Source organism: Thunnus albacares, chromosome 15 (assembly GCF_914725855.1).
Source record: "Thunnus albacares chromosome 15, fThuAlb1.1, whole genome shotgun sequence".
NCBI lineage: Eukaryota > Metazoa > Chordata > Actinopteri > Scombriformes > Scombridae > Thunnus > Thunnus albacares.
The window spans coordinates 18,983,340-19,271,697 of NC_058120.1; the positions used below are offsets into that span (position 1 = coordinate 18,983,340).

At 40.3% G+C, this 288,358-nt stretch overlaps 9 protein-coding genes, 1 long non-coding RNA gene and 1 other non-coding gene across 19 annotated transcripts; 7 read left to right on the top strand and 4 right to left on the bottom strand.

Moving 5' to 3' along the window:
* The first annotated feature begins 9,661 nt into the window (after window positions 1–9,661).
* Window positions 9,662–19,722, top strand: atg9a (ATG9 autophagy related 9 homolog A (S. cerevisiae)). 3 transcript variants are annotated; one of them, XM_044375130.1, is made up of 21 exons: window positions 9,662–9,850; window positions 10,140–10,195; window positions 10,820–10,980; window positions 11,152–11,303; window positions 11,434–11,477; window positions 11,600–11,664; window positions 11,797–11,946; window positions 12,562–12,703; window positions 12,865–13,005; window positions 13,136–13,256; window positions 13,381–13,556; window positions 13,657–13,779; window positions 13,988–14,175; window positions 15,091–15,244; window positions 15,893–16,072; window positions 16,241–16,453; window positions 16,552–16,784; window positions 17,041–17,158; window positions 17,308–17,578; window positions 17,865–18,010; window positions 18,098–19,722. In XM_044375130.1, the coding sequence occupies exons 4-21, from the start codon at window positions 11,201–11,203 to the stop codon at window positions 18,104–18,106; spliced, it is 2,577 nt and encodes an 858-aa protein (XP_044231065.1). In that variant the 5' UTR covers window positions 9,662–9,850; window positions 10,140–10,195; window positions 10,820–10,980; window positions 11,152–11,200; the 3' UTR covers window positions 18,107–19,722. The 3 variants fall into 3 exon arrangements, with proteins under 3 accessions (XP_044231065.1, XP_044231066.1, XP_044231064.1); XM_044375131.1 differs by lacking the exon at window positions 10,820–10,980 and having other exon boundaries at window positions 9,662–9,880; XM_044375129.1 differs by lacking the exon at window positions 10,820–10,980.
* Window positions 19,185–23,743, bottom strand: zgc:112416 (uncharacterized protein LOC550509 homolog). The gene is made up of 9 exons (XM_044375132.1): window positions 23,460–23,743; window positions 23,308–23,364; window positions 23,076–23,133; window positions 22,713–22,786; window positions 22,258–22,482; window positions 21,355–21,469; window positions 21,125–21,261; window positions 20,821–21,050; window positions 19,185–20,724 (listed from the first exon to the last, which is right to left on the bottom strand). The coding sequence occupies exons 1-9, from the start codon at window positions 23,472–23,474 to the stop codon at window positions 20,706–20,708; spliced, it is 930 nt and encodes a 309-aa protein (XP_044231067.1). The 5' UTR covers window positions 23,475–23,743; the 3' UTR covers window positions 19,185–20,705.
* trnak-uuu lies at window positions 19,999–20,071 on the top strand. Its single transcript has one exon. It is a non-coding gene; the product is annotated as a tRNA-Lys (tRNA).
* A 775-nt stretch (window positions 23,744–24,518) lies between the features above and the next one.
* pcnt (pericentrin) lies at window positions 24,519–62,856 on the top strand. Of its 5 annotated transcripts, none has more exons than XM_044373968.1 (62): window positions 24,519–24,728; window positions 25,789–25,818; window positions 28,087–28,263; window positions 28,747–28,890; window positions 29,693–29,842; window positions 30,030–30,964; window positions 31,052–31,411; window positions 31,685–32,102; window positions 32,385–32,801; window positions 32,885–33,103; window positions 33,628–33,723; window positions 33,858–34,001; window positions 35,045–35,282; window positions 35,479–35,558; window positions 35,687–35,984; window positions 36,232–36,332; window positions 36,579–36,690; window positions 36,947–37,073; window positions 37,269–37,388; window positions 37,478–37,535; window positions 37,735–37,839; window positions 37,995–38,106; window positions 38,195–38,235; window positions 38,325–38,459; window positions 38,578–38,824; window positions 38,958–39,108; window positions 39,618–40,071; window positions 40,234–40,431; window positions 40,615–40,686; window positions 41,368–41,472; window positions 41,780–41,932; window positions 42,654–42,800; window positions 45,629–45,789; window positions 46,112–46,284; window positions 46,466–46,650; window positions 46,786–46,948; window positions 47,163–47,405; window positions 47,936–48,168; window positions 48,323–48,430; window positions 48,826–48,846; window positions 49,221–49,457; window positions 49,562–49,735; window positions 49,977–50,129; window positions 50,514–50,693; window positions 50,823–51,848; window positions 53,556–53,726; window positions 53,894–54,086; window positions 54,319–54,653; window positions 54,753–54,855; window positions 54,954–55,126; window positions 55,226–55,501; window positions 55,616–55,773; window positions 56,250–56,379; window positions 56,570–57,346; window positions 57,460–57,675; window positions 57,793–58,011; window positions 58,427–58,653; window positions 58,740–58,819; window positions 58,919–59,060; window positions 59,151–59,278; window positions 60,473–60,628; window positions 62,384–62,856. In XM_044373968.1, exons 1-62 carry the CDS (start codon window positions 24,681–24,683, stop codon window positions 62,425–62,427), a joined length of 12,777 nt encoding a protein of 4,258 aa, XP_044229903.1. In that variant the 5' UTR covers window positions 24,519–24,680; the 3' UTR covers window positions 62,428–62,856. The 5 variants fall into 5 exon arrangements, with proteins under 5 accessions (XP_044229903.1, XP_044229904.1, XP_044229907.1 ...); XM_044373969.1 differs by having other exon boundaries at window positions 46,469–46,650; XM_044373972.1 differs by lacking the exon at window positions 60,473–60,628.
* Window positions 62,857–63,692: 836 nt separating this feature from the next.
* senp2 (SUMO specific peptidase 2) lies at window positions 63,693–71,465 on the top strand. 2 transcript variants are annotated; one of them, XM_044375628.1, is made up of 17 exons: window positions 63,693–64,023; window positions 65,635–65,696; window positions 65,805–65,917; window positions 66,334–66,400; window positions 66,550–66,631; window positions 66,739–66,910; window positions 67,237–67,343; window positions 67,459–67,541; window positions 67,876–67,924; window positions 68,002–68,074; window positions 68,188–68,343; window positions 68,442–68,573; window positions 69,325–69,570; window positions 69,877–69,956; window positions 70,068–70,152; window positions 70,248–70,343; window positions 70,447–71,465. In XM_044375628.1, the coding sequence occupies exons 1-17, from the start codon at window positions 63,851–63,853 to the stop codon at window positions 70,507–70,509; spliced, it is 1,839 nt and encodes a 612-aa protein (XP_044231563.1). In that variant the 5' UTR covers window positions 63,693–63,850; the 3' UTR covers window positions 70,510–71,465. The 2 variants fall into 2 exon arrangements, with proteins under 2 accessions (XP_044231563.1, XP_044231564.1); XM_044375629.1 differs by having other exon boundaries at window positions 68,191–68,343.
* Window positions 71,466–73,223: 1,758 nt separating this feature from the next.
* tra2b (transformer 2 beta homolog) lies at window positions 73,224–78,656 on the top strand. Its single transcript, XM_044375673.1, has 8 exons — window positions 73,224–73,409; window positions 75,533–75,672; window positions 75,779–75,938; window positions 76,560–76,748; window positions 77,059–77,174; window positions 77,275–77,394; window positions 77,645–77,715; window positions 77,884–78,656. The coding sequence occupies exons 1-8, from the start codon at window positions 73,377–73,379 to the stop codon at window positions 77,892–77,894; spliced, it is 840 nt and encodes a 279-aa protein (XP_044231608.1). The 5' UTR covers window positions 73,224–73,376; the 3' UTR covers window positions 77,895–78,656.
* Window positions 78,657–81,522: 2,866 nt separating this feature from the next.
* Window positions 81,523–88,893, top strand: LOC122998050 (obg-like ATPase 1). Its single transcript, XM_044374596.1, has 11 exons — window positions 81,523–81,633; window positions 81,952–82,049; window positions 82,167–82,310; window positions 83,194–83,321; window positions 84,100–84,275; window positions 84,381–84,461; window positions 84,659–84,756; window positions 84,864–85,004; window positions 86,126–86,222; window positions 87,040–87,162; window positions 87,294–88,893. Exons 2-11 carry the CDS (start codon window positions 81,952–81,954, stop codon window positions 87,393–87,395), a joined length of 1,188 nt encoding a protein of 395 aa, XP_044230531.1. The 5' UTR covers window positions 81,523–81,633; the 3' UTR covers window positions 87,396–88,893.
* A 1,694-nt stretch (window positions 88,894–90,587) lies between these two features.
* On the top strand, window positions 90,588–100,126 carry LOC122998049 (transcription factor Sp3-like). 2 transcript variants are annotated; one of them, XM_044374593.1, is made up of 9 exons: window positions 90,588–91,018; window positions 91,307–91,404; window positions 92,024–92,254; window positions 92,345–92,941; window positions 93,689–93,901; window positions 93,994–94,198; window positions 94,295–94,484; window positions 94,987–95,183; window positions 97,309–100,126. In XM_044374593.1, the coding sequence occupies exons 2-9, from the start codon at window positions 91,336–91,338 to the stop codon at window positions 97,560–97,562; spliced, it is 1,956 nt and encodes a 651-aa protein (XP_044230528.1). In that variant the 5' UTR covers window positions 90,588–91,018; window positions 91,307–91,335; the 3' UTR covers window positions 97,563–100,126. The 2 variants fall into 2 exon arrangements, with proteins under 2 accessions (XP_044230528.1, XP_044230530.1); XM_044374595.1 differs by lacking the exon at window positions 91,307–91,404.
* A 1,576-nt stretch (window positions 100,127–101,702) lies between these two features.
* uggt1 (UDP-glucose glycoprotein glucosyltransferase 1) lies at window positions 101,703–134,916 on the bottom strand. Its single transcript, XM_044375191.1, has 40 exons — window positions 134,820–134,916; window positions 132,499–132,637; window positions 132,047–132,126; window positions 131,589–131,719; window positions 131,365–131,477; window positions 131,088–131,262; window positions 129,773–129,869; window positions 129,600–129,678; window positions 129,248–129,348; window positions 124,759–124,858; window positions 124,579–124,639; window positions 122,226–122,317; window positions 121,519–121,669; window positions 120,920–121,039; window positions 120,742–120,827; window positions 118,965–119,100; window positions 118,724–118,855; window positions 118,114–118,278; window positions 115,876–115,996; window positions 114,719–114,817; window positions 113,879–113,973; window positions 113,083–113,289; window positions 112,804–112,935; window positions 112,537–112,667; window positions 112,359–112,454; window positions 112,023–112,125; window positions 111,819–111,898; window positions 110,660–110,849; window positions 110,049–110,207; window positions 109,801–109,886; window positions 109,556–109,640; window positions 108,019–108,107; window positions 107,717–107,821; window positions 107,487–107,571; window positions 106,693–106,875; window positions 106,347–106,507; window positions 106,096–106,210; window positions 105,172–105,288; window positions 103,828–103,978; window positions 101,703–103,081 (listed from the first exon to the last, which is right to left on the bottom strand). Exons 1-40 carry the CDS (start codon window positions 134,848–134,850, stop codon window positions 103,062–103,064), a joined length of 4,599 nt encoding a protein of 1,532 aa, XP_044231126.1. The 5' UTR covers window positions 134,851–134,916; the 3' UTR covers window positions 101,703–103,061.
* Window positions 134,917–141,409: 6,493 nt separating this feature from the next.
* hs6st1a (heparan sulfate 6-O-sulfotransferase 1a) lies at window positions 141,410–206,881 on the bottom strand. Its single transcript, XM_044375426.1, has 4 exons — window positions 205,986–206,881; window positions 151,090–151,312; window positions 149,141–149,389; window positions 141,410–146,518 (listed from the first exon to the last, which is right to left on the bottom strand). The coding sequence occupies exons 1-4, from the start codon at window positions 206,483–206,485 to the stop codon at window positions 146,201–146,203; spliced, it is 1,290 nt and encodes a 429-aa protein (XP_044231361.1). The 5' UTR covers window positions 206,486–206,881; the 3' UTR covers window positions 141,410–146,200.
* Window positions 206,882–248,604: 41,723 nt separating this feature from the next.
* LOC122998663 lies at window positions 248,605–255,235 on the bottom strand. Its single transcript, XR_006407470.1, has 3 exons — window positions 254,810–255,235; window positions 254,615–254,703; window positions 248,605–248,975 (listed from the first exon to the last, which is right to left on the bottom strand). It is a non-coding gene; the product is annotated as an uncharacterized LOC122998663 (long non-coding RNA).
* Window positions 255,236–288,358: the final 33,123 nt, after the last annotated feature.

Sequence of the window (288,358 nt, forward strand, 5' to 3'; positions counted from 1 at the left end):
CCTTCGCTACATTTGGTGTCAGAAGTGGGATGGGTAGACTGTAAGGCCATCAGAAGCGCATGTGCCCAGAGGCGTGAGGGAGTTGGTAGGCTGAAGTGAAGGGGTGCGCTTCCCGAAGGAGGGGGTAATGTCACGGTGCAGGCCCATGCCATCTAGAGAGTAATTACCCCAGATGACAAGACTGGCCCTCGGCTAGAGGGTTTGCCCTTTGGCTGAGTGGTTAGTGCAGTCATCTGTTGTCAGGGAGACCAGGGTTTGAGACCTGGTATGGGAGACCTCACTACAAATACAATAAACAAACAGCACTTTTTGGATGCAGGCACACAAACCGATGTTAAAAATAATCTAAAAATAAAATATATTAAGGCTCTAAGAACTAGATATGAAACATGATATTCACATAAAACTAGAACACTACATGTAATATATTCAAATACACAAACACACACACAAAACAAGATGAAAATAACAAGCCAGTACAGAATTACATCATATTCGTTCCTTAATTTGTGATTTGGTGTTCTAGTTTGTTAGAATATGACAGCAACTCACTAATAGTAACTAATGCGATATTGTCGTGATGCATTCAGGTACCATAGTCTGTTTGTTGACACAGGACTAACAGAGGTTACAGCTCTCTCAGTTTGATTAGCTGGCCTGCAGCAGGACTTGCAAACCATAATGGACTCTCAAATGATCTCTATTGTTTTCTCTGAAGTGTTTCTTTTAAAATTTAATGAAGCCCAGCTGTCAAGGACACGGACTTCATTTACCGTTTTGTGAGAAAAGTGCATGATTCATATTCTGCCTGTGTTGAACATTTTTTTAAATAGACAGCACATTCACTGTATGTACTGCATTCATGATATATTTCACACAAAATCATAAATGCCCCCTACTATGTAGGAACAAATCTGGACCAAACACCTTATAAGTGGGATTATCCTCACCAGAATAATTCAGGTAGTGTTAAATAGAGCTGAAACAATCAGTCGATGAAATGATTTGCTGATCAACAACAAGTTTAGTAATCCATTAAAGTAAAAATCTCAAGTTCCAGCTTCTCAAATATGCATATTTGCTGCTTTTCTCAGCTTTATTTTATTATATTGTAAACAAAATGTTTGTTTTTTAGACAAAACATTGTTTTATAGAATAAACAACTAATCTGTTCATTATACAAATAACTGATAGATTAATCAATAATAAATATAAGCAACAGCGCTAGTGTTAAGTAACACTGTCAATAACATAAATGTATTGATGTGTTGATGTGTATGACATGTATTGATTTTACAAAATAAAAATGATGGCTGAACTTTCTGTCACAATTCATGTAGTTTGCATTGAATCCCTCCCGACTGGCACTCCAGGATGCACAAAACAAATGCAATCAATGTATTTTTTTTAATCTAGGTCTGACTAGAAGTCAATAGACCAAATGCTACAAATTTGCAGGAAAGATCCCTGGAGTGGAAACAGGGGGTGTGACTCGCTGTTGTTGGTAATTACATGACCCAATGCACAACTCACCCACATGCACATGTGTACAGGGACACACAGATGCATGGAAATACGCACACACACACATTGAAATACACAGAAGGTAGAAAGTCTGGGTTATTAAATTCTCATTACCATGACAACACCAGGACTGAGTGACCCTCAGCGGTGTATTGTGGGATAGATTTTGTTCCCTGCGTGTCAGGAGAAGAACTCTGCTTACTCATCTGACTACAGCTCTCGGTCTCTGTCTTTCTCCTTGATGTCTCCTTCTCCCCTTACTGTTACACTGCATATATAAGTGTGTGTGTGTGTGTGTGTGTGTGTGTGTGTGTAAATCAGAGAGAAGCATGTGTTGTGGACAGATCGTCAATAGGTCTTCTGGATCTCCAAGTGCAAACGCAGACAGATTACTGAAGAGCTCAGAGATGAGCCCACCCATCCACAGTGCTGAGTCTTCATCTATATTTGCATATTTATGGAAACACACATTTAACTACAAGCACATAATTAAACACATGTATCTAGTAACTCGTGTGTGAGTATATGTGCACATGTATGTGAGTGTATATTTGTTGCATGAGCTAATAGGCATTGCTCACAATGTCACAGCCAATCGGTTTTACGACTAGAGCATCCATAAATCTCTTCTTTTATCACCCTCTTTCTCTTTCGGTCACTCCTCTCCTGTGACCCGAACCTCTCACTCCAGACATCATCTGTTTATGGCTGTCTGAGAGGACACGCTGGATCAAAGAGATGCAGTGTGTAAGAGATATCAGTGTGAACTGCACTAATTGATCATCAACCTTACTGTGTATGGTTAACTAGTAAAATGGGACAATCCAAAACAAGACCCGAGGGCAAAATTTGGCTCTCAACAAGCTCTCTTTTGGATTTTTAAATGGTCCTGAAGAGACAAAGATGCATTTGTTTGGTCTAATTTGACGGAATTTTCTGCAGTGAAAGTTCTAAATCTATCCTAAAATGTCTTATATAAATATATGTATAAACCACCTCAAATTTATTAAAAAATTCCTCCTTGTTATGTGTTTAAAATAATCAAATATTTCAAGGTTCAAGGTTCATTTAAATTGTCATTATACAATGCAGGATTGCAAAATGACATTCAGTTGTGCAATGTATTTGAAAATATTAAAATGTTGTAAATTAGAATAGAGTAAAACAACCAATTTTGCAATTAAATGGAACAAAGTATATAAAAGTAGCACTAAAGAAGAAATTAAAAAGAAAAAATTATACTGTATATGCAAAAAATATACAGTTACATACTGAATATACAGACAACTAGTACATATCTATACTCACAAGTTTTTACAATACGTGCAAAATAAATGTAATATGCAAGTTATAGTGTAAACAAAAACTTGAGGTAGTGGAAGTGCGGGTAGTGCAGAGGTGGTATGTAATGTGCATAATAAGACCAAAAATAACTGAATATTTCAATGTGAGTTGCCGTGGTGATATTTAATATCCTTCACAGTTCTAATGCCAAAATATTTCAGCATGTTTGTGTTCTGGCAGTGCATGAATAATCTGTTACTACAATAACTGCAGCAGCTTTATTTAAACATTGTTTTCATCCATCTAAATATGGTTTATGTGGTTTACAATGACACACACACATAAACACACACAGTCGAGGAAATTCAATATTGAGAAGATGAGGTTACTTAGTATCTCTAATTTAATTTACATCGAATTACTCGTCAGTATTAAACTTCTGCTAGCAGAGGGCAAACACGTCTATCCACACACAGCAGCAACATTTCAACATTCATCAACACACAGAGACAAACAAAATGAAAACAAAATCAGGGACCAGACATTACAGATTGATGTAATCATGCTGCAGATATCAACCCAAATGACATGAAAACCAGGCAGTCACGTCCCTTTGTTTCTCCAATCGTCTAATCATGGATAGACTGCAAAACATTTTCAGCTGGTTCAACTTAAAAATGTAAGCTCCTTGAAATTAAATTAGCTAAACATCAACAACATCACAGTCAAACTTTTGTTCCAGTTCATAGTTTGAGAATTCATTTCTTCATTTGTCTCAATGATCTCACAGCTGTGGCTGCTCCTATTAACGATAGCTGGTACATAAACAATACATGAGGCTGCTAAAATGCTAATCATGCCTCTTAAGAAACTAGTTATGCTGCTATAGGCCTAGACTGCTGGGAGACTTCCCATGATGCACTGAGCTCCTCTCTCCTCCTCCTCCCCCTCCTCCTCTCCATCTGTATGCATTCATGTACCATTACTGCATGTTACTAACTTGACTTCTTCCCCAGAGTCTTTTGTGCTTTCTCATCTCGCAGGAAACTCCAGGATCCAAACTGTGGGCCTTCGCCGCAGGAATGGTGCAGGGATGGTGGCGCGGTCCTGTTGGTGTTCTTCTCCGGCTATTGCTGCTATTGTTATTGCTAGTCATATCTCTATTATTATTGTTGTTGTTATTGTCATTATTGTTGTTATTCTGCTTCCAGTTAAGTGAGTTAAGTGAACACTCAACTGTGCAATCTTTCAAAACATAACTTCAAGTCAGAATAATTCATGTTTATAAATTCTGAAATTGTCTGAAAATGAAAAGTAGAAATTAACTAAACCAAAAAGTTGAATTAACTTGAATTAGTGAAAGTTTTGTATTAACATAAATTTAATTATGGGCTGATTCATCTAAATGCTCATTTGATGTTTTACAGTGTCAATTCTACAGATTCAATATTTGTATTTGTTGTCAGAGAACTGGGGTTATGTCAGATCATTTTAGGTTAAATATGGAGCAAGAACATTATCTAAAATCACTGATGTTGAGGACTGACTACAACCATCAAAGGGATGCACACATGTATTGGTGTTGCCATTATTTTGTCCACTTCTTGCACCTCCAGCTGGTTTCTATCTGTCCTCACATGCCACCACCTTCCCAAATATTCCTGTGTATTGATCAATCAATAACTGCTCTGCTGATATTGAGCACTGACGTTTCTGTCGGGTGAGCGAGTCCAAAGGACATTTGCATGTCTGGATGGTGTTTATGCACAACCATTAACCATTAATGCATCATTTACAATGCATAGACAACAGAGATCCAGGTGGAGACAGTTACACAGAGGGGGGAGAATATATAAAGACAAAATTTGAACTAAATAATATTAAGAAATAATGACACAGTTTTGCTTTTTTCTTACTATAAATTTGCCTCTATGGAGGGTTAAGGTGAAATAATGAATACAAAGAGACTGAGCCACTGTGATGCTTCTGAAGGACAATCCATGCAGTCTGGTCTCTGGATTCACTCCCTGGGGACAAGCACATACAATGATTCATGCATTCATGTCTGATGCACGCTTCCCTTCCCCACACACACAAGCACACCTTCTCAGAGACTGATATATATGATGTCACCTGATCTGTATGACTCATGCAACACACACACACACACCAACTGTGGCTCTGGATTGAAAATTAAATCCCATTTCTGAGAATAAAGGACTAAAAGAAGGTCATTTTGGAGGAAACTTACTGATCAGACTCCTTTTAAAAGAGTATAAAGCGTAGTTCAAATTATGATTACTGTCAGCAGACCGTGTAGTGTACTACTGGTGCTGTCTGGAGACAGCTATGGACTATTTTAAACAGCTTATTAGGCCAACAGTGCCATATCAGCGAATTATGAATGAAAGTACAGGTTTGGCCTCCTCTTTTCTTCTCTCCTCCTCAGATACAGTACACATTTTAACATTTCTTTTAAATAAATTTGGTTCAATTGGTGTCATATAGATGATTTAGATGCCCTCTAACATGGAGAAAATATAGGCACACATCAGCAATCTCTTTGTTTGGAGCTCCTTGTATCTCTTTCACACCCACATACACACAAAAACAGTCTAACCCGGTCAGCTTCCCTGACATATCAGTCATACATCACCCACTTGAATCAAACAGGGACAGGAAATTGATATCAAACTGATCCATTCTGTGTGTGTGTGTACATGCCTGAGTGTTATTTTCTGTCAGAAGTGTTTGTTTAAGAGATTATTCAGGGAGGACCAGGACATCAAAGTCATATCTTCTGTATTATTTCTAGGAAATTTGGGGGGGGGGGGGGGGGGGGGGGGGGGGGGGGGGGGATTAGTAGATTAATCAATTAGTTGATCAACTGAAAATTTATCACCAACTATTTTAGTGATCAATTAATCGTTTTGAGCCATTTTTTAAGGTGAAATGTTAAAATTGTCTGATTCCAGCTCCTCAAATGTGAATATTTTCTTCTTCTTCTTTTTTTCAGTCCTCTATGATAGTAAATTGAATATCTTTGGGCTGTGGACAAAAAAAGACATTTGAGGAAGTTACGTTGGGCTTTGGGAAACAGCAATTGACTTTCTTCACTATTTTCTGACATTTTATAGACCAAACAACTAATCAGTTCTTTGAAAAAAAATAATCGACAGATTAATAGATAATGAAAATAATAACTAGTTGCAGCCTGCAATATTTAAATGCAATCCCTTAATACTATGGCAGTGAAATACAGTATCTACTGTATGTCTCTCCAGCCCTAAGGGAAGTGGGACAATAAAGGCTGTTGGAAAACTGCCCCAGGGGTGCCAGCATGGGGAGGAAGAAGAGCAATGATTTAAATGTTAAACAGAGCACGCTACATAAATAGTATATGTGCATGTACTCCATACCTGCTGTGTGTACGTACAGGACGGGGCTTGAGCTAATTAAGTTGCTCTAGAGAGATGACTTCATCCTGATTCCCTTTTCCCTCCCCCCTCCTTTCCCAGCAGCCCCACCTGCCACACCCAACCCCCACCCCTTGCTAACCCAGCACCACCCATGGGTTGCGGGGCAGCATGACAGCACGTCTTTGGAGCAAATTAGCTGTCAATGCAACCCCCCTAATTCCCCTCAGACAGTGGGGTAATTTAATCAGTCAGCTATAGCCTGCAGCAGAGTACACATGCTAACACACATACTACATATCAGACATATCAGCTTGTACAATAACACAGGGAGTAATTCATATGCAGATTAATTAAGAGATATTGTATTTCATATTATTGTGGCAATGAACAAACATCATAAGTCATCCAACAGAAAAAAACTCATCTAATAGAGGAAAAACGGAGGTGAACTCACTCAACTGGAGCTTAAGCTTTATTTTCGTTTTGACAAACTCAAATTATCAGTATTTCCTGCAAAATCTGGATAAGTTTGTCTAACTTAGTGTCTAGACATTTGCAATAATGGGCTCCTGTTGTATCATTTTGTTTATTGTGATTGTCCAATGTGAGGAAACGTGCTGTAAAGAAAGAAGAAGTAAACTTCTGCATGTTTCAACATCTGGAATGCCACCCTTTTCCTGTACATGTTATCAAAATTAAATAAGATTAAGTCTAACCGCTGAGGTTCATCACCAGGATTATCAGAGACACCAGTTCATGTTGAATCATGTATCACTTCTACATTTCAGTTACTGTTTGGTGTTTATTGGCGAGTGAGCTTTATTGTGACAGACTTTTTCCACTGGATTAAGTTGAATGAAGACTAATCCTAATCAGAACAGATTAAATTACCCAGATCACTATAATAACGGGATTACACAGACTCCCCCCCCCCCAATCCCCTCACCCAACTCAAAACACCCTTGCCCTTTTTTAAAATGTCAACACACACACATACAACCCCTCCAGAAGAAATCAGCGACGTGAAAGGGCCCACGAGGCTCGGGGAAAATATAAAATAAAATTCACAAGTAGGGGGGGGGGGGGAACTCCTGCGTCTTTTGTACGTTTTTTGTCCATTTTTGGTGTTTGGATTTAGAGCAACGTGAGACATCACTTTGTTAAGAATCTCTGCTGCTCCTGAGCGGAAACCGGAAGTGTGGTGTTTGTTTTGTTGTCAGCAGCAGTTGTCGCCTTTACACTTTTAGTCTCACTCTTTCTTTAATCTTTCTGTCGTCTCTTTCTGTGTTTGAGAAGTTTGATTAACCATCTGTACTTCAGTTCACGACAGTTACTAACTGTTATTCAGTGTTTTTGTCGGCGTGTGACGCCGGAGCGGGAAGTTAAAGCGGCTAGCTGAGGCTAGCGTGCCGGCAGGTGTTTCGGTTTAACCAGTGACCGTGTTATCTGGTGTGTCATGGTTGCCGTGGTAACGACAGCTGTTGAAAACACGAACAGGACATGTAGGTGTCCAAATAAAAGTCTTAAATATGGGTGCGGGCGCGCCCAGAAAAACCAAATGTCTGGAGGGTTACTTTCCTCTGGCGCCGTACTTTTAGGAGCCAGCTACCTTCCCTACGGGCAACCACGCATTCAGCTGAAGATTGCCAGTTAACACGGTCACTGGTTAAACCAAAACACTTGTTTATTTTTCACCAGTGACGAAGGTTATCTGGTGACTTTTAACGGAATGTGTCGTGGTTGTCATGGTGACAGCAGCTGTTGTAAACACGAACAGAGCATGTAAAATTGTTAAAGCCCTGGACTTTCGCCAGCCTGTGTTTTTTGTTGACGCAGTTTCTGTATATTTCACTATGAGTTTATACGTGTATTTGGTTCCGCAACAGTAATAAAATTAAAACACTAAACAGCAGTCATGAGTGATTGCTGATGCATTAATGTATGCAAATTAAGCGTGGCTGATGTTTGTGTAGGTTGGACGGTAGTTGAGTCGTGATGCTACGGGGGCCCCAAATGCCCTGCCAGTTACTTTCCTCTGGCGCCGTGACAAAGAGACAAACGTGTAAGAGAAGGTGTCTGTTCTGTTTGGGGAGATAGGTCAATGAAATCGTCATTACTAAATTCTATACACACACACACACACACACACACACACACACACACACACACACACACACACACACACACAGCCTGCACACAAACACACAGTCACTGGTGTTAACAGTGTAACTAATGCAGTGACACAGTGAACAAAAGCCCAGCTGTCACTGCAGGGACTTTACAATCATTTATGAATATTCATCATAAGTGAGCATTATGTAATGTTATCAGCCTAACAAATTAGATATGTGTCTTAACTTCAGAATCAAAATCAGAATCAGAGTTAATATCAACACCACAATACGATTCAGAGTCAGAATCATACTGTTAGGCAATGAAAGTTGTTTGGATTGGAAAGGATTTTGACATGCTGGCTTCATCTATCTGCATGTGTTGATTGATGTTCTATCCCATTAATGTCACTATGCATCCATTACCAATGCATGACATTTGGCAAGCTACTGTATTATATATGGTAGACGTACAGTAGAAAGTAACTAATATATTATATACATATATACATGATGCATTGTTATAGATTAAACCATCCAACAGTATATTAAGTAGTTACATCAGTGCATGCCCTGTTTACACACTAAGGCAATGGCAATAATGAGTTTACATAATATAGTTTGTTAGTTAGTTAGGTAGTTAGTTATTGTGTCATGCACATACAAGTTCCCAGCCCACATGGACTAAATACAGCAGTGGTGAAATATTTATCTAACATAGACAAGAATAAATTTTCATCCATTACATTGCAAGCAAATAACTTTGTCCTATGTACCATGCTCTATATATAAAATCAGCCATAGAAAAGGTTCCCTTCCCAAGTTTTTTTTATAATAATTAATTTAACCAAACAGTGTGTATGTTGTATAATAATATAACACTGACAGAGGTCATTCTGCTGCATAATGAGTACTTTTACATATTATACTTTATGTACATTAACGACAGGATCTGAATACTTCTTCTACCACTGATGTTTATATATTGCAGTAGACCAAAAGGAGGAATCCTACTGATCCATTTCTCATTTTTAAGCCTTTTAAACTATAAAATAATAAATAATTCATTCAAAAAAGCAGTTCAAAAGCTTTGTAATAACTCAATAAATCCCTTTTGGGGTACTACTTAAACCGACCAGGCGGTGGTAGTAAACACACATTTAATTAAACCAGAGTGATGTTTTGAAAGGAGCCCATCATGGAGGCTCATGCAGGGCGTGCCACAGGACGTCCCAAAATCTACACAACACACTCTCAGAGCCCGCCTCCGGACGAATCTGATTGGCCGCTTCTTTAAACATTACAGAATTCCTTCTCTGATTGGATAACGCTCCCGTCCGTTCGCCGTGATAGACGCCACACACACTGCTAGCTGTATCGAAAATGAAACTAGCTTATATATGACTTCGATAAGGGGGCGAAAGGAAAACGAAAACAAGACGGTGAACGGATAAAAAAAATCCCCGTGGATTCACTGTTTATACCTGTCTCAACGGAGGTGAAAACCCAACGGTAAGGGCTCCATGCGGCGGGATTTGAGAGGTAACATATTGGGGCAGGCCTGCGCTGTCAAACCACGACAACAACAACACTTGAATCTGTGTTGGCTTCGTTGATGTGTCACTGCTACTTATGATTTTTAAACAGCCACTCATTAAAAGACAGCTATATATGGTATTTTGTGTGTGGGTTAAGCCCCCCCGAACTGTATTGTATGTTGTCTCGAGAATAATACGGCACAAAGCCCTTTCCTGCTGTTTGTTGTGGTCTTAAATAAGACGGATTCTTCCTCTTTTTTCAGCTGGGAATGTTGAGTAAACACCAGATCTGGATAGGACGTACTTTACTGGAATGGAGGTAAGCAAGGCATATTTCTGTAGCTGATATTTATACCATAGCTTTGTTCTGGCATAATACGCTTATGTGTGGTTAAAAGATGTCACCAATAATTAAAGCATTAGTTCAATTTCACCATTACATTTTCAATAATGTACCTTCCCTCTTACAAAATGGTCCCTGGTTTTTTATTACAGTTATTACACCACAAAATGTTGTTAATGCAGTACAGGGCAGCAGTTAAACGTAATTAAGATGAGTCCCTGCAGAATGTTTTGCCTCTTCTTTCATAATTTCTGTTGCACTTCACTCCTGCTAGGTAGTTTGTACTCCATACTATGTAATTATAGCCTTGAGTGAAAACATTATGAATTCAAAGAGTCTCTTTGGGATCTCCTGGTGGTATTAACAACCATAACTACATAGACAGACCTTTTAGACAGAAATATTTGTCTCTGAACCATTTGGTTGGTTTTAGTGTTACATACAATAGTTAGTTTCAGTCTTATTCTAACCGAGGCAGTTGCAATTTAAAGTGGCTTTACCACAAGTTTCGTTTCATACATCGCTGTATGTTTTCCCAGGCCGTCGGTTACAAGTTACATAAAGTGCATTTTTTTATGTCTGCTTTTGTTTAAAATTCAGCCCTGTGTGAGGACACTACAGTACATGCCTGTTTCCATATTGAATAAGAGGACTGCCCTTTAACCCGGGCATCTAGTTTTGAACTGCCTTTGTCAGCAAGACTCCAGCTCCAGGGTTTCTGCTGTGTCATTGATCCTGACCTCTCACCTCACTTCAAGAGGGTCAGGCAGAATAGAATATTCCTGCAGGGATCAACAACTACAAACATGTGCTTTTCTGTTTTGTGACTTTCTTATTATATCACTGTTTTTCTTCTATTCCTGTCATGTTTTACCACTCATCTTCATATCTTTAACCCTCTTGTTATCCCCTCATCCCTCCCATCTCTCCAGTCTGTAGCAGTGGGCTTATCTACTTGGTGAGACTGAAGCTGCTGTCACTATGGCGCACTTTGACACAGAGTACCAGCGCCTGGAGGCGTCCTACAGCGACTCTCCCCCTGGAGAGGAGAACCTGCTGATGCATGTGCCAGAAGGAGTCAAATGTATGACACGCACACACAAATCGCAAGCAAATCATGGCCTTCTCACACACAGAAACACTTCCTTCTCTTTTACACTGACAATAATGCTTAACAACATCAGCACTACTAATTTGCAATGAATCTTTTGCAGCCCAGTGGCACCACATAGAAAACCTGGACCTGTTTTTCCAAAGAATATCCTTTCACATGTTTTTGGCAAATATTCCTTATTTGCTATGTTCTGAATTGTCTCTACCTTTACACAAAGAAGATTTCTCACTTCAGATTGATTTGCAATATTCCTTAACATTTCTTACGTCTATAATCTGCATCAGAAGAATGGATTCACCTGTATGCTGCTGGGAGAGATCTTTGAGCTGGTGTATGTATCCTGTTCATCATAAACTGTAAAAATGTTTTTCAGGGAATTTGGTATGTGATGTGCCCTATAAGTATGGTTTCTTACTGTCTTTTCCTTTCTCCCCTGCCACCTTCTTCTTCTCTCTCTTTGCAGTCAATTGCTGTTTGTGGTTGGCTTCACAGTTTTCCTTGCCAACTGTGTGGATTATGACATCCTCTTTGCTAACAAGTTTGTAAATCACACTGATTCGTCTAAAGTCACCTTGCCTGATGCCATCCTCCCAGTGAATGTCTGCAGTGCACGGTGAGTATGACACTGTATTTAGCAAATGTTCTTTGTGATACCTTTCTGCAGAGAATATACAAGTGTTATTTGCTTTCCAAGCGAGGTGTAGCTGAGTATAGATCTGATGATTATTAGAAAGTTACAGGGGTTGTGGGATACCATCATCCAAATGACACATCTGTAAAGAAACACTAACACGTCCAGACTAAATAAGTGTGGGATGTAAATCGTTATTTCAAGTTGCACAGTGGGGAATTATTCTAAATCCCAATTTGTTTTTTACTTGTTAATCTCTGAGTCATACCTGTTTTTTATGAAAGCACATGATTCAGAAGTGTGATGTTTGAAGTATGTGTATGAGAAAAAGATGAAAGTTTTACCCCAAATATCAAGCATGTTTGTGCTTTCTTAGTGATAACAGTGAAATCATTTTTGAGAAATCCTTGTGGGTTACAGTGCATTGGCACATTTTACACATTCTTAATAGAAAAGGTGTGTTAACTTATTTACCCATGTTAGCTACCATGTGTTTGATTGTGCTATAAAGAAATATTACATTTGTCAAAGCAATGACTGTCAAAGCTGTCTTGTGCATAAATCTTTTAATTATAAAAGTAATTTTTTTTCCCACAGTATCCAAGGCAATTCATTTGTGATCTTTGTGCTGATAATCTCTGGCGTGTTTTGGCTACATCGCCTTATCAAATTCATCTATAACGTCTGCTGCTACTGGGAGATCCGATCCTTCTATATTAACGCCCTCAAGATGACCATGGTGAGCCAGGCAAAGTAATGTCAGGATGTTATTTTGTAGTAGGGTGTTGGCCACATGAAGATTTACTTTGTTGGCTTTAAAAATACCTAGTAAGATGTATTATAATCACATAGTATAATCTAATTTAACCCTCTAACCTTTACTGTGCTTTTCTTTTTCAGTCAGAGCTCCCCTATGCAACATGGCAGGAGGTTCAGGCTAGGATAGTGGAGATCCAGAAGGAGCATCAGATCTGTATCCATAAAAAAGAACTGACAGAGCTTGACATCTACCACCGCATCCTCCGCTTTAAAAACTACATGGTATGTGTATTTATGATGAAATTTTAATAACACTGTTTGGTGCGGCACTATTCATGTCTGACATAGTTACCTGTGAACATAAGGAAACAGTGTGACCTCAAACAAAAGCTTCCATCCTGTTCTTCTGTAGGTTGCCATGGTGAATAAATCTCTCCTTCCTGTGCGATTTCGACTTCCTTTACTTGGGGACTCTGTGTTTTACACCCGGGGTCTCAAGTACAACTTTGAACTCATCTTCTTCTGGGGGCCAGGTGTGTATTTGTGTGTTCGCTGTAATTCATTTATACCTTTGTATGTTTTGCATTTGTTTGGTGTGCCGGTGAACTGATCTGTCTGTATGCTTCCTCCTCTTGTTTCTTCCTTGTGCATCTGTAGGCTCTCTGTTTGAGAATGAGTGGAGCCTGAAACAAGAGTATAAAAGAGGAGGCAACAGGCTTGAGCTGGCAGACAGGCTAGCATCACGTATACTGTGGATTGGCATTGCCAATCTGCTGCTGTGTCCGGTCATTCTGGTGTGGCAGATTCTCTACGCCTTCTTCAGTTATACTGAGGTAAGTGGTTCACATGCACCTACAGACTCTAAACAGTTTCATTTTTCATTCAGTGGCCAAGACAGTAGTTTATTGTGTGTGTGTGTGTGTGTGTGTCTAGGTGATTAAGCGAGAGCCTGGTTCTCTGGGAGCGAGATGCTGGTCTCTGTATGGTCGATGTTACCTGCGTCACTTTAATGAGTTGGACCATGAACTCATGTCACGCCTTAGCAAAGGCTACAAGGTCAGTGTATTAGCTTATTTTGCTTTCTTCTCTCTTTGAACCCAGTGTTTTTCTTTTAATTAAATAGAGAGAACATGCAGAATATTATTACATTATGCTCTTTAAGCTTATACTCGTGCCTCCCTTCAGTTGCCTGCGGAGTTAATCATTAATCTATTTCCTCATTTTTCTCTCCCTCTTCCTCCTCATTTGTTCCTATTTCCTTCAGGCTGCATCCAAGTATATGAACTGTTTCCTTTCACCACTGCTGACTGTGGTGGCCAAAAATGTAGCGTTTTTTGCTGGGTCTCTTCTGGCAGTCCTCATCGCCCTGACCATCTATGACGAGGACGTGCTCGCAGTTGAACATGTTCTCTCGTCAATCACACTGCTCGGAGTGTGTATCACAGTATGCAGGTAGGGATCAGTGTCACACAGATAATCTATCTGCTATTCTCATCTCTCTGAATGCACATCTGAGTCATTGATTTAATGATTGTATTTAACAAAAGCATTTTATAAACATATAGACAAATCATTTAATGATTAGTCAGGATAACACAGCAAAGCCCGGAGGCTTATTTCAATGATGGTCCAGCATGCTGGGAAAGCAGGGGAGGGAGGAAAAGGCAGTAGTTGCAACTGTATGAACAATGAAGATGGATAAAATACATCACTAATTTCTCATTTATCACTTAAAATTTATCACCTTCATCATTATTGAACAGATATTAAATCACAAACATCAGATAAAAATATACAACATTAATACAAGACACAAATATTAACCTAGAATATAAGGGTCCCGTAACCCACAAGCCATTTTTTTATTGCCCTTTTTAAATCTACCTAGAGTTGTAATCCCTTTAATGCTCTTCAGCAGCTTATTGTGCTGTATAACTGATGGTTATAAGAGGGTTTCCTTCCATAAGTAGCTTCTCACTCCTTGAAGTCTGTAATGAGTTTAAATCGAAAATGTTAAATATTAACATTATTATTACTGAACATTCTCATGAATTTTTATTATAGAAAAATCTTGTTCTATCTGTGTAAGTCTATCTTGTACCTATAAAGATCAAAGGCAATTAAGAATCCATAAGAAATTTCATAGGTAGATTCTGGACTGAATTTAAATTGTTTTGTGAGATCTTTGCAAAGAATTTTAAAAAATGTTACCTACTAAAAATGTTTTCAGTGTCAAACTCTGTATTTATGGTTATCAAAAACTTTTCAAAGGTAGAGTCTGTTATTATCCGATATCCTGTCACTAAAGCGCTGAAGTTGTAAGACTACTTACTTATGTTTCAATCACTTATTTTTCTCTCTCTGCAGGTCATTTATTCCTGATAAGCACATGGTGTTTTGTCCTGAGCAGCTGTTGCGAGTTATCCTGGCTCATATCCACTACATGCCTGACCACTGGCAGGGCAATGCACATAGATATGAGACCCGTGACCAGTTCTCCCAGCTCTTCCAGTACAAAGCAGTGCGTACAAATTCTGTACTGGGAATAAATGTCAAGATGATAACATTGGAATTAATCTGTCAAAAGTTTATTCTGACATGTCACAGTAGGAAAACCATAGGTATGATTAATATAATTATTGATGGTTGTATTACAGCTGAACCTTCAGGATCATGAAATGGTCCTTAAATGCAATCAAGCCATCATTAATATTATTACTTGCACCTGTGCTGTTCTTGCTATGACAAGTCAAAATGTCTGCTGTGAAAAGGGGCCTACAGTTATACTGCCAAATACTCTCTGAACATCTGTTTTTTTTAGAGAAATGCCAAGCTTTACAGTCACACCGTTATTTGCATTCATAACTCCTAGCAGACTAGTGAAACTGCAGACTTCTGCAATTCAATATTAAGCAGATCCACTTGAACCAATAGGGGTTTCAGCGCCACACTGAGCTGCACCTTGTTGCACTATATAAGGGAAGAGATTCACTCCTTGGTTCTTGATTTTCCCAGCCAATGGCAACTCAACATCTCAATTATATGAATTTGTAGTTTTAAATAACACATCTTTTTAAGCAAGAGTTCAAAATTAATTAGGTGTGCTTTCTGAACCATTCTTTGTTATACAAGTATACAGGGTTAACCTTTCGTATCTGTTTGCTTCCAGGTGTTTATTCTAGAGGAGCTGCTGAGTCCAGTGGTGACTCCCATCATCCTCATCTTCTGCCTGAGGAGGAAGTCTCTGGAGATCATTGATTTCTTCAGGAACTTCACTGTAGAGGTCGTCGGGGTGGGAGACACTTGCTCCTTTGCCCAAATGGACATCAGGCAGCATGGACACCCTGCGGTGAGGAACTGCCACATAGACATAAACACCTGTAGACACCTGTTTGAAGTGTCTATAGACTGTGCGCTGTATCCATGTCTACATGCATCAGATTAATTCATTCAAAAGTGCAATATGAGTGAATGAGAGAGTGTATCTGTAAGTTGCCTCTCTCTCCTCCCACTACAGTGGATGTCAGAAGGGAAGACAGAGGCATCTATCTACCAACAGGCAGAGGACGGGAAGACGGAGTTGTCTCTGATGCATTTTGCTATCACCAACCCTCAGTGGCAGCCTCCTCAAGAGACCACGCACTTCATCAGCCAGCTGAAAGAAAGAGTTCATAGAGAGGCCACCGGAGCCCCTTCAGACACGCATCCACTCTCACTGTCAGAGTCTGAAGTACGGCGATAAATAAACATTCATGTTTGAGTTAAAATTCCTAACATCTTCAGAAGCGGATCTACTTCCTTGTCTCTTACCCTTTCTCTCTCTTATAGCCAAGGAGTCTCGTTGCAAACCTCTTGGCAGGTCCATCTACCCTGGGCTCTGTTCATTTTGGTCGGGACAGTTCTTTGACCAATCATGCAGCAGCTGGCATAAGTGATGGGGCATCTGCCTTGCGCTCCCTTTCTCCAATCAGCAGCAGTCTTCACCTGAGAGGCAGCTTGAGTGGAGCTCACAGGGCTGGTGGCCACACTTCAACCATGAGCAAGGCCATGGCAGGCTCTGGGTAGGAAAATGCTCCTTCATAATTATGCCTTTTAGGCTGGATCTTTCTGTCCAACTTGTAATATTTACCTTGCCGCTGGATTGAAACTAAAAATAGATTATAACTCACAGCTCAAAGTACAAATCTACCACACTCACAAGAGCTTTGTCAATCATTACCCATCTTAATTTCTTATCTAAATGCAATATTCTGTTTTCCTCTATCATCCTCATCTTCATGTCCTCATTTTTTCCACATTTTTGCTCTCCTCTGATAGGACTGATGCTCGAACTGTCAGTTCAGGAAGCAGTGCATGGGAGGGACAACTTTCCAGTTTGATCCTATCAGAGTATGCCTCCACTGAGATGAGCATCCATGCACTTTACATGCATGAGGTAAGTGTATATATGCACACATTAGAGGAGAAGAATAGAGAGGATCTGTTGGAGTCATAAACTGACTGAAGTTCAGCGTGTTCTCACATCTGACGCACACAACATCATTTACGGCTCCTCCTCCTATCTCTTTTTTTTTCCCCTTTTAGCTCCATAAACAGCAGTCACGTAGTGAGGTCTCTCGTCACACGTGGCACAGGCAGGAGAGTGACGAAAGCAGCGACAGTGTCCCGGATGAGGTGAGGAGCGAACCCAGCGCTCACTCCAGACACTTCCCTCGCTCACACACCTTCCCCACAGCAGTACCCAGTCCCAGTGCCATTCCCACCTCAGCTTCAGCCAACAACGGTTCCGCCCTGCGCCAGGAGGGGGCTCCATTACAAAGCGGCAGCCAGCGCCGCCATAGTGGAACTATCACAGGTATCTTTCTTTTTGATTTACTCTCCATGTTTCACACCACTGACATGTTTTGAATTAAACAATATTTGATTGGCAGTTCAGGCTTTAAACAACATGGATTGATTTTCACCTACTGTTCTTTTTGATAGTATTATCACTTAATCTTTACTTTTTGTTATTGTCACATGGGTGCTTCCACTCCTGCAGTTTCAGCATTTTAAATTGTCTTGATTTCTTGAACTCTACAAGTCATATTAACTGTTGATTTTTCCTAATGATGCCCTCTGCCTTGACTCTGCCTCCCCAGACTCTTTAGGTGCAGGGGGAAAGGCGGTGAGGTCGGCCCGTGTGCCAATGGGAGGGTGGGCAGAAGAGGGTCAAGCAGCACCACGACACCATGAGCCACTACCAGAAGAGAGCTCAGAGGATGAGATGCCTCCTCATATACACAAGGTAAATGCTGTTTAAGAGTGGAGTGTTTTTTTTATTTGGCCTGTGTGCATTATAAGTGATATTTTTGTTATCTTTCTCCCTTTTTAGGTTACATAACTAAGCCATGTGGAGAAGTATCAGCGTCTCTCCCTCCTTAGCTAACCAAACACCCATGATCATCCTTTACCAAACCTTCCTCCAGGATCGACCGTCTGATCTGTCACAGATGAAGATTGGCACGTGTGAGAGCGGTGTACCATGATCCCCTCAAAACACTCAACTACTGAAATCATCTGGAAGTTTAGATTGTCCATTTAAAGATACAGTGGGAGACTGTATGACTTATTATATGCCTTAACAGGCAGACAGGGTAAATTTCTGAAGAGGACCTGCAAGGTCAAGTTATTTCTAATAGCCATTGATAACATCAGATTACACTACTGTTTTATAATGTCAAAAGGATAACATAATGAACGTGCATGTGATGCTACACAGAAAAGAAATTGTGATCACTATTGGAGGCATTGATGGCACTTAACTGAGGTGTCACTTGTTAAAAAAGACAAATCAGTTTGCCCCAACTGTGATCACAATAATCTGAATTGTGCTGTCTCTATTGTTTCCCTTTTTTATAGACCAAGTGGCGTGAAATTTGAAGAATGTATGTTAACTCTTTAATAATAACAGCATTCACAGAGATGTGTTTAGAAAGATGCTGGTAGCACACTGACTGTCATTGTGTGTATACTGTAAGTTCTCATATCAATAGTAGGACACTGTGTATCCTACCTTGTACTCTGTCTTTCAGCTTGCAGATTGCCTCGTCGCAAAACACACAAAAGCCTCAAATAGTGTAAAATTCATTTGAAACGTTCTTATTAATTATTTTACTCTGTTTGGATTTCTTTTGCATTTCAAAGTTCAGTTCTGGCTCTGTTTGCTGTAGAGCAGCCAGGTATTCTGCACACATGCACTGTGTAAATAAACAATATCAGGTTATTTCTCAGCATTGGTAAACACGATTCAATTATCAAGTGTGCAAAGTTGTAAGGCCAGCATTTTCGGATGTGTAACCAGAGATGAGGAATGCAAGCACATTGTAATCCGATTTAACCCAGGTTTTTATTGTTTACCATTCATTATTCTTCTACAGACTTGGTAAAGGGTAAAACAAGACTGTTTTCAGCATGTAATCTTGACTTTTGTGCCATACAAAAAGCCCCCCCTCCAGCACAAAGTGCATGATCATCATCCACTCATTCTTCTGAAGAGTTCCCACAGCAAGAAAGCTGCACCATGAACCATCCTCCTCTACGTCTTGTTTAATCACAGCATGACCGCCTTTTGTTCTCCTGTAATTAATCCACAATTCTTTAAAAGAGCAAATATGCACTTTAATAACATGTTAATGCAGAAGGTGTCACCTAACTGGGATTGTTTATATGTGTATGTTCTCATATATATATATATATATATTTTATTTATCAAAGGGATGTGCCAAGATGATTGACACTTGTTGACATTGTGAGTCAATGCTGTGTTTCCTGTTGTGCTTTTTGATGGGGGATAAACGGAGCACTTTGTGTCACAATGCTGGACTGATATCGAGGACGCGGTGATTCAGTGCGGTAACGTTAACGTAGAAGTGATTCCTGTTATTTCTGTTTTATAGATCCTGTAAAGTACCATTTTGTACAGATTTAAATGCATTCATTAAACTCTGGGCAATGATACGAGTAGTGAATACATTAATGTGCTTATTACATCTTACAGTTGCTTTGGCCTGAACTCCCAACTAACTGCTAATGTTATATTTCACATTTGTGATCAGCCTGTCGTTAGCGTTAGCCTGATAGCTATGCGGCTAGCTTAGCTTAGCTAGTTCGCTAAATACACAACACGTTAACTAACATTAACATCAAGGTAACTTGGACAATAAATGTTAAGATTATGTCTTCCTTGGTAACGTTGGAATATTCTTATATACTCAAATAAAAGTACTTGTCAGAGCCCGGATAGCTCAGTCGGTAGAGCATCAGACTTTTAATCTGAGGGTCCAGGGTTCAAGTCCCTGTTCGGGCGGTAGTCTTTTTGTTTATATTCGCTCTTTAGGAACGATCGTCGTTCATTTAAACGTCATTACTGGAGAAATATGGTGTTTTTACCGACAAAAATTACGCTAAAACGAAAAGTCGTAGCTATGTGCCCAACTAACGTCACGTTTTCGCCACTTTGTATATTTAATCGTTAACCTAATCAGACGAGTGTAAACGTTAATCTAATGTTCATTAACTAAATTGCGACACATTTTAATGTGTTTGTAATGGATGGAGATCATCCTGTCATGGAAAATAAATCATAAAAGCCCCCAAAATATAATTTAATTTGCGAGTAAATGTCTATCTTCCAGATACTGCAAATGAAACTTACTATCTGTGGGATGGCTCGTAACAGCTATGATTCCCTCAAATTAAGTTTTGTTTTCTAGGACTTCGAAGTTGACCTGTTTTTATTTGTCTCCCATTCATACATGACATGTTTTGGAAAAAAATAAGGGAAAACAACAACGTTTCCATTAAATGCATGTGCGTTTTGTTCTCCTGCGAGTTTTTGTTTCTTTTTAGTATGAGTCCTCCTTGACCAGTTGTACAAACGGGGAATTACATCTATCCCAATGTCTCACATGCAGTTTCAATTCAGAGACAGCAGGGGGCTCTCAGAGAGAAGTCCCACTCCTGTGAAGACACAAACAAATGTGAAAGCTGAAAATTCCCAAAATAATTACGTGAGTGTGTAAATATAAAGTACACATGTGCTGTCATAAACCTTACACGTTGAGTGGTGGGAGTGAAAATGGTTCTGTTCCCTGCTGCACTGATGGTACATGTCCCTGTGCTTGTCCTGAAGGGACAGGTGACACCACTGGCAGCCACATAGGGTAGCCGATGGGGGGCAGCTGTGGTGCTGCAGGTGTAGGACCAAAGTGATGATGATGATGGACAGCACATCCCCTTGGTTTGACATCTGGCCTTACAAAAATAGGGGCTCCCTGGTAACCATCCTGGAAAATACAAATTTGGGGATTTGTGAAAAGACAGACATGACAATTTTGTAAACGTGCAGGTGTGTGTGTACCTGTCCAAGATACGCAGTCTGAGTGGCACTGTGATTGGGTGGCGACAGGGCCATAGGAGGCATGGCTTTCAGCATCATATTGTGCATTATGATTTGGTGCATCTGCGCATTTTGCATCAGCATCAACTCCACCATGTCTAAAAGACACGAGTACACAAACACATACTGACATATGAATACAGACAACCTTAAATAAGATACATACATACGGTATATGTAGTGTTACGTACCCTCTTTGATGCTGCCTGAGCGAGATGCAGGGTTTGGCTGAAGCAGGGGAATCTGGGTAATCAGAGGCTGCTGTTGTGGCAGCTGTTGTATGATGGTGGCAGGCTGCTGGGGTAGCTTCAGAGAGAGAGAAAAAGAATATCTAATTTGCACAAATATGTTAAATATAAGGCTCTCCATTTTTTGACACTAGTTTCATGTCCCCTTTACCAAGATAATACTGCCCCATGTCCCACACATACTAACATGATCTAATGTATTATAGCAATGTAATATGATTTATCCTTTTTTCTTAGTATTATTCCTTTAACCAGTCATTTTAAAGGCAAATTATGTCTGTCAGTATACTTAGAGGAAATCAGTGGCATGTGGACAAATTTTGCAAAGGCCATTGTGTAAAATCTTAATCTTGCAATGGCACTTTTTATATTTTATATGTGATAATATTTAGCCTATACGGTGTCCCTAGGGTGCAAAACACAATGACATTTCATAAAACACAAAAACATCTCACAAAACAACTTTTCATGTTCATGCTGTGAAACTTTGTGTTTTCTGTTTTGTTGTGTTTCCTGAAAATGTACATTTCTATTATTGAACTCTAAATACACAGATATAGAGCTAAATAAAAATCAAATTAAACATATGAAAATGAGTATGGTGTAATAGTAAGGTCAGGAGGAAGGATGACAATTTTCCTTACAGGGATATCACCCTTCTTGTACTTGTTGCAAGTCAGCCTGGATAAAAGTGTCAATTTAGTGCATAAAAGTAGATGAATGGGCCAAAAACAGAGGATAAGGAAGCGGAAAAGAAGATTAAATTAATTAAATAGACCACATGGATACAGCGAGACGGATCCGAGGGATTGGGGGTGTTTTTGAGATTAATGCTGAGTGTCTCACAGTCTGCTGGATGATGTGTGGGGGCTGAGGCGGGGCAGGTGGTGGTGGTGGTGGTGGTGGTGGAGGCAGGGTGAGCAGAGCAGGCGCTGGCTGGTGGATGCGAATCGGTTCCATATGTGGGAGCGATATGGGCAGCTGAGGGGCAGTGGCAAAATGTGACCGGTACTGGTTTCGCAACCCTCCCCAGGTGTGAGGTCTGTTGAGGTCCTCTAACATATGCTGCTCCTACACAAAAGATCCCAAACAACATACAACACATTATACACTTGTCATGACAGGTCAAAGAGTAAAAACTCAAGACATTGGACTAAGTTCTTGTAAATTTCTTCTGCCTTTTGCCTGCATTCAGTTTGTCGTCTTCACCTCAATTTCTTGAAGTAAGCAACTATATTCATGTGTTAATGAGTGAAAATGTTTATTCTCATAATGTAAAGATATAAAGATTTTGTACTAACCCTCAGTCTCTGCAGTAGGTCCTGTTTTCGCCTCAGTGCACGGTGCAATGCATCCATCTGTCCATCGTAACTCCCTGAATAGACAAAATCATGCTCTCACTAACTAACTCTGTAAGTGTTTATCCTCATTCATGTCTGCCTACTTTACTAACAGCTTCAAACTCTTCAATCAGCTCCTAAGAAATGATTTTTTTTTTTTAATTGTCTAATGTTGGTGCTCAGCTTCATAACTACTTGTTAATTTTATGACTAACAGTACATTATCTTGGTATACTCTCCACATGCCAACTTCAATCTTAGTGTCAAATAAATGTCTATAATGTAAAATGTAAATGTACTCATACAGTAAAATCTTTATCTTACTTGCAGACTGGGCAGACTCTGCTCTTTGGTCCATATTGTGCTTCTCGTTTTCCAGTCTCTATGAATGTCAGTAAAGAATATTTCTTAAAGATTTTGACCTTCTGTTCTCAAGAAAAAAGTAGAAACAGAAACCAAGCTGAACTATTCCACATGTGAGTACGTGAGAAGAAAAAATATAATTGTGAATGCAGTTGCAACAATTTCTTATTAACTCTGTCTACCTATCACATACCTTCTCCAGCAGTTTGAGTTTAAATCTTGTCATCTGATCAACCACAGGACTGCCATGCTACAAGGTGAGCAGAATGAAGAAACAGTTTAATTGTGGCATTCTCTGGAGTGAACAGGTTTCACGCAAACACACAAACAGATTATTTAATTTACCTGAAATTGTGGCATTTGGAGTCACACAGATTTGATGTCCACCTTTGTGTTTGAGTCAAACTAAGCCACACATTGGTTGTCATGGGACGCACCTGTTTACCACTGGTGCGTCACCATGACCTTCCTACTTGGTTTCTATAGAGAGGGAATTTGATGCTATAAATACTGTAAATGTGGCAGATATCCTCTTGATATGACTAATGCATAAAAATTTTTGCATAAAAATGACTGCGTGGACACCCTGTGGATTTTGGCCCCAATCACTTACGATGAAAGACCACTTGAAGGGAATCTTTTAATAGCCAGTATGAACAGGAGGAATGATTACAGTGAGGAAAACCTCTTTAAGTGTTCATATGGGCACCTGACTGTTGTTTTAAGACACACTTGAAAAATTGTGAACCTGTCCTTTAAGGCCCAAACTACAATTCACTTATCAAAATTAAAAGATGATCTTGCTCTAAACTTTTGTGGGGCTCTGTTTAGTCCAAATTAGGTGATTAACCAGGTGATGACAGTCAATAATTGTCACCCACAATGCAATAAAAATAACTATGCCCCTTGGATATATTTCTTGTCTAACTTAATCTAGATAGAAAAAATAAATTGGTGTTTTATTTAATGATAACCCACAAATAACAAAAAATATTACTATTGTTGTCATGATTTAAATAACTCTAACCTTTTGACCCAGTTTTGAAATACATATTTTACTGTAACTACGATGGTAACCGCGCCTCAGTCGTCATAAGGTTGTTCTGTTGCCCCAGTAACCCCCGGCAGGATTCCGCACTGGCACTTTCAAAACACAAGTGAGCGCATATCTATTTTGTATTAGCAGGCTCTGATTGGCTGCAAGAGCCGTCAATCCAAATGTGGCAACTTCATACAATCATCTTATTGGTCACCAAGATTCTAGTTTAGGTGATGTACAAATTAGGAGGTGGCTTATTATTATGCGGGAATATCGACGCAAATCTCATTGGCTGAAGCTGTGGAAAGCAATGATTTGATTGGTCTGTTCATTCAGGGAAACTCGATAAGGGCGGAGTTGAAATGACTTGGCGGCCATATTGAATATTATCTGTTGACAGTTGTGTCCAAAGGAAGCTCAAAGATTTTGTTTTAGCTAACTTATGCTAAAAGTGAAGGTTTTGTTGAGCTTTTCAACCGATTTAGGACGTTGGTCCTAAATTTTAATGGTTTTATTTTAACCGAGAGATGGATGAAGATGAACGGCAGAGAAAACTAGAGGCTGGGAGAGCGAAGGTTTGTTGCTAACATTAAACGCACGCTAATATTGAATGCTAGCAGTTGGCTAATTCTTGTCATAGCTTTGTCAACTGCGAACTACACTCCCTCAATATTATTCAACGTTTTGTTTGTCGTTGCCTAGTTTCCATTTGTCGTCAAATTATAGACTTCTAATTTAACTCATTTAACGTTACCGCGCATAAGCCGCGCGTTGATTATTAGCTGAGGTAACGACAACAATAACAGTGATGGAGTTATGTTCGGTTAATCGGCTAATGAATTGACTTTCTTCGCACACACTTGGAGTTCAGTAGAAACAGAAAGGTGTACTTATTCACAAATACGAGGGAAATAAGCTTTTAACGTCCAACGTACTTATTTCTGAAGTGTTGTCTTTGAATGTTTACGTATTCCTGAAGTGTTGTCTTTGAGCAGTGTCGATGTTTTCGTCGGAAATTAAACGCTTTGTCACATGTTGGGGTCCATTTGCATTTGGGGATTTTTTTTGTTTGTGTGTGTAATTGCCATTACAACCTTCACCGACATAGGAAAAACACTTAACGGGTCTAATAAAAGGGCTTATGTTAATTATGATAGAATTTTACAGCCTTAAAAACAATTAAATGGCCTATTCAGAATCCCAGTATCTTTCAGTTCCCAACAACTGTCCAACCAAGTAATATTAACATGTTTCTACACTGATGACTTGTCTTGAGAGAGTATCCCTTGTGGCATTTTTTTCCCAGTCTGTGAATATGGCTGCTGTTGTCACTGCCGAAATTAAAGGAGCAAGCAGCTGTTTTCTGCTTCAATGGGAGGCCATATTATTAATGGGCCAATAAACAAGAATGACCTACCCTGTCTTGACAACCAAACCATACTGTCTAAAAAATTAGGTTCAAACTAGGTCACTTGTTCAAAGTAGCTGATTTAATTGCATTCGCTACACATAGTAGATGATCTCCGCCACATTCAAACAATGTAACTCATTCAGACGGCACTGGTTGTACATATCAGTCTGATGCATGATACTTAGAAAATAACTCAACTGAACTACTGATATTCCTCATGACAGAAATCCTCCAATATGCCACAGAGCCAGTCGGTAAGTATAGAAAGTGGTGACTGGCAGAGATCTTTGTCTTTTGTCATGGGAGTGTGGGTTTTTGAACATTATTCCTTTGTGATTTCAGCCTTCTTGTTGTTTCTCTTGGGTAGGCAATCAGGGCTTTATTCTGCTTTTCTGCACTATGATGTGATTTCTGTCAACTTTTGAGATTTAAGCCCACTGATCTTTTTAAAAAATGACTCACAGCACAGATAATCAAGACTGTAAACCAACAAAGGAAAATCTGCTTTGCATTTATAAGGCGAACGTCTACTGTACTCTGCACACCTTGCACAGGCTGTCATGCTGATTGCAGGCCATCAGGTGGTGCAGTGAGCCCATGAGATTTGGTAACAGTTGCACACTTGCATCTCACATGGATGGTGTTGCTATGGTAATGCAGTGCTGTCAATTGCCTTTACTGTGTGTGGTGCATCAAAAATCTCTGATTCTTTGCCACATTGAAAGCATGCCATGGACATATACAAATCATGCGCCAACAAATATGCACTCAAAATTGAATCCCATTAGGCATCCTGGTGTTGGCATTGTTGATAACACAATAGCAGTGTTCAGCAGTCCAGTTGCATCTGATTTGGCCAGCATGAGCTGCAGCCTGCCGTTTAGTCAGACATGGAAGCAGCCTTGGGCTAAACACCGCTCATCTGGCTGATGTGTCTTTCTAAGACATGACTTGTGTTGTGGCAAGCCGAGGCAGTGAACAGGGTGAATGCACAAAGGGTTGAATTTCAGATAACAATGAGAAAGTGAACATATGAATGATGTGAGGTGAGAAGAAATTTAAGTGTGGTGGAAAGGGAACAGTTATTTTAAACAAATCTTAAATCTGGTTTTAGGAGTCAAAAGAAAAAGAGGGTGTTTGGATGAATGTATTGCATGGAGCTAAATGGGAGTACAAATCAAAAGCTATGATGTGGCTTTATGAAGAGGCCGGTAATATGTCATCCGTTTAAGACTGGTGCACATGCACGCTCAATATTGCCATCCACATATATGTGACTCATCACACAAAGCAACAAGTAGCTCTCCTGAGGCCATGTAATCTCAAATTGAATTGAGCATGCACACTCTGATGCTGCTTGCCACACACGGAGCTCTGTCTCCTCCTCTCTATGTGAATGCATGTCCCAGTCTCCACCCTCTTTCCTTAGTCCAGACACATAGCATCCCTTATCCAGAGTTTGTGGATCCCTCTGCACTGTACGTTGGCTTTGGCGGGGAGTTTTAGGATGATGGGCTGGGCAGAATGTGCTGCATCTACAGACTGGAAGATCTACATCTGGACAGTAGAGCTGCTGCCCTGATATGGAAGAATGAACAAATCTGACCACCAGCAACGGAGGAGGTTGATGATTGACTGTCAGATATTGATGGAGTCCTTCATGAGGGTCCCTGTTACAATGTAAACTGCTGTAATCTGATTTAAGCTGCTTAAAAGAAGAGAGAGACAGGCAGAGAGAGAGAGACAGCGAGAGAAGGAGGAGTGTGTTGCAAAGAGAACCCGCCTGAGGTGGATTTGTACCTATTCAGTCCCAATGGAATTCAAGCTAAATATCATGGCTTGATTGGGGATTATGTTTTTCACTGTGAATGAACTTCTCAGGTTTAGATTCTTGATGGGTTTTTTTTTTTTTATTCATTTATGTTTTTAGTCAGGACTTTGTGATGTTTCAAAAAGCCAGTCTGCCTCTCTCTGATTTTGACTTTTCCTACAAGCTGAATAATGTGAAGTGGCAGAGATGGATGTGTCCTTTTTTTAAACCTTGCTCTGTTTCTGGTCTGCTGAGAGGTTGTCCAATGTGTGTCGCTAAAATCTGTATTTCTCACGGGCTTGAAGTTGCTATCTGGAGATTTGATAATATTTAGCATCACCTCATTTGAACTTGCATACCATGTCAGGTTATGGTGTAGTCTATTCTGGGCTTGAGTTTGGGTTTCTTCTTGCTTCATTGGGCTCTGTCTTTTTTGCTGTATAACTCTGACTCATCAATACAAGGACTTCCAAATCTTTTTTCTTCTCTTCAGTGGGGACAATCAAGAACTTATATATACATGCATTAATTCTTTGTCCAGTGATTCAGAATTATTTTTTGATTACCTTTTTTTTTTTCAACTGAGGAGATAAATCTGAACTCTAGTCCTCTTTCACCTTTGACCCCCGAGCTCCACCATGCTGATAGTGTGGTGGTGCTCAGTGGTCCTGACTTATGTGTCCATCTACCTCTCGCTGTCCTTCCTGCGCAGCTTGCTAGCTTCCGACAGAAGCGGGCGAAAAACGACGGTGCGGGGACGGCGAAAAAGACGCAGAAGAGGAAGGGCCAGGCTCACTCGAAGAATGACTGCGCGACGCAAGATCGTCACGTAGAACCAGCACCTTCGACAGCCAATGACACAGAGCTGAACAGCAAGACCAACCATGAGGTATACCACTCATCACATACAGATTATCAGTCAGGCATCAAAAATGGAGTTACAGAAGAGGCTGTAGAAATCTGATTTGTGTGGACCATAAGATTATTTGTTAAACTGAAATAACAGATCATTTTCACCAAATAGAATTGTTTTACTGCATGACTTGGCTCACAAGTACTCATGGGTCACACTACCTGACCTCCAGTATATGTCTAATTTTGTTTGCTCACTGTACGCCTTAACAAATGGTCCGTGCCCCCTGCTCGGTAAACATACATTAGAGAAATGGGTCACTAACCATCACGTTGCCTGTAGGACATGTTGTCATAGCAACCTGGTCAGGATTAACTGTGGCACTATTTAGTGCCTTTTTTTTTTTTTTTTAAAGGGAGAGTTCACCCACAACATTAGGTGTACATATTTGTGGCACATGATTTGTGACATTTTCCTGTGCAAAATCAGATTTAATTGTAAAACGATTTATTTCTTTAGGAACCCCAAGAGCACAAGAATTCAGAGGATCAGCAGAACCAACAACAGCAGGATGAGCCCCCCACCCCGGAGCAAAACTTATCCCCTGCAGAAGAGTTGAGAGATGAGGAGCTTGTTGCACTTACCGACAAAGAGCAGCTAAAGGTATACACAGTTGGTAATTAATCATTGACAGGGAATATCAAATCTCTTTTAAAGATTTCTAATTTTCCATAGTGCATGCTGTATTATCGGAACAAAACTCTGTTTTTTTTTGTGGAATAATTCTGTAATTTTATGTCTTCTAAGTGGTTCCTTTTGGCTTTATTTTGGTGTTGCTGTTAATGACTCAAATAGGCTAAGGTATGACTAGCAAAAGATGTTCTAATCCTGCTCTTAATTCTCACAGTGGAAAAAAAGGCCCTTAAACAGTTCTATAAATGTGTTTCTGTTTACATGCCATGTTGTAGTGTATTTAGATGTGTTTGGTCACATGGATTAATTTGTCTTCATGCTTTGTTTACCCTCTAAGACAATAAGAGTTATAGTATTGAAGTGTCTTTACGAACCCATGGGGAATGTAACTGTCTCCTGTTCTGCATGGCTGCTTGGCTGCGCTGATCTGAAAATGCAACATAGCTCATCTGTACTATGTATGTCTATGTGTAGAGGAATGAGGTTGAAGAAGGTTTTCAAGTTGTGGAAATGTTGTAATAATATACTGTTTTTAATGCTGTAGGTAAATGCTTTTCTGACCTTTTTTCTGGTCCTATTTTCTATTCTAATTGGCACCTAAGTAGTCAGTGGTCAAGTCTGCTTTCTGGTTGGCTACACAGGAGAGAATTCGTTTAATATTATTTCCTCTTAAGACTGCTTAAGGGCAGAAACGCATGCTATACTCTCGTATGTGTTTGTGTATGTCTGTGCTTATAATATAGTATATTGATTCTTTCTTTTACACTTGCAGCAGTTACAACAGGCTGTGGAGAAGCGTAATGAGATAATTGCCAAGCTCAGCTCCAACCTACAGGAGGCCCTGGCCAGTAGAGACCAGGTTCAACTGGAGGCACAGTCACTTGCTGGGCAGATTCAGGGGCTACAGAGACAGCTCCAGCTGGTACGTGCAACTCAATTATATCCATCTCAGTAAATCCAGATTATTGTTGCCTAAAAAGTATTGGACTTTTACAGAATACCAGCTTGCCTTTTGCAAGTTTTGGTTTTCTGGATTTTGGGATATGAACTTCACTTTTCATATTCACAGCAACTGAACTTGCATCTTCTTTAAATTGTCTTTCACACAGACGAGTGTAGAGTTTCTGCGCATCAGAAATCAGTCGGGGCCTGAAGTCCTTCATGCTAATCGACAGCAGCGTCAGCTTGTCCATGCCTCCCAAGATGCAGACCTCAATCATAAGGAGGCACCATTGGGGAAATCAGGAAGTGCGGGTCCTGGCTCCCAGTCAAGTGTGGAAAGCTTCGGCGCTGACAGTGACACTGAAACGGACTCTGTTTTGCACAAACTTAGGGCTAAGCTAGAAGAAGAAAGGGAGAACAGCCAACGTGCATGTGCCGAACTAGCAGAGGAGAGAGAGAATCACCAACATTTGCTTTCTTTACTGGAGGAGGAAAAGAGAGGCAGGGAAAAGGAGGAAAAAGCAAGGGAGGCACAGCTACAGGACCTCCAGACCCAGTTGAGCCAAGTCCAAACTCAGTGCCTTGAGATGCAGCAGTACAAAGAGGAGAAGGAGAAGCTCAACAGGGAAGTTGTGGAGCTGAGGAAAAGGCTTCAGGAGGAAGAAGATGCAGTAAGAAGATTTAGTGAGGAGGCAGCCAGCTCTGCCCTTCGCCTACAGAGCCTTGAGGAGGAAAGAGAGAGACAAGAAGAGGAAATGAGGATGCTGAAGGAGGAGCACAAAGAAGAGGTGGAGAGAGTCAGGCAGCTGTTGGAGGAGAGGGAGAAAGAACTCAAGTTCAGAGAGGAGGAAGTCCTCGGACTTAAAGCTTCTAAGAATCGGCAGAACCAAGCAAAAGCTGGTTTTAGTTATGATGAGAGGATTGGTATAGATGAGGTCTATCTGGAAAGTGGATCTGATCGGGACAGTATGAATGTATCGACACCTGGGGACCTTCTGATGGAGCGCTACTTGTCTTCAGCTCCCCTTGCACACTCTCAGTCTTCAGTGGTCAATGAAAGCTTTGAACATTGCAGTCAACTGGACATATCTGCAGACTACAGGTTAGACGAATGCTAATTGTTATGTGTGTGTTTCTGTTTTCTAGGTTAAATAGATCCACTAATTTGTCTCTTTGTCCCTCTTCCCAGTTTTGAGCTGAACAGTGAAGTGTTGGGTGACCAGCCTCTGCTGTCAATTTCAAACTGTCCCCAAGAAGAGGTCGACAACCTCCACAACATCTCTATCCCAGAGCACTCCCCTGGCATCCCAGTGGCTGACGATTCCAATCCTCAGTCTCTGTCTCAGTGGCTTAACAACTCCACCTCTGGCAAGCTGGAGATGAGTGATGTTTCAGAGCGTTATTTTGAGGAGACACACCCGGAAAAAGAGCTGCTGAGTCAGCAGTGTAAGGAGCTCCGTGAGGAGCTGGCTCTCAAGGACAGGGACTTGAATCTTTTAGGAGAGGAAGTCATCAAGAGTGCTGAAGAGCTGGAGGAAGCCAGGAGCAGGTAATGAAATTAATTAGGGCATGTGCAGATCCATTTCTTTGCATTACTCATTCAAATTCTGTTTTCATTATATTACAAATGTATTATTTCTTGGTACCCAGTTTACTTATGTTTGTGCCAACTTAAACAGACTAGCTCCTCCTGATTTTTAGTTAAAGTTAACTTAAAGTGTGAAAACTTAAAGTGTTAAAAATGAATGTACCAGGGTCATTTCATCATTCCATTTTGAATCAACTTGGTAACTTTTTTAAAAACTGCCATTTGTGTGTTCAGGTGGGCCCAAGTATCAGAGGAGCTCAGACAGGCTCTCTGGGAACTTGAGGAGGAAAAGGAGAAGAGGAGACATGTTGAGGAGGAGATGAACTTGAAAGCCCATGAACAAGACAACCTTAAGAACAAACTCAGTGCCTTACTGGAAGAGAGAGAAAAAGAGAAGGCAGTAATGTTGATGGGAAAGGAGGCTGAAATCTCTGCTGAAACATCCCTGCTAGACTCTGCTACCTTTCCATCAGTGGAGGAAGATAAACTGGTAGGGGAGCTAAAGGAGGAGCAGGAGAAGCAGTTGGCACTCCCGTCTCATCAAAAACAGGAGGAACTGCTGGTAGCATCTCTGCAGGGGGTAAAGCAAACTGCAGAATCGACCAAACAGAGCCCAGAACTCAGAGATGACAACAAGCTGCGAACATTACAGGTATACCGGTAGAATAAGCTTTCTAAGAATGTAGAGAATAAACATGCTATTTTCTGCACACATTTGCAGTTATTTCGAATAACTGCAATGCCCTGACCCAATGATGCATTCTGCTCAGTTTTTTGCCAGCGTGATTTAGATAAGTGGAAATATTATTAGTCAGCAGCAGCAATCTGTTTGTACTAAAATGCTTTAGGAAAGGTCAGGGCAATGAATGGTTGGAAAAATTAATGATAAAATGCACCAAAAGCTAAAAGAATTTCTGTTTATTCCCCTTTCAAGGCCTGTTGTGATGATCTCATGTCAGAACTAGAGGAGACAAAAGTAAGACATAAAACTGCATCAGATCTACTAGATCAAAGGACTGCGGAGCTTGACACAGCATTAAAGGAGCTCAAAACTACACATGCACAGTTTCTTACTGTCCAAACTGAGGTTGAGAGACTGCAGGACGAGCTAGAGAAGAGCCAGAGCAGCCTGGACAGCGCTGAGAAACAGAGGAGTGAACTGGAATCTCAGGTCGTCTGCCTGAGACAAAACCTTGCCAGCCTGGACGAAGCGCAGGCCCAGGCAGTGCATGAGAGGGAGGAGCACATGAGGAAGAAAGAGGAGATGGATGAACAGATTAAAAAGATGGAGCAGGTGCTAGAGGAGGAACTTGAACAGTTTGAGAACCTGCTAAAAGCCAAGGATGTTGAGGTGAGATATATAACACTTTGTGTGAATTAGTTTGAATCAGCGTTCTCCAGGGAACATCATGATGTGCAAAATCATTTTCACAGTTGGCTGAAGAGAAGGAGAAATGGGAGGAAGAGAGGCAGGAGAAGGAGAAGGAGCTCCTTGATGTGAGGCATATCCTGGAGGAGCAGAGGAGGGAGAGGGAGGAGGAGGTGAAGGCTCTACTGGAGAGGCAGGTCGTGGCTTTGGACGAGGCTACGGAGAGGCTCAGGACATCTCACCAACAGGAGATAAAAGACCTGAAGAATAAACATCAACAAGAGGTGGGATTTATAAATTAAGCAAACTTTAAAGAGCATCAATTTTACAGATTTATAATGGTGTCTATTTTTAAAAATTGGAATGTTAAAAGTTAAATGTAAATATGTGTATTTATCAAACCTCCAGGACCCATATTTGCTCATTCTCCCACCCAGAGATTGTTTCACATTAGTTATTTATATGTTATATGTTACAATGTGTGTTGCTGAAATCCATATTTACTGTATTTCTTTGATGTTTGTTTGAGTTTATTAGCTAACAGGATATCTTTTAGCATTGTAAGATGGGGCATTTTTGGACATCTCACTACTCTGTCATGCACATACATGAAGAGAAAAAAAGTCACATGAATACCATGTTGTCTCTCACTGTGTAATTTGATAAAGATTCAGATTAAATATTTCACATGTTTTTTTTTTTATTACTGAAATTTTAAGAAAGGATTGTGCAGCCTTGGTGATGCAAAATGTTGTTTGCTCTCTAGTCTTGTCATTTCCTTGACATGCTTATCTGCTTGAATGCCTAGATTTCTGAGTTGAACACCCACCTGGAGACACAGCTGCTGGAGCGGCAGGCCACTAAGGAGGAAGAACAGAAGAGACAGATCAGCTTAATCAAACAGGTATTAGAAAAGGCCAAATTTCACCGTAGTGCTCGGAAGTACTCAGACATCTTTAATAGTAGTTCTTTAACTTTTTACCATTGTTTTATATTATTTTTCAGCTTCTGCCATTCTTTGTATTCTCTCCTCTGCAGGTGACTGAACGTGAGCATGAGAGGATGGTGTCAGAGCTAGTTGCCAAACACAATGAGGAGCTTAGTCAACTGAAGACAGAGCTCTCCTTGGAGTTTAGAGAGAGCATGGAAGCTGCCCACCAGGCTGAACTGCAGCACGTACAGGTATATACACCCACACACAGATACACACTCGCACACAGTGTAACATCCTCAACCACACCATGGAGTAAAATAACCCTTTATCTGTCTTCTAAGCTGTTTTTTTTTCTCCAGCACTCTTCTCTTAGATAACCTTTTCATGTCCACAGAAATATGGCAATTACAATGACTTTGAACCCGATTTAGGAATTAAATCTTATTCTAGATCAAAAGAGGTTCTCTATAGATCTCCATGAAATGTGCAGCTGAACAAGGACAGCAAACTTCACTGGAGCACACTGATAAATTTGCAGAATTTGTCTCCACAATCTAACATCTATTGAGTGTTTGATGGTTATTTGTGCTTTAGAATGTAACTGCCATGAAACAATCAGAAAATGGTTTATTCCTCTCATTCATTGCGTTGTTCTCACTACCACTCCTCCCTCTCCTCACTCGACCACAGCCGTGCTGTCTTTCTCTCTCTCTTGCTCGCTCATGCTCTCAGTTCGCCATGCTATATTTCTTTTTCTCTTGTCTTTTTTGAAAATGAGTCGGGAAGCTGACAGCAAACTCTAACTTTACTTTTAATGTTATCAAATGAAGAGAAATGTCCTCCCCCCATCCTACACCGGTTCTAAATTTTTACTAGAGTACTGTCTTGTTTTATGAATGAAGCAGTACACAAGTTGAAGCAGCTACCCTGTGTGTGTTTGACCAATCAGCTACAGTAATCCCTGCAAACCCCGCCCCAAAAGTTCCTGTACTTTTTGAAAGTACTACTCTCCGAGCAAGGACTTTTTTAGGGGGTAAAACAATCTCCCTGGAACCTCATTTAGACCCTGGTCCCCCCAGTGGAAACACAAGAAGAGGAACTGAGTTCCTCGAAAAGTTCTTAGTCCCCGGGGAAAGTTCCTGCGGTCCAAACATGGTATAAATGGCCATGGATGATAAGAGTGTCAACTAAATGCCCTAAAATGTAAATGCATTTCCCTCTTGACATGGTGTCACTATTAGATGCAGGAAAGCTCTGACATGAACTGTACCTTATGCTTTCATTCCCCAAGGCCCAAAAGACCGTCGAGCTTGAAGTCTTGCGTCTGAGCCTGACAAACGTCCACATGTCCCAGGTGGACTTTTCTCAGATAAACCTGCAGCAGGAGTCTGCTCAGGCCTCCCTGAGGGAGACATTAACTCAGGAGACTTCACTCTTGCGGGCCCAGCATCTGTCAGAACTGGAACAAATCAGACTGCAGAACCAGGAGCAGCAGGAGAGACTGCGTGAGCTGCATCACAGAGACATGGGTGAGTCTGGAGTGCTTGCTCTGTTTGTTCAGTGTTCTTTTTCATGTCTACCTTTGAGTGCACTCAACATGCATGCTGTCATGGATGCAAGCAAGTCACCCTCATATAGATTTAGAAGCTTGTTGCGGAAAAACCACAATGACAGACTCTTTGATGTATATGAATCCTCTCATTTGTGTCATATATGTATGTTCAGATGAGTTGAAGCGGCAGTGGGAGACTCGTGTTGCTCAGGAAAGAGCTTCCATGGAGGAAAAGCAGGCCAAAGAGATACAGGTCAAGCTTTATTAAAACAATTGTCATACTAATAGTGCATTTGGTCATCGGAAATCTGTGATTTATTTACCAAATTTACATCATTTGAATTATTTATTTCAATTAATCAAGTTATTTTCTTTTCACAGGCTCTAAGGTCAGAATGGGTGAAGGAAGCTGAAAGCACCCAGTCAACCCTCCAGACATCTCTCTCAGAGACGCAGAACAGCCTTACTAGCACCCAGACAGAACTTGCCAGCACTCAGGCCTCCCTCACCCAGACCAGCAAAGCTGTAACTGAAGCCCAGGCAGCTTTGTCCCAGGCCCAGTCGGAGCTGTGGGATTCAAAGGCCAGGCTGGAGGAGTTCCAGACCTCCAGTAAGGAGCAGAACCAGAAACTAGAGGAGGAATTGAAACAGGCCTGTACTGACAGAGATGCCACTGCCCGTGAGTTGCATTCCTCCACAATTCTTCCAGCCCCCCTCCACTCCCCACTCACAGTGCATAATTCCACTAAGACAGAAAACATCATTTCTGTCCACAAATATTAGAGATTTGCAAGGTTGAATTGTGCAACATCTATGGTCGTTTTAATTTATGATGCTGCTTCTTGCATGTTTTGCAAGCGGTGTATATCGCATCTTAATTTATAAAAAAATGTTCATGCTTTTCTTGTTTTGTGAATGCTACTTAGGTGCTCTGGAGGAGTTGGTTTCTAGTCATGAGGCAGTGCTGCAGGGGAGAGAGCAGCAAGTACTCCACCTAGAGGAGAAAGAGCAGCAACTGCAGCAGGAGGTGAGTTCACTGTAACACATTAACTGTAGTGAAATTGCCTTATTCTTTGTTTCAGTATACACATCACAAACTGGCCCTGGCAAAATGACTGAATTTTTAGATCAACCCCCCCCACTTGTGGATATTTCAATAATTTTTCTGGCACCAGTCTCTAAAATAACAGGAAACATACACGTATTCAAACCAAACCTTACATTACATTAAGTTTTGAAATAAAAAAAGTGACACTTCTTCTCTGTGAACCAGGTATTGTGCCTACAGGAGGAGAAGGACTTGCTGAAACAGAAATCAGAAGAGGAAGTAGGTCATCTGTGGGCCCAGCTGGAGAGCATGAGGACTAGTCGTCAAGAGTTGGGAGGTGAGATTAATAAACCAGCCTGACGTCTTAGTAGTTTATATCCAAAAAAAAAACTTGAAGAAATTAAAGGCTTCCCGTGTAAAGGATGTAGGGCATGTTTAAAATACATTTTTCCATTATCTGTTGACAATGATGAAATGAGATAAAATAAAGAAAGGGAAACTAGAACAACTTCACTCTCAGACATCAATTGCATGTGTGTATTTCAAATAACAGTATTTTTTCTGTTTTCGATATCTCCCTTATTGTCTCACAGAGCTGAAGGAGCAGCTGCTAGCTCGCTCATCTCGTGTTGATGATATCGAGCGCCTGAAGACAGAGTTTAATGAACAAAAACAGGAAATCAAAGAGCAGAATGAGGCTGAGCTGGAAAGCCTGAGGAGGTATGTGTGCACAAAAAGGCACATGGACACACACATAGTCCTGATGTTTTTATTTACACAGTCTTTGTTGTTTACTGGACTGGTTTGCACAGTGTACCTTTGCATTATTTTGTTCATTACATGTCAGTCCTTAACTTCCTACCTTCACGCAGACCCCTTGCAAATTATGCACATTTGACTGCACTCCTCCTCCAGGTACTTCGAGCAGCGGTTGCGGGCAGCAGAGGAGAACTACAGAGAGGAAATTGCTCTGCTCCAGCTCAGGCTGGTAGAAGGTGCCTTAGAAGAATCCGTGCTTAAAACCTCAGATGACAGGTATTACTGCAGATGTCTAAGACTAGATATGTGTACCGCAAACTTAGATGAAATTCTTTGAATATCAGTGCCTTTGGTCTCTGTTTCAGTTTCATATCTCACAGTCAAGCTGAGGAGGAAAAAGGTGATGTGCCAGAGAAACACAAGGTAAAGGTGCACGTATTATGTGAGCATATTAATAACATAAGACATTTTCAAGACTTGCCATCGCCAGATAAATGTGTTGTATGGAGCAGTTTGAAATTTTGAAACCACTGACCAAGTTACAAAGTTGCATAATAGTATTTTATTATTTCTGTGATCCTCATTAGAAGGTATTGTAAGCATCATGTTATGTTTCATCCAGGAAATGCTTGACAGTTTGCACCTGCAGCTGGAGGAGAAACACACAACAGAGCTGGCCAGCCTACGATCCTCTTTGGCTGTTTCCTTTAAGGAAGAGCTGCAACAGGTCAGACACACAAACTTGGTCCCTCTGTCTTTCAGTCTTTTCTTTTACCCTTTTTCCCACTAAATCAGAAAATAAGTTAGAATGTGAAGAGATTCTTAGCAAATAGTGCCCTGACATTCTCATTTATTAGTTTTATATCATTACATGTGCTTCAGGTGCGTTCAGACCTCACAGACCATTACTATGAAGAACTGCAGGAGATGAAGACTCGTCATGCCCTGGAGCTAGAGCAACTCAGGGCCAAACTTTCTGACCGTCACTTACAAGGTACTTTTTGCATACATGTAAAGCATTTGCCATTTGGTATCCAGAAGTGGTAAAGATAAAAAATTATCTCTAATTGTCTATCTCATAGACCTCACCAGAGTCCATTTGGAGGTGGCAAGACAGGTTGAGGTGAGAAAAGATAATCAGATAATGTGTACTTCATATTACCCCCTGAAGTTATCAGCTATATAATGAAAAGCTTTTGTGATTTTAATTAGGTGGAGGTTGAACAGAGGATGTGGTGTCACACTGAGCAGCTGCAGACAGGAATGACCATCATCCACACCCTGGAGAACAGACTTGCAGACTTGAGCAAACAACATGAAGCAGAAATGGAGAAAAACACACAAAAGGTGGGGGGGGGGGACAATTTCAGGATTGGAATATGTTGATATGAATACAGAAACACACATTTAATAGTACAATATGGTAATTTCAAAGCATAGTGCTTAAATGTTGAAATGCTGTCAGTTGAAGCAGGAGTGTGCCGGGGAGCTCATTCATCTTGAGGAAGCTCTGAAACAGCAGAGGGAGGATGTGCAGGAGGAGATGAAGAGGATGAGAGAAGAGCTCCAAGTGAAGCATGAAGCTGAGCTCTCTGCCTTGAGGACAGACCTTGAGAGAGACATGGAGAAGGAGAGGACTTGTTTGGAAGAAGCACTCCAGGAAGAGAAGGAGAAGTTGAAGTCTCTACAGGCTGCACTGGACAACAATGAGAGTAAGATCAGTTGGCAGATTCAAAAGGAGAACAATATCCACATTGATTTCTTAATAAAATGTCAGTTTGTTATAGCTTCCAAGCAGATAAGTGTTGCTCTCCTTCAATTTGTAACATATTGATTGTGTTTTAGGCTCACAGGTCCTGTTATTGAAGCAGAGACTGGAGGCCCAGTTTGACAGTGAGCTGCAAAAGGCAAAAAACTGCATGGCAACAGAAATCAAGGAACTTAATGTTCTCCTCCTTGAGCAGAGTGAGGAGCGGCTACACCAAGCCCAAGAGAGGTGAGTAAGACCAGCTGGAGGTTAATGGTTTGACAGGAGTTAGGCATTGCGACCCAAGCCATATTTGTATTACTATGTTAAGCGAGTTCTACTTTGGTTATCATACAGTGAGAGGAATTTAAAAAAAAAAAAGAAGGAGAAGAAGCGCAGATAGGTCATAGATTACTTCTAATATTTAATGTTTTTACTTTTTGATTTTTTTTTTTAAAAAAATTTTTGGTCAAAATGTAAAGTAAAAAAGTAAACATCCAACACAGTTTTCTGGAGCAAAGTGGCATCTTTTCCTTTTAATATTGTTGTGTCATTTATTTTGAACACCAACATTTCAGCTGCAGTGCTGCTATCATGGTCTGACTTAATGCTACACACCATGCAAAGTCCCTGCTTACTTTCCTTAAATCATATGAAAAACAGTTTTGAAATCTGCAGTTTCATCCCCTCTTCTTTTGGGCAGATTTAATGTTCTGTGATTTAAGTGATTCTCTGTGTGTCTATGTGTGTGTGTTTAGGTTTCAAGAGGAAAAAGCAGTGTTGGAGCAGTCTTTGGCCCAGAAACATGAAATCTCTCTGGCAGAGCTTAAGAACAAACATCAAACTGAGTTGGAACACGACAGAGCAACACTCCTGAACAAACACTCCCAAGAGATGGACACACTCAATGCCAAACACAAAGCCCAACTCGAGTCACTCAGTGCCAGTCACAGAGATCGGCTTGCAGCTATGACTGTTGAGCTTGAATCCAAGCACAACGCTGAGCTTGTTGCCTTGGAAGCGGCCCTCAATTCCAAACGAAAGACAGACCTTGAAAGTCTGCAGGCTGTGTTTCAAGAAACCAGTCAAGCTCAGCTTGAGGCTCTAGAGGCAGAGTTGGCTCGCAAACACCAGGAAGAAAAGGATGAACTGGAAAAGAGGATGCTGGGTAATATGGACACTTTGGAGGCCACATACCTGAAGGAAGTTCAAGTAAGGACATACAGTTCATAGGAAGTAAAACACAATTTCGATCCTTATTTGGGCAGTCTTAAAAAATGCCTTTAAACCCTAACAATGACCATATTGTGCATTTTTCTCAGTTTGTAAGTACTTGTGTACCTTTTTTTTTATCCATCCTCTCTTTAATCTCAGACACTGCGTGATGAAATGGTGCAGCTTGAAGAGAGACACTGTCAAGATGTTAATCGTCAAAAGTCAGAGCATCGGCAGATTATGGAGCGTCACGGCGCAGAGCAGCTGTCCATCAGGGAGGAACTAAGGAAGGAGCTGGCTCAGCTGCACATGGAGAAGTTTAGCGCCATGGCAGCAGAGCTCAGCCACGTTCACAAGGTGAGAAAGGAGGCTGGGTAGTTGAACCCCAGGCTACTCCCGCATATACAGTTCACTTAACTAAGAAGTGAAATTCGACCGTCCACTTTTAACATGAATGTATGCAACAAGGAGATTGTCTTGTTAAAACCAACTTGCAACAGCATGAAAATGAATTTATGTACTTCATGATTGTTTTTACAGACTGAGCTGTCTGCTCAGAAAGAGGCCTTAGACACTGAACACTGCAAAGCTCTGGAGACCCTTAAGAAGCAGGTACTTATCCAGTAATCCCTACATTATTCTCTAAAATAGCTTTTACATTAGTTTTTAGATTTTAGTCATATTACCATGTGGACACTGATGAAAACATAAGAGCAATGTGTATATTTAATTGCACTGCATAAAGTTATAGAGATAAATTTTAACTGCTCAGGAGCAAAAATTAAACATCTATGAATTCAGTAGCTAGTCATAACAGAACAGTGATTCCCACTGAATGAGAATATATTAGTGGTAATTAGCCACCACATACTGGCGTCCATTCTGTCTTTTTTTCCTCACACACTTTAAAAAATAAGGAATTGTGAATGTAAATATATGGAAAAAATCTTTTAGTTTGGGTGAGAAGCACAAATAAAGATGAGAAAGAAGCAGCTAGATTACATTGGCTAGACTTGATAAATCTTTTGCAGGACAAATCATCAATTAATAATGTAATTATTAATTTCACAAATGCTTTTTTTTAAAGTGAATTTTAGTGATGAGTTGTTAGCTGTTACTGCATTGCAATTACATCATTTCAAATGCATCAAATTGAGTGTTAAGTGTTTTGGATATCCATAAAAAAACTACCACATTGGTTTATGTTAACTTTTCTTTCCTGCTTTCCAATTTTAATCTGTTTTAATGGTCAGAAAGAGTTTACTTGTCTTGACATCACGTGCACTTTCTCAGGTTTTAGAGCTGGAGCAACAACACGGCACTGCTCTTCAGGAGCTCTCGCATTCCTACACCGCTGAGAAAGACCAACTCGTCGAACAACACCAACTCCAGCTACAGGTGTGTGTGTATACTGCCTGTGTGTGAATCTGTGTGTTTCATAGGACGAATGAACATCCCCTGTTCTGCCTGGCGAGCAGTTTTTAGTGGTTGTCACTAGAGTTCTTGTCTCTGTGGCTCTTACGGCCCATTAGAGAAGGGATTACACAGAGTCATTGTTCATCCTCCATAATCATGTGTTTGTGTGAAGAGGCGTATTTATTTGGATTTTTTTTTTTTTTTTTAAGAAGCACTATGAATGTGAGCATTTGACCAACTGCATATTGACAGTATTAAACAAATACATGACACATGTCTGCTGTCGTAGGAGTTGAGGGGTATCTCTGCACGAGAATTGGAGGCATGTCGCAGGGAGCTTGAAGAGGAGTCGACAAGGCAACGCCAGCACTTCCTAGAAGAGGCGGAGCTCCACAAAGTCCAATCAGAAGAGAGGCTGCAGGACAGGATTAATCAACTGAAGGTAAAGGAGGGAGATGCTTGGGGGAGATTGAGGGGAAAAACATGAGACAGTGTGGATGGTTTTGAGGCATCCTTTTCCTAAAGAACCTTTGTGACAATCATGTTGTATGCATATAATAAATTCAGTAAATGTGAAATATATTATAACGGTATTCCCCAATTCCTTTGATTTTGAGTTGCGTATTTATTCAACTCTGAGTGCCTGTTTGAAACACCATTATGTAATAGCTCTGGATTATTAAGAGCTGTGGAGTGTGTGTGTTGTGGCATTGCCCCCCCTAAGCTTCAGCTGCACCAGTTCATTCCTAGGGGTTAGTTCTTTCTCTTGGATTCTGTCCCACTGGAGCTTTATTCAAACCCAGTTTCCACATAATCCCACCATCATATATCTAGATATGTTCTTGTCCGTCTGTTTCTCTGCTCTCTGAATCTGTGTGCTGCTGGGTTGTGCATGTGTTTGTGATGCCACCATCTGAACAGTGGCTAAATGGGATGGGATCTAAGCTTTTTATCCTCTGATGCAGAAGGTTTTAAGGCTGAAGGTACTTTTTTTTTTTTTTTCAGACATTTAGCATTTGACCATCTGAAATGGGCAGTGGTCAGTCATAAGCCAGTGAGACCAGAGATCTCTGTAGCTGTGGAACAAGTAAATACATACTGCAGCGTTTAAGGTGCTGATCTACACCTTTTTTTTAATTCACTTGTTTCTGCTTTCTTTGAAGACTGAGTTTGAAGAGCAGAAGGAGGCGGAGCTTGAGGACCTGAGGCGGAGCTTCACATCTGAACAAGAGGAGAAGGAGCGCAGCTACACCGGCAAAATGAGCCAGCTTACTGCCCAGCTGCAGCAGCTAGATGCTGTGGTAGCCCAGGTACTACACACACACACACACACACACACACACACACACACACACACACACACACACACACAACCACACGTATAGAAAAAGCCCTACCCAGTCCAAGGCTTTACATTGTCATTTTTTCAGTGCAAATGACAAGAGTTGAGTATGAACCTGTGTCTTCATTTTACCACAGGCAAGTCTAGACAGGTCTGAGACAAAGGTGTTGTATTATGGGTAATACGACATGAGTGTTGAAGTTCATAGGACAGTCTAAAGGTGACAAATAAGACTTAGAAACAAAAAAACAGTCCTGGATTTAACAACGAGAGAAGAATATTGCTGCTAAGGCATAGCGTCCAGGCTGTATTTTCATCTAACATCATCTGGCATTGGATTACATCTTGTTAAAGAGATTATCACGTCAATGAATCAGTAGACTAATCCAGTGTGTGTATGTTTTGTATGCTTTTCGTGTCCCCACTTGAAGCAGGTCATGACTTACAAACATCAGATGGCAAAATAATTTGTAAAGTCAAGTGCAAAGCTACATTTCTTTCTCTTTCTATTCATTTTTATATTCAATTATAGTCTGCCTGTCCTGTTACAGGTCATTAGAGCAAAGCTTCAGTTTGTTGGTTGGTTGTTGTGGAGATGTGAAGCATACTGAAACTTTTATGTTTTTGTTATCCCCCCCGGTTACTGACAAGGTAATTGCTAAACTACTAAAAGCCCTCGTTTCTATCCAAAAAATCAGTTTTGACTGCGTATAAATGTGTAGTGAATCCCTAATATTCTTATGATAAAGCTAAATGTTGTTTTAACAATCAGCATAAACATACTTTATCTATCTATGTGTATATTTTGTTTCCATGACAGCTACCCAGCTTGGCTCTTTATCGTGAGATATTAACACTCCCACCCCCCATGAGGTTAGCAAAGAGTCTGAAGAGAGGTTGGGAGGGTGCTGTTGTCTGGGCAACAGCATTGTTTTGTTGAGGCAGGTGGCTGCATGAGACGTGCTTGATGGGAGGGAGCGGGAGGGAGAGGGAAAAAGAGAGGGAAGAGATGGTGAAAGGAGAGGGACAGAATGAACTGCCTGAAGAAGGAAAGGTAAGAAAATTCACTACAGATCTGGGAGAAACTCTACTGTGCCTCCAGAAATCGGCTTGCCTCACTCCCACGCTGACTTGGTGCTTAAGCGGAGTACTTTTGCCAAGGATGCCTGATGATGATTATACAGTCAGTATGTCTGTTTACATAATGCATTATGCAGATTTTTGTGGGTTTTTTTTTTTTTTTTAAATGTATTGTGGGTTTTTGGATCAGATAATGCTGGTTGTTGACTCTGGAAAAAAAAATGCATTTCTCTGTGAAAACAAACATCTGGTTTTGATTCCATTTTATATGCAGAACATAACCTCTGCTTTTGTCATGATGCTCTTGGCTCTGAAAGGATGTTGCTGAATTTCATTATGAATAGAGCACAATAAAAACAGTTAAGTACACCATGCTCTATTGTGGATATAAAGCATGATGTACAGGAGAAGTTGTGCGGCGTATCTTAATTTTGATGGACTTGGATAGAAGCTCACACTGGTCTGCACTTTTCTGTGTGTGTGCTCTCAAAGTTAGAAATGGATGCTTTTTTCAGCAAACAAAGCTAGACGGCAATGAGCCAGTCTTTGAATTTGATTAATTCAGGTTTGAACTGTTTCAGTTTGTTGATTCTGGCAGTTCCCTTCTTGGAATTTGCTCCCTTTGGACGTAGTTTGTGAACAATGTGGACATTTTTTTTAAAAAGCAGCTCAAGACCCACTGGTTAAAACTAGTCTTGTCTTTTTATGCCTCTGCGCTGGTGACAGTCATGGCCCGAGGCATTATGTTTTCAAGTTGTCCGTCCGTGTGTCTGTTCCATTCTCTTGTGAACACAATATCCCAGGAACACCTTGAGGGAATTTCTTCAACTTTGGCACAAACGTCCACTTGGACTCAAGGAAGAACTGATTAGATTTTGGTGGTTAAAGGTCACTGTGACCTTGTTTGTAAACATGGCTAATAGGATGAAATGATGAAGTAATGACTTTTTATATCCCAAAGGTCAACTTCACTGTGAAATCTTAATGTTCTGAAAAAACACTTTTCTGGCCATGTTTCAACACCATAACTCAGGAACAGAAGGGGAGATTGTGAACATGTATTATGTTTGTTCAGATACTGAATTGGTGACACTAATCTTGGGTGTCCACCTTGAAACTGTGGTAATTGTTTAAATCTTCTGTGGTGCAGGGTTGAAGATGTGTATGTGTGTGGAGCATCCACGTTTTAGAATTTGTAGCTTCTTTGCAGCAACATCCATATCTGAAGTATTGTCTACTGTCACAGCTTCAACTTTGTGTTCTATCAGAGTAAGCTTTATTGGCCAAACATGTCAACACATACAAGGAAAATACACTTAATACCTTTTTAAAAAGTCCTTCAAAAGTTCACTAAAAGGTTCACTACAAATATTATGAGTCTGGACAGACATGGATGTAAACTGCAACTTGACTGGTTGTTGGAGGCATACAACCACAAGGCGGTATTTTTAGATTTATTTATTTCTGTTTTATGGTGTTTATGCTGTTAATCTTAAATCTGTATTTTATGTCAGCTGCCTTTTTTAATGTAAAGCACTTTCTGACATTCTGCTCTTGAATAGTGCTATATGAAAAAACTTTATCTCTTAACATTCTTCACACATCAAAAGGTTATAAACAGTACAGCAGAGGAGAGACGTTTCAATTCATTAGGTTTGGGTTAAGTGTTGGTAGAATTTACAAGCTCTCCCTCTGTCGATTGTTATCTCTCTTCAGCTGCGAGCAGAGGTTGGCTGTCTGCAGGGAGAGTTAGAAGGGAAGCGTGCAGAGATGGACACGCTGGACATCCTCCTCCAGCGGAGGGAGCGAGAGAGTCAGGAGGGAGGCAACCTTCTTAAGATGCTCACTGACGACTTACAGACTGCTAAAGAGGAAAGGTAAACAATATTCAGTGCTGGTTCTTTTATGGACTAGCCATCAGTTAATGCTGGTTAATCTTCCTTGTATACTTAGCAGGTTTTTAGCGGGAAAAAAAAGTATTTTATTGCCTTATTGAAATTTGGAAATAAAGTGGTCAATGTTACTAGTTACACCACCAATGTTACAATGTATGGTTGTTGCTTTGTCTTTTTGTAAACCTCTCTACTAACTCAACTGGATTTATTTGAGTAAATCCTAGCCAAGTGTTTAAATCTCTTCAGAGATTTAGTCTCTGAACACAGTCATGTGTTTTGCTTCGTGTTACTTTTGTTCTCCCAGACGTAACCTGCACCAGGCCAATGACAAGCTGAAGAAGGTGCTGATTGAGATGCTTCGCAGCACTATTGCAACAGAAGAGCTCATTGGACAAAAGATCAGTGCCAGAACCAAAACAACTGAGCAGGCGGCCCATCAGAGAAGCTTGACGGGGAACAAAGATGCACAAGAATCAGGTCTGTTCTGATTCATGTTTAAATTGTAGAAAATGTGTGGATCTTCACTGTGTTTTATTAGGCATACAAACACTCAATGCAAGATGTTGATTCCTGATTAGAGATGCGGTAACTAAACAGATCTTTTGACAAATAGAATATTTGCATCAATGCACCAGGTAATACTGACCTACTCTTTTAGTAGGTATCTCAGTCGCAGATATGTCATCGGAGGACATGGAACTGACCCATATGCTCTGTGAGAGCCTGCTCATATCAGATACACAGATCAACCCTGGAGGAGAGGAAGCAGCTCTGAACGCCTGCAGCCGACTGCGTCACACAGTAGACACACTACTGGAGTTGCTCAACCAGGCCAACACACAGGTAGAGCATGTATATACCAATCAATAATCCCAGATGTGTTTTGTCAAGAATCAAATTCACAGTGAGAATTTTAACACACACTTCTCAAACAAACAAACCTGTCTGATAATCTTGGGTTTCTTACCTTTTCTCCAGCTGGAACAGACTCATGATGTCCACCTTTCTCTTGAGGAAAAGTTCTCCCAGGGCAGAGAAGACTCCGCCCAACTCATTGAGCAGCACAAGCTCTTATTGGAGCAGCTTGATCAGGAGGCAAAGCTGAAGAGTCAACTCCAGCTAGAGCTTCACAAGGCTGAGGGTGAGCGCTGTGTCCTCGTTGGCAGCACAAGAGGGAAGCCAAGTAAAGCAAAGCCAAGTTACAGTAGTTAATCCACTGGCTGTTAATACGCCTTGCTGCTCTGACAGTGTTCCAAGTTACACAGAATTCTAACCTCAACAAGTTGTGAGGCTGAGTGTAAGAATCTCAAACATGTCTTTTCTTTTCACATGAACTATTTGCATTATGTGTTCAGGGCTACTAGAGGGCTACATGGCTGAAAAAGCTGTCCTAGAAGAGACTCTACTGCAGAAGGAGGCACAAGAGGAGGGACTAGTGAAGGAGCTGGAGGACCTGAAGATGAAGATGCACCAGATGCAGTGCCTCACCGCGGAGCTGGACAGCCTCAGAGCAAAGCATCAGGAACTCAGCGAGGAGCATGCGATTGTCTTGCGTCAGAAGGAGCATCTCTCCGCCGGTCTGGGAGAGAGGGAGAAAGGTGAGTGGAGCCAAGCACTTAAATCATAAAATCCCGCATCTGTCTACATAAAATGTTACGTGACCTCTTCAGTGAGCTTGACCATACACTTATGTAATGTCTGCGCTCAGATGTGTCTTCTCTCCATAGGCCATTGGCTCAATTTAGATCCTGACGCAGGTTTGTGGGTCAGAGTGAAGAATGAGTGTGATGAGGGGGTGGGGATGAATATGCAGTATATTTGCTGTGCTGTGTGAGGTTGCTCTTTGTAACACTGCCATTGCCAGTAGGTTGTAGCAAAGGCTGTTGGAGTGCTGTGTCATTTTTTTTTTATTATCTTACCTCTTATAAACATTAAACATATTTTAGACCAGAGAATGCATTCACTGCCTTTTCAGGAGGCAAGGCACAGTATGTATTTAAACCCCTTTTCTATGCCATGCCTGCCTTTTAATGTTTTGTGTGTGTGTGTGTGTGTGTGTGTGTGTGTGTGTGTTATGTATTTACATAGAAATATTTTCCCTTAACCTTCCTCTATCTTTTTTTTTAAGCTCTACTGGCAGAGGCAGAGCGTTTGACCCAGGACAGGCTGGACTTGCAGAGGCAGGCAGAGAAGGACCACAGTTCTCTGTCCCTTCGCCTCAGGGCCCTGGAGAGGGAGCTGGAAGAGCAAGAAACAAAGGGCCTGGAGACAGAGCTGCACCACAAGACCCACACTGAAGACCTCAACCAGCGTGTCCAAGCACTCGAAAAACAGCTGAAACACGACCGGCAGTTTATAGAGGTGAGTTTTTACTACTTAAAATCTGAATGTTTCCAAAATTATCCCTAATTTAAATGTAAAATGTCATTCTTCATAAATCTGCATTCATTTTTCCCGTTCATTTTCTTGTGATTGACAGTATTATCTTTAATTTCTTTCTTTATTGTGCATTCAGGAACAAGCTGTAGAGCGTGAGCATGAGAGAGATGAGTTCCAGCAGGAGATCCGAAGACTGGAGGCCCAACTTAGACAGACGGCCAGCGTGGATATCAAAGGACACAGGGTGAGGTGCATTTATGTGATAGCCAGTTCAAGCCTAAAGGGGAACTGTTTCAGATTTCAGCACTCCATTACATTACTGCGATTCGGTCACACAGTGTTCCCCACGTCACAAGTAGGGCTGAGTGTCATCTTAAAGCAGAATAACTGTTTTTTTTTTTATTTAACAGGACAATATTACACAAAATGCTTTCATTTCTAGATACAGAAGGATAGTAAAAGTGTCTAGCATTTTGCAGCGTGTGTGCTTTTTGATGTGTTTGCTGTGATGAGTGTATTGCAGTTTAGATTAGAAACCATGACTACTTACAGAGGTTGAAGTGATGAATGCATTGTTTGTTTGCCAATGAGCCTGACTTTTGCCATGTGTTTATCCCTGCGCTGAACGGATTGCTGTAGTTTGAGGACTTGGTTCTGCAGGTATGAATTCAAACAGTAGCATTCTTCTCTTAGCTCCTCTGACTCTTGTGCATGGCGTGTATCGTACATCATTATTTCTGTGCAATCATCCATAGATAAATTTTAGTGCTTATGCTTCTACATTCATTCACATCTCATCATCCATTTGCTGATATTCATTTGCCTCTGCTCCTCACTTCATTGCTCTTTCACCTCCATCTTACTGTTCTCTGGAATGGCATGACTTCAATGTTCAGTACCAATGGCTGCAGACCCGGAATGGCTTATTTTGCTAAAAAAAAAAAATCATGTATCTTTCTATTCACAAATCACTGTGCTACTTATCACTCTAGAAAGCTGTAATACTAAATGCTGTCCCTTATATGTGTCTGTAGGTGGAGAGTCTACAAGCCATCATCAAAGACAAGACAGAGGACCACTCATCCTTGCTCACAGCCAATCAGCAAGCGCAGCGCGATCTCGCCGAACGCAACGAGGAGATAGACAAGCTAGCTGGACGGATTAGAGAGCTAGAGCAAGCGTTGCTTAACAGTGCCGAAAGTAATCGATCCGCCAGTCACCTTGAACAAGAGCTTCACAGAGTAAAGTTGAGAGAACAGGAGCTCACACAAGTAAGAACAAATGCACATTCAAGTTAAATTTACCTTTTTTAGTGTCAATTTGCACCATCGCTTTTTGCCTCATGAATTCACTCGTCTACTCCTCCTTCTGTCAGGATAAGCAGGCTCTGGAGCAGCAGCAGCTGGCCAACAGGCTTCAGATCTCAGCTCTGCAGTCCAAACTGGATGAGACGAGACACTGTTACCATGACAACACACGTGACCCCACCCAGGAGCTTAGGGATGCTCTGGACACTGCTCAGCAGGGCCTACAGAGCAAAGAGCAAGAGGTAAGATTTTAGACAAATGTTTGTAGCCGAGAAAATTTGGGCTTGTCGATTGGGCGAAATGATTGTTGGTTGTTGATTGTTGCAGCTGGCTGTAGTGCCACCTTGTGGTACAAATCTGAACATGTAGCCAGACTTAATCTGTCTTTTATAAGCCACCAAAAAGTATGTTACAATTATAAAACTCAGAATGTAATTATTGTTTTTTTATTTAATCAGTACGGTTTCTTTTTCTGTTTCTTAGGTTGAAGTCCTGCTTGGTCAACTGGAAAATGTGCAGAGGGACTTGAGCATCAAAGAGGCTGAGCTGAAACATCTCACACTACAGCTGGAGGTGCTGACCAATCAGAACACAACTCATGTTAATGAGCTTCAAGAACAGATTGCTGCCCTTAAGGTAAGTACTACTTGTCTTCATATTGAATTTATATATATTTTATTTAGTTACGTAAGTGATAACTGATATTTAGACAACAGCTATATAAGCTCTTCTTCTTGGAGAGAATTCTGTAGCCTTGCCCAAGAGAGGTCTTTTTCAGTTGTTGAACATCCTGTGGGATCAAAGACGAGTAACTCTTATGTTTGGAGTTCTCCCTTACCTGATGTACAATAATTATACAATGGAGAGATTTTTTTAGAGATAAATTTGTTGGAAACTAGACAAAATTGATATATATTTGTGTGTTCATCTGTCAGACCAGATGTTTTAAAATACAGTATGTTCATTCAATGTAAGTCTAAATAAAAAGAGAATCAGAATAATGTTCAACTCCACTCGCAGGAGAATGTGTCTGCACTCACTGTACTCAAGGAGGAGACCGAGCAACAGAGGGAAGTGGAAGACACAGAGGAAGAGACCCTCCCCTCTGCACTACTCCAGGAGAAAAACCAGGAAATCGACCACCTGAGCAATGAGATCCAAAGACTAGAACAGGAGCTGGAGCACACCGGGGACAACAAGGTCAGACTAAGTACACACAGAATACATGCAGTCACTGTGGAAGTGCTCATAGTTAATCAGGCCTTGATTTAAAAAAATAAATAAATAAATAATAATAATAATTGTCTTTTTTGATCTTTCTCACAAAAGGCTTTGGAGGCTGAGCTTGAGGATCTGCGCTCACAGGTGGAACATCTTCAGTCTGAAGTCATGAGGGTGCGTGAGGACAAGCAGGAAGAAGAGGAGCGCCTTCACGAGGTCATCAGCACGCTGCAGGCGGAGCTCGCCACACTGGGCCCCAACCTGCACGAAGTCAGTGACTCTCAGGATGGTGACAGCATCAATCCTTCGCCTGCTCCCAGCCCTGAACCTCACCATTATACCATCCAAGAACAAGAGAGACGAGGAGGGCCAAACAGCCTGAAGCAAGAACTCAATCTGACTCATTCTGCCTCCTCTCATTCCCTTCGATCTCGTCTCAAGGCCCTTCAGAGTCAGCTGGAGACCGTGGTGGCAGAGAAAGAGGGAATGGAGCGTTTGCTGCTCACTCAAGAGGAAGAATACAGAGGACACGGGGAGGAGTTTGGAAAGAGGCTGAAAGCTGAGCGGGAGAAGGCAGATGAGCTCCAAGGTCTCCTCACTCTCAAAGAAGCTGAGCTGGAGGAGGTTAAAGCTCAGGTAGAGGAGGAGAGGGAGAACAGGACACTATCTGAGGAGGAGAGGGACAGTTGGAAAAATCAAGCCCAGGAGGCGGACGCCCTGCAAGAGGAGAAAGCCCACCTCAGCTCTCTGATTATGGAACTCCAAAAGAAAGAACAGGAGAGACTGAGAGAGATCGAGACTCTGCAGACAAAGGAGCAGGAGATGAAAATAGAAATGGACGCCCTTAGAGAAACCAGTCTCACTCTCGAGAGACAAGTCCAGGAGGTACGGGCTGAGGTAGTAGGCATGGAGGAACTGGTTGCCGAGGAGAGGGCAAAGGTCGAAACACTTGAGACTGTGAAGGGAGAGCTGTCTGATGAACGGGAGGCGCTGAGGAGGAGGGAGGGGAAACTGCAGGAGGAAATTGAAAGGCTCAGACAGGAAGTCAATTCACTGAAAGCCCGTATCAAGGACATGACCGTACAGTTCAATGAAAAGGAAACCAGTCAAGAAGAGGCTCAAAGGGAGGTGCTGGTAAGTGTCAAAGGTTACAATGATCAACATGAGGCACCATGTAGGATTAAATATCAGTGTTTTCCTGTCTGGTCCAAACAGAACTGGGTAGTTTTCATTTTTGGGTTGTGATCCAAATGTAAAACAGAATTACAAACACTGGATTGGAACCTGCTGTCAAAAATTGTTATTAAAAGACATGTCAAACTCTATCATAACATACACTCACCAAGCAATTTATTAGGAACACCTGTGTAATCTAATACAACAGCTCTGCCACAAATTCTACTTTTACAAAGCTATGCAAACATGTTCAAGTTTTGTTGTCATAAAGGTAATAATTCTACTTTATGTTTATTATTGAGGTCATAGTGGGTGATGAGGGTGTACTGGAGTGTATTATATTGAAAAGTGTTACTAAAATTTTGTCCACCCCATTAATATATGAGAGGGGTGCAAAATAGTACACAACAACAGTACACCACCACCCACTACAACCTCAATAATAAACATAAAGTAGAATTATCACCTTTCTGACAACGTCAACAAAAACTGAAAATGTATAACCTTCGTAAAAGTATAATTTATGCCAGAGCTGTTGTATTTGATTGCATTAGATTGCACAGGTGTTGCTCAGTGAGTGAAGATATTAATTTGTGGCTCTTGAAATATTTTGTTTACATTATTTTTTTTGTAAACCCAGCAGTAAAATGGGCCTTTTTATTTTCAATAACAAGTGTTGACAAAATGTATAAATATAACATCAGTAAATATTCAATACTTCAAATGTATATGTTCACAAAATTAATGATTGGGCTTTTAATGTGGGCAGGAGAAGAAAAGATAAATACTGTCTTATCAACATAGACTAAAATCTGAGGCCTGGTCCAAGAAGTGATTTCACTATATTATATTTTACAGACTGAAACAGTCGTTTTCTTCAGTGCATGTTACAGGTTTGAAGAGGGTATTTCTCTGCAAAGTTGTCCTGATAATTCAGTAAACCTGCTTCAACAGGCCCCAGATACAGAGCCCCAGGTTCAGACAGGAAATGTCTTGCTGCCACTCTTCTTTTTTTTTTTTTTTGCTAGCATACAGCTGTACTAGCTGCCAGACCACATCTGGTTATAGTTAGTGCCGATAACACATCAGCACAGCGTCGCTCCTGAGACAGCGGATTCTTACTCACACAGAGGAAGTGACATTGAATTGAGGAAGTAGAAGGAAAACTTTTGGGTAGCTCTTGGTTTTTAAATCTCTGATGCATTTTATTTTTCATTTGTTAACATTTTGTCCCGGCAGGATGTGGTAAGCAGTGTTTGTGGTTGTTAAAAGAAAACATGGAGGCTGTAATGGATATGTTGGGCTGCTGCATGTCTTGGCAGTCTGAGCTGTTTTTGACGAGTGTTTTTAGCAAACGTAGCTTTCGTTCAGCATGCATAGAGATGTATCTAGCAGTAGATATAAAAGAATTAATCAGATGTGTAACTTGGCAATGCAACATGCACATGTGGTACTTGTTAAAATGCTGTTTATGCTGTAAAGCACGTAACTCCAGTTATCTGATGGTCTTATGTAAACACAAGTTTCTTTGTGGAAAAACTGAAAACTAACAGCAAAACAAGGTAAAACATTTGATGTGTGGATACAAGGTTTTTATGAATACCAGTCAAATAATGTTACCATGTTGATACAAGAGGTTAATGAGTCAGTTTCTCTTTCTCCCAGACTAATGCTGAGGTGACCCTGGCTAAAGCAGATGCTGCCTTGAGACAGAAGGAGACGGAGCTAGCCAGACTGGGGGCAGAGCATCGGGCTCTGAGGGCGGAGCTGACTGCAGTGAAGCTCGGGTTGAATACCAGTACAGAAAAGGCTGAGAAACTACATGAGGAAGGACAGGTGGGGAATTAATATGTGCACTAAATATCAGATACAGTTACCATTTGAGTTAATCTGTTGACGCTCTGCATGGATTCATTTCTGTCTATTGTGAGATTTATGTGGCAATATGGGGTTTAGTATCGATACGACAGCTGGATTTAACGTCACTAATTCCTGTCTGCCAGACTAAAGACCGTGTCCTAGCCGACCTGGAGAGTGATAACCAGCGACTGAAAGCGGAGCTTCAAGGTCTGCAGGAGGACCTGGCTGTACAGGAAGAGGAACTGGCCTATCAGCAAAGAGAACTACAGCAACTCAAACAACGTCACAGTCGCAAGCAGGACGCACTTCCTCGCCATCAAGGATACTCAGAAAAGGGTGAGTACTTAATGATGCTTCATACATTTATGAACCAATAGCAAACACATAGATACATGGTCATAGATGCATATAGATAAGATAATAAAGATCAAGCTTTATTTGTATACTTAATTTGTACACTTATCACATGATCGTGAAGTTTGATAGCACTTAGGTGTAATGGCCAGAAAGACAATGGCATTATAACCAAAAATATGTCCTTTATAATATATTTTTTTTCTTCTGTTAGATATTTCTCACAGAGCTTTCGAAGAGGTTGTGAGTGTCTCCCGTGACGAAGCATCTCTGAGCTCTCCGGAGGTTTTAAGGCGACTCGAATGTTCCGAAGACAGACTCCCAGAACGGTTCCACGCTTCAGTTCTCGGCTCTCGTCTGTCTGACCTCAGCACTCTGAACAGCACAGGCTTGGATCTCCCCCAAGTCCACACCTCTCCCAGGATTGTGATGGAGCCACCACACTCCAGGACCATCACCCCAGATCCAGCCACACAGAGTACCCACTCACCAGGCTCCCTGTCGGTGTCTGACAATTTCTCCATGCTGGACTCACTGGACGCTGACAAAGTATGTGGTCTAAACCGTTTCATACACATTACCCTTTTGCTCTTTTCTTCAGGATTCAGATCGTTAATGTTATTTTTTTGTAATTCCTTTTTCTCTTAGGTTCATGAGTTGAAAGAACTTGACCTAACAGCGCCTCCATCTCCTCTTGGCTCCACCTCGTCCTTGTCCGCTCCAGAATGGGCCAGTGACGGATATGGCAGCAGTGAGTATCGCTACACATCGCTAAGCCTTTTGTATGTTTGTAACAAATCTGGCAATAAGTATTGATCATAAACTCTTTGTTCTACTCTGCTGTTTCAGATGTGAGCTCAGAATTGGGTGCGAGGCTGAGAGTGGAGCTGGAACAGACCGAAAGGCTGGATGCTCAGTTTATTGAGTATCTCCGCTGCCGAGGCATGAACCCCACCGCTAACACTGACAGTGCTGCAGGCAGTATGAGCTACAGCGACGACCTGCTGTCACCTGAGCTCCAGGTAGACTTCACACACACACACACACACACAAACTTGTCGTAATTTTATTTGACAATAAGCTTCAGTTTTACTCAGTTTTTTTCCTCTATCTTTCTGCAGGGCCTGTTGAAGAAAGTGTATCAAGAAAGCTGCAGAATTCTCACTTTGTCCCAACGTCGTGCCACTTCCTCATCCCACCCTTATGTCCCAGACTTAACAACCCTCTCATTGAGTCAGACACACCATTATTCTCAAGAGAGCTCCAATCTACTGGACCAACGTGACAAATCCTCCTCCAACCCCCCCATGAGCTGGCAGCAGGAGAAGAGGGCGCTGCAGGAGACTGTGATCGCTCTCAGAGAGTTGCTCTGTCGAATGGCACAGAGACACACACATGTGAGTTTGAAATATATATAATCTTACAGTAAATATTAAACTTAATATGAGAGGGAATTTGTTCTTCAGTTCCCTTGAGTGGTCCATGCTGATCATTTCTATTTTCACCCTCAGACTGACTACAGAGGTGATAATGACTGGCACAGAGAGCAGCTACAGACTGATGGACAGGTTGAATCCCGGCTGAGAGCAGAGCTGGAGGAGAGCCACAAACAGCTGAAATGTGCCAGTGACACTCAGCAAGAGCAAAAGAACAGAGTACAGTCACTCAGGTATACAACATATACTCAATATCAGCACACAAGCATGCCTTTTCCAGTATATATTGGACACAAGTCAAAATATAATACAAAACAGTGCACATTCACTGTATAGTTTCATTCATATTAATTAAACTCACCATTTTGTTACTTTTTACAATTTTATGAAGTTATCAACTTGATGCCACAAATGGATCCAATCTCCTAGTGTTATTATATGTATCCTAAATTTGTGCAGTTAAAGCATTAAACTGTCTTATTTACCTTTTTTTAAAATAGAAGTTTCTCTGTGTTTTTGAATAACTTGGAATATTTTATTTATTTTAATTAATCACTTCCTTAAATTGTGTCTTGTTAGTTCATGTCAACCCTAATGACCTTTATCACACATTGCAATCTGTCTCCTCATCATGTGTGTGTCACATTCACACAAGCTGCCAAATGCACAGGTAATGCTATAATTGTGTGTTTCATCATTCCTCCCTCAGGCTGGCTGTAGAGGAGGGTGAGGAAGCTTTGAGGAGGGAGCAGACCAGAATCCAGGAGCTTCAGCAACAACTGGAGCAGGAGAGAGTTCTGAGTCTTCGTAGGGAAAAGGAGGAGGAGGAAAGGAGAGAGGTACGACATGGACTTAAAAACATGCATACTGAAAAAAAATGCATTTGCATTTGATGTGTTATTATATGGTAATATGCAGCTTGATAGTTTTCCCTTTTGATGGAGTGGATTTTTTTAAAACAATGTGAAGAATCCAAGTAGCCAGAATGCAGTTGAGCTCTGAAAGATGACCCTCCTCTTCCTTCTCCAGGCAATACAAGTATCTTCTGAACAGCAGAGGTCAGAGGTCATGGCTCTGAAGGGTCAGGTGGAGCAGGAGAGGGTGGCTTGCAGCAACCTCAGACGCGAGCTTCAGATCGAACAGTCCCGCAGCGTGCTGCTCGAGAAACGCCTTGACGACACCCAGAAGGAGCTGGAAGATGGACGCCAACGCTCCGCCCACCAACAAGATCTCAACATACAAGAGAAGACTCGTCTTGAGCGCCTCCTGACTGAGGAACAATCTCAGTTAGCCGAAATTCACTCTAAGCTCGCCGATGCTCACAGGAAGCTGGATGAGGAGCGAGACCATTGCTCCAGGCAACTGGATGAGATCAGCCGCAGACATGAGGCGGATGCAGCCAGGGACAAGAAGTTAATCTCTGACATGCGCGCCCAGCTGGAGCAGGAGCGACGTCAAGGAGAGGAGCTTGCAGCCTCGACAGACAAACTGAGGGCTGAGCTACTGCAGAGCAAAAGGAAATGGGAAGAGGAGGTCAAAACAAGGGAGGAGCTGCAAGCCGCAACCCGCCATCGTATAGCCACGGAGACCTTGAAGGAGCAGAAACAGGAAGCCAGCCGTGATTTGGAGGTGGAGCGAGAGCGGTCCAGACACCAAGGGGCGGAACTGGCAGAGATGAAGGAGAAGCTCCGACTGCTGAAGGACAAGGAGAGGGAGAGGGAGGAGCAGTGGGAGAGGGAGAGGAGGAAGGGGAGGCAAGAGCAGATAGAGAGGGAGAGACGACAGGAGAGGACCAACAACAAACTGGTAAGACATCATCAACCTTGTTCTCACACTTCTCTACTATACTCATATTTAATATCTTTCAAATAATTTTGGATGCACACAAACACCGGCTTATAAAAACGTCTGACTTTTAGTGCGAGTTGGAGTTGTTGAGGCAGCAGGACCAGCAGCGCATGCAGGAGCTGCAGCGCACTCTCGCAGAGCTTGAAAGGGAGGAGAGAGAGATGGCTGCTCAGAGGCTGTCGGGACGAACCGCAGGACAGCAACACAAAGCCGCATCTTCACAGCATCTCCGCAGTAACTTCCAGACTGATGGCGCCCAAGCTGGCAGCTCACAACAAAACCAGCAGGTACACTCGGTAAACTTTTTTTGTTAAGAAAGTCTCTCGCTTATGTTTGGCGTCTTTGTCAAGCTCCTCCAGCTAAATGTTTTATTCATAAAATGCATCTTACTTTTCTCACTGTAGATGCCGTCCATATCGTCGTCATCCAGTCTGCTGGAGAGGTTGCTGAAGGAGAACTCGGAGTTGACGGAGCGTGTGACATCACTGAGTCAGGAGAGAGCCACCCTCAAACATAAACTCACCTGCTTGGAGCGCCAGCTGCGTCGCTCGGAGAACGAGCTCGCCAAGGTCACCACGGAAACCGAAAACAGACCCATCAGTGATGTGACCAGCCACGGCAAAGTCAGTCGAAAACACAGTCATATAATCTTGTAAATAGTTAGGATATGACAGTCATTTTGAGTTTTCTGTTTCTAAACTTGGTATGAGAGTTGGCAAATGATTTAAATCTAGTTGTTAATGAAATTTTCCTTTTCTTAGTCTCAATCTCTTTTTAATGTCTTGTGTATATGTTTTGATGTAGCATTGCAGCAAGGCAATATTCAGTTTACTACCATGTAAGACAAAGAAAAGCATGAAATCATCACATTTGAGACGCAGAAATCAGCTAATATTTGCCATTTTCACTTAAAAGAATCACTGAAATGATTGATTGATTATCAAAATAGTTGTCGGTTAATTTTCTGTCGATCGACTAATCTTTGCAGCTCTAAACAAATCGACGAAACAATGACAATTTCTGTTTTTTGGTTTGCAGGTGCAGCGTTTATATGAGCGCTACCTGCGTGCTGAGAGCTTCAGGAAAGCTCTGGTGTACCAGAAACGTTACTTGCTGCTGCTGTTAGGAGGTTTCCAGGAGTGTGAGCAGGCCACGCTGTGTCTCATCGCCCATATGGGAGCACGGCCGTCACCCCCGCTCTCCTCCCAGCGTAGACCCCTCAGGCGATTCAGGGCTGCTGTACGAGTGGTCATTGCAGTCTCAAGGTAGGGAGCATACAGGATGTAAAGGTTTAAGATGAAGCACAACCTCTAGTATGGATAAAACTGACTACGCACATATTTTTTTTCAGAATGAAGTTCCTAACCAGGAAATGGCAGAGAGCCATCAGAAGGTTATCTATATCTGGGAATGTCAATGGGCATGCTCCAGGTCAGCTCATTGAACATTTTTTTATCCATCTTTCAACATGCATGACATGACTGTTTGTATGTGTTGTTGGGGTCTCACTCTTAATATCTAATTAAGCAGGGTCTAAAGCCGAGGTTTTAAGGCAGCAACAGCCAAGGTCGAAGTCTGACTCGCTACCAAACAGAGAAGGCAGTGCCGGCCACAGAGACACCATGTCAGCTCTCGTTCCACCCAGTAAATCTCCCTTCAGGTTGCACAACAGGTTTGGTCTCCTCTTCAACAAAGACTTTTCAGCTCAAGAGTTAGAAACTTTAAGTATTTGTTCTATAAACGAGATCACCTCTCTCTGTAGGGTGTACTCCAGCTCCTCTCTGGCCTCGGGGCATTCAGGAGGAACGTCTCAGGATCCAGAAAAATCCCTGACTGAATATATCCACCATTTAGAGAAAGTCCAGCAGCGGTTGGTGGGGGCCAGACAAGGTGAGCAGCATTAGTTAGAGGTGGGGAGCACCAGGTGGATTTCAAGACAAAAGATGGAGTTGAATGCACCGAGGTGGAGGAAATTAAAACACTGTTATAAATTTGATGCACACTGGGTGCTTCATCGGTTGAGGGATGGGCGCATTGTCACTTTCTTGCTGTTCTTTTATTGCACTCTGTAAAACTTACAGATGTTTGTGTAAGCAATATTTTATCTATGACTGTTTGCACAAGGCAGTACTCGAATAGTGTGTACAGTCCAGTTAGAAATTGCTATGGTGATGGTACCCAAAAATTTTCAAGGCATCCCACTCCTGCAAAATTAATAAGCACAACTTCTTGGGTTCTGAGCACCTAATTAATTGTAGCAAGTGATCTCTCACTGGGAGATGTTACAGTGCACTGGGTTTTTGTTTTATAGCTCTTATGCAGAGATCAGACTACATAATACCTGCACAGTAGTGGCCCAAACAAAAATGAGCATCAAGCACAACAGTTTCTATTTTTATCGTGTGTAGTGTGTCCCAGCGGAAGACAACCGAGGCAGCATCTGCGACACCTTCTCGACACCTTTTGCCTTGTCTCTTCTAGTTTACAAACTTCTACAACATGCTCCGTGACATTGGCCCAGAGGAGCATAGACCAGTTTTCTGTAAACACAGCAGTGCGAGGAATAATGTCTTTTACTACCATCCTCTGTCTGCACACATATGTAAGCTGCAAAAAACACTCTCTCAATCTTTCTCTACTGACTGGGCAGGAAGCCAAGTGCCTGTAAATGATTGCAGATTCACTTTCATTCATAAAACTGTGTTCATGTACATAAACATTAGTTGGTTTGTGCTGTCAGGCGGAATAGTGAAGTCAGTCCTTGACACATTAACAATCACCTTTGCACAAGTTGTTAAAGACTGCAAGCTTGGCCAAGTCGCAGCAAGAATTGATGACTCTTTGATTACCTAGTCTGACACAATGACTATCTCAAAGTCAAACATATTGTGTAGTCTGATCCCAGCATTAGAGACAAGTCTTCTAAGTTGGTCACTTGTTTTCCAGGAAGTGATTTTCCCATTAATCTGTAACCTTTTAGAAATTTTCTGTGTACATTTCTCAACACTTCCTTGGACCGTGTGAGCAAATCCGCATGTTGCCAAAATCCACAAAACCTGTGTACTCTATCATCTCCCAACCTAGTAAGCAAGACTCATTTAGTCCCACCCCCAAAAGAGGAAAGGAAGATACAGGCAGCCTGTTCCCCTGATATGATTGGCTATCGGCAGCGCTGGCTGCAGGAGAATAGGACGTGGCTGTACCTGAGCTGCTTGTCTCCCGTTTACCTGTATGGTCCAGGTGAGTGTGAGTGTAACATACTCACTCCACCTCCAGCACAGTGCACCTCCCAGGATGGGTACTGACTTGTCAGCAGTCAGATCAGAGGTGATAACACTCACTGGTCTCGTTGGTACATATCCTGCAGGTTTCTGACCATCGTATAGTTAGAGAGTCATTCCCTTAAATTCATGTTTAACACATTTTTAACACATGTAACCATTTCCTGGCTTTAAAAAACAAAAAAAAAACATGCTGTAGATGACCTAATTATACCTAATTAGCCAACAGCTCTATCTCAGCTCATTCACTGATTACATATCTCTAGCTTGTTTCATACAGACAGCTATGAACTTAAACCAGTGGTTGTAGAGATGATGGGCACTCAGAAATCTAAAATAATATGGTTTGCTCTCGTAAATTGTTGGCCGTACTGTGAAGTAGACGTACATAATTTGTAAAAAGTGGACTGACTTGTTAAAAAGTATAATTAACTGTCAGACAGCAACAGAAACCTGCAGGACATTTACTCTCAAACAGCAGAGTGTTACAGACCTGCTGATGATGGACTGTCTGTCCTGTAATGAGAGACTGTCTGTCTCTCATTACAGGACGTTTTCTCATGTTGTGTTTTTACAGAACTGAATATTTAATGTTGAAGTTGGAGGTTCTGCTTACATGTCTGTGCAGCATTTACTGATGTGTTAACTCACTGGAGTGAATGTTTTAGGTTTTTGGTAGCCAAGAAATAGTGGCAGATATTCACTCAAAGTAGAGTGAGCTGATTAATCTGATTGAAAGAAAATGAATTGGCAGCTATTTTGATAATCAATTAAGTAATTTTTTTTCAAGCAAAAACGCCAAACATTTAATGGCTCTGGGTTCTCAAATATGTGAATTTGCTGCTTTTCTTGGTTTCTTCATTATAATAGATTGAATTCATCGCCTTGTTCTTTGTGATAATATGATGGCCATTTTCAGCGTTCTCTGATGTTTTATAGAGTAAACAATCAACCGATTATTCATCATCAATAATGAAAGTAATCGTTGATTGCAGCCCCGGGCTAATTAAGATATTCCAGTTTTCTTTAACATTGTTGTCTAACACTAAACAGGTTGCACTGCTTTATGCACTGCCTACTTATGAAAAAAATATTAGGGCTTCAACAAATACTGATTAACCTGTCAATTATTTTCTCGATTAATTGATTAGTAGTTTGGTCGTGGATCACTGTTTCTTAAAGCCCAAGGTGACATGTTCAGATGTCTTGTTTTGTTCCGACCAACAGTCCACAACCCAGAGATATTAATTTTATTATCATAGAGGACTAAAGAAACCAGAAAATATTCACAACGGAGAAGCTGGAACATTTTCTATTTATTTTATCAAAATAGTTGGTGATTAATATTAATTGTTGGCAACTAATCAAGTAATGGTTGCAGCTCTAAAAAAAATATCACCCCCTTTGACTACTGAACCCTGTTGTTTGCTTGCACATTTATTAAAAGTTTTAATTCAAACTGTAGTTGTTTTTTTAACAAATGCAGAGTTGCTTTAATATAAACTGTTGACTAAACTTCTGAGAGCAGCCAGTTGGATGTTGTCTTTTGTCATCTGTTTACTCAAATAAATAACAAACAGGACAGAACCAGTAGTTTGTTAACTGTACTATAGCTTGGTTGCTGTTTATGTATGCTACTAAAGTCTGAGGATTAAGATTATGTTTCCTTTTCTAATATTGTGCATTTTTTGTTTGTATCTTTGTGTCTTCTCAGGTTCATCTGTCCTCCAGCCCGACCCGAAAAAGTCCGACCACTGAAACTATGAATGTCTCCTGTCTGCATATCGTCTATGGCCTTACACCCATGTAGAAATATGTAGAAAGGAATATCACATATGTGTCAAATTTTTAATGACATGTGATTTTTTTATAAGTACGTAAATTATTTTTTAAGATTTTCTATTGTAATTTTTCTATTCTCTGTACCTCAGCGTTGTGAAGGCCACTATTGAGAACAAATGTCTTTCATCGTTTTAAATAGTGCTGTTTGTTATTTTTCTACTAATATTTTATACTCTTTTTATTTGCTATGTAAATAGGACTGATGTTCATTGTACATGTGTCCAAATGTGCTCTGGTTTTATACTGGAAATCAACATAGCTAGTTTGTGCATTGTTGCATAAAGGTGTTTTTGTATTATTTGTGTTTCTACCATAAAGCTAATAAATATTTTACATGTGTGATTACAAAACAGACTGGGTTTGTTTTATCATAGATTAGAATTGACAAATGTATTGTGTCTATAATTTTTGCATGATGTATGTTTTTCAAGAAATCCATATGAGATATTTGAGATACATATGAGATTGTCTTATGCTTTTTATTTAACTTTTTTATACAGAGTAAACAATGCTCTGTTAACAGTTACAATAAAATAAGAGGAATAGACTGTATTTGAGCAGAAAAACGGACAATCATAAAGTACACCGTTGTTATCAGCATGCTTTTCTAATTTCAAATTTCCTTTAACGCCTCATGAATGTCATGAAAATTTACAATCCGGTTCCCAGTATTTGTCTATTTAAATCGGTCACTGTAGTAAGTGACCTGTAGTAAGTGGGATGTTGACCACGATTATGTAACAGAATTGATGTCTGAGCAGCTCAGTCTCAGCCAATGATACTCTAACCTGCCGCTGACGGTCTTTAGCTTCTCGCCAGGGTTGGTTCGTTTCGTCAGTCCACAGACACCGCTTGTAGTCGGGTTCCCGTCTCTTGTTTCCACTCGGTTGTACTTTAGAACTCCGCCCATTCCGTTCTACACAGATGAACAAAACGTTCGCATCTCGTGAAACATCAACACTAAATGACGCACATCCTTAAGATGTCAGCAGCGCGCGGTATTTTGTTTCCTAGGATGGCGACGTCATGACCCGCCCTACTCTGCTTCTGATTGGCTTACCTTGATATTCTTACCCTAATTCTAGCCAATCTCATTCCTCATAACCAACCCAACCAACGAAGGTAACGAGTACTAGCCAATTAGAGCCAGAGTAGGGCGGGTCATAACATCGCCATCCTAGGAAAAAAATTGGCCAGCAACGCAGTCAGTGTGTGCTAACGCTAAGCTAGGATAACGGCAGGCTGTGTGTCGTAGATCGTCGTCTGACACCGTCTCTGCGGTGAAATCGTCCTGGCCCGCGTAGAAGACCTCGTTACAATTTTCTCGTATTTGTCTGGGATGTATGGATGGATAGTTGACGGAATATCCTCGCTGTTTGAGCCCGTAACGGGGCAAAACCCCACCGAGTGGCCCGGGAAAGGTAACGTTAGCGAGGGGAGACCCACGACACCTGAGGCGAGGACACAGCGGCAGGAGACTAACGGCAGACCGGCTAAACGTAACTACCAGAGGTTGGTGTTTGAGGATAACTGCTATGTTTTAATTATATACGTAGGTGTTACTATTGGTAACCAGGGAATCAATGGGTGTCTTCAAGGAGGTTGGTGATTATAACGTTAAGTCTCTCAACAATCGACCTAACCTTAACACTAGTTAGTTAAAATAAAGTGGAGATCTTACTGTATATTAAGTATCGTTCATTGTTGTTATTATCTTAATATTGGCACAGGCTGCTTTCATTTTCATCTTATCACATAGGCTGCACTTCAATCAGTTGCTTAAATCTCCTGAGCTCAACTTAAAATATAAAGTCCACACTTATCATCTGTATTTTGAATTAAAGGATAGGTTCACATTTTTGCAAACCTGTCTTAAAACAACAGTCAGGTGCCCATATGAACACTGACAGAGGTTTTCCTCGCTGTAATCATCCCTCTTGTTCATACTGGCTAGAAGGCTACTGGTTAAAAGGTCCCTTTAAATGTGCTTTCAATGTAAGTGATGGGGGACAAAATCCACAATGTGTCCACACAGTTATTTTGTGCAAAAAATTCATTTAAAAGTTTATCTGAAGATTAAATGAGGCTTCAACAGTCTGAGTTAGTCATATCAAGTAGATATCTGACACATTTACAGTCTTTTTAAGCATAAATTTCCCTCTTTGTGTTTCCCCGGACAGTGTATCCTGTTAAGCTGTGGTGGAAGTATAGTAACAAAAAGAGAGACTTTGGCACTAAAAAGACTTTAATGTTGAAAGATAGCTGCTTTATTTGGCTCATTTGGACGACTGAAGCTTCATATTAGCTTCAGATAAACTTTTAAACACATTTTTGCACAGAAGGAGGCCCCATCACTTATATTGTACATGCATTATGAAGAGATCCTCTAATGGCCAGTATGAACAGGAGGAATGATTACAGCAAGAAAAACCTATTTCAATGTTCATTTGGGCCCCTGACTGTTATAAGACAAGACTTGAAAAATTGAGAACCCGTCTTTTAACACCAGTTTGTTTATATGTTGTTTGAAGGCATCAATAGTTGGCTCACCCAAATAACATGTATGATGATGTCAGGTTATTAGGTACACCAAGCTAAAACTAACACAACAGTACTTATCTCTCATCTATTCATCTGGAAATGCATCTGATCTGCTGTGGAATCAATGAAGTTTATCTTGATTCAACTTTATGACCATTTTGGAGGCTGTAGTTTGTGGTGCTGTTGATTTGTTTTGATTTTATACCAAGCGGTGTTTTTGCAATATGTTGTGCACCCTATTCATATCGGTGAGGGTAGACTAAATATTAGTAACACCTCTGAGTATAGTACCAAATGGTTCAACAACATTAGAAATTACAGCCTCCAAAATGACCTTGTAGTTAAATCAATTATGTACAATATCAACAAAAACTGTGTATTATTACCTTCATGAACATGGGATTTGTTGCAGTGCTGTTGTATTCGACCGTGCTAGTTTTAACCAGTTGTACCTAATAAACTGGCAAATTAACCATAAACCAAACGTAGCATCTCATTGTTGTTATTACGGCATCGAGTCAAGAATACTGTGACATTTTCTACTGTTTGTAATTTATCTCAAATCTTGTTTTTCTGTTACAGTGTTGATGTTGCAGACAGTGTTGGCCAGAGTGAACAGGTGGAGGTGAAAAGACGCAGACGAGGTCCATTTACCCAAAAAAATCTTGATTTTTTTTTTTTTTTGTAATTCCAAAAAATCTCCCACAAATGAATATAACAATGATGTTTATATGTGCTCTCTTGTGTGTCAGATGTAGTAATAAGTTTTGTGAAGAAGACTGTGGCCGGGGTAGCAAGTCTGCTCAGGCTGCGGAATCCGTTGACGACCAGCTGTGAGAAGCACAGACAATATGAAGAGACACAGGTTTGTGCTCCAACTTTATCAGACACATATACTATATACTAAAACTAACCTATGAAAAGAGATGCTGAACGTGTTGATTAGCCTATATGTCAAACAACCTAGACAAGTTTTTAAAGGCTATTTGTGACGCAAGATACCAAATATAGTTGTATTAGTTGTATTTTATTTGGTCAGACTTGCTCAAATGTGAATGGGGAAGCAAAATCTGATACCAGATGTGAACTGTAATGCAAATTAAGTGGATTAAGACAAAATGTGAATGTGTCTGGATACAGGATATTAACAGTTAATGTGACAATTTTACTGTATTTGCATTTAAAACTGAGCTCAGTGTTACCGTAAGTTTAGCTTGATGCTCTGACTTACGATTTTTATTTTTACCTTTTGAATAACTTACATTTCCTCTGTTGACGCAGCCCGTCACTCTGATGGGAATAGATGAGCTCCACACCTCATGGCTGAACAGCACTGAGTGGAGAATGGGTAAGTAAGAGCGGCTATTATTGCACAGAATGACCTGCTGACTCATTTTAATGTCCCTTTGTGTCATTCATACGCTCTGCTGTGTACGTTGTGGTGTTATCGTCCTAATCCTTGCTTGTCGTTCTGTTGATTTTGTTCTTCTTCCACAGATAAACCAGTGGGTGGAGTAAATGAAAGGGGCGGTAAGAATCCCTTTCAGAGCTCCTCACCTCCTCTAATGAGGAAATACAGGCAAGTAATCGGATAGCGTCCTTCATTCACTCACTTCACTCAGTTTTTCTGTGTAGTGTCTTTTGACAATGCTCCCTTTGTAATGGTCGTTATTTCTTTGAATACAGTGGGACAGCGCTGTCTGCAGGGCTCCCTGACAGGGGGAAAGACAGGGAGAGGAGAGGCTCCCTCCAGCTGCTGCCCTCCAGGCCTCTGAGGGTAGGAACCCCAAACCCTGACCCCACCTGCAATGTCTTTGGACACAACCGCTGCTACAAGCCCAGTCTTACTGTGGAAGAGGTAAAATACACAATCATTTGGCTTGATGAATGTAGTCATACAAATGCTCTTTCTAATTCTATATAATTTGTGTAATTTGATGCATTTAGAACAGCATTTTATGTAAAACTATACTCAATTTATTAAGCTGAATTATGAAGTGTTCTTCATCTTCTAAGTGAAATTACACAACAGCTTAAGCAGCAGAAAACTAGACTCGCTGAAAATGAAAAAATCACAATAAAAAATTAGCATTAGCTATTAGCTCATTTCTTTCTAATGATTCTTTAAAGCTCTGCACCTCATGGCTGCGTCCGTTATCATGTGTTTTGGGTTTTATCCTCTAGGCCATAAAGCAGAACAATAAGGAGCACTACAGGCGTTTGCTGGAGATGGTGACGGAGAAGTACAGCAAAAGCCAACCCCTACCTTTCAACCAAACGAAACCACAAGAGTGAGTACAACCTGTTATACGTGTGAAGATATTTTTTGAAAATCAATTGAACAACATAAACTGGAAATGAGCTGATCAGTCCTCTGAGATCCTTTTCTTTTTTTTTTGATCCCAGTGAGTCGCTGTCACAGAGTGAACACAAAGCGACTGCTTCAGGAAAAGCTTTTGAATCAGTGCCCAGGAAGACAGGATACACAGGTAAGACACCTCTATAATTCTTATTCACCTCCAAGAAAACTGATGGAGTTGTTTGTTTGTTTTTTTTAACACCTTTTGGGTGTTTTAAGAGATGGTTTTATGTCATTAAGTTGTAGTTGCCTCCCACTTGATTGTGGGGCTATTTTTTTATAGCTAAAGCTATAATAAAGCTATTCCGTGAATTAACAGATCCCTTTTCTCACAACACCGAGTCAGTTTATTCAAAGTTAATATATATAATAATATGAGATAAACATACTCAATAATGCAGTAAACAAGCTCCAATGAATCTGTTGTTGAGGATGTCGCACTGATATTTGTCTCTGTTGCACAGCTGCCCCAAGTGTGTTTACATGGAGAAATGCATCTGCACCCAAGGACAGGTTGGTATATTCTGATTATTCTGGTTCTGATTGTTTCTATTATTATCTATTATAACATCTGAATGTTTGTTCTCCAGGCGGGCTGGTTTGACTCTCAGTAAGACATTCAGTGGAACCTTTGAGGACACACAGCATGTGAGATGTGCAAAGGTAGTTTTTTTTTTTTTTCTTGCTCTCTCCTGACAGGTCAAAGCACTCATTACATTATAAATATAGATGGAAAAGTAAATGTATGATTCCTGTTATGTCAACCTGTCTTGCAGCAGAAACCGACAGCAGACTTGGACCTTTCTACAGAAGTTGCTACTCGCCTCAATCTAGTGGACAGAGAGACTTCTGCCGTCAGCCTGCCTGACACACATTCTGCACACACCACCCACATAAGACACAGTGATGAGGACATACCTCGACTCACCAAGGTGAGACTCAAACTTTCAGGGAGTTACATGTATTCTTACTGTGTCGAAGGAGGCATGAATACAGTTTATGTTATTGAATGTGTTTTTTGTCTGTGTAGGATATGGCAGCGGAGGTGAGCGGTGCTCTGGCTCAGAGTGATCCCAACCTTGTTTTAAGTGCCGCTTTCAAACTACGTATCACACAGAGAGACCTGGCCACACTACAGGAAGGTGGATGGCTCAACGATGAGGTATGGTGTAGTAAAACGATTTGGAGAAAATTATATCTGTTATGTTGATTTTTTACATTTTTTTTAAAAAGTAATTTTATTTTTTTATTAGATTAAACTTTGTACATACTCAGGGACATACTGTATGTGGTCAACAACAAGATGGACTTCAAGAAAATGTCAACAGCAAACACTGATAACGATTATGCTGCAGGTGTTAAATCTAGCTTGTGACTTCAAGCTTCCCTCAAAACAGATAGATTTCAGCAAAAACCAGAGAAGATGCAGCTTTTCTAATATCCTGTTCATAACGCAACCATCAAATTGTTTATGTACTGTTTGTGAGGTGTGAGTGTTTGCCAACAGTAGCAGCTACTGCACCCGGTTGCTATGGAAACAAAAGTTTGTTGCATGACCTCGTTTCTCGAATTATCGCAGCAAAAATGTTGTTGACAGAACTGTGATGTTCAGTACCATGTGAGCATAAATCTGTTCATACATTACTGTGTTACTGGAAACTGAGGGACCAGTATATTACCATGTACAATATATCAGTGGCATATATGCAAAGAGTTGATGCTTTTTGGAGCAAGTATTATCCCCTTAAGTCTAATTATTAATCAAATTATTTCTGTTTTCTCACTGAAAGACAAAGTTAACAAAAATTAGCCTTTCTTGCAGTTGCACTACAGAGATAATGCAGGATTGTCAGAGGTGATGCTAAGTGATTATTGTGAATGTGTGACCCATGTTTACTTTTAAACACATCCAGGTGATGAACTTCTACCTTTCCCTGATCATGGAGCGGTGCTCCAACCAAGCAGCGGGATTAAGAGTCTACTCGTTCAGCACCTTCTTCTTCCCCAAGCTGCGGGGTGGAGGAGGAGGAGGAGGAGGTGGAGGAGGCGCGCAAGCTGGAGGACACGCCGCTGTGAAGCGCTGGACCAAGGCTGTCGACCTCTTCCTCTATGATCTTATTCTTGTCCCTCTGCATCTGGGCGTCCACTGGGCATTGGCTGTGAGTCAGAACGCTGAGAACAGTGTCCATATTTATCATTTCTTCCCATGTCATATCCCCTCCCTAAGTGGGTGATTCTTGTCACGCAGTGTCTATAAAAACTTGACAAAGATCAAACTGTTTTGATATTTAATTTAGGTAGAAATGTGGAAAATGTAGAAATGTTTTGCTGTTGATTGGTGTCAAAAAATCTTAATTACATCCAGTATTTAGTGTTGTAAAAAAAAAATAAAACGTCAGCTAGGATGAATACTCCAATAGGTGATAAACATTTTTACTTTTTGCCGTCTCACTCTCTCTTTCCAGGTAATAGATTTTAAATCAAAGACGGTGAAGTCATATGACTCGATGGGCCAGAGACATGATGACATCTGTAGTCTTTTACTGTGAGTCCTCATCGAGCTCTTCAGCTTCAGATATCTGATCATTTTGAATGGTTTTCTATACAATATGTTGTAATTTTGCATAAATAAAAGTGACTTTGTTATGTTTTCCAGACTCTACCTTAAGGAGGAGCACAAAGCAAAGAAAGGCAGAGAGCTCGACAGTGGCAAATGGACTCTTGGTAGCATGCGGGCCGCTGTAAGTCAATCTGGGATGAACGATGCACCACTTTCATTAAATATTTTTATTTGCACTTTGAGATTAACGTGCTGTACACTGTGCATCCCTTACAGGAGATTCCACAGCAGAAAAACGGCAGCGACTGTGGTGTTTTTGCCTGTAAATATGCAGACTATATTGCAAAAGGAAGGCCACTCACCTTCAAACAGGTACATACTGTATGTTCACCTCATTTTTGTGTTTTTTTTTTTTTTTTACAGTTTTTTTTTTTTATATATAAACACTAAAATAAATGTCCCTCTTTCTCTACAGTGCCACATGCCTCTCTTCCGGAAGTTAATGATCTGGGAAATTCTCAATCAGAAGCTGCTATAGAGAATCGAAAACAATCTCCTGTTAGTTACACGCCTAACAACAGAGACTTTCTCAACGGGAGCAACGTCTGTGTACAAGTAACGACACAGCGAGGAAGATTAATAAAAAGGATGGGCCAAAGACGTGAACTTTACTGACTGAAACGTAACGCAGTCTGAAGAAATCAAACACGAGTCTTAAGATTTGATTATATCCCTGTACCTGCCGGGGACGCATTAACATTTTGTAATCTCTGAGTTGTAATTGGAGACTTTATTGGGATGTAAGAAGTGTATGTATTACACAAGCTTTGGCACTACTGACTGAATGGCTTTTTTTTTTTTTTTTTTATTGACTTTGGATTGTTAGTTTGCAGTACTGCCTGAAGTGCCTTCAGCCCTCTGACACTGAGCTCAACTTTTTGTCTAATTTGGCAAAATTCCTTAGCCGCACAAAACTACAAGTCAGTTCTGAGGAGCTTGCCCCAGAATTTGCTGACTCCTTTTTTTATTTATTTAATTTGGCTGCATCCCTCCCAGTTATGATCAACAAGAGTGGACAGCAACTAACTGGAACACTATCAATCTCTAAATATAGACAATGAAAGATAAAATACCTCCTCTCCAGACCTTTTCCGGACAAAAAAAAATGCACAGTTGAGCGCTTGTAATATGTTTGATTTGCTATTATTTATGACTTGACTGAATGAGAAAGTGTTTTGGGAGTGTGTATGTGTGGTGTATAGTGTTATGAGTGGAGTATTAATAGTTGTTTCTCCCGTATGTTACACAAGTCGCTGTTAGTTCTGTGAATCTTCTTCATGAGCGTACTGAGGCTACTTAGGGCTACTACACTTACTTATAGCATACTGCATAGAAAACTACTGTACACACACGCATGTTTGAGTTCATGCTTTAAAATGTGATTTTTTTTTTTTTTTGTTTCCTGTAATAAAGTATTCATTTTCTAAATTTGAATTTTATACACATACATAAATGACTCATGCAGAGCTACTAGAGGGGTTTGTCTAGAGCTGGATGATGACATTATATTTACCTCCAATAATGCTAAAGGCAACTAACATTTTTCAAGATGCATCAGTGCATATTATTTCTTTTTGGCTCACTTCTGATACATTTGTCCTGATTATTTACAGTATGCCACACTTTACAACTGCAATGATGTGACATCTCTCTTAAAGTTTTGCTGTTACTTGCAGCATTTAGACCCTCTTTGGTAGTCCACTACATCAATGGATCATCATGCAAATTAGAGAGCTATAACTAAAAATCAACTCTGGTTTTGGTTTGGTCATTTAGTCAGATGTGATCAGAATGGTCATCAGATGTTTAAAAAAAACCCCATAATATAACTAGTGTTTGTGTATATGCTGTATATTACGCTCAACAACAGCCTTTCATCCTTTTCATTGACACTAAATTATATATTTAAGAACTCCTAAAAGCCTGCATTGTAGCAAAAGGCTTACATATACCCAAGTTTAACAACAATGGTAGATCCTCAAAGCTCACCATGAAGTAAAACTGACATTTTGACTAAAAGTGGACTCTCAGGTGCTTTCATAGCTCTGCAGAAAGTTGGCAAATTCAATTAATGAATCCATGAGAATCATGAAGAGTCATGAGGCAATATGGACCAACTATAAACCTGTACTGTAAGGTGCTTCTTTGTGTTGCACAGCAGGTAAGTATGTATTCATATTACATACAGTATTCTTGTATATAATAGATATGTTATACATAGAAGAACATAGCAAAGCCACACAAGATGCCCTTTATGGTCAATGTTAAAAGGTAAAAGATTATTAATACTGAAACATCAGTGTGTAAGCAACATGTTACTGTTGTAGCTGCTGGAGGTGGAGATAGTTTCAACTATATATGCAGTTAACTAGTTTAGTCCAGTGGTTCCCAACATAGGGGTCGAGCTGCTCCAAAAGGTCACCAGATAAATCTGAGGGGCTGTGAGATAATTAATGGGACAGGAAAGAAGAAAAAACAAAGTTCTGATACACAAATCTGTTTTCAGTTTTTTTACTTTTTCTGTAATTTTTGATTTTTGGTGAAATATTGGATCATTTGAACATTTACTGAAATGAAACCATGAAAAATCACTATTTAGTGGAGGTGTTAACAACTCAAAGACATCTGAAATGTGACCCCGACTACACAATGCTTATTGTAAGACATCAAAAGCCAAAAAGGTTGGAAACCACTGGTTTCATCTTTAACAATATGCTGTATTTTAAAAGTTTGGTACATTATCCATTGTGTCAAATCTTCATCTGAAAAGTAATTAAAGCTGTCAAATAAATGTAGTGGAGTAGGAAGTACAGTATTTCCCTCTGAAATGTAGTGGAGTGGACATGTAAAGTAGCAATCAAAAGGAAATACTCAAGTAAAGTACAAGTATCTCAAAATTGTACTTAAGTACAGTACTTTCCACCACTGGTTAGTTTCATGTTATAACTTTTAACTGTTTATATTGAGACTTTAACATTAGAATGTGCAGTAACAATAAAATAATGCATGACCCTTCTTGCTTAAAATGTAGAGAGGAATATTCAATAAATCGATTAATATTGTTATTATTTACTCTTAATTATTTTTACACAGTTTATTTGAAGTTTACACATCTGCTTTTCTGTCAAAATAAAGGTTTTATTCCATGTTTACGAGTTATTTTGAAACGACGCTTTTACTCTGAAAGATCGAACCGGAAAAGGACAACGACTTCTTTTTTAGCTGCAAAACGTTTTCATCGATAACACCAGTTTAGATCGATCCGGTTTGCTTTGCGGTAAACCCGTCGTTAGAGCCAGTTTACCACGTATTTTTTAAACGTATTTGCTGTCTAGTTACATTAAAATGAGCGACACCGAGAAAGATTTCAGGGAGCAGGTGAGTTGTGATTAGCTGCAAAGAAAATAGCGTTTGAAAAGACGTTAAGCTAACTAACGTTAGCTCGCTAGCTTAGCTGTTAGTTTCGTTTGCAGGTCTGGTAGTGGTCACAAGTTTGTCCTCAGAGATGAAAGCAGTATGTTTTACGTAAGATTAATCGCAGTTTTTTGTGTGAGTAATGAGAAGACTCAGTAGATGTTACATCGTGAATGTTTTGAATGTTAACGCTAGCTGTTAGATAAAGCCTGCGGCCTTCAAAGCACAGCAGCTGGGTTGTGTCTACATGGTAACCCTAGGTTTGCGGAAGATATCGCGAGAATGACTTTAAATCTTAACCATTGTCTATCATTAACGCTAATTAAGTGTTCTGTTGAGCCTAAACCTAACCAAATATTAACCACAGCGCAGTCTAATAATAAAACATAATCAAATTGAATAATGTTAAACAACATGCGTAAATGTCGCGAGAGCAAATTCAGGGTTACCCTATAGACACGAACTAGTGCCCGGGAGATGTGGCCGCCGCCGTGCCATGCTACTTTCATTTTACCGCTAAATTGGCACTTAGCGTTAACGCTACCTGTTGAAATATTGACTACTAGTCGATATTTACCTTCAACGTTTGTATCGGTAGCGTTAAAGGATAGGTTCGCAGTTTTTCAAGTGTGTCTTAAAACAACAGTCACGTGCCCATATGAATACTGAAAGAGGTTTTCCTCGCAGGAGGAATGATTATTCCTTCTGTTCATACTGGTTGTTAAAAGATCCCCTTCAAATGTGCTTTCAATGTAAGCGATTGGGGGGGGCAAAATCCACAGTGTGTCTACAGTCATTTTGTGCAAAAATGTATTTAAAGGTTTAAACTTATATTAGGCTTCAGCAGTCTGACTTAGTCATATTAGGTGGATGTCTGCCACATTCACAGTCTTTTTAGCATCAAATTTATTCTTTGTGTTTCCTGTTGAGCTGCAGTGGAAGTATAGTAACAAAAAGAGGGACTGTGGCACTAAAAAGACTGTGACATTGAAAGAAAATTTAAGAGATAGACTTGATTTGACTAATTCAGACAGATGAAGCTTTATATTAGCTTCAGATACACTTTTAAATTCATTTTTGCACAGAAGGAGGCCCCATCGCTCACATTGTAAGTGCATTATGGAGGATCTTCTAATGGTGTATGAACAGGGCGAATGGTTATGGCCAGAAAAACTTTTTCAATGTTTGTTTGCGCACTTGACTATTATTTTAGGACAGACTTTAAAAATTGTGAACCTTTCGTTTAATGCTATATCCTAGTTCAGGACCAATAAAGACCACATCATGCTAACATATAAAACATATATTCTGCTAATGTTCAGCTATGTTTTCCTGGTTTTTTGCTGTTGTTTTTCTTTTGTACCTTTTTTGGTTTTCACAGAAACCAACATGCCTTATCACCCTTGTTTGTTCTTTGTTAAGGTTGAGGTTGGAAGAAAGAAAAAGGCGGAAGACGTTTCAGATGTGAAGTTGTTAATGTTTGAAGCTGATGGTGTTGATGCATGCTAATGTATTGGATGCTGAAAAGAAGCAATCAAGATCTGTCCCCACTACTAGAGTTGTAATGGCAGATGATAAATTGGGGAAGAGGAGGAGAAGGAAGTCGTAATGTCAAACAGAAGAAAGAAGAAATGAAGGGTTGTTTTGAAGTAATGAAGTTAAAGAAGTTATGAAGTTAAGATCAGAAGTTGACCAGGGTATGAGTAATTTCCTAACAGCCTGCTATGTTATTACTCTATTTCATCCTGTTTCTTTCTCTAAAGCATGCTTGATTTTTTTTTTTTTTTCCTCTCTGTATCAGATACATCAGGTCAATCCCTCTACACCTTTTAGATTTATTGTTCAATCTGTATTTGAGCTAAATTAAATTCTACTTTAATTATTTTTTTTTTGCTATGTATGACCTTTTTTATATAAGAAAATTCCTAAATATTTTCTTTCAAACCTGCTAAATTCCTAAATGTGAATTCCTTCTGAAAGGGGAATGTAGAGGGTGAACGCATTCACCTCCTGGCCCTTTTTATTCTTGTTATTTGGCACAAACTTACCTGCGGAGCAGATTTGAACTCAGTGTCTGGTCTGTCCAGGACTCGCGGCCTGGCTCGAGGAGCGCATCCCCTCGGGGCTCGGTGAAATCCACCAGCCGCTCACCAGCACGCTCCAAAGATGGCTCCCGCCGTTCCAGGTCCAGATCTCGTTCTCGATCCAGGTCCAAATCCAAATCCAGGTAAAGTTGGTTGTGAAATATGAATGTAAACATTTTTAAAGCTGTAGCATGATGAAAGTAAATTACAGATTCAGAGTTGGTTTCATGATATAGTGTGTCTCCACAGGTCCCGTTCCCATCGAAGCTCACGCAGGCACTACTCACGCTCCCGTTCCCGCTCCCACCGACGCCGCTCCAGGAGCCGATCTCGTAGCTGGGAGTACCGCCGGCGTAGGAGCCACAGCCGTTCCCCCATGTCGAACCGCCGCAGACACATTGGCAACAGGGTACGTAATGCTTCTTCTACATGCTTGGTTTGGGGGTTTCCAATGAGCCTTAAGGTTTGTGAATTTAGACGTTAAGGAGTAGACGTCCCTCAAAGTATTTGGTCTAAAAAATATCACAGGCATACTATTGGTGCTCAGTTTTTCGATTTAAAAAAACTTGTGGTGATTTGAAGATCATGAATAAAAGCATTCTGTTTGTTTGTTTGTTTTTTACAAATTCCCTGTTTTAAAACAACAAATGCAACATTTTGTTCTAACCCGGCAAAACATTGAAAAGGTCTTAAGTTTGCTGTGTGACTGAATTTTATAATTATCAATTGATTTATAACATAATTGCACCTTAGTTGCTGCTGTTTCAGCTGTTACACCCCACCATACAGACCCTAAAAGCTGCACAGTTTTTACACATGCATCCAATTAAAAGAAAAAACAATAATGTGCATGTATTCATGAATCGCCTGGTTTGTTGGGGGTTTTTTTACATTTCACAGATTTTGCTTGTATTACACACCTCCTGTCTGTTGCTTATTTACAAGAAAGATCTATGTGTGCACTGCATCTTTCTTTCTTTTTCTTTTCCTGCTTACTTCTCACACTCTTCCTCCTCTTTGACTCTCACAGGCCAACCCAGACCCCAACACCTGCCTGGGTGTATTTGGTCTGAGTCTGTACACCACTGAGAGGGATCTGAGGGAGGTCTTCTCTAAATACGGCCCTTTGAGTGACGTCAACATAGTGTATGACCAGCAGTCGCGCCGCTCAAGAGGCTTTGCTTTTGTCTACTTTGAAAACTATGAGGACTCCAAGGAGGTAAAGAGGATAAGAAGGCGACAAGAGTTTTATTTTTTTGACGAACATATTGTGTGAATGAGAGCGAACGTTTGTGTAGAAATTATATGGTTCATTGGTGAAGTGTGTGTGTAACTACAGTCCAGACTGGAGTCTCAGCTAACAGTGATAACCACTATTCGTCCTGTTAAGTAGACCCGCGTCTTGCATGTGTCTACTGTATATAAGGGATATTTGTTTGAAGTCTTTGTAATACATCAACATCAAAGCGAAGGATGAACATGCAAGTTATGTCATCTTCTTATTAGATAACAGACTGTGTCACTTTCAGGCCAAGGAGCGTGCTAATGGGATGGAGCTGGATGGACGCAGGATTCGAGTGGATTTCTCTATTACCAAACGAGCCCATACCCCGACTCCTGGAATCTACATGGGACGACCCACATAGTGAGTGTTTCTTAACCAGGCGGATATTTTTTTTTCAGAAGCAGCAGGCTTACGGTATCATCTGAGATGTCGCTAAACTTAATTCTGCGTGTATTTCCAGTGGCGGCGGTTCATCGCGGCGTGTCTCGAGGGACTACGACAGGGGCTACGACAGAGGTTACGAAAGAGGTTATGATCGCGATTATGATCGCTATGAGGACCGAGAGTACCGATCATACAGGTGAGTCATTTTTTTCCTGTGTTCCTGTATCTCACTTGACCATGACCATTAAATAGAACTGCAACTATTACTTTCAGGAAAACGTTTTCTACAGATTACAATTAATTTAGTAAACATGTAAGAATACTATACTTTTTTTGAAGAGCAAAAGTAAATATGACTGAAATTAAAGATGGACGGTCAACTGATAACCGTGTGTAATTCTGAAGGCTTTAAGTGAAGTGTATTGTTTCTGTTTTTCGCCCTACAGACGCAGATCTCCATCTCCTTACTACAGCAGAGGGTACCGCTCTCGATCCCGATCACGGTCATACTCGCCACGTATGTTTAACCCATGTTTTTAACACACCTCAGCAGGGATTACAATATGAACTTAATCACAGTTTGAATGAAATGTATACGTTGTCACTTGAACAGTTTAGATTATACACAAATACAAACTTAATCTCTCATCATGTCTTTTTTTTTTTTTTTTTTTTTTTTTCACAGGTCACTACTGAGCAGCAAAAAGAGTCGACGACAGATTCAGTGTTATTGTTTGGATGCTTGTTTCTTTTTATGTTTTCACCAGATTATTATACAATCAGAAAGCAGTCCACATGCATACCTCCTCCAAGGTCTCACAATTCTTTAAATTTGCTTTAATGGAATAAATATTGTTTACGCAGATTTTTTTTGAAACGGCATGATTAAAACTTTAGCGGCGAGTTAATCGTCACTAAATTTGTAGGAAAAAAAATCATGATAATTGTTTCGGTGGAGATTGACAATTCTCCAGATCTGTATCTAGAACTGATGACTTCTCCATTGGCTCGAGCCCTAACTTTTCACCTCGCTTAATTGAAATCTGTGAAGTAGTTTTTTTGCATATTGTGACAAGCATGAATGAAAATATAACCTGTTTGGCGACGGTAATTAATCGAAGGGCTGGCTAGTGTGTCCTTGGCTCGACAGACTGGTGTTTATATATAAGCAGGTTTTTCTGTGACAGTTGTATTACAGTTTCTCTTTTTCCTGTTTGTATGTAGCTGGTCTCTGAAACTGTCAAGATCTTAGTTTGCTCTTGGATATGTTTTAAATACCATGTTTCTTTTAATTTTGTCTTCTTGGTGGAAAGTACTTTTTGTTTTTTCTTTCTTTTTTTTCCCCCGGTTGTGTATATAAGCAATAAAAATTGACTTGTTCTTGGTTATGTTTTCTGCTGTTGAGTAATGGTGCTGGATGGTTGCAGGAGTGCCCATTAAACATTTGTTTTGACATGAGTTTGTTTTGTTTTGTTTTGTTTTGTTTTACTTGACACAAATAAAAAAATATTACTTATCGGATTTCGTCAATACATCTTATTCCAAATGAAAGTGATCTTCCATGATGTAGCCCTGTAAAGAACTTGTGTCGTCTCAGATTTCACTTTGTTGATTAAAATCCTTCACAGAACAGAACATTTGCAAAACTCAGTGAGGTTTATATAATAATGAAATTCATCATACACTAAACCGATGTGGAGTGGAGAAAATATTCTGGGAGTCAGATATATAGAGGTAAAATGATAGTCATGTACTCTAATTCTGAATTTATGTTCCATGGGACAGCTTGCTTTCTCACAACAACTATATGAGAGTGTTACTGTATGTTTTGGTTTCAGTTGAAAGTGAAAGACTCCACTTAAAAATGTGTTTTACTTATTGTTACTGTGAAGTTTGAGCTTCACTGTGCTGAGTTGAACACTAGAAGGCTGTTTTCACATTCATCTGCTGAAGGGGGAAAGTTTCTCTGTGCTCTGAGGTTAACACATGTGCCTACATGCATGATTCGTAACATCACAACTAGATTGCAAGCCAATCGTGGTCCAGTGTACAACTTAGACAAGTGTGATGTGGAAACTTAAAGCATCCAGTGCACCAACACCGAGAATGGACTTTACAGTGAATTAGGAGACATCTTTTCAAGTGTGTCTTAAAACAACAGTCAGGTGTCCATATGAACACTGAAAGAGGTTCCTGTTCATACTGGCTATTAAAAGATCCCCTTTAAACACTCTTTCATTGTAAGTGATGGAGGGGGCCGTGTGTCCGCACAGTCATTTTGTGGAAAAATTTACAAGGAAGATGTGTTTTTTCCCCATCAGTTACATTGTAAGTGCATTATGAAAGGATCCTCTAATGGTCAGTATGAACAGAAGAAATTATTATGCAAGAAAAACCTATTTCGTTGTTGATTTTGGCACCTACTTATTGTTTTAAGACAGACGTGTTAAAAAAATTGTAAACTTGTCCTTTAAGAAATGAAAATATTTCCATATTTATAGATTCTGGATTTTTCAAGGAATGAGAAATAGGCTTGTAGATGTCCTTTTAAGGATTAAAATGAGGTAATTGGACTTTCCTTGTGGAAAAACCATATCAGGCATAGATTATTATTCAAAGTGGAGTATTTTTATGTCTGAGAATATGCATGGAGGGGATCTTAAACTGTTTTTTTTTCTAAGTGTTAACAGAAAAATAGCAAAACGTGACAGCATCAATGCAGTGTAAGAGCACATTACACTACAAAACAAAAACACTTTTCATGCCAATACTGACGTTTGCTGTCAAGTTTTGTTGTCAGTAATTATAAACAAAACTAAACAAATCAAAAAGTAATAAGAGTTACAAAGTTTTACAAAGTGTCCATGACTACAGGACAAACTCAACAACAGCTAAAACATGAACCTTTTGATGACAGTTTGCCAGCTGCTGCTTTCAAAGTCAAAAGGGAACTTTTGGCATCTAGCAGCCACTAAGATTTAGTGGCTGCTAGATGCCACTAAATTCTTCACACTGCACCCTTAAATTGTAAACTTATAAACATTTCAGCAGCTCTTTTGCAGATTTTTAAATTCATACACTACAGGGATTTGCAATACAGTCGAAACTCATTGTATAAAACATTAGAAATGGATGGTGTTTCCATTAATTTGACTTTGTGGATATACTATTTTGTCATTATGAGAAATTTGTTAATCAGCAGATTTTCTCGTTTTTCTTTAATAACCAGTCCACAGATTACATCCACATGCTCAGCATTAACTTTCAGAACTGAATCTTTCGCTAGAGGGAAATATATCATTAATTAATTTGAAAATACATTTCTTTAGCTTTGGGTAAAATGGGATAATGTACGAATTATGTTTCATAGTAATTTGCCAGGATTCATGTCCCTGAAATCAAGTCCTCTGTTGAACTGGTTTGGATAAGTCACTGGTCAACATCTGTCTAATCAGACTCTAAATACTTTATTTACTTATTTATTTTCCCGTCACTTTACTTATAGAAAGTGTCACGTACAACATGTGTGACAATAATAAAAAAAATATTAAAATCAGATTTCTTAAAGAAAGATCTTGGAGAATACTAACTGTATGTGTAAGTTAGTGGTGCACAAAATGAAATCACTGGCTCAGCCTGGTAGTACACATTTAATTAAGATTTTCTGCAAAATGCAAAAATATTACTTTAGCTTAATAATCGCTACACAGTGTTTTCTGCTCCCATCTTGTACCATGGATGTATTATAAGAGCTCTTATAATAATACATCCATCACCAAGTGTAACAGAACTAAAGTTTCGGCCTCAATTACTTTAGTCTTTTACCCGTTCCTTTGGTTTACAGTACAAGTCCAACAAAGTTCATGCAGTGTATTTCTCAGTGTTCATTTCACTGTTGCCCTTCAGTCTTTTCTTTGCTTTTTTTTCATAACAAGTGACTTTATGCAGTATGACCCACAGTATGAACTCATTACCTCAATGTCTGGTGCTGTCCAAGGCCGCCACAGCCTTTTGCAGGCTTGAGACATACTCACTGGTAGGTCCTCGATGCTGATTCCTTTTTTTTTTAAAACAGTAAATACTTTTTTAACCGTAAATATTTAATTTTTAAAAACCGTAAATCCTTTTTTTTACTGTATACTATATGATAATACTTAATTTATTTTTTTTTTAATTTTAAAAATACCGTAAATACTTATTATTGGTTTATTTATTTATTATCGTAAAAGCTTTTTTTAACCGTAAATATTTAATTTAATGCCACTCCGTACACTTGTGACGTACATTTTCATCTCGTCGTCCGACCAATCAGAGACCCCTCACGTCAAAACACTTCCGCTATGCTCTCCCACTTGCCTTTCCACTGGAGCGGCCGGTGTGAGCAGATATCAGGAGTGTACACCACGTAGCCCACAGGCGAAGAACAGAAATAAAGGTACTAAATGAGGAGGATTCCCGGTTTAATAGCTTTCGGGCTTCTTTTAACTAGTGGAGAATGCAGATAGTAGTATTAGCTGAGTCGGATATTCTGGCTAACAGGTAGCTAGGAGTAGTTTCAGTTAGCCACTAGCTAACGTTAGCATGCTGTGTTTGAATGAGCATATGACTGAAGCTGCGTAAACACGTTTTCAGTGGAGCTGACTCAATAGGATGGAGCTACATAGTGCTGCTTGACCAGGGCTGAAATTTTGGCGTCAGTGAAATATTTTGATGTGGGTGTCACGGTGTATCCAACTTCTTGTAACTCTTGCAGATGCCCCCAAAGAAGGGAGAAGCCCCGAAACAAATTCCATTAATTGGACGATTTGGAACCTCTCTGAAAATTGGCATTGTGGGATTACCTAATGTTGGGTACGTACATGTTTTAAGTGATGTTTATGATATGAGTAAATTAACTACTGTGGGGTCATCACATCATCATTTGAAGCTGCCCTCCTACTGACCCTTGTCTGACTCTCTTCATTGTAGGAAATCCACCTTTTTCAATGTGCTGACCAAAAGCCAAGCAGCTGCAGAGAACTTCCCATTCTGCACAATCGACCCAAATGAGAGCAGAGTACCTGTCCCTGATGAGCGCTTTGATTTCCTCTGTCAGTACCATAAACCAGCCAGGTGCGTGTTATGAGTCTGTGTTTAGAAAAACAATTAACGATTATTTTTATTATCGATTAGCCTGATGATTATTTTCTCAATTAATTGGTTAAGATTTTTGTTTATAAAATGCCAGAAAATACTGAAAAATGCCCATTATATTTTCCCACAGCCCAAAGTGGCATATTCAGGCGTCTTGTTATGTCTAACCAACCAAAACCCAAGAATATTTACTTTACTATCATGTATGACAAAGAGAAGCATTAAATCCTGACATCTGAGAAGTTGGAACCGACAAACGTCTGGTACTTTTGCTTAAAGTTACAATATTGAAGATTTTCATTTAAACAAACATCTGTTAAGTCACTATCTATTGCTGAATGAAGTAACACGATGGTGATTGAGCCTATGGCCCGCTGATGAAAGCTCTTGCATTTGCAGTATTATGATTATTACAAACCAGGTGTCGGTGGCGACTTTCCCGCCATGCATTCAAATCACAAGCAGCGCAGTTTGTGACACAGTTTCCATCATGTAGTGGTTGATCCACCAGAGAGGGAAGGCGGACCTAACGCAACAGACTCACTCTTCAATTCGCTTGTGCTAGCGTGACTTCACACAGCAGCAATACGTTTTGGATCTCTGGGAGTGAGGTCAAGTGAGGTCCAAAAACACACCTGCAGTTATTGCTTAATGCCATACGGTGCTGCCAAAGAGGACGAAACAAAGATCTTTGAGATTGCCACTTTAAATGATTATGCGATTATAAAAATAGTTGCCGGTTAATTTTTTTGTCAGTTGACTAACCAGTCAATCATCTAATCTTTGCAGCTCTACCTGTGTTATATTTCCCTCTGTCTCATTGATGACCCCCCTTCTGGTCTGGCTGTTTTGTCTTCTTCAGTAAGGTTCCTGCTTTTCTAAACGTTGTGGACATTGCTGGTCTGGTGAAGGGAGCTCACTCAGGACAGGGACTTGGAAACGCCTTCCTCTCCCACATCAGTGCCTGCGATGGCATCTTCCACATGACTCGTGAGTTGTGCATGCAGCTGCTGTGTAGTAACAACTGAGCAGAGTGGACAGGTGTTAAGAGGGCGAGTTAGTGCCACTACTACATGTCTTAAAGGGGAACAAGACTAAAGGATTTATGCTCATGGCCCAGACAGGACAATATGGTCAGTTCCTGTGAATATGCACCAAACTGCCTTAGAGCTGGGTATCTAACCTCAATACTTTTATAGTACTGACCAATATGTGTCTGTAATGCCAAGTATCAAGCTGTTAAGTGCCAAAAGCTGGCATCAAATGTCTGGTCAGATTTGTAATTTTGTTTAGTATATAGATATATATAGATAGATAGTTTCTGAATTTAATACATTTGTTGTCAATTTTAGACATTTAAGTGTTTACATCAAAGGAAGACATAAAAGAATCATTTTGGTCTTGGTACTGAAACTCTGCATTGTGTTATTTTAGAGTAAAAATCTTTACATTTGTGACCAACATTGCATGTAAAATGAGAGGCTGTAAAGCTAAATGAAATTTTCAGACCTATATGGAGTTTGGATGCACAACCTCATTTGATAGTCTTGGAGGGTCTTCAAAATTCATCGCCTTTTGAACAGTGTAGGATTTTACATCCCAGTAATATTAGTACTCCATTTTTAAAGACCTGCATGATAATAAATACTGACTGAACAGTTAAGGGTTTAGAAATAACATATAGTTGTCTTTGTCTGGCCCTTAGATTTAAACATGTGTGAATAAACTCAAAAGGCAGACTACATCTGTCAAATGTTGTGTGTTTTAGGTGCGTTTGATGACGAGGATATCATCCACGTGGAGGGTAATGTTGACCCGGTGAGGGACATCGAGATCATCCACGAGGAGCTGCGACTAAAGGATGAGGAAATGGTCGGTCCAATCATCGACAAACTGGAGAAAACCGCAGTCAGAGGAGGTGACAAGAAACTCAAACCTGAATATGTGAGTAAAGCATGTTTTACGTATGTGTTGCTATTGGAGGAGATGGAAGATCATCATGTGTAATCAGTCTGTATACACCACCTAACCTGCTGCTCCCTGCTTCAGGATATCATGCTGAAGGTAAAGAACTGGATAGTGGACGAGAAGAAACACATCCGATTTTACCATGACTGGAATGACAAAGAGGTATGATGTGTTTTTGTGTAATCTGGTTGTGCTGTAAGTGTTTGGTCAAATATTTGTACAGTTATTTATTACTTGGCTGCTGTATGGATCAGTGGAATGTGGAGATGTATTCTCATATATATATGATAAAAATCTGTGTATTGTCATTTTGTTTTTAATCTTTGCAATTTTTAAACATTTTTTTAATGTCTTTACAGATTGAGGTGTTGAACAAATACCTGTTTCTGACATCGAAGCCAATGATCTACCTGGTTAACCTCTCAGAGAAGGATTACATCAGAAAAAAGAACAAATGGTATGTTCATCTACATGTTCCCTGTGTGTGTGTGTGTTAATGTCCCTTTATTTATTTATGTATTTTAGCTGTCTTTTAGCATTCAGAATAACTCCTGTTCTCCACAGGTTGGCGAAAATCAAGGAGTGGGTAGATGCCCACGACCCCGGTGCTCTGGTCATTCCCCTGAGTGGAGCAGTGGAGGCTAAACTGCAGGACATGGAGGAGGAGGAGTTGAAAAAGTACTGCGAGGAACAGAAGACGCAGAGGTGAGACAAACGGCACACACACGGTGTAACAAGAAGCCGTTTAGATGCCAAGTAGAGCTGCAACTAACGATTACTGTATTAAACATTCAATCTATATATAATGTCACACAATGGTGAAAAATGCCTTTTCATCATTTCCCACAGACCAGAGATGATGTCATCACATTAGTTGTTTTGTCTGACGGTCTGATCAAAAGTCCAAAATACAAAGATGTCCAAATTACAACAACATAAAGGCAAGAAATCTCTACATTCAAGAATGAAACTGAAGAAGAGATCAACATTTTCTGTTGATTGTCTAATTGATTATTAATCAACTAATTGTTTCAGCTCTAAAGTTCTTTAGATTCTCTTGATCTAACTGGAGTGAAGCGACAGCTAAGTGTTTGACCTCACAGTCAATATAACAAGATTGTTAATTGTAGTTTGTTGACAGGTGAATATTATTCAGAGTCATATTATTTTGAGTCAACTGAACAAGTCATCGAGCCCTTTTCACATCACACATTTTGACTTGTCATAGGAGGATAACCGCAGGCCCAAGTGTCTACAGCGAAAAAGACCTTTTGTGTCAAGTCGTGTTGAATAAATAAATAATGTTTACACTGTTGTGTGACGGCTGAAATACATGAAGCATGGACGTCATATAGGTGGGGCAGAGCAGGGTTTTTTTACTTGCTACACAGAGTCAGTCTGTGTAGCATGTGGTTGCGTGTTAGCCGTTGAGTGTTGCCAACTGATAATGCAGTTGGTTATGCAGGGCTTGGAAGCGTAAGCTATAATAACTGGTACTTAATTAATTAAATAGATCGTATTAACTACAGGATGATGGATACACATTGACTTGATTGATTTATTTTGATGCGCAATGTAAAAAGGTTGCACTGCTGTGTCACATTGCCTCTGGTACAATGAGGTATTTATTTCAATCGTGCTGACGTGTCACGCCGCATCCATGCCCTGTGTATTTCGGCCGTAACAAAGGCGCAAATCCTCCTGAATTATTATTAAAATAATTAACTGTACTTGTTCAAATAAATTCCAGTTTTGGGGCTTCAATCATTGAATGTTTGAACCTCTCCATCACAGCTGATCAAGTGAACGTCTCCGTGTGTTTTTAGTGTTCTGACCAAAATAATAAAGACCGGCTATGCAGCTCTACAGCTGGAATACTTCTTCACAGCGGGACCAGATGAGGTGCGAGCTTGGACCATCAGGGTGAGTGATATGACTGACTTTCCTCAAAATGAATCAGTAACTCCTGATAGGATGCTGAACTAAAGACTTTATTTCAAAATTCAAGACATTGTCGTTTCAAACTTGTAATTTACAGTGAATTTAACATCTATTTCAACAAATAATTTTTTGTATCGTTTAATGTTTTCTCTCTTTCTGGCAATTTACTAATCTGACTTTTTGAAATTTGCAAATATTTGAGTATTTTACTGCACATAATGGGCCTGAAATGTGACAATGACTGAGAAATGTGCTCCAAATGTGCATCTTTTTGGATTTGAAGAATATTTCTCTTAATGTTTGTGCTTTTTACTTTTGTATTTGTTTTGGTATTTGCAGCATTTCTGGATTTAGATCTTTTTAGCCTGATAACTAGGCTGAATTGCCATTTCATTTTCACAATGCACTATTTGAATCACTGAATAAGGTGTGGGTCACTGTGCTTCTACTGCTTGTAATTGAAGAGTTTATTGATTTGAAGTTTTTGTTTTTTTTTTTCCTCTTGTTTTTAGTATGTAATGTTTTTACTCTTGTATGCATTTTGTCCTTAAGAGCCACTGTACTAAGCTCCTTTCATCATAGTTGTCTCCTAAATTCAGTCAATCTGAAATACAGAGCATAGTTAAAGAGAATGGGTCTGTTCTTTTTGCCTGAGTTGCTCATAGAGTTGCCTGTTTTTTGACACCATTATTATCCAGGGCAGCATATTGTGATAGTATAATGAAATAATCTATCCCTATCTATGATAAAATTCTTAAAGGAGGCAGTTTGTCATTTTGTTTTTGTTGTGCTCCAACAGAAAGGCACCAGGGCTCCAGGAGCTGCAGGAAAGATCCACACTGACTTTGAGAAAGGCTTCATCATGGCCGAGGTGATGAAGTTCAATGACTTCAAAGAGGAAGGCAGTGAAAATGCAGTCAAGGTGTGTGTTTGTTTATAGCGCAATTATAAACTCAGGTTACTGTGCTGTTGAGTTTCTGTTAATAACTTTGTTGACACTGAAAAATGTCACTTAATACAATATTTTTTAAACGTTAATTTCCTCTTTTGCAGGCTGCTGGTAAATACAGGCAACAGGGCAGGAACTACGTCGTGGAGGATGGGGACATTATCTTTTTCAAATTCAACACACCCAATGCACCCAAAAAGAAATAATGAGACCACACAGTCACCAGAGGGAGAGCTCAGAATACATTTTTTTGTCAGGGCCCCTGAGAGCTACATTGTCTGCTGGTTTTTATACCTCTCTCTTGAATTCAGAGGAACAACTCGCTGCCCTCTTGGCCAGAAGTATTTACTCAACTGGCCTCCCGGGCTTGGACCAGAATCTATTAAGATGATTACATAATAATAACATTTCTGTACATTCCCATCTGTAATATTTTAAGCAAAAGTTCAAAGGGCACAAACTGCACTGAAAGTCAAATGTTTTTGAACACTATATTCTAGCAGTCATTGCCTCCAGAAAGAAAAAAAAATGATTTTTTTTTTTATTTTATTGGAAATGATCTAATCGGGAAACTGTTACAGACCGTAAATTGCATATTCTTTTGTAACTCATGTTAGCACAGTTTTAATCAGGCCTATTTTAATCGGAGCTTTTTGATCATTTAAGTCACAAATGCACAAAAATTCTTGGTAAGACAATCTATAAAATTTCTCTGAGAAATTAGAGCTTCAGCCTCAGCCATGAGTTGATGATTTCCTCTGTGATAACTGCTGATTAATTTGCAAGCACTCTGGTTCTAACAAGACTTGTAATTAGGGCTGTACTGGAGGCAGTTGTACTGGATCATTACCTAACCTCTGTAATTGAAATACAGGAGAACAGTGGTAACTTTAGTAATTACAGTATGTGTGCTACAGGTGCTTAATTAGTCATCAAAATTGAGTCCGTCTTGAGTTACTTTTAGGTCTTTCCTTAGAATAAAAAAAACATTTCTCAGTGCATTTACACATTTTCCTTAATTAAGCTTTATTTTTATGGTATCCAAAGTAAAGTTCTAATTACACTACTTAAGATTTAACCAAAAAATTAAAAATATACGTTGTCCAAAAACATTTTGACTTGTCAGTGTATGAACATTTGAGAGAGATTGAAAGCCGTCACTCAGTGTTGCGCCTCAGGGCAGGACAGCTGCATTCTGAGCAGGAGGGATATTGTTATTTTTAGAAAGAGCAAAGCAGGCATCCTCGCCAGTGCCTGATCAGACACCTCAACAGAGAATGTTGTTATACACACTGCTTTTATTGACTTTGTGTGGGCTGGTTAAAAAAAAACAACAAAAAAAACATGACTCTTCTTCACGTTATGAACTCCACCCTGCGTAATAAGACAATGCTTCATTGTGAATCTGAAAAATTATGGTTTGCTCTGGATCGTCTGGACTGTAGAGCTTCAAACTGCATCTTCGCCTCTTCCTCAATGCCTCCACAGTGTGTATGTCATTCCTTTCGAGACTACTTACCATCACATAACCATACATTTTGCCAAATTGTGGACGTAGAAATCCTGCCCTCTTAATGAACCAGAATGAGTTTTTGAGGAATGAGGTACAATATGTTAAATATGCTACTATAAGGGAGCCAGAATCTAATAAATGTCACGCTCATCAGTATGCATGTGTCAATAAAAGGAGACAAACCTCTGTCATCTCTGTGTATTCCTACATTTTCCTCATTTCACACTAAAGTAACATTAGGGTATGAGAAAATATGCAGAAATATGGAATTTGGAGTGTGACACTGGGATAATTACAATTTTTTACACTGTAATTATAATCAATTAATAAGCCATTATGGATGATAGGTGTGTTCATGACAACCTGCAACTCCATCTGCTGAGGAAGATCATGTTATATTATCAAAACAACATCTACGGACCTTGAGGTAATATTGATGAACTTTCAATCTCAACATTTGTTTCCTGCTTTAACATTTACATTTTACACTTTGTGGTCATTTTAATTTTAATTTAGCTCATTTTCTGATTATTTTAATCTATAGTAGCTTTATTGTAAATGCATCAAGTTATCAATTGATAATAAATACTGTAAAAGTCAGAATCTCTCCAGTGACCCTTAAAGCTCCGTACAGGATGATTAATCATATCACATCATGTTTTCAATGTGGACCAAATAATGAATGATCATCTTTTTTAAAAAAAGGAAACATTTGAATGTTTTGCTTGACAGTTAATTCTGCTGCTAAAACAGAAGTTGATAAAGCAATTTCCACTCTTGGCACGGCATCACATGGCCTGTTGGAGCTTTCAGTTGTTTCACATTGTCATTGAACAAACTTCATCTGTTGATATAAACGTGATACAGTCAAAAGGTCCAAGATAAGTATTACGTGGACCATAAGTGGAGGTGGTTGGCCTTTGTAAATGTTCATTTGTAATTGTTAAAGGATAGGTTCACAATTTTTCAAGTCTGTCTTATAACAACAGTCAGGTGCCCAAATGAATATTGGCCATTAGAAAATGCCTTCATAATGTACTTACAGTGTAAGTGATGGGGGCCAAAATCCTTCAGACACAGACTCCTTCTGTGCAAAAATGTATTTAAAAGTTTATCTGAACCTAATATGAAGCTTCAGTTGTCCAAATTAGTCAAATCAAGTAGATATCTTTCAATGTTACAGTCTTTTTAGTGCTAAAGTCCCTCTTGTAACTACCACTGCAGCTCAACAGGGAAACACTGTCTGAGGAAACACAAAGAGGGAATTTTTTTGCTAAAAGACAGGCAGATATTCACTTGATATGACTAACTCAGACTGCTGAAGCCTCATACAAGCTTCAATGCATTTTTGCACAAAATGACTGTGGACATACTGTGGATTTTGGGCCCCATCACTTACACTGAAAGCACATTTGAAGGGGGTCTTTTAATAGCCAGTATGAACAGGAGGAATGATTACAGTGAGGAAAACCCCTTTCAGTGTTCATATGGGCATCTCACTGTTGTTTTAAGACACACTTGAAAAAACTGTGAACCTATCCTTTAACATATATGTTATTGTGGCATACATTATATTCTATACAGAGGTGACATCAGATGTTTTCTCTTTGTGAAGATCATGTGAAGTAAATTTTGCGTGTGTGAGATTTGCAAACAAAGGTTTGGTTAATTATTTTTCACTTTAGGCATTATATGCTGTATTATTTACTGAAAACTGCCTGGTTATGATAATGGAGGCCAGATGACGATTTGCAGTAAGTAACGAAAACTTTTAGCCGTTGTTCGTCTACAGCTGTGTTATGAGGGGAAAGAAAACACACTTTATTAAAACAAAAAACAAGTGTGTAAAATAAATAACTTTATTTTACATTAAATGATAGAATAAAGTGTATAATTTCGACAAAAACGCCACCGTTTTCCTGGTTTCTCTGTTGAGAATTCAACAACTGCATTCCAACAACAAACAGGAAACACACGTCCCATTTAAAAAAAAGAGAAAAAGACTGACATCGCGGTTGGCCAATCAAGTCTCAGTAGATCGTCTGCTTAGCCAATCGCGTTAGAGAAGAAAGGCGGGACGTCCTGTAATGTGATGCAAATTGGACGGTCCAGCCTGTTAGTCCCACCTTTTTGTGTTTCCCGCACCGTCAATCAAAATAGAAAAAAATCGACCCGAATTCACCGATCAACACTAGCCCGCCTTTGATAAAATAATCATGTTCGGAGTTTAGTTGATCAGATAATCCTCCCGGTTACTACCATTCACGCTATGACTGCTACGTAAAGACGTAGCGCATCGAAGCGTGCAACTAATCGGTGAGTTTGTGCAGCCTGCAGCGAGGCAAGCTGCGTCTTTTTTTTATCTTTTGCTCTGTTGCTAACTAGCTAGACATGGTTAGCTGACTGAGCTAGCTGGCTAGCCGCGGAGTTGACAAAGTAAACAGTCGATCTGGGCCGAAATCGCCCCAGATTCCCCGCTGCAAAGTTGAATTTCGCAGTCAGCTCCTTTCGGACTGGAGAGTGGGGATGCTTTGCGGGATTTTCTGGCAGGCAGGAGTTGAAGATTACAGAGTTTTGCTGAGTTTCCCCTTCTCTCCCTGCTAGCGCCAGAGCAGCCTCTGAAACAAGGAGAAATGGCGTCCGCGGACGTGGACAGCAGTCAAAGCGAGTTTCTGCAACCCGGCGGCGCAGCGGAAACACAGGTATCCGACATTTTCTAGCTCGTCTTTCTCGCTCGCTTTCCGATTGCTGGTTGTGTTTTTAGAGAGCATGAAGTTCACACGTTTTAAAATTTTGATGGCATGGGGTGAAAGCCGTACACTTCCTGTGTTCCCCTCAATAACGGCCACCCACTTTACCCCTGTAAAACCCGCCCATAGTGGGTAGGACACTGAAGGCAGTCACTTGGGTCGGCTCGCTGGAAGATAGCCGGTGTACCTTGGGCTGGGAGGATGCAGGGGGTGTGATAATATGGCAGGGAAAGCGTCCATAATCAAAACAGTAGCGTTCAATTGTGCTGTAATAGCCACCCATCCCCCACACCCTGCTCTGGAGCCTGTTATCTCCACTCTGTGTGTTGGTGGTTGCATCTAGCTTCTGGCTCTTCCATCAGCTATTCTCTGCATCAGTACAAAGCCTGCATGATCTTTGATTTACTGTGTTTGATATATCAGCCACAGTCTCTGACTTGATAACTGATTTCAACACAAAAGCCAAGACTGATTCCCTTTTCCATTTTTTTTTTAATCTCATCAAAATCTAAGATGAATCATAGAAATGTGATCCATCCTCGCTAATCTGATTGTGCAATTTACCCCCAAGACAACAGATATGTCGGCCATACAGCTGACGGGTTCAGACCGATGGGAGGTGTTAACTCCTGTCTCCACTGGGAAGGAAGATCAAGGAGTCGTTCACATTCCAAACTCGGGGATCGTCACGTCCAACGGGCAGTACGTGCTTCCTATTGGGAGTCTTCCCAGCCAGCCCATCTACGTTACAGCGTCGGGGAATGAAGCCGCGGCCAACGGCGTGTCAGGCATTCAGTATCAGGTAAAAGGAGACAAAAAAACATGTTTAAGAAGCAGTAGCTGTTGTGCACAGGTGGTGATCTTCATGAAAGCTATCGTCCTCGTTTTCCAGGTTATCCCTCAAATCCAAAACGCGGATGGAACACTTGCAGGATTCTCGACACAGGGGTTGGATGATGGCACGGGGCAGATCCAGCTCCTTCAAGACAGTGGCCAGGGCAGCATCGGCATCAGCTGTGCCACGACAACGACCACAGACCTCCTGACGCAGGTGGGGCAAGTGCAGTCGATTCAAGGCGTCCCGCTGGGTGGGGGTTCAGCATACACCGGCACAGTACCTGTAGGGCTGCCCAGCAACATAACATTCGTCCCCATAAACAGTGTGGATCTGGAGTCGCTCGGGTTGACGGGAGCGCAGACGGTCCCCATCGCAACAGGGGTGACACCGGAAGGTCAGCTGATCATGAGCGGTCAGACACTGGAGAGTCAGAGTCAGGACGCCAGCAAACAGCAGCTGGTGACAGTAAGCGACGCCAGCAGCAATCAAGAACTCTACGTGCCAACCACCACTTCTTCCTCCAACTCCTCCCATCTTCCCGAGACCATCGACGGCACGGGGGTTCTGACCCAAGCCACTGCAGTGTCTGCAGGCGTGTCCGACCCCTCCTCAGAAAACTACAACTCCCACAACCACCTGCAGCAAATCCAGGTCAGAATGCAAACCTTTAACGCCGTCATGTGACGTGTTTGTCAGGCCTGTGGCCTTTAAGGCAGCTTGGTTTCCAACTTGGGAGGTCAGGAAGAGGTTTCAAGATGAATCTGATCTCATTAGATGATTAAACATACAAGTGAAAAATGTATATTTCACAAAATCTTGTTGATTTTTTCTTTGCTTTTTCTTCTTGTGAGATGCTGGTTACTTTAAGCTCTTACAGCCTCTAAAATCTTTCAAATTAAACAATCTGAGAAGGAAAAAAAATATCAATCTTGAGTCGACACTGAGCTCATAATTGGTGATATGCTGGTATCTGGCGTCTGGTCAAATTTGTAATCTTGTTTGCTTATTCTTTGATCAGATATCCCTAATTTAAATGTAATTTTTGTCTGATTTTAAGCAGTATAATCTAGGCATGTCATAGCAAGACTGATTATGTTTAGACAACACTTAATAGATAAGAAGTTTGGCTGCTTTAGTTAAATTTTATAAAAAGGGAAAACATGATTATATTCCTGACAGTAATGTAACAAAAAAATATTGATTTGATACCAAAACACAGGTATCTAAAAATTTCGAACAATACCGAGCCCAATTGATGAAGGGTCTAAGCCAAAAACTTTGAGAACCACTGCTTTAAGGCCACAGTGGAGTGTAGTATTTGAGTGTAATATGACGTGAATGCTACTTTCTCACTCTCTGCCTGTTCTGTTCTTATTTTGTTGTTTTTCTGCTCTGCAGGTGTCATCCTCTAATGCTACCACTATCTCGCAGCCCATCCTGCAGCTGTCTGGGGACAGTCAGGCCCAGGTAGCCCAGGTGGCTCAGGGCCAGGACATGAATGCAGCAGCAGGTCAGACTCTACAGAGCGTACAGCTGGTCAACCCGGGGACCTTCCTCATCCAGGCCCAAACTGTCACCGCTACAGGACAGATCCAGTGGCAGACTTTCCAGGTAAGCTCAAAAGAAGTGTGTGTGTTGAGTTTTCAAAACAGAAAAGTGTCAGAGCATTATTAAAGTATCATGTTGTGTATTTCTCTCTCTAGGTTCAGGGTGTCCAGTCACTCCAGGGCCTCCAGTTGCCCCAAGGGCAGGGCCAGGCCCAGCAGCTGACCTTAGCCCCGGTCCAGGCCCTCCCTCTGGGCCAGACAGGCCAGGTCAGCCTACCCAACCTCCAGACGGTAACGGTGAACTCCGTAACACAAGCTGGAGTTCAGTACACGCAGGGGGACGACGCAAGCAGTCCAGCTGGTACGGGTCACGTGCACATATTGTACATCCACACGCATTATTCTGAATATGCAAATGTTTAAATATAGCTTGTTAATAATCATCTCCCTGATTCAGGTATCCAGATAAAGGAGGAGCCGGACTCTGAGGAGTGGCAATTGAGGGAAGACTCAACGCTGAACGCCAGCGACCTGAACAACCTGCGGGTTCAGATGGGAGAAGACGACATGGAGACGCCGAGCGGTGAAGGCAAGAGGCTCCGCAGAGTAGCCTGCACCTGCCCCAACTGCAAAGAGTCCGGAGGAAGGTGAGCTACTTAAAAGCCAGAAAGCTGAATTACGTTCTAAGACTTGATTATACATACTTAATTACATTAATAATAAATTATATCTCCACCATATTGTGCAGGATTTAACACCCAGATGTTGTTCATTTCAACTGCTGCTCTTATCACTTGATGTCTGAAGTTTGATCGTCTTTTATTGCTGGTTTATAGTTTCAGAACCCGGTCGGCTATATTAACTGGAGATAATCTGTTTTAAACAACTTAACATTTCTGTACTTAAGCTGTTAAACTGCACTTAAACCTTCATTCGTGTAGCATTACAAAACCTTGATTTCTATTTTGTTTGTTTTTTTTGGCTTTGTATTCTTTTATTCAACTTTGTAGGCCATTGATATGCAAATCTGCCTTTCACCTTCTTTTTTTAGCCTGACTCTTCCACTTTTCTTAAAACGGAAAAACAAGAAATCACCCGCTGTATTTTTGTGTGTCCTTCTCATTCCTCACTTTCTCCTGCGCTTCACAGAGGGTCAGGCATGGGGAAAAAGAAGCAGCACATCTGTCACATCGCCGGCTGCGGGAAAGTTTACGGAAAGACGTCCCATCTCCGAGCTCACCTGCGCTGGCACAGCGGAGAGAGACCTTTTGTCTGCAACTGGATGTTCTGCGGCAAGAGGTTCACCAGGAGCGACGAGCTGCAGAGACACCGGAGGACACACACAGGTGAGACAATGCTCTGTCGTTTTGTTGTTGGGAAAATATGTAAATCAAGCGGTAAATGAGGAACATGCGATAGTTATTTGTCTCTGATAGTACAAACCTTCAACATGTTTTTGGAAGAGTATCCTGCTGTTCGTGCCTGTTCTGTTGATCACACAGTGTTGAATGATGGGAGGTGATGAACATCATCTTGAAAGCAAGGAGAAAAGGAAAAGTTGTAGTAGCTTTAAAGCTAAATATTCACCTTTTGATTTGACATTTTGATGGATAAACAGTGAAGTCTGGACCTTGTTTGTAAGCAGAAGAATCTACTAATACTTTCATGCTGGAGTTCATTATTTTGGGTGATGGGAGACTGTGTATAGATGTACAATAGTATTTAATTTGATGCTAAATTGAGTATTTGATTTGATTTACCAGAATCATATTGGTTATTTATCAAGTTTTCATGTATTTTATTATGTTTTGTGTATCTTCAAGTGGCTGCAGGACAAATTCCCGATCAGGGACAGTAAAGTAATTGAGAAGAACTGCATAAATTAAACTGCTTTGGCTTTTATAATTGTTCCTCAGATTTAATAAGCAATTCTAAGACATTGTGTCGGGCTCAGGAAAAACATGATCAGTATTTGTTATGATCTTTGACTGGACTGAATGATTATCAGTAAAGCTTTAGTTAGGTTCTCTTTAGTTGAAGTATCAGGGTCAATATGAAACAGCACTAATGAGCTATTTTTACAAAAAGGTAGATCTTAGTTATGTGCTATATTATTGTTCTACATTCTGTTGGATGGAGCAGGGAAAGCTTTGTCATAATGGAACACCTACAGTATATTGATCAGACATTGTCCTCAATCCTCGGTGCACTTTCCTTGTGCCATAGTGGAGCTCAATTCAGTAAATGAGTAAAAACATATGTGGGTAGCGTGCTAATGATGCAATCTGTGTTTCAGCTTGTTTTTGAGTCTTTCAACATTCTCCAGAGTTGCACATATGCAGGCGCACTCACACATTTTTAGAGCTGGTTCACATAAATTACCAAAAAAAAAAAAAACCCACACTGCATAAAAGGAAAAAAATACATAGTTGTATCTATCTTTAGTTTTCATAAGGACTAATTTTTGGTAAAGTAAGTCCAATGAAAACTGAACTGAACATTGTGTTCTGTGGATTAACCAGACCAACAGGGGCATTGTGTCTTGAAGGAAGTTGGTGTTAAATTTTGAAATGTCACATTTCAAAGCTGTGAACCCCACAAACAAAACTCCATCCGTCTCATATGTATCAGAGTGGCGGCAGAAATCTAGGAGAGAGTTATATCCAGGCACATTAAACCAAAACTATCTGCATGACTAGATATCACCAGAGCTAAATGATAACAGACTAGAGTTAAAAATAAACTTGTCAGCACTGTCTGGTGGACAAACTGTTTATCAGTAGCTGTGTTTCCCTCAACCTATTTGTATGCACATTTTGAAGGATTGCATTAAAAAAGCTTAATGAAACACACCTAATTCACATTTTCCTTTTTGCGACATTTCAAAACTTTGCTTAAAATTCTCTTGCGAATCTAACGGAAACACGGCTAGTGACGCTGGTTCTGAATTACTCAAACCTATATTTTCTTTTAAAATATAAGACACTACAAACAGTTAGTTTAGTCTGTTTGCACAATTAAAGGCTGCAAATTAATCAATGTGCTCCTCTCACTTCTGTTTTTTTGAAATCTGCTGTCCTAAACTGAGAAGCACCTGATTCTGCTGCTTTTTGTTGGAAGATACGTGGAGAATCCTGTTTCTACTATATATATTTTCTTTTCTTTTTACATTTTTGAACATTTTATTACTTGTTAAACATAAAAAGAAGAAGAAGGAATCATAAAAAATAAAACAAAGGCACTCCAGCCTAAACCACACATCATATCATCCCCTTAACCCCACCCACACTAGCCCTCCCCTTTAACGAAACAATCAAAAACTACTGGTAACAAATCATAAGAATTCATAGCACATTAATACTCAAGATTTTATACCATAGAGTGATTAACTAACATAAACGCAAAATGTATCCTGTACTGCAATATCTTGTTCCCGTTCCCTCTCTGACGTTTCTGTCATTGACCTCGCAGGGGAGAAGAAGTTCGTGTGCACGGAGTGCTCCAAGAGGTTCATGAGGAGCGACCACCTGGCCAAGCACATAAAGACTCACCAGAATAAAAAAGGCGGCGTTCCCTCCTCCACGTCTCCGCCCACCACCGACGCCGTCATCACCGCCGACGGTACCACACTCATCCTCCAGACCGCCACCACCCACGACCTCGTAGCCAATCAGGAGATCCCTTTGCAGCTGGTCACCGTGGCACCCGGTGAGGTCATGGAATGAGCGCGGGGGCGGGGGAGGACGGGGTGAGGTGGATTTCTGAGAACCGGCCTATCACAGGGACCTCTTGGGCTTTTTCTCTTCCCCTCTTCCCTCTTTTTTTTTTTTTGTTTTTTTTGTTTTTTACATATGAATATATACGTAAATATATATGACAAATATATATATTTTAAGTAAGAGTTATCATGACTTTATGTTTGTTTTTTGCAGTCTTTTTATAGGCGGGCAAAAAGAATAACATTAAAAAAGGTGGTTGCTATGTACACACGCGTAAACACATTCTTACACTTACACACACACACACACACACATACACACACAGGAGAAAACATGCATTAACACTCAAAACACGACATGAATACTCAACACGATGAAATGCCTTATTTTGTATCATACTCTTGTATAAAATGCTGGAGGTGCATGTGTTTTTTTTTAAAGGTTCTATATGTAAGAATTATGAAGCAACTTAATTCATTGTTTTTATTGCCAATGAGTGAATAGGTTGTAACGTAAGTCAAAAAAATGAGACCCTCTCCGGTTGGGTATATCAGCCTGTGGACTGATTTCTATGTGAAGGACTCGGGCCGGATTTTCCGCGAAAATCCAAAGGATGTGACGTTTTTTGCGTGCTCCTGTATGCCTTGCCTCTCTCTGTCAACAAATGACCGGCATCTACCACAACAAAAACGGTGCTATCCAAGTAGAAACACCCTGCAGATATTAGCTCTCCAGCTAACGAGACAGCTAGCTGCCTCTGTCAAACCACACATTTCACAACAACAACAACAACAACACAGCTGACTGACTGGGAGTGAGAGATGCTTTGCAGAAACATGATGCAAAACATGTTAGAAATGTTTTGTTAGAATAGAGAAGCGTAAGTAAGGAAAGACATCACCTGCAATAGTCTCGCTCCGAGCAACAGGATGCTAGCTGCAGCTCACTTAACGGCCACCGGTGTCACTAAAGAGAAGGAATTTGATTCCTACATATAGAACCTTTAAGCTTTGCAGATGATGTAACTGTAATGGAGATAAATGTGTTTGTGAAACGGAGGAGATAATGAGGAAGAGGAGGAGTTGTGTTTGGAAGAACGTAAAGGAAGTAGTGAACCTCTCTGGGATGTTTGACGTTAAACCTTTGTCTTTGGAGAGTTCTGACAAAAACTGAACGCTCTGTTTGAAGCGGCACCACATCTGCGCTGAACTGTTGCAACGCTGCCACCGTAAACAAAAAAAATTATTCTTTTTAAAGGACCAGTTTGACATTTTTGGACGCTTATTTGCATTCTTGCTAAGAGTTAAATGAGAAGATTGATTCCTCTCTCATGTCTGTACAGTAAATATGAAGCTAGCAGCAGCAGCCGGCTAACTTAGCTTAGCACACAGACTGGAAACCGGGGGAAACTACTAGCCTTCACCTAGCATCTTTAAAGCTGACTAATGAACACATATCTAATTTGTTTAACCTGTACAAAACCTGAAGTGTAAAAATAACAATTTTAGGAGTTATATACCAGACTATTTCCTGGTAACTAAGTTAAATTGTTGTTTTTAAACTTTCAAAAAGGAAGTTCTTATACATAATTTCTCCAAACACCTGGTGCAGCTTCATATTTCACACATAGACGTGTGCGTGTGTGTAATACTCTGCAAGAAAGCGAACAAAGAACATTTCCACAAATGTCCAACTTCTTCTTAAATAAACAAGCAGCAGCTGTCGACCAATCACCGACAGCCAACAGGGCAGTGGCGATGATGTCACGCCGCGTCGCTTCAAACAGCTGGTGGTCAGAGTAGGACGACAGTGCCACTGTAAACTGATCTGAAGTTTGTGTTTTCCACCTTGAGGGGAGGAAAAAAAAAATAGATGCAAGCCGCCCTGAAAAAGGGCAACTTCTTCCAGCATCTGGTGAGTCTGAACAGAATGTCTCATCTGTCCTCACGAGCACGCCGTCCGCTGTGCTTGTCCACGTCTTTTTTTTTTTTTTCTTTTCATATTTTCGTTGTAAATTCACATTGTGTTTCCGTATGTCTCTTCGCTGATCTGGGTGTTCTGGGGTGGGCACCTCCTGAATTCCTGCAGGGCTCTTTATCGTTGGCGGCAGGATGACAAAACATGCAAAAAGTGTTGACATGTGAAGAAAAACCAAGAAACGGATGCAACAAATCAGTGAGCCCACGAGGGCGTTTCTGTCATCAAACATTCCAGTTGGACACCAGATGATGTGGGATTAGTTTTGCAATAACCGCTCTGTTGGTAATTCTGGCCAGATGTCAAAAGGAAAACAATCACGCCATTGTTTTTTTTTTTTTTCGTTTTTTATTTTAATTAATATAATCCCTTCCTTCGTTTGTCCTCATGTCTGTAGCGTTCATTTACATGTATATTATCTTATTTTCACCTTGTTTATAGAAGCCATTACCTAGTTAACTTTGTTGAATTTGTTTCCATGTATCAAAACCTTATTTTAAGTGATTTTTTTTAAAGAATTGGTGTAAAAATTGAATGTTACCTTTTGTAAAACCTTTTTTCAAATGGATCACAATAAAAGTCTGAAACCTTCAGTGACAAGTTGAATGCGTGTTGAAAGAAGCGAGAAGGGAGTCTGTTTTTAAAATGTCAACAGGACGAATTCACTGAGGAAATGAAATATCTTAAAGGACAAGTTCACATTTTTTCCCAAGTGTGTCTAAAAAAAAAAAAGAAAACATGCTTGTACGTGCGCTGAAACAACATTCATCCTTTCTGTCTGTGAAGAAACTTCTTCTTACTCAATTCCAGCGTGACACATGTGGGTGAGAAATGTTTTCAAATTCAGTTACAGCTGATGTGAGGCTTCAGCGGACAAATGTTAACAAAACAAAAGGGTGTCTACAAAACTTGAAGTCTGTTTAGGACAAAATTCTCCCCACTGCAAACAGGAAACAGTCTGGTGAAACATAGAGGGGATTAATTAATATAACTCTTGTCTCTGTCCTCAAACATTGCACAACTTTAAAATTATTTGTTACACAGAACAAAGACTGTGGATTTTCTGTTGCTCGTCTCTTCCGTTGGAACTGATTTAAAGGAGGGGAGGAACAATTAGAGCAACCAAAAATGTTTCAACATATACAGTATGTGGGCTTCTGCTTTAAGATGGACTCACAAAAAAATTTAATCCATCCTTTATATAAAGCCACTGATTCAACCTTTTGTGGCCCTTCACAGCCAAACGACCTTTTCACAGGTTCCATAATGAGCTGTGTTAGATTATGTATTTTTAATACTTGTTTGACGGATAAAACTCAACAGTATTAGAAAAAGTCAGAAAACTGTGTATCAGGATTTTTGTCTTCTGTCTTATAGCTTATTAATGATTTCGTGTCACCTCAGATTTTTTCTTGTGACCCCTACTTTAGGAACCACACCTGTCTTAAAGGATAGGTTCACATTTTTGTCAAGTGTGTCTTAAAACAACAGTCAGGAGCCCAAATGATCATTGAAACAGGTTTTGCTCGCTGTAATCATTTGTCCTCTTCATACTGACCATAATGCAGTCCTCGGTTTGTGCAAAAAAATGTTTTTAATATGTTGTATTCAATACGTTGAACCAACTCTTCATATTAGGATGTCAAAAACAGGGGGTAGACATTGACAATGTCTGTTAAACCTGTACTCATCCATGAAGAAATTAATGCAAAAAAAAGGTTATCTGAAGATAATGAGACTTCAGCCGTCTGAGTTAGTCAAATAAAGTGGATATCTTCCAAAGTTAGTCTTTTTACTAAAGAATTCCTTCTTTGTGTCTCGACGGACAGTGTTTTCCTGTTCAGCTGCGGTGGAAGGATTGTAATAAAAAGAGGGACTTTGGCTCTAAAAAGACATTGAGAAATATTGACTTGATTTGACTACGGCTGAAGCTTCATATCAGCTTCAGATCAACTTTTAAATACATTTTTTGCACAGAAGGAGGCCCCATCACTTACACTGAGAGTGCACTATGAAGGGGATCTTCTAATGGTCAGTATGAACGGGAGGAATGATTACTGCAAGAAAAACATGAGTCAGTGTTCATTTGAGCTCCTGACTGTTGTTTTAAGAGACTTGGAAAAATTGTGAACATATCCTTTAAGCCAAACAGTATGAAACACCTTTACATACATAAAACACTGGACCCACTTTATTGTTGGGGAATTTTATTTAACAAAAATATTTGACAGCCAAAACAGAGAATGATCATAAATCCGTGGATGTTTAAGTAGTCCAAAAGTACAGAAATCAATTTTTTTTTTTCAGCCAAGCTCTGACATCTTGGCTTCTTTTCCCTTGAAGTACCACAAACTCAAATTCCACCTGTCCCCCTTCTCTCCTGATTCGTACTGAAAGCTGCAACCCACACGAGCTCCGAACATCTTTCCCTGAGAGTCACAGTGACATTAATTAATCCACGAAAAAGCTGGGGATTCAATCTAATCTTCAGTTTAATCTTCATTGGATGAATGTAAACATCATTAACAGCGTTCTGGCTCATTTATAAATTCCGCAAACATTCCCTTAAAGTCTTGTTTAGTTTATGTTGGGCGGAGGTGATTCTTTAAAAGATCTGGGGACCGCTGTACCAAATGATGTGTAGATGTGACACTGATTTTAATGACTTATTTGGCATTTTTGAAACGTCTCAAGAGGGGCTGGGCAAAAAATATAATATTGTTTCATAAAATTCTGATGTCCAAATTCATATTTCCCAGTAAAAAGTCATAAAAAACAAACAAAATAAGCTGTTTAAATGTTTGTTTTACATGTTTGAATCACAGTAGATCACAGTTCACTGCATTTAAACATCAGTTTGATCATTTTCTCTGCAATTTTGCATTAATTTGCCATAATCGGAGGGAAAAAACTCAAAATGTTATGATGTTGACTTCAAACATATCACTGAGCTCTGGTTTCAAGGCCTGAAAATTTGGATATTATTCATATATTAAATGACCTACATAGGAACTGTGTGTAAAATTTCGTATAAACCTGTCTACCTGCACATTTTACCAAACCAGAGGAGGGCCAACCAGCTTTAAAAATTAAACCCTTCCCACCACCAGATGTTTGATTTTTGTGTCGTTTAACCAGCAGTGAGATTTTCCTCCCTTTGTGCTTCAACCACAGCCAGAACCAGAATCCCAATCAGTGCAAAAACTTACACAGACCGACATCTATTACAGGGAAATTACTGGAGAAAAAAAAAAAAAAAATAGAATTTATGTTCATGATTCACAAAATACATTCTCACCGCTTTGCACAGACACACACACACGCACACGCACGCACAAAAACCTGTTAAACCTGACCACTATAACTCCCCTTCTTCACACTTTATAAAAAGAACAAAAACAGAACAATATTTAAACCATTTAGCAGTGGCGTGTGGTCAGTCAGCAGTCCCCGAGGCAGGAGCGGAGCCTCTTAACGAAGCGGACTCTTTAAACAGAGTCCAGTTCTCATCACATCAGCGAAGGATCCTCACAACTCTATGTGGACGTCTGAAAGAGAGACAAAGACGAGGGGAAACGTTGTTCAAGCAGATTGATGTGTTTTTAGATCAGAGAAGGGCTGCGGTTTTTTTCAAGCTTGGGGTTGATTCACGATTTTAATCTATTTTTTTGTTTGATTGCAAAATGCACGGTCGAAACATCAGGTGTTTTTGGACAAGGTTGGCAAGGTTGTCGTCATTTAGCATAAAATACAGGTTCTCTCACACAACTAGTGACCATCAGCAGCAGATACTTCAACTAAAGCACATTCAGTTGAACCAGTTTCAGCACAGACAGCAAAAGTTGATTCATCTGCTGCTGTTTGTGTTACAGTTTCGACTGAACTTGGAAATCACCAGGAACTCTGGTTCATTGTTATTTCCCTTCAGTCTCTTTCCTTTTCCCCTTTTGTCTCTATGAGCTCATGAAACTTGTCATAAAGCTGCGATACTTGCAAATTTTTTGCTCGAGTTGAATCATTTTCGTGTCGGTTCCCTTCACCCAGCGCGAATTTGCATCTTTGCATCAACAGAAGAAAAATTCGCTTTGCATTTGGTGTGAACACACCGTTTAATTGAAGGGAACTGCGGACTCAGGTGATAATTTTCTTTAGTTTTGTCACTTTGAGAGACTCCTTTCAAATTACACTTAGTCATGTGATAAATTGTTGATTAAAAATGAAAATTAAAGATTGGTGCGGCTTTAAGTATATGCCGTACCTGCACATGCACCTGTTAAATGTGTCCAGTACGTACCTGTGCCTTGCTGCTGTGTTGTGTGGCTTTGTTCTGCTCTCTTCTGCGCTCTGCTCTGCAGACGTTTGATCTCCTGGTCGTAGTCGGTCCACTCGGCCACGATCCTCACCGCAGCCTGCAGCTTGGGCTCCTTGGTCATTGGGTTGTTACACTGAGGTTATATAGGAAACAGGTAGGAAAACGGTAAGAAATAATCAACTGTAATGTGCACAGGGAGTGAAAAAAAATAAAATCATAGTGTTTTTTTCTCAGGTACTTGGTTTGGTGACAAGAACAGGCTGCATCACAGTGTAAGTGGCTAGTTTAGATCATTGGGGTTCAAACTACCTGATCCGTCTCACATTTTCCACAAGAGAGCAATTTCAAAGGCTCGAGTCATTTCAGGGCGTCCTCTCTGTACTCTGTATGGAGAGTTTGAGCTTTTCCCTTCAGGACGGAGATTCCGATCATCAAAGATCAGGTCTAACAGTTTGAGAAATGATGTTGTCTCTTATAAAACTGGCGAGTTACAATGTTGATGTTGTTTTAACCACTGCTGACTGGGTTGGGTGTACTCCAGGTTGACACTTGGGCTTCTGTGGTCAGTTTTAGCATTTGTTTTACATACTTTATTGTATATTTTGCATGTTGTTATGTTTTATGTATCTCATGTCTAAGTCTGATTGTTTTTCTATCAGCCAGTTACAACAGAGGGACATCAGGGACGATGGATTTAAAGTGAAATAGTTTGCAACTTTGCCTGTTGAAACTTATAAATACAACTGAGGGAAAATGGTTTGCAAAGTTTTAACTCGTAAATCTTGAATGTGACCACAACTTCAGCTTTCTCTTTGTTCGTAATTTATACTGATGTTTTGATTTGTTACTTGCTGTACTGAGGAATGACCGACACCAGAGTCTCATTTATGTGAACGTGGCAAATTTAAAGAGGTTCCAGTTAGGGGGGAGGGGGTAACTGTCTATTGTTTTTAGTCTATTGCTGCAATTATTTGCATTCTACCAAGACTGTAAGACTATATCAGACTCTTTCTAAAACCTTAATGACACAGGTTTTACTCTCATGGAATTATTTTCTATCCTAAGGTTTGTTATTTTTACACGTGAATCACTTCATTGATCCAGAAAGACTTTCATTCACATACTAACAAAGTATTTATCAATGATTTCCTCACAGTGAGCCTGTCTGCCCTCTAGTGGTCATTAGGTGGAATGACGGTCTTTAGAAAACACCATCACTGCTTATGTGTGCAGTGTCTCACACACACACACACACACACACACACACACACACACACACACACACACACACCTGGTCACATCTCTGACACAGAGTTATTATGTTACCAGGTCTATCGTCTTGGCGCTCTTCTTGGAGGTGTCGTCACACCAGGTCTCACACCACAGCCACTCCTGAGGCAGAGACTTGATGGGCACCTGGTGGATCATGTTGTTGGGTAGATCCTGGAAAACAACCGCGAAACAAACAAATAGGTTTTTACAAACAGAACAAACAGCTGTTTTAGTTCCTTCTTTTGTGTCAGTCACACCAGGACACATTATGTCTTGACTCATTTAAGTCAGAATTTGCTTCCGTTTCTGTCGTAAAGGTTTAGAAATAAGCATCAAAAGAAGCATCTGTTTAAGTAACATGTCCAACTCTGCAGCGTTACAATCTGATGCCTTTATGGTTGTTGGGTTTTTTTTTGTAATGCAGCTACAACCAGTGACTGTTTTAAAAGCTCTTTGTTGCTGTGTTCAAGGACATCCCAGCCTCCAAAATGTGAGACTCAGCTGCTGAGCAGCATTTTAATTGCACTATGTTGTCATAAAATCGTAACCGCAAGATAAACAAAACATAAACACAGACATTGTGAAAGGGATCATTCGCATTTTGGTTGTTTTCTTTTATTAAAAAAGCTGCTGCTACAACAAATCCTCAAACCTCAGCAGTTGGCACTTCCTTGAGCAAACAACAATAACGTAACTTTGAGAAAAAATTAATAAAAGGCAGCAAAAATTCACTGTGAATGTGTTAAAACTTTCATCATGCACTGAAATATAATGGAAACTAGTGGCTGCCTGAGATTTATTGATACAATGTAACTACATAGGCTTTAAAAATGGTTGTCAGTAATATAAAGTTATGCAATTTGTATCTAACTAACTAAAAAGTGTAAAATATTCAGGTCTGACAGTCTTTATAATCATAATCAAATTTAAAATGATAAAAGTGCATGTAACTCATGAGGAAAGTGGACAATCACAGACCTGGTCCAGGTTGGACAAGCTGTTGGGGTCTTGGCTGAGCCCCTGGTACTGTCCTCTGAGTCGGTCTCCTGCTGCTATTTTCCTGAACTTTTTCAGGTCGACCACATACAGGGCGCTACAGAGGATAAAAGACAGAAACACGTGAAATATGCATGAAAAATAAAGTAAAAGTGCGTCTGTGTATGCGAGTGTGTTTGAGGGCGACAGACATGCATTCATTCATGACTTGAGTGCTATGACAGTGTGCGTACCTGATGTGGTACTTGCGTCCAGCGAGATGGCTCGCCCAGTAGCCGGACTTCCAGAAGCGGTAGCCGTCCATCTCCCTCCGGCTCTCGCAGAACGGAGTGTATCCATACGGAGCTCCCTCCAGATCGAAGTCACGCAGCTCCTTCAGGTCCGTACGCACAATCTGAAGGAGAGGAAGCCGAGGTATAATACATAAGAATTACGTCAGGACACTTTCAATTCCCATCACACTTTCCGAGAGCTTAATGTGACGTTTTAAAATTGCTTGTTTTGTCCGACCAACAGTCCAAACCTGAGATATTAATTCATATCAAGGTAGCGTGAATGCTAGTTTGCACAGCTACGTACCTGGTCAGCGTCCACAAACAGGATCTTGTCGACAGCGAGAGGGAACAGCACGTCCAGGAACAGGATCTTGTAGCCCCAGATGATCCTCTGCTTCTCTGTCTGTTGGTGTAACCAGCGAGGCCACTTATACTGGACCAGCTCATACTGGAAACCATATTCCTTTGCCATGTGGGGGATGAACTCCTGAGAGAGGACCACACACAAAACAAGCCTGTCAGTGTGTGAACTAGGAAGACAGCGTTTTTTAATTCATGGTTTGTACTTACCAAAGATTGTAAATTGTCAGTATAATAATTCTTAATTGCCTGAAGCTTTAAAAATTTGAAAACTAGAAATATTACTGAGCCAACTCCAGTATTTCTTTATAGAACTGATGTCATCTGATAGAAATAGTGTTTAAAGAATAAAACAGGGTATATTTTGCACTTGATTAGCTGCTTTGATGGACTCTGGGAATCTGGGTTAAAACAAAATTACTCATCAATTTCTTATCTCAGATTTTTTTTTTTTTTAAACCAAAAACTAAAAGCAAAAAGTAAAAAACAGTCAGAAGATGATGAATTGATCTGCAAGCCAAGAAAAGTACTCAAGTCTCCACGTTTATCAGGAGAATTTCTTCTATAATGAGAGTAAAAATCTCATCCTCGCCTTGATTTTCAGAACTCCTGTTTGAAGTCCACATCAGATGGCGGACAGAGAAAAAGCTGCAGCTGTCAGTGAAAATCTCCACATCAATGATAAGATGCCGGCTGATTTTAAAGTAGCAGTGAGGGGGAAAAAAAAAAAAATCCTACCTTGAAAGTTGGAGACAGGTAGTTCTTGAGGAACCAGAACTTGACGGGAGTTTTGGTGTTCTTCAGAACTGACAGCATCATAATCCTGAGAAGGAAGAAGAATAAAGTTATAAGTTATAAATTAAATCAGTGAAGTTCTCATACACAGAGGAACTAGAGGTGTTACTTTTGAGGATTTCTGTGACACAAAAATCACATTTTCTTTGCCTGGTCACATCTCAGACGCTCACCTGAGGAACCTCTCGTACAGATGCCCCGAGGCTACAGAGAAGATGTTGATCACATCGTCTTTATCTTGCTTTGACTCCTCTGTCTTCCCTCCACCTGTGAACCCTCTGAAAGAAACACACATTTTTTGACATTAAATTTTGAAAATAAATTTTTTTTAAAAAACAGCTAAATTTTTAAATTTAAGACGTCTTTGACTAGAAGGAGTCAATTATTCAGTCATCCAGGCACTTGGAGGATACAGATAACTAGTTAGTAATCATATCAGTCTTTGTACATCTGAAGTACAAAGGCAGGTTTGTACCTGGTCAGAGATTTCCAGAATCCAGTGTCGTTTTCCTCGGTCCCGTCACTCAGCAGCTCCTCATTGAACTTGTCTGGTTTCTTCTGGACCTGATGAACACACAGTTCAAAAACCAGTTACTTAAATAACCAGAAAAATGTTCTGGAAAAAGAGGCTGAGCAGTACTCTCCATGACAGAGCGCCCCTTTTAAGACCTACTCAAATTTCATGATTAGTTGGTCTATGTTTCACAATATAGTTTGACTGCTGATAGTTTGTCTGGTTATCTCAATAAGTTTGCTAATCAGAATCGGCTTTACTGGCAAAGTATGTTTATGCATACAAGGCCTCAATGTACTTACACACACTTCCGAAACAATGTTCAGGAAGACACACATGGACATAAAGTCAACAATAAGTAGGTGAAAAAATAGATACAGATACATACAGTGCATACAGAAACAACAAAGTCTATATACAGGTCAAACAGTCTGTAAATTGTAAACAAGGATACAAGTAGTGCAAATATGTGTAAATACTGAATGGGTAATGTAAAAAGTTACTTTATATACATACAGTAGGTGGTTACATACAGTATATGCATGTATTTCATGTACAGTATATACAGCCTGCTTAAATCTGAATTAACGTGAATGAATTATTAACATGGTAAATGTTAGAAATTAGACAAAGTCAGTTTTGTGCATTGTTTTCATAGCGTTTGAATTCCTTAATGTTATTACACTGCACAGAGATGTTCATTACCCAGTATGAAACAGTAACAGCTGATAAGAGTCACATTTGTATTTGTGTATAATGTATATGTATATGTATAAGGAAATGAACTAAAGCCTGTATGTGTCAGATTACAAAAACTTGACTTTGGCAACTCCTTGTGGTGATAATGAAAAATGACACTGTGGTGGAAATGCTGGATGATATAAACACATATAAAGTCTGCATATATAAGAGCTTCAAGCCACTATTTGTATTATACTATAAAGGAAAACTAATTAGGCCAAACTGAGGAAAATCCTCACAAGGAAAATAAATTCTACTCACTTCCACTGTAGGTCACACATTTATATTTCGACTTCTGCTTTTATTTCACCCCCTTTTCAAAATTACTTTCATTATTTTTTTTATAAACTTATTTTCTTATTCACTCACAAGTTAGGCAGATTTAGTCCGCCGGCCGATATGCAGCCTGTATACTCTATCAAAGACGGTTAAACATGAGGAAATAAAAGCGACAGAAACCGAGTGAGAGTGTCGTTTTGTGGCTCATCCATTATATGTAAATTTCCCATTGAAATGTATTTATGTATACCCATGAATTTATGCAGATACTGTATACGTTCTGCATCACCCAAATACTCACAGACTGGAGTCTCCTCAACTCATTAAAATGTATGAGAAAGCTGACGGACTGAGACTAGAAACGCTGCTGCTTACCATTTTAGATCTGAATTTATTTGTTTGGGGGACAACATTTCAGTGACATTACCCAGCTGTGTTGACAGACACACTGTCATCACCTAATCACAAGTGAACCGACCTTGACTTTAATGATTCTGCTCTTGAAGTTGTTCAGCACGACTATAATGTCATCAGAGTCTGCGGGAGAGTCTGTGCCATCGTGGCTGCAACAGAAAAGAGAAAGAATAAGAAAAAAAAAAATTGGATCAGAAAGCAGGAGTGCATAAGCTCTATCTAATAACTAACTAGACATTTCAAATCTTTGACGCAATAATTTCCCAGGTATTCAATTTGTAGTTCCTGTGCAGTCAGCTCTTTTCTCACCTGTAAATCTTGTAGATTTCATCAGACCGTCCTCTCCTCAACTTCAGGATCCAGGCGCCTGGGTTCGCCTTCAGCTGAAAGTAACCCTACAGAGACGAACACATGAGATTTACATGATTGGGACAAAAAAAAATTCCTAATGTGCATAAAACATATGCTGCATTAAGAGGTTTTAGCAAGCAGGTTGAAAAGCTGTTTATGGTTCAGCAACTTTCTGCAAGAAGGTGTTAAAAAACAGGATGATGTACCAGGTTTGCCATGACGATTGTATCCACGATGACCGGCTCAGAGGCGGTTCCCAGGGTGAACTGGAGGCCACGTGGCGGCTGGCCTGAACTGACGTCGAAGCAATGACCCTCCAACAAAAGGTGCTCCAACTCATACTGTGCTGCTACGATATTCTCCACCTGCAACCACAGGAATCGAGACAAATGGACAAAATTATTTCGTGCAGCCTAAAAATCAGCGTCAAGGGCATCGGCTCCTGAACAAACCCAAGGAAAAACTCTCCTCAACACATGAGAGAAAACTTTAAAATTAATAGAAACAAGCAGACTAACAACAGGATCATAATATTAATGAAACAAATCCAATGAAATGAGTAAACAAAGTAGTCAAATATCAGTTTGGTTGAAGTATAAGGGGGGCCAGGTAGTTGGGGAGCAGGGTTTAAACATGGACTGATGATACACATTAAAACATAGACCATTACACCAGAATTAAAACATTCATTCAGAGAGCAGCACAGAGCGGGTCGATAAACTTTAGACGCCAGAGTTTATTGCTGGAGGCTTTACACTTTTAAATATTTCACCACCATCACCATCCGGATCGAACCCAGACAGACAGACTGCTGTACCTCTTCCAGGTAGATGTTGTCCAGGTCGTACCGCGTTCGCACAGACTCGACCATCCAGCTCTCCGGAGTGTTGAGGTTCAGGGTGAAGAGGGGAGACTGAGGCATGTCGAGGAACTTGGCCATCGGGCCGGGAGAGAAACTACCGTCCGTCTGGAACGTCACCTCCGGCTCCAACACATAACGGTAAAAACTGGAGAGAAGAACGCAGAGGAATCGCTTGTTAAAGTAGCAACGAGACTTTCATGATAAGCGGAGGAGTCATAATCATATATCCTGGATGTCTCTACCCAATGTTTCGGAAATAAGAAACAGTGTTTTTGGTTTTAAGCTGCTTTTCACTGGAAAAATATCCAGATTTTCTAAAAACGTAATTTGAAAAAACAAACCCAACTCAAGGTCCACTTACCAGCTCTTAACCAAGAGTGATATGAAAGTAGGGCTGCAACTTAACAATTATTTTCATTATTGATTAATCAATTTGTCATTTTGTCTATAAAATGCCAGAAAACAGTGAAAAAAAGCCCTTTATAGTTTTCCACAGCCCAAATTGATGTCTTCAAGTGTCTTGTTTTGTCCGACCAACAGTCCAAAACCCAAAAACATTCAGTTTACCATCACAGAAGACAAAGAAAACCATTAAATCCTGACATTTGAGAGGTTGGAACCAGCAAATGTCATTTTTGCTTAAAAAACAACTAAAATGATGATACGATTATCAAAATAGCTGCTGATTAATTTTCTGTCCATCAACTAATCCATTTCTTGACTTATCGTTGCAGCTGTAGTTAAAAGCTCTGGAAAAATCTAGTAAGAGGACCTTGATTTGTTTTATCAGCCTGGTTAAAAGTGTTTTCAAACTGATTTAATAAAGCCCACACAATCAAATGTTATGTTTCCTACTGCAAGACGTCACTAATCATCAAAGTTTAATGTAAATTAATAATGTAAATCTCAGAAGAAGTTTATTGTAATAGAGATTTAATTGAAATAACAGGATAAAGTGAGAAAGAGCTGCTTCTTATGAGTTGGTCGAAGTAAGTAAAAAAACAGGAGTGATCGCACTGCCAATGGAATTTCATGCATCATTTTTAGTTTTAAAAATCAATTTTCACTCGTTTTTTTATGTGTTCACTCTGTAGAGAAAAGCTTATATTTTTACCTCTTCAGAGGCATCTCTGACAGTTTGGATTGGCAGTTCATGAAGACCCGTAAGTTAACGTTTACCAGCTGCTTCAGGACCTGAGGGTTAGAGAGCACACCGAAGACAAGTTAATAAGATGTGGAACGAGGTCAAAGAGAAGTAATAAAACGGACAAATCAATAAGAGATCAGGCGGTCCAGAGAGGGATAACAATCCACCTACCAGCAGGAGAGGAGCTAATTTCTGAGCGTCCCTGGTTACAGGATCCACCACGGCAATAACATCAAAGTACACGTCTCCTTCCTTTGGGCGGATCTTCACAGCGCTGCCGAAAATCAGGAAATCAATCATCAAGCAAAGTAAATACTGAGTTTACAAGATTTTTTGGAGCATTTTACAGGTTGCAGAAGATCCAAAAAGTTCCATCAATAAATTCTGTACTATAAAATCTAAGGTGCTGAATTTAAAAATGTTATATTTGCCAAGGACAATGTAATGAATATTATACAAAGAATAAAAATACAGCTCAAAATATCATGTCACCCTGTCAATCTTTACCTGTAGCGGTCGTCAGCAAAGCCGTATTCCACCCTGGCTTCTCCTTTGGGCTGAGAGGAGAGCAGAGCGTCCACCTTCATCACGAGGTCGCTGGCCCTGAGAGAAATCCTGCTGTTAACTCACACAGTCTGAAAACGTTACGAAAATGATATATTTAGCCTTGTGAGTATCTACATACCTGTCCTCCTCAATCCCAAACTGTTGCACTTTGCTTTTGATTCGCTCTCCAGACGTCTTCAGGACGATGCTCTCCAAAAGAAGGAAGTCATCCTGGTTAAACACCTCTTCCTCCTCCAGTGGACCGATGATCTGTAAACAGGAAGTACTGATTGAATATCTGCAGTAACTTGTGGGAAAATGTACACATTTATACCTCAGTACAAACTATATTTGTCCGTGATGTAGCCACATTTCAAGTATATGTTCTTTATAGATTGTGACTCACTCTTCCGTTGCTGATAACCGCTCTCTGTCCCTTCTTTAGTTTGAGAACGTCTCGGCAGTAGGCAGCGTGGGAGAGCAGGAAGTCATATTTGGGTCCATCATATGCACCCTTGAACAACGACACATCCATACCCTGAAGGGAAAATAGATAACTTGTAGGCATTTAAGCAAGTAGTATAAATGAGGAGAGGTGAATAGTTGGCTAATCATAGTTTCACTATTAATTTCCTGCAGCAGTAAGAACAGCATTACATAAATATGTTCATGATCCTGAACGCACCCCGACAGCGAACTCTCCGATGTCGACTCCCTTCTCCAGGGCTGCAGCCGTTTCTTCTTTAGCCATCTTGGTGATGAAGTTCTTGGCGTTGTTGGCGGATTGCGTCTGCATGGCGGACCAGATCGCCCGCGTCACACGGCTCGTCTCGGCGGACGGATCGGCCGACGGGTTGTTTATCATCCCCAGTCGCACGTTGTTGCTGGTTTTCTGTTGCAGAGCAGGTGAGTGTTAGTGGAGGATTTGTCATTGGTTTGAGGGTAAAATAGCCAAAAGCTGATCTTAACATCTTGTGAAAAAAAGAAAAAAAAGGTTATGATTGATCTTTAAAGCACCTGATGTCTTCTACTCAGCCTTCTACTCTGATTAGATGATCTGTTCAAGGCATTTGTCATGCAATGATATCAACTATATATCTACATTGTAATACTCTCATTTTACAGTTTGAGAGATGTTAGGGCTGCGAGATTTGGTTGAAATCAATAACTCAATATGAATAAAAATATTTTTTCACATCTAAATATCACAGTATGGCAAATCACATATAAAATAATGAAAATTATGATTAATACCTTGAACTATGTTCCACTTTTTTGTCTTAAATTGAACAAAACTCTTGTGTGCAACCAAAATGTAAAGGCCTTTTTAAAAAAACACTTTCCCTGAAATCATTCATTTGGAAGACAATATGTTATAAAGCAGTTTGTTCATATCATCATAATATTATTACAGAGGAATTCAGTAAACAAAAATACTAAAACAGATGGTACATAGTCACTCAGAGCCATAGTTTTTGTACCATGTGTCTGATGGCATCATAAAGGAGCTGGCGTCCTGAGGGCTTGTCAAAGTCTCCGACCACCCAGAAGGTCACAGGACGTATGTAGCCGTCATCTAACAACCAAAGAAGAAGAAAGGTTGTACTGAGGTGGTGCAAAAAAGGCAAAGCAGACAGGCAACATTTCCTTCAGAAATTTCCACAGAAAAAAATCTTCCACACTGGGCTGAAGGAAACATAAATACTATAAAAATTCTCAGTTTCAAATCTTGGCTCTGTATCAGAGCCTTTAAAGTTGCTTCATTTCGAAACATCTCATTAAAACCTTTAGCATCTCATTCTCCATGCAGCTACAACAAATAACACTGAATAAACTGTCATGCCCTTGGAGTTTAGTAAGCAGTTATGTTAACACATTTTTTTTAAAGTTCTTGAGACCCAAATACACAATCATCACATGCGTAATTAGTCATTTTGTGTCCTCTGAGAAATGCAGTGCAGATGGAGGAGCGGTGGTGGATTTACAAACACGTCTAAACACCGCCAACGATGTAGTTTACAGGAAAAAGAGCAAGTGAGGAAGGGAGGGAATAATGTGGAGGAAAAGGGTGATTACCATGCCTGTTGGTGGTGGTCATCCCTGATGCAGGGAAAGTGTTAAAACACATGAATAAGAGGAAGAAGAGGAGTAGGAGGAGGAGGAGGAGGAGGAGAGGACAGAAGGGCAAAGAGGAGAATACAGGAGGAGAGTGTTTAGGCTTGAAGGTGACCAAATTATTATCCAGAAACACTGAGAAACTCCACAAACACTCTCTTACATTCAGTGTTTTGCTTTTTATATGAGCAGCTGGGCACCGTTACCTTTCTTAGTCATGTAGTTCATGCTGTTGGCCACAGCGGTGCTCTTCTCCTTGGTGTCCAGAGTCGAGAAGCGAGCGTAATCATCTACAAAGTGGTTGTCTGCAAATAGAGAGAGAGAGAGAAAAAAAATGAACCGGGGATCATGCAGCAAAGATGATGTTTTGCTAAGATGTATATGTGTCAGGGTTGTATCTGTTTATGTCACAAAAACATCTGTATGTGGATTTATGTGGGCTTTGCCTACAGTGGAAGTGGTCAGAATTAGATTTTTAAATTTTCTGTTAAATCGTTTTCTGCTGCCATTTATACTCCTCATACATATACGTTCAAGTTTAGCTTCCGACAAAATATAAAGAAAATCCCATTATATTTTATGCATATACCTAAATTAATAATAAAACACTTTAGCCTTCTTCCTTCTGGTAGGTAGGTATAGACTATCCTCATGCAGAAAGGCCCATTTTAGTAAGAGCTTTACTCCTGTATTTTGTATAATTCTGTATGTCTTACTTGTTTGTGTTTGTATGCACCTACAGTGGAAAGAAATTTCCTCCTTGAAGACAAATTAACTATCTATCTATCTATCTAAATACAGTAAAAGCTGTGTAGGTATTAATAGACCAGGTAGAAATGAATAGTAAAAATATAACAGAAGGTCAGTCAGAAATGTGCAATATTGTATTACATTTCTTTAAAAACTGGAGGTGGTGTATATAATCGGAGGAGGCCTAGATGAATAAAAGTTGATTTTCCAACTCGAGTTATTGACAAAAACAGGCCATAAAAGCTCAGTGGATCACACTGAATAACTGAGAGGAGGTCCAGATGAAAATAAAGTTGGTCTGAAGTGTCTATTTTCAAAAATCTTTCAAATGCACTTTTGAGACATCAGCCCATTAGTTTCTTTTACTATCTTCAAGGTGCAAGGCCTAAATATCAGATTATGAGGTAAAAATAACACCTGCACAACATCAGTCAAGCTTTATCATGCATCACTGCACCGTGCAACTATTCTGGTAAAAAAAACATATAAGAAGTTATTGAAGATGAACCTCACTCAACGTCTGAATATTGAACTGAAAACCATCTTTTGGATACAGAACATCTGTTCATATCTGAATAATTCATATTTGTTTACACGCCTAATGTGTACTCACTGGTATCAGACAGGTCCAGGTATGTTCTGCTGGTGGACAGCACCCTGGGGTTGATGCGAGGAACAACGCTGGGCTGGTTCATGATGAAGTCCACGACGTCATGATCTGTAGCCAGCTCACCCTACGAGACACATGAGACTCCAGATGTTAAAGGATATTCTTCAACTGTTCCTGCAGACCCGACAGTGTTGCAGGAAGTACTTGGCTGCACGCTTTTCACCCCCATAGTCAGTTAAGAAAGCTCTCCCAAGTGTTACAGGCTGATTGTGTATCGACAGGGAAGTATTCCTCCAACAAGTTTGGATTTAACATTACCAAGGAACAGAACAAGAGTTAACAACACTAACTGTACTTAAAAGGCCTCAGAAAATGCTCAGACTGGTTTCAAAGAACCAATGAAAGATTTGGCTCCTCTGAGTACTGGCATGACATAAAACAGGAAAGAACGGCAGATGGCATGCTCACAAAGATCCATCTGAGAAGACAAAAACCCAACCTTAAAGAAAATGTATTCTACAGCTACAAGCCTTGATAATGTAATCAAATGAACTCTGCTCCATAACTCCACTGAAGAAACCAACACTAACTTGTGATGTTATCAGAAAGACGACATGTAGAGATCTCTGGCTCGTTTCTTTTTGCATCTTCTTTCAGTTAAATTATATTTTATAGTAGCTCCAGCGAATTAAACAACAACAAACATGCAAAACTACATGAATGTTTTCATCCTTGGTATCATCACTCTGCCAGCAAAGTCGCAGTTTTATTATCAGTGAATATGTAACTAAAGCCTGACTGATAAAACGGACGATACAGTGGATTCAGAAAGTTTTCAGACACCTTCACTTTTTGCACATTTTATTCTTCAGATTTCAGTTTTTGATTTTTCATAAATTTGCAGAGAAATTCTAAAAACACGTCTTCACTTTTCCATTATTGGTTATTGAGTGTAGATTGATGTGCAAAATTGACAATTTTATCCATTTAAAATTAAATATACAACACATTAAAGGCTCTGAATACTTTATACATTATTGTTACATCCACTGACTTTCTCCCAGCCTCTTTTTGGAAGAGAGCTGTCTGTGTGTTTCAGGTCTGCCACGCCCCTCTCTGCCTGCTTGGATTGCCCGAACCTGAACTGCGTCTGATTGTCAGTGGAGCTGTATATCAACCCCCCTGAACCAGTGCTTCTTCCCATTTTGCCACTGAGCTGCTGGTTGGGCTGAGTTTTTGCTGTTCATACTCTGTGTTGCTGTCAGCACTTTGATATAGCTCTGTGTAACTGGTAGATGCTTCCTTTTTTTTTTACTATAATACTGTACTATAAATCAGTCAGTTTATCTGTTAATGATCCTTTTTGTTAATAAATGATTCTCCCTGTTACACTTTGCAATTGTTTTAGCAGCCTTTTCCTTACCATTTTTACAAAGGGTGTTCGGTCACCTAATTATGTTACTCCTTGTGTTCCCCCCCTTGACATTAGTGGTCGTAACATTATATATGTATAAATATCAGTTTCAGCATATATGGCAGCCAAGTAACAAGAAATTGCAGTAAAGTTTTGTCAAGATAATTTAGAAATAATGTCTCCGTTACAAGTTTCAACTGTTGAATGTCCGGCTCACTAATTATCTTAATAACGGTTCTTTGATAACCAAATTTAAGGAATTCTTATTCAAAATGTTTGTTTACGCCAAGTGTAAAACAAATATCAGCCGATATATCGTTGTCAGAGTTTTTTTAAAACTCTAAAATATAGATATTGGTATCTGCCTCACAAATCAAGTACTGTTAGGACTATGCAGTATGTACTTTGTCACATTAAATTATATTTATAATATATATATATATTAACAAGGTGTGTAGTGTGTTTTTTCTAGTAAGAGTTATGTGCATATGATCACATCTCTCTGTATTACAGCATTTACAGCTTTTGAAATGAATTGAATAATCTTGAAAATGTCGTCTGCACAGACGTACGTGCAGTCAGTAGATATTTTTTACTGTTAACTAATCTGCAATGAAAATTGATTTTGTGCTGAAGATGAATATAAGGCAACAGAACGTTAGCCATCAAATACATGTCTTTATTGACTTTTTTTTTATTACACTAAACTTAATTATGACGACACTATAATGAAATCCTGCTTTAGCTCACTGCCCCACTGCTGCTGCCAGAGACTGTATATCAAAGTGTATGTTTGTATGTGTGTGTGTGTTTGGGCACTAACTGACCAGGTAGACTGCTCTCTGGTAGAAGGACGTGGTCTCCAGGATCTTTTGCATGGTGACTGTCTCCAGTTCATCCGGGTCCAGGTGTTCACGCTGGTAAGGAACGCCGTTGTACATGACTACAGGCAACGGACCCACACCCGTCTGCTCATAGTATGCCCGTCCTTCCTGGAAAAAAAAAAAAAGACTTATGTAGAGATTTACCTAAATTTCAACATCTCAAAAACATAACTAGAGTAAGAAGACTTGTGTCAAACACAATCAAGTCTCTGCATTAGTTACCAGGAAGTCAGATTAAACATTTCAAAATACTATTACCTCCACAAATCACTGGGCTAGGACCAAATTTCAAAAAAACTTTTTACTCTCATCTAAATATTTAAATTTGTTAATATTTTTCAATAATAGATCCACCTTACTTGACTGTTTTTCATCCACTTTGATTGTTTTACATATTTATCCAATTTGTCAAGCATTAAACTGTCAGTGTGTCTGAAATGTGCCACAAATAAAATTGCTTTGTCTTGCTTTTACTTCAGTCTAAAAAAAAAAAACAAGACTTTGATTTTATTTGACTGCTAATATCAACAAAAACATGTCATGCCCATCTCACCTTCCTGTTGCTGTCGTAGCTGGAGTCGGCTCCCAGGACGCTGCTGACCTCCACATATGGGAACCTCTTCTCCAACACCTTCACTACATCCCCAACACTCAGCTTACCACCAATAGGCACGCGGTTAAACATCTAGAGGAAGAGGAAGGGACAACCATCAAGACTAAATGCTCTTCTCATTAGGAAAGTTTTAAGAAGAGCCACAGGTCTTCATCACGCTGTTTGTGAAAGGTCGACTCACCGAGATGACAGCTTCAAAAGCGCTCTGGCTGTCCACCTCATCACTGATGTAGTTGTAGGCTCGGACCAACGCCACACCTGCGTCCTGCATACCGTCTATGTCGTCTTCATCCGACACCACAAACACCAACCCGATCCTAAAACACAAACACAGACTACCTAAGTTTCTTGGACAGACTCTTGTATGTATATTGGTCAGTTAAAATGCAGAGTGTGTGCCGTCTGCTTCATCAGTATTCAAACAAACTGACCATCCCAAGATGCCACATGCAGAGAGGTATCAAAGGTCTCCCAAACCTTGCCTGACTAAACTCTTAAATTAAAATGGATTTTAAATAAACACCCCGACTGCACCGCAACGTCTTTTTTTTTTTGGTTTCTGTAGCAACTGGGGAATAATAAAAAATATGATCCCCGCATTCATCAGAAAATACATCTAATATTAAACACATGCAGCCAAAATCCAGGAAGTCTTGCAAGATATTTGAAAAAATAAGGCACTCTGTCTTCAAGAGAAATAATGTAGTGAATTTATTCTTGGAGCATATAGGCAATCAAGCAGACCAACGCGTATCGACTCTAAGTCTTCATCAGGGTCTGACAAACACATAATCAGTCTGAATTATATACCAGCTGTGGGTGGCATTCCTCCTAACACATAAAGCCTCGTGTTAGGTTACATATTGAATCCTGAAAATACAGAAAATACCCAACAAATACTAATAAACAATAATATTCAAGAAAAAAAAAAAAAAAAAGAAAACATACATGTCCATGCCCAAAACATGTGAAACCAACTACACATAGTATAAATAAATTCAATTAATTTCAGTGAAGAAATAATTATGTACAATTAAAACAGGCAAAAAGATTATATAAATATATGTACAAAAGAAGCAATGAGTTGCAGTAAGTGCTTCTGCACCGACAAAGAAAACTGCATGAGACTCAAGAGTAGATAAACAAATCTCAGCTTGACAATTAATTACCTGATCACCAGCTGAATGACCAAATAATTCAAGAAAGTGCTGAGAGTCTTATTACAAATCTAAACTGGCGTGTAAAAGGAATAAATAAATATATCCACATCTCAAGTGAGTGAGTATAAAGACACTATAAATATAGACTGATCATAGTCACTGGACAATAAATGTACATAATGTTTATTGCTCATTTAATATTGATAGTTGATTGATAAATGATGTTGAGATTGATTGATAGTATGCAAAGTTGGTTTCACACGTTTTGGGGCACGGACATATATTTTTTCTTTCACTGTATTTTCAGGATTTAAATCACGTATTGTTAATACACTCTATTGTAGATGTATGTATGTATGCATGTATGAGGCCTATGCTTCTGTTTTAGCGCCCCCTATTGGTTATTTATGAGACCTTATGTGTTAAGAGGAATGCCAACCACAGCTGGTATATAATTCAGACTGATTATGTGTTTGTCAGACCCTGATGAAGACTTAGAGTCGATACGCGTCGGTCTGCTTGATTGCCTATATGCTCCAAGAATAAATTCACTATATTATTTCACCTGAAGACGGAGTGCTTTAGTTTTTGTTTTCTCCATGGTTGTCTGCACCACTTAAAGACAAATATCAAACAAATATCTAATATCCTGGATTTTGTTTTTTTGTATTTTAACCTTCCCCACTAAAGAGCACCTGTCATATGAGCCATCAGAACCATGCAGCGCTTCCTCCTCCTGTTATATACAGAATCTATTTTTTTACAAGTAACTCTCTACACACAGCTCTGCACACAAACCTGAGCGGGATGTTGTTCGAGTAAAACATCTCTGCAACACTCAGGAGCTCAGCAGCGTTCTCCTGGATTGGATCCAGAATCATCACCTGCAAAACACACAACATATATATTGATATTTTTGACAAACATTCAGATATTTGGATTCACGAGGGGTTGATTAATCGGGCGGGGGTCGTACCAGATTGTGGAAGTTCTTGCGGATCTGCCTGATGACTCCGGGAAAGGTCGGTCTGAGCAGCTCCTGCACATTGTAGGGCCACGAGCTGTACCTGTGGTCTGTCTCCAAGTTGTTAATCCACTAAAAATCGAAGAGGATTGAAGAAAGAATGGTTGAAAGGAGGTATAAATAAATGGTGACCTCAGCTGCAAACAAGGCTGCTATTTATTTATTAGTGCATACAAGAAATTATATTCAACTGGTGGGGACTAAAAAAAAAAAATCAATTACGTAAGCTAGCAAAGTATTATGTGTTTGCAGCAAACTTTAAAAGACATTATCAGTCTGAAAATGTGATCTCATACAACTTAAACGTGACTTCATCACAGACCAGAGCTGTTATTCTAGCTACCAGCTGTCATGAAAAAAAACATTTGGAGGCTTGAAAAGCTTTATTGCACATAAAAAATCTTTCCAGGAACAACTCGTCTTTCCATTTCAGAGCATTTTTTTATTTCCGAGGACATGTGAGAACCATGAATTGATCGACAGCAACATCGCTTTGTTGTTTGTCGAAGAGGCTTTGATTGTGTGTGAACATACAGTACGTGATTTCTTACACTGATGGCGGGGTTGCGGATGTCGACGGCGTAATCGGAGTCAGAGGGCTGGACGTTGAGCTTCAGGATGTCGTGGATGTAGGGCGTCTCGATGTGAAGAGAGCGCATACCCTCCATCACCCTGGCCTCGCTGCGCAGCACTTCAAACACGCTGCAGGTAACAAGGGGGCAGAGGTGAGTCAGAGTGAGTACGTGAGTGTAAAAAATGAGCATGAGTGTTGCAACTGCTAACAGTTGATTACTTGTAAGAAAGATTTATACCTAGGGCTCATGATTTTCATTTTTTTAAATCAAAAAATGGGGTATTATATGTGTTTATTCTGAATATTAAATTTAAAACAAATGCAAATCAGATTTTAAACATATAATTTGAAACCTGTCAAATATTAATCTGCAATGATTGTGGTAAACAATTAATTTGAATTGTTAAAAACAACCCCAAAATTTTCAAATATTCATTGATTATTACTTCTTAAATGTAGTTTTAGGTGATTATACACTAATCAAAACATACTTATGAATATTATATTCAATAGATCCCCCTAAATCTTACACATTTGCCCTTTAAATGTGACTAAAAATATAAATGTTGATTTTATAGGTTACAAAAGATTGAAATAAAAGATACACGGTTTATTAACTGAATGATAATAACACACACACATATATACACATACATATATGACTATGATTGTGTGTGTGTGTACCTGAAGATGTCTTGTGTGTCCAGATCTATATGCAGCCCGTTGATGAACAGGGCTGAATCCCCAGGCTGCAGCCCGAGAGTTCCTTTGAAAAACTATGGAGAGAGAGAGAAGCGTCAACACGACTAAATGTCCTCTTCACGTCGAACCCTAAAACTCCTCATTCAACTCCAGCTGAGCAGATCACCACGCTGCGTAGCAGGTAACGTCAAAGCCGGACATTGCGTAGTCAATTAGATTGTAAAACTGGAGGCACCAGTCAACACAAAGCCGTAACAAAGCACGTCGAAAGCTCCAAACGAGCAGTGACAGCTCTGTTTTTCAGTCTGTTTAGAGCAATCAAACTCCAAACTAAACAAATCTAATTATCAGAGAAAGGGTGTAGATGTGTGTGTGTGTGTGTGTGTGTGTGTGTGTGTGTGTGTGTGTGTGTCTAGCCTGTGAGTGTTTGTGTGAGTCTGAACAGGCAAAGGAAAGCTCAAAGTCGTTCTGGCGCAGTCAAATCTCATTACAGAAAGACAAAGACATCAGATTAATCATACTCCAGACACTGCAATTACAACTAGACATGATTAACACAAATACTGTTCATCCCACTTAAACAGTGTGTGTGTGAGAGAGAGAGGGAGAGAGAATGTCTGCGTGCAAGTTCATGTGTCCAAACTACTTCAATCAATAATCATTTCTCGCTGCAGGACTCACTGCGCCTGCCGAATGAATCACTGATTCAGTAATTAGGACGTTTGCCGTTCGCCCCCTTCACCCATCCAAACTCCTGTCTGCACACCAAGATAATGCGAGCGTGAGGGAGGAGGAGTGGAACAAACAAAAAAAAAAATTTGACAAGAAAAAGGGGTGATTACCTATTCCATTAGCAGGGCAAAGCCAAACACATTGTCAGAAACTGAATTCTTTTCAAATCAGATGTTGTTTACAATTTATCACATAATAAAAAGGTGAGAGAAACAAAAAGAAAAACAGGAAGCGCAGTTCTCATTTCGAGATATTTCCCTGAAGACGGCTAAGAGGCTGCGGCGTTGTGGTGGCTGTATGCAATAATGCTTTCTCTTTCTCTTTATTTTCCTCCTTTATTGGATTAGATCGGCAAACAGCTAAACCTAAATTATCCCTGACCACAGCACGACACAGTCAGCAGGAAGAGAAAACGGCAAGACAGAGGAATGAAAGAGGATGAAGAAGTCAAGCAGCAGTGATGAAGAAAACTTGTCGAATCTACTATTTTTGAGACTAATAGTGAGATATGAAGAAAATTAATTTTAAAAATAATAATCTGCTAATATTATACATGTTGATATTTGTTTTTTTTACGCTAACAAACACAGTGACAGAACAAAAACTTTGGCAATGATTGCCTCAAGTTTGCACTGAAACATGATATTTTGAAACTGTAAATAAATCTTTAATATCAAATATGACAGTAACAGGACTTCCTGGTGGTTTGGGGATTTAACCATGTATTCAAAATGTCCCCCAGTTTGAGTCTGGCCAGGGACATTCGTCACATGTCATCACCCCACCTCTCTCTCCTCATTTCCTGTCAGCTGTCACTATGTAATATGTAGAAAATGCCCTGAAAAAATACTTTAATATAAAACAGCAGTAACAGAAAATAAGGATAAATCAATCTGAACAATAAACCTCACTGGAAATTTAATTATAACCAGTAACAATAGATAAAAACCAATAATATACTGAATATGAAAAATTATATGTACATAAAAATGCATTTGTGTACTGCAGTTTCTTTCTGTATATCTACCAACATTAACACAAACACAATATTTCTTTGTTAAGCCAACTGATGCCCGATATCATCAACGAACAAATCTATCAGTCAGGCTCTAGTGATTAGGCCTTAAAGGATAGGGTCGGCAATATTATACTTTTTTTTGTCATTGTCAATAAATCCCAAAAAAAGAACAAAACCAACAATGAATTGATTCTACTTATTGATATCATCTGTGCGTTAAAGCCTGAAATATGTCTTTCCTCTGTGCTGTAGAGCTCCACTGTTGTCCAGAAAATGTATTCATTACAATGAACATAGGCACTGGAAAATATTTTGAGTCAATCCCACAGACACTGTCATGGTGCTTTAAATACCCACTAGTGGGCAAAATGTGTATAAATGCACTATTTACTGTGGTTTAAGTAATGTTTGATAAAAAAAACAGTGCCCAGCTGTTTTAGGAAATTACTTTTTTAAAAATTAAACAATATATCTGTGAACGGTGTTTAAACAAACAGATGGGCCACAAAGAAGGCAGAGAAGCTGGAAAGAGCCGAGACGGACAAGATGAATAAATAATAGATGAACGGACAAACAAACTCGTACCTTCTGGTTCTCGGCGATCTCTTTTTGGATTTCGGAGTTGACCACTGTTTTTGTGATGGATCTATGAGAGAAAAAGGGCAAACTGGACTGTAAAACTGCAGACTAGTAAATATCTAGTGTAAACGTCTTACGTATTGTAGCTACTTTAGGTGTGTGTGTGTGTGTGTGTTTGTTCTATACCTGGCTTTGGTGGGAAAGTTCTGACTGAGGTCTTTCATAACGTTGAGGGCATCAACTGCAGGAGCAGCGAGGATGCGAGCGGCTGTCTGGAAACTGAGATCTATAAAAGAAGAGGTTGGTGGTTAGGTAGGCAAACAAATAGGAAAGAGATGATGGACAACATGAGAAGAGGGCAACAGGAAACACAAGAGGGTACAGAGAAAGAGAAACACAAAGAGAGAAAGTTTCAATAAAATACAAACTACGAAAGGTATGAAACATTGCCAGAATGAACTCAACATGAATGAGGGCTAAAAGGTGCAACTTCCTGGAATATAAAGTCAAGTGTTCCTTCAGTAATGATCATATTTAAGATATCAAATTCCTCTTGCTGAGAGGGGATGAAAAGATTGATACCTCTCTCATAACAGCAACCAGCTAACTTAGCTTAGTAAGAACTAGCGCCACACATATTCCCCATAAAACGGCAATTTGTTGTTTTTGCACTTAAAAAGGACCAGTGTGTAAGATTTAGTGTCATCTAGCTGTGAGGCTGCAGATTGCAACCAACTGAATATTTCTCTCCTCCCACTCCTCTTCCAAGTGTGTAGGAGAACCTACAGTGGCCGCGAAACTCTGTGGAAGAGGACCTGCTATCTATGTATATATAAAGGGCTCATTCTAAGGTAATGAAAGCACAATTCTTATTTTATACACCGATTAAAACATACTTATGAATATTATATTCCATTTCTGCCAAGTTCGTTCCATTAGATGCCTCTAAATTCTACACACTGGTCCTTTAAACCTCCATTAGCTGATTTTTTTGGCCACTTGGGGGCAGCAGAAACAAGTTGTGAACACAATACTGTCATATCCTTACCTTTTAAGTTGATATGCTGAGCTTGTTAGCAGACAGTTACTTATGTACACATCCATCAGTTACAAGGCAACATTATCATTCATTTGGAGTCTTGTTTCTATCCACTGTAAGCCTAATTTACTCTCTTTGAGCTCTATTTTTTCTTTCTACCAACTCCTGAGGGAAATATCTTGCTCTTTAGCTGCTAAATGCTCCACTATGTTCACCAGCTAGACACTAACTGTATCTGTTTGCCGTTTGGTGCTTAGCAGGTAGTGTACAGTGAGCTTTTAGAGCTTTTTCTGTGGAAAGAGCTCTCTGCTGTGGCTGAAGACAATGCTATGAGAGCACTGAGTGAACCAAAGCAGTAAAGTTGCAGCCCGGCAGCTAAACAATGAGCTGCAACTCAATATAAAGCTAAAGCTTGTAAAGCTGAGATGAGCTGCAGAGTCAGGTGATGTCTCTAAGGGTCTGTCACCATGAGAGCATTGTTATATTAAAAAATATTGATTAAAGCCGCTTCATGTGTTTCTACAGATTAAACAAACAAGATACAATGTGTTAATAAGTGAGCTTTAGGTTAGCTGTTTCCAGTCTTTGTGCTAAGCTAACTGAGCCAGCTGCTGGCTGTAACTTGATATTTATTGCACGTACATGAGAGTGTGGTATCAATCTCCTCATCTAACTCTCAGCAGGAAAGCATATTTCCCAAAATATCAAACCTTTCCTTTCAGATAATTGATGTATTAATTAGCAAATAATTTCATGTCATAATGCTTGTTTTGAGGCATTAATTAGTACTATCTATAAGCATTGAAAGCTAACACAGCTTCTATTATGCATTATGTCTACACACAGGTAGAGGAAAAACAAGCATATGTGTATGTAGAGATGTGTAGAGACGATGCAAGGGCATCTAAAGCTTTAGCATGCAAGGAGAAGAAGAGTGTAGCAAGGATTATTTCAGTGCAGTGAGCATCTCTGTAATGGTGTTGTAGCCTGTGTGATTATTAGCCCCCGGAGGTCTCCCTCTCTTTGTAAACAGGCTGAGCTAATGAGCCCCACTGGGGTAGAAGATAAAGACAGACGCCCAAATGACAGTCTGAGTGTCGAGCTCAAGCGACTCTCACATTCCCTCACATCCTTTATTCACCACAATCAAAGCAGCCTCATGCTCGCATCCTGATCACACCTAATGACAGAAATAACACTCTTTAATCCAAGTGTTTAATAAAAACCCATATAAATCAGGAAAAGTTACAAAGAATAGGTGGACAAAATCCAAAAGCGCATGCAATTACGTCTGCGAAAGAGTGTTCAAGTTCGTAACTCAATAGATGATGTAATCCTAATCAATAGTGCTTTTTATGTTGCAGCAGACAATGCTCTCATAGCTTCACAATGTTATTATGGCTCAAATGTATCAAGAGAATACTGATAGACCAAAGTCATTGATTACAGAAGTAGACAGATACATTTTCAGCTGCAAGTCTGATTCACTGGTGGAATGATCTCACTGTTAAAGCAACGGAAACCAATAGTAATTCCCTTTTATTTATTTATGATCAATGCATACGTAGAATAAATGAGATGAATGAAACGATGGCAACAACAGTAAGTTTGCGATAGGGATGCAAATTGTCTCATTGAAATGAGTTAACTTTCAATGCTATCAGTGTGATGCAAATGTTTATAATAAAAGGGAAATCGAAAACATACAGTTAAGTCTTGCAGTGCAGTTTTCATCAGCCCAAGTTACATTTATATCAGAGGGAATTTAAAATTTTGCCTTTAGATCTCCATCAATAAGATCACGCTTTTGCTCTTTTTAGTTTAGTTTCCTGGTCAGTTAATAACCCTTTTTACAGTTTTCCCCCCTTTTCCTTTAAATAGCTTTAAAGAGGATGTATCATGCACATTCCCAGGTCTATATTCATAATCTGGGGCTTTACTGGTATATCTTTGCAGTTACAGTTCAAATAATTCCTTATTTAGGATATATACTAGCTCTTTAAGCAGCCCCTTAGTTCAGCCTCTGTCTGAAACAGGCCGTTTTAGCTCCTGTCTCTTTAAGGCCCCCCTCCCGATTAGCCTGCTCTGTTCTGATTGGTCAGCTTCCTGAAGCTGCCCCTCTGCCGGATCTGGAGGCTACGTAAACAAACAGTAACAAACAAACATTTCACTTCTTTTTCTTGTTCTTTACTTGAAATAGAAACTTCTCAAATATATCCGTACATGTTCGAGCCCAAATCCGATCCAAATTATTCGAGTGGACAACAGCAACAACCTTAGCAACAAAGGCTACGGAAAAGACGGCCGTGACGTCATCACGAGGAGGAAGTAGAGGTAACTTTGCAAATGAAACATTCAAAGCAGGCTGAAGTGGACCAATCAGCATCCTATGAGGATTCTCGTGTAATCTTGTGATCTCATGAATCCAGCTGCCTCGCAAGGTAAAACGGAGATAGACAGATGGTTAATCCAATCACTTGCCAAGTATTTTCTGGGAGCGCCTGCCCTTTTCTAAAACAGTTTCCAAGGACGACTTCTCAGATGGTTCTGTGTAACAAACCATCTGACGCCTCAGGTTATAAAAGCTCTGCACACACACAGAAGTAATATCAGCTAAATGTTCTTAAAATATTAAAAGCAAAAATACTCATGCAGAGCAATGGGCCCAATGAGTGTTACATTGTATATAACTGGATTATTAATACTGTTACATTGCAATGTATGTACACTTTTATTGTTGTAGATTGTCAAGTTGGAGCCAACTTTAAAATAAAGTGGATGTGTGGATATTTGGCAGCAATGTTTATACTGAGTTAGGTTTCAAGGGTTTTAAGAAAGGTATCTCTAACTCAGTAACTTTATTTATATAACATCTTTTGAGAGCAGAGACATCACAGAGTGCTTCAGAGAATTAATAAAGCATACACATACAGACAGACATAAATCACAATAAAAAACAATATTAAATAGAAAAATTAAACAAAGGCAGGTCTAAACAAATGGGTTTTGAGCTTCTTTTTAAAAAGGTGTCCACAGAGTCCACAGACCTCCATAAGTTTTAAGCCAAGATCAAGGAGCAACCAGCAAACCCTGATCAGAGGACCATAGAGGACCTTCCAAAACGTATGACCAGATGTTTATAAAATTGTACAGTACAGATGGGCCACTTTGGGTCACGAAACAATTGATTATATTTTGATGGGGATGAAGATCTGGGATTTCTGCCATTAGACAATTATCATTTGTCAGCTGTAGTTATGAAACTAATGGATGCAGAGCTCCGAGCAAATCCTGAGGGTATATTTACAGGATCATAAAATCGATTCCCTCAAACTTGAAGTGACAGAAATAATGCCTGCAGTTGTTAACTGCGAGCTGAGGAAGTGTTTAGCTTTGGTGCATGGTCATAGTTTATTTTTGTTGGCTCTGTCATTGTGTTGGCTCTGTCGGTATTACATATGTGTTCCACTCCACTGTCAACAGACTGTTAAGTACAATAATTTAGGAGTGATGTAGCCAACGGGCAGAAACACATGCTATCAACAAATCCAATCATGCTACAGTAGGAAGCAGAAAAATGAAAAGAAAATTTGCTAACTGCTGAAAGAGGAGAATATGATTTGGGAAGAGACTCACCTTGCATTTGCCAGACTTTAAGAGGCGCCATTTCATTGGTGCTTTCTACTAAATGCTTCCTCAACTCTTTTAACTGCTCTTTCACCTCTGGGTAAAGGGTCCTGGAGAGAGAAAGACAGACGAAACAAAGAGTAAGTGCATCAGCTAAATGCCTAAATTTCTAATACAGAGATAGAAGTCAGATTCACAGATTCATGTATTTTCAGGTTAGTTTATCAGAGAGGTTTATGGTTGGTGCTTTGAGGGAGGAAACTGCAGAGGAAAAAACACTTGGCTCGTGTGAGCGTGGTGCAGTACCTGGAGGTAATCCAAGCTCTGAATTTTTATCATGGGCTGACACAGAGTCACTCACTTCAGTTTGCCAAAAAGGAATCCCTGGACCTCGTCCACTGGATCATTCTCTCCGATCACTGTAGCGTTCACCTCCGCCCCTGAAACCACAATCAATTACCTCGTTATTCACATCAGGACTCCTCTGGGATTACGCCATGCGTGTATCGACAGTGTGTATTCCTGTGTGTGCACCTTGGACTTGTGTGTCATCCTTTGCCTTGTACTCCTGGCTTTTGATGGCCAGCTCCACTCCGTACCCAGACAGATGGACTTTCTTTCCGCTTGGATTCTGGAGGGGGGGGGGGGGGGGAGAGGAGGCATTATAAAAAAGGTGAGAGGCAGAAGTTAGTGGTCCCTATCACGAATGTGTCGGATCTCTTGATGAGTCTTGACATGCCACTTGAGGATGTCTTCAGCGAGGGCCTAAATGCATTCAACGAGGAACTGGCAGTAGCAGTTAAGACAGTCATTTTGTTGCAGCTGCACTGATTGCAAATTTCACATTGCTTCCAATCCATACACAACTAAGTACACTGAAAAAATGTTGCCCAAGTGGCTTCTGTAGTTGTAAAAGCCTCTGTTAACTTCTTTTTCTTCATCTGTGTTGAGCAAACACAATCACTCTTGCAGCATAAAAAACGATAAACACGTTCATGCTGACTTTTTTTTTCTTGACAGCTTCCAAGTACAGACAACCAGCTGTTGCTTGCTAAGTGCCGGAGACATTAACTGTCCTCTGATTGGCCTCTGAGCTTTGAAGTAAAAAAAAAAAGTTACAACCTCTTCAGTGTGCAGGACTTCCTGCCTAACAAGACAGATGGTGAGAATAATTTAGCATAATTACAGGGAAAACTTATCAGCTATATTTGCATGTGAGGGAAGAAGCAATTCGACCTCAACTTGACATGGTAAATTGGAGGAGCACTTTTCATCCCAGGTGTAAATGAGAAGCTCAATTAAACTGCAGAGTTTTTTTTTTTTTAAAGATAAGGATATGTGAAAACACAAGTGCTTTTAAATCATCATCTTACTTTGTGTTCACTAACAGCTACATACAATATATTCACACATAGGAGTTAACAATCTCTACTTAAGGGCCACTATGATAGCAGTTGTGAAGGGAGAGGACAGTGTTCACTTTGACTTGAGTGTGTGTGTTGACTTTTTGCTTATTATTAATTGACAAATTAATCAATTTCAATACATGTCCCTCTTTTACCACTTGCATGCATGTGTATCAATGTATTATATATTCAATATGTGAGCAAACTCCATCCTCTGATGAAGATCATGAGACACAGCTGTAAGCTCAGGCAAAACCTAGTAAGTGAACCTAACTATTCAATATATATTGTATAAATACTGTATATATGATATGTATAGTCTACATTATATCTACTATCTAGTAAAACTGTTCAGGTGACTCATTCTGAACTGTGAACTGTTTCTGTATTCATCATTCATATGTACAGTTAATCTTATTCTTGGGAATGTGAGAAACACCTACAGCCAGGTAATGACGGAGCACGTAAGTCACCAGGCCTTCGTTGACTTTGGGTAATATGACTTGGTGAAGCCTCTGGAAATCTGGTTTTCCTAACTCGCCGTACAGAATGACAACAGGAGCGTCTGGATTTGATCCTGGGTATTTGTGATCACCTTTGAAAAGGTATGGCTTCGGCCTGAAAGAGAGAGACAAGTCAATCATGAGGACCAGTCCTTATTCTAATGAGTCTAATGATTCATATTGTCATCCTGTCTCACTTCTTTCTCTCTTTAGTTACCTCTGCGGTGCTGTTTTCAGCAGTGCTGCTAAACTTTCTGTATCACACGTCTTCTCTCCATGGACGCTAACAAAGGCTGAGCAGCCAGAGGGAGGAGGCTCATTGGACGCTATCTAAAAAGGTGAAGAACAACAGGATCGTCACACACAAAAACACATACAGAGGAATATGAGCTCCCCTAACCCACATACACACACACAAACTCATGTCATCTACACTGGTACCTGTTGGAAGGAGTGTACTGTCGCAGAGTAGGCTCTCAGGGAGAGAGCGAACTTCAGCATGTTCACCTGGACGGAGCTGAGCAAGGCACCAGCTTTCTTCACGATCAAGTCATAGTAGGCCTGATCTGTGTCTGCATAAGTCAAGAAGCAAACACAGACAGAAGAAAAGTTCTTTAACATGTTTTCTCTCTATTTAGCTGTTAAAAACTGCTTCTTTAACTCTGTCACAGGAGTTATGCTTTAACTGCTTTAACACAGGCACATGAACAGAACAAAAAAAATACAGTTTGCAGCTCTATTCTATCATGTTGCTGCTTGCATAAGTGTTTGGACAAAACACTGACACTGCAAATGCTGCCAAGAGGCTTGCATGCACATCATAAATTCAGTCGCTCATAGCACAGAGACTAAAAGTGAAAACTGGTCTACTGCTGCCGGCTGCAGCAGCTTCACCCTACCATCATGCTCTCCTTCTATGTTCTGATTGGCCTCCACAAAGTCCCAGAACTTCTCCTGGCTCTCCTCTGCCAGGAACTCACTGAGGAAGGAGATGATGAAGGTGGCAATGGTAGAGAAGGACAGAAGAGAAAGACTATGTCAACTCAAAGTGTAAATGCTTAAATCCTTATTACATAACAGTTAAAAGGCTGTTGAATAATTAATAAACTTGAAAAAAAAGAGAATTTCTGTAGAAAAGTCAGAGCTCAGGGTCGACAGTACAGCATTTAAAGCCTTTATGTATTCAGTGTCTTGCTCAAGGACGGACAGAAGTTTAAACTCACTTAGAGGACAGTCTCAGTAATGACCCAACCAGCCTTCAGGACATTGATTTACCTGTTATCTGCTACCGAAATGTAATGTCTTATGTAACGCGGCCAAAAGGCTGCAACTGTTCGGAGCCGTGTTGTACCTGGCCTCGAGCAGCAGAGGAGTGTCAGTCCATTTGGTTGTGAGTGTGGTAGTGACGGCTTTGGAGTCCGCACCCCCCGACACTGTAGAGAGCAGCGACAGCAGCAGGACCCATAGAAGCCACATCCTCAAGCCTACACCTGATAGACAGATCGAAAGTAAAATTATGTGGTAAATGAGATGAATAATAATTGTGGGTATGACAAAAAAAAAAAATCAGAGAAGGAAAGTGTGTTACAAAGACAGAAAGGAGAGTGCAATCTCAGTTTGCATCATGGGTGACACATCTTAAAATACAGGTGTGAATACATCCAAAGCTGAGGGAATACATGGATCCAATAAGCCAATCCGCAAGTAAGTGTGAACCCCAGTGAGAGATCATTATTCACTTTTTTTTTTAGCATACTGAATATTATCATTCAACACATTTCTGTAGTCATAATTAACAATTCTAGGCAGGTGGTCGGTAAAAATGAACAAAATGAGAAAGTTTTTGCTTTGTACATTCAAGGAGTTAGGCCTATATGATCAGTTATATAATCATCATTTTATGTGTAATCAATTAATCATGAAAATAACTGGCAGATTGATCAATAATAAAAATAATCGTTAGCTGCAGCCATAAATTCATATTTCAAGTTCTTGGACATTGTTGCACTTTATTTTAGTGTAAATTCATTTTTGAAGTGTTAGGTATGGGCCGACCTTTGCATCTGATCACAGGAGAGACTTTTGAAATCTTTTATGATGCAAGGTGTGAAGTGCAATCCATCTTAGCTGAATCTAGACAAGACTAGACTGCCGCTGCATAGCCTCAGGGCCACAGATTCTCATGTTGACTGTGTGTGTGTGTGTGTACAGATTTTGGTAATTTGATTAATTACAAATTTGTCAGGAATTTAACACCACCTAAGCACGATATCAACAAAGGCAGGTTCTGAATTATTTCATAATGCCATCCCCAATATTAAACTCTCCAATATTTCACAAACATGCAAAGATTAAAGATGAGTTCTTTGTTTTTTCTTCTTTCCTACCAAATCTGTCCTCTCAAGACCCCTCAGATTTATCTCATGACCCTCACAAAGCAGTTCAAACTAGCTCCAACAATAAAATGCTGTTTCTGCATTGACTCATCAATATTAACTATGCACTTTGTTGTGTAATCAGCCCGTTTTCCTGCAAAATTAGTACTTTTACTTCACTTTAAGTACTTTTACTTAAGTAGAATTTTAAATGCAGGATTTTTACTTGTAGTGAAGTATTTTTACATTGCTGTATTGGTACTTTTACTTAAGTAAAGGATCTGAGTACTTCTTCCACCACTGGCCCTGTGTCTAAATCATGTTTGAAGACCTCTGAAGAGAGTCTGAGTGAGTTCAGAGAGAAAGAGAGCCAGAATAATAAAGAGGTAAGTCCTTAGAGACCTGTCCTTAGAGGTAAGGACAGGTCTGAAGCTTATATGAGGCTTCAGCAGTCTGAGATAGTCATATCAAGTGGATATCTGCCACATTTACAGTCTTTCTAGCATAAAATCCCCTACTTTGTGTTTCCCTGTTGAGCTGCAGTGGAAAAACAGTAACAAAACGGGGAACTTTTGCACAAAAAAGACTGTAGCGTTGAAAGTTATCTACTTGATTTGACTCATTTGGATGGCTGAAGCTTCAAATTAGCTTCAGATAAACTTTTAAATACACTTTTGCACAGATGAAGCTTTGTTGTGGATTTTGTCCCCCATCACTTACATTGAAAGTGCATTATGAAGGGATCTTCTAATGTGAACAGGAGGAATGATTACTGCAAGAAGACAACTATTTTCATGTTCATGTGGACACCAGACTGTTGTTTGAAGACAGACTTGAAAAACAGTGATCCCATCCTTTATCACCATATTATAGATAGTTACAGGATTTCACTAGTAAACAAAAAGCTCTGTGATTTCTGTCCAATAGGAAAGTTCAGCGTGGATCCTCCAACCAATGAGCGCTCAGTTTGGACATCCGGACTGTATTAAAGACAATTATAAGCATAATCTTTCTGCTAATCTGTAAAAACCGTATTATATATTACATTATTAGTGGTCTAAACTATTGTGATATATGTTACAGTTACATCCGGAACCCGTCATCAGTCTGTTAACTGACGGCGAGCTGATGCTACAGTAGCTAGCTCAGTGAACTAGCATTAAAACGACTTAATTTTACATGTTTCGACTTACTCACAGTGCGCTAAAGATGCAGAATCTAAAATAACACTAATAACCAGCAGTGCATACAGTCGGTTGTGGTTTCATCACATAAAAAATGAATGATATATTCTCACCGGAGCCGGCTCCGGAGCTTCCTGCATTCATGATCCGCTGGGAGTGGGTGGGTCCTGTCAGTCAAAGTAGGTTACCGCAAATGTTGCCTGTTCAAAATTACTCAAAATCCCTCCGTGAAATAAAAACGTGACGTGAACACAAAATATCTAATTTCTCTCTGAAAGATAATTAGAAATTGAAGTGTGGGGAAACTGAACCTGATATAGCAATTATCTTTGCTGCCTAACCCCTTCCTCCCAAACTAAAAACACACAATTAAACTTATATATTACAGACTGACACCTGTGGGGGGGAAAAAACAAAAACGAAACATAACAATCCTACCACAGATCATATACTGAAAAGGAATACATTTTTTGGCAATGTTTTTGCACAAACCTTCCCTATCTTATAATTGTACAATGATATTCTTTTTTGAAAGGTGGGTGGGCTCATCATAAAAACTATTTGGACAAATATAAGCCTATCAGTTAACATACAAAACTACATAATAAACACAGTAAATAAAATAAAAATAACAAAACAACATAGCTATGATTAATGATTGATTAAGCAACAAAACAACATTAAAAATTAAACAACGATTAATCAATTAATCATTTGATCTATAAAGTGTCAGAAAATGGTGGGAAAATGTCCATCACTTTTTCCCAAAGCCCAAGACGACTTCTTCAAACGTCCTGTTTTGTCAACAACAGTCCACAACCCAAAGATAATCAGTTTACTAGAGAACTATAGAAACCAGAAAATATTCACATTTAACAGAAATTTGGCATTTTTTTTCTTAATAAATTGCTCAAAACCAATTAATTGTTGCAGCTTTAATAAAATGTGTGATCTATCATAAAACTCACCCTAAACATAGTATAAATTGTGCTCTTCTACTGGTTTTGGACAGTATGATCAATATTTTCCAGCATGAACAACAGTGTCTGGCTACAAATTTGAGAAAATGTTATTTTATGGAATTGGTCCATCACACCTTCATTATTTTCTGGCTCCATGGATTCACAGAATAAAAAAAAAAAACAACCAAATGAGTTTTATCTGAGAGCAAGCTCTCTATATGTAAATGTATCCTTGTAAAATCACTGTGGATGCTGTTATTGAGCTTTAATGTTATTCTATTATTCACTGTCTACAGTGCAGGATTATACTAAAGTTGATCTGCTGTTGATCTAAATAAAAGACTTATTAAAACTCACATATTATTATAATATATGGAATATAGTGAGTCTGTGGGAAGCCGGACAGTAAATATAAGTGGTATGTGTGTGCATGCATGTTTGCATTCTTATGTACAATACTGTGTAAAAGTTTTAGGTACTTTAGAGGTTTAGATTCTTCTCCATAATGCAATACCATCAAAAAGGCATCTGATCGGTCCCAAATTTATTCTGCAGCATTGACAACAACCCCAAACATACAGCCAGAGTCATAAAGAACCATCTTCATCGACAAGAAGAACAAGGAGTCCTGCAACAGATGGTACGGCCCCCGCAGAGCCCTGATCTCAACATCATAGAGTCAGTGTGGGATTACATGAAGAGGCAGAAGCAACTGAGACATCTAAATCCACAAAAGAACTGTGGCAATTTCTCCAAGATGCAGGAACAACCGACCTGCCAAGTACCTTCAAAACCTGTGTGCAGGTGTACCGAGAAGAACTGCTGCTGTTTCAAAGGCAAAGTGTGCTCACAGCAAATACTGATTTCATTTAGGTTTCCTCTGTTTACTGCACTTTGTATGAAGTTGATTGATAAATAAAAACTATTCATGACATTGTTTCTTGAAAGCATCCTAAAACTTAACTTTTAGTGCCTAAAACTTTTGCACAGTACTGCATGTAGGGGAGACCAGGGACAGTTGTAACATGGGATGGTTGTAACACACCTTGAATTCCTCCAATCAGAAACAAGCTACAGTGATTACAATCACTCTGTACATGCTCAGTTAGATTGTCCTCTTGCTTACAAAAAAGGAGCCACATTTGAAACTCCCAGAGAAAGTTACCAGCAAAAGTGGGTTTTTTTGAGGTAAAAATTTAACTTTTCTATCAGATGTATTTTTTTGATTCTGTCCTGAGATCAAATGTCTAGGAATCCAAACAAGTATTATTAGAATCACTGTTTTGTAAGTTAAACATAGAAATGGCTAACATGTGTCAAACTAGCAGTCAAGCTAGTTCACATGAGGTGAAAACATGTTTGGTGATACTGGGACGGTTGTAACGCCTTGTTACAATCATCCCTGAATCAAGTTTCATTTATATTTTAAAAACCTAAAGGCCTACATAAACTAGATAGATAGATAGATGGTGGCCAAATCATATGGCATTTGCTATGTGACCCTGTACTGAATGTTGTCTTCAAACTAATTAATTTTGATTTCATGTTTAAACTTTTCTGAGGATGTGTGTTCCACCCATTAAATAATTTTCTTGCATTGTAATTTGATGGCTTCCCCTCTTTTTTGTAGTGTGAAAAAAGGTATTCATTATTTTTAAGAAAGAAATGAATAGTCACAATAACATGAATGATAAATAATCTTTTTCATTTTGAGTATTTGATTGATTAATTGTGTATATTTTTGACATGTTGCAAATATCCCTGGCATGTGTAACAACTGTCCCTGTACACTGGAACAGTTGTAACAGTGGAGTGACTGTATTTAAATCAATTTTGCAACCTGTATATATTTCATAAAACCACTTCAATACATTGTTTCAGTAGTTGACAGATTGCAGTTTATAATATAGCAAATGGACTGTTCCAGTTCCAATGGTTTTTGATTTATTAGGAAAATCGCAAAAAGTGTTACAACTGTCCCTGGTCTCCCCTACATATGCTCTTGAGGGTCTTTTTTGTATATGTATTATTATTCTTACAATTTTCATATTACAGAAGTTTTGTATTTGGTTATATTTCAAAATCCATAAAATATTAATTGTAAAAAGCTGAGCTATAGAGATGATTATGATTAATAATATGTATACAATTTAAGGGGCGATTTGCCCTTTAAAAGGAGGACGCAGAAGAATAATGATGTTTGTTCTTGTCCCTTTTCATGTGTTACTGCACTGTGTAACAGATGCAAAGGGACAAGCACTAACATGTACATGAGTGTAGAGGTCCCTTGCTAATTTTACACCAGGCACTGTTAAGGTGACCCGTATATATATCTGGGACTTGATTCGAGAAAACTGCACTTATTAATTTGAAAAGCGGCTCATGGAAATGAGGTTTGCTTTATGCATGGTGTGATAGCCATGGGAAATAAATCCTGTATTTATAATAAGCCAAAGCTGTCCCTTTGGTTAGCACTATTTGTTATGTGGTAATGAAAAAGCAGAGAAACTGAAATCCCTCTCATTTTACAAGAGGCACCTGGGATTCCTGGAGTTCATTTTTTGTGAAACTTTAGTTTCTCTGATAGGCTGTATCTTTCGGATAGACCGTCCCTTTGGGGCAGATTGGTAAAACGTGCAAGGCCCCTGTCTACCTGTTGTGTGGTCTTGATAAAAAGAAGATGAAAGGTACAGAGACACTGTCCCAGGGTGTAGAGACATGGGTCTTGCTTTTTCATTTTCTCGCTCTGCAGCCTAAATTAAATTGGACAGCTGATCCTCCAGAGGGAGCAGTTCCAGGGTTTGATTTAACATTATATAAAAAGCAGTGACATTAATTATCCTGTTGGATTTGACCTTCACTTTGAAGTGCACGTGCAGATACCTCACACTTGTAGATGCACACACACGCACGCACACACACACACACAGTAGCTCTAAAATAATCTGTATCCCTGTGAGGACTGGTCAAAGTGTCCACACAAGTATAGCTAAACATGGCTTCACACACATACACACACACACACACATGCTACCCACAGGGCCTTTTGTCTGTCAAGAAGGTGACATCTTCAGATGAATTATGGGAGATGGCTGTCATCTTCTCCGGGGTCACATACGAAATGGCGAACCCGGGGTGTGGGCTCCCTCTCCTCACACTATCACACGTCAGCCATTTTAGAGGTTGAAAGCCTCAACAGGGGACCAAAACGACCTCAATTAAACCTCCATTAATATTAATACATTTTGTCGTTTCACGTGAGTTGCCGCTAATTAAATGTGTCCCTGACTGTATAATGGGGGTCAGCCGGGGTCTCCTACATGAAGCTAATTCACCACATTACAGCCAACAAACACAGGGCTCATATGTTAAATACAGATAGAGAAGGGGGACAGTCTTGGTTACCTTGGCAACACTGTTTATTCAGCAAAAAGAGAACTTTTAAATTAGTAGCAGGCACTTTTTTTTTTGTGCGCAGCAACATTTACGATTTTCATTTTTTACGTCCTCTTGCGTGAGCATGTGTCACTTGATGTGTGTAAAGCGAATATATTACCCCTATAACAGCTTTAGAGTTCATGTTTGGCCCTGACCCAGGGTTGTATCCCGCTACATTTCTCCAACATCAACATTTATGTAGAGGTTAATAAGTTTGCAGCGGATCAGCTCTTTATGAGCTCCTGGGCCACAGCTCGCACAGCTCCACCTGCACACACACCAACATAATAAAAAACACTTTTTTTTTTTTTAGACCATAATGGGATTGTGGGATTCCTCCCACTTGTGTCAGTCTGTAAGAGCTCCGGAGCAGCGTGCTGCCTGGGAGGTTGGATTCTGCGGGTCAATCCTTTAATATCATGAGGGATGATTTGGTGTTGACCTGGGAGATTAGCCAAACCCGGAGTGGAAGGTCAGATAACGGCCCCAGATGTCCAATCTAATCATATTTATTTCATTGCTGGAGGAAAAATGTGCACTCCCGCACTGGATTGCACTTTCTCACTGCCCCTGTGCATTCGCTTTTTGACAAAACAGGGTATTGAAACTCTGCAAATTGTTTGTGTACAGAGATTTATCCACATTGTATGTTTGACGATGAAGGTCTAAGCCATGCCACTGCTGGAAAAGACTCAACCAGAGACAAAAAAGACCAACTCCATCGTGACCGTCGCCAGCGCCAATAGGGCAATCCTCCAGAACTACAATAGCCTGGCTGTGATGCATGCAAGGGAGGCACTCACTATGAACTTATCTGCAGAATTCCACGCTGAAAATAAGCGATAATAATGCCAGAGCTTCTTTGTTTGCATGAAAGAAGCATGGGACCAGCAATGAGGAGCTGCAGCCAGTTTGACCTCCTAATAATGGACTGCAGCCAGAGCCCATACAATCGCTCAGAGCCTGACTCCCACTGCAGGAGCGAGCAAGCACTTTCTCTCAAACACTCGCATGCACACATTCAGCTAAACAAAAGCTGTCCATCCCTCTGCAGTATCTGAGCCATTATTGTTTGTTTAGTCCAGCTGCACTTGAAATGACAGTGACCCAGAGCTACGGGGAGGATTAAAGACTGCGTTCAGTCCAATACACCATGTACCAGCTGCCAGAGAGGCTGCACAGTCTTCCCTTTCTCCCCTGCTCCCCCTCATTTCCCTCTCAGTCTCTGTTCATATGTCAGGCACAAAAACATCCTCTCTTTCCTCCTGTCTTACATAAAGGCCCTCTCTGATTCCTCAGCTCTCCCCGTCTCCCTTACACTCTCACTCTGGTTGGTGCTGTCTGCCCGCTCTGATCTCCCTCCAGCCAATTGCCTCTGCCCCTCGCTGTCCAGGCAAATTATTTTTCTGCCCTGCCGCAGGGGGGTCAAAGTTAAGCTCACCGGGCTGTCGATGAGAAAGGGCGAAGGCCTGTGCTCAGCCAAGGACAGGGAATTATATTTATACCGGCCCTCAGTATCTGTCCCTGCTTGCCAAACGCCTACCTGCCAAAGCAGAGGAAGAAGCATATTTGTGTGCATATACGTGTGTTAGAGTGTCTGTAGATTGAATTAGGCTGTAGATCACTGTTGACAGGGCTGAGGCTGTCATTAGGGGGGTGAGGGTGGGGGGGCAGGCTGCTTTATGGGGTCACGGTCCTGTGGTTAGTGTAGGCGAATGCTGGAGATGTCCTCATATTATAGATTGGCCTGCGGATGGACGTGCAGAAACCTGGAGAGCAAAGCTCCCACACAAAAAGTGTCTTACATTAATATTGGCATTGTTGGAAGAAGTACTCAGATCTTTTACTTATGAAAAAGTAGCAATACCATAATCAGAAAAATACTCAATTACAAGTAAAAATCTTGCATTCAAAATCTTACTTAAGTAACTTTTGGATAGTGTAATCTATAATAATGCATATATAACAAACTGATATGTTTTACATAAAATTTATGAATCTGAAAAGTAACTATGGCTGTGAAATGAAATGTAGTGGAGTAAAAACTAAAATATTTCCCTCTGAAATGTAGTGTGATTACCTCAAAATTGTACTTACATACAGTATTTGAGTGAATGGACTTAGTAAATCTTACCTTCCACCACTGAATATTGGCTTCATATCAAGTTCAGTGCCTTAGATGTAATTTGTATCAAAAAAAAGTGAAAGGGGAGAGTGTTTTTTTTTTGCAGGTGTGTGCATGATGAGTGACAGAGTGGGAAGCATCAATAATGACATGCAGTGACAACAACAACACAGTCAGATCTGTAAAAATGAAATATTTTAATTGGTGGCTTGATGATTCATTTTTGCAATCATAAGAAACAAACCCAGAATGATGCATACAGAAGGAGCCAGAGACAAACTGCACACCAACCCAAAAAAAAACAACAAAAAAACAAAAAAACAGATCTTTATCACACTCTCTTTAAAACATCTTTTGAAGAAAAAAAAAAAAAAAAAAGAGGATGATGCTAGCGACACCTGGGTTGCTTCATTGTCACAAAAGGAAAACGTTGTTAAGATATCAGATAAACATGATGAGACATAAAATATTTGAGTATAGCTTTATAGCATCAATTTCTGGAATCATTACTTCAGTGAAAAGGATTCAGTTTTCTTTCAGTTCAGGTACAGAGGGATTATTTTTGAGGACTGCTTCAAGTCTGATGGTCACTTGAAGGTTCATCACAGAAACTTGAAGGCTGAAGAAAAAAAAAAAAAACACTCAAAGAGGAGAACACAGCACTGTTCTTCAGTTTGGTATTCGGTCCTTAATCACTAATGCAGAACCAGATACTGGTTTGGAGCCCGAACACGGTGTAATGTAAGTCTGACTGGAAAAAAACAAAAAAAAAAACAGGTTGTGGGCAAAATGCCTGGAGCTGCTGTGTTTTTTAAGTCTCCAGTTTCTGCCACGAGAATACAATGAAAGGAAGTTAATACAAAACAAAACAAAACAAAAAAAAAGAGATCTCTCTTTCCTTATCCATTTTCCCTGTTCCTATTGCGATACTTTGAAGGCTACACAAAAAGTAGCATATTGACTCTGGATGTGTCCCAATACCTGTCATCATCCCCCCCTTTTGTTCTTCTCTCTTTCCCCTCTATGAATCATCCCTGATTTGAAAGGAGCTGATAAAAAAAAAAAAAAAAAAAAAAAAAAAAGAGACACACGCTTGGATCCAGGGTGATTAGTTGAAATTTAACAAGGGGGGGGTGGTGGACGGCTAAATTGTCGGTTTCCCCTCCCTTCTTACTTAAAATATCTATTGTTAAGAAAAGGATGCAACATGTTATTTATGTTAATACCAAGGAAGCGCCTGCTGCATGCATCCTCCGATTGCCCCCCGGATGACACCGAACTTGGCCTACATTCAGTTTCATTAAATCGTTCTGTGTCATGTCTTTTCCCCCTTCCTCGCTTTTACATTCTCTTCTCCACCTTCTCATTGTTTTTCCCCTCTTATTGCTCGGATTCTTTGCTTGTAGTTTGGGTTGGGTTTTGGTAGCTTTTTTTATCAAATCCAAATCCATCATTGAATCTAAATCCTTTTGATTCTCTTATCAAATCTAACTGGGTTTAGCTTAGGATATAAATAACTGAAACTCAAAGTTCTGTCATCACCTTTTGTTAGCGCAGGTTCACAACCTAAACTTTTTAAATGTGTCTTTTCACAAGGTACGTGCTCCAAATACTGGAGGTTCAGATACAGAAGGATTAAGTTAAAATATTGCTATGATATACCTTAAAGTTTAACTGAAATTTAAGTTGTGTAATTAGCTAAATCAAGTGTTTAGAAGAATTGCTGCTCTGTTGGTTGGTTGAACTGCAAAAAAAAACACACAGTCCACTCAGTCATAGAGTGGTGTTACAGATGCTTCTTTTCTCTTACAGACAATCTTTGGCTAATGCCGCGTTCACGCCATCTCAGATGAACGGGAAGGGTCGGACAGATTCCCGTGTTGAGGACTTGCGAGCGTTCACTTTAATCTGACAAGTCATGAAGGTTGTATGACAACAGAGTTGGTTGTATGAGGATTTAAAACACTGTGCATTGACAAAGTTACATTGTATCCATTTAGAAGTTCAATTACATTGAATGATGAACTTTGGCTGAAGTGAGGCGTCCATGTTTGCTTGGTTTTCAGGCACTTCTGTATTATTAAGTACGTATTAAGTGCCAAGTCAGATATATTGGAGCTTGCAGAAAGAAATCCCAGTTTCCCCAGTTGTAATTACAACTTGGAGGTTGATATGAACGCTATTTACAAGTTGGAAACTTGTGATTACAGTAACTCCGATATGACATGAACGCGGCATAAATACAGACAACAGCCAGAAGTTTAGTTTTGAGCTGTTACAATGTTAACGTTAATTGGCTACAGCTGATATATAATTTCTCAGAATTGATGTTTGTCTATGCTGTTCGTTGCTAATAAAAACAGGAGCAGATAAAAGATTCAATAATAGAAATCTTTAGAGTAATAATAGAATTAGAGACAAACAAATCTGGGTATTTTGCCAACCAGAAAATGATGTTATGCCAAAATTCTGTGACCTGATTAGGAATTTCAGCTAAATAATCACTGCAGACATTTTTACCCTACTTTATCAGAGTCTTAGTGTTTTGGTTCAGTCACAGATTTGTATTTGATAGCTGTGACTTAATTTTGGTGCATTAACACCATAAAAAAGACCAGAGGGTCAACCAGATATTGACAGGTAAGGTGTGACAATTTCCACTATCACAGCTATCCAAATTATAAAAAAATGTGTCCCTATCTAAATATTATGGAGGCAACATTTTTGGTAACTACCGAACTTATAACTTATATCATATGTTGATATCTGCAGTGGCAATGTAGCTGAAATTCCTAATAGTGTTCATTATGGAGCCGGCTATCAGAATCCAACCCTACTTTTTACTGACAAGAGTGAAGACATGTAACACAGGCAGATTTTTAACAAATACAAAAATCAGAATTTCAGACAATTATAGCAATACAGTCCTCCCACCTGACCACGTCATGGGGGAGGAGACAAGAAAATGGGGAAAGAAAAATATAAATGGTTAAGGAAAGGGCAGAGGAGTGTATTGGCTTGCATCACTGCGGCGGTCACACTGCTGTGACATGCTGTTGGAGGGACTTTTTTTTTTTTGTTTGTTTGTTTTTTTTTTTGTTTTGCCCTGCCCTCCACCACCATAAAAATGGCAAGTTATTATTGGTCATGGAACCAGTCATTCAAAAAACTCGTCAGGCATCCTCTCGCAGTCAGGCACACTATTTACAAAGGCATACACATACGCCAATCAAAGGCATACTGTACATACTATTTACACACATACTGAAACACAGTCATACGCACAGACACACGAGTAGTCAGAGAAAATTACTGTAGTATAATGCAGACATATTATCTGGCAATAATAATGTTGACTATGATCCCAGTACATAGAGGCACTGCTACCTCGCCCTGTCTGTTTCTTCAGGGTAAAACCAAGTGAAATACCAGTCACACTAATGAACTACAGGTCACCAGCACTGTGTGTGCCCTTTCAGCAAGTAGGACAGAAGCTTTTTTTTTTTTTTTGAGACCGCCGCTTTTACAACGCAGCTCTTGGTCAGGAAAAAAACAACAACAAAAAAAAAAAACAAAACCAAAAAAAACACAAAAAAACGAGCAACTGCAAATGCCACCCACTACATTAAGGGCTCACATTGCCATGGTGACCGGTAGTTCCACAACTCCCATCTCGAGCATTTGTCTGAGTTAAGGCTTCCAAAGCGCTTGCCGCTCACACAGCACGGTTCCTGGCAACAACCTGCAGCACACACACACACACACACACACACACACACACTCACACACACACTCACACACACACACACACACACACACACACTCACTCCTCTCCCTCCTTTCCCTGCCTTTGATTTCTTCACACGTACAGTATGTGAGATTCGGGCTCCGTAATTGGCTGTCATTCTCTGCAGGACTGAGACACACAAGAAAAAGGAGAGAAAAGGAGAAATAATGAACTCGTTAAGCGACAGGAGCTTTGGGAACCTTTAACAGAGAAACAGGCCACTTTTTTTCTTTTCCGAGATGCAAGGCTTCAGTAATGGCTATGGTCCATAGTACGTCAATCCAATCCATTAGCTTTGACTTATAAAACAAACAAAAATAAAGAAATAAAGGAATCACTTTTCTTTAGGCAGCATTATTGGTCTCAGTGTTATTACAATTCTGCTTTTAAAAAAGCATAAACACAAAAAAGGAAAAATACAAATGAAATCATCCTAAAATGAGAATGAGACTGTCTGTCACTATTTCATGACCAAAGCATGTTCATGGGTGAAATGGCTGATTTTTTTTTTTTTTTTTTTTTCTAAGCAGAAAGCTTTATTACACAGTCCAACTTTTCTGCGCTTCTTTCTTTTCTTCCTTTCAGGAACAGTCTTTCATGTACTCCCACCTTTTTCTTTGTTCAGCTTCAGCCATTAGCATACTTTCATAGCTTTTCTAGTTCCTTTGAAATTGGAGCACTGTGTCCAGGAAGTAGACTGGTCCTTAGCGAGGATTAATGGGAATTCACAGACTTAATTTTATTTTCTCATGCTCCATATCAGGCCACAGAGAACGAGAGGAATACAGGAGGAGGAGGAGGAGGAGGAGGAAGGGGGGGAGGGAGATGGATGAGATACTCGGTTGTCAGCAACTCTTAAAAATATCTCTCCTCAGCTCAGTCAATAATGATGATGGGAGAGATGGAGAAACTCAGAGGGGGGGAAAAGGGCAAGAGGGTGCTAATAACAACTGGGCAAACCTCAATAACATGAGCTGATGCAATGGACCAAGCCCAGGTCTCCATAGCAACCACTTGGACTCTCATTCCCACAGCCCAACTCTCTGATAATGTCTGTTTGTCAGTTATTTGGGTCTTTGATGCAGGCGCCACTTTCTGTGTAAATATGTGTGTGTATGTGTTTGTGTGTGTGTATTTTTCACATTACATATGCATGTCTGTGCGTTTGTTCTCATTCTGCTGCTACCAGCGGTTGATGATCTGGTTCATGTAGTCCTCAGTGGGAAGCCTGCTGCCCGCCTCCTCCGTTCTGCCTCCCTCCTCACCCTCCTCCTTTTCTCCTTCTCCGTCCTCCAGTGTCGAGACAGCGCTCTGCCTGCTGCGGGAGGGCCAGAGGCTGACGCCCAGGCCTAGGCCCTGGTGGTTCTGCTGCATGTGGTTCTTGATGCGTTGCTGCCGCCTCTCCTGCTGCCTGGTGTACTGGTAGCGCTGCTGGAACAGGTCCCTGGCATAGTCGTACAGCTCCATGTCTAGCTCGTTCAGCTCCTCTATACGCTGGACCTGGAGGAGGAAAAGGGGAGAACATAATGTGTTAACACTGAAACAGGGAGAATGTAGACATGTTAAAGACAGGAAGAAAAGTGGAACCGCAGGAATAAAGAACAGAAATAAAAAGGTGAGAAAAGGTTAAGTTATAACCCTTTTTGACCAAATAGTTCCAGGATTAATGAAACCAAACTTTACAATACAACAATGGCGGATTATAAGAAGACAGCAGCCTTTGAGAAGCAGTTTTCACACATGAGGAAACAACATCATAGAGTCATGTGTTGTTGGTTGTATTTTACTGTGGTGTGACTCTGACGTTTTATTGGATGTGATGACTAAATGAAAAAGACACATGCAGAGTCGGGAAAGGAGACTGAAAACCCCATAATGCCAGTCTCCAAACTAGTCAACCTGGGTTTCTCCGTATTTATCAAGCATATCACAGTCGGAAATCAATCCTAACTAACCAAAAATTCTTAGAGTTCTGCTTTTGTTATCCTACTAGTAAGAGCAAAAGTATGATCAACTTTCTTAACTTATGAAATGACTCCTGTCTCTGCTGATATTCAGGAGAGCTCCACAGGTGTCTTAAATTGTTATGAGTTGCCAGTTATGCAGGCAGGAACATGTGGCCACATATCATAGGAGGGAGAGATATTTATCGATGACAATGAGACTATTCAAAATTTCATTTGGCAACTTTGACTGACCTTTTGAGAGATGTAAAAGAGAACATGCTCTCTCCACAAAAACCTGAGGTCCTCAAAACCTCACAACAACAACAGGGTAAATACAGCCTCGCTTAGCTCCCGTGATTTGGGACTAATTTTATTGTAGGTTAACTTTCAGCACATTTCATTCCAGAGGGAGTCTGAGACGCTTGATAAATAACCGCCAAGATGCTTGTTTTATGGGAATTAATTTCTGCTTTAGTACGTGACTGTGATTAAACTAATAAAGTTTTAATTCTCGCGTTCACTCTTCCATCGCCGCTCCTTCTCTCTCTAATTCTCTCTACCGCCTCTCCCTTTCTCTCTCATTTGCTTGTTCTTTCAGCTCTACTCTCTCACAGTTTAGCTGGAAAGCCTTAACTCAAGTTACTTTTTGAGTGAATAAACTTTAACAGAAATGTCCAGACCTGCAAACTCTGTCCCAATAGTTCCTGAAGCGTTAAAATGAATGAGGACGAGGTGGCACCTATCATAGAGAAACTTAATTTAGCTCCCGGTTCCTCAAAAGGCAGGTCAAGTTCCTGAAAAGGTTCTCGGTCCTCTGGGGAAAGCTCCTGCTGTGGAAAAGCCCTATTACATGACATTTCTACAAGGGCTTTATCTTTACAGGGTCTCTACATGTAGAGCGAACAGAGAACGTGTTGGCAATATGTGGGGCAAGATAACAGGAACGTGTTTGATGTTAACTCGTGCAACGCAGCTGGCTTTATTGGCATGCATCATCTGCTGTGTGTGAATTCAACAAGAGGGAGGGGGGGGGGGGGGGGGATGTGTTTAATTAAGAGAATCCCTTTGAAATCAGCAATCAAGTGCGGTGTACCATTTGTGAGCAACACGTGCGACAACAGAGGGAAGCGAACGTGCTGCACGGCTGTAAGAATATTAGAGATGTTTGATCGGCGGCGTAGGGGGACAACGGCACCAAAGACGCGAAGAACGTGCCAAATTCAAGTCGTCCAAACAAAGACTTCATCTATCGCGCAAATAATTTAGAGACCAGTTCCAATCAAAAATGACAAACTGGGATATTAAAGCCATGAGGGCATAAGTGGGCTTTAAGCAGCTTTGCAGGGGTCTGTAAAGTAAATATTCTTTTCATCACCCGCTGATGTAATTATTTGACTTTAAAAAAATTAAATAATGCCAGGATTTCACACAGTGCCTTTTAGAAGTATTTAATTTGAAAGCTAATTTTAAAAACTCATTTCTACTCAGAATACCACACACTGCCTCCCCCCACCTGTCAGACTCTGCAGACTCCAAACTCCCCCCCCCTCATGTGATATTTTCTCTTTTTTGTGATAATAACCGTTGGCTCACCTTTCCACAGCCACCACAAGCAGGGCATATTTTATTTTCTATCCTCCCAACTGGTTTTGATGTATAAATCACCAGTCTGCTGTGTACTGGAGGATTTTTTTTTTTTTTTTTTTTGCTGGGAATTGAGTCTCTAAGAACTCCCACATTGGACCAATCAAAGTGTGAAGAACATCTTTGAAGCTGCTGTTTTTTTTTTTTAACAGTGACAGTCATCCCAACTCATTTCACAGCAATATAAGACCACTGTGTTTACTCTCTGTGTCCCTCTTTTTCTAATTTTCTTTTCCCCTCTACCTCTTTTCTCAGATAATCTTTCACTTCTTTTAGAAATATTTGTTTTATTTCCTGGCCGTGCTACCGCTGCCATATCTATACCTCCAAGAGTTGTGGGTATAACAGGACTAATCCGAGAAAATAAGACCTTTTTTTTCCTCTTTAAGCATTTTGAAAGAAACATATTAAAGTAAAAACATATTATAATTTAATATACTTTACATTAAGCTCTATTGTAAGTGCCCTTTCTCTTATGTTTCTGCAGGATTTTTGCTACATACAGAACTAAATCTACGAAAAGATGACTGACCGTAGCGTTGTCCAGATCCACCCCTGCAGCTCGGGTGCTGTTGTACTGCATGAAGGGCCTGATGAAGCGCAACCTGAAGGTCCGTTCAAACAGGAACTGGGTTTTCCGCTGGTACTCTGTCAGCCCAAAGAAGGCCATGTCTCGTAGGTTCTTCTTGGCTGACTCCAGGAGAAGCTGGGCCCTCTTCTTCTCTGGAACTGTGGACATGTTGTAGCAGCCGACGAGACTCAGGTCCGCTAACATACGAACCTGCAGACGGGGGGGGGGGGGACAGGAAGTGAAAGAGGTTAGAGAATCAGTGGATATTTGTGTGCTAAATGAAGGACGCTTGTGACTAAAAGACTCTGACGTGCAGAGAGATTATAGAGCAGCAAGTTAAGAGACAGGAAATATGGAATATTGAGTCTTGGAAGGTTTATCAATCACAGATACATCAAGCATAATATTTATAATGGAATTTGTCCTGCTGTATTGATGCTGAACAGTGCTGAAATGATTTGTTGATGAGTTCATCAATATAAATTGATAGCTATGTGGATATGATTATGAAAATATTGGTTTTCCCTTCTCTAATGGGATTTTATCTTTGGGTTTTTGATTGTTGGTCAGAAAACATGATTTTAAATCCCTTTTTAAATCAATAATAATAAGAATAATAATGAACTTTAGTCATATAGCACCTTTCATACACAAAACGCTGTTTAAATTGCTTTACATTAAGAAAAAAAAAACTGGAAATAAAAGAGAAAGGAGACTGTTTTTATGAGAAAAATCTGTTAAGAATGTGAATTTCAAAAGAGGAGGGAGGTAAATTTTAAAAAGATGTAATTTGGGATTTCAGGAACTTTCATTTTATAAACTAAATACTTGATCACTTCATCAAAAAAAAAAAGTCAGTTAACAGATTAATTCATGAAAACAAAACATTAGTTGCAGTCCTAATCCTGAGTTACTGCATTTTGTAAATCCTGTGTTGTTTAAATACTTTGTGATATCTACGAATGCATAATTACTTCACATAATCACCTGTTGTGCTCAGTAAAATTAAAGTACTCTACATTCTGGTGGATTTCCTTCCAAAATGAGAGATCACCAAATCACTAAGTGCAACCAGGAGCTGTTTTGTTACAGTAAGGAACACAGACTTCATACTGATTTGGATTCACAAGAGTATACTGTGTGCACCTCAGCCTGCTGGTCCACCAGGATGCCTCAAGTGTGTGTGTGTGTGTGTGTGTGTGCCACATTTATAAGTCATAGGACCCTGAGTAATAACACCCTCAGGCTTCAGATGAGATAAGCTGGGCAACATGTTTAGGTGGGAGACTGAGATAGCACGAGAAAAAGAAGGTGTGAATTTGAGGTGTTTATGGCCAGCAGGCGAACTCCTGACCATGCATGTGTGTGTGTGTGTGTGTGTGTGTGTGTGTGTTTGCGTGTGTGCAATTCGTCTTGTAGCCTTGCTCTTTCTTGTATTTTGAACTTGCAGCGAGTCTGAATGTGAGGAATCAAGACAAAAACAAATTTGCAGTTTTTAAAAATGAAGTTTCAGAAATCAATATCTGTCAATATTTGCTGAGTGTGTTTGGTTTTTATTGTATGAAGAGATAAAAAAATATCTAACAAATGAGAGAAATTTGAATTTTCCTGCAGTGATGAAGCCTCTATATTGGTATTTTCTAGTGGATGTGGGTTCTTGGTATCAGCTGACAGTGTTGGTACTGTGATCTTATTAGTGAACAAAACAAAACCATCCATCACATCACTTCAACTGTTAACAAGCACACAGGAGATGATTCAGGTCGGGTGCAGAGACGCGGGTTAGCTTGCTGATAAACTCCAGCATCAAGACTGAAATCTCTCTTTTGTCAAAGAAATGTTGCGCCAACATCGGAGCTACTGGCGTGGTTGTACTAGATTACATCATAGTGATAGGGTTTCCTCCCTACCTGTCTATTGTTGGCCAGGTTGTAGGGGCAGTCCATGAACTGCTGCAGGGTGCACCCCGACCAGTCGGAGCCCTCGTAACAGGAGGGCAGCTCCTCGGGCGTCGGGGTTCGTCCATCGCACATGTGCAGGGAGGTTTTCCACGTGGCTCCCCGCTGCACGTGCCTCCACTCGCTGAGGTAGCGAGACACCGGGTCCCTCAGCAGAGTGATGTAGTAGAACTTCCTGTTGGGTTCAGACGAGTGGAGCAAGATGGAGGTAAAGAAGGAGGATGAGGAGAGAGGAGAGCAGAGGGGTGAGGAAGAGAAGAGAGATTTAGATTAACAAACTATTGCCTTAATTGCACAGAAAATTGTATTTGGCACAGACCGGATCAATCAATTAAAAAAACAACAAACTCAAACACACTGTATTTAGGAGACAGAAATAAAGCCGGCAGCAACACATCCTGCTCATGTGTTTAAAAAAATAAATAAATAAATTTTATTGGCATATTTTTCCCTTTTGAAATTAATGAGTTTGTTCAGATAAAGTCGCACATCAGAGCAGAGCAGAGATGAGAGGGGAGGAGTGAGGAGCAAAAAGTGCGGAGACCATAAAAAAACCAATGCATCACGTGTAATTCCTCAGTTGCCCATATGGTGGCACTGTTTACAACAGTTTACTGCAGAAGTTCAGTAACTCAGTAGGAGGAATGCTTCAGACTGAGGCTGTCATACTTAATACCGAATTATTTGCATTTACTAGAAACAGACCTGAGATGCACAAAAGAAATCCGAGCAGCGATATAGGAGGTCAAACTACAAATGAGCGGGAGGAGGAGGAGGAGGAGGAGGAGGAGGAGGAGGAGGAGGTGAGGCAGAGGGTTGATTTGTGAGGCGCAGGATCAGGTCAGTGTTCAGGCCACTGTGCAGGAAAAGAAACTGCTGGCACAAGCACATCTCACTCTGGAAAACACATCTCCATGCTGCAAACATCCTTCTGTCTCAGACCCCGACACACACACACACACACACACACACACACACACACACACACACACGGAGCAAACATCCTTCCTCTTGCACCAAGTATTAGGTCTGCCTCCGAGAGATGACTCATCCCATCCCGCATCTGAGATTTGGATGGGACTGTTTCTGTGCTGTGTGTGCGTGTGTGTGTGTGTGTGTGTGTGTGTGTGAGAGTGTGTAAGTAACGTAATGGTGCATAGCACAGTTCAATGTCTCTCCAGAGAGGACACTCCCACCAGAGCGGAGACCTTTCCAGGCCTTCACACTCCAGCTAATTACTGCAGTCTAATCAATCAACACATCCTCATTAACCACACACACACACACACGCAACCTGCGCGTATGTGTTTGTGTGCGTCTGTGTGCCCTGCAGTGTGTCTGGGAGCGATGGTATGGATCTGTCTGTGCAACAGACGCACGCCGCCGGTCGAAAAGTATACACAGGCGCACACACACACACACACACACACACACACACACACACACACACACGCTCGCTGCCCTCCTCTCTCCTGGGCTTGCATCACGTCAGAGGAATGTTTGCAGAGAGAATTCTGTGTGCTGACGGGACTCGACGAAATCGCCTGGTCCACACGAGCTGCCACAAACCCACTCAGATTTACACACATATACACACACACACAAACACACACACACAGACTCCAATGCTAAATCTTTGGCTTCACACTACAAAGCTCACCCGGGCGAGAGAGAGGAGGGGCTGCTAGGTGGACACAAAGCCCTAAGTGTCACACAAACAGTAGCAGTGTCTGGATATTAACAATAAGTGGCTAAAACCCCCCGAAATCCAGCGGCAGCAGGAGATCCTGGACAACACAACGACTAAACCCTAAATCTAGCAACGAGCTGAGAGATGGTGCATAATAAAACAACCAAACCCCTAAATCCAGCAGAGGCTACGAGATCCTGGACAATAAAACAAACCGACCCCAAATCAAATTTCAACTGGGAGATCCTGCGCAACAAAAACAACCACACCCCGAACGTGGCTGCGGCACGGAGATCCCCGCAAATGAAACAAATCTAGAAGCAGCAGGGGGATCACTGTCAATGCAACGACTAAACCCTAAATCCAGTGGCAGCTGGGAGATCCCGGCCAACGAGCCAAACAGACCCTCAATCTGGGGACAACGGGGGGATCACGGCCACAGACACAACTATCTAAACTCTAAATCCCATCAACCTAAACCTAAAATCTCATCCCAAGATCTAATCAAAAGCAGGGGTGGAGGGAGGCGGCGGCAGCGGAGAGGAGCAGTCAAACTGGAGCCTGCAGGAGAGCGGGGTGCATTATGGAGATTCCTATGATGACATTATCAGGATTCCTAACACTCCCCAGAGTGCAGTGTGTGTTTCTGTGTGTGTGTGTGAGCCTGTGTGTGTGTGTTTCTGAGCAAGACTACGCCTATTAAATCAGTGATGACATTTTCCCCCTCTTGGCTTCTATTCCACAGAAGAAAACACGGCACTGTTTGGCCCTCGCTACAGAGACAGGAAGAGAGAAGGGAGGGAAAGGCTGAAAAACAGAGAGAGAGAGAGAGAGAGAAAGAGAGAGAGAGAGAAAGAGAGGGAAAGAGAGAGAGAGAGGGATAGAGAGAGAGAGAGGAGGGGGCGGAAGAGAATTTCAATTAGTTTTCTAATACTGTGAAAGCAGTGAGGGCCCCGAGCCCAAGTGATTTATCAAAGTTATGGCTCCCGCTATAATGAAGGCTCAGGCATATTACCAGGCAAAATAAATAAATAACATGCACGCAAACACACTCACACACACACACACTCACACACACACACACACTCACACACTGGCATACATGCAAACCTAAATAAATGATCTTAAACGGCATGCTTGCCTGTCATGTCTGCTGGGTCAGGCAGATTGCAAAACTGGTGCCGTTGAGACTTTCTCGCCTTAAAGCCTAATGATGTCTGGCCGTGTACTGAGATCCCTAGGTAATGATGTTTCAGCCCACACACATGCTCACACAGACACATTTACTTACTTACCAGCCAGTCCACTCCCTCCCTCCCTCCCTCCCTCCCACACACACACACACACACACACACACACACACACACACACACACACACACACAAACACGTGCTCCCATCCTCCGAGGGGACAGAATATTATAGCAGATGTATTTTTTTTTTTTTTTTAATCACAGGTGATAATGCTTATAGTTGGAACATATGCGCATGTCACATTAACTTCAAAGCTAATACGAGCCGCTCAATCTCTCGCTGTCGAGATTTTAGCGCGTGATCCGCTGACCGAGCGCTGGAATTGGCAGTCTAGGAGCAGCGCCTCTTGCAGACTACATTTACGTGTGATACATTTAACACTAAACCTCTCCAGCTCGTCTGCTCCATTTCCTTCCTTTTTTTTTTTTTTGTAGATATCTGCGACAAAACGGAAGAGTAGCCTCTAACACCCTCAAAACTGCACTTATCAGGTGTCGACTTATCCGCGAACACTTGATTTATCCCGTCAGATTGGTGGTGTGTAGAACAGGCCGATAAAAAAAAAAAAAAAAAAGCGAGTGTCTGGCATGGAGAAGTGTGATGAAGCTTTGGTCTGGACAAAACTAGTCAGTTTAATCTTTATCTCTCACTTTCTCTGGTTTTTTTTTTGTCTCAATCACTATAACTGAATATAAAACCGAGCCTGTAAGTATATTAGTTGCCTGGTGGACTAAAAAGAGAAAAAAAAAAAAAGAGGATAACACTTCATAGCCGTGAGTCATCCTCTATTTCTCTCACTGTTTTAGAAGAGCTTTCTGGCCTCCTTTTCTCTACCTCTACCATCTTGCGTGCACATCTGTGTGTTTACATGTGCCATAAATATGTGAGGATGAGATGTTTGTAAGCCGTCTCCTCCGTGCCAACTGTATAATTCTCAAAGGAAACATTGAATACTTGTAATTCTTTGGCTTTTTTCGGTACGACGACGGTGAAATCTCACAGAAAGTGTTAAGATAACGGAATAAACATCGGTAGCTTCGACCTGAAAATGACCAGTTGCGGCCTTTAGGGAAGCCGTATTGGTCGAACTCTGGTGTGCGAGCGAGTAAGTGTGAGTACATGTGAGCTTGCTGTGCGTTATCAAGAGGAAACACACAGTGGCTGCGTCTGTTATGGTCTCTTCGGAGCTCGGGGAAAATAAGCCCTTTGCCTGTTTCCTGTGGGTCACAAATCACCACCCCTGCAGCCTCCCTTTTTTCTCTACATAACCTCTCTGTTTAAATCTTCCCCTTTCTGTCGCTCCTCTTCTTTTCAGCTTCATCTCTTATTCTCCCCCTGTAGTTGTGTGTCTTTGCCTGATTACCATGTGTTCTCCCTTCTAGGAGTTGGTTTTGTTAAAATCCTGTTGTTATCAAACCAGGACCCTTTGCGTAATGTCCTGGAGGGTGCACCGCAAAAATCGAGGGACGCTGGTGTGGTTTACAGTTGTTTTATTGCACCAGATAATGTTGGTAAAAAAGGTTAAGACACCAGGAATCTCATTAATGAGGGTTGGGTCTACGATTTCACATGCTTGGGTTACCATTTTTAGGTTACGGTTTGTGCCAATTAAGGGTGTTTTTTGGAGGCTTTCTTCGTATGACAGGAAAGCAACAACAGTTGCACAAGAAATACTGGAGGTGGTTTGTGGCTGCAATACACAAGAGATACAAAGTCTTTTTTTTTCCTTCTCAAGAGTGTGAAAAAGTTTAGACGCCTTCTTTAAGGTTATAGCTGAACGCTTTACGTATGCACACACACACACACACACACACACACATAAACACAGCGACGCCATCCCACTGTGTAGAGCAGCCATGATTTATTAATAGTCCACGGATGTTTGTTGAAACCAGATCCACTCAACAACGCAGCTCTTTCCCACCTCTAAAAATGGACGTGAACTCAAAAACAACTTAAGTAAAACAAAAAACAAAAACAAAACCACGCCACAGATGTGAGATGTGTTTTTCACCCAGAAAAAGAATCAGAATGGAAACACAGAGATGTACAGAGATAAAGGATGCACTCGAATTAAAACAACTTTAGTTTTTTTGGATGCAAATAATCAACTAGAAATACCATCCTGCAGTTGTAACCAGTAAAGTTGCAGTTTACATCCATATCAGTCCAGACTCATAATATTTGTAGTGAAGTTGAAGGAATTTAATAAAAAGTATTAAGTGTATTCTGTGGCCAAAGGGAAGTTATCACAACATTGACGTACGATTCCAGCCATTCATTGCAAGATCATTCTCAGCTCCAGCAGGAAGCAAACCTCCCTAGTCGAGTGCATTTGGAAAGCTATTCCTTCTGTTGGTGTCTAGCTTGTTATTCATCGTCTTTCCCCTTGTTCTTGTTCTGCTGTGTGTCCATTAGTGTGTAAGCTAAGACAGTAGACGATGCCTCGGATATGGATGTTGCTGCAAAGAAGCTACAAATACTAAAATGTGGATGATTCACACACATCTTCAACCTGGCAGCACAGAAGATCTAAACAATCACCACAGTTTCAAGGTGAACACCCAAGATTAGTGTCAAATGTAAAATATGGTCACAATCTTCCCTTCTGTTCCTGAGTTATGGTGTTGAATAACGGCCAAAAAAGTGTTTTTTGCAGAACATTATGACGTAACAGTGAAGTTGACCTTTGACCTTTTGGATATAAAATGTCATCACTCCATCATTTTATCCTATTAGACATTTATGTGAAACTTTGTCTTAGTTAGCGTATGAATTCTTGAGTTATGGCCAAAAATGTGTTTTAATGGGACGGATGTGAGGTTACAGTGACCTTGACCTTTGACCACCAAAATCTAATCAATTCATCCTTGAGTCCGAGTGGATGTCCGTGCCAAATTTGAAGAAACTCCCTCAAGGCGTTCCTGAGGTATCACGTTCACAAGGATGGGACGGGCGGATGGACGACCCAACGAGATAATGTATCCGACCACGGCTGTCGCAGGCGCGGAGGCATAAAAATAGGTTCATGGCCTGGCTTAATAAATCACTGCTGGATGCTGCAATCTGCCAACTTTCCATCACTTGTGATATTTCAACATTTCTGATGAGGCCTGGGTTTGAGCTGGAGATGAGGAACTGGTTCTAAATTGGTATGGGTTCCAATTTGTTAGACCAAAACAAAGAGATTTGTTTGTTCACCTATTGATTCCTGAAAGCAATCTTTGGACCTACTGCACTCACAGTAGCACAGTTTCACCCAATAGCGGATTGAAGCTCACACCTGAAAGTGGCACTGAGCTTCACAAGAGATAGTAACGAGACAGTGAAAAGTAGGGTTGCAAAGACGATTATTTTCATTAACGATTAATGTGTCAATTATTTTCTTATACTATTATTATTTCCTAGTACAAAAGGCCGGAGTCCACACAGTGCAAACTCATTTCATCTAGTTCATACAAAGAGGCCACACCTGTCAGATAATCACATAACTGTCAGATAATTGTTCAGGTAATAATATCCCTTGAAGGCACTGATGGTTGCACTTGTTTATACACAAGAGAAGTGACAGAAGTAACTGTGTGAAGAAAAAACCAAAGAAAAAAAAGAGACCTTGAGAGAGAAGTTCAACCTCTGCATGTTTGCCAGACAGTTTCAGAAAGTTATAAAAAATGTTTGAAAGGTTTGAGACAAGTGGTTTTCAATTTGTTCAACCGTCCGACACAGACGCCTTTAAGGATAGGTCGATAAAGTCTGTCTTTAAACAATATTCAGGTGCCCGAATCAACATTGAAGCAAGTTTTGCTCACTGTAATCATTCCTCCTAAAGGTGGTTTTTGCTTTCAATGTATTTTGGTTCCTTTTCTTATCCCTGGTGCACACTTTCAAATCTTAACTGAGTTTAAAAATGTGGGAGACATAACAACAGATTAAACTGATTTTTAATATTTTAATCATAAGAATGCACACACCAGACAATTCAGTCAAGACGCAGGACCACACACATGGTGTTTATACTCAACGATTTTAGACCGGCAATTTGAGGGACTTAGGAACTCATAGAAAGTCACGTTATCATGGAGGCAGACTGATGTTGTCAGCTGGTTGCACTTGTGTTTGCTACATTTTACACCAAAAAACAAAAAAAGAGAAGGAAAAAAAACAAAACGTGGATGAAGTCATGAGAAGATGGAATCAGCATGACTTCTACATTTTGCAGCAGAGTTGATTTTCTGTTCTACACGAGAACGTAACATCCGGTTGGTGACGCTTCCCGGTCAGCTCGCCCTCGTTGGCTATTGCAGGTTTCTGCTCAATATTCCATCGCTGTTCCTTTCCCACTACAGGATTTCAAGTTGTAAATATCACACATGGGTGATATTTAGGATTCAAAATTGATCCAATTGGTAACATTAAGATTATTGTCCGTAAACCCCTCATACTACAAGATCATTTGGACGGATAATCTGTTCGCAACGGCCTCGAATTGGGAACACCGCGACTGTCGGAAGGAGCGAATCAGACCCGAAACCTGCCCAATTATCCTCTAGTGTGAGGCCAGCACTACTTAAATAATAATCAATGAGTAACTGAATTGGAATCAAATTCGATAAAATCTAATCAAGTCCCGACCCTATCCTTGGTGCAGAGCGTGTGTGTGTGTGTGTGTGTGTGTGTGTGTGTGTGTGCATGTTTGTGTGTTTTGAGCGGGGAGGGTGAGGAGAAACACGTCAGCACTTGAATCTCAATAAACTGATTCCACAGAGACCCTCATGTTGACTTTTTAAGAGGTAATATGCGTCATCATTTCATTTCATACACAAACACTTTTAGTCCTAAAACAAATGACGGTGGGGTTGCGGATTGATCGACTTCATGCGTCAGACCACAAACAAACAGGCGTGGTCGTGAGACTGGAAATACCCGTTTACATCTCAGTTCCTGTCGTCTGTGTGCGCCGAATCAACGATGACCTCTCAAGACTAAACTTCACCCTTCTGCCCCTCCCTCCCACTCCTGCTCTCCTTTCCTCCGCTCACCATCCGTCATCTCATCCCGTGTGTCCTGGGTGTCTTCTGGCCAATAATGACGCATTGAGACAGACAGAAATAGCCCCTCCGGTTCAGACGAGCTCTCGAGGCTTCTTCTCTGCCTGCCCTCGCTCTATCGCTCCTCTTCCCCGTACTGCTCTCTGTGTCTCTTTCTTTCTCCCTCTCTGTTAGTCGATCAATAACAGCCTCAGGACTCAGACAGCTTGCCTTTGTAGTTTGGACTTTAAACACAGAAGACGTACGAGAGACAGAGTGAAAAAACAGAGAGTGAAAGAGAAAGGGGGTAAGAGTAAGAGGAGACGGCGGCGACAGCGTTGGAAAGAGGGGACAGAGAAGGGCCGCGACGTCTAGCGGGAGTCAAACAGACATCCAGGAGATTGTGGTTAAATATGAAGAGAGTCGTGGAAATGTCTGATGTATGAAATCTGATGTCTCAGCAAAGAGACATCAGATTGTTCCAAGAAACCTATATTATGGTTTCTGAACATTTTCTATTACAACTGTCCACATTTTCTATATATCATAACATCCTGACTCGGATTTGCAGACTTTTGGAGGCAATTCGATACGTTGTGTGCTGATGTGGCCGGCGAGTGTGACTGAACTAGGCCAAGTCTAGTGTTCATAATGAATCTCAAAGCAACCATCGACAGCGGGTTTAAAACTTAAAAGCTGTGAAAGTTTTTCATACTTTTAAATATTTCATTCGATAGGCTCGCTCTGATTGAGATACTGTCCTTTTTATTTCAAGTGAGAACTGGAAAAAAAAAGTGTCCCGCTTCGGTCCAGTGATGCTGAAACGAATAAAATGGACTGACACAACTCCAAACACTCACTGGTTCCAGCTTCTTAAATGTGATGATTTGCTCTTTTTCTCTTTGTATATGGAAAATCTTTGGGTTTTGGACCATTGTTCAGGCAAAACAAGCTGTTCAAGGACGTTTTCTTGAGGTTTGGGAACTTCTGACTGAACAATAAAATAATCAACAGATGAATTGATAATAAAAATACATTTTAGTTGCAGCCCTACAATCAAGTCATTCCAACAGGTAGCTTCTTACAAAGATACTGATTATAAAAAGAAATGGCTAACATACAAGATGTGAAACGGTTAATCTACCGAACAATTGATTAATCATTTAGTCAGAACCCAAAAATAAATAAAAGTGAAGAACTTGCATTCACAATTTCTCAGAGGCCAAGGTGATATCTTCAATTGCTAACCTTCAGAACCAAAAGATCTTCTGTATACTGGCAAATATGATACAGCAAAAAAGCAAATCCTCACATTTGAGAAGCTGGAAGCAGAGTTTGTGTTATTTTAGCTTGAAAAATTCCTGAAATGATTGATCAGTTATCAAAATATTAACTTTATTTTGATTGACTGACTACTTGTTGCAGCTCTGACAAGAACGATAAATCAATTAGTCAATTGACAGATATTTTGATAATCTATTGAATACAATTTAATAAGCAATCATGGGCAAATACTGGCTGGTAACAGTGTCTCAAATATGAGAATTCACCTCCTTTCTCTTCTTTGTATTACTGCAAAATGAGAACATTTGGGTTTTGGACTGTTGATCTGACATAAGAAGCAAATTTTAAGACGTCATACTGGGTTCTAAGAAGTTGTGATCAGTTTTCAGTATTTACTGACATTTTATAAACGCTTAATAATCATTCGCTGCAGTGCTGCAGTCCACTCGTCGCAGTCAGTTAACAGATAAAATCAGTTCTTTCTATAATATTTCAATGCAAGAATCCTGCTTAATAGACTGGCAAGTGGTGTCATGTGATTATGATTTAAAAAGCATGAAGCCAAGCATTCCTTTAACTCTTGGTAACACCCAAAATGGGGCCTGCTTATGGCGGCTGTGTACTGTATGATTTATTCAAACCCAGGTCCCAGGGAGATGATAAACTTGAGTCCAGCACTCAGAGCGTCTCAGAGCCCCTGCCGTCACTAACAAAGTATTCAGGCGAGCTCGGCTCTGCATGCAAGGTGATCTTAACAAAAAAAATGCAAGTTGGCAAAGTAAGAGAGTTGCCGTGCAACCATGACTAAAGAGCGTGTGAAAACTTAGCTTGCACCATGAGTGCAAAATAACGCATGGCATGCTGCACTTGTGCACATGAAATAAAGCATCTTTTTTTTTCTGTGATTAATGACAAAGATAAGAAGCAAACATGAGGAAGAGTGCCTGGGATGGAAGTGTAGCCTACAGCTTGACGTTACGGTACAGGAATGGGTGCAGACAAAGACAGGGCGAGAGAGGGAGAGACTGGGGAGGGAATCCCCTGAGTGCAAAGCTATGTTCAGCAGGAATGTACTGCCGCCTGTTCTCTCATGTAACTTGACTGGCAACAGCCCAGCGAGCTGTCTGACAGACACCGAAAGAGGAAGGAGGGAGGGAGGGAGGGAGGGATGTGTAGAAGAAGAAGAAGAAGATGGATTTGGTGAAAGAGAGACGGGTGGAGGAAAAGTAGAGTTGCGCAAGTAATCACACAGATCGTTTTTCAATGTTTTCACAATTTAAAGTTGTGTAGTCCTGATAGGGTTGGGTGATATTGAAGATATGCCTTCAGGAGATATAAATTTGTCAACCGTCTGAGGTTTCGCAACACCGTTTACAGCAAGGAGCCTTATTGTTTCAGGATGAAATGTGATGAAAAGCCCTGATTTGCCGGGTATTTAATTTGTTAGATTAACCAAAAACAGACATTAATGTTTGATATTTTATTCATAGACAGTTTAATTCATTTTTCAGAAAGTTTACTGTAATATATCATTAGATTTATAATTTTATTCATGTCACCCACTCCTAATCTCTGATATATGAAACATTCAGTTACTCTATTTAATGCCCACCATTAGACCAAAACAATTTAAGTTTAAGAAGCAGAATGGACTGACTCAACATTAGAAAATAAATCCCCCCCCTCAAGCTCTCCGTTTATCTTTGGTTTTAAGCCAGATCATGACAAATAGCTACAGATTCTTTGCTAAGTTTGCCTTTGGGATGTAGCTGCATCCCAAAGTAATAAAGAAGTGATTATTAACTGAACTGTATAGGGACTACAAATAAGAGTGTAAAGACTAGGAGTATGAAAACAGGACTCTCAGCAAGTTTGAGAAATACTGTACTGAAACAAATTAGGTGAAATTGTATGCTAATCAGCAAAAAATTCAATAAAAACAATCTACTGTAGTTTCCTGGCGCTGAGAGAAATAATCATGATAAGAAGTGCGGACAAAGCATGAAGAAAAATACAGTAATCAGAAGGGCCAGGCGGTTAATCGAATTTTATTTTCAATTACGATTTTGGCCTCCAACGATTATGAAAACCAGATAATCGAGATAAAACAATTATTGTGCTGCATTTTGCGATGATGCTCTGGTTTTGTCTTGTGTTAGGAATCCAGCGCTCTTCCTCACAGAGCAAATGTGTCTGAATTTGACAAATGTTTGGCGGTGACTTGTTTAGACATATACAGGCTACTTTGTCTTAGTTTCAGTCAGACTTTGGATGCTATTATTTTAGATACAAGGACGCTTCGCTTCGTGTAATGATCTCTCCTTTCATCCGGCCGCTCGGCGCTGCGCTTTCTCTGTCTGCAGTCTGTTATTGTGCACGTGCTTACTTGTAAAAAGCTGATTAGAAACCTGGTTACGCATATACATGGCAGAGAAATCGCTGTTCTCTCCAGGGAGTAAAAATCTACCTGTGGAAACCAGGTTTTCTCTAATACTCTGACTACAGAAAGCAGGTTTCTCATTCATAAGCTTTCTGGAGAAAACCGACTGTAATCTGGTCACTCAGGTGCATGTAAACACACTGCAGGATAATACAAATCAATGATTTCTGTCAAACCTCTTTGTTTCTCAAAGTACCATGACGAACAATCGTTTTAGTATCGATCACTCTCCACACAACATGCATCTTAATCACTACAATGACATGATTGCAATTATTTTTGGTCTAGTTTATTGTTATTAATTATTTTTATATATTGAAGATATGTTTAGTAGTTTTCAGTAGGTTCTGGAAGTGCACTGCAACATAGTTGATCTTATGTATAAATATGTTTTTCATTTGAATTATATTAAAAGTTCAAGGAAATCCACAAGTATTTAAAAGTTCAGTAAATGCATGATGTCTCCAAAGTCAGCGAGTAATCGTGTTAAATCATCGTGATCTCAATATTGACCGGAATAATTGTGATTATGATTTTTTTTTGCCATAATGGAGCAGCCCTAGTAATCAGAGTCATAATCACGTGGTCATAAAGGAGAGATATGTGGGTCAGAGACTGAGAGGAATGGAGGTGGAGCTTTAGGTTGTTCAAGGTAACACAAATCAACCTGATAGCCCTTATCGTGCACGCATGTGTGTGTGTGTGTGTGTGTGCACGCATGGTACGTGTACGTGCAAAATTCCTCTCCACCCGGCGTCATGTTCATATGCCTCCTGATACCGAGGTCAAAGCAATCACTTTGCTAATTCGCTGACATATGGGCATGCTGCACTCGCACAACCCCGCCCAATCCCACCACGCACACACACACACACACTCACACACACACACACACTCACACACATACGCCCCTCCACAGAACGACATAATCCTCTGTTCCCCACAAACACTCGCTGTATGCGATGATGTCAGATTACTGATATGTCCCAGTAGCTCACTTAACACGATGAACGGAAATCATCAGGAGAAAAGACGTAAGGAAGGAGGGAAGACGCAGAAGAAGAAAAAGAAGAAGAAGAAGAAGGAGGAGGAGGTGGAGGAGACATGATGCAGAGTTTGGGGGCAATTAAAAGGCTGGGTAACGAGGCTAATGAGTAGACAGGTGGCCCCATTACAGAAGCAGCCGCACACACTCATTAACACACTCATACACACACACACACACACACACACACAAAAAAAACTCCCCCTCTGGCTGGGATTAGTGTGTATGCGAGTGTTTGACCCCCCTGTTTCCCCGTTAATCAGTCGTCACATACGAGACCGGAGGCAACAGGGTGTTTCTGTGCGTGTGCATTGTGTTTTGTGCATATGTGTGTGTGTGTGTGTGTGTGTGAGAGACTGGAGGCGAGAGTGTGAAATTGGAGTGATAAGGCAGTTAACATTCAAACCTCCCCCACCTGCCCTGTGTGAACCCCACTGACACACACGTGCACACATATAAACACACACTTGTTTCTTTCGCTCCGCTCTTACCCCTCCACACCAGCACCAGCGCTACACCTGTGTATATATGTGTGTGTGTGTGTGTGTGTGTGTGTGTGTGTGAAAAAGTAGGCATTCGTTTGTATGAATAAACAGGATAATGAGCTATTGCTGAGCGAGTAGTGCTGGCGAATAGTATATGTATGTATGTGTGTGCGTGAGTGTGAAAGAAGCAGAAGCGAGACAGGTTTTTTTGGGGTTTTTTTTTTTTTTTTTTGCATAAAACAAGTCTTTCAAGGTAGTGTCAAGTGTTTGCCTAGGAAAGTGAAAAAACAGGCTGATGTGCCTGTAATTACACAGACGCAGGTACGATGATGCTTCACAGAGAGTCTCAACAGATCCACGCACACACATATACACACGGCACAAACAAACACAAAACTGAGTCACATGAGGATAACTCTCAAGTCTCTGGGTATCCTTGAAAAGTAAAAGCAAGAAAAAAGGAGAGAGGGGAGAGAGACAAAAATCCTCTCCGTGGGTTAAAAAATTATTGAGCAACCGAGACACAAAGAAGCACAAAGAGTGGAGTTGGGAAAGAGCCAGACAGACAGAGTGGGAAAAAAAAAAAAAAAAAAAAAAAGACAGCGAGATAGAGAGGTAGTGGAGAGGTGAAGGCGAGGTGGAGAGCTAGGGAGAAAAGAGATGCGAGGAGACAGAGAAGCCAGGGGCTAGAACAGCCCGTTGACATTTGGGGGATACGTCTGCATATCAATGGAGCTTGTATGGGTAGTGGTTGTTATTATCTTTTGACAGAGATGGGAGGAGAAGACAGGAAAGGACAGCCAGGAGACAAGTCAGTCAGTCAGTCAGTCAGGTAGTCAGTCAGTCAGTCAGTCAGTCATCCAGGCCCGGAGGTAGGCCCGGGGCTGGATTTACGCTCTCCGGCCCAGGAACCACAACCTCACCCTGGGGAATAGGAAGGGGACAATTGGCTCTTTAAGAATGGAGGGAAATGTGTGAAAGGGAGAGGGAGGGGCCGCATATGAGTGATGTATGTATGGTGTGTGTGTGTGAGTAAGGGGTCCTCCAAGCCCAATTAAGCCTGACTGCATGTCGGAGGGCTGTGCCAAACATGCCCCACCTGTTTAGAGAGGGCCAAGGGGCTAATGAGCACTGCCTAGAGAGAGAGAGAGAGAGGAGGGAGGGGGGGGGGGGGCGAGAGAGAAAGCTAGAAGAAAATGGGAAAGAAATTCCTTGGAATTAAAGAATAAGGATGACATACCCCGTTTTCGTCCCCCTGCCTTCTCTCTCTCATTATGCGGCCGTGACTCCCGAAACACGACGTCAGAAGGATTTCACAGCTAAAATTAGCCTTTGTTATCATATGCAATCATACGGTACAGGCCAGATACATGTGACAGGGCGGTGCACGTGCAGCGAACGCACAAAAGGACGCCTCCGATCAGTCGGGCGAGAAACAAGCGGCCGAGAAAATGAAAACCAGAAAGGGGTGAAGAGGCAGGACAGCGGGAGGAAGGGGGCATAATGAAATAATAAGAGCCAAATATTGTGCAACAGGAGTAACAACAGTTTTGGAGATACAATGCCTCTGTGTGGTGTGTGTGTGTATGTGTGTGTGTGTGTCTTGTGCAAGTGTGGGTGAGTTTGCGTGAAAGAAGCCCATTGTCTGGCAGTGTAACTCAAGCTCACAGCACCCGGCTTCGCCTCCAACGAGCTTGTGTGGCAGCAGCATCCATCCTTCCTTCCTTCCTTCCTTCCTTCCTTTCGTCCTCATTTACTCCTTCCTCGCTTACACTCCCCATTCAACCAGACCAGTTTCTTCTTCATGGAATCGTCTGACATTTTACAGAAATGCGGTTATTTGCTTACTTTGCCCAGAGTCAGATGAGACGTTGACACCGCTCTCATATCTGTCCGGTAAATATACGACTACAGCCGACAGCTGCTTAGTCTAGCATAAAGACTGGAAACAGAGGGGAAACAGCTGGCTGTGTCCAAAGGCCACAAAATCCGCCTACCAACACCTCTACAGCTTGCTAATTAACACATCATATTGTGTTTGTTTAATCTGTAAAAAAAAACAAAAAAAAACCCAGGAAGGTTTAGGTTGTTGACATCTCCACGTTTCCGGGAATCAGCAGATACTTGGGTAGTTGCTGCTCCCAGCCAGGCTAGCCGTTTCCCCCCCGTTTCCAGTCTTTATGCTAAGCTAAGCTAATAAGCTGTTGGCTGTAGCTTTAAATTTATCATTTGGCAAGAAAGCAAATAGGCAAACTTCCCAAAATGGCAAACTATCGATTTAATTATCAACTGACCGATGGCTTCAAACAATCATTTACACATTCAGGTGACCAGAGCAGAGAGGGGAATTAAATTTCTTGTTTGATTTTTCACACAAGATCACACACACACACACACACACAGACACACACACACAGACAAACAGACACACACACACACACACACAATCAACTGGCAGCTGCTAACCCTGAGATTAAGGCCAGTGTGACAGACATGATTTCAGGCTACATCTGTGACAGAGCGAGAAAGAGAGCAGAACAAACAGACGCAGAGTAACATGCAGCGAACATACACTGAGCAGCAAATTGTTACTGGCTAGTGGAGAGGGGAGGAAAAAAAAAAAAAAAAAAAAGGAGGTAAAAAAAAAACAGGAAGAAGAAAAGCAGAGGAACCACGCACCATCTGTTGGGTGCATATTGACTACACATTCAGAGATTCAAAAAGCCATTAATTCCACACAAGATCCAACATCGAAGGCAGCGGAAGAACAACCCTTTTACAAAAAAATTGAAAAAGAAGAAGAGGAGACATGTTGGAGGGATACAAAGCCCTCTAGTCCTGGATAAAAAGAAGAAAGGGATTTTTTTTTAAAAAAAAAGTGGATGTTGTGTTTGCATTTGATGCAAATAGGCACTTAGTAAAGGAGCCTGGCCTTTGGTCATAGCTAAACCTGAATAAGATCTCCATTTAGCCCGCCACAAACAGCTCTGCTCCACCAGCGCCCATGCTCTCCTCCACTCTTGGCTCTCTCTCTCTCTCTCTCTTCCCTTTTTCCTCTCATCTCTCGCTCTTATACCATTACGAATGACACCGAAAATAATTGAAAAGCCCTCTCAGTCCGCCACAGAACATCAAACCTGCTTTTCAAAAAAAAAAAAAAAAAAGGCGTAGGAAAAGAGGAGGGAGAGCGGCAGAAGTGAGAGGCTGAAAAAGAAAAGTGAGGAGGAGAGGAGAGGGGGAGATAGTCCTTTTTTAAAAATTTTTTTGGGAGGGGGTGGGGGGGGGGGGGGGGTGAGCTTCTCATTGATATGACAGTTTGATTTTCTGGGCTCTGGTGTGAAGCAGCTTAAGAGGGCATCCCTCTATTATAAGGCCTGTGACATCTAGCCTCTCCAGTTTGTCAACCCCCCCCCCCCACCCTCTGCATGTGTGGTTGTATGTGTGTAAGCTGGTGCATGTGTGCCTTTAAGTACATGTGTTTCACTGTGTGTGTACGTGTGTGTGTGTGTGTGTGTGTGTGTGTGTGTGTGTGTGCGAGAGTGTGTCCGTCACAAGCAGACTCTCCCCCGAGTTTCCAATCCCGGATCACATGCGGGGGAATGTGGAGTCGGAGCAGCTGTCGGCCTGGCAACGCTCCTCGCCAACCAAGCGGGATAGAAAGTTACAGAGCATCAACACCCCGACATCCAACGCAGCAGAGGACAAGGTGCATGCAGGGTGTGTGTGTGTGTGTGTGTGTGCGTGTGTGTGTCAGCTTCAATAACCGTTCATGCTGTCAGTAACTATTAAGCATTTAGCTGAGGACCACACCCATAAATCAAAAAGTAGGATAAATGTAAATGTTGGAACATTTTTAACATCAATAAATCAGCACTAAATTAATTTGGAGCCTGGCAGCCTCTAACGGCATCTACAGCGCCTTTCACAATTTGTGCCACCTGGTTGGATTTGGCAAGAAATCTGCTCGTTTGCCTTAAAGAACTAAACTGGCATAAGGCTGCTGTGTGCTTCCAGCACAAACTGAGCCCAGGCTTTGGGATTTGCTCACAACGGAAGACAAATAAAACGGAAATATAATAACAAGCGTGCGGCTCATGGAAAAAAAATATATATCAAGTCTGACGTGTTTATCCTACCCACTAGAATAAAAGTAAACAAAAGCCAAAGGTCAAAGGCAGAGCGCTACTTCAAGAGAGGCAAGAAATATTAAATGAAATAGTCATGTATATTAGAATAGACCTCAGAGAAGAAATGGTTTTAAGACTGGAGTAAGGTCAGGTAAAAGTAATGAAAGTCTTTTCATTATCACAACTAGTGCAGTTACCCAAAAAAAAAAACGTGAGACTTGCAAGAATATTTGAGTGTTGTTGGAAAAAACCGAACTTTCCTGTTAAAAAAAAAAAAAAGGATATTTCTGGTTTATCACGACAGGATCTTATTTTTGTAGTTTCCTTCCTACTGCATTGGTAATAATGACATCATACTCAAGTTAACTGCTGAAATCTGGCAAAATGGCAACATCGCTAAAAAAGAAGTCAGAAGTGGTAGGAAACATAAGCAGTTTTAAAACAAACCCTAATCAGAGTTTCCTGCAGTGTTTTTTAGTGGAGGCGCCCTGCCATGCCTGAAATAAAGAGAGCCTACTATTATGTTTTATTGAAACACAATATAAGGCTTATTTAAGGTGTGGCGTTACAAAACACACAGAAAAGGCTGTGTATTTAATGTTGTTTAAACATGTTATCTATTGATAACGAGATGAGACGGGTCAGGATCTCTCTGATTCAGCTCTGTATGCGATTGATTGATCACAGTATACGTTCCCTCCTTGCAGTGATTAATCAGACCAGCACATCATAATGTTTTGGAAAGGAGTTTTCTCTGCTAATCATCAGTTTCCTGGGATAAACTTACTTGAGAGAGAAAATGACTGTACAATGAGGGACTGACCTGAATATAAGACGGTGTACAGTGTATTCGAGGACTAGGTAATTACGTTCAGGAGATCAGATATCCTTTTTTGAATGGAAAGAGTAAAAGAGAGAGTGCTGCATTATGGGTTGTTTGTAGCTTTAATGTTGCTAGGCTAGCGAGTGTTTATAGTGAATCTGTTAAGAGTTAGTCAACCCTAAAGCTGTTTCATTAGCTCCGTTTAACCTGCAGGAGTTTCTGAAGGCTTGTGTAACATGTTTTATTCTGCCAATGAGGAAATAAATTCATGATGAGTGAAAATGAGTTTATAGCGTCTTCTGACGTCTTCACTGCGGAAATAGAAGTCCAAATTGTCTGTCGAGCAGCCAAGAATTACAGCTGTCACAGATGATAAGGAACGCAAACAGAGAGTCTGAAAAACTGTTGAACTGTTGAAGAAAAATAATTTTGACCTCTTCCAACAGCCTGACAGGTGAAAGTGTGTGTGTGTGTGTGTGTGTGACTGATAGACAAGCTACATAAATGTGGGATTTACGTTCTGTTTTAATGGAAGTGTTTCACTTTTACAAGAGAAAAGGCTTCAAAGATGAGGACTCGCTTTCTTCTCCTTGGATTAATAGTGTCTCAGGGGAACTTGCCCTGAGGTGTGCCAGTGTGTTGTATCTTTTTTTTCCCAAAAACTAGTCTTGGAAAGAGGGGAAGGGGGGTCATCTTATAATCAGAGTCGTCTTATATTCGGGACAATACGCTATTACCAATATTTGTGGTGTGTTTACTTTCAGTTTTGCCTTCAAATTAAACTGTTTAGAGTATTTAATATACTACTATTAATATTAGTTTAGTATTGTATGACTGTCCAATCACTAATTTCTTGCCCTATTATGTCACTGTGTTCCCAAATTACTTTGGCGTGTATAATATTATCATATAACCAATAGAAATACTGGCCAAAACTACAAACCAAAGAAACATGTTGTAATAAACTGCAATCATCTTTTAAGAGTTAAAGTTGTATTATATTTAGGGTTGGGCATTTAGACATAATAAGTCTTAGGCTTAGCAACGGATGTTAGTCAATGGAATGTCTACATAACTAATAATATCAGTGTGTGTGTGTGTTTTTGAATGTGTTGCAGCACAGTCTACCCTCTGCAAGGCTAACAATACACGATTTTGTTTCCTTGGAATATATCAAAGACTGTGTGGGTGGAGGCTGATATGTAATTAAATTCATGTGCCCAGCCAGAAGAAACATGTAGAGACGAGCACACGTGTACATGCGCGCGCACATACACACACACACACACACACACACACACACGCACACGTCCACGTCGATAAAAAGGGGAGCGTCAGGGTGAATCCGAGAGAATCCCAAACAAATCCTTGGATCAGATACTGTGGCAGGGGGTGCAAGGGAAGGGGGGGGGGGGGGGGGGGGGCAAGAGGAATTAGGAGTTAGAATAAGGAATTAGACAGCTTTATTAATCCCCACTGGGGAAACTCATTTGCCACCAAATCAACTCATACAGACAACAAATAACAGACATTGTGTTCACAGCGCACAACAAATAAATAACTCCATAAAAAGCCTTTAGAGACATGATTAACAGCTGAAAGGTACCATGAATCTAGACCACATCTGAAAGTGTTCATTAAAAAATCTGACCGCTGCTCGAACAAAAGACCTTCTGAGTCATTCAGCAGAACACTGAGGCATCACTAGTCGCTTACTGAATGAGCCTCTGAGTCCGTTAAAAAACACCGTATAATAGACGGCCTTCAAAATACAGAGCTTTTTAGTTTGGGCTCCTTGTTCTTGTTTCTACAGTGACCTCCAAGTGAGTCTGGGTTGAAGCCAATCTCGGAGCCAGCCTTTCTGATCATCTTATTGATCCTGTTTTTTTTTTTATCATCCGCAGTGATGCTGCCCCCCCCCACCTCCGCCACCCCTTAGCAGAGCACGGCATAAAAGAAGACACTAGTTAAGATTCCCTGATGAAAAACACGAAGAAGCTTCTTGCTGATATCAAAGGAGCTGAAGAAGAATAGTGTTGACTGTGGGTGTGTGTGTGCAAGTGTGGTTGATTGTGTGTTTAAGGGTCAGACTTAGAGAGTGAGAGAGAGAGAGACTGAGTATATTATGGCTAAAGCTCACAAGAGACCATGTGCCAAGGGAACAATACACTATGCAAATGAAGCTACTCCATATGGTGAGTCAATGGATTGCTCAATACACACACACACACACATACATGGAAACATGTCTTGTGCTTTTCCTCCGCTATTTCCACAGCTTTCTGTGCGAGCAGTCTGAGATGAGAAAAAAAAAAAAAAAAGAAGAAGAGAGACGAGAGAAAAACAGAATTAGAGGACAGGACAAGAGATGGATAGGGGAGGAAGAGGCAGATGCTCAACAGAGGAAATAAGAGAAACCAGCCAATACTGTCTTCTGCTCCTCCTGATTAGCATTCAGTGGAAACTGGAGGAAACAGTTAGCAGTCTGGCCCTTATCAGAGCCTGCCTGCATACCTCCCACACTGGGTCACCATGCTGAAAGCTCACTGTGACTTTTTCCCATGTCTTCCCACTGCCTATTATCTGTTAATCCACCCACACTGGTTCATCCCAATGTTACAGGAAACATTATTAACTGCTGAAAAAAGATCGACCTCGAGACACGTAGGGAAAGCTAATCGCCCAAAAGCCTGCAGGACAAGTCTGTTCATCTAGCCTACGCTGTGTCGTCTTCGCCCTGACAGCCGCTGCTGGTCTACCTACACGATTTGGATGCTTTGGACAACGATTCCGTCAGTTCACAACTTGTCCTCGGGGGGAGTTATGGTGGGACAGAAGGATAAGGGAAGGAATAGGAGGGATTGGACAAGATAGACTTCTGCAGAGGTCAGATGTGGTTCAGCAGTGAGAATACGTACCGAAGAGACCCAGCTGTAACAGAGGGATTTTACCAACCCTGTACTTTATTTTGTAGCATTTAACCTCCGCAGTACTACCAGCAGCTGGCAGGAGCTTCAAACTCGCAAACATAAATCCTTGTAAAAAGTAAATAAAACCATCTGTGAAGGTTGGAGGTAGCCACCCCTCCACAGCTGGGGGTTAAATTCCCCCTTAAACTTTCCCCCCCTTGACGGTCGTACAGCGGAAAATGTTCCACTGGAATGCATGTGTGTGTATCTGAAGGTGTGTGTGTGTTGGAAAGACAAGAGGTAAGCAGTGGCGGAATGATGATCCTGTGATTTCCCTCGGGGCCACATCTGCCCTCGTTGGAGCGGGCCGCCTCTAAAAAAAGCCGGATCCAACATTCCAGGAGCATTCCTCCAGCATTCATCACCCGTTCCAAGACCCCTCCTCAAAACCCCCCCACATGCCCCCGCTGTGTGTACCTCTCCCCCACTAAAAAAATCTCTGAAGCTAGATCCAGAAATGTCCAGAATGTCTGCTTTGAGACTTGCCAGAGCCAGAGCGCGATCCCTCCCTCCCTCCCTCCCTGCAGCACTGGGGTCATTGTTCATCCCTCTCTCTGTTCATTCCTCATCCATCGCTCACTCCATCTCTTTTCTCTACCTCTGTAGGGATTTGCGGCTCTCTAATAGAGGCATCTACCATGTCCCACTAACTGCTGGAACAGCTGGAGCTGGGATGCGTGTGGAGTGCTGCTCATTATGTGTGTGTGTGTGTATGCGTGTGGCGGGGTGTGTGATAGGGCGTGCACGGGCGAACATCTGTGCTGTGAGGAGCGATGGGAAATGATGTTGCAAGTGCCTAGCCAGGAATATCTGTCACACTCTGACATATCAACGCGTCCGACTGCAACACGCACAAGCACGCACAGCTGAGGATGGCGGGGGCCTCAGACACGCTGACACCCAACCGAACACGGAAGCGGCTCTGTTTTTTATCACACGCCATAAATCACCCATCTTCTAATTGTCCCCGACTTCCCAGGTCTCTGACAATCTGCTCCTTGACAACCAGCCCATATAACTGACAAACGGTGCCCTCGACAACCGTCGTCCTGGGTAACCGAGGCGTTTATCAGGGGCCTCCATCCTCTTTGGAGTGGTTTCCGCTTGGCAAACCCCTGAAAGTTTGATAAGGTGAAGGTGGGCATGAAGCTCCATATTTAGCCACTGCTGTCAAACTCTGATTTAGCACCGCAGGTAATTGCACGGAGTCACAACGAAGCAGGCAGGGAGTGAGTTAGGGGGTGTGGGCTAGGAGGAAGGGGAGGGGGGGTGTGGGGGGTGAGTAGGCTAAATTATGCTGAATAGCACTGCAGTGATATCCCCTTTGCTGTTGAAACAATGCATCGCTGCCAACCACTTTTCATCGAGACAGCAGCATCAAAGCAAGAATAATGGATCCTTGCAGAAACCTCGGCTCGATAGTTGGAGAAACAAAGCTCTCATTGTAATCTCAGGCTCTCTCCCTCCTCTCGTGCATTCATCCCCGCGTTAATCCTTTTCACATTACTCTGACTCTACTGTAGGCCATTAGAAGAGGAGAATTAAAATTCTACTGTAGATTTCTAATCTGTTCCGTTCCATTCTACTCCCATGCTCAATCAGCACTTGGCAGTGCCATAAAGAAAACACAAGGAAGATAAAGACAAAATACATCGGAGTTGCGCATGAGTTGAACAAACTCAAGAACAGTTTTTGTTGAATAAAATATCAACCATACTTCATTACGGAATTCAGTGTTATTGTGAACCCTGACACAACAACACTTGTGGGAGTTGGATATTTAGTTTCTCCGACTAACATTTTAAGTTTGTTCCAAAGTTCATTCGAGCTTTTGATCATATCGCATGATTTTATTTTTTCTTCTGTCAACTGCTGTTTCAAAAAGGTCAAGAATAAACTAACCCGCAACTTTTAAGCCAACATGGACGAGAAGTCTTTGAATAGCTCAAAAAACAAAAAAAAGAAATTTGAAAATCTATGATTCTACGACAACTGGTAAACTCCATCTGCTGATGAACATCATGTGTTTTGGTTAACATCTAAATAAAATCAAATTTTATTATCCAAAAGGAAGAAGTAAACTTATACACCGATGGAGTACAAAAATACATAAAGTTAAACAATAAAAAAAATCCATGAAAGGAACCATACCAGAGAAAAGCTGTACAATGTTGTCTTCTGTGGTTGAAAGCTCCAGAACAGCTACTAAATGGACCATCAGGTGACACCATCTTCATTGACTGGTGTGAATTTTAATACTGGTATGAGTTTGAACGCTCTTTCTTACAGCATTTGCTACTTTTATGAATGTAAGATCTACAAGAGTCACTACTGACTTTGTACCATGTCATCCCTGGTGGCAGAAAAGGTCACAAATAAACGTTTAAGACATGCGACTGCGGTTATTGTCAAGGTAGAATACGTTTCAAACTCCGGCTTCAAAAGCAAAGACACGGATTTCCCATCAACTCCAGAATAAGCTGTGCTGCAGGCTTTGGCATTCACCTCCAATTACTGCTCTCGTACCGCACGTAGCTCTGATGTATTTTTCTTTTTTCTACATTCACAGAGAAAAACCTGTATAGGGGGGGAATTGATTGATCCTCTAACTATCGCATGTGATAGCTAAAGGTCTATTTGATGGACAGCCTGACCGCGGGGTTAAAAAGAAGTGACCACAGATACAAAACTACAGGATGTAATTGACTACACTTCCAGAGATCCATCGCCACCGGACTGGAACTGGACTGTAGGGGGAAGAAGGCCAACTGGAAAAATAGATGGGGACTATGATGTATAGCATCTTCTAGGCGCCAAGGGGCTTTACTGATGATGATGATGATCATAATGGATTTTACAGGGTCTCCCGCATCGACTGCGGCGGCACAGTGCAAGAGAGTATTATTTTTTAAATTATTAGGGTATTCACAGTTCTCCGGGGGAAGCAGTACGTCTGTCTCCAAGGCTGGCAAAGTATGGCCCGAGGCCTTCAGATAAGACTTTTGTGAAGTGTGATACCAATCTGAGGGTACCTTGCACAAGGACATTGCAGCCAGGTGGATGCTTGCTTTCCTGAGGGAATTTGAACACAGGCCTTCCAGCTGAAGGACAGTGACCATGTTCATCCTAATTTTGGACATTTATGCTTTTGTTGTGTACGACAGGCCTTGATAGATTAACCATCTTTATATGTGCTAATTCAAGTTGAATGTATACACAGACTGACAAATAAGGGTCTTTCTTTGTATAAAGATGCAGCCAGTACTTGTCTTGGGCTGCAACTAACAATTATTTGCATTATTGATTAATTTGTCGATTATTTTCTTGATTGGTCGATTAGTTGTTTGGTCTTTAAAATGTCAGAAAATTATGAAAAACGTCGATCACCATTTCCAAAAGCCCAAGATGCAACCTAAACTGTCTTCATTTGTCCAGACCAACAGTCCACAACCCAAAGATATTCAGTTTACTATCAGACTAAAGAAACCAGAAAATATTCAAAACAATTAATTGATTATCAAAATAGTTGGCGATTCATTTTCAGTCGACTGACTTATCAATTAATCAACTAATCGTTGCAGCTCTATCCTAGTCCTCATAAGTGGTGTAACAAACTAGAGCTGGAAGGTTTAGTTGATTGATGGAAAAATAAATGGCAACTATTTTGATAATTGATTCAATGTAACATTACCTCGTTCCAGTTTCTCAGCTTTTGGGGATTTAATGAGGATTTTCTAAGTGATAGCAGTTTAGTTTTAGATTGTTGTTCAGACAAAAAAATCCATTTGAAAACGTCAACTTTGGCTTTAGGAAAACTGTGATAGCCATTTTTCACTATTTGAAGATACTTTACAGACACTACAGTTAAGTTTGTAAGAAGTAAGAGTTCAGTAATTACTTACATGGGTAAAACTAGCGGTGGTTACTGGATACATAACGCAAGCAAGACAACAAGTGGTACAGAAACAAAGAGGAGGTTTACTACTCCATGTCAACTAAAACTAATGGACTCTAAGCTATGGCGGGGTGGTAATTTATGATTCTGTTCTGATTTAGTTGGCGGATGAGTATATGGGGGTGTAGTTCTGTTTTGTTCATTATTTGAAGCTGTTTCCCACCCTGAAGCTACATCCACTGTGTGTATACGTGAAGCAGTTTTCCTTTCTGTGCTTCTCTGGTCATTATGCAAATGTTGCAGATGTTTATCAGTGTTGTAGAAAAAAAAATCACAATTACTGAAACCAAATTTTGTAAGATAAGAGCAGTTTTACTATATTTGACTGTGGCCTACTCTATTCAAGCCATTATTTTGTCTCTGTGCCGTTTGGAATCAGTATGTTAAACCAGGAACTACTCAATATGACTATATGACTTCAGACAAATGGATTTATTTCTTCTGACCTGTGCGGATGGCTCAGTTCTGAGGATAATGCCGGGGGTTTGAGCCAATCATCTACTGCATATTCCCCACTCTCCTCTTTTTTTACTACTCCTGCTGGTATCTTAATACAGTCAGCATAAATGAAAATATCTGGGCTCATTTCCCTACCTTCAGGGGAAACTATTAGCTGCCATTCACTTTCACAAAGTATGAAAAACAGCCTTATTATTATTGTATAAGCCTTAATTAGGTTTTGCTTGCGTTATTTCACTGTTCCTGGGCTGCAAGTTTTTTCAGATGCCTGATGCATTACGTTGCTCTGTTCACTGTCAATTACTCGACATCCTCCTCTGCCAGGAGAGAGGCCTGAGAAAACACAACAGCCCCTTACAAACTATCAAATCAGTGTTTTCTTATTTGGGATGCCTGTTAGCCAGGACAGCAGTACATTTTAAGCAGGGATTCATAACACAAGTCTCTATTTTGAGCAATAAAATGAGTATATGTTAGGCAAATACAAAAACACACTGTGGGCTGTCACTTGACCAATAAAAATTTGCACTGCACTTTTTTTTTTTTTTTACTTTTGCACCTGAAACAAGGAGAAAAACTCAACTCATCTTTTATTTTCCAGTCCATTCACGTTTCCTACAGATAAATGTACTCGCCTCAGTTGAAACAGACGTGCTTGAAAATGTTTAGACATCAAATAAAAAAGGTGCGGTGAGATTCATTGTACTCGCTCGTCAGAAAAAAAAAAAAAAAAAAAAAAAAGAAATCCCCAAAAAAGCCTCTCTGATACCTGTGGCTCTTTCCGGCTCCCAGACACACGCAAGCACAGAGTGAGTCAAGTCTGATCTGATCTGATCCAGTGCCACGCCGGCCCACCGTGCAGCAGAGGTCAAGGACACCCCAGTGCAACCTCCACCTGTCAGCGCAGGTTAGCGGGGGAGGGATTATATCACGATGCAGGGGGGGTACAGATTAAAAGGTGAAGCGAACAGTGCCAATCTGCCGAGCGGCGGGGATCCCCTACTTTTAGAGTGTCGGCGGATGAGGAGTGATCGATGTCACACGCACGCTCGCGCTCGCGCTGCTACGAACGGTACACACAGATAGGCGCATGTGAACTACTGCACCTTAGACGTGTAATTCAATTTGAAACTCTTCCTCTCTGTAACGTCCAAGCCTGTTACCTCATCAAACAGCCCAGAGTCATGACGAATAGACTCGCCGAGTAATGCTGATACAAACTTTGCTAACTTAGATTTAATGTGCTGCAGTTTGAAGGCACTGCAGGAAGTAATAAGCCTTCGGGGCCTGGATGTGGCGAACGGGCTCTGAGGCTTTTGAACACACTGCCTGAGGAGCTTAGGCTTGGAAAAATTAGGGCCACCTTTGGATACACTTGTTAAAAACGTACTTTCACGGACGAGCTTTCACTTTATTTAGTTTGAGCTCGTTTCCGGCTGTGTTCTCCGGCGTATTATCTTGCTGCCGTCTTGCTTTTTAATTCACGTCTAGCAGTTTCATCTCATTATGCTATTAATCTTAATGGCTTTCTTTCCTCTGTGTTTTGTAAAGCTCTTAACTGCGCTTTCCAAAAAACTGACATAAATATGAAGTTTACTGTAATTCAGGTCTTGCTGCTCAAGTAATTGTGTAAATTGGGATTCATGAATATAAGAGGAAACATTTTTATTTTGCCTCCTCTGCTATCTGACAGCTTAGCGCAGCAAAGAGCACAATCAGTGCCGGATAACGCAGCATTAATGCAGGTTGTTATAGGGAAAAAGCATTTCAGTGTAACAACTTTCTCTATAAGGTGATTCTGTGTCCAAATGCTGACATCAGTGGAAAATGTGCATTACACACACACACACACACACACACACACACACTTACAATTTGCCACTTGGGGGGGAAAAGTGAGGTTGTTGCTGTTGGAAACTGTTTAAGTTAAACACACACAGGAATAAGCGTGCATGAGAGCGAGGGGAACGAAATCCAGATGAGTTAATAAAGCTCTTTGAAAACACGCACATGTGCACGGGTGAGCGTATGTAAATACTCATGACCACACACACGCACATACACACGCTCATGAGCTACATTCAACAAACACACGTGCAGACGCACACAGACGCGTTATGTCTTGTGCCCCCATATCGTTAAAAGACGTCCAGCTTTCAACGGGCCCTCATATTCTCTCTCTCTCCGTTCCCTGTGCTTTCTCTCTCTCCGTCTCCCTCCCACTGTTTGCAACCATTCAGAAAAGCAAAATGTGAAAAACACGCTCGCCCCCAAACACTGATTTAATTAGCTGATTTAATTAACTGATTACCAAACTTCTATCTCAATGCTACAAATGGCAGCCAGCATTATTAATCTTTATAGCAATACTGCTGCACTTCCCACTCGCCGCTGAAGCTGTTGCACTGAAGCAAGCAGGACAAGCTGCCCTACATACACACACGCCACATGTATATATATTCCAATTAAACCACTGTAAAATTCAAAACGCACCTACTATGATATGTACTAAGTGAACGTGCGCGCGCCCACACACACACTTGCTGCGCGTGCGTATCAGCGTGCTTCAAACCCGATGGGACAGATGCTGTGAAAAAATAAGAACATACTTTGGTTCAGAAACTGTCCCAGCGGTGCCTATAAGCTGTCACTTCTGTTCTTGTGTTGCGATTAGTTCTAGGAAGGTGTGTGTGTGTGTGTGTGAGTGAGTGAGTTTGTGTGTGTGTGTGTGTGCGTCCAAGTCTCCATTGTCTGTCGTCTTTCTCTAACAAAGGAAAGAGTAGGTCCCAGTTAAATTAGCAAGTTTCATTCCATCAATGTTCATCATTATTTCATGGGCTCCTGAATATTTTATATACTGTGAGTGTGTATGTGTGTGTGTGTGTGTGTGTGTGTGGATGTGTATAAGCATGTCCGTGTAGGTTTGTGTGTGTGTGTGTGTGCACATGTGTGTTCATGACTGTGCAAGTCTGCATACTGCTACTGCCTGTGTGTATGTGTATGTGTATGTGTATGTGTATGTGTATGTGTGTGTGTGTGTGTGTGTGTGTGTTGGGACATTAAGTATTAACTGAGCTGGGGGGCTCAGAGATGAATGTCCGGGTCCTCTACTATCCCAGCATGCTCCGCTGCTCTCCTGTCTCGCCTTTCCAGGATAGGAGCCTGGGGAGCTGTCAAGACGCACTGCACCGTTTTCTGTGTGCGAGTGTGTGTTAAAGAAGTGTGTGTGTGTGTGTGTGTGTGCGTGTGAGTGCATTGTCTGAGAATGGGAGGCGACTCATGCAAAACCCAGATGAGTTAATAATGCTGTTTGAGAATCCCTCTTCAAACACACACACGTTCTCAGACAGACAAGTGCATGCTTACACGTGCGCGCACACACACACGCACGCACGCACGCACGCACAAGCAGGCACACATGGGACGCTGCCTTGCTCCCCTCCCTGCATGACATGTTCTTCTCTGTCCCCTCCTATTCCCTCGTCCTTTCGCTTCACGGTTGGCGAGAAAAAGAGGAGAGGGAAACGCAGAAGACAGATTGAGGAACGAGAGACGAGGGAGAGGAAAGAATGTGTCTGTTTCGACGGAGTGCTGACATGAAGCAGGTGTCACCAGTAAATTTCTCGACTGCCATCCCCTCCCTCCCTTTCTCTCAATCCCACTTTTTTCGCGCTTTTTTTTTTTTTTTTTTTTTACCTCAGCGGCCCCCCGTCCCTCCTCATTCGTTCTCTCTATCTGGGTCATCCTTTCTTCTGTTTCCCTACGGGTGTACAGTAGGTACAGAACAAGGCAAGAAAAAAAAAATTAAGAAAGAAAAGGAAAGGGGAAGAAAAAAAAAAAAAAAAGCTTCTGACAAAATATCTGTGGAAGCAAGTCCAGCACCCCAAGTCTCCACGTCTCCCGTCGCTGACAGTTCTTTTACCAACTCCACATACTGAGTCAAATACACATCCTGGTGTCTGTGTTCTGCCTGCCAGCCTCAGGAGCAGAGCAGCAGACTCTGGCTGGCATAGTGGTGATGGAAGTTAGACTGTTTTGGCTGTTGTTGTTGTTGTTGGTGTTGTTGTTATTGTATTGGCTTTCGGGCTAGTTAAAGGAAAAAACAGAAGAAATAAGAAAAAGAAAAAAATGATAAAAGGAGAAGAAGAGAGCTTTCATGTCGACATCAGTGGACTGAATGAGAATACACCCGTGATGGGGCCCGATGCACCGGAGACCGGGGAGAGACTCACACACACACACACACACACACACACACTGTAGTCAAGCAGATGAATATCCACACACTTAGATGTGCAGGAGGAAGCAGGGCACTGGGCTGGAAACACTGATTTTCAACAGATTGTAAAACTGAAGACCACTCAGTGGAGGGAGGGAGTGAGGGAGGAAGGGAGGGAGGAGGGAGAAAGAGAGAGAGACGCACACTCAGGGAAAAAAAAAGAGAGAAGGCAGGAGAAGGAGAAAGTAAATGGAGGATAAAAAAAAAAGGAATTGGAAAAAACAGAAGGGTGGGCGGTGGAACGAGGAGAAATACCTTTCCTGACTACACCAGAGTGCACCGCAGAGACAACACGTACACACACATATATACACACACACACAGGTCCGTACAGGTGCTGTTTCTGGGCTTGGCTCCGCTGCAAAGACGAGATAAGGGACTGGAGGAAGAGGATGGCAGGGAAAAAAAAAAAAAAAAAAAAAAAAACAGAAGAAGGAGGGATGGAGAGAATACAGAATGGTGGGAAATTAGAGAAGGGCTTCTTCAGAGGCGAGAGAAGATCACAAGAGACAGCTCAGGGAAAACAACATCCTGCAGGTGATGACACACACAAACACACACACACACTACAGCATTCACAATTATAAAGAAATCACCCAAATACAAAACCAGTCCCACAGGCTACATGAATGGAAGGAAGGAAGAGGCCAATCCCAGCTGGGATAGCAAGAAAATGTCCCAATAGAGGGATAAAACACACACACACACACACACACACACACACACACACACATCCGCCCACGCGAACTACTGTGAAGGAGAACAAACAGAGACAAAGAGACCTTCGGCCCTTCAAAGTCGAGTTAACATTTAACCACTTTAGTAAATCAACACACATGGAGAGTATGTGTGTGTGTGTGTGTGTGTGTGTGTGTGTGTGACCTGAGATTGTAAGTACATGTGAGACTAACAAAGTGTGAGTGTGTGGAAAGCCACAAGGACAGAGCGAACTGTTTGATTAACAAACCTCCATGACACGACATTGAGTCTTGAGACAACAGAACTGATTTACACAAACACACAAAACCGGTCAGATAAAAAAAGAAAAAAAAAGAAAAAAGTTCTTACCTGTTGCAGAAGAGGCCACGTAGAGGAGGAGGAGGAGGAGGAGGAGGAGGAGGATGGGACGACCATGTAAAAAAAAAGAGAGAGAAGACAAGAAAAGATAAATAATGAGTTGCATTGACACAGGGCGGTGCCGCATCTCCTAAAGCAGAGTGACACTGTGTAAACATTAGAGAACCGTATAAAATCCCTAAGCAATCACGCTGCGTGAGATCAATAGCTCAAAATGCCAGTCATTGGCTCATTTAAAGGACGCAGAAGAATTAATTTGACAGACTGACGAGTGAGGAAAAATATTAACAGGCAGACGGACGGAAGAAAGACAGACAAGAAGGCCAGTCAGAAGGACAAATAGATAGGTGGGTGACCTATTTATTTGACAAAAAGAGTGACAGGCAGGCCGGCAAACAGACAGGTAGACAGATGTATAAATTGGGAAGAGAGACATACGGGCATGTTGGGACTGACAGAGACGGCATGCCAAAAAAAAATCAGGGAATTTGTGCAACTGGAAGGACAGGAAGGCCTGACACCTCATTATAAATGAATGAGAGATGTGTGCTCAAAGAGGCTGACGCTCTGGGGAGAAACACACACACACACACACACACACACACACATACGGAGTGAGAAATCCCCCTCCCTGGAGTAGGAGACCAGATGGACAGGTAGAGAGAAAGGAAGAAGTAGCAGAGGAGTGATTCCCAGTTTGCTTTCATCTTCCTCCAGATCTTCTGCCGACGAGGTGCCGCGCTTCAGAAGCCAATCCAAGTTGGACGCTGATAAGCCTTCACAAAGCAGGTGTGTTCAGGTGGAGTCAAACAGAAGGATGGAGAAATTACGAGAGAAGGTGACAAACGGGGAGGAAGTGTGAAAGAGAGAGAGAGACAGAGAGAGAGAGAGAGGGAGAGAGAGAAAGAGAGAGAGAGAGAGAGAGAGAGGGGAGCGGGTGTGTGTCAGAGCCTGAAATAAGCCTGATGGCAGCTGTCTGCTCCTATCTGATGAAGGGGAGAAGAAGAGCAGGGAGAGAGATAGAGAGAGAGGAGGACAGGAAGAGATGAAGAGATGACAGAGTGAGCACAGGTAAGAATTGAGTGAGAAAGAGACGTGGAGAAACGCTGAGGGAAGGAGGGACGGAGAGAGAGGGAGAGACAGAGAGAGAGAGAGAGACGCAAGGAGGCACAGATAGCATCTCTTATTCCACGGGGACCGCATCGCATTTTAGATATCCACAGCAATCAACACCGTCACGAACCATGTGTGTGCGCATGTGTGTGTGTGTGTGTGTGTGTGTAAGTGAGCACGTGTCAGAGTCACTTTATTTTCACCTCAAAGTTAAATTAATCAAAAGAGACGTGGCAAAGATGACAGCTAATTCGTGTATGATCATACATATGCATCGACGCGTTAAAATGCAATGTTACGATCAAGCACGTAACCTCAAGCACGCACACTTGGTGGATACAAAAGTAGGTGAACAACATGGTCCCAAACTCGAATCAGTGAAACTTGGAGGAGAGACTTTGAAGAGGGGTAAGTGTCCATCCCAACCTGCAAATTCTAGTAAACGTATCCAAACTGTGCACACATGTAGACAAAAGCTGAGGTACATGGACAGGAGATATATATCTATGTAATATATGCATAAAATATACATTTTTAAGTCCTCCTCTACTGGTTTTCTAGTTGTTACCTGACTGTGATGTTTGAGCTCCAGAAGGCTGAGTTGAAGACGTGTAACTATGAGCATGATTTGTGACATCACAACCGGTCTGGAGCCAATCGGGCTCCAGGATGCATCTTACACGATTTGTAATGTGGAAACTCGAAGCCTCCGGGGCTCGTATAATGAAAACGGACTTCTCAGTGAAACACGCAACATCTTGTGTCCAGCTGCTATTTAAATGAACAATATTTGTATATTCATAGATTCAGGATATTTTAATGAGGGAGAATGAGCAGATGTCATTTTAATAATCTTTTAATGAGGTAATTACTTTTTTTTTTTTTTTTTTTTTGGCAGAAAATCCTTATCAGATACAAATGATTATTCCGAGCGGAGTGTTTTTATACGTCTCAAAACACGTCTGGAGGAGTTCTTTAATTACTGTCCAACTTTCTGTGCGACTCTTAAAACTTTGTGATGGCAGAAAGCAACAGATTTGACCTCTTTGATCCTTGTTTCTTTGTGAGTCAGATATTTGTGGACGACTTCCTTAACAGCTAAACAAACATGAAGCATCGGCATCTGCTGCGGATGTGGATCAGTGCACTGATTACACCACGTTCCCCTTAGACTTCGTGTCTGTTGTGGTCATAATGTACAAAAACAAGGATTATCTTGACTATTTACGAATAATCAATCGTGCCTTTTCGTTTAATTTCTCAGTTTTACGACACGGGTAGTTGCAGCACATAATTGAACCATCATGAATGTTTTTCTGAAAAGGGTTTTTTGTTACATCTGTACTGCGCAGTGGTTTGTACAGCTGCTGAGATGGATGGTGGGTCAGATCTCATCCTCCAAAAGATTCTCGCTTCAGAGGAGCACTGAGACGTACTGAGCCCGCCCCCTCAACAAGGTCTTGGTCTGATTGTTTTGGTCCCAAGTGGAATTACACGGCCCAATTTCTTATACGACCCAATAAACTGAAATAAGGGAAAAGCACTTCTAGCTTGAAATGGCTGCTTCAAATGATTTAGCTGTAAAAACGACCTCAGCTAAGGAGGCTGACACAAACTGGCGCTCTCGACATTGGACTAGTGACCCGAGAAATACGGCAATCAGTGTGGAATAAGAGAATAAGTTGGTGAGAGAAGACTAACCCGAGTCAGTACAGCCTCCCCCCAGAAAAAAGCAGGACAAAGCAGCTCATCTTATTGTTCTTATTAAGATGTTTGCTATGTTTAATCGGTACATAGACCTATAGCTGACCTGCAGTGTATCTCCAGTGATACATGCATGCATATGTATAATTCGGGCTGAATCTGCGTTACTTCATGCATGATAGTTATGCTGAATGTCAGTAGTAGGAAAATTATACTAATGAACATGGCTTAGTCATCAGAAAATCTATTTAAAGCTGCATTAAACAGATTTTTTTTGCCTCCTGAGGGCAGCAGACACAAGCTGTAAACACAGCACTGCCATACTATCACCTTTCAAGTTCATATGGTGAAACAGCTGCTTATTTATTTACACATGCAGCAGAGGAGGAAGTTATCATTCATTCAAGTCCAATATTGACTCCTTTTAGTTCCGCTTTGGTCTCCACTAACTCCTAAAGAAGATATCTGACTCTTTAACTGCTAAACGTGTCGCTATGTTCACCAGCTAGTTGCTAACTTTGTCAGTCTGCTGCTTGCTGCTGTGCAGGTACAGCACAGAGGGCTTATCATAGTTGTTTTTTTGTTGCTGAAAAGAACTGCCTGATGCATCTGTAAATGATGCAGATGAGAGCAGCTGGAGTAACTCAAACTGTAAATTTGTGGGTGACAAAAAAAAACTGTTTTTTTTCCACAGGAGAAACTTTCCACCTTCAGCAGATGAATGTGAAAACAGCCTTCTAGTGTCAAACTTTGCCCATACATCATCCCGCACCATGAAGCTCAAATATCCCACCGTAGGAACAAGAAGAAAAACATATTTTTTGAATGGAGAGGGACTTTAATATAAAAACATTGATTAGAGCAGCTTTAATATGTTATTTGTATGTCGTTTTTGAATCTTTCATGTGTGACACAGAACTGGACAAACAACCTCAGGAGGACTTTGGAAGTTTGGACTTTTGAGAAACCATAAAACCATAAACTAGTCAAACCTGTCTGTAACATGGCTGCATGATGAGTCATATCAGGAGGAATTCAATACTGACTGCTGCAATTTCAAAAATCACCTGAGGCTCCAATTTCTTTTTTTTTATTAAAACCAAAAAATGTTCCGAACGGCTTCATACACAATTTAATTTGGTGCCGGTGAAGAATCTTCTAGCCAATAAACAAAAGATCCTTCATTTCATTTAAACCAAGCGAATCCTAAAGCATCGCTTGTCTCAAGGCTGCACCTTCATTTATATATTGTGTATTATATTTTAAGCAGTGAAATTTTAATTGAAGTGAGGGGGAAAAAAAAAAAGCTGTGTCGAAATGTGACGCAACTCGTGCCAACGCGCACGATTGAGATTGTAAAAAAAAATATGTGTTTCTCTCAATACTGTGCAAGCCTTTTCTCGCACCCTTGGGCAATAACCTAAAATAACAGACCACTGTAATAAAAATATGAAATGTACAATGCTTTTTAAATCTTTGCCATGTGTGACACATTTTGATCCTTTGCCTGTTTTGTGATCTACAGTCCCCTGTGTCTGCCTGCCAAAGCCAGCCCACTGGCAACAAATTCACTCTGTAAACTGTGAGGGGAAAAAAAAAAAAAAAAAAAAAAGACAGGTATGGATGTTCAGAGTTTAGCTTCAAAATTATAAACCCACCCTTTGAAAATGCTGACAGCTACCTTAAAAAAAAACACACACACACACACACACACACACACACACATAATGACAGCACAAGAACAAGACAACTTGAAAACGAAAGCAGGTAATTCATTAGTGAACCAAATGATTTTACAGATGAAAAAACATGCATACATTTTTCTTTCCGGAACTGAATATTTGATGTCTCGGAATCAAAAAAAAAAAAATCCTCACGCGGTCGCTCCATTATTATGATAATTCTGTCGAAACTGACGAATCAAAGGAGTGTTTATCTAAATTTTGCGGCTGGGACCGTGTTGTAAAGAAAGGTTGTAAGGGGCATTGTGTTGCGTTGGGACCCCTGTGTGCAGTTGTTCGCTTCAAGCACTTCAGACAAGGCTCCAAAAGGCCAGGACACTATGTACGACCTTTTCACCCCCAACACACACACACACACACACACACACACACACACACAAAATAGCACTCTCTCTCTCTCTCTGAAACGCCAAAAGGCCTGACCTCTTTACGCTGATTAACATTCCATCGGGGGAGGAGGGGAAGATGAAGAGATACTTTCCCCTCACCTTCTTGCCCTCTGTTTTTCCTCCTTTTCACTCCATCTCCTCTTTCTTTCAGTCCCTTTACCTCCAACCGCTCGCTCCATCTCTCTTCGCTTTTTCTATTTTTTTTTTTGCCTACTTGAATGCAATTATCCCTCCCTTCCAATTTCCTCCTCCGTTGGTACTTTTATGAAGTTCCGTCTTTCTACCTCCGCCTCCATTTTTCTCCTGTGGTAGGGTTAATACGTCTGTGCATGTACGTGTGTGTGTGTATGTGTGTGTATGTGTGTGTCCATGTGTGCATGTTGTGGCAGGCCCGTTACTCAGCTCGCAGGCTTACAAGAACTTCACTGACTCACCACAATGGACCGTGTGTGCGCCCATAATTCACACAGTGATTTCCCTTTATAGCTTTAAATCCAATGCTCGAAAAAGAAAAAAAAAAAAAAAAAGAAAAAAAAGTTTTATATGTGTGCCGCAGCCACTTACAAAATAGACAAACACAGAAAAAAAACACATTTCCATTCTGGCAATCAGAATAACAAAAATATGACAAGGTGTTTCATTAACTACTCCACACCTCCGCTGTTTTATTAAGACCTGTGATTCATGTACGCCTCTACACCTGCTCTCTCTGAGCTTTTCCTGGCCGCTGGTGTGTAGTGGCACGTGGCAGCTTGTGTGTCCGCAATGAGGAAGCTTTGCCCAGTTAAAGGGATGTGTGTGTGTGTGTCTGTGTGTGTGTGTGTGCGGACACGGTATTTGACTCTCAAAATCCAAACACTGTGGTTTGCGGACACGCCAGATGCTCACGCCAAATTTATGATGGATTTTCAGTGAGTTCAATTCCACTTCTGTACTTTCTACACTTATAAAAACATTCGAAATGCGGCGACACAAAACATTTGAAATGTTTGAAGCCTTTTAGATGTCATCTGGTGTTTAATTAGTACGGTAACTATGGTTGTGTTTAACCAAGTTCTGTGTTGCTCTGATATTATTGCAGTCCAACACAACACCACCAGCTAATACTGCTTTTAACACTGATCCACACGAGGCGGAAACCCGCCAGCAAAGGCAGAGAAGAAGAAGATGACTGCTAGCAAGTATATATGGATGTAAAATGCAGGATTTCAAATATATCTTACAGTTTATGAGGAAGAAAATGCATTTAACATATTTGTTAGGAAGAATGAACACATGCACTGCTTTTCGGTGAGTAACACGCGATGTAAAGAGAAACTTTGTTAATAAGAAAAGTCCACAGGGCATCTTTCATCAGTAGATTATGAAAATAGTTGACTCCGTCACACACAAGCAAGTTCGAGCCTGTCAATTGCGGGGGTTTGCTGATTTTCAACGTTTAATTTGATAGTAAATGACGTTTATTTGGGTTGTAGATTGGTGGTCTTAATAAGAAGTAATCTGAAGATGTCAAGTTGGGCTTTAAGAGACTATGATGGACATTTCTCACTATTTTCTGACATTTTACAGACAAAACGGGTATTTGAGAAAATAACCAATGGTTACAGCAGCAGTTGAGAGCATAAGCGTTTATTCTCACTTTCATTACTATCTAAAAAAGGTAAGTTAAGTTAAAGTTAGTTGTCAAAAAATATCTCTATGTCCTCTCGTTAGGTCATCTTTGCGAATAAGAGCCGGAGTCCAAGAAGAAGAATGCTTTACTAAAAAGTTGCAAATTTTCTAACTTTCCTAGACATTAATCATGATAACTGTTCTTACATAAATCTGGATTGTTTGCCGGCAATAAACATCAAAACCTGCTTGTGGTGGTAAAAGATAAAAAGGTGAAATAGATACACGCTCACTCACAAGGTGAGTCATAAAAGAAAGCTCCTCTCATTTGTACAGAAATTGAACAACCACAAAAACACGTCGAGGCGAGCGGCGCGCAGACCGTGACAGACTTTCAGTTGTGACTTATTACTTTGGGGGGAGAAAAACAAATAAACGACAGAATAATGAAGAGCCGAAAGACGGAGGGGGGGAAAAAGCGACCCCGGCGCACCTACGAGCGACGCACCTTTTACAAGTTAGGCAACCGTGTGTACAAGACCACACAACCACATGTCCGTGTACGCCGCTCACACAAAGAGAGAGAGAGAGAGAGAGAGAGGCACGAACAAAGAGAGAGTGCAAAATCTGTGTGTGTGTGTGTGTGTGTGTGTGTGTGTTTGTGTGCAGTTGAGTGTGAGCCCGACTCCAGCTGAGAGGGGAAGCAATAGCAATTCCCACTGACCTGAAAACTAGCTTGCCAGCCACCTCAAAATATAGAAGACTGAGGAAAAAAAAAAAAAGAAGGAGAATGTCAGTGAGCACGAAGGCGATGAAAATACAGAAGGCGAGATTTAGAAACACGGGAGAGGCCGTGTCGTGGAAAAGACAGGCATTTGAAAAAACACACACACACACACACACACAAACCAGGTGCAGTGAGAGGGATTACTGGAAGGAACAGGCCTCAACACCCCTTTGTACTGCCGGCTCAAGTGAAAAGAATGAGGGAAAGATGAGATAGAAAGAAGATGGATAGGCAGAAAAAGGAGGAAGAGGATCATGTATGCAGCGTCTGCACACACCCAACAGGATAAAAACAACAAAAAAAAAAAAAAGAAGAGTGTGTGAGTGTTGAGAGTCTGTATGGGTGTGTAGATGTGTGGGAGTGTGTCCCGTTTTTTTTTTTTTTTTTTTTTTTAGCTTTTGTGACTCCCGAGGTTCCCCGCGGTCAAGAGCGGATCCTCTTTCTCTCTCGTGCCCTCTTTTCATACACTCGTTCCCCCTCTTTTTTTCTTTTTTTTTTTTTTATAAACTCACTCCTCGTCCCCTCCCTCTCTTTTAGCTCGGCGCTGAATGGCCCTCTCTCTCTGATGAGTGACTGATGAATGAAGTAGCTCTTTGAAGTCAAGAGTCACAGCAAGGCTGGTCAAGCGTGAAGAGATGCCGGACAAAAGACGGCAGAGAGAGAGAGAGAGAGAGAGAGAGAGAGAGAGATGGGGGGGGGGGGGGGGAAAGGAAGGAAGGGAGGAAGAGAGGACGGGTAAGGAGGAGGAGGAGGAGGAGGTGGAGGGGGGTGTGTGAAGGGGGTGGGGGGGTGTATTCAACAAGAGAAAACGTCAAACAGCGAACATCCATAAAGTCAGAGAGGGACAGAGGACAGAGTGTGTGTGTGTGGTAGGAGAGAGAGAGAGAGATTGTGTGAGAGAGAGAGAGAGAGAGAGAGAGAGCAGGGTCTGCATTTTTGCATCAGTGCCTCAGAGAGTATTTGCATTGTGGCGCTCAACATGCAAAAAGCCAGCATCACGCAAGCGAGAAATAACCCATGTCATGACAGGGTGACATCTTTCTGGAACAGGCCTTCTGGACTGCAGGGACCGCCTGGAGGTCTTTGGGTCTTTTATGGGTTTCGAATGCCTCTTCTCGCTTTCGTTCATCGCTATGGACACACACAAACCAATAGATTGCTTATGGGACAGATTTTTTTTTTTTTTTTTTTTTTTTTTAAATAAATCCCATAACAGTGCCACCCTGTTTTAATTACTTTTAGTGGTTTTCTTGTTGTTTTTCTTGCTTTATAGTCATTGTTGTGGCTTTCTGTTTCCTTCTGCGAATGATTAGCCCTTTACTCTGTATTTCTCTTTGTTTATGTGTTAACTACCTTATTTATTCATTTTTTTGTGGTCCAATCCCTTTCCCACACTGCCCCTAACAACAGTACATAAGGATTTGTTCTCGACTGATTCCTCTGCTTAATGAAAGCTGACATTAAACTGAATCTACTACAATGTACTGAGAGAACAGCAACATCTGAAAGTTGCTCGGTACACAGTTTCCCAGTGTGATTAAAATGCCTTTCCTGAAAGGCTCGTTGGTGGCGGTGGGGAACATTTTGGTGGGAAGTTCAGAGCCGCTGCTGCTACTATTTGGTAGCTTTCTAGGAATTATACCAGCCTCATAGAAATTTAGATGGCAGCAGAGCAACCAGGCAGACATTCAGAAGCTCTGTTTGGTAGTCTTTGTTTTGGTTTGACTTGTCCAGAAATGAAGGACGTGGATACTCAGCCAAGTAAAATTTTGACAACAAACAAAAGCTACTGAACGGTTTAAATATCTCAGACGGTTAAAAGCTAATGTGAAAGGAAATGTTTAATGTTTTGTCCACCAGAAGACATATTTTATCAGCATTTGAGAACTTGTTGGAGTTGGAGATTTAGGATCTTGTTTGCCTTCCATCACGGCGAAGAGACTCACGCCTGAGGTTGTGCTAAGAGTGACTTTACGCTTGCATGAAAAAATGCAGCCGCCCGAGTGAAGCCGCCCAAGTGAAAAAAAAAAAAAAAAAAAAAATAGAAGGGTTGTCCAGCAAAAACTTGAACCTGGCTCTACTTCTTTCAACATAAAGCAAAGTGCTTTGTTAGTCAGTCATATACATGCAAGCCCAGATTTCAGGATGTCGCTTTCTAATGTGAACGGTGCATTTTGACTGTTTACCAGACGATCGTTGGGACAGAAGATAAAATATTTGTTGCTGCTTATATCTTTCATAGCTCCTAGTGCTATAATCTGCTGTACGGGGTTTTGGGTCTGATGAATCTTCACCTTCACCTTCATCTATCACTCAAACTAAACTTCCAGGAAAGTTTGTTTTTGATCTGATGGCCGCTTACTACGAGGGTCAACACGTACAGACTCAAAGTGGAAGGCTCATTCTTCTCTCTTTCAGCGCTGAACATGAAGTTTCCATACTCTGACTGGGTAATTACTTTCTTCCTTTCTGTTGCAATAATGTTGCACAATGAAGTAGTCAGTTTCCCAGACTGATGTGTTTATATGAAACATTTTTCTTATTCAAGTCCCATTAGCTTGTTTACGATACAGTATATCATGAGAAATGACGACCAGGCTTTTCAACCATTGTGTGCTTCCTTATTCTTAGGAAGTCAAAAACGAACAGGAATGGTTTTGTTCCCACGCATCAGAGGACATTCACATTAAGTCTTAATCGTCCCCAACACGTCACTAGACAACCTTTGAGTTCTGTGGCTGTGGTGACTCAGTAGACAATGATCAGCATCCTGTCGCGTCTCCGGTGTTTAAATCTGTATGTGTGATCAGGGATTCGTTGGAAGGAGCATCTAGGCACAACAGAGTAGCCTCCTCGCTAATACACTGCAAAATAAATGTTCAGATTAAGTTAGCAACATTTTCTAAAAATATCTGGCTTGGTTTGAAATTTATGAGTGCTTGATGAATGTGAATCAGCTTTGCCTCTCCGTGTGTATCTACTGTAACACACACAAGCTTTTTAAATTAAATTAAAGACACTACACCGACTCCTGAAAATAGCCTGGCCTCGGTGGAACTGGGTTTTCCCCTCCTATTAAACTCTAAACATCCGATCTACTGTATGCGCTTGTTAGGACAACCCAAGGCAAAATCTAAAATATTGATATATTTTGTAACTTTTTCATGTATTAGTCTCGTCAATGTCACAGAAGCGTACTTCCCATCCAATGGAGCGTGTGAAAGTGATCTAATAGATTTTTCAGTATTTATCTGACGTCTTACATAAGTCAGACTTTAGGTTAGGTTTAGTTTCTGTCTCAGACACTTTGACAGACAGCACAAGGCTGTCAGCAGACATATGTATCATAAAGGAAGAGAGACTACCATCTAAACGTCTCTATTAGGATTCACAGACGAGAACTGAGGGACTGAACAGGTTTCAAAAGACCGACTCGCCACTATTCTTTTCTTAATTTGGCAATCACGCCAAGACCGTCAGATTTTTCTGTCTGTGCACATGAGGAAGAGGAAATTGCAGACGGTAAAAAGAAAAAGAGGATTTCTCCATCGTACAGTTCTCCAGGGTGAGAGCGAAAGAGAACACTACACTGCTCCCTTGTTTATCTGTATCTCACATCAGATCAGATCACTGGCAGATAAAAGCACTTCCTGACACATCACTTCCTCTCTCTGGAGGAAGCTGACACACGCTGGGAACCCAAAACGACAAGGTGGTGGTGGTGGTGGTGGTGGTGGTGGTGGGGGCGGGGGTGAAGAAGTGAAACTTTTTTTTTTTTTTTTTGACGGAGCGAAATAGAGAAGCGCGAGGAGAGAAAGGAAAAGAAAGGTAAACCCGAGGTGGAGGGAAAAAAAACGAAAGTACAGAGGTGAAACCTACATACTCGTGGCCCAGATCTGCAGCGCTGTGCCGGGGTGAGGAGGAGGAGGAGGAGGAGGAGGAGGAGGAGGCAGAGCAATGAGAGACAAAGAGGTGAAGAGACACTAAGAATAGTATAACTGGATTAGCTTTAACACTGACCTTTATTCAGCAGGGCTCTCCCTCGCTCTCTCAATTGCTCTTTACTGCCATTACAGGAGAGGACTGTCCTACTTTTTAACTGTTAAATTTGCCTCCGCAACAATCCATGTCGAGATGAGGAGATATTTATTTAATCTGTTTGACCAGATCAGTTCCCTGAGAACTGTGTGTGGAGCGGTGATGTACAGCGTGTGTTTGTGTGGTGAGAGTAGGGTGGAACAATTACTTATTTTTTGAAAATCACAAGACACGCAAATGTAATAAATTCAATTTAAAGAATCCAGTCTAGACCCGCTCTATGTGAAAAGTGCCCTGAGATGACTTCTGTTGACTTAATTACATTATTAACACCGTCTTCACAATCTTTGAAAAAGTTTAGTGAAAGTACAGTTTGGCGACCATCGATTTTGCCGGCCGTAAAGACAACTGTCGTCGGCAAATTTGGTCCGCTGTAGCTAATTATTGCTAATAGCAGCTCTCTGGTTCATATGCTCTCTGCGGGTCACAGTCTGTACTATTTAAATCTGGCTGAAGATGGTTTCCTTGAGAAAGAGGAACCACTCTTGAAAAAAAGAGCAGAATCGGTGTCTTTTTTAAATTTGTTTGTCCACTAAAATCCATCAATGGACTATGTGGCTATTATAAAAAACATAATGCTACTGTTGAATGTCAATTATTAAGTCTTGTAAATCTCCTTGGTTTAATTGGTGAACTTCTGTATAGAAAACTAAGTTTTACTTGTCAGTTGACTTTTCTTAAACTGGGAGTGTCACAAGAACAAGAAGCTGTACATTACTGACTGTGTTCGACTCATCTGAAGCTCATACAGGAAGTGTTTCTCGCAGGATTTTGTGAGACTGTACATTTTAAAAGTTAAATGAATCAATCTGGTGCCCTTTGAGAGTAAAAGTAAGAGGCTAGATCTAGGAAGAACTTTGTGCTCTTGTAAACAATTTTGTGCTCTTGTAAACAATTTTGTACTCTTGTAAACAATTTTGTGCTCTAGTAAACAATTTAATCATAAACACATTGGCTGTATAGATATAAAAGAAGATGACGTGAGAAAAAAGTCACATCCATAAAATAAGGTAAACCAGTTTAACGCAGTTCACAAATGGTCAAAACACAAAATTGACTAGAACATCTGAGCCATCAGAAGAAATTAAGCAAGAGTGGTTACGTGCGTTGAACTGGTTCATTTTTTAGAAAATAAAACATATACTGGATGAGGAGGGCATATCGTTATTTCCCTGTTTAAATTTTTCTACTACAAAGTTGAAGTTTTTAGCTGAAAATAGACTTATTATGGGGCCGAACCAAACTGTATAACTTGATGGGTGATCTCTGGACATCATTAACCGGCTTGAAAAGTCCATATTCCAGTGAATGTGTGTGTGTGAGAGTGTGTGCACATGCACGGTTGGGGATGTGGTGGGGGGCCAGACTGACTGGGAATGACAGCCAATCCACATAGAAAGCGTTTTTAGAAGCGTATCTGACGTCCATCACTCGCGCGGACCAGACACGCTTCCATTTTATTAAACGTATCGATCTAAACTGACTCCGAGACACACTCAAATGATCTCACCAAGACCCCCCGTAGTTTTTTTTCAACGCTTCGAGACTTTTTCTGTCACGTTTAGTGAAGCGTAATCAGCACAGACAGCTGCTTAAATCACACAAATATTCCGCTGAACATGTGTTTTGAACTTATTAACAGTATCTGCAGTGACTGATCAAGGCTCCCGGTCTGTGTGTGAGCTCGCCTGTTTCACTACAGGCAGATTCCCCTCACTCGCTGCGGTGGGCGCGGGGAAATAAAATCAATGAATCAATAAATGCAAACACTGTTGATTTCTTCCCGTGGAGCCGACATGAAAACTGTTTTGGTTCAGTAAATTTCTGCTGTCAGTCAGCCTGGTGGAGGCGGTTTAGCCGGCCGCTGTCCTCTCAGCTCTCCGGGAGCTGCAGCTGACAGACGGCTGTTCGCGGAAGACGCAGTCAGTGTGCGTTGGACGACGGAACGTTTCTCGCCGCTCACGTCTCGCTCTCATCTCGCTTCCTATTTGGATTGAGAGATGCTTTGCTAAAGCAATGGTGCAAAACAATTAATTAATTGGAGACACTGATAAGTATGAGACTGGTAGGTTCTATCTGTTTGGCAGCATCTGGAAGTTCTTCGACGCCTTCCTGATCATACATAGATGTTATCAATTTATCTATAACTGTGTCATCCTGTTTTTTCATACTGCAATTTTGCTTTCTTGGTCTATTGTGTGCACACATCTATTGCATGTCTGTCTGTCCTGGCAGACCTCTGTTGTTTTTCCTGATGTTTCTTTAACTTTTTCCCTGTATGAGGGTTTTTTGGGGGAGTTTTACCTTCCTGGATAGAGGATGCTATATGCTGCACAGATTGTAAAGCAAATTTGTGATTTGTGATATTGAGCTGTATAAATAAAAATGGATTTGATCTGTGGTTCATTTGTCAAACTACTGTTTTCAGGGTCAAAATTGAACTTATAATGCTCAAGAAACTGCATATATGTCACCTAACGCTTTTTGTACAGAAATAAGTTCACTTACGCTTGTTACAAACTTATCTTAATAACATAGATCATTAATTCCAGCCTGAGGTTTATAGAAAATAAGTAGTATAAATCACACTGCTGATATTGGTGAGAACATTTACACCTAGGTATTTTTCTCAAATGTTTCCACAAGTAATGTAACCACTGACACATTTAGTGTGTGGTTTACCAAATACACACACACATCAAATCAGCGTTCCGACTTTTGAACACAGACCACACATTCACATGGCATACACCCAGGGTCTGAAATTAACACCCACCGAGCACCATCTCGGAGGGCTATCCGCCACACTGGTGGCTAAAACCAAAATAGCCATGTATTAAAATATCTGGCATGATGGCTCAGAGGAAATTACTCATGTTTGTCCCTGTACAGAGTAGACACGCATATGTGTTTTTTTACGCGTGTCTAAACAGTGCCGTGAAACCGTAGGAGCACTTAAGTCGGTCTGAGCCGAAGGCGCGCCGACCAAAGATCATCTCGAGGAGCGCTGCTAGCTTCGCGTCACTGTTTACCATACGGGACATCAGCTACTCGACATCGCAGCTCTCTGCTAAGCTGTCCCTTGCTGCTGCTAGCTACCGTTAAATAAATCGCTATCATGTGTTGACATTCACGAGGAGTAAGCCGACCTTTAAAAACTAAAAACCCAGCAATGAAAAGGAGGATGAAGCACATAAAAAAAGTTTTGTGAGAGATGGAAGATAAAACAGAGATAAAGGAGTTTCATGAACCTGACGCCGATATGATGCTGAAGCTGTGGTGATGAGTTGTTCTATGTGTTTGTATTCAATCTCCATGAAATGTACTGAAATGACTGTATATGTGACACAATTTCTTTGTGGCCAGTGGATTTTTTTCATCTACAGAGTCCCCTTGGCAGGTGAGTCAAAAAGTTAATTTCAGACACTGCATACACCCGAACACATGCAACCTCTGCTCGAATGCACAAATGAAGGCAGAGCATGTACACACACACACACACACTTACACACAAACGCACACTCTGAGACACTGAGAACGTGTGCAGTTTCAAAAAGGAGCAACTCTGGTGATCTACAGCTCTGCCCTAGAGCGAAGCAGACAAACCAAGTGTAGCAGAATGAGGAATCTCTGCTTTCTCCTTCGCTCTGTCTTTCCATGAATGGCATCAGCCCTTTAGCTCTTCTGGTCGGTCGGTCGGACACACACACACACACACACACACACACACACACACACACACACACACACACACACACACACACACACACACACACACACACACACACACAGACATGCACACTCAAGACAAAAGGCTTAAGTCCTGGGATGGCATGATGGGCAGAAAAATGGAGAGGAATGATGGGAAAAGACAGGGTGAGGCGTGGAAGGGATGCAGACACAACAGTATCATTCATTCTCTTTTTGGGATTTGCTAAAAGTTAGCCTACTGTGTGTGTGTGTGTGTGTGTGTGTGTGTGTGTGTGTGTGTGTGTGTGTGTGTGTGTGCTCAAACAAGAGACAGTCCCAATCAGTTAAAACTCCTCCCCCTAATTCAAAGAGGCAGTACGGGATTTGCATTTTTCCCACAATTCAATTAACACGCTTGTCAGCCTCTCCTCTCCGTTCACATGCCTCCTTTGGCGATCTCTCGCTCGCACACATACAAACACGCTCTCTCTCGCAAAACACGTCAGCTTCATGAATAGATGTATTTATTCATAAACGGAATGCATGCAGAAAATGGATGCATTTATTTATACGTTTACAAATAATGAGAGGAGCTCAAGACTGGGAGAGACGAGGAGAAGCTCCCGGGTCACATCCTGTCTGGACTTGTCACATCCAGGGACATGAAAAGACAGTGCTGTTAATGGATGCAGAGAGCGGTCCCCGGGGATGTCTTCCTCGCTCGTTCTCTCTGTCCTTCTGTATCTCAGGAGAAGAAAGGAAGACGGGGAAGGAGGGGAAAAGACAGGGAGTGCCATCAAAGAATAGGGCACCTTTGGGGCGGGGTGTTAAAAGAAAAAGAGAGATGTTCAGGGTCGATATGTAGCAAGAGACCGGATGACAGAGACAAGGCCAAACCAGATTTAGAAACCAGGAACTAGAATCAGCCACTGACATTGCCGCAGGGCCGGATAATGACTTCTTCTACCCTCTTGTCTGATTAATAGCCTGTAATCCTATTCTCATGGATAGCATACCATAGCATTCCAAAGCACCACTCATTAACCACTATAGAAATGCCCACTAATCAGTCAGTCGCTTTTAGCTAGCAAGGCTAATGCTAGGCTAGGCTAATCAATAGACAGTAATCCTGTTGGCGGAGCTGCTGCAGCGTAGCGCCCCTCATTACCAGCCATAGAAATGTCTGCTAATCATTCACCGCACGGTTATTTGTCCACAGGGCTGCACAATCACTTTAGTGATGGGAGTGGGGGGGGGTGTGGGGGGGCGAGGGGGGGCTGACATTTGACAGTCGGCTGCAGAGGGTGGAAGAGACAGAGTGACACACAGAGTCATAGAGGCTGTGTAATGATTAAGAAATACATCACTCTTGCTTTTTCCTCTCCTGCTCTCTGTACTCTTTGTTGTGCGAGCGCAGTCTGATGGGTCTGGAAAGGCTCTGCGCTACGTCGGTGTCATTCAAGTTTTAATCAATCGATGAAAAACCCTCGCAGATCCATAACAGCTAATCAATACTGAAGGCTCGCAGGCAGACCGGAGATAACCCTTCACAGACCACCGATAGAGACGGTCGTCAGCGGTTCAAGCGGCTTCCTGTCCTTGTCCCATCTTTTACAATGCACTGGAGGTGAGACAGCTGGGGCAAATCAATTGTGGCAACAGCTGTAACTCAACTTGACCATAGCGGTTTGGAACGAGGCGCAGTTTCAGTTCTGTGTTAATTCTATGATCCTCCTAAAAAGAACAAAAGAATCTGCAGATCTTTTTCCAACAGCAACAGTTCGGTCGGTTTTCGGTTAATCAGGCAGATTTTGCATCCCCAATCAAACCCATCCAAACAGTGGTCTACCCGCAATATGGCTGCAGACAGCAGCTATGTAAGGAAGTCAAAGTAAAGCCCCGTGTGTTTGTAGCGAGAGAGGTATTTGCATATCCTGTTGAGCTACAGTTTCACTTCGCGAGTCGTGAGGCTGGGTTGTGTGCGTTACGGCGACCCGAGGCTGAACCCGTGTTGAACTCTTGTGGTCGAGAGGAAGCGTCGGTGTAGCTGAGAAAGGCCTGTCAACACTCGCCACAAGCCGCTGAAGAAGAAAACACATAGGGGCTATATCTCACCCTTTTATGTGTGAGATTACATGTGAGTCGACCATCCTTTCACTATATTGTGAAGGGCAGAGCATAAAACTTGAAGGGCCACTTGCTCGACTGCATTATCTGCTTCTGGTAGGCCGATCTAGTGTTGGATTTAAGTCAGGATGTTGTGTCAGTGAGAAGTGTAAAAATGTAGTGATTATAACTGCAAATGCTTAAAGTATTTCTAATTCTTTTTATGAATTAATTGATTGTTTAGCGCAGTGGCTCCCAACCTTTGGGTCGGGACCCCGCCGAGGGGTCATGACATAAATATAAGGGGTCGTGGGACAAGTTTAGAAAGAAGACCATGTTTTTCAGGCTTTTATATATACGCTTTTATCATATGAATTACTGGATGGTTTTATCTCTTCACGCCTCAAAAAAAGTATTCAAAAGAAAAACAACACAAGAAGAAACAGTTTCATATTGATTGAAGTGGTGACAGCTTGTACATATACAAGCTGTCATCAACTGGGTTTGTGGGACTTTTTTTTTTTTTTTTTTTTTGCAAGCCAAAAAACCATTTGGTTTAGTGTTTAAAATGTCAAAAACAAATCCTTATCACCAGTTACCAGAGCCCAAAGTGACATCTTGAAATAGCTTATTCTGACTGACAACCAGACTCACCAGTCAAAAAATGCAAATTATTCAACCTATAATGACACAGAAGTGAGGAAAGCAAGATAATCCTCGTATGTAAGAAGCTGTAACCTGCAAATGTTTGGTATTTTCACTTGGAAATAAATGAATGACCACAAAGACTAATCGGTTAGAAAAAATAGTCACTGATTAACCTCTATTGAAGGATTAAGGACAAAATGTGAACATAAACTCATGCAGAAAAGCATCATGTTTGCTAACTTATCATCACCAAATGTACTCTAACGCTTCTGCCCGTTCCTCACGCAGTCAACAGGTATTTGTCACAACCCAATTAGAGGCTGGTTTCCAGTAAACTGGATTGTCTTATAAGTAAGGGCAATATGATCCCAGTAAACAGGGCAGGGAATAACTGGCTGGAGGGATGTGGGAATGTTTGTTGGGAATGCTGGAACGTGGTGCAGCCGCAGTCGCGGGATGAGCGGACGTAACCGGCTTTGGAGCGCCTGGCCGCCAGCGCTTAAACCCAGCTAATCTGATTGGATTAACACCGACCTGCCTGGCTACACATGAGCGCGCACATGCACTGCGTACAGACATGGACACACACACACAAACACACACACACACACACACATATACACATATGTACTATATGCCAATCAGCCAGGGCTGCCTCTGCAGCTTCCTGGAGTTCATCTGGATTCTGGGTTGTGCTGGCTGGCTGGCTGGCTGGCTGATGGCACCATGCTGGGCTAACACATGCACACGCATCCGCTCTCACACCACATGCACACACACACACACACACACACACACACACAGAGCCATCACAGAGCCATCTTAGAGTGCAGTGATTTGTGCTGTGAATCTGAAACAGACCTATTGAAAGAAGAGTAATGCCCAGTGCTTGACAACCGTGCTAATTGACTAGCCCCCTCCCCACCAATGAAACTAAACGTTTTCACCCCTCCATCTTTTATCTTTTCAATCATTCCCTGACAGCTCCCCTCTTGTCCCACACTCATGCCATCCTCTTCCTCATGCTACTCTTCATCACCTCCATCTCCTCTTCTGTCCCCCTTCTCCTTGCCTCCCCCCCTCAACTCCCCTCCCTCCCTCCCCTCCCCTCATACTCATATATGTAATCATTCATTAGAACCAAGGCAGTTGTCCATTAGGCAAAGCAGCCATTTTGGAAATTGCAGCAAATCTTCCATGAAAAGACATTTCCTCTAATGCGGTAGTCACGCTCGGAGGGAGAGGGGGGGGAAAGAAGAAGAAGAGAGAGAGAGAGAGATGGCAAAAGGAGAGAAAGAAAGACGAGGGGGCAGAGATGGAAAAAGGAGAGAAGGAGTGAAGGAGAGAGATAGAGTGAGCCCCCCTGGCCATAAAGCCACCAAGCGGAAAGCAAGCCTGCTGTTTGATTAGAGAGTGACACCATCATGGAGGGAAGAAGGGAGGAAGGAGGGAAGGAGAAGGATGGAGAGTGTTTCAGAAGCAAGCAGAGGGGATGAAGAAGGAGGCGGGAGAGAAAGAGATGCAGAGAAAAAACAGGGAGTGATTTGAGAGGACCGAGATAGAGGCAGTAAAATTAGCCCCATCACTTCGCTTACTAAGACACTCTATGACACACTGGGATTAAACACACACACACACACACACACAGACAGAGTCATGAGATGTGTGCACACATACACAGGACAGATGGTATCCTCCATCTGAAAGTGTGGCTCTAATTTGAGTAAAGTGATAGGAACCTCCTTAACCAATTAAAAGCCCCATATCTAAGGCCTAGCATTAGGGTTTGTGTCTGTTTGTTTCACACACACTCATTAGCGTGTGTACTCTCTCTGTGTGTCTGCGTGTTAAGGGTGTGCGCCAGCGTGTCCCGCGGGATCAGTGAGGAATATTAAAACTGATATAAGAGGTGGGAAATGACAAATCCATGAGTGGCGCTCTGCTTAGTATGTGAGTTCTTTTGTCCCACAATGCCACCGTTCATCTCGTCCTCATCTCATCACCGATCAGACAGACCTGTCTCTCCTATTACTAACCATTCATCTCGCTGCCGCTCACTCCTGCTTAATGCGCCTTCCTCTAAAAGCTGACACATTTGTCACCAGACCAAACTGAGCCTAATCCATCGTAGCGTTTCTTCCCCACAATTTCCGATATACTGAATATGAAAAACCACCATATTCACTTCAATTTCCTCACTGTCTCAGAAATGTTTTTTATGCTCCCTTGAAGTAGAAACATTTTGCAGAAATCGTGCAACACACAGCAATAGAGACCCATCTGTAGAATCAATAAATAATACAGCCAGGACAACGGGCCTGGTAAATGTTACAATATCCATACACAACAGTTCGATAGTGGCTTTGGACAATCAGAAATGTTTTTAAAAATCTCGCAAAATGTCAGACTGGCTGTCTCTCTCTCTGTCATTTAAAGGGCATCTGGTGAGCTAAAAGGCCATTATACTGTGTTTTACAAGACATACGTAAGCAGAGCTGAAACAGTCAGTCGATTAATCAGCTGGCAGCAACAATTTTGATCATCTATGCATTGTTTTTCATCATTTTTTTTTGTAAAATGACAAAAATTCACAGTTTACAGGTTCACAAATGTGAACATTAGCTGATTTCTTTGTGTTGTATGACAGTAAATTGAAGATATTTGGGTTTTAGACTGTTTGGACTGGCTCTGGAAACTTGTAGGCTAATAGACATTTTAGAGACTAAATGATTAGCCAAGAAAATCATCAGCAGATTAACAAAAATTGGTTGTTTTCATCTTCAAATGAAAGCATAAAATGCAGTAAATGTGATTTACAACTTGCCAAGTACTGATTAATCTACTTGTCTATTATTGACTTTTTCCATTTTTATTTAATTCAAGAGTACAGTATTTATGTGCTTCAATCCAGGCTGATGGAAATGGTCCTAATTCACATTTTACTTTTTTGCAGCATTTGAAACGTTTGTGTAAAAATCCACTTGACAGCTGGACGAGAACACAGCTGCAGGATCTAAACACTAGAGCTGCTGCTGCTGCTGTGTGGCCCGAGATTTCTCGATAGGCTGTGGCCTTTTCCGTTTCTCGTAGTTAACGCAGCAACTCCAAACCACTTCCTCCACAGAGTGAGCAGATACGTGTCAGAGACATAAATCTGTCACGCCACTGGCTGGGTTTAGAGACCGTATATTGCCACCGACAACAGTACTCACGACTGATCTGAAAACTATGCATACGAAACTGCGCCAAGAAATCCTTCAACACCGTTCTGTAAACACAGATGATCTTTTTCCACACTTTCTCTGGCCTCTCAACCGCTCTGCTACTGCCCTGAAGACAAGTGTGCCTAAACGAGCATTACCACAGTGATACGAGAGGGTCAAACAATGAGAGACTTGAACCTTTGGGGGCAAACAGACAGAGACAGAAGTACATATAAAAGAAAAAAAAAAAAACAAGCAATGAGTCAGAAGAGGAACCAAAAATAGGGAGAGAGTGTGCTTCCAGTTTCTCTTCAGAGCTCCTCATCACAGCGATTCACTTCTCTTCCCTGTGGAAGTGAAGCTGCGTGTAATATGGAGCAGCATTGTTTTTCTTCAGGGTGCTATTAAGCTTATAGTCCCTTGTTTCTCCTGTCAGGAGTGATAGGATAGTCAATTATACCAGAGGCAAGAGATCCTCTCTCTGCTGCGCTCACACCCCTGCATTCATACCTAAACCTCTCGCATCTACTCTGCCTCTCCTTTCTCTCTCTCTGTTCTCGAAGGCCTCTTCAGGTGCATACAAAAAAAAACGCAGACACACAAATAAACACGCACCCACACAAAAGTTTAGGCTTTGAAAAAGTGCTCACAAAGTGATGAAAGGCCGTTTATCCTGCGTCCACTGTGATATCTCAGCTCGCCATGCAGAATGGCCGGACACGTTATCACCTCTGACCGGGGGGAAACCACGGGAGTCAGGACTGACGCCAGCAGCAAATACCAGCGCTAGTGTGTGTGTATGTGTGTGTGTCCCAGCGGTAATAATCACCCGGATTAGAGCGGAGCCAAACCCCTGCAGGGTCCCCCTCTCTCTCTCTCTCTCTCTCTCTTTCTCTCTCTCTCTCTCTCTCTCTCCCTCCCCTCTACCCCCTCCCCACCCCCACCACCGCCCCCTACCTAGCCCAGCCCAGCCCTGCCCAGCCTGCAGCTCTGATCCCCAGTTTGAGCAGCCATGGGAAGCAGAGCAGCCGGCTTGACATCTCCAAGCGCGCCTGGCTGGGAGACAGACAGGCAGAGAGGCGAAAAACACTTCTTTCTTTTTTTTTTTTTCTTTTCTTTTTTTAAATTCCCACATATTTCTGCGCCCTCTTTGTCCTATTGATCATCCGCAGCCAAAATAAAATATTGAACAAGCTTAAGCAACACAAAGACAACATAACCTATTCCAACAAGCATACCCTTTAACCACAAGGGTGCAGTGAAATGGAAGTTGATACAGCCGTCAATATGTCTGGGAGAGGGATGCAATATGTTGGCAACAACAATGGGGAGGCGTGTAGAAGAAATGGGTTATAACTTAATAAGAATGTGTGTCGTGTCTGAATACCTCGCAGTCAATGTGAGGGATTATTACTGAGTGGAAATGTTGCCTGGATGTATTACACTCCCCACTGCCTGAAATAAATTCAGCTGAGTCTCTGTATGCGATTCAGTGGGAGGGCGCCCTGATATTGGCACCCATCAACAATTGTCAGACACGCTGTTGAGCTCCTGTGGCATTTGTGACAGCGCAATGTAGAAATGTCAATAATCATTTGTCTCTCAGCATCTATTATCAGCCCACCACTTCATGACGACGCACACAATCCTTGCAACTCTCTTTTTTTTTTTAATTTGAAGTCATGCTACAATACTGTCGCACCCAAGTGGAAAGAAAGCCCTTTGATTTAAAGTAACATAGAGACCGATGGAACATTATTCATTAACATCAGGAGACAATTTGTGGTATTCGGTTATGGGCTTATAACAACATTTTATTACCTTCTTTTAATGTTTTATCCTCTCTGGTGTAACTACTGCATTTCTGTGGTATAAATTAAACCAAAAATAGCTGCATAGTCTAGTTAAGTTTTTGATATTTTGAGTGAATTGCTTAGATTAAACCTATTATAATTGTCTCTCTAGAGGAATAAGCGTTGCATTAAAAGGCCGTTTTGTAAACCAGACGAAGATTAGAGAGAAGTGGGACTGGCAACATAGAGGGAGAATGTTAGTTTAGTTCATTTTCTTTTATTTTAATTGCTTTTGATTATTTCAATATGATTACAGAAACACAATTTAAAGTGTAGGGAGTTTAAAGTGACCTTAAGGTATATTTTCACTACTATTGCTGCACTGCTGCAATCATCTAAAAACAACATATAATAAAGTAATCAAGTTACAGTGATATAATCCTCAAATATGTCAAATAGTTGCAATAGATTTCAAAGTTATATCTAAAACCTCACATCTTAGGGCTTCTTCATGATCTATAGTTAAACCAAACATTTCTGTGTTTAAAGAGAGAAAATCAATATGATTTGAGAGGAATTTGCATGTTCAAAAAAACTATTAGAGAGGACTGATGTAAAATATCTCTGTATTTCAGTCAGAGGAGTGAATTTCTGGAACAGCTGTGGTAGGAGCTGAAAACAGGTAGTAAGTTTAGAGAAAAATAAGATGATAATTAGACAGAAACACTGTCATAGAAGGACGAGGTACAGCATATGTAAGTTGTTTATGGTTTTTTTGTTGTGTATTGTTTGATGTTATCTTTTGAGGTCAAATAGGATGTGTTGTTAAAAGGGTGGGTATGCATTATAAGCTATAGCTTCAGTCTACACCTTTTACGGACTGCAGAAATCTTTTAAGTTGTGTTGGTTTCAACTATCTGCCTCCTTTTTCGTGTTTATGTATGTCTGTATGTGTATTTGTGCATTTATACATGTATGACCCAGTTATTTCTGTTATTGATTGCAGACCGAAATACATTTTTTTTAGAAAATATATAAATCTCAGATTTACCTTTGAATCTTCTGCTTGCTCTCCTTCTTGTTGAGGACCCCGGGCACACAGTTGGTAAGCTCGGTCCAGTCGGCGTGCAAGCCGCAGCTCCAGCCGGTGGAGAACCGGGAGAAGAGCCAGGTCTCCTTGCGGTTCGGCCGGTAGCAGGTACACTTCTTCTGGCCCGGTCTGCAGTCGCAGGGAACCTCCAGACGGACATTTTGGACCAGGTGCCTGCCGAAGGTAGTCCCCCCTGTTTTCTGGATGTGCAAAAACACGATCACGTCCTCCCCTTTGATTTGAAAATCGATCGTCCTCTCCAGGTCCCTGACGGGGAAGTAGTATTTCTTAACGTAGTGGGGGTCCGGAGTCGGGAAGATGTCCCCCTCGTCCTCCTCCGTGAAATAACCGTGCGGGGAACCGAAATTGATCACCCCGGGGGCCACGTACTGATACAGAATCAGCATGAAACACACGGATCCGACGACGATCAACAAGAATTTGCTGCTCCTCTCGACCATGTTCCTTCCCAGTGCGGTTCCTGCAGCACGCTACCATTTCCCAGTCAAGCCGGCAACACGGAGCAGGGCGCTCGGCTTCTTCATGCTCGCTCTCCCCCCGCCGAGAAGAAGGGTTTCCACGGGGCTCAAGAGTGGCTCATATCGCTTCGAGACGACCGGCGAAGTTGGCTCATCGTTCACCGAGACCGCTCAACACCGTGAAAGACGCATTGTAACTCGCTTAAAAGCCTTCCCCCTTCCTCACTCACCAGCGGCCGACCCTCCCCCGTTTACTTTACTTTGGTTTCCTCGTCCACACAAAAACACAAAAACACGACCCACAGCCTCACTGCATCACCATGGAGCTATGTACCCAGGATGCAGCGCGACTCTTACCTTTTCAACCTCTCTCTCTCTCTCTCTCTCTCTCTCCCTCTCTCTCTTTTCCCCCTCCTCTTCTCTCTCTCTCTCTCTCTCTTTCTCTCTCTCTCTTTTCCCCCTCCTCTTCTCTCTCTCTCTCTCTTTCTCTCTCTCTCTGAAAACCGAGCGAAAGGGAGAGTCGCTTTAATTTATTGGTTGACACGTAACGACTGCGTCACTCAGCTGCTCTCGTCATCTTTTACATTCTCTTACCTAGTCATGATCATTATCATCATCGTCATTATCATCATCATCATCATCAGTTTACATTAATTTGCACATTAACAGCAATATCTTGTTTAAAGGTTAAACTAAACTTCTATAATTATTCTATTGTTATTCTTTTTTATATTGCTTATTTTATTTAGTATATATATATATACACACATATTTATTTATTTATATGTATATGCATATGTATATATATATGATAGTGTTCCTAATATTTTGTCCACTCCATTAACATACATGAGGGGGGCAAAATATTCGGAACACTTTTCAACGATCTCAATAATAAACATAGAGTAGAATTACCACCTTTTTGACAATGTCAACAAAAACTGAACTGAAAATGTATAAACTTTGTAAATGTAGAATTTATGGTAGAGCTGCTGTATTGGATTGAATTATCTATCTATCTATCAATCTATCTATCTATCTATCTATCTATCTATCTATCTATCTATCTATCTATCTATCTATCTATCTATCTATCTATCTATCTATCTATCTATCATAAACATAGTTTTAATCCCATCTATAGGCATTTATATGTGGGGGAAGATGGATAAAGTAGTTGATCTTAATAATGATACAGGGTTTAAATCATATTAACTCAGAAATGTCCCCTAGACAAATACCCTGGTGGAGTTATCTCCAGGTGAGGAGTGATTCAAGATCAAAATTCAAAAGGTGTTATTGTCACACATGCACAGCAACACAGCAGATGGCAACAATGAAGGCAGTGAAGCTCTAGTTCCAATTAGAGTATATAATAAAATGAGAGAGAAGAGGAAGATAAGAGAGAGATTAATTAAAATATATACAAATATATATTATATTGCACATTGGAGTGCAGGTGCTGTAATGCACATAAGTAGTAATTAGGTAAATAAGTGTATTGCACATAAGTGATGGGTAATGAACACTTCTGATTAAAATTTAAATATTGTGTAGTGGGTAAGAGAGAGAACTGCACAAAGTCCTCTATTGGGACAAATGTTTACCAGCAAGAAATATCTCTCAAATTAAACACAAAAAAATACCTATAAAGAAGTTGAAAACAAAATATCATCAGATTTTCCAGCTCTGAAAAGGGCTCAGGTTATAGATCTAAGCCATCATATAACTAATGATGAATGGAACAAGGTCTGGAGAAGAGGTCCACTTCCGAGAATGTCTCATTGAAACTAACTCAGCTCAAAACATTACAGAGATATCACTGGACTCCTGATAGGTTGTGGAGAGTTGGGTTAAGCCCAATTTACTGGAAATGCTCGTCTAATAAAGGGTCATATCTACATACTGCATACCGTTCAAAAGTTTTAGATTGAAGTGTACCAGCAAATTTGTACTGTGACAAAAGTTTGTATTAAGCCTGATCTTGTATTTTGTATAATAGGGGTTCTGTCTAGATTACCTAATCAACAACATAATAAGTGGCTTCTCTGTAGCTTTTGCTGTTGCCAAAAAGTTTATTTTTGTAAATGGAGACACAGCGGCGCTCCACATATTCAAGACTGGACTGAAGCACTGTTGAAAAAAAGCTAAATTTGAAAAAGTAATTTTCACAAATAAAGGCTCTCTAGATAAGTACGACTCAACATGGTCACCCTTCTTAGCAACCATGTCCTGATGAGTAGAGATGGAGCTTTTTCAGCCTTTTAGACTTTATTTTAAATCTCTTAGAAAACTACAGAGGAAAAATGCCTTGAGATGATACGAACAGATGGCAAGATATATTATGTAACCCCCCCCCCCCCCCAAACTTATTTCATTTTTGTTTGTATGTGTGTGTGTGTGTGTGTTTTATTTGTTTTATTATGTTTTATTAGTATCAAGTTACTGCTTGTATCTTGTATCTTTTATACAGATGCAATGTTAAAATGTTAGTAGATTAATTAAAGTAATAATAATAATTTAAAAAAAACACAAACTGAAGTAAACACATCCATGATCAATAGAAGAGTATTTATTTAAAAGCACACATTAATTATTTTCTTGATTTTTGTTTTAGTTTGTGAAATTATAATGACAAATTGTAGTTCACATCTGTAAAAACTTTTTTTTTTTTTTTTTTAAATTTGCCTCTACAGCACAACTAATGAGTCTCACAAAATGAGAAATCAATCAAGTCCACATATAGGCTACAAAAATGCAAATTACAAATCTTCCAACTGTAAAGTGTTAAAAATTTATGTGCTGATGCATGTTGAATTTGGGTATTAATTTAATCAAATACGCCATTCTAGAGAGTTTCTAGAGAGATTTACTCTGCACAGTGTAGAAGAAGTTTATGAGTGTGTCCTTACTAAATCAAGAGAAGCTCTTCTGAAGAAAAGTGTAAGAAGCAGCTCCCCGTTTTCAGTATCAGTCCTCATTCTTGTGCCATCAACAATACTATTATGAAACACTGGAATTCGCTGTTATCTGGTGGCTCTCTTGGCCAACAATTTTAAGATCCAAAACAAAAAAGAAGGATTTTTGTATCTGATCAGGCAAAAACAAAAAACCTGAACGCGAAGTGTTTATCCATCCAGAATCTTGAAACATGTTGCAAAATCTATGTTGGTAAAACTACCAGAAACCTGTTCATACTGGTTCTGGAGTGTCTCTCTCTCTGTGAACATATTTTCAAGATGACACATTTTTATGATGACCCCTTTTCCATGTAAGAGTTTGTGTTCTGTGTGAATCTGGCACATCTCCTCACGCTCTGACGAAGGTCTTAACAAAAAAGTTTAGATAAGAAGTCTGGTGCAAGGGAGTGTGCTGATGTTTTGATCTTTTACTCATCAAACATGTTTGTTGTTAATAGATCTGGAGGTATCCAGAGCAACCCGTCCCATCATTTAAAACCTGCAGGTTTACAGCACTTTTAAAATTCAATTCAAGCCTGTTTCATTTCATGTCTTGCCCAAAAATGTGCAACCTTGTAGGAAAATTACCATCCAAAAGCTCTTACTTTTGGTGGGAAATGTCCTCATATAGTATGTGAAAAATACATTATTTTATGTTTTAGGCTACATTTTTGTGCAGACTATAGTCACCATTCACTCTCCCTCTACATACAATTTGCTGTATCTCTGTAAGCAAACATAGAAAATGGCAAAATTACTTAAAAATATAATGTAAGAATTAATCAAGAAAGACTTGTCCACAAAATATTTATCTGGGACAGCACAGAAACAGACAGGCTTACACATATGAAGAGGGTCAAAAATCAATTTGTTGCAGACTAATGAAGAAGAAACAACATCAGTTATATATGAACAAAAGTGGCTCCCTTGCTGATCGACTTGTGCAAGTAATATAGATCTTGACGCATTTATGAGTAAATCACTTAGGGGAAGTTAAGAAATAGTAAGTTCCCCATTTGTGGGCTTCCATGAAATAACTGACTGTTCTGTTTTTGTTTAAAATGCTACTTCCAAAGAAATTGCGACAAAAGAAAAAGCAAACATAAAAGTTGCCAACAATCTAACTGATTCAAAAAAAACAAACGCCAAACTGGTTAATTTACAAAACAGCCTAAATGCCCTACAACCATCAGATCAACGTCTCCCGCTGGTTCACATTGCTGTTGTGTTGCTGCCGCTGGTGGTCAGCACTGAGTCCTGCAGCCAAATAACTTGTCAGGCATGTTTATATGATAACTGTCGAACATGTTTTGACTAATCACATCTAATAGTAGAAAATATAGAGACATGTTTCAACTGCTGATGATCAGATAGTAAGATTAGTCCCACCAAAGCTCACTGTGTGCTTTTTTTCCTCTGCCCTCTGTGGTTTTAGCAACAATTTCTCAAGCATTTGTCATTGCTGATGTTTATTGTGGTAATAGGGCAAAGCAAAATGACTGGCTGTGTGTAATCTTGGTGAGCAACTAGGTCTTATTCCCACATGTTTCGTAAATGAAGCTCAATCAGTAAGATCAGCGCAATCAGCAAGCACGTGGGTGTGAAAACAGCAGTTGGTTGTGGCTGGAGGCAAATGTGGTTGGTAAGGGATGAGGGTATATTTTCACTTTGAGTGGTTTTGGTTGATGATGTGATGTGTGTTTAGTCAGGCTGTAATTGCCTGTGTGTGTGTTTATCTACAGTTTCGGCTTCCATGATTTCCCAGTTGGATCTGGATCTCCAACGGCCTCTGTGCTCATCCTCTTCGTGAAAACCTGTCATAACTTATAATTTATCTCAGGTGGAGTTCAGGAGGGCCAGGTGTTCACAATTTTCAGATACTCAGACACTTCAGCCACATTTTAAAACGGTTTCTGTGCATCAGTGGTGGAAAGTAACTAAGGACATTTACTGAAGTACTGTACTTAAGTACAATTTTGAGGTAGGCTACTTGTACTTCACTTTCATTTTATGCTGTTTTACACTTCCACTCCACTCCATTTTAGAGGAAAATATTGTGTTTTCAATTCCACTATATTTATCTGACAGCTTAAGTTACTTTTCAGATGAAGATCTGACACAATGGATAATATAACAAGCTTTTAAAATACAACAAACTGTTAAAGATGAAACCAGTGGTTTCCAACCTTTTTGACGTCTTACAGCAGTGTGTACTCGGGGTCACATTTCAGATGTCTATGAGTTGTTAACAACTCCACCAAATAGTGATTTTCCCCTCAAAACTTCTCACATGGTTTCATTTCAATAAATGTTCCAGTGATCTAATATATCACCAGGAATCAAAGATTAGAGAAACAGTCCAAAAACTGAAAACAGATTTGTGTATCAGAACTTTGTTTTTTCTTCTTTCCTCTCCCATTAATCATCTCACGACCCCTCAGATTTATCTGGTGACCCTTTGGAAGGGCCCAACCCCCAGATTTGGAACCACTGGACTAAACTAGCTGACTGTATATAAAGTAGTTCAAACTAGCTCCACCTCCAGCAGCTACAACAGTAACACGCTGCTTATATACTGACGCTTCAGTATTAATAATCTAATGGCGTCATATATAATAATATATCAGTCAGAGGGACCAAATCACTACTTTACAATATTTTAAGTACATTTTGCTGATAATACTTAAATACTTTTACTTATTTTACTTACTTACAAACTTCAGCAAGGGATCTGAGTACTTCTTCCACCACTGCTGTGGATACATAAGGAGCCAAAGACCTGAAGTGATTAGTCTATTAATCAATTAAGTGAGTGACAGAATATTAATGTATAACAATTTTTAATAATCATCTAAGTCATGTAATAAGAAAAAAGGCCTGCTCCTTGTTCCGACTTCTCAAATAATGAAAAGAGGAACCCCAACACACTGACTCCAAACCACAGCTTTAACTACATTTTTCAATCCCTGTCATTTTTTTTTCTGACCTTACAAAGACCCAGCAGAAATAGAAAAGTTCTCTATTTTAATACGTTTGTGGAGTGGAGTCAGTGTTCCTCTCAGCCTTTCACCTACATGTGATGTTTGAATACTTACGTTACTCCTGTTCCAGCTTCTCAGATGTCAAGATTTGCTTCACTTCTCTATTTTATTATTGTTCTTAATTGACTATATTTGGGTTTTGAATTGCTTTTCAGACAAAGCAAGCAAGTTGGTAAGTGGTGTTTGGCAGTTTTCTCAATGTTATGACGTTTGATTAACTAATCAGTTGATCAGTTAATTGAAAAACTAGATTAATGACACTAAAAATGAAAGGTGATTATTCTGCTGATTATTTGGTCAATGAAATAGTCAGAAAGTAGAGACAAATGTAGATCACAGCTTCTTACAGGAATAAGCCGTTGTAAGTACTCCTGTTGTGGAATTATACTTACTAATTTGTTTTAGTTTGTGGTTCTTTGATTAAACACAACTTTATTAGGAATATGCATCATGTGAGTGACAATTTAAACTAAAATGAATGAAAAAAGAGCTCTTAAAATTAGATTATGGCAGAGGGTCCCTGTTCAACACATGGCTACAAAAGTAGCTAATAATGAAGGACTGCCCTGGTGGATATTGTACTGTAGTGGTGCAAATATGCAAATAATCAAATTACCAATTCTTATTCTCATGCAGTGAACCTGGGGCTTTTGGGGGGCCCCTCAGGCTCTGGTGCTTGGTAATTCAGCTCCGCTCAGAGCCCAAAGTGACGTATTTAAAGTGCTTGTTTTGTCTGATTAACATTCCAAAGATCCACCCAAAGATATATTATTAACTTTCATAAAAGAAAAAAGAAAAGCAAAACAGTTAATCAGTAATAAAAGTAGGTGCCAGTTAATCTTCTGTTAATTGACCTGATCAGTTAATCAGTTTATCAGTTCCAGGTCTACTTTCCTTTCTGGCCACGTCCAGTCACATCCTGCTAAGGCTGCAACTAATGACTGTTTTCACAATCAATTAATCTGCTGATTATTTTCTCAATTAATCCATTAATCTGTTGATCTATAAAATGTGAAAAGCACAATTTCGCCATCAAATTGCTTGTTTTGTTCTCAAAGATATTCAACTTTACAATAATATAAAACAGAGAAAAGCAGCACGTTATCACATCGGAGAAGCCAGACATACGGAAAGTTTGTTATTTTTCTTTAGAGAACTACTTAAAATGAATAACCGACTATCAGAATTATTTCTCTGTAATTCAACATCTCAGCTGTACATGCACTAAACTGCTCTGTTCCTGCTGCCCTCACACCCACCCACACACACATACACACACACATCCACCACATCTACCCTGAGCTCACCACAGCCTTGTGGACACCACATGTGCATCTCCATGACTTCAACAAATCCTGAGTTTAACCAACCATGTCACGTGAATTAACTACATTGGTCAAATAAAAAAAACTCTGGCTTGGCTCAGTCTGGGTTTAGACTGTTTGCACCTTAATGGAGGATGTTGGGTTGTTTTCTTTCTTTTTTTTTTTCTTCCCCCTTTCCCATTCCCATCCCGAGCTTATCCCAGCATGACTGGAGCTGAGCGGGTGAGGGCAACCAGCATGTGCGAGCCGGTCTCAGTCTTGAATAATTCAGACTTGCTTATTTAAATGTTCTTTACTTACACTGAAGCAGCATCCGCCTGTCATACTGCTGTTAAACACACTCATGATTATGACTTCTGCTTTGCCCCTGGCATTACCCAGTTGTATTAAATACTGGGAGATTTTTGTGTGTGTGTATGTGTGTGTGTGTGTGAGCTTGTCTCGCTGTGTTTGTGTGACACAAAGAAAGCGGCTGAGAATATTAATACTGTATGTTTGTGAGCGTTAACGTGTATGTGTGTGCTTATGACAGTACGTTGGCATGTGTGTGTGTGTGTGTGTGTGTGTGTGTGTGTGTGCTTTGCTCTCACCATGTGCCAGTGTCATTGTGAGCGGTGTTACTTAAAGAAGATGGATGTCACAGAGTGTGTTGCCCTCTGGCTCGGGTATAGAGATATGACAGTCTGTTTATCATCAGAACCAGTTTATTGTTGCCTTTGCATAATGATCCTGTTTAGATGGATATTTTCATACTGTTTCCAGAGGCTTTGAGCTGTGTATTATGTCCTGTTCCAGTGTCTCGCATGCACACATTATGTCTCTTTGTTTCTTTTACACTTGTAATGTATCACAGGCACATTTTATTAGTGAAGTTTGTCTTGTGATAATGAAATGAGAGTCACATATGTTTATGAAAAAGAAAGAAACACCAAATACTGTAAGCGCATTGATGCACACACACACACACGTATACAAATATTTACATATGTTTGAGACCCATAAAATGCCCCCAATTAAAAAAACTGTCTGTTTTAATAAATAAACATGTGGTCAGCAGATTACTGCTCAAGTTGACACAAGCGAAAGAGGGTTCATTCATGGTGCTTACATTTTTGTCCCGACATTGTCTTGATCTTTAGGAATCTGCTGTCAGGCCCTAATGTCCGCCCTGCACACACACACACACACACACATACACACGCACACATATACACACATCATGCTCAGACATGCTCCGTCTGTTTGTGCTTTATTTTTCATTCAGCCAGCGGCCAGGACCGAATTCCATTGAGGAAAAAAAACACAAAAACAAAGGCAACACACACACACACACATACGCACACACACATATAAACTCTTCTCTACTCTGGAGTGAACTGACTTTTTTTGTTTGTTTTTTTCATAAACAAACAAAAAAAAGAATCAAGTCAAAAGAATTAGCAATCTGTTTTCATCATGAAGCCCTGAAATGAATTATTCCCTGAACCTTCGGAGTGTTTCAGACACAAATATTTTCTTTGGATGTGCCTAAGGGGAAGTGCACACACTGTAGAAAGAAAACAAAACTGGGCGCCATGTATTTCCTACATTCCAGAGACTGTTAGTGTTTGACTGTGTGTGTCTGAGAAAGAGAGGACACTGAGGACGTTTCAGAGTGTGATAATAGGAGTTTGTGTCGATGTAATGATGTGCATATGCGTGTGTATTTGAATGTTTGTGCATTACATGTTGGCATGTTTTCCATGTGTGCAGGAGAATTTGCATGTGTGTGTACATAGTAAATGTCATTGTACAACCCTGTCCCCTAGTAATTCTGTTTACATACTACTAATTTGTCCTGCCAGGTACGTTGTGAGGGATATGCAGCTGCTAACTGGATTATATTCATTGGCAATGTTTCTTGTAAAATGCAGCTGCTTTTTGGATCACATGCAAGTCGTAAGGATGTGTTTGGACTGCATGGAAAGCTTACAAAGTGAAGGACTTTGACACCAGACACCAGGGTTTGCATCCTGAGTCCTGTGTGTGGTTAGGTTCAGGCAACAAAGGCACTTTGGTCAAGTTTAAGTGAGGATTGTGGTTTCAATTAAATGTAAGTAAAGTAAACCTGTCGTCTTGTGCTTCAAGTCGCTTTTTCACAGATTTGTTCAATATTTAACCACAACCACAATCTTTCCTTAGCCTAGTTCTTTGCTTTGAGTTGCCTAAACCATAAAAAAAATGTAATTCTGTTGTTACAAGTGAATTTTTTTAATGTCCCTGCTACTTAATGTACTTTTAGTGTGTTCTCTTGCTTTTAGTGTGTTTCATATATAGATTTTTCTTTCTTCTGTGGAAAGCGTCTTTGAGTACCTTGAAAAGTGCTCTATAAATAAAATGTATTATCATTATATTTTAATGCAAGAGCAGATATTATTGGGGAAACAAGTCAAATACATTGTCAAAGCTTTGCAGATAAGTTCAATATAAACATTAAGCAATTTGGCACGTATATGTTCATTGAAACGTTTCCTTATTATATTGATATACTGTAAAACGTAATCCAGGCAGCAAAATTAGAAGGAGAATATACAGTAGCTGCAATAATTCTAATAATCAATTAGATGACAGAAATTAATTGGCAACTATTAATATAATTAATTGTGATTTCAGTCATTTTTTAAACAAAAATGCTTTGCTTCCAGTTTATCAAATGTGATAATTTGTTCATTATCATACTGTGTGTGACAGTAAATTTACAATCTTTAGGTTTTGCACCGTTAGTCAGACAAAACAAGCAAATTGAAGACATCAATATGGCCTCTAAGAAATTGTGAATGTCATAGACCAACCGATTAATCAAGAAAATAATCTGCAGATTTATCAGTTATGAAAATAATCATTGATTGCAGCCCGATGGGAGATGTGTTTGCAGCGTGTTAGTTTGCACGTATCCACCTGAAGCTTTAACTTTCTTTTCCTTCCCCACCTCATTAAAGATGTCACTATGCTTCAAGCAAGGTGCTTGTCAGAGCATCAAACAACATCTGAAACCCCGTCACACAGCCCCCACACCTTTTCCATGTCGGCATTGAGAGGTTGCATCAGAGAGCTTTTATAACTTTTTTTTCCAAAACCAACAGTCCAACAATCACATCTACTTCATGCAGCCATTGTTCAGGGTGAGGGGTGAGAAAGTAGTTGCTCATGCTTTCTCTTTTCATTCTTCACACAACCACTTCTGTCACCTTTTCACTTGTACTGGGAGCGCCACACTATGAAAGCTTTTGAGGAGAGACGAGACTGTCCAAAATTGTGTGCCATTATCCCCATTTGAATGAATCATCTCATCTCGCCCCCATATGTGACAGTAGGCCTTTCACCCCACCTTCAAGTGTGGCCATTTGGAACAGGTACAAACGCTTTTGCCCTTTAGACGTGGTTGGACGACAGGAGTTCATTTCAAGCATACCCCAGGCTCAACCTCCCCCTTGTCGTCTATATAACACTGCAGGAACATTCCTCTGCATGTGTGTGCACATTTTTGAGCGCCCGTGCATGTGTGTACTGTACTTTTCTCTGCAGGGTTGTTATTTTCTGGTGACAAGTTGACCTTTGAACTTTTTTTGCCAGAGGACATATTTTTTCTATGAGTGGTTCAGGTTTTACACGTAATTCTCTCTCACAGACATGAGGGATTAAAGTCCATATAGGCGTGTATCTATAGGGAATTGGATTATCTCATGTTTGAAGGCCGTTGTTAATGATTAAGGGTTTATTTAAAATGCTGTGCATAACCACTGTCTGTTGGTCACTGGCCACTGAGCATTTATTGATTTGTGGAGATTACTTGGGCTCAATATCTGATGGCTGACAAACAAGAGTAAACAAAAAAATTTAAACTTGATGATCAAAGCTGCAAATTTGCAGATTAATGCGTTATTTAAAAATGAAATTGCAAAGTAAGTTTTATTATAAATTTTGTTTTCACACCAGAAGTAATATTCAGTGTATAAGCTGGTTTAATTTAGTGCTTATGGACGACTAATCTTCTACATAAAGTCGATGTTTACACCCTTTTCCACATGGCTGAAGCTCAGTTTAATGTGAACGCAGATAAACGCTGCGCAGACATCATAGATCCCAACTTTGGTGAAGGAAATTCCTTGTGATCGGCGGAGAATAATATTGCACTCAATATCAATTTTCTCTGTCAACATTTGCCTTGGGAAATTTAGCTGGTACAATGCAAGACGACTCAAATAACCAAAGCTCTTTGTTTGAGTGGAGTGCAATCTGATCTAGCTGCTGCTCCAGTTCTTGGAAGACAACGAACGGCTAATGGAAGTAACCTCACACTGTCTCACTCTCTTTCCGCTTTCCTCCCCCTTTCTCTCTCCTTTTTTCTCCTCTTCTACCACTTTTGTTTTCCGCTCTTACCGACTCTCCCCTCACCATGTCCTTTTTTCTTTTTATTGTACGCCACATGGCATCTGGTTCTCACAGAGAGAAATCTGTACTATCATCTGTCACACTGCTTATCTCCTTTGAAATAAATGGACAATAATTACTGGGCTGTTGGTGGTTTTCACCTCAGAATCCCATTCCCCCTCTCGTCTGTGTCAGCTTTGTCTCCTCGGCTGTTTCATCAGAGCCACATCCCCCCTCTGCCCTCCAACTCAACTTCCGCCACATGTCAATTGCACAGTATTGACATGACTGATTGAACAATATTGTTCCAAAGATAGCTGCAGGATCTGGCTTCAGAATTGTCTCTCTGTCACGAACAGATTGCAGATTGCAACCAAAGCTCTGTTTCAGTCATGCAATGGACCTGCCGAGGTATCTTCTCAGGACATGAAAACACATGTCTGCCTCTCTACCTTATCAGTGTAGTCCCAGTCGATGACGGGAACTGCGATCACTGGCAAGATGCAGTACCTTCAACCCTGGTTCCAACAAGTGTTTATGGCAAAGTAAGTTTAGAGGTGGTGGATGAACTATTATTTCTAAGTTATTGCAGCTTATAGGAATTATGTTCATACTGGACACTTCTGCACCTCACAATTTATGTCCAGTGCCAACATTCAGTACCTGTGCAGGAAGTAGTGTGCACTTCATTTAGCAAAGTGGAAAGTAAGGGTGAGGAGGTTGGGTCATAGATGAGTGTGTAGTGCATCTAAATTTCATGCAACATGCATTTTATGTTCACCTTTTATTAACCATAACCACAATCCATAACCATAACCAAGTGTTTTATTTAATTTAACCATAATTTGTTTACTACAACCACATTCCACACTTTGCTTAAAGGACAGGTTCACAATTTTTCAAATCTGTTTTAAAACAAGTGGTGCCCATATGAACATTGAAACAGGTTTTGCTTGCTGTAATCATTCCTCCTGGTCACACTGACCACTACAAGATCCCTTCATAATGCACTTCCAATGTATGTAATGGGGGACAAAATTGACAGTTCTTGTTTTATGCAAAAAGATATTCAGAAGATACAGACTTCAAAAATTGTGAACTTATCCTTTAAAAGTACCATAGTTGCCAGATATTGCAGAAAGCATTGAATGTAATCTATGCTTTTGTAGAATTGTCCAAATCTGAAAGAGTGGATTTAACTGCACTTTATTGATTGACCCTTATACAAATACATACAGTATGAGACTCATGACAAGCACCATGTCCTAAATAATGCTTAACTAAACATACATAAAGATAAAGAGACTGACAAACCATTCCACGATTTATAGTAAACTTCACTGCTGTATGTTTCCCAAAGCATGCAACAGGTTTTCAGAGTTTTCCTACCTTGCAGGCAGCTGCTCTGTTTCAGTTCATCTGTTCAGACTTGAGACTTGTGTAAATTTGGGAATTTATAACAGTGAACATTTAAGCTTTTTGCAAGGTTACACTATTGTAGCATGAAAAATGCAGTTAAAAACATGAAGTGTTTTTAAAAGACTCCTGAGGATAAGTTTAGAGGCTGGAATTAAGCTCTGACATCTGATGTGTGACATTTGGCTGCTGGACATCTTTGAAATCTCAAGCTACAAAAATAAAACAATTATTATAGAATATAAAAAAAAATATTAGCACACGTAGACATAGTGAAAAGGGAAATTAAAAAATGGTGGTGGAGCTTCTCATCAGCACACCAATCTGCATAATTTTTCAAAACAATAATTTTCAATCGAATCATCACAGAACCACATCATATTTTTTATAGCAATTATAGTAATTAAATGTTCTCTTCAATGTGTTACGTATCAGCAAGTTTCTAGTCTCTGCATACTGATTTTCATTACACAAATTGGAAAAAAAAATGCTGTTTGGACAGTAAGACATGCACATTAATCAATCTAAAAAGCCATAATATACTTGAGGAAATAGCCGGTAGTAGACTAAAGTATGCAAGATTTGTAGTCAATGGGCTAAAACTTGCAAAAACACTGGTATGTTTCTTTAAGACAAGTACAAAGATGAAGACTCCAGTCAACCTATTCTGAAAATTAGGTGGGATAACGTCATCTCAATCACACAGAAAGTGCAGCAGCAGATGGATTGGATAGGAAAAACAGACTGACATACATTATATTTCCTCTTCTTTCATTGGGATTGTTTTTTTTTTCTGTCCTCTGCCTTTTGTCAGATGGACAGTGAAGATAAAACTGATTCCATGATGAATACTGAATGATGGAAGCCAGAGCGTGGAGCTCCTCCCCTCTCTCCCTCTCTCCCCTCCTCCCTCCCCCCCCCCCCCCCCCGCCCCCACCGCCTCTTCTGCCTCCTAAGTATCAGCAGATTAAAGTTAATGATCTAAAGTGAATTAGATATTTAATCATCTTATCATCTTAGCGTAGTCAGGTCATAACTTTGCGCTGATCTGAAATCCCGTCTGTTTGACAGCGTACACCAGAAGCTATAATATAAGCTAAATTCAGAGGTCGGTTTGTAGCCTCCAGTGCAGGAGGTTCCACTAAATCAATTTGGAGATTGAGAAATTAAATTCACCCCCAGTGATTTCTCTCAGTGTTTGGATGCTCTGCTTTGGTATAATGCAAAAACTGTGTGATTGAGGATAAATAGTAATGGAATAGAATTGACCCTAAATGATGAAAAATAACCTGAGAGATGCCTCCATTGATTCATCTAATTTCTTCCCTCCTTTTTAAACCGCTCTCTTCATCCTCCCCTTTGCTACACTCTGTCACCCTCCATCTGAACTCTCACTGATTGAGGTGCAAGCACTTTGATTTTGCACACTTGGTTGCCCCTCACACACACATACACACACACACATACACACACACTTTATCCTCTAAATTTTCCCTCTTTGAGTTTTTCCCTCTTCTCACTGGGGTTAAGGTGCCCTCTTTAGTTGTCTCTCCATCCTAATTTCATTGCATTGCTTCTTTCCTCTGTCGATTAATCTGAATTTATTTCCATCTATTCAGCGTCTACCCACTTCACATCCTCTCTGCCTGGGAAATTGAAGCGCTGCATTGTATTCAAGTGTATCTCTGCTGTATCTCAGCGTGTATTCCTACATTTAAAAAAAAAAAAAAAAAAAGACCCTGTGTGAGATGTTCTTGAAAGCTCTGTGCGAAAAAAACACAACAAAAAAACGGAAGGCTGTCATGTTTCCAATACTCAGCTGTGACTCATATTACCAATTCACCATGACCGTCTGTCTCGGGCTGCTCAAGGTTCACAGCCAGACAGATCTGATGATGGAGTTTTGTGGTGACAGAGAGAAGTGAGAGGAAAGACACGGAGGGACAGACACAGAATGAAACACAGAGCTGTGGAAGTAAGATGGGGAGAAAAGCAGGAAAGAGACTAGTGATATTATTGGAAAGAGATAAAGGCTGCTGGTCCGGTAACACAGTTGGGTCCTGTAGGTTTTCAAAGAGAAACGTTCTGTTTCAACAGGATCTGAGGCCTCCCGCACTGACTTATGACTATGGAAGCTCATAGAGAACACAAACATCAAAAGGGCTGCAGCTTGTCTGCCAAACACCGGAACGGCATGTGTATATGTGTGTCTGTGTGTGTGTGTGTGTGTGTGTGTCTGTGCACCTAAAGCAGAGCCTTTACCTCTTACAGTTAGGCAGATTGTCAAACCAATTTTAAACACACATATGCATATGAAAACACACTCGCACACATGCGCACAGAGGCGTGTTTGCAGACATTTGCACACATGCGTGCATAGTGGAGGCAGCATCCCGCTGGTACGCCTGGTGAATTTGTCTAAATGTCACATTACTGAGGCAGCCACATGCGCCTTTCCTCAACAGCCAGTCAGATAAAAGCCTAGGAAAAAAAGTTGTTTTGGAGAAAGGGAGGGTAGATACAGGAGGTAAGTATTCATACAGAAAATTTTAGGAAATTCTGGTGTGTAGTTGCGTCTCTGCGGTATCTGTCATTGGTGTACCTCTTTGTTGTTTCCTTTTGCTGCAGTTCTTACCTTATCTGCCTTACCACTCCATAGGAGATAAGTGTGTTTCAGAGGAAATTAATGATTGTGCTGTGTCCATGCATACATTTTTGTTTATTTAGAATACTGTGGCGAGGGAAGGTGCCTGAACCTCATGTCAATTTAGTGTTTTTTGTGACTGTTTTGTGTTTAAAATCTGTGCAGACATCATATTACTAAAAAAAATAATGTGTCCTAGTGCACATAAACCAGCAAGAAGCTTACACTTTTTCATTATGAAAGCAAAAAGGAAATCATCAAAACTGTGGTGCCCCTGTAGATAAAGTAAATGAACCTCTGTATTGCCACAGGGTAAACTTCATTTAGACTAGATTAGGCTTCTGTTTACTCTGGTACAGGATGAGATACATTGTGCTGTCAAAGTCCAGGGGCCTCGTTCATTTAGTGGTTGTTTGTTTCCCATCACATTTTCTTAGTTTTGAAATGATCATATTTAAGAAGAACATCTGTTTCTCATGGATGATTGGTACCATTTGTAGACTCCAAATATGTTTCACCTGACCTAATTTCAACATAATTTTTTCAAGGTATGTTACTGTATATATAAATAGGATTACATTACTGGAGATAATATAATTCTAATTACTGTGTACTATATGAAAAAGTAGACTAGTCTTCACAAGCAACAAGAAGAGAACTACAATCATTTTTGTTTATGAGTGTATCCTTGTAAAACTACCTCAGTATATTACATCTTTTATATCTAAATCTACTGTTAACCAGACCCGAACCTGATCTGTGTTCCCAGTAAGCTCGTGTTTGCTTCACTCTAAGGCAGCGTGGCCTGTTTCCAGAGCATGAAAGGCAACATCCGCACTCTTTATTTGGAAGGTCCTGGCTCCAAACGGAAAAGATGGCGCCGACCATAAGCTGCAACTCTGGGCTTCAAACCGGCTCCAATGGGTGATGTCACACCTTGCGATATCCATCTTTATATAAAGTCTTTGCACCATACACATTAGATGAATTACAAAGGTCTTCCCACTGGATTTATTTAATTCTGTATTCTGGTCTTGCAAAGGAGATCTCAATGAAATTACCTGATTAGATAAAGGTTGTATAGCTTACTGGGAAAATACCATAGTTCAAATCAGGCTTATACTGATGATATATTCTTAGTAAAATGAAAGAAGGATGATTTAAAATAAGTCACCATTTTGCCCACTACTCCACAGCAAACCGCATAAATAATTTAGATCACTAAAACACACCAAACCCAATGCACTCATCCATTTCAGTTGTTTGGGATATGCCTGTCCCACCTACAATGCTGCACTTGACAGCTGACGGATATTTTTTGGTCCTTGGTTTCAAATCAAACCTCATCCTTTATCTTCTTCACACATGTGCAGTTTCAGCTGCAATAACTGCATCAGTGACATCCTGACTCCATCAGTCCGCTGCTTAAAATAACAGTTTCTTTCTCACATTTCATGAATCAGATATACAGAGATCTTAGTTTGTGCTTATCTATTTTAAAAAAAAAAGAAAAAAGGAAAACATTAATGAGTTTTCATCGCTGCCACCGTGCTTCATGGGGAGAGGGAGCTGAGGTTCATCCTTCCATTAAGTTCAGTTAGAGAGTTAATAAGCATTGATGGATGTCCCTTTGTCAATATGAAGCATGGCAGCAATCAGATGACAGTTAAGCACTGATCGACCAGACAAAGAACAAACACTCTGCCATTGAGCCAGACGTACAAATTTGACACTTTTTGAACCAGTATTGGCAGGTTTTAAGCGTATGAAGAATATCCGTTGTGTGTGATGAGGCCGTTGCTGAGATTTTGGACCGATGGTGCAGAGGATGAGAGGACAGGCTCTGCAGTTGGAGAGCACACAGTTTTTCCTTTACTGTGCACATGTGTTAGACTTTCATGAAGTCTATTGTTCAGCTTTGACGACTGACCAGCTTTATAGTTTCTGACAGGAAATTCAACACAGTTTCGTCTAGTCTCAGCTGGCATTTAGATTGAATCATTTTGGATGCAACATTGCAAAGCTACAAGTACCAATTTTCCCTTTCATTCCACTTGATGAAAGGGAAGTTGTTACTACAACAATATTGTAGCACACACTTAAAAACGTCTTAAGTAGAAGTTGTGTACATGGCCTAAGTTTAAGGCTTCTACAATAGAAATTTATGTGTCAACCATGTTTTGCTTAATCCACTTACCCAACAAACGAGATCAAAGACCAATAAACCAATTATATGTTTACATGCACATATTGTAAAAATAAATAGCCTGGTTTCTTTAATTGGGTAATCCACAACTAAGTTTGTGCTGTGGAAACCAGATTTATTGGTCATGTATAGTACCAATCTAGAGTTTGGACACACTTTCTCATTCAAAGGAATGGAAAAAGTGTCCAGACTTTTGACTGGTACTGTATATGCTTGATCAAGTTTCTTACATTGTTTTTACATGTGCACATGTGTGTGAGGCAAAGACTTAACATAATGAAAGTATCACTGGCAGCAGTGCAGAGGAAGGAATATTCTTTACTTGTAAAATAATTCTATACAAAGTTTGACTAAAACTGATATTGAAATAAATAAGGTATGAATAGGTCTAAGCTGAACATTAGGTTTTTTGTCAAAGTCAAACACATCTACAGAATAAGCAAAAACTGTGTGTCTTCTCACTGTGACATGAGTCCAAATGCTGTGAATGCTTAGTTCATCATATGTAGTAAAGGAGAAAACTGAGAATGCGTGTAAATGCGTAATTTCTCTCAGTAACCTGGTTTCACAATTTAATTTTATCCAAATATGTCAATATCTGTTTTTCATATTTACTAAATAAATGCTGCAACATGTTTGCCCTGATTGTGCACTAAAAATCTATTAATTGAGAGACTTGTTTCTGACCATGTTTGCGGTCACATTAAGTTGTTTCCCTTTACTTCTGCTCTGAAAAAGGACATTTCTGATGTAGGTAATAAATTAATATTGATCAAAGCCATTCCAAACTGTAAACAGTGTATGACAGTGACGCTATGGTTTGTAATCTGGTTTTGTGATAATGTACCAAAAATGGTTGATGAAACACACAAGAATAATAACTTTTCCAGTTCCAAACACAGTGCAGCAGTGTTTCTACTGGTCAACCAAGCACATCCACCAAAAGCTGAGTGAGGATGAACTCTGACCTGTGAAACCACAGGAGCCGGCTGGACATCACACCGAAACAGGAAATGCACATTTTAATTTGTCTGTCGGATGGGCTTCAGTAGAAGTGAATGGGAAATGGAACAAATGTTCGTAGAATGGAAATATACTGTGATCGCACTTTAAGGATGGCAATGTTGGTCAGACATGATGGACTGTCACCACATGTTGTACACCTGTTCATGGTTCCCAGTTTATTCTAAGGACTTTCGTGATCCTCTGACTTTTCATGTAGCGCCACCAGAAGGTTGACAATTTTTAATTATTTTTTTAATTGAAATATCTCAACAACTGTTGGATGGATTACTGGTCAGATAGTCATGATTCCCAGTGGATGAATTATCGCAACTTTGATTCCATTACTTTCATCTAGTGCCACACCTTCAAAACTAATGACATTCCCATCAGCCTCAGCTGTACTTTGTGTTCAGTGCAAATTAGAGTGTTAGCATGCTAACATGCTAAGCTGAGATGGTAAAACATTATACCTGCTAAATATCAACGTGCTAGCATTATCATTCTGAGCATGCATTAAGTAAAAGCCTCAGAGAACCACCAGCAAGGCTGCAGGCTCTTGTTTTTCACAAGTCACCTTTATTACAATATTCGGTATCCATCTAATTAGGTTGAATTGTAATTGCTTGTTAATTGCCAGTTGAGGTAATTATGACACAGAATGGAGCTGAGAAAGGCAACAGCTGAAACATGTTCACCGGTAAATAATGAACTGTTTTTGCCTCTGGTTTTTCAGGATATGTTCTTTTAATTAGCCACACTAGCAGCATGACTCTAGAGATAGTGATATTGATGTTGTTGATTAGTCTGTCCACCTCTTTGGTCCAGACTGAAATATCTAAACTATTAGATGGATCCCCATGAAATTTTGTTCAGACATTCATGGACCCCTTGAGGATGAAGCCGACCGTCTTTGGTGATCCCCTGACTTCTCTTGTAAATGCCAGCATGATATTTTTGGCTTTTTTTTGGATCGCAACAACTATTCAATTATTAATAATTATCAGCTGCTATGTGGAGGAGTCAACACGCCAAAAGAAGTTTAACAAAGTGTGATGTATAAATTTACTGTTTTTAGTTAGAGCCACATACTCTTGTGTAGATCACTGTAACAGTTTTGCACAGTCAAAGTGAGAAACCCCGAGCATGAGTCACAACCTCGATCAATGATTGCTCCGAGAGCAGCCGTGACAACTGCATTACTGTGATTTCATGTTTCCTCTGTTAATAATCATGTGAAGCAGTAATGGTGAGTTATTTGTAAGTGATGTATATATCAAGTTAACTATCACAGAGGAATAATGACGTCTGAAAGAGCAACATGAAAGATAAAGAACCGTTTAACTTCAGAGAACTGCAGCTTGCTTGTTTTTTTACTTTGATAACCATGTTTACATGGCAATCGCTCCATTTCCTACTCCAAGGTAGAGACAGTTCAAAAAGGAAATCTACAAATTGTTCAGTGTTTTTCTTCCCTCAGCCTGATCTCTAGTTCACCGTGTCTGTGACTTGTTTTGATTAGTGGTCAGTTTGTGACCTCTGATGTTTGCCTCAATGTCTTTATAAATGAATTTTCTGTCTCTCTTTCTCTCTCTCTCTCCCTCTCTCCCCCCCCTGTCTGTGCTGTATGGGTGAGTAGTTACATCATTAGTATGCCATTAGCTCTGATCATCGATTCCTGCTGCAGATCCCCCCTCCTCCTCCTCGTTCACTGACATGGAATTCTGAGGAGATCCGTGAACTTTATCACCTTCAGCATTACGGTTTCCTCCTTAGAATTCCCACTGGATCAGCACTTTCCTCCCCTCCAGACCTTTTCTAATTATCCTGTTCCTGCCTTTCAATAAATAATTACAATAAAGGTCATCAATCAAAACCGAAACATTGATAACTGAAGAGAAAGTCCAATATCCCCTTGGCACAGCGTCCTGCTGTCATAAATACGATGACGGACCGTGTGCGTTAGTGTGTGTACATCTCAGTGTGTGTGCGTGTGTTTGTAGCAGCAAATAATTTTCACATAAATCATGTGCTATGAGATGAGAAGGACTGGTGAATGCAGTGCACACATGGGCTGCTGTGATTAAGCTTTGTCTATTTGTGTGTGTGTGTGTGAGTGTGTGTGCGCAGGCATGTATGCAGTTTTCAGATGATAAGGGTGACAAAAGTAAACAAAATATGATCAAACACTACAGTTTGACCGGGAATTAAACTCAGGCTAAGCCCACACACAGAGCACACTAAGCACCCCTAGTGCATTTTGATTAGCATGCACAAACACACACACACACACACACACACACACACACACACACACACACACACACACACACACACACCTGGATATGCTAATGTGAGTCTGCAGTAAGAGCCCTGGGGTAGTCTCTTTGGTGCCAGTGATTGGTTGCTATCTGTCTTGCCTGGAGGAACGGAGAGGCAGCCAGGCCTCCCGCCAGGCTCAGCCCAGAGAGAAGCTCTGATAACGGGGGTAAAAATGTGAGCCATCCCTGATGTCAACCTGGAGGAACCGCTGCCCCGGGCCTCTTCTGAACTGAAACTGCAGCCTAAATGAGTTTCTGTGCCTGGAAGCTCAGTCGAACTCAACACTGTTACACGCTGTTGTATGCGCACACACACAGTCGCACATGCGCAGACTCACATGCAAACACACGCACACTAATCTGCACTTGCTCCCACCCATGTGTACACCTGGTCGGCCACTTACAGAGGGAAATTAGAAAACCAAAGAGGAACATTGTCTGTTCAAAGAGTAAACAGCCTCGCTAGTTGTGTTTGAACGTGGGAGCCCAAATGCATTCATTATCCTGTTGCTTATGGAGGCATTGTGCTCTGCATGTCAACACTCCGCCACCCCCGTACACTCATCATAATGCAAAGCCAATCACACACGCCGAAGGGACACACACACACACACACACACACACACACACACACACACGCACCCACAGGCTCCAAAATGAGGAAATGACTTCCATCGGACTTTACAATATTCTTATCTTTTCTTTTGCCTCCTCTCACATCACTCTCCTCTCTCTTTCCGTCTCCTCGTTCCTGTCTAATTGGTCCAAATACATGCCGGCGGTGCCACAAACAGCACTAAATTAGTTTTCATCAAAACACAATTCCACCTGAATTCAACCTGCAAATGTGCTGAACACACAAAGATAAAGTGGTTAGGCTTTTAGAGGTGTCAGAACAGAGGGATAATGGTTTTGGAAGACACAGATTTGCTGAAATGGAGATTTTTTTGGGGGGATACTGTTTGGTGGAAAAACAGGTTTCTATTAGGGAAAGGTAATGGATAAAGCCAGGCATGTCTTTCTATGGGAGTGCTGACAGAGAGACAGAGAGAGAGAGAGAGAGAGAGAGAGAGGGGGGTCTCTCAGGCGTCGCTGAAGAGACAGAGCGTGAAACAGTTTGCTAGGCATGTCTAAAGATAGAGAGAAGAGCTGAGAGGGATGGGAAGAGAAGGTTGGCAGTGGGTGGTTAACCAGCCGATAACACTGCATTCTAAACAGGTGAAAAATGCGTCACAGAGCAGATATCTGTCCAAGCAAGCTGATGAGTTCCCATCATCAGGCGCTGATGTAGATGTTATTCATACAACGCAGCGCAACATCTCATCTGGTGACTTCTGCTGACATTCATAATGATGGCTTAATATGTTGGTGATTTTTATTTGTGAAGTTGTTTCCATTTTTGTGTCATGTGGCAAGAACTAATAAGACACCACAAATTGATACAAACAACATCCAGAATACAGGAAATACAGTACATTTGCAAATGATACTCCAAAAACTCCCAAAACAATTCACAAAACTACTGTAAACATATTTTTAAGACTTACAGATGTAATTGCAACCTACAGGAGAAATAAAGCACTAATTATATACTTGAAGTTCAATCTGGAGTGTGGAAACAGCAGTTGACAAAACAACTAAAGGTCTAATTAGTAGCTGGTCTGAAGCTTTCAACCATATCACATGATCTTCATCAGCAGATGGAGTTTGCCAACTTTGAATTGTAGATATTCTGATTTAAATTTTGCCTGAGTACTTTAAAGACTGTTAAATTGACCTTTAGGTGAGATTGTTGCCATTTCTACTTTTATTTTGTATCAGTACACCAGAATATTTTGGGGTTTGTCCAGCTACTGTATGTCTCACTGTAGCAGCTATGTGAAGTACAGAGAAAAACACTTTCCACTTCTACCAGATCGCACAGCTCAGACAATCAATATTTTTTAACTTGCCAAATTTGATAGTTAAACAAAGAACAACTCCTGAATAAGCTGAATAAAGGCCCTTTATTTAAATAATAGCACAGTGTAAAATATATTCCATTACAAGTGAAAGTTCTCCTTTGGAAACTTTTCCTGAATTAAGTATTATCAGCAAAATGTTCTCAAACAATCAGTAATAAAAGTTCTATAAGGTGATATTATTACATATATTATTGTATTATGACTACTGATACATTAATGTGTAATTAATGTATTTTAGTGTTGTAGTTGGTCAAAGTGGAGATAATTTTAACGAGTTTATATGCTGTTGGGTAGTTTAATCTATAAGAATGCACATATTTCATTAGAGGATCATATGTTTTGTATTTCAAATACCCAACTTCAAAGTAACTACAGCTACAGTATAAAATGCATAAAGTACCTCCAATTTGTACTTAAATACACTACTTGAATAAATGTACTTAGTTAAAATGGTGAGTATGTACGGTATGAATGATTTCATTTCATATTGTTTTCATTTTCATTTGTCATTATGCAATTAAAATATAACAAAAGCTCAGTATCTTATTAGCTGTAATTAAATTTTTGAAATATACCAAAACAGACACTGATGTTTTGAAATGATTCTAAAATTTCACTGCAATATGACCATGTGTCTAGTTTCCATCCGCACAGTTTTCATTTCCTACTCTGATTTCCTGCTAAGTGACAATGTCTCCATGTGTCTGCTTTCACTGAATGAAGTCAGCTCAAATTACCTCTATTCTAAGGTACCCTGTGGAGTTTCTGTTGTAAACAATTTGTTGTTTGCTGTGTTTGTTTTTGTTTGCATTTGACGTTCCTCAACAGAACACAGCATGTTTAATTCTTAAGGCTTAACAAACCCAGTTGATGCATCTACTTCATAAAACCACTGCCAAGGTTTTTGTTTTGGAACCTGCATTGTTTACATTATCTTGTGATCTTCTTCTTCTTCACCTCTATTACTGGCACCTCTATTATCACTACCTTTTATCGCTTATTACCACCTCTGATGTTTACCACTCTCTTATAATGTAGTCGGCAGAAACGTGTGTGGGGCATGCATGGGAACCTGTTCATCTAAACATTGCTACAGAGCCACTGGTGGTCAAAAACATCAAGGGCTGGCTTTAAGTATGTTCAACACTGGTGTAACATATTGGGTGACATACAATTTTGATCTCTATCCTATAAGTGCTGAAATTACTTGTCATTTAGATGATTTGCAAATTTCCTGAAAATTGTCAATTGTCCTAATATCAATACTAGGGTGTTTCATTGTTTTGTGAATGAAGTTGAAGCAGCTGTGGTGTCTGTATTTGGCCCTAAAAACCACAAGCCCAAAGTTCCTGTACTTCTGGAAAGTACAACCCCCCCTCCCCTAAGCAGGGGGCTTTTTGAGGGTAAAACAATCTCCTGGAACGTCATTCAGACCCTGGTCGCTCCAATGGAAAAGCAGGTTGGGGAACTGAGCTCCTTAAAAGGTTCTTAGGTTCTTAGTGCTCAGGGAAAGTTCCTGTGGTGGAAAAGCGGCATACATGACTAATTTGAACTTGAAGGTTCATTCTTAACCTTAGAAATAGAAAAAAATGGACAAAAATAACTAAAAATTCTTATTACAAGGTGCACCTATTTCATTTTCAGACACACCCCTACAGCCATCTTATTCCATGACTGAAATTGACACTTCATATGAAAACAAATAAATCCTCGTCATGATGAGCAAACTCCATCCACTGTTTATTTGGTTGAAAGCTTTGAAAAACCAATAAAAGGACCATGTGATGAGAATTTTCTTGTTAAATGACTAATTGATTAATTGTAAAAAAAAAACAAAAAACAAAAACAAAACATTTCAATAACATGTTTTAAAGTTATTATTAACCAACCAATGTACAGTATCATTCATCCATACTACTGATAAATAATACAAGAAAAAGTCTCATTTATTTAAACTTGTGATACCAAGGTTTCATAACTTGCCACATGCACATCTTTGAATTATTAAAAAAAAAATCATGCTGATAATTTTGGAGTGAGTTGGGAACATCTTTTTATTTAAAAGTGGTAGCTCCAGGTGTGTTTACATCACACCTGCTATACTTCTGGGATGAATTAAAAATACTTTACTCCAATCTGTGCTGCCGACGCCTCTCATTATCAGACATCCAGGCGGTGCTGACTGCCTCTGAACTCTCCTTCCTCTGCAGCGAGAGGCGACGAGGAACAGGGAAGAGAGGATGGTAATGCCACTAGCTGCCATCAGACAATAATAATGGCTTTTGTGTGTGTGTGTGTGTGTGTTTGTGTTTATATGTGTGTGTGGCAGTCTCGTTAAACAAAGTGTAGGCGCACTTAGTGTTTACAGACAATTATACTCAGACATCAACACAGATTGGAATAGAGAGATAATTGCTCCAAACAAGATAGGGGTAAGTCTCTCTCTTTCTCTCTCTCTCTCTCTCTCTCATACACACACACACACAGACACACACACTTTTTTCCTTTTTATGTCATATGATATTCTTGAGACTTGGTCATGTTCATTTGCATCGCTGTCTTTCATACACCTCTGCAACCCTCCCCTCATCCCCTCTTTCCTGTCTTCCTCCCACCTTCCTAATCCCAAGGAAATGACTAACACCTGTCACGATCTGTCCAAGCTGTATAAGGTAATTAATCAGACATTGCAGCAAATGTCACTACATCTACATGTGTGCACACACACACACACACACACACACACATACACACGCATAAAAAGCAGGTGTTCTTAATAACTCAATAGCTGTGATGTAAAAATCATCCTTTGAATATGACTGAGCAGACAGCGCCGAGTGTGTAAATGCACTCCATTGTAAACTCGTGAATTACTTTCCCATAATGCACTCCGTCAGTCTGACCTTGGCAAAGAGACTCTGTCCGCCACCCTATTAAGCAGGCTGTAATACTGGCCCTGTCACAAACGCAACTCAGCACACACACACACAAACAAGAGTGGGGAGAGGGCTGCATGTGGAGCAAAAGAGCAGGTGAAGTAAGAAGACAGGAAGGAAGAAAAGGGCAAAGAGTGGAGACTAAAGGCTTGATCACACCAGAAAGTAGAAAACTTACCTGCATGCCTTAAAATATGTGGTTCTAGAGGCTCTGTGAAATATGGACTGGTAGGGCACACTACTGTAACAAACATGCTTGCCAGCTGGGAACATACTAATGCTAGTCAGTAGCTCTCCAAGTTTTTGCTGTACTGGGTTGGTTGTACTTCCCAACATTTTTGTCAGTCCTGTCAGATGAACTCAAGTGCCCCATCTTTTACATCGTCATTTGTTTCAACCATTTATTGATACTTTTAGCAAACTATTTGTTCATTACTTTTAGCTTTTTCAACCATTTATCCATTACTTTTAGTCAGCTATTTACACTTTTACATTCAACAATTTATCCATTAATGTTCCAATAGGTAGCTAAAAATCGAACTATTTGAACTGTTATCCACTACTTTTAGCTAACTGTTTAAACTGTCCATTAGCCTACTTTTAACTAAGTCAACAATTTATCATTACTTTCAGCTAACTGTATGAACTATTATCCATTACTTTTAACTAGCTGTTTCAAAAATCATTTTTAGCTAAATGTAACAACTTCTCTGCTCTGCTCATTGCTATAGTTTTCACATACTCTCAACACCTGGAGTTCAGGTGTTACAGCTAACTCTGTACATGAATATACTTTTTTAAGAGATAAAGAGATATTGAATAACACCTCTCAGAGCTAGCTTGTCCCATTAGCTTGGTTAGCTTTGTACTATCATCTCCTGTCTTTATAACTGCATGTAAAACATTCATCTTTTGTGGCGCAGTTTATACTCAGAACGGAGGAGGGTTAAATAAAAAAGTGAATGGTGCAACATCGCTAATAAGCTACAATGGCATCATCCATTTTGGACCACTCACCCTATCTACACTCAAAGCATTATTAAGACGGCTTTCTATTGGTTAAATTTGTGTGTCAAAGTTCAACAAAGTTCAAGGTGATTTAATTGGATGAATTGATTTTGCCGCAAAATGTCACTGTTTTAAATGCTGCTGAAACAAAAGAGATGCCTAAAGCATTTTTTTTCCTTTGTTTCTCATCAGTCGTCACCATTTTATAATGTTCAACCTTCTGTTTCTCCTTTTCTGTCATAATTATCTCAATCTATGTCTTGCATTGCTATTTCCTTATCTGCATCTGTCTCCCTTTCACTCCAACTTTGTCTTTCTTTTTCTGTCTCTGTATTTCTTTGCATTTTTTATGCGTTGATCCGTCAGTTGTGTTTTTGATTAATATTGATTTAGCTGTAATAGTTGGGCTACAGGGACACCACATTTCAATAACTTCTAATTACACGCGCACACATACACTCACACTAACACACACAAACTTCGATAAATCTAATTGCAAGTTCCACTCATAACGCCCCTGAGTCCCGGCCCACAAATTACAACAGCAATCTGACATTGTCAATAAATATGGGTGCCATTCTGCCTGGCTGAATTCTTGTGAAATGAAAGATGCAAATAAATATCGTGAGACATTTTCTTTGATCCCCTTTTCTTCTCCGTGTTTTCTGCTTCCTTTCTCTAATTTTTGAGCTCTGTCCTTCCTTCTTTCCTCTTCACATCATCCCATCCTCCTCTCTCCCAGCCCACCCGTCTGCCTCGACTTTGTTTCAGCTGTTGATTCAGCATCAATCACTGCGAAATCTAATTTGTCAAACCTCAATCTAGCAGGGCCCTCAACCCTGTGCTGCTGTCTGTTTGTTTGGAGCCCCACAAATGAGATGTGTGATAAGGCAACAGAGGGAGTTCTGCCGGGAATAAAAACAGACTTTTGCACTTTGAAGTCAGAGCAGATCAAAAACAACAGACAGCTCTTTGTGGTACAAAGGGAGCGTTTCTCCCCTTCATCCATCTTCCCTCGTTCCTGCACCTTTTCTTTGCAACCAGTCTGTCACTCTGTGAACTGTCACATATCACATAGAGCCCTCACCTACCTGCAGTATCTACCTGTCTACCTACCGCAGGGAAGAGATCTGAATCTGTGTGCGTGTCAGTATGTGTATGTATGTGTACGCGTATATACAGTTTACGTGTCCCTTGAGGGTTTGTGGCAGACAATGCAATTTGGGCAGTCTCTATGTTGGTACACAGCTGATAAAGACATGCAGTATATTCTGTTTGTCTATTGTCCTTTCATTTCTGAGTCTTATGCTTTCAGTTACATCTCACAGTCAATCTTATCCCCTATTATTTTAGCACACCCTGGCTCTTATTTTTCTGTCATTTTGATTTTTGCAGCACACTCGCGCCGTCAAGTCTGCAAAGACATCGTCACTGTCAGTGCTGATGTTAGGGACGTACAGTACATCTTGTGTCCCATCAGCCCACAACTACCCTTCATCACACCCCCTCCACCACCCTCCCCGGTCCCATGTTCACGACATGGGAGTCATTTGTCTTCTCTGTGTCCGCTGTGATGATGTGGGATAACGTCGGGGGCCAGTGGAGCAGACAGGGGAGTATTGGAATATCGATCCTCCTCCTCTCTCCCTGTCCTCCTGCTGGAGTTTTTTTTTTTTCCTGCCCGTGTGATAAAGTGACTGGTGCTGATGGGGTTTGGCTCCATACATTGTTTCTTATACCTTTTGTGCACATGTATGTGTGTGTGTGTGTGTGTGTGTGTGTGTGTGTGTGAGTGTGTAATTTATTTGTACCAGGGAGTGGTTTGTGGCTGTACAGTGTTCATGTTTCAGTTAACTCTGCTCTCTCAGCGTTCACATCCAGTTTATTCCCTGCAGTGTCTGTTTACACTGTACACTAATGACTGTACAACTCGGTCAGATACATTTTACAGCATAAAATTTGCAGATATAGCTAGATTCAAGTCTCAAGATAATAGAAACAAATACAGGTTGGAAATAAACAAGTTAAAAAATGGAGCAAAGGCAACTCACCACAACTTAAAGGATAATTACAGTTCACCCCAGGTTAGCCGAGCATATCCGGGAGACAAAACGAAGACAAACAGTAAAATTACTATCCAAACTGTCTTTTGTAAACATCCATCACAGTTTACAAATGTAAACCACCTAAAACCAAGGTACCGTATTTTCTTAAATAGTGGCCAGGGCTTTTATTTACCTTACCAGAGGGTACCAGGCCTTTATTGGAAGCAGGCTTATATTAGAGAGGGACCTTTATTTCTAATTCCCTTTGTTTGATAAGTATATTTGCTCATATTTTAGTATGAAGCCTCCTTGTTTTCTGATCTACTTCCGTTTGCTCTGTTAATTTTTGGTTAGTGCATTACTGGTAATCTACTTACTCAGACGTGTAGAACGATAATCCTAGTGCTTAAATTCCACCCAGGATGTTTTGGGGGTGCACCACTTAGCTGTAGCATGTGGGTAGCATGATCATGGATGTATGCTCACTGGCTTAGCCAAGCTACCTTGGTTACACCTGGTTACCCATGCTCATGTAGTGTCACTGCCATTGTTATTATTAAAATATGTGCCATTAGCACCGTATTTAAACGATATCACATCTCCTCCATCCTCCTCCCCTCTCTGTGACGGTTGGCGATCCTCTGGAGAAAAATGTTGTCTCCAGAGAAGTGCGTGATGAAATAAGGAAGGCTAAAATTAAGTTTAGGGAAAAGATAGAAATGCAATATAGTAGTGGTGATCTTAGAGCAGCCTGGCAAGGGATTAAAACAATGGCCTCCATTAATCAATGTGCAAATGAGACTAAACAATCCATCAGTGTAAATGGGGTGGATGATTCTGATTTGCTGAACACTTTCAACTCATTTTTCTCTCGCTTCAAAAGGTCTCTGAAAATGTTTCCATGCTTAGAGGGCCTCTTGTACTTCAGAATAATATTGTGATGTCTCAGGAATGTGTCACAGCCCTATTTAAGAGGGTGAACATAAGGAAGGCTGCTGGTCCTGATGCCATCTGTGGTCGCATTTTGCGCTATTGTGCTGACCAGCTTAGTGAGGTCTTCACTAAACTCTTCCAGATGTGTGCTGACTTGGCCAGATACCTACAATCTGGAAAACATCAATTATAATACCCATTCCAAAATCAAAAAATCCAAAGGAACTAAATGAGTTTAGGCCTGTTGCGCTTAAATCCCTTGTCATGAACATTTTTTAGAAGATTTTAGAAGATATGGTTGTCTCCCTCATTGATGGCTCACCCCAGGGTTGTGTCCTGACCCACTGCTTTTTATGATGTATACAGACAGCTGCAGGATTTCTCAAGAGAGCAGCTATCTCGTGAAATTGTCTGATGACACCGCTCCATTGTCTGTTCTTCAGGGCTCAGAGTCAGACCATGGTTGTGCCCATACCTGCCTTTGTTAAATGGTGTGATGATAACTTCCTCAACTTTAGCGTATCAAAAACTCAGGAATTAATCATTGATTTCATGAAGAATAGTGACAAACCAAAAGCTAGCATTATACATGGCAATGGTGTTCAAATTGTCGACACATAAATATATAGGAACGATGTTCAACTCTCAACTCAGAGTCGGTTGTGAAGCATGGACAACTAGGAATTCACTTAATGTGGAAGCTTAACTCTTTTCGTGTCTGTGATATTATTTTGTGTAAGTTTTATCAGGCATTTGTTGAAAGTCTTTTAACTTTCTTGTTTATATGCTGGTTTAATGGGTTGTCTGTGAAGGACAAGAATGGCCTAAATGGTATTGTGAAAGTCTGCTCCAATGATTGGAGCCCAGCAAAGAGACTTGTGCTCCCTCTGGGAGGAACAGGTGGCCCAGAAAGCAAAAGGTATTATCAGCCAATCTGACCAAATTCTGTCCAGTGAATTCACTGTAATGTCCTCAGGCCGGTGTTATAATGCGCCCCTTAGGAGAACAAACTGCTGCAGTTTCATTTCTTCCGTTATCAGGCTACTAAATGCTGACAGTAGTCATTTTTAAATAACTGTTAAACTTATATGAACTATAACAAAATATTTTATTTTATTTACTGCTGCTCGTTGTTTCCTGGTATTTACCCATGTATGTTACCTCTGACATACAACTATCTTGCTTGTGAGTTTTGGAGTTGTGTGTATTTACTGGGTAAGCTGCAAATGAATTGCCCTTGGGATCAATAAAGTTGTCTGACTCTGAATCAGAAGTCGGTTTGAACACGGCCTCACACAGGCAATATTCAAAACAAAAGACTCTAATACAAAGTTAATACAGTACAACCAATTTGCAGCTGTTCTTCCAAAACCTTTATCAAAGAGCATCTTAATGTTTTCTTTAGTTGATATGGTCCTTGTACTATATCTAACTCCCACACCTTCCACAGATTCAGTGCCAAACAAATTATAGACTCTGTCTTCTCACTGAACAACCAGTATAAGATGTTACTCTGTGGTCAAAGGTTTAAACTCCCTTCTTCTGTACCACAAACCAAGCATGGAGATCCCTCATCCCAATAAGTATTAGTCTTCAAAACAAGAACATCAAAGCATCAGCAATTCATTTTATTTGACAGGTGTTTTTTTAATATGTGTTGATGCCTTGAACAATATTTTATTGTAGTTATTATAGATGTCAATGCCTTTAGTGTTGTAAGAGAAATGTTGCTCCGGTACACATTTTTTTCTCTTGCTTGAATGGAAAATTTCTTAAATAACTTCCCTTTACAAAGAGTATGACAGAGTGAGTGATAATAGCCTGTTGATGTGAATCAACAGAGAGCCCTTATTATCCTTTTGGCCCGACTTCTGTTGTTCTGTAGCGGCATTGTGTGTATCTGGACCACACTGCTTACTTTGGCACCGATGAGAACCAGTTCCTGCTAAGTGTTGGTGCTTAACACGCCCGTATGGAAAGAGACATCTGCAAAACAATAACACGACACCTGTTGAGGAAAGATAAAAGATAAACATCTGCGTGGAAACCAAAACACAGGCAGTAGATGCATATTCAATAAACACAAGGAAACACACGTAAATGTATGAACACAATAATGCAAAAACAACAAGTTAATAAATACATATAATACAGACACTCAGAATATACACAGTAATAACACACACATGCACGCACACACACACACATGCATGCACATGTTCGTACAGTATAAGAGCTGATTGTGATCTGTGACCGCAGCATGTGGCCGGTCGTTCCTAACAGACCAGCACATCAAGAACAAAGCAGTAATTCAAATCAGCTCCCACCTTCCACCTTGCAGCCAAGACGCTGCATATCATTTTATAGGCCCTGTGCCATTTCACACACACACACACACACACACACATACACACACACACGGCCAACCAATCTAGTCCTCAACACTACCAAAAGTAATTTGTCATGTTCATGATAAATTATACCCTCTCCAGTTCATAGCTTACAGAGGTTGGATGGAGAGAGAGAGAGAGACAGAGAGAGAGAGAGAGAGTGGGTGGAGAGGGAAGGAGAGCCAGTTGTTTACAGCTGTCGTTTGTATTTGGTGCTAAGAGCAAACAAATGAAACATGACAAAATATGGTAAGATGAGGAGGTGTCCATGCGTCATGTGGTTACACGCTTACTGCGTGGTATTTGAAACTTGTGGGTGGCAAACCGTTGGTCATTTACACAGCAGGTAATTTTGACAGTTGAATGTGTTCTCATAGTTTTCAAGTGAATCACACCTTGAATTAAAATGCTAACAATCACAGACCAGTCAAAAGGGTCGACTTACCCAAATTACGTAAAAACACACTGTCCCTCTTACTTCTAGCGGTATCTAGATACAGTAGTTTTGCTCTGTTTCTGAGATTTCCGTCCCCGATCCAATACTATTCAATGCTGTGCCGTTTCGACCAACTACAGATCTTCCTCAGGCAAATACCAACAGGAAGGAAATGGGGGATATATATAGCAAAATGACCAGTGACATCATAATCATCTAATCACATTTATGTGTATCAAGACATCCTTATCACAAAGGAAGTAAAAAACATTAATATAAATAGACATACAAGTATGATTCATAGTTGTCTTGCACAAATTTCTAATCAATAAGCCACAATGATGCAATAAAGATAAAAAAATATCAAACACTCATTTTGTATAAGCAGTAAGGTGGATGCTGGTAAACAAGACTTTTTAATAAGTCTAGTATTTATAATCACATTCAAAAACTAAAATCTTGACCTGTTTCCTGCCCTCCTTATCACTGCCCATGTGTGATTTGTTCAGGGATTCAAATAAATTTGATTTTATGTTCATTGATGTCTGTTTGCTAACATTATATGGGATGGATAGCAGAGATGGGAACGATTCCCATGTTTACTTGTTAATGTTAAGGTCTTTGGACACTTCAAGACTGCTGTATGACTGTCGTTTAACTTTGGCTGAAATGAGGCATCCGTGTTTGTTTATTTTCAGGCACTTCTGATTATTATTATTAAGTGTCAAGTGAGAGAGCTTTCAGAGAAATCTGAGTTTCCCGGTTGTAATTACAACTTGGATGTTGATGTGTACGCTCTTTACAAGTTGGAAACTGGTAATTACGGTGATTCTAATATGACTTGAATGCAGCATAAAAAAAACAACCAAGCTAATTGCAGTTTTGGGTTGTTAAAAATTAGGAGGTTGCCTCCCTGTGCCTGAACCACAAAAATGATGACAGAAAAATAGGTAAAACGATAACTGAAAATGGTTGTTTTAAATTGACTCACAGACATAACACCTCATGAATTGACATGTTTTTTCAATCAACACAAACAATGTTAAGGTAATTGCTCCAAGCGGCCATGGCTGCAGCTTCTGTTAGACTAAAAAAGACATCATTTGGATGGCTGCATCAGTCACTGCTGATTGGGAAGGGCAAAATAACCCCTGTGCCCAAAAAGAAAAGTGCTAACACAACATCAGACTGATTAATGAACTGACAATTTAATTATCAGGGTAGTAAAATATTCTTAAAACACCTGGCATAATCCACACACCTGCCTATGAACAGTTTTAAATGATATGAAAAAACTTTCTATTTAAGAAATTGTGTGTTTGAATCAAACAGTAACTACAAAGCTTGAGAATGAAGACAATGTGATAATAACTTAAAGTGCAATGATCCATCTTTATATACAGTCTATGGTTTGAACACTGTTTTCTGAAAAGAGATGTTGATGAATTAATTTAAATGTCACACACAAAACAATTCCATTCACTTCCACTTTTATTGAGGAGGCAGAAATCTCAAAACACGGGCAAATAAAATAAAATCTATCTGCATTTCTACTAAAAATATGTGTAACTTGGTAAAATGACCCTTTAATATAGCTGCACTTTAAACGTGTTTCATCAATAGAGCCAAGTTCAAGATCTGAATGACACAATTAGAATTCCCGCAGTGACTCCTCCAGATAATTCATTTAACTGAAACACAGACAATCCTCCGTGTAAACATGGAGTTTTACACTACATCAAGTCACATGACCGTTCTCTAGTTAAAAAACCACACATGTACGACCAAGCCTGAGAATTTATTAAACAGCATTAGTCTTGGAGGTGCAAGATGGGGGAACAGGGCAAATCTTAGAATAGCCTTATACAGTATGCGTGTTTATGGCAACTGAAAGCCCACAGGACCAGCGTGAAGCATGGATAGAGACACAGCCAGGGGAGAACTCATCTGTTCCTTGGCTCTTAGCTGTTCCAACACTCATAATGCCTCCGTCCCCTGGGTGGTATTGCTTCTATAATAGCCTGCAACTATGCAGCACTGAAAAACAACCTTGCTAATTCTCACACACACCGTGAGGGAGAGACCCATGGAGGGGAGAGAGTGAGAAAGAGGAGAAGGAGGGAGAAATCCTGTGCTTGTATTCCCAAGTCTAACAGACCTCTTTTGTATTCAGGTAAGTTAGCTTAACAGAGAAAATGCTGATAACTCCTTGACACAAGGTCACACATTATATGCCATTAAAAAGCAAATACAGGTATGTGGAGTCGACGCACAAACATGCACATTCACACACATATACACACATACACACACACACACACACACACAAGTTGACAGGTCAACAGAATTATGTAAACCACTTTGTTTCATCTTCATAATCGCCTGAGGGCTTTGTGCAGTCAGGGTCACTGACACGATTATCCTATTATATTAGATAAAATAAAGGAGATGGAGAGAGGCGGCAAGAGAGAAGAGACTGGCAGGAAAGAGAAAGAAAATATTAAAAAGGCTCAGGCATGCAGCAGTGTCTCCAGGTACAGTAAGAAGGATGTGCAGGAAATACAATGGATTCCTCTGTGGCTACTCAGAAATTCTACCTCAAGAACAGGTGTGTGGGAGCCAAGAAAAAATGTGTGTGTATGTGTGTAAAGGTGTATCTGAGAAAAAAAAAAAAAAAAAAGTAGGAAGAGAGAGATGGGAAGAGTCATGTAGAGTGACAGTGAGAAAGGGGGATTTCAGAGTGAACTTTGAGTGTACATCTCATATATTTTCATCTGGCCTCAGGGAGCGCCGTGACTGGCTCTCTAGCTCACTGTCAGCCATGACAGACTCCACTGATTGGCTTTATTCACCACTGAGCGAGCGTGCACAGGTGCGCACATGTTCACAGGTGATGTTGATGTATGTGCGATTATGTGCAGCGCCTTTATCTTTATCTCTTGTCTCTACAGGAGTCCTGTCGACTAAAAATAACATTCATGCAATTTGTAGAACAAATGTGTTTTATAGGAAATGCAGTTCCTATCTGAAAACTATTCACTGCCAATGCAAAATGTTCATGCTTAAAGTATCTGCATATATTTCATTTGTTTTTCCTGTATGATATATAACAACAAAAGGGATGCAGGACAAAAATCCTAGCTTAATCACACTTCATGGATTGCAAAAAATGTTGCCAGTGAACGTAATCCAAGCGGAATTACAGTATATATTTGGCAAAGCAAATCAGAAGTGTATAACCATATTTTGCAGGAAACAGAGTTGTTCTACAGAGTGTAAATTCCAGCCGTAATGCGTAAACTGTTGTGCACAGTGTATGAAATGAGCTCAAATCTCCAGGGAAGCAATAGGAGGCGAATCAAACTAACAAAGGAGAATGAGAAGAAGAGAGGTCTGATGAACATCAAGATTACCAGGATGTTGAATTTTGAGCAATAAATCTGATTGAGGGAGGGAGTATTGTGCCACGCTTTCATAAGTGACTTTGAAACATTTTGTGTCCGTCCCTCTGCTCCAGTTCAATGAACTGAAAAAAAGTTTAAAGGTGTTTTTCTAATGAAGGCAAAAAATGAAGGACCAACAAAAAAGAAAAAGGCAATAAGAGTCCGGTGTCAAGGATAACATCTCCCAGACTCTGACGAACATTTAGTTGTTTTGAATGACACTGAAGATTGGAGCTTTTAAGAAAATATATGAAATCTGCAGACATTTCACATCTGATTTCTTGCTTTTACACTTTGTTTTGCTGATGGTAACTGTGAACACTGGAATAAATCGGCACTTATGAATCATTGCATTTGGTGGTAGCTCAGTAAGAATACATTTGGTGGGGATGCAGAGAAAAGGAGCTCACATCCAAAACTTAACATGACAGTGCCACATTTGTTTTGGAAACCTTCTGAGCTGAATAGAAAGAAGAAAAAACACACACGCTGGAGTCTCCTTTGTGTACCATTATTTTTACAGTTTATTGTCACCACAACACATTTCGGAGTCATAATGCTCAGGCACAGAAAATGAGAAACAACAAAAAAAGGCAAACCTGGGTTTATCACCCGCCTTACTGTGCTCCGTAATGGAATGCTATTCAAATCCCCAGCTCCCCTGAATACTCTGGTCCATGGCTGCGATCCAAAACAAAAACCTCCTTCACTGTACCCTTGACGCTACAACCCTAATGGTCTTTTTCGATGACGAGGCGAGGAGCAGAGAACACCCCGACAGTCAATTCTCCTGCCTGGCTCTCTGATGATGAGGTTTGACGTGGGAGTTTGCACAAGGGCAATAGGTAAAGGGAGGGTGGGGGCCATACAGTAGGCTATCCTTGGTTTTTGGAATACAGCCCACTGTGTCGCTGGCATGTTTGACACATGCTGCAGTGCATTATAATCAGCCCAGCCATCACTCAGTCAGGCCCTGCACTCTGAGCCTGCAGCATCAATCCAATCAAATGAGCTTTTCTGATTGCCGCGCCTCTGGAGGGAAAGCCCTGAGCATAGGAAACATGTCAGTCTAATGTCTGACACACACTCTATCTGACTGATCAAACAGCCACAGAGATAAAGATGGAGCGGGGGCTTCAGCATGTGTTTCTGTGTGTGTGAGTGAGCGGATCAGCATTGCAGAATACTTCACTGGAGCCATAGGTGCTGCGTAAGAAGTTCAGCCATTGATTGATGATAATGAGTCCTGCTTAAGATCACATGATGGCGAAGAGAAGGGGAGAGAGGAAGTGAAAGGGAGAGGGAGCCTGAAAAATGGGTATAGAAGAAGAACGACAGAGAGGAGTGAAAGGGAGAGGAGAAGCCGCAGATGAAATATATGAGGAGAATCAAGTCGGGGGGGAGAAAAAGAGAAAAAAAAAAGACTTGAAGGATGGAAGAGAGAAAGAGAACAAGAGGTGCAGAGTACAGGAGTAGGAGGAATGAGGGAGAACATGGGAGGAGATGGGGGAAGAGTAAAAAAAAAAAACTGTGTTTTTGCAGAAACCCAGGCCATCTGGTGAGATGGAATTACATTAGCGATGCACATACAAGCCCTCGTGCTCCTGTCTCATCAACACATAGCACAGGCTGAGATGGTTTATGTGCATGTTTGCGTGAATGTATTCTCACATATGTGTGTGTGATTACTGTGAGCACTCAAAGGGAGGTTTTGACCTTGAAGTTTTTTACCAAAATACAAAAACCTTACCCATAGTCATCATTTATTTGTACCAAAACCTTCATGCAGTCAAGTGTTTACCACACAATGAAGCATTTGAGGTAGCCGTTCAAACTGTTCAGAGGAAAAAAAAAGAGACATTAAGAGGGCTGGGGGTGCCTAATGTTCGCAACTATTGCCTCACATAAGAGCTCTCCCACATTCCCATTTACTCAATATTTCATGCATGAATAATCCAATACAAGCAAAAGTGCAATATTTCCACAAGGGCCCAGTGTAGATTAGCAGAGGGGGGTTGGCACTGTCCCCCTAAGGACCCCCAGGCTTCTCCCAGGAACACAGAGCAAAAGTAATCAGACACAAGACACATCTTTCTTATCTCCGGCCCACTCCTAACAAGCACATAATTGCTAATATCTTTGCTGAGCTGGAGAACGAATACCCCGGAGACTGGCTATGTATATTCACCCTGATAGAGAGATGAGGACGGGTTGCTATAGGAACAAGGAAGCCTTAATGTGGCAATGCAGGGGGCATGAGGGGAGGAGAGCTGCACGAGAGAGAGAGTGAGGAGGTTGAAAGGTCTGAACAAGTGTAAACTACAGTCCTTGCAAAACCGATGTGTCCCCCTTAAACTTTTTTATGTGTTACTGTTCTTCAACTCTGAATCACAGCAGATGCAATTAAGCTTCTTTGAAACTGATCACCAGAAAGCTATTTAATATAACAGTGAAAACAAAGTGCTGGAATTTGATATAAAAAAGCTGAAAATAAACGATTGCATAAATATTCACTGTCTTTACAGTGACAAACTTAAACTATTACTGGTGCAGCCAACTGTTTTTAGAGGTTGTATGATGAGCTCAATGACAATGAGTTTAAACAAGGTACACCTGTGTTAGGAAGGTCTAACTGGTTGCTATTAAATTTCCTGCCTAAAAATTGATCATAAAGACAAAGGAACATCCCAAGAAGAGACACAAAAAGTTAAAAAAGGGAGGGATACAAACGGACACTACCACGACTTGAGGCTGAAGCCAATGCAGAAGTACCTTAAAGTGCAATGCCATAGATGGCCGCTAGATGCTGGCTCCAAAGAATTCTTCTCTTTAGAAATACTAAGTCAATGTTTTTATTCACCAAGTCTTGATGGTCTCAATCACTAAATTCTGGCACTCTAATAAGTGTGCTGGTGTTCATTTTGGAAATTATTACTCCGTTAGTAAGATTTGAAGACTAATAGTAGGCTTTGATGCTCTGTGGGCATTGATTGACAGCTCTGATTGACAGTTCACTCACCTGCTGCTCTCCCTGGCTCTAGGACTCGCATTGAATCTGACTATCGTTGCAATATTTCTGTAAGTTTAGGGTTACTTCATTAGGAGATAGTGGGGCATGTTGCTAGAGGGTGAAAGGGAAAAGATGGTGCCACTCTGGGCCTCAAACTGGTTCCAATGCAAACCAATGAATGATGTCACACCTTGCTACGTCCATCTTTATACACAATCTATCGGGGGATACAAGAAAATATCCAAAGTACAGAATATCCCTTAAAGTACAATAAAGTCAAAAGTAACAATTTTTGGATAGCATGCATCTGGGGGCACTATCAAAGAATCTGAGCTACAATGATCTACTTATCCTCCCAAACATACATCAACATTAAATTGTAATACATTGTGGATCGGTAGAGTAATAGTGAGAAGCATGGATATTATTGGAAATTACTAGTTAGTTGGTAGCCAACCAACTGGTGAATAAGCCAGTGATTGTGAGGCATAAATGCTAATTTGGCTAATGAGCTAATGCAAGCCAGACTTCCAGCATCCCCACCATGAGTCATAGTGGTGGATGCATCATGTGTCTCCAAAGAAAAATACAGGGAAATCCCGGAGGAAAACCAACTGCTGTCTGCAAGACAACGACCCCAAACATAAAGCCAGGCTACACTGGAATGACCTAAAAACTATTTCAGTGTTTCAGACCTCAAACTTAAAATTGCTGTTCACCCACAGCACCAATGCAGTGACTAAATAATGACACAAGAAGAGTGAATATTCATGCAAAAAAATCATTTTGTATATTAAATTTGTACATAATATAATCAATTAGAAGATATTTGAATCGTTTTGTGTAATATGCACTTCAACAACAGAGTTGGGAGGAAGTCATAAGGCAGCCAGATATTACAGTATATGGAATAAAATTAGGGAAGAGGATTTGCACAAAGGTTTGCACTTACAAAAAAGGTTGCAGTTGCACATCTATTTTTTTGTGGGTGAAAAAAGTTCACACAGGACTCAATAGTATGTGTGAATCCCGAGTTTACCTCTGCAAATCAATCTTCTTTATGCACTCACACATTGGAAATTATTTGTGCAAATCTTTTTCATTTGTTCACAAAATGTCATGCACAGCTACAGATCTCCTTATGGACTAAAAAAATTAAATCTATTTGTTCAGATTTTTTTTTTTTACGCATTCAAACATTTGAATTCATTTGATCAAAACGTTTTTACACATTCACACATTGGAATGTATTCATACAAAATGCTTTCACACATTCACATATGGTGATAAGCAGCTACAATACATATGACCCTAATTTTATTCCATATAATTAGGGGAAGGAAAAAGAAACGAAAGGAAGTGAGTGGGAGAAAAGCATAAATAGGACATTTTTTATCACTTCTATATGTTGGAAGTATGCTACAGTTTGTGCTGCACAAGAGCAGAGGCAAAAAATGTTTTTCTTTTCCTTATAGTACTCATTTGTTATAAGTCAACAAAATACATCAGTGAGGCTTTTATTGAATTGGGAGTCTGGATCATCCTTATAGTGCATTACTGGATTACCAGCTAGCTATCTGTAATGTCAGCTTTTGTAATGCAACATGAGAAAAACCGAGGCCATAACTTATGTGTGTGAGAGATCACATTATGTTGGCCAAGCTCTAATCATTCTTTGATGCCAGAGGCGCTTCATTCAGCCTCCCCCTCTGTCTTTATCCGTCTCTCTCCGTCTATCTCTTTCTCTCTTTGCCTGTGTGCGTTTGTCTCTATCTTCTGCTCTTTATCTCTCGTTTTCCTCCTCTCTGTCTCTCTGTAATGGTATTTCAATAGGACAGATAGCCACAGGAATCCAATACGCAGACTGTCTAATTGAGTCTTTAATAGGTTGTCTGATGTCTGCTTGCTGCTAGTTCACACTGAGAGAGACCAAGAGGCAGAGTCACACTTCAAACAACACACCACCGCCAGCTGGACTCTCTTGAAAGGTCACTCTACATGGCTGGATCAACACCATTAACACGTTGTTTGTTAGTTATACACACTAAAAAGGATTTTGTTCCCTTTGTAATTTAGAGAACATGTTGTGGAAAACGTATTTGTTTTTCTTAAAATAGCAACATTCCTGTTTCTTCGAGATCCACAGTCAGAATGATGCTCATTAGAGCTACATTCATCTTTTAAGTTCTTGAATATTGATTTAAACTTTACTCCCACGTGCTAGTCTTGACACACACAAAGTCAGAATAGAAGTTATACTGACTTTTCATCTTGACAGACATGAGAATATCTCATAAGTGAAGACTCAAAGTTATTGAGCTCTTGGAAAATCTGTAACATTTCTACAAGATAAAGTTTTGGAATATCATGTTTCTGTCAGACATCAGAACTTTTAGATAACAAACCATCACAATAATAAATCAAAATATAAAGCAGGTCATAATAAAAGTTTTGTTTATTTACGATAGTTCAGCAACACTGTATTACAGAATGTGAGAAAAAGGTCAATTTCAGCAACAAAGTTCATTCATGACCTTAGAAACAGTGGTATGATACAGCAATTGCAACTTAATGTCCACTTACAAGCATTTTTTTTAATCTTTCCACTGTGTCAAACAGTCTTAATCATCAGTGTTGGGCAATGTAATCCATTACTCATTACATTTTACCAATGGAGAAAGTAATTACATTGCTTTACTCAACAGCAAAAGTAATTATTTACATTAGTCATTGCACCTTCTGTGTTTAACAGGTGTAGTAATAGAAAACAAGACACTAGCAGACAAACCATCCAACTCTGAACAAAACCAAGTGATTCCTTACTGGTGGCTGATGATAGCAAGCCAGCTAAGAACACTAAACATGTAAATTCAACAACTTCTGAGTATGTATTTCCCCTCTTTTGAAGTCTAAGCTTTCACCTCCCCACATCACAAAGAATCCTCCTTTTAACTCCCAACTGGACAGCAAACAAGCCAGACGCTGAAAAGTAAAAGTAATGAGGTGTTACGAGTGTTAGTAGCTGTAATGTAATTACTGAAATTCAAATTGTAATCCCTTACACTACTCTGAAAACATAATCACATGACTGTAACTCATCACTAAGTAATGTGTTACTGCCTCAGACTGGATGGAGGTTGCTTGATTGTCAGTTTTGTCAAACAACTATTGCAAAAATCAAGAATGAACTTTGATAAAAAAGATATAAAGATATAAAAGAAATCATATCAGCTAGTGAGCTCACATGTCATCTCCATGACAACTGAGTAAACTATCCACTGATGAAGATATGATTGGGAGCTCCAGAAACAGCTAGTAAGTTGAATTTGGATTTGGAATGGACATTATAGAGTTGTTCCCATGTGGCAACAACCATGGCTTGAAATTACAGCCAATGTGGAAGTACCTTAAGGTGGGATATCACTGACAGTCACTAGATGCTGGCTCCAATTTATCTTCAGTAGACTTGACTACTGTAATGGTGTCTTCACAGGTCTCCTTAAAAAATCGATCAGACAGCTGCAGCTGATTCAGAACGCTGCTGCTCGAGTCCTCACTAAGACTAAGAAAGTGGATCATATGACTCCAGTTCTCAGATCCTTACATTGGCTTCCTGTCAGTCAACAAACTGATTTCAAAATACTACTGTTGGTTTATAAAGCACTGAATGGTTTAGGGCCGAAATATATTTCCCAGTCAAAGAGTGTCAACTTCTCTCATGAAATACTAAACCAATAAATTTTTTCAACGAGTCATTATGGTTTCAATCTCTTAATTTGGGCCCTCTAATGAGTCTGCTAGTGGTTATTTTGGAAATTATTGCTCCATTAATAAGATATAAAGACGAACAGTAGCTCTGCCATGTGGGCGTTGATATAATTGACAGACTATTGTTGCAATATTTCACTAACTTTAATGTAACTTGATAATGATACCTGCCATGTTAGTTAGCTAATGTTGCCACAAGTCTGCATCACTCGGTATTTCCAGTAAGCTAGCGTTAGCTTTGGCCCGAGGTAGCGGGGGGTGTTTTCAGAGCGTGAAAGGATACACCCTGCACTCCTTCTTTGGAAGGTCCTGACTCCAAAAAGAAAGGATGGCGCTGACCATAAGCAGCAACTCTGGGCTTCAAACTGGCTCCAGTGCAATCCAATGGGTGACGTCACACCTTGCTACGTCCATCTTTACATACAGTCTATGGCTGTTCCCAGATAGAAAAAAAACAAAAAAAACCAAAACTAAGCAAACGGGCAAAAATAAAAGATGGACACAGCGCAGAGGAGAATGCAGTCTGTGAGATCCATATTCACCCATTTTATATAGAGTGCAAGAATCCAGACAGATATATCCTATGGTTGTTATATAATGATGATGACTGTGAGTGGATGATTCAGGTCTGCGCTGTATAGTTTAACTGTTATAAAATAATACTTATTTGTTACTTTGGATGGCTCAGAGATTACACTTTTTACTGTGTTGGGTCTTTACTGTAAGTAAGTGCAGTGTTACTTCTTTTGTCTAATGATATGACATTAGACAAAAGATTGCTTACTGGAGGGTAGAGAGGTGAACCCAGTCTTTTCAAGAGAGAGCTGTAATAGAAGTGCGGATGTTGGAAATGATTTGAAGACTGTGTTTTTCTTGTCAGTGCTGTTCACAACATTACACACGCTGTCTCTTTTACATGTAGATTTGTATATAAGTGCATGTTCATGTGCATGTAGATGTATGTCAACCTTTGTGTGTGCGTGCTAACCAGTGCTGCAAGCCCGTGACTATATTCTATCTGCATAATGGTGGGATAATTAACATCTTCACCTGGCTCCTGGTTTGTTCGCTTAAAAAGCCTAATTAATCACAGGGACAACGCTGGGACTGGAGTCAGCGCCGCCAAGCGTGAAATTACCTTTCTCAGAGACTGGGCTCAAACGTCCATAAACAGTGATCCTGCCAGCCTACCCTCTGTACCCGACTCTGCTATTCTTTATCTCGCACTATACACGGCCTCGGAGGGAGGGAGTGGGGAGAATGAGCACAAAAAAGGCCAGCATAGGTGGGAAACAATGCAGATGAATAAAAACAAAGCAGGAGATGCGAGGAAGACAAGTTGGGTTTCTTTTGTGATATTCCACCGCGCGGGCACAGTGATGGTCCCGCTCTGCTGCGTAAAAATAAAATTAGTTGGTGGGCCAGGTATCTGAACACCTACTCTGAGTGAGCTCTCTGGCCAAATCGATAACTTTGAACTTTCCAACATGGGAGCAGAAAGAAACTCTTTACATCAAGAGACGTGCGCTATCATATCCCACTGCTGGTGTTGAGTACAGCAGCAGCCGTTCTGGGAGTAGCTTGTATGAATCATTCACAACACCCACTCTCCTAACCTCTCCCTCTCTACCTACCTGCCCACCCGGCAACCCCCCCCGCCCACCATGAGCCGCCGTCAGCATCAACTGTCTTTGTACTTAACCTCACACATCACAGCTAACTCGTATATCAATGTTGTGTTGAGACAGCGGAGAAAGGATGTATGCCTATTTCTGGTTCAGTAGGAGTGGATGATGGCTGCAGTGTGTGTGTGTGTGTGTGTGTGTGTGTGTGTGTGTGTGTGTGAGATGTCGTTGAACTTGATGGAGGTGTATGTTTCATGAACATTGTGAAGGTGCTGCATGTATATTCACATCTCTGACACTGAATCGCATAACACCTCATGTATAGAAACAGACAGACATGCAAATACACACGACATCAATCAAGATAACACTATGTGTTATTGGGTTATTTTAATAGTGTTGAGTTTTACACACTTTTGAGATGTTTTCAGCTTTATCTTAATTAATGAATGCTGAGTTACTAAGTTCAACTGAAATTAAATACAGCATACATATCTGCTCTGTAAATCCCTTGTCATGTGTTCTCTTCTGAGAAAAAAAAAATCAGAAATTTATATTTTAAAATCTTTGATTTCATGATTGATGTCCCCTATTTTCACATTATTTCCATTCTGCCATCTGTTTATGTAGCTGGAGTCATTATTTTGATACAGATCAAATCTTGAGTAAAGCAATAACGTGGTGTTCAATCATAAGTAGAGCAGATAGTCACACTGAGCCTGATAGCATCCTGCTACACAACACAAGAGTCACAGACTCTGAACAACAACTCACATCAGCTTCCTGCAAAAGTCTTCTTCTTATCTAGCTTACAAACATGAACACACATCTTGTCCTGCACCTAAGCTTGTTGAATGAGACACCAAACAGACATTCACCAAGGAAAAGTGCTGAGCTAATGTCAGTTAGCAGGCTAGATAGCCAATTAGCAGCTCAGCTGCAGCACATTAAACAGCATGTAGCCTAAGCATACCTGGAAATATCACTTCAGAAACGTTAGATGCTGATTTTGTTATTGCTCTTCAAAATCCCTGTTAGTGAGATGCTAACTATATCTGTCCATACATGACTTGAAGCTGTTTGTTTACTTTGTCAACAATCAGTACCTTCCCCCAGCCAGCTGAAACAAAGAGGAGCATTCCTAATATTTTTCTTCATTCTAATAATACAAAACTATTAAAAATGCATTTTTTTCATTTTCATTTTTGACTGCAAAGAGGGATGATTAAATGTGATTTCAGTTGGAAGATTTATCTATTAAGTGATTCACAAAAGCATTTCATTCATCACAGAAGTTACTGCACCTTTTTAATGGAGGCTGATGCCAATGTTCAGGTAAAGGAAAGGTAAAGATTGAGTCATTTTAACTCTTTTAACAGCAATATATTGCTTCTTTGCTGACTTGCTTTTGATCAATAAAATGTTGAATTTCAATATTGACTCACTGTGTTTCTCTTAGAAAGATTGCACTTTGTCTTGCATTACTAAAAATCATATGGATGTGCATACTGTACACTTCATTGATTATCAAGGTTTTTTTGAAAGTGACATATTAAAAAGCTTGCAGACATTAGGGTCAGACCGGGACATCAGCTGGATCATTTTATAATTTATGTATTCATTAATCTGTACAACTGTAGGATTAAATACTGGAAAATATGTACTGTATTCATCACATTAAATTTATTGTAAATATTCTTGGACTGAGTTACTTAAAACATACGCTCATGATAGTAACAAAACATTGTTGAACTCGCTGGGTCAGGTCATGTTCAGGACATTGGTTCAACTCTCAGTTTTGGAACTATTTTTGCATAATTCCAGGACATCTTGGGAAGATGTTGAGACAACAGTTGTACAAAGTCAAAATGCTTACAGTGTACATACACAAGAATCCTTTTTGCATCTATGTAAGTGAGAAAAGCTCAAATCTTTTGAAGTGCGTGGACAGACAGACACAAACACACACTGAAAGACACGGTAAGTGTTTCTGTGCATAATACGTGCGTGCCGAGAATAGACACACTCACAGACACACTGAATGACACACACACACATTGCTGCATACACACACACACACACACACAAGGAAAAACAGTACTTCAGGTCAGAGGGGACTAACATTCCAATCTTCTGTACAAATTTGTGATGAGCAGTGTGTTTTGCGGTCCTGTGGGAACTGGCAGAGATAATTAATTTGGTTTCATAAAGTTATGTTGCCACATACCGGGGAACTGGGAGCTCAGAGTAAACAAATATTTAAGTTATTACATCCAGACGTCGTCATTCCTAGACACTCCACATGGAATAATCAAGTACACCTGCATGCATGCATGTGTGAATATAAACGTAGTCGTGCGTGCATGTGTATTCAAGGAAGTGTGAGAATGTTAGCCTGTTTGTTTTTTTTTGAGGGGAGAAGGTAGACGTCTGCTGCTGCTGAGTTCCCAGGGAAATCAGAGCACATACAGAATGAGAGAGGGAGGGGTGGCAACAAATAAAAAAAAATGTCTAGAAAGGGAGGGGAGCAGGGAAAAGAATTAGGAGAGAGGAGGGAGAGGCATTGAGAGGGAAAGGGAAAAAAGAAAGGCAGAGTTTCAGGGAGTAAAATGTTGACGCCAGGCTGCTCGCTGGCAGCTGACAGACGGAGAATGTGGCCTGGTTTCTGGGTTGCAATCAAATCCCTATAAACAGAGTGATCATTCACTCTGCCTAAACTCTACTGCATTACTGCCAACCAGTGAGGACACACACTAGTACTTTCTCTCACACACACACACACACACACACATACAGTTGTGACAACAGAAAGGTAGGGTTTCCAGCAGGATTTGTAGTCTGTGCACGTTAGAAATCTTTGCACACATATGCATAAATAAATAAATTCTCTCACACAGACTGAAGAAAAACTGACGAGCGGAAGAAGGAAATTACAAGAAATATAAGAAACAGACAGGAAGGTGTTAGAAATGAAAGAGATTATGTTTAATCCCTAAACTCCCTTGGGGGTCAAGAGTGCTCTAGTGTGTCTGTCTTTTACGAAGGTTTCACCATATAGAATGCTGTGATATTTCGGAGGTGATGTAGGAGTCGTGACTTTGTTGTTGTTAATGTCTAATAAGCTGCTTAGCAATGTGATATTCAGAGAAATATTCAAAACTTTGCAGGCAGGTGGTTTAGAATAACAGGATAAGTGGAGAACTTTTGCACCCCAAGGATGATATTTACCTTTTGATCTCAGTAAGAGGCAACAAACACCTGATTGTGTGTCTGCAGGCGACCACGTTTGCTTCTCTGTTTGCACACTCACAAAAAAACTACAACAAATAAACAAACACAAAAAAAAAAAATCATTGGGCTGCACGTCAGAGCCGATCAAGAATTTCTTCCATCTCCGTCTGGACCAATAAACTGGAAGCTTACCTGTGCACTTACTCCACTCAGAGGGAGAATCAGCGAGCATGGAAACACCAAGTCAGGGAAAAGAAAAACTCTCATTGACTTCACATGCTTCTTAATACCTCTGCCTCAAGGTCTTGCTGCTCTGCTCGCTTTGTCCCCACTGCCATCAGAGGCTGATACAGCAACTGTATTGTGAAGTAATGTGTTTGTTTTCTCCATATGTGCCATAGGTAGATACTTATGTGAATGCTCACTCCTGGACTTGTGTTGTTTTCAAAGAAAAATATGAAAAGTGGTTTGAGTGAAAGGCCTGCAAGAACTCACTGACTGGCTGATTGATTGCAGTAGGCGGCTTGTCTACTTGTAGAGTACACCGGCTCTTGCACAGCACATAATTTCACAGAATTTCCCATCAAAATTATTGGCAATGTTTGAAACAATGGGTCCTTGATTGCAGCCTTCTCATTTGTAGCCGGTGACTGTCGCCTTTGACTGAAATGACAACGGTCACTAGTAGATTTTATTAACCAGATAGCTAATTAAGCCTTTTACTCTTTCCAGCTGACTCTTATTTCAAAATAAAAATCCAGTAAAAAGGGTCTTAAATGCACTTGATCGCTACATACTGTATATGATATCAGATGTAGCATTATTCTCTTATTGCAATGTACAGCTATTTATGCCATGTTCACAACATATTGTTTAGACGTCAGCCTCCAAGTTGTAATTCCAAGTCGGAAATAGGGAATGGGATGGAATGATCAGAATTTGTGACTATTACTGATGTAGTTAATTTAAAAGGAGCTACACACAGTTTGTTTGTATCTGGTTTCACTAATTGCATGAATGCTGCAAAACCTACTATTGTAAGTTAGTATTATAAGCTATTAAATGTAAAATCAGACTTACCTGACTTAACATTACAAGAAAAAAGGCTTTTGGAATGAATGATGCTCGGCAAATGTAATGCTACCTGGTCGGGATAGTTCTTCCGCAAATCCAAACCGTTAATGTTATGTTAACAGGACTGGCTTCTACACAGTGGGGAAATAGTGGATAGTGGGAGCTTTTTAAAATGTAATTTACCTAATGAAATGCTCCTTGGCTTTGGAAATTATGCTGGGTTACAGTAAGCTACTTAGCTGTACATGCTAACATTTGCAGCTCACTTAATCTAATCTGACTCTTTTGCGCTTGCTTTTTAGCCATTTGAAAGGCTAAAAAAAGGACACCACCCTACAAACTCTTTAAATACAGCGCATTGCACACCATTTCAGCATGTTGACAAAATCCCAAAGGCCTGCAGTGCCTACGTATGGTTGCTAAGCTATGACTGGGCAATCACTGTTCAGGGGAGGGGTTTAGGGAACATTAGTACACATGCTCAGAACAAGTTTGACAAGAGGATCCTTTTTGGTTTATCGATAAAATGTTCTTGCAGGATGGCATTTTCAGCATGCCTGTCCTTCTAGATTTTTTCCTCAAGGACATCTTGTGTGTGCCAGTTGATTGATTGACAGACCTTGGCCTGCTCTTGACGCAATACTGACACCTCCACCAGAAGGTCAGTTCAACATCTGCTCTTGTCACTGTCGTGGCAGAGTGAAAAACTTACAGGACTTATCATCTTAACAAAAAGCAACACTTGCAGAATGAAATAAATTCACTTCCTCCTATCTGAGTGTTTCAGTTTAAAGATAAAGAAATCTGTGTTGTGGAGTTGGGTGGGTCCATCCGTCTCACTGTCTTTTGGTGCTACAATGACAACGCCTCCATTGTCACAGCTGAGAAATGGTTTCCCACTATTTGCATTTTTATTGATGCTCCAAATTGCAAATAGCTTTCTCCTCCTTCTGTCTTTGTCTTTGTGTTGAGGAGGAAAAAACCTTCATTTGTTCAAGCAGGCCCTATATAAATCACTATAGCAGAGTAAAGTGAACTGAACTCATCACTGAATAAAACATCAGGTGGCAGACAGAGCACACTGGAAGCAGTTTTATCTCTTAGGGTTTTTTTTTTTTCTTTTTGCTCTTTGAAATTTGCTGTACCCTTTGCCTTTGTGTTCTGCAGAGCTGGAACTAATAGTGAAGTGAAAAAACAGCTTACACACATACACAGAAACAGATTGCATTCACAGCTCTGGTTTTTTGAGCTTTCCTGTGCATGTCAAGAACATGTAACATATACTGCATGCAATAAGAAGCAACACAGTAATTGGTCAGACACATTGATTGCCCTGCTGTGTGCTGCACAAGTACAATATGGATTGGGCCATTATCACAGCCACTACCCTGTAGTAACAAACAACAGTGCTTGCGCTCTATGTGAGAGTGCAATTACTTATCAGTTGGGGAATTACCGTGAAATCCGAGTCATACACCCTTTTCTTTTTTTCTCTACCTTTCTTGTCTCACTTTCTTTCGAAATGAGTGACTGCGAGCAGATGAAATTTCATTGTTTATGTATTTATTCATTGTGAAGCAGGGATTACTGACTTTACAAGGTCATTCAAACAGATGAGTGAATACTCTATTGACTGAAATGTAAGTACGGGCTCATACTGGGCTCCAGTCACACAGCTTGAGGTACAGCCGCTGTCTTCATTGTCCTTCATTGTCAGCCAGAGGAGCAAAAGTGTTTTCCTTAAACTGCTGATTAAGTTGCTCCAACCTCCATCAGGGTCTGGGGATCTTGGTAAATGGAAAACCAGAAAATGAGATGTTGATATTGATTCTACAATCTAAAACAGAGGGCACCTTTCAGTTTATATTAAATTAAGTGACAGCCATACAATAACTCCTTTTACTCCTGCAACCTTTGTTGTAAATGTTATGGAAATTCTCAGTGGAAGCATCATGTCTGAATCTGAAACAGAGCCTACGTGGTGCCAAGGAGCACTTCTCAACATTTATAGGAATGTTCCTTATACTTTACATGTTTGAAATCAATATAAATCTACTGGAAGGGGTTTCATGGTTTTCACGGACTTTAATGCATATTTATTTTTAACTTATATGCATTATTGCAGGGTTTAATTGTTAACTGCCTGTTTTATCTTGTTTATATGGTTCTTACTGTGCACTCCTTCACTCATTCATCCATGAATAAATACTTTTGCATGTTTATAACCATCAGCATCTGTCATTCGACTGAACAGGTCTAATGAATCAAAGGCAGTCTACCCATTGATCATTGAAAGGGGAGATCTGCTGTTATGTTGATTCATGGCTTACTACTATTTCAAACACTGTGTTTATTCTATTCATGGCATGGCATTAAATTACAGTAAGTGTTACACTGTGATTTGATTGCTAGCTGCCTTTGCATCTTTTTCATCCACCAAAGTGGCTGGCGCATCTCAGTGGCCTTCACTTTTACTTGATCTTGTCATGGTTAACAATTTCAAGAAAATAAAAAGCTTAATGTTTTTTCTCATCCTCTAGTCTGCTATCTATACTGTGAACAAATGGACTGCATTTAGAAGAAATTATTACAGCTTATCAATTTCAAGCAAATTTACCAAAGACAGCAGAACAGCAAAAATTTCCTGTTCTTTCAGTGAGGGCAGAAAAAGTGAAGCCAATGCGGAAGTGCCTTAAACCTGCATTCTTTCATGGACACTGGTGGCGGATAGTTGAGTTTTCATATTAATCATAAAAGTTTATTGTCAAAGCAAAAGAAAAAAAGGGGTAGGGATCCTTTTCGAACACGAGATGCCTTATTTGAATTGTTAGTGGGGATTTTGATAATATGTTTGCTGATGATGTTGTTTGTCTTGTTTTCTTGCTTATATGTTTTTTTCTCTTAACATAATCAAAATAAAAAAAATTGAAAATTGAAAAAATTTCACACTGTAAATCATGGATCTATAAAGAGAACTGGATACAGTGTCAGAGACCGGGCCCTGTTCATTTCTATAAAAGATGCTCAGTGGCATATGAAGCCAAAAAAGTCATGTCCCGCTGTAAAGAAATACCTGGAGCATGCTCAGTAGAGACTTCTGCTGGAGGGACTGCAAACTTCCAGTTTAGCCCCCAGCTAACTTGGATGGGGATAAAACAATTCAATCGTGTGGCTCTTCTAGACTATCGAAATTTGATCAGACGGAATGGACCAAATTCTGATAGTGAATGTCACAGAGGTTGTGATGCTCAAAAAAAATAATCTGCTGATCTACAGTCATCTCTTTCATAATGTAGGTCTGTGGGAACAAGTCTTTTTGGGCCCAATAGCATCACGTGACGTAGGCCTACACGGTTTGGCAACTATGTCAAATTGGCTTCAAAGCCTGGCACTGTTCCTAAGGGCTTGCTGTAAATTAACCATGCTAACCAAGCTAACAGCTAGCATTTGGATCAGCGACACCCTCTCGTCCAAATATGGTCACTTCTCATCATTTCTGGCTCAAAAAACCCAAGATGGTGATGGTCAAAATACCAAACTCAAAGCTTCAAAATGTGAGTCCACAAACCACTCGCAATGTATTTTATTCAGTCTATGGAATTATCTCAGTGCCAGATGGTAATTGAGAGATTGTCTGCTCTGCTAGTTGCTTCAGGCAGTAAAAGAGTGAGATGTGCGTTCGTGACGAATGTAAGCATATCTTTTCAGTCATTTATGCTAAGTTGAGCATGTCATTCTTGTTGTTATTTGTGGAGATATCGACATGGTTAGAGATAATTTTATGTGTTCAGCAAGTTAATGTTTCTGCCCTTAATGGCTCATTAAGCTAGCAGACTGGCTGGAAATGTAGTTAGGTGGACGAGGTGGAATGCAACTGTATGACTGATGTTTCATGTATATTGCAATGTTGTGTTTAAAGGACAGACATTGTGGTCATCTTCATGCCGTATTTCCCAAATGTGTGATGTTGTCAGATCTATTAATGTGCTAGTGGAGTACATTAAAGACTTATTTAGTGATAAAATTATATGCCTTTGTGAAACCATACATTCTGTTTAAAGTTTCAGATACCACATCCATATACTTTGTACCTCTCTCCAAGTGTCCAGATAAAGTTTGAAAAACTATTATCTGCTTCCGTGTCCACTCCTTAATCAGAGTCCCACTGTTGATGGATATCCAGCTACAACACTGGGTGCTCACACCCAGTTTAACAAGTATGTTTCCAATAGTTGGTCTGCCATTTGCTGATGGGTAGGTAGTGCGCAGTGGGTTTATCAGAACACTTTTGCTAACAACAGTTGTCTGAAAATCAATCAAAGCATTAAAGTTGTGGATCGCATAAAAAACAATGTGCTAAAAAAATACTACAATGCTCCATAGAGCTTAGGGGAATTGCAGAGTTGGGGGATAATTTTTTGGGTTTGTCACTATGAATAGCAAAGAATGAGGTTTATTGCCAAGCAGGTTTGCACATACAAAGAATTTGCCTTGGTGCTGTGATGCAAAATGATCAAAATATACAAAGAAAGAGAAAACAAATGCATCACAAAAGTCGAGTAGTCAGAAATAGAGAAAATTTAACATAAAATAGAAATAGACATTTACAATATAAAATTTGTAAAAGTTATTCCACAGTGAAAAGAGCTGTTACACGGTTTAAAATGAAGAGGATGAAATGTACAATTGTACAAATAATTAACCAGAAATGTGCAAATGTTCATAATATAAACAGTATATTCAATGTGAAGTTGTGCAAATAATAATACAGAATTTGCTTTAATGTAACCTGTCATGTTATCTGTTGATGGGTTGGGACATGTATACATAGTAATTTAAAGGTGCAATATATGACATTCAGCCCCACTAGATGTCGCACTATAGCACCAGCATCTCAGACCAAAACAAATGTGCGTGTTGTTTACTCAGTAAAGTTGGGAAAAAAAAGAAAGCCGACACCTCACGAAACTCAGATCAGACTGTCAAACTAGATTCAAGATTCTGTTACTGCATTGCATATTTCTCCCCTCAAATATTTTCAGAAACATATTTTGGTATACTGTTTTGCTGTGATATGATAAAGTTTGTGACCCTGCCGCCATGTTAAAAAGGAAACAGCATAACAGAAAAAACAGCAAAAGAACAGGCTAGGATTACAACACACACAGAAGGAGTGTGACTTCATTCTCTGCTCAGGATGCCATTACTCCATTACTTTATTATACTGTATCTTTACATAGCAAATAGTTGTATGCTGACAACTAGTGGGGCTGAATGTTGTATGTTAAGCCTTTAATACATTGTTGATATAAAAACTATTGATTAGTGCAGCTTTAAACACAGATTGTATGATTTTGTATGACAAAATAGCAGCTTCAATGGTGCAAAATTGGAGCTGAGTACCAACCTAAAAAACCTTGCTTTAGAGTGATTATTTCAAAAATAATGACCACCAGCTCAACATGAAACATTAAAATGGCTCTACTTTCAACTCCACCAATCAAACTGAGCAGGTGTCAGAGGGATGAACAAGCTAGCAAGTTAATCTAACAACGGTGGTTTCTTCTTGTGTGTGAAAGAGGCTATTGGGGCCTGTTCAGAATGACAAACAAACACAGCTATCCTTCCTGTCTACTTTTTTGCTGATCCATCCATCCTCTCTGCTCCACTCCTCTCCCACAGTGTTCTGTCAAATTCTGCAACGCTTCTCATCTTCTTCATCACATCCCTCTTTCTTGTCTTTTATCATCCCCTTGACACCTGCACAGAGGGGGTAAAATGGAGTCATCTGTCTGTCTGTCAGAGTGAAAGGTCATTAGCCGTTGAGGGAGAGGGCAGGACTGGAGGAAGGACACTTCAAGGTAATTAGGAAGTGACCAGACACACACCAGCTTTATAAAACTATATTTTTACAACTACTATAACACCTTAATGTTTTTATAGATTAATTAATATTTGGCATCGTGGAGGAATTCAGCAGAAAAAAGCTGCACTTTGAGGTACTTCTGCATTGGCTTCAGCCTCAAGCCGTGGTAGTTACTGCTTCATCATATCACATGATCTTCATCAGCAGATTTAGTGGTCAAGCAATTGTAATTCTGAGCACTTTTCTCACCCACGTCGGTTGAAGAAGGTACTTTTTCAGATCTCTGAGAAATTTATATGTTACCAAGGGCTATCTGTGACCCATTAAACTGGAATAATAATAATAGATGCCAGACACATACACAATATCACATGTTATCTGAGCAACAACAACTTTTTAGGATAAGTATGAGGATGTTTTCATTAAAGTATATTTCATTAATTCTACTTTAGGAAAAATGTGTTCTTCTTTTGGTAATTTGCATTTACCCGTGACCTGTCGTTAGTATTCATGGACAGTTGGTTGTGGATGATATCATGTATTTGTTCTGTATTATCCCTCAAATAAAAATCCTCATCCACATGGAATGAAATGCCCGTGGCTCGTTGCAGTGACAACAGCGGCAGATTCTGCTTGCACCTGATAAAAATTTTACATCGCCTCCTCTACAAATAGGATCAGTGTGATTCCTTTGAGAGGGAGAACGTTCAATTCAGCCCCAACATGTGCAGAGCACTTCTGACATATTCACGCTTACATGGATAAATGTGTTGTGTAACCGGTAAACCATCTGTTTGAGAGAATGCCAGATAAATACTAGGTAAACAGTGGACATGATGATGTTAAAATGAATTGAATTAAGAAAGGTCTTTGAGAGCGGAGCAGACAGAGAGACTTGGTCGGATAATTGCTCTGCGAGGTAGAAAAGGGGTGGTGGTGCTTAATAAGAGAGCACAGTTGATGAGGTAAATAAAGGTCCGGAGCAGTGAGAGGACAGGAGGTGAAGGAAGTCAAAGTAAAGAGGTGAGGTTATGGGTAGCTGGCTGATGAAGGGTGAGGGGAGAGAAGGGAGAGTGGGAGGGGTGATTCCTAATCTTGTTGTTTTTCTTGTCTATGATGTCTTCTGTCGAACCCGGTTTGCCCCACGCTTGTCTGAGTCCACAAACACAGCACGCCACTCTCTTTTCCCATGCAACTCAGCACTATGTCAACCTGCGCCGTCCCAGACCCGCCAACAACCCTGTTCACACAAAGGATAACACTCGCCGAGAGGCTTGACACGCACTGACAGACAAACACACACATGTGCCCACACAAACAGACGCGGTCGAACTTGCAACACAAGCACATTTTTCAAATCAACACACTTTTTATGCAGAACACAACCTGTTAGAAGAACCAGAGGCTGTGATTGCTTACTACTAGTGTTTGAGATCCAGGAGGGGAGAACAACAAAGAAATTAAGATTTACTGGGCAGATATCGTCAGGGAATTTGAGTGTGTGGATTCCCGAGAAAGGCCTTATCAGCATTTACTATCCTCTATTACATGCAGCAGAGGAAAAGGGCTCTGGGATATCTAAGGTGTATTTCATTATTACCACAACAACAGCCCCTCCTACTGGTGGGCAACAAAACAAAACATAGCAGGACACAAGGTGGTTATGATATGAGTTTAAGATTTAAAATAAATCCACAGTGTTATATGTTATGATGAGGTAGGAGAGGGTAGACAAATCATTAATATAACTGTTTTTGTATGAGAAGCTTTCAGTATAAAGATGTAACAGCTTTAAGCATTACTGAATTTCTTTTTACCTGGGAAGGACATTCAATTATTGATTAATGATGATGATATAAGGGATTTTAAGGGGATAGTTAATGGTTCCATGAATGAATTGTCATTTATTAAGGCATTTTAATGAATAACATACTGTATATGCAAGGTTTCTGGGTTTTTAAAGGGTAAACATTCCTTAAAATCATGAAAATCATCCTTTAATTTTCACCTTAAATAAATTAAGCCATTTTGTAAAGTATGAATTAAGGGATGGCTTTCATAGGTTATGGTTTTTAACCCCTTAAAAACCCTTCAACTGTGCAAATAATCCTTTAAACACACCTTTATATATAATCCATTAGTTCAGTTATTAATTATCCTCATGTTTGGGGTAAACACCTGAAACCCTTGAATTGAAAAAATGAGTACTTTTTGCAGTACAAATTAAGTACATGTAATGTTATTTTGTACATTTTATCGGATTTTTACCCCTTGAAAACCCCTTAAACAATGTATATAAAAATACCCTGATATACAGCCTTACAATACATTAGTTTACCCATTAATTGACCCCAAATATACCCGAATAAACAATACAAATCCTTTAAAATATCTTTAATTTTCACTCGAAAATATTTCATACTTAAATGTAAACTGAAATCCCAAGTGATTCCTTAAAATAAAACATCAAATACAGTCTGCTTATATGTTTATTTATTTGGGAATATTAGAACAGCATTAACACCATTGAACTGTGCTATTAACTTAAAAAAAAACAACCTTATTTAGAGTCAGAAGTAGCCTGTCAGTGTAAAAAAGCAGCAAGGATGCAATGCATTAAATTCAAATTTGTTTCTAAAATTTTGTCCACTTCCATTTACATACAAGAGGAGACAGAAGAAACCCCTTACCTTAATTAACCCCTTACCTTAATTAACCTCATACGTTAATTAAAAGTAGATAATTATATAAAGATAAAACCCTAAATGAAATTAAAACACACATCTCAAGTCAGTTTCAGGTTGAATAAAGATAACACCAAACAGCCTCTGAGGAAATGGGAATGGCTTAAATGACATCACTAATTAACAGTCTGAGGAGCCGCCATCCTTGTCAGTGTGACCTCAGCATCGAAATATATAACAAATAAAACGAGCCCGTCGGGAAAAGCAGCTGCTGTTGAATGACATCACCAATCAATAAGCCACTCACACCTGAGTCCAACGAGCTGTCATAGAAAACTGTGAGAGAGGAAAAGTTGTTATCTCCTCACTCATGCAACAACTGGCAATATAATGCTGCTTTCCCTCCCTTCACCAATATTGATTTTGTCATCCAACAAGCCAGACTCGGGCATGAGCAAAGTTTCAATCTGTCAGGTTAAGCAGATGCTGCAGCTAATGCAGAGGGAGCACCTTGGAGGAAAAACAGGGGGAAACACAAAACTCAAGACTCAGGGGGAAATAGACACAAGTAGACTGATGCCTCTGATAGACGATCTACTTTTTATCTATAGTTTACTTGACATATCACATGTGTTGCATACTGTAAGAACCACCAATAAGGCCACTAATAAAACATACATACTTTGTAAAGAGTTTATAAGCTCTAACTAACAGGCCCTTCTCGCCACAGATTTTGACTTATCAAGGGCTAAGTTCACATTACAGCAGCTGTATGCGTACAGCAATAACAATATATATATTTTTTAAACTGCTTGTTTAAGATAAATTCTTTCCAGTTTGGCTTTAATAAAACCTTCTCCATAAATGTCCAACAAATTTGAAACATCCACATCTCTCCATTGACCCCCCGCTGCTCTCCTTCGTGTTTATTTTTACTGGGCTGTGAGTTGCCGACACTGAATGATGACACAGAGAAGTGAGATGTTAAAAAAAACCCACATGAATTCTGATCTGACAGTGGTCACATAACCAGAAATCGGATATGAACCAGATCTAGGACTACATATGCAAGAGGCCCAGAGCTGAGTCACTTGGGGGCAAAAAAAATCCGATTTGGGCCACTCTAGCGTGTAATGTGAACATTGCTTTCACAAGAAAAGTGCTGCTGTTACCAATGACATTAATGTCTAGTCTCCATTCTAATCAAGTGTCTCAATAACACATGGGCCACTGTGAGTCAACATGTACAATACCAGGACTCTGAAACCAAAGCTAAACAGATTCAAGGCAGCATTAGCTTTAGCATCAGCTGTTCCTTCTGAGATATATCAAAATGTCACTGAACTATGGCTTTATTAATGGTAATTATATTATTAATTATTTGTGTGTCAGTCATTTTTTGGTTACCAGGTTGTGAAAGAATCCCTCTAAGTTCTAGGATTAGCTGCTCTGTTTTTAGCTAGCTGTTTATTTTACCTTGATGAATGATTAGAAAGCAATAAACCCAAACGACCTCCAATTGATGACTTATTTATGACTGCAGACCTGATGGCTTCTTAGAAAGTGAGTAAGCCATTTATAAAAGGTCATGATGTTTTCACTTTAAAGATAAGGCATCAGGTCTGCAGTGGTGAAGCCTTTTCACAGCACAGGCGGACCTAATAACATTAATGACGCATTGCATTTAGGCGAGCCAATTCCAGCACTCTGGTATTGTGCATGCTCATTCACTGACATGACTTACTAGGACACTTAATGGGATTGTTAAAATTATTCACACCTGTGCAAAATCCGCTGTGAAAAAGGTCTGTCGATAAGTCTGTAAGTCAGCACCGGGTTGCACCAGCTTTTGAAATATCATATCAATAAATTAGGTCTATACTGGATTACTGTGTTGTCAAATTAAAGCAATTAATGAAAGAATTATGCTGTTTTACCATTAGTGAGTTCTGTGACATTTTATGATTGACACCTTCCCCAGGCAGCATGTGTATAAATATTTAGTTGTTACTTAGACTTATGTTGTAACTTATCTCCATTGTGCAAGATATTATTTTAGTAATGCATAAATCACAATTTAGTCATAATTAACGTTATAACGTGTAAGTTTGAACTTACACACAGTTGGTGCAACAGGCTGCTGCAGTCTAATAATTAGTTCAATCAAATAGTCTTAAAAGGTGTAAATAATAATAATGATGCCAGCACAAACACACACAGGGATTTTTTACACATTCTGACAGCCCAAAACTTGGCCTTATTAATGGCTTATCACTCTAATTCTGTTAATCTATGAAGCATCAATAAACGATTTATTACCATTAATAAAGCTGTTAGTTACAACTTACAAACCTGTATAATGTATGCATAATGAAAGTGGTACAAAAAGTATTGCAAATTTTGTTTAAATGCACTTAAGTACATTTGCTTAAGTACTGTAGTTTTTGAGGCACTTCTACTTTAAATTTTCATTTATGCTACTATATTCTCCTACTCTACCACATTTTTACAGGGAAATATATATATATTCACTACATTGATCTGACAGCAGGGGTTACTGGTTATATTGCAGATTAAGATCTTACAAACAAAACATATGATGAGTTCATAAGAGGAAACAGGTGCGCCTCTCATACACTCCAATTCAGCTGGGTGCTTTGCCTTTATAGCAGTGTCTATACTCTCCAGAACTAAGTCAGGAAAAAAGGTGACACTCAGTTATTAAAAAACAAGAAAAAGAATCACCCCATGTATTGATCTTTTATATGAATTTATTAAGTATGTTGATGAATCTGCTGATGCATTTCACCATAAAGCCTTCCTCAGAGCATGTAGGGCAGCAGTGAGGTCTCCTTTTATAAACCAGACGACAGAAAACATTAACACCTGTATGCCTGAAAGGTTCTCTATACTTCCATCACCCTCATCCCAAAATAAAACACAACCACAACATCAATAGATGAGGTGGTTATTTTTGCTGTTCTTTCATTATGTAGAGTCACTTTTTTCCTGTCTTTGCTCTGGAATATATAAAAACACATGATCAGCTTATAAAATATGATCCATTACTGCATCAGTAATAGTAATTAATTTGCATAAGTTGTACATTTACTTTTGCTTCTTTAAGAACAGTAGTAGTATTTTTACATTGTGGTATTTTTACTTTTACGTAAGTAAAGGAACTGAGTACTTTTTCCACATGTACAGAAGAATGAGTGATCTACTTCTGTGAAGACCAACACTCCATGCCAAGCAGCCTAACTATGTCCTCTTGAAGAATTTTGTGATAAAAAGAGTCAAACTAGAGGACTGGAGTGTCTGTGTGGTCCTTAAATAAGCATGCAACAGATCAATTGCTTGTTCTGAGTCCTTTGATGTCTTCAGTGCCCAAGGCCACAGCTCTCTTAAAGGAATAATCAGTGACATTTAACTGCCTTGTTGTACAAAATGAATGTAATACATCAGCGGGGGTTTGCAAGTGCTCAACAATGCCTGTCGTTCTACTGTGACATCAGTGCTTGTTGTGAAATTTTAGGCTTTCAACAAGCTGTCCAGTCCATCTTCTTTAGAAAGACGCCAACTGTGAGCATGATATACTTTAACCTTGGAAAAAGGAGACTCTACTATGGCTTAGCCCTGCTGCAATGTCTTTCATTAAAGAGGAAAGACACCACTGTATATATTCTCCTCGTTATCTTGCAGTGATCTCAAGTGAGAGTTGTCGGCAGAAAAAGAAGATGATCATCGGGGCTGCACAGGATTCCAGCAGACAAGACATGGTAATGAAACAGCCGCCGTCATCAAAGATGCCACCTTTGTAGAAATAATGGTACAAGGCCTCACAAGGAACATAGACACTGCAAGAACTTGCTGTGAACTGAAAGAAACGGTTACTGTGCAGTAAGTACTGACTGTTTCCATTCACTTCACCAAAGTGCAGTCTCCCTGGCAACTGAAAAAAACGGTTCTGAACTCACTTCCCTCAGAGGCAACCTTGAGAGGAAACATACTTTCATGAAAAAAGGTATGAAGAAAATGGCTATGTCGAAGTGAATTGTCCTTTCAAAGGAGGTAAAGAATGATACTTTTTTTAGTAAAGTGGTAACCGTTGGGTAGTGTTGTATTCCAGCACAAAAACAATCACAGGTCATTACTTTACTCTCATCACTGATGACGTACCTCACTGGTTGATGTGTGCCAACAGCGGATACGCCACTGTTCTGTTTCCCAGCGTGGACGACCTTTGTGACGTCCCTTGTTGCACGTATGACAGTGCTTTTTGTTTTGACCTGCCTCTTCTTCCCTCTCTCAGGCCCTTCCTTGTTGCTTTTCTTATCCCATTTAATTGAAGGACTGTCTTCACCTGTTTGAGAGTCTATAGAGAGCCGAAGTCGTGATGTCACCTCTGGTTAGCCTCTGTTCCACTAGCTTCTGTAACTCAGTGCAATTTCTCCTTTAGCATTTCTTTCATTGGTCTCTGTGGAAAAATAAAGTGTGCTCTTGGGGTTTACTTTCCATATTCTAAGACCACTCAGCATCCACTACAGCAGCTGCGATCAGAAATGTAAAGCTTTGTGTTTTTAACAAAGTTAAATAATGATTACATTGTAAACACAGAAAAGTCTTCAGCCCCAATTAAAAGAACTATTGCAGCGCCCGTTCAAAATGTGCCTGAACAGGCCGATTGCTTGGCCTCCAGTATTGCTGCTTCAACACATAGAAAAATTAATTCTGTTGATATGAGGCGTGAAGGAGTATACACACCAACAACATGAAAGAATGATGATTCTATCATACACAAGCACTGTAATAGTGAATCTTTTCTCATTTCAAGTACAATGAGGGCTGCATTTTAAGATAAAATACATAACAGAGATCTTTTGAAAAAAATGAACATCCTACAATAAAGTGGATCGATCATATCAGGCTCCTAGATTGTTTATTTTCTGTGGCTTCAGTTTGGATCATTTGAGTGGGTATATTTGCTCAAAAGATTTGTGCTTATATGAGACATACTGGTTTTGAACTGCCTGTGGGAAGTAGGCTCCTAGTCCATTCTTGATTAAAAGCTGTGTTTTCGCTGTCTGATTATCTCTTTTTAGAGCACACCATGTGAAACAACTTTTCATGCATTCGCTCCTCTCTGTCCTGCTGTTATTACAGCCATGTCTGAACTAGCCGCGCCCCCTCCACACACTCATGGACTTGTCTCCTCTGTCGAGCTGTTATGTTTAACCTACGAATGTGTATGACTTGTGGGAAATGATATTCGTTAAAGGCTGCAAAAAAGCAAAACAAAACAAAAAAATATAAATACTGAATAAACAACGATATTAGATTGTTTTCCAGAAAACTCCCATCTTTATCTAAACATATGAAGTAAGTCACACAACATACTATTGAGATTGGTTCTGTTCCAACGCTGGATTTTAAATTATTAACATATTTACAAATGTCAATGGGATTTTTAATGAGATTCTAGTACTTCTGGAAGAGAATATATAAGCCTGGTTGCCTCCAACATGGCTCTCTTGCTCCCTCCTGGAAGGCTGGCATCTTCCTGGCACCAAACTCATTCAGTTTAGGCTTTCTTGATGCAATTTAAGGTAAGCACCTACCCTTCATAGCACTCAACACCCACACCACCGATTTGCACATTATGTTTTGCTTATTCTGAGTTATCTTTAATAAATGACTTGCTTAATTAATTGTTATTGTGTGGCTCCCCCTTCTTTGTAATGGCTTGAATGAGCAGGGCATAACAACGGTCTGGTGTGTGCTGAGGTCATTAAATGACGCCACAACTTTACCAAAGACAATATTTAGCATATAAATACAGTCTGTATATTCTCACAAAGTCCAATCAAGATTGTATATATCACATTATATAAAGTTGTCAGGTGAAAGATAACAATTGGTTGATACTGAAACTTTCTGTGTTATTTACCTTCTCAGTTTATCTGAACAGAAACGGAAGACACAGACTAAAATTCTACACCTAGGTCTCATATTAACAACTAAACAACCTCAGTCCACTGATGGAGTCACAAGATGTGGCAGAAAAGCTCCAGAACATTTTTAGAAAGTAGACCTTGTACTAGGACTTCTTTTGTCAAACTGCTATTTCCAAGGTCAATAATGAGCCTTCGAGCTCAACTATTTGACATATTTGAAGTCTGTAGATGCAGAGTAGGGGTTTCTGGCACAACTTCACCTACTTCCAAGATGCATGGAGAAGGGAAAGAAGTCAAAGAGGTCAAAACTCCAGCAACACTTTTAGTATATAGAGCAACTTGTGTTTCGGCTTGTGGCTTTCATCAGGGTCATCATAAAACACATTACAAATAACATCTAAATAGAGTAAGTTAGATATGAAGTAAAAAGGTGAAAAAAATGTAAAAGACAACCAATCATGTACATCCAGACATATATCAGCCAATGGGGCATCTACAAAGATGGTCATGTGGCCTCAGGCCACTTGCATATGTGATCTGATTCATATCTGTTCCCCTTAAACATGACAAACCTTCCAAAACCACTTGTAAAGATTATATCCACTCATTTTTGTTTGTTGTGTGTCAGGCTGAGTTTGGGCCACATCGAGGTGGAGAAAGTGCGAGCTGTAGGCAGGAATGAGGAAGAGAAAGAGAATAAACACTGGGAGACAGGGCGGAGGGAGTGGCTGTTAGCAGTTAGACAAGCACTTGACCTTTTCCCTTTTTTTTCACCACATGCTGCTCATCCTCACTTTAGCAGCACACACACAAACACACATCCAGACAGGTCCTCAGGGTGTGTTTAGCCCTGAGGTTGCCATCTGTAATTGCCTATTTGGTATGCAGTGGGCTCTGCCCCCAATCCCATCGAAGCCTATTCCCTCTTAGTTGTTTGTGGCTCTAACTGCGTCCACTTATGTGTTTGTGTGTTTTGTATATACAGTATGGACAGTATGAGTATTTCAGGTTTTGTCTGTGCATGCATGTGCTCTTGTTTGATTTTGATTGTGTGTCTGCCAGTGTTTGTATTCCTGTGTGGGTGTGCATTTTGCTAGTTTGTGTGTCTGTGTGTGTTGTAAGATGGATCTTAAGAGTATGGCGCTGACTTTCTTGTAGCATCAGTGACTAATCCCTCAGTGTTTGGAGACCAGATGTTATGCACGACAGCGTGCTTGTCTTAAAAGCTTCATGTGTCTTTCAGCTAAGTGTTTAAAATGCCTGGATCTTTTTCATCATGGAAATGATTCGGTGGCATGAATGTACAGTTGAATAAACAATCAGGTCTATTTTGTCATGCACTCAGTATTAAGTATGGGTGTTCGTGTTTGCATGGATGTATGTTTGTTTGTGTCTGTGTGCATGTGTCTGTTTTGGTAACATGCTGTAAAGACCACCTCTCCATGAATGAAATGAACTGAGAGAATGGATCAGCAGTATTTTTTAATTAGTGTAAGATTCTGAGCATTGAACACTTGCTTGGGAACGGCTTGATGAGAATGTTCATATTTGCCTCTGATGCCACGTTCCGTCAATGATATTTAAAACTTAATTAACAGATGATCAATAGTGTTTACACTGTAAAGCGACTGGGGCAGATTCTAATTAGAATATCCATACATTATTAATGACATTAGCAAGCTCTGAAATTGAAAGGAGACAACTGCTGCGTTCAATTAAACCAGTGCTCACAGAGAAAAAGTGGTGGCAAATGACTGAGAAAGAAAGAGAGATGGCGAGAGCCACAGATCAAAGAGTAGATGGATGGGAAATGATGATGATCAAAGTCCGGTAGAGTCAAAGAGAGTTGCTTTGGGTGGCTGTAAGTCATATTGAGGTTGAGTGACATATAATAACTGAAGGATATGACTGGGATTAATTAGAATAACTTTTTTTTTATGAATCCCAGTGTAATAATATGTAATATCGCAGAGAAATAAAGGCGTTGACCCAAGTTGCCTATAAAGCTTGTGGAGGTAGAATATATACGAGCACAGAGTCATTATGCATCTGAGCACCTCTATAAATAGCACCTCTAATAAAAACTTACTCAAGATGTTAAAATAACACGACTATATGCCACCAGATCCATACCTTCAAGGATAATTATGATTTTTCGCAACTTGTAACTCACCAAATAAGTGCTGAGATCTGGGCACATGGTGACATCGCTACAAGGAAACATGAGTGGTCAGATGATCAAACAGGCTGTAAACAAGCTAATAGTTGAGCAATTTAGCTATGATCTCAACCACTTTATCTTAAAGCTGAAATGTTGGCAACTCTGAGATTTTATTTTATTTTTTTTAGCAATAGTCATTAAATGTATTCTATAATCGCCTCTGTGGTAGTTTTTACCATTACTGGCGGAGTCTGTCTTTACATAAGACAACAGTTGACTGAGTTTTCTAACACGAGACAATGAAACTTCTCAGCCCACGGCTTTCCTCTGTTGCATTTTTGGCAGGGCAGCTGGCTAGCTCAAGAACTGTGAGACGTGTACTATTAAAATACAGTTGCTGTTACTACTAGTAGCCACAGGATCAACTATTGTAACGGAAACCAAGATCTTAGGGAACCTGAATCATGAGGTGCAGAACTGCCCAATATTACGTCATTCCTAGAGATACTGGGCTGGTAAACTGTGCACAACTCCCAGTCTGACTTGTTTTAAGCAATAATGTTCTCAGAAATTAACTTGATGAGGACAATCTCATTATTATAGATAGGGATGATGTCCTAAACTTTGATAATAAGACCCAGGATGTAATGAACCAGAATTATTCATCAACTCCTCTGTTAGAGTCGTTTTAAAGTTTCAATACCACAAATTCCTGCAGTTAAATCAGCCTCAGTGCAAAAGAGAAACTGTGAGATCCAAGCCTGAAAGTAGAAGATCATCTTAGGTTCATCTTGGTTCAGCTGCTGCCACTTGTGTCAAGGGAGTAAGAAAAGAACTTCTGAGGATGAAATGTAAGAAACTCCAAGTTAGCTAATTTACAAAAGGAGCTTAAACACTCATAATTAGCCTTTTCTATTGTAGTATCAGGTTATCACAATGTCATGTCAATGTAATTTTAGAGGCAAGTGGAGGAGAAGTGGAAGAAAGTGGAGTTAGAATTGAAAAGTAGCACTTAGATGCTCAGCTGGGAATCCACTCAGGTCATTCAGAAGCATTTAGTGGTTTCAACAGTCATTATAGTGCGCTGACGTAATACACATGGTTGTTATAATTTCAAATGAGAAACCAGAGAGTTGATTTGTCAGCCGGTAAATTCCTTTTGTTAAAGTTAGACCAACTTGGGTCCCATAGCACAATTTAGCAAGTATGTCATGTAATGTATACTTTAGGAAACAGAAGAAACATGACCTGATTCTTCAAATGAAATTAAGTGTCTTTAGTTGTTTACGCCTGCGACTAACAATTATTTTATTATCAATTAATCTGACCATTATTTTCTTGATTAATTGATTCATTGCTTGTTTTGTCTGATCAAGAGTCTAAAAACCCAAAATGTTCAGTTTACAGTGATATAACAGAACAATAACAGCAAAGCAGTAAATCCTCACATTAGAAACTGGAACTACTGAATGTTTACCATTTTTACTGGCAAATGACTAAATAAATAACTTAAACAATTAATCAATTATCAAAATAGTTGCCTCATTATTTTATGTCAGTCTCATGATCGTTTCAGGTCTTGGCTGTAGCTGATGTTTAAATCGATAGAAATGTTGACAATAGTACTGCTGCTCTAAACATCGGACATATAATTAATTCGTGTTTTTGTTCATAGACGTTTCTTGAAAAGACATCTCTGTCTCAATTAGACATCCAGATGAAGCTGAGGATAAAAAAAGAAATGAAATGAAATCTAAAATTCAATAACAATTTTTTGTATTGTCCTTGAAGACCAAAGTAGATTTTTCTCCTCTCAGACCTTTCATAACATTAGCTTCTTTTGAGAGTGAATATCATTTCAAATTGCTCTGACCATTGAAACCAACCAGAACCTGTGAACTGAATGTAACATTCCTGTGAAAAGCCTCTCCAATAATGCTTTTTTAATTGGTCCTGCAGAGATTAACAGAGTCCTATTGAAGCGGATCATACGACCCTGGGACTTCAGACGCAGGATGAATTGCCGACACTGTACGGTGAGAGTTGGATGCACCGATACGATTCTCAGTGTCATTCATCAGAGGGTAATAGATGTGCCCAGTAGGCCAGAAAACAAGAGAAAGAGAGGAGCGGCGAGAAACAGAGAGGCAGGAGGGATACATTCATTTCATCTGCGATGAAAGACAAGAGACACAATATCAAGACATTTGGGAGGCCATCTTTCACCGTCTCTTTACTTGGAGCTTATGCATGACTGTGTGTGTGTGAGAAAAGGGTAATTTGATTCTCTGTCCTCCGTCTAGTGGCTAAGAATCGGGACGACCAAGCAATCTAGTCCACTGACCTTCCAGTTTCACATAAACTTTCAGCCTTGAAACACTAGCTCTCTCTCTCTGTTTATCTTTTTCTGCAGCAAAAAATGTTAGTACATGAACACATACACCGAAACACACACACACAGACACACACAGACACACACACACACACACACACTCCGTAATTAAGCCTTCATCATTGATTCTGGGGGCGTTTTGGCCGTGTAACTTAATACCAACAGTAACATTTCTTGCATTATAACACAAGCGAGTGTGTCTGTCTTATTTGTTTTCTGTGTGTGCGTTCATTTGTATGTGTGTGTGTGCGTGGGGTTGTGTTTCCTTGGATACACTGATGGGCTCTCAGACTGCTTGTAGCGGTCCATTAGAGATCAATAGGATCCCTGCTCCTAATTCCTACTATCAGGGCGCCTCTGATCCTTATCTACTGTGTGGAAAATGCAGTCAAAGCCATTTTATACAAGCACACACACACACACCATACGTACAGTATGTACGTGCAGGCATGAATGTATTCATAGGCATGCTTGCCAGCCAGTGTACTTGATGATATTCTCACCCACACAAACAAATCTTCCAACCGTCAGGTGCGTGTGTGTGTGTGGTGAATGAGGAGGAGATGAATGTCTATTGAAGTCTTAAGCAGAGATCATCATTGCTGTGAATGGGCCCTGAGGTGATGGTGGTTAGACCGTGAAAGCCAAAGCTCCTGAGCGCAGGATGTACAGCTCAAACTCGCAGCTGGAGAAACCAGCAGACACACAGCAACACAGCTGTGAAGGATGAGGAGCCGCTGGGTCCTTAAGTATTTTTTACCGCTTAATGTTGACTGACTGGGCGGTTCTCTGCCAAATTGGCCTATTTTTTACGCGATATGGCAGGTAAAAATGGTTTTTGATAATGTTAGACCATTCAAACTGTGGCATAAGTGGTGTAAAAGAAAGTTGATGTTTAGTATTCCATTGGCAAGTACAGCAGCACCAGGTACACACTTTCATGGCAGACCATACATGGGCTGAAGCTATCAACTGCACCTCGTCTTCTTTTATGAGGTATGCAGTAATGTACCATATGACAGCTTAATCTGCCATGAGTAAAATATATGAAGGAAAACTCTGAAACACATGTAGGTTAATGATGATAAAATGTTAATGTAAATATTTTTTATAGGTCCTACAATATTAGGGCCTGTAATTAGGCTACTTTTTTTACCACTTGAAAACTTATAAATACAGGTAGTGAAAAGATGACTTCTCCAGTTATTATGACTAAGACTAACAGGGCAATAAATTTAATATGTTCAACATGCAGTGACTGATAACTGATGACCAACAAAAACAAATGTAATTTCAGTTCATGGCAGAAACGAATGTAAACTCCCTGCTGATAAAAACAGCATAGCCCAGCTTTGCTTAAACTAGTATTAAAAAAAGGGCTCAGTATTGGATCAGTACTCGATATCAGCCAATACTAAAGTCCTGTACTTGGGACTGAAAAAATTGTATCGGCGCGTCGCTACTCATCAGTGAGCAAAAGAGCACATTGTCACCCCAGGGAAACTTTGATAAAATATCAATATATGCTGTGCAAGATACAAGTCTGAGTCCAAGTATTTATAAAGGTTAGACATGTGTGGCATGTGGTTAAGTTAGAATAACGATCTGGATGGTGTATACGGATGCCGAAGGGTATCCTGCACAATATATGCTGATGCTTTATCTTAGAGTCTCAAATGTCTTACATCATGGGAATGTCTGGGCAGGAAGGACTGATTTTTTTCAATACCTTGTCATTTTCAAGTTCATATAGTCCAGGAGATGGTGTAGATCCATTTGACTCAGGGGAAGCAACTGTCAATTTAGATAACAGAATTTAAGCTCCTTTTGGCACAACCACAGTGCCTGTAGCATCCACATATTGTACACAGAATACCTTACGGCACAGATCAGCTGTTTGTGTCAGAAAGTGCTGTTGCGGCGTAATAAAGTGCGTGGCATGCGTAGGAATATGGAAGTTCTACGTTTTGTGAAGCTAAAATTGAGAGATCTGCTAAGAGAAAAATTCCCATGACTCAAGTGTCTTAAGAAGGATTTGTGTATCGACACAAAAATAAGTGTCACTTGAGCTGTACACTAGCCATGCACTAATAGTATGTAGGGTAGGATGCTGACACATATTCAGTGTTTGGCCCCTTAAAATAGTGCAACTGCAAGATTGTAACTTGGGTTGCTGGTGTTAAAAAGTACAAATATATATGGAAACTGTAGAGGCAACTATAAATTGTACTTGTTTTTGATTGCTCAGTGGTTTGTAGACCATTTCCACCTGTACTCAGAGCAGAGCAAACTCATGAAAATGTTTCATTAAAATGTGTCATTGCTTATTCTGTTTTGAGGCACTGTAGCTCATCTTCCATTTCCTTTGTCTTTCTCTGGGCAAGGCTGCATTTGTTTTTGCAGCTCCTCATAAATGGCTTGAGGCACTATACCACCATCGTCCTCATCTTCAGAGTCAGTGAAGTCTTCCCTTATGATTTTCTTTGTTGTTGGGGCAGGGGATGCGCATTAAGGTGCACTTTTCTTTTCAGCCTTTTTTTCCTTGAAATAGTGCTGCTACGCCATTTTTCTAGCCTATGCGGCTGATGACTACTGGCTGTTCTAGAAAGCAATTAGTAGAATTGTGTAATACGGTAATGACTTGGCTCAAGTGGCCACAACAAAAGGGAGACACACCATGATAAAGCTTCAACAAAAGATATTTATTCAAGCAAATTGAACCGAAGTAAAGAGATAACTGAATATTTACAGTATGAGGCATGGAAATCAGCGGGATCAGTGGTTTATGTGATGCAGAGGTGGTGGGTGTGTGTGTGTTGAAAGCTCCATGAATGCAAGGTTAAGAACTAAACCAACATAACCAAATCAAAAGAGAGAGGAGCAAATCTGCAGCAGCCACAGCAGCAGCAGAGTAGAGAGTCAGCCAGGGAGAGAGCTGTACTGCAGCCAGGACTTAAATAACCTGGGAACACACCAAGACCCTCGGGTGTTCCAGGTTAGCTAACAAGCACCTGCAGAGTGCAGACAGACAGGTGACGCACACAGCAACCACAAGATGACAGGAGCCATCACAACAAACACACATACACACAAACGCCATCAACACAATTTCTCTTTCTGAACCACACTGAATCATTCTGTAATTAATAGCACAATAGTGAACTCTACTCTTTTGATTGGACTACCCCACTACAACTAACAGATGTCAGTGAACACCCTTCACCTGACAGCACATAAACAAATAAGGAAATAAATACCGAAAAGCATAATTACATAATCAAATAATGAGCTACATAAATGAAAGCATATTTATTTCCACATTTAATTACAGCCTATATACTCACATTACCATTATTATGGAAAGTTCTATTACTGTTCACCTCTTGTGTTAGCTAGTAAATGTTTGAAAAGCACACTTCCAGGTTAAGCATACAAATGTCTGTTCTTCCACAAACTCAGAGACAGTGCACCAGCTCAGTGCAACAAGACACCGCTTTGTCTGAAATAACACAATAAAAACAAGATAAAGCAGTTTCTTGTGCAATAATAAAAACCACAGGGAGTTTTATCGGTGTGTGGTAAGCTTAATAATCATTTTGATGCCTACTTTTTGCATATGGAATGTTTATTCTGTAGCTACAGAAATCCCATACTACAGCCTTAAATTTCTCCCAAATATCATTCTGTTACATCCCGTCCTTTAATCCTCCCACTTGCTCAAGTGCAGAATATGGTAACGTTACAGACCGACGAGCAATGACATCCATCAGTCTTTGCTAACTTGCAGCTTTCTTTTTCAATTTGTTTTTCTTCTTAATATGACATGGGTCCTGCGGCCTTCAGTACAAGCAGTCATTAGCCGCCAGCTAACGACACAATTGTGCTGCTAATACTAGAGAAAAGACATGAACATTATTGCCGTAGACCGTGCAAAACAATTCCCAAATGAGGTTTGCATTCAGTTAGTCAAAAGAATACAAGTTGATGTGTTGTTCAGGGGGCAAAGAGAGACATAATCTACCTTAAACAAAACTGGGCACTTTGGAAATAAAACTATATTTTGTGTTAATGGGCCTTTTTTAATGGCATTATTGACTGATTTTATCTGGTGCTAGTGTCTTGAATGGAACTCAAGTACAGTATTTTCTTTTTTATATAACTTTGAACCCATGGTTCTCATGTCCAGAAAATACATTTTAAAAAAATGGCACTGAAATATAGTTGTTTCTGTGATATGCAGTATGCTTTTTATCAAAGGAAGTGATTACATACGACTTGTCATTGGTAGTGGTTTAAAAAAAAAAATCGCATTATTTTCCTTTGCTTGCAATTTTTCCCAATTCCTGCAATTTTACAGCAAAAAAAGCACATAAAACATTGCAAATTGTATCACAATTTTTGAGAAAAGCCACTGCAAAATCAAGCATTTTTGGCCACATTAATCACAAAAAACCTCAGTGAAATCCTGGAGGAACTGATTATAGCATATACATGGACATTTTCAGTATCTAGAATTTAAGGCACTTGCTGTAAACCATTAAAATTATTGTTTAGAGGTGAATTAGTATGTAACATTCATCCTTGCATTTCCGAAACTTTTTTTTTAACCACGCACCACCTACACATGTTCCAGTGAGAACCACCAGCTACCAGTGATAATGCTAACACAGACTGCACAAAAATAGATTTATAGGTAGTGAGAAATTAACTGAATGTGTCCCAAACCATCAACCAATAGCACAGGTTAAAAAACAGGAAATCCCCTTACAAAAATAACGTTAGCATGAAAACAAAAAGTAACATTTTCATATAATTCCTGGTTATATTTGTAACATTAGCACTCTGAAAATCCTGCTGTTTCCTCATAATACACTAGTCGTTTTCACATTTCTGTTAACGTTCACAGTAATAGTTGACTTCCCTCCTGCTCATCTTTGCAGTGATGATTCAACCAAGATAGTTTCATGTCCATCCAAGCATTGGAAGCACTCCAACTGCCGGTAACGTAACATTGTCTATGCAGAAAACTACTTCCGGACACCTGAAATAACTGTTCCCACTTAACAGCGCTAGAGGTTGAAGGATATCTTGACTTGCCTCCACACACCAGTTTCTTTACATGTCTGTGGGTGTGTGTGTGATAGCGTGTATAGTTTCCTTATCAGTTGTGAGTTCCATTGTGTGTCTACTGTTGTGCTTGTGCACTCTGGGTGTAATTTGAAGAGGTAGGTTACTGTTAGGGTAAAGCGATACAGGGGTAAACAGCATTGTTATACGGGAAGCAGAGGGATAACGGAGTGGTCTAGATTTCACAGACGATCTCCAGCTGCTGTTATCGCATTGGCTGTAATGAAACCTTTACTGGTCAGAAACAACGGGGGACATCCTTCCTCTATCTCTCATCCTATTTGTCATTTCACCCACCCCCCCTTCTCATAACCTTTCTTCATCCTCATATCTCCTCTTTTTTTATCTGTTTTTATTTCCTTTTTCTTCATCTTATCCTCCCATTCATCCTCCTGTCTCTTTCCCTCTTCATCTTTTTTGCCTCTTTTTGGTATTCATTTTCAGAGATACCAACTGTTTTGTAACCAGCAGGGAAACACAGGATGAAAAGCAGGAAAAGATACCTGCTTTTTTTTTTTTTTTTATCTCTTTGACTTCATCTTCTGCAATTACGTGCTGCCCTTTTTTTCCTCCCTTTCAGCAGCTCAGACTTATTTTCGTGGACAAATTATCAACCTCTGTGGAAATGTCAGACACATTTTTGCAAAAAATGACAACGCAGCTCCATCTTTGGTTGAGCAGCAAAAGTGGCAGCAGAAGTGAAGACAAGCTAGAAGAAAAAAAAAAAATCCTCAAGATTGTTTCGCTCGAGAAATCCCAGATTTAAGCCTCTCAGACAATCAACCAATTTAGCTAATAAATGAATTTTCACAATAAGGCTTGCCGTTTTTGTTGTTTCCTGCTCTTGGTATGCTTTTGAAGCCCCAAGAGGTCTTGGAAGTTTGAGATTAATTACTTTTCTTTTCCGGTCGAGCAAATTAAAGACAGCTCAGAAGAAGCCCTCATCATGCAATCAACTAATCAGCTTCAACATCCCCACCGCCACACACCCTCGCTCTCTCCCACCCACCCTTATCATTAGAGGGCATTCTACCCTCATTTCAGCTCTCTGAAGATCAGTCTATCACACAGACTAAAAACAGAAAAACACTGTTCATTCTCCCACTCGAAAATAGATTTATTGATATAGTTTTTCTTTGATGGAGGGCCAAAGCGGCCTCGTAAAAAGGACCCATTTTCTGCTTGGATGTTTGCAGGCGTTGTTTGGAGGCCTGGGTGGTAAAAAGCTCAGAGGTCCACTGGTCGAGTGGCTGGTGTTTACCCCCAGGGCAGTGAAGGGAGGCAGGCATAGAGGACCTGGGAACTCCCCCCTCCCTCTCTCTGAGCTCTTGCCGGAGCAGAACAGCACTGAGCTTTCACAGCAGAGAAACCACAGAGACGCAGGAGGCTGATAAGAGTGAAACAAGCCATTGAGTCTGGTTAAAAGAGAAGTTTTTCATTCCTATAAGTGTGGGAAAGAGTTATGCCATGGGAAAAAAGATATGTGATGGGAAAAAAATGGCTATGGTGGTGAGAAACAAGGGAGTGTATAAAAGAGATTTAATTAAAAATCGACTCTTGATAGGATTATTTTTGAATTGGGAGATTTTGTTTAACTCACTTACTCATTTTTTTTTCTTTTTGCGTAAGACAGCCTGACCTTGAGTTGCCTTGACTGCATCAAACCTCCTCATCTGATAGTAGAGATCAAGCAGTCAGCACCAGCCTTTCCTCCCTCTCATCCTCCATCTCTCTCTAGCCTATCCATCTTTCTCTCTTTCCCTCCCTCCATCCACCTCTCCATCTGTCTGCCCCTGGCCTCCTCTCTCTCTCTTCCTGCCTCCTTCTGTTGTCTGTTTTTCCCTCTGTCCATCTCTCCATCCGTGGCCCAGCTCTGGACAAGACTGATGAAAAGAACAACCCATTCTTTATCGCCTTGCCCTGATTCTCATCTCATCTCTAATCTACTGGACCCAGCAATCCCCCCATTCAGCTCAGTTCAACTTTGTATTTTTGAGCGTGTATGTGTGTGTGTGTGTGTGTGTCTGTGAAGCTTCAGATTGATAAACCAATAGCATCTCTCTCATCCTGTTCTTCTGCCCACAATGGGCCTCATAGACTGTAATAGTGCTTTCTTTCTCTTTCCATCACTCTCTATGGCGTTGTGGCACAGTCTGTTCTACAAAAGTAGTTTTCACATCACTATTTTCCAGATTGGCCAATTTTCTTTCTGACAAGAGAAGCTGAGAATGTGCACTGTGAAGTCTCTGAATGCCATATTGGCACACAACTTAAGAGTCAGGTCACTGCTGTGGTTTTGTCTCTGGTGAAATCAGGAAGAAAACAATGACAATCGTCGGTTGGTTTCTTTTGTGTTTGACTGCAGAGAAGACAGTTATGCTATACAGTAATAACAAACCTCTGGGTTTGCTCCAGTGTTTTTTGCTGATGAGCTTGGGAAATATCTTTGCATCTGTAGCATTTTGTCCATTGTTATGTCCTTATTGTAGTCACACAATCTAAATTCTCTCTGAATGCACAATCAGTGGCTCCGGCTAATGAATACAACTGCCTTCTCTGACCTTGGCAGAGATGAGTGAGTCCCTATTGCCCACACATGCATGATTACACACACACAAACATGAGCATCTGCACAAGCACATTCAGCGCCCTCCCTGTCAACGCAGCAAGGTAAATGAGTCTCCGCTCAATAGTCCAGGCCTCTAGTGGTACAAATTATCATTGTATTCATGAGCTGGCAGACCTGTTACAGCCGAATATCGGCTCACCGGGTGTGTTGCTGGCAGTTACAAGTATAAATTGTGTGTGTGTTTTTTTTAAGCTAATCAATGTATTGACCAATCCATAATTAGAAAGCACGTGTGTGTCTTTGTCAAACACACTCACTCACACAGAAACTGTCAGTGTCTGGAGGTCAACAGGAAATTATTTATGTAATGTAGCTGTTGTGTAAGCTTATATTTGTTAACTGCCGCAGAAGCCGTCATTTACAGAGGAGCCTATTCCTCGCTAACTACCACCCTGTGGTGTACATCTATCCATCAACAGCACAGGTCAGGCATATTTGTTTGTTTAAAGAATATCCATTTCAACAGGCAAACAGAGCGTGTGTACATTAGCTATTTATAACCCAACATGAGTATAGCTGTGCCCGCTGGACACAAATGGCCCGCGTTTATGGAAAGCTCTACATCAAGCTATGGATTTTACTGTATGCTCCTATTGTGAGTGTGTGTTTTTTTCAAGTGCTGGAGGAAAAGTGACTCATGTTCTCAGCTTTGTATGTCCAAAGTGTTTTCCTTTATGTCCAGAGTGATTTTTCTTTTAGCTTTATTGAAATTTGATAAAGAACCACTCCCTATGATAAATAGTTATCCATTATAGAGAACATAAAAGAGTGGTTTGGATCAAACATACCTGAAGATGGATTTTTGAACAATATTTTAAGTTATTAATGCCTGTTTTCACCTACTCATGACCCTTTCTCCTCCGCATTACTATTCTGTCTTAAACCCAGCTTTCTTTCTCCCTTTGTGTTTAGTTAGAATTCACATATCATATATTGTAAGTACAGTATAGAAACTATCCTGTATGTTCACTGTATGACAACATAAAGTACATCACTTTTTATTTTTTAGGACAATATTCTGGATTAAAAAAGTGGCCAAAAACAACATCATACTGGGATGCCACCAACAAAAGCTTAATCTTAAGTGACTGGTTGGCAAATAATTTCAATGCAAAGACTGGCAGTTTTCTTCCAATCGGCTCATCAGGAAGATCGTGACAGCAGAGAAATATCCACACAAGACTCAATTTAAATGGGTGGGTGTGGGTGAAGTTTATGGACAGGTTCACAGTGTTCAAGTTTGACTCAAAACAATCGTCAGATTTTGATCGGTGTAATCCTTATCCACATAGAGGTCATTAAGAAATCCCTTCCAATGTAAGTGAAGGGGTATTTTTGTTATCTGTTAATGGCTACATCAAAATGTTTTAGTACATTAGAGTGTAATAATCAGTTTCAGCACAGACAGAGCAGAAAATTCAGCCCACTAATGGACCTGCTGCTGTTTGTGTTTCTGGACAAGACATCAGCAGGGTATCTGCAGACTGCTGACTGGGTAGCATTAGCTACCTGGTAGGTAGGTAGAGACAGACTGAACAAATTAGAATCTGGAAACCGTTCAGTCGACTCCTCCAGTTGATACCTCATCAACAAACACGAACCGAGGGCGCCAACGTTATCTCGTGGGATGTTGTATAAATAGCATACCACTTTAAAGGACATTTCGCATGTCATGTCTACGCATCTTAAGCTTTTCGCGTGTCATTTAATGACATTTAGTCCCCAGAAACTTTCATTGCAACCCAGTATCATGGCAACCCACGTCATTGGACTGTCAAGTTTCTTTTGGCGAAAACAAAAAAAAAGTCTGACATTCCTTTTATTTTCAGTGGAAAACGCAGTATTTTAAGATCGTTTCGGCATTAAAATGCATTTTGATAACATTTCTAGCAAGAAATGTGCATTTTATTTTCATAATCTTCGTTCACCGAATGTATATGATGTTTAGTTTGTTAGTTATTACAGAGATTTTTTCAGGCTTTCTATTGTTGCTATGGTAGTTGCCATGGGCGCTGCTACAGCTGAAGAAACCTAGTTGCATGTTGTTTGAATCAATGTCTTTGCGTTGTGTAGTTATATGAGCTGTTATGTTGTGTTATCTTATGTAACTATTTGATGATGTTCTTTCAATAAAAAATGTTTGTTTAATGCTGAGAGTCCTGTATCTGTGGTCCAACAGCAGTAGTGTGAAATGTGGATAGACGGTGTGATCGGTGTCTTTCACTATTGTGAGTGCAAGGCGTGTGACGGCTCTGTCGTTCATGTCTGAGAGGTTGGATGTAGGGCAGTGGATGATTTTGGAGGCAGCATGTGTGATCCTGGAACAGTACAGCAGGATGGGTTGGATTATGCTTTTGTAAAGTACGCGCAGGAGGTGGTGGGCAACTGAAAGGGCTCTGAGCTTGGGGATAATGTGGGGTCTCCGCTGGGATCGTTTATGTGGATATCTGTGATGTGTTGATCAAAGCTGAGTTTATTGTCTAAAGTGAGTCCATGATATTTGAATTTGTTGACCTGTTCTACTGTCTTGCTGTGGATGGAGGTTGGCTTCAGTGAAATGAGGGGTGTGTTTGATGTGTTAATGACCAGTTCTTTCAGTTTTGTCCACTTTCAGCTGGAGGTAGCTGTCAGTGCACCAGTGTGTGAAATGAGAAATGGAGTGTTGATAGGAGTTATTGTCATTAAATAGTCCCAGTATGGCAGTGTCATCAGAGTATGTGGTGATGTGTGAAGGGCTGATGCAGTTTGTGCAGAGGGTGTAAAGGAAAGGACTGAGGACACAGCCCTTGGGGGCTCCGGTGTTGGTGATGATGGTTGATGATTTTACTGCGCCTGTTCTTACAGCCTATGGTCTGCTGCTAAGGAAGTTGTGGACCCAGCCTGCATGGAGCTAGCGCTTTTGGATACTAGCTCCACTGCCACTTTGGTGTTAGTGCTGGGTGGGATGTAAACACAGCCGATGACCACAGTGGGGAATTCCCTCGGGAGATAGAAGGGGCGTAATGACAGTGTCATCATCTCCACGTCAGTTGTACGGACAACACTGTGGGTTTTGATGTTATTACACAATCTCTTGTTGATAAAGATGCAGATCCCACCGCCCCTCTCCTTGCTGGACTAACTAATCCTGTCAGCCCTTACGGTGGAAAAATGATGGAGACTTGCCTTGGTGTCTGGGGTGGCCTCTTCAAGCCAGGTTTAAATCAGGGTGATGATACTGGCGTCTCCGAAGGTCCTCACCTGGCACTTGGCATTCAGTAAATCCATTTTATTCCTAAGGGGGCATAATTTCACCAGTATGATGGAAGGAAGAAGGGGTCTGAAGGGAGGCTTTCTCAATCTGGTACGTACACCTCCTCACCTACCTCTTTTCCTCAGACAGATCTCTGAAGGGAGGATAACTGTTGACTTCACGTTGCGGAGGACTAACTGTTAGTTGTCAACTAACATGACATGACACACTGTGTTATTGCAGCCAAGCATGCGCCAAATCAGGGCCAGGACACACTTCCATTTCAAATTGCCGCAGGTTGGCAGCTTAAATCCAAACATCACTATCTCTATTAAGAAAAGGCCTGTGATTGTAAAATGTGAAGTTGCTCATTTAATTTTCTATTTCCAAGACTATATAGCTGAAGATATTTAATATGAAATCATCTGTCTTAAAACACAGTCTTCTTCAATTAATATTGAATCATATCATCCAATAAAGCACTTCGACATTGTGTGTGTGTTTGTGTGCATCAAATCTTGTACCATGGCCATATAAAGACGGGATGAAGACAGGGGTTGCCAAACTGGACTTTACATTTCACATCACTCATTTAATACCTGCACTTGTCACTTTCATATATTTCATCAAACTGGATTGCATTCAACCTCCACTGTTACATAATTTAATCATTTATGCACATGTCACATTTAATTTTTGCTCTTGTCTCCTTCATATATTTCATACGCTTCATTTCTTTGTCCATAGTACAGTCCATATTTCCTTTGTACAGTCAATATTTCATTTCAAGTTTTATATCCCATTTCAAAACTATTACTATTCCATTCTGTAAATAGATTTTAAAAAATCAGTTTAATCTATTAAATTATATTATTATTATATTAATATTATTTTGTTTATATCATTATTATTATTGTTATTACCTTTTGTCTATTTATATTCTTGTGTGCTGTGTTTTTTGGGAGCAAACGCCAAGATACATTCTTTATATGCTTGCATTGGCTAACAAAACATATTCTGATTGAAAAGGATGTGTCAAATCCCAAAACCAGGAATCATAAAGTTATAAAAATTCTCCAGGGTTGTGTAAATAGTAGCCTATGCATGTGTCAGTATTTGATGACTTGGAAATAAGATCAGGTTGTTCTTTTCAGCCCAAGCACTTCAAGTCTTCCTCCAAACCTCTAGTAATGCCCTAGATTGTCAGCAGTATTGTAATCTCTGAATATGACTCATTTTGGTCAAAAAAAGAAAAAACAAACAAACAAATAAAAAGCTTCATTTTATACATTGGGCCTTATAAGTGCTCTCTGAAACTAGGCCTGGGATGACTTGTGTCCTTGAAATGAGAAAATTAAAACTACAATTCCCTAGAGCAGCTTGATACAAATCCCCATGCAACTTGATACAAATCAAAATTTTCTCTATGAGATTTAAGCATAAAAGGACATGCCGTCTCTGCACAATATAAGCCAGTAGAGACTAAATGGTGTGAAATAACACACGAAAAACAAAAAATGCGTAGTGATAACACGTGAAATGAGAAATTGGCATGTAATTCATATGCCATTTGGTGATACAAGACTACGGGTGCAGATCAGTGTGCAGTCATTTTCTGTCTGTCCCTTTCATAGATGCAACTTTTAAATTCACTACAAGATATCCAGCAACACTTAGTCACCTGGAGTCGCCAGTCAGGACTGTCGTTATTCAAAACAGCTAATGTAGTTGCTATCATCTATGTTAATTTTTTTTTTTAAAAATACATATTTTTCTTTTGGTGTAACAGAAAAGAGGAATAAAACAACACCTTCTCCTGACGTCCCCCCCATCCCAAACTCTCAGAAAAAAACAGAAAGGAAGATACACACATATAGAATAAATAAATAAAACACACAGACGAAATATGAGTGAAATGAAATAAAATAGGGAGGGAACTACAGTAAGAAGGATGCACAGGGTGCCCACTTCAAGGACTGGATGTACTGAGAATCAGTTGGGGTCAAGAGAGGTAAGAGTATTTACATATGAGATGATGGGCTGCCATCTTTTGTAAAAAATTGGCAGTTGAACCTCTTAGGGAATATTTCACCTTTTCTAGTGAAAGAAATTACATTAAATCATTTAGCCAGGATGTAGTAGAAGGTAGATTTGGGCTTTTCCGCTGTAACAGGATATGTCTGTGGGCTATGAGTGAAGCAAAAGCAATAACATCAGGATGTTTCTTAGTGAGGCTGGTTGGTACAAGGGGTACCCCAAAGATGGCTATGAAGGGGCAGGGTTCCAGTGTAATATTGAGGCCTTCGCTTAACATATTAAAAAAGCAAGACCAGAACTCGGCTAGTTTTGGACAAGAAAAAAAAAGTATGATCTGCTGGTGATGAGCCACATCTATTACAGATATCATGTACTTGGAAACAACCTACAAAGTCTAGCATTTGTAAGATGAACCGTGTGTAGGACCTTAATCTATGTTACTTTTTGACTAAAAATAAACTTTTTGTGTATATTGTAGTAACTCATTTTTCACAACTTACACCTTTTACACATCATGCAAAAACAAATTTGAATTAATCAAATTAATTCGATATAACACCCAGCCCTTCTAGAAAAGTTGAAGTC

Bases quoted from the DNA above. Each gene is read 5' to 3' on its own strand.
- atg9a (XM_044375131.1), top strand. From the start codon at position 11,201: ATGGCGCACTTTGACACAGAGTACCAGCGCCTGGAGGCGTCCTACAGC. The intron at 11,478-11,599 runs ATATCCTTTCAC...AACATTTCTTAC, and splicing joins TGGACCTGTTTTTCCAAAGA to GTCTATAATCTGCATCAGAA. The intron at 13,557-13,656 runs GTAAGTGGTTCA...GTGTGTGTCTAG, and splicing joins CCTTCTTCAGTTATACTGAG to GTGATTAAGCGAGAGCCTGG.
- zgc:112416 (XM_044375132.1), bottom strand. The intron at 22,483-22,712 runs GTTAGTACAAAA...TCTTTTGTGTAG, and splicing joins ACCTACTGCAGAGACTGAGG to GAGCAGCATATGTTAGAGGA. The intron at 21,470-22,257 runs GTGAGACACTCA...CTCTCTCTGAAG, and splicing joins CACACATCATCCAGCAGACT to CTACCCCAGCAGCCTGCCAC.
- pcnt (XM_044373968.1), top strand. From the start codon at position 24,681: ATGGATGAAGATGAACGGCAGAGAAAACTAGAGGCTGGGAGAGCGAAG. The intron at 39,109-39,617 runs GTGAGTAAGACC...GTGTGTGTTTAG, and splicing joins CTACACCAAGCCCAAGAGAG to GTTTCAAGAGGAAAAAGCAG. The intron at 48,847-49,220 runs GTATGAATTCAA...ATGTGTCTGTAG, and splicing joins TTGAGGACTTGGTTCTGCAG to GTGGAGAGTCTACAAGCCAT.
- senp2 (XM_044375628.1), top strand. From the start codon at position 63,851: ATGTATGGATGGATAGTTGACGGAATATCCTCGCTGTTTGAGCCCGTA. The intron at 69,571-69,876 runs GTGAGTCAGAAC...CTCTCTTTCCAG, and splicing joins GCGTCCACTGGGCATTGGCT to GTAATAGATTTTAAATCAAA. The intron at 70,344-70,446 runs GTACATACTGTA...CTTTCTCTACAG, and splicing joins GGCCACTCACCTTCAAACAG to TGCCACATGCCTCTCTTCCG.
- tra2b (XM_044375673.1), top strand. From the start codon at position 73,377: ATGAGCGACACCGAGAAAGATTTCAGGGAGCAG. The intron at 76,749-77,058 runs GTAAAGAGGATA...TGTCACTTTCAG, and splicing joins ACTATGAGGACTCCAAGGAG to GCCAAGGAGCGTGCTAATGG. The intron at 77,395-77,644 runs GTGAGTCATTTT...TTCGCCCTACAG, and splicing joins CGAGAGTACCGATCATACAG to ACGCAGATCTCCATCTCCTT.
- LOC122998050 (XM_044374596.1), top strand. From the start codon at position 81,952: ATGCCCCCAAAGAAGGGAGAAGCCCCGAAACAAATTCCATTAATTGGA. The intron at 83,322-84,099 runs GTGAGTTGTGCA...TGTGTGTTTTAG, and splicing joins TGGCATCTTCCACATGACTC to GTGCGTTTGATGACGAGGAT. The intron at 84,276-84,380 runs GTGAGTAAAGCA...TCCCTGCTTCAG, and splicing joins AGAAACTCAAACCTGAATAT to GATATCATGCTGAAGGTAAA.
- LOC122998049 (XM_044374593.1), top strand. From the start codon at position 91,336: ATGGCGTCCGCGGACGTGGACAGCAGTCAAAGCGAGTTTCTGCAACCC. The intron at 93,902-93,993 runs GTAAGCTCAAAA...TTCTCTCTCTAG, and splicing joins TCCAGTGGCAGACTTTCCAG to GTTCAGGGTGTCCAGTCACT. The intron at 94,199-94,294 runs GTACGGGTCACG...TCCCTGATTCAG, and splicing joins CGACGCAAGCAGTCCAGCTG to GTATCCAGATAAAGGAGGAG.
- uggt1 (XM_044375191.1), bottom strand. From the start codon at position 134,850: ATGAATGCAGGAAGCTCCGGAGCCGGCTCCG. The intron at 124,640-124,758 runs GTATAGAACAAA...TTTCTCTCATAG, and splicing joins AACTTTCCCACCAAAGCCAG to ATCCATCACAAAAACAGTGG. The intron at 112,126-112,358 runs GTAAAGATTGAC...GATTTTCGGCAG, and splicing joins TTTGCTGACGACCGCTACAG to CGCTGTGAAGATCCGCCCAA.
- hs6st1a (XM_044375426.1), bottom strand. From the start codon at position 206,485: ATGGTCGAGAGGAGCAGCAAATTCTTGTTGATCGTCGTCGGATCCGTG. The intron at 151,313-205,985 runs GTAAATCTGAGA...TGAACCCAACAG, and splicing joins AGCAAGCAGAAGATTCAAAG to GAAGTTCTACTACATCACTC. The intron at 149,390-151,089 runs GTAGGGAGGAAA...CCCCGTCTGCAG, and splicing joins ACCTGGCCAACAATAGACAG to GTTCGTATGTTAGCGGACCT.